Raw genomic sequence first — 283,558 nt, forward strand, 5'->3', positions numbered from 1 at the left:
TTGAAGGGATATCTAATTGCCAGAGTTTTTTGGTTTTTTGAAACCAGAGTCTCACTATTAGCTCAGATTGGCCTTGAACTCACAATGATCCTCCTACCCTCAGCCTCCTGAGTGCTGGGATTATAGGCAGGTACCACCACACCTGCATCCACTTGCCAGTTTTTATAATGTCCTGTTTCAGACCCTCTAAAGCAATGCCTAGACATCTCCAGTCATTGTTCTACATCCTTAGTCATCTCAGACTCCAGGCAGAGCCTTGCAAGATTGCCCCATCATGAGGTCACTTCCCAAGAAGCAATGACCTTGTGGATGGAACCTAGGCTGCCCCTCACCAGGAGCCATGTCTCGTAATAGGAGCTGAAATGCCCACTTAAGCCATAATGGCTCTCCCAGGACCTCTCAGAACTCATCCTGAAACACTGATTGACCAGATCATGACTTGCCTACAATTACCTACCCTGCCAGCTGTGCAAACTCCCAACCTGTTCCCCTATGCTACAAAACTCCAAAGCTTCTGGAAGTCCCTGAAAGACAGATATGGAAACCCTTTATCTCTCCTTCCCAGCATGACTGTGGCGATTAAGATTTCTCTTTCTCATCGCTGCTTGGCTCCTTGGCTGCCATTATGGAAAGGTGGCCAAGCTTGGTCTTTCGGGACTCCTGAAAAGGCTTTTGCCATAAAACTCTAGTAACAGTCTTTGATGGCAGGCTCCTTTTGTTTAACGTAACATTTTCAACATCTGTCCCCACTGTGGAACTTGTCAATTAGTCCTTCATATCTTTCTGAATTGGAATGATATTCCACGGCATAGTTTTCTTTCTCCATTGAGCAGTTGATGAGCATGGGCTGTCTCCATCTGCCCTCCCCCACATCCCATCAGCACTCAGGCCTTCATACTAAACTACATAGCCAGCTTGTTTCTTCTTTTTCCTCCTCCTCCTCCTCCTTTTTTTCTTCTTCCTCTTCCTCTCCTCCTCCTCTCTTCTTTTAATTTTGTTATTTTTAATTTAACAGAATCTTGCTGAGATTGCTAAATTGTCAAGGTTGGCTCAAACTTGTGATCTTCCTGCTTCAGCCTCCCAGAATGATAGGGTTACAGGTGTACAACATCATGCCTGACTGGGTTTCCACATTTTGGCATTTGTGAATCATGCCATCAACAACCTTCATGTGTAAGATTTTGTGTGGACACCTTTTTGTTTCTCTTTAGATAGCTAGGGGTGGAATTATTGTGATCTCTGGCCTCTGGCCTGTTCCATTGGCCAGGGATCCAGTCTGTATCTTCTTTCTTCCTCTTTGGGTCTCTAGAGAAGGTGCAGACTCTCGTGTCCCAAATGGATCCGTTGTGCAACCTGACTTCAACCTTTGCACTTTTCATTCAATACTCTGTCTGGGTCCTGGGTTTACCATCCAGAGATGGAACTTGACAGCATTACCTGTTGGCTACCATCATCCACATCTGCCTGGCTGTCCTGCAGCAGGAAGGAGAAGCAAGGGATTCTGGGGCAAGGTAGTCAGGGAAGCTTCCTGGAGGAAGCTGTGCTGGAGCTGGATCTAAGTTCTGTAGGTAGGCTTGTCTCAGAGCTGCGCTGAAGGTTTGGAGGTCTTCAGCTGAAAAAAAAAAAGGAGAGGAGGGTTGCAGAAAGGCAAGGTGCACAGGCAGGCTGAGAACAAAGCTCAGAGCCCTGGGGCTGTTTGGTGGCTGCCCCTCCAAGACTGCAAAGTGCCTCTGACTCAGACTCAGCCAAGGAGGGAGGTTGCAGGCTGCCAGTAGCTCCCTTGTTAACCCTCACCTGCTCAAAATGGAAACGCCACCCAAGTGCCAGATCTTAACCCTAAGTGCCTGGTCCTGAATCCTAGCACCAAGGGCTCAGTGCAGGGCCTTGGGATGCTCAAGAGGGTCCCGCCTTTCAGAACTTGGTGCAAAAACGCTCAGCTGTTGGATGCTGGGCGGTTAACTTGCCTGGAGGACACAAAAATATCATTCAACGACCAGCAGCTGGAGTGTCCAGCAACAGGCACTCAAAAGCCTGTACCTCAGCCTTCACAGAAGGCTTTAATTGGTCTTGACCACGAACTGCTGTCACTCTGACTCGCCCAGGGCCCTATTGCTATCGTTTTATCTTTTCGTCTGTGTCAGAGAATGTGTCATCCTCCCTGTCTCTGGCGGCAAGAGAACGCTATTGAAAGAAAAAATAATACAAAGGAAGAAAACACCGCGGTCCTAGCGCTGTTCCACCAGCGCAGATTGGGCGGCGTGGCGCTTCCCCGAGGGCGCAGCGTAGCTCCTCTCTGGCGCGGGGGGCGCGAACCTCACCCCTCGGTTTCCGCGTTCGCAGCGCACAATGCCGAGTGCGCGGAGCCTGGAGTCTTGACGCCCAGAAGCAGGCCCGGGGCGGGCGCGAACCCGCGGCGCGGAGACCTGCCGAGCTCCCGCGGGGACGTTCGCGCCCTCGCACCCCCGTTTTGACCGGTCGGACCCTTTGGGTTGGGCCTCGAGCGTCCGGCTCCCGCGGGGCCCAGGGTGCCCGGGCGCGCCCGCTCCGCCCGAGGAGAGCGCTCGCCCCTCCAGGAAGCGCCCGCCTCGCCTCCCGCTTCCCTCCCCACACCCGCCCTCGGCCGGAGGGAGGAGCCCCGAGCCACCGCCCGCCCGCCGGCCCGGGAGGATCAAGTCCCGGAGCGCAAGCGAGCGGGCCACACCGCGCGGGCAGCGCCCGAGCCGTCCCGCACCCCGCCCAGGGATGCCCCGGCGCCCCGGAGCGCAGGCAGCGGCCGCCGCATGGTGAGGCGACTGCGGGACAAGCGGTAAGTGGGGGCCAGGCGGGCGGGCGGAGGCTGGCGGGGCAGCCTGGCGCGAGCGCCCAAGTTCGGCCTTGGGGCTGGGTTTCTAGCTTGGCGGGGTTAGGTGGCAGGCGGGCTCGAAGGACGCTGCGTTCCGCCTGGGGGACTGCGGCACCCCAAGTCCCTGCCGCCCGCGCGCGCCCAGACGCGCCACTTAGTTGACTGTGCTCCGACCCGGCCACGCGGGGGCGCTCCTCCTTGGCCCTGACTGCGGGTGAGAAAGGTTTGGCCGACGGTGGCGGCCTTGGGGGGCTGTTAACGTCCGGAAGCCGCTGAAGTCGAGAAGTCGGGGTGGCCCTTGGCAATCGTGCTTCTTGCCCAACTGCCTACCCCACAGGAGCCCTGCCCCAGGGAGCTGTCCGAGGGCCACCTCCCATCCGGGAAAGGAGGAAGCAGGGAGCAGAGAGGAGGAGTAGAGCTGGGCAGCTTCCCAGAAGTCGAAGTGTGTTTGCAAACTAGTTTTTGCGCAAAAACTGTCTGGCACCTGGGTGTTTAAAGGCGTAGGGGAGAGAGATGTCCTTTCTTCTTTCCTGCACGGCAGAGATAGTTCCGTAATTGATAGACAATCAAGGAGTCTTGCTCTCTTCCCACAGTGTTGGTCCCTCTGCTTCAGCAGGCTCTTCTTCTGGGTGAGGGGCAGCCTGAAAGGGGGCTGGGATTTGCGGAAGGTCATAGATGCAACAGGAACCAGGTGGCAATTAGAGGTTCATCTTGCTGCCTGATAAGCCCCATAAGTCTTTGGGGGAAAGAGACAAAGGCAAGTGGTGTGGGAGAACCATCCCAGCCGCCCTTTGTTTTATCTGCACCAAGGTTTGGATCATGTAGGATGGGAGGTCACCAAGGAATGTGGGGCCTCATTCTGCCCCTTGGGGCATCCACAGCTTCTGCAATAGGTGGCATCATTGCCAGGCAAGGTCCCCTACTGAGAAGCCCCCAGTTCAAGGCCAGGTGGCACCTGCCTGGTGGAGGACTCTGTCCTCCTGCCCTCCTCTCTCCCTTATAGACAGTACTGAGGCTGCTGAGTCAGGAGCAAAACGCTTTGGAAATCCAGTTCCCTTCCACTTAGAGAATATGGCCCCAGAAAGGATGTGGCATGGGCTCCGCGGGACGCAGGAGGCTAGCAGCTGGAGAGGGTGACCATCTGATTGTATCCTACCCCTGTCTAGGTGGAATGTTATGAAGTAGTCCACTGTATAAACACTGAGTCGGGGATCAGAGGTGCCTCCTGGCTCCCAGCCCTATGTCCATGCCTTCACAGGACCACCTGACTTTGGCTCTAGTAGCCGAGTGGAGGAGAATGATGTTCTCGATGAGTGGTAGGGAGCCTTTCACCCCGTTCTCCCACAGGAAATCAGGGAATGTGGCCTGGTTTGTAATCTGGCAACTGGAGCTTGCCTGAGGATGGCCCTGCTGGGGCTACTATGAGAAACCTGGCTTTGCACACCCTCCTCTGCTCTGTAGTGGGATGGTGGCCCCAATTATCTGAGCCTTCAGGTCATCATCTGTAAAATGGGCACTTTACCTAGGGCCTGTCTGGAGGCTGAGCATAAACATAAAGGAATGGTTTTATTGCAGCCCTCCTAGCCTGGGCCTAGAGGACTGGGACTGTCCCAGGCTGGCTGACACTGCCTGCTGGAGTGACAGGGGCCACACAGACAGATTTCTGCATGGAAAGAACCAGGGAGAGTAGATATAGATGATTGGTTTCTGCTTGCCTTTGCCACTTCGTGTGTTCATGTGTGGTCACTCCCCTTGGGTTTGGGGGTTTTCCCATCTGTAAAGGGAGGTAAACTGTGACACAATCCAATTGACTGAGCTGCAGGGAGGCTGGGCCAGGCATAGGGAGCCAGTGTTCTGCAGTGTAGGCAGCATTTCATGAAAGGCAATTGTGATGTTGCGGTGTTCTTTCAAGGGACCCTCTTTCACCCTCCAGAATTCCATTAGATTAAAAAATTGAGGGGCATGAGTGGAGATAGGGACCAAGGTGGAGGCTCAGTTTTTCTGTAGGTACCGAACAGCCGTGAGGAGAGAGCTCCGTGCCTTTATTCTCTTGCAGGGTAATTGTACGTTTCTTAAAGGCAGTTGTGAGGATCAAATTAGATGACAAAGGGCTTGTGTGCCAGCATGGTGACTGATACATGCTACGCACTTGGTAACTGCTGTCATTAGCACTGTTCCTGGGAGTATTAGTAGTAAGCCTGATGTGGGTAACTGCGTTTAAGATCCCTTCTGGGATTTTTCTGAGGCTGGCTTGCTCCTTCCGCTGCCCTTCCCTGGAAAGAGGAGTCCTGGAGTGGATCCAAATGTAGTAGGGGCTTCTGGGCTGTTCCAGGAACAGGGAGGGGTGTGAGGAGGTGTGTACAGCGCTGTGTGAGGTGATGGAAATCACCGTAGGATGACCTCTCAAGGCTCCAAGAAAACAGAACAGAAAGAATGAGCATCGTGGGACAATTCCCTCACTTCTGTCAGAAGAGGGAGCATCCTTGCCAAGCAAAGTGCCCTACTGAGAAGCCTCCAGTCCAGGCCCAGGGTGCTACTTGCCTGATGGAGGACTCTCCTTCTCCCCTCCTCTGTCCCTTACAGACAGCATTGGGAATGCAAAATCAGGAGCAAGATGCTCCAGGAATTAGTCACTGTTCCCTTGGAGAAAGGACCCCTGGCAGGCTCTTAGGAGCCTGGAGTTCGGGTCACCCTGCCATCTTATCAGGCAGCAGCTGGAAAGAGTGACAATCTCGTGCCAACACTTCCTGTCCAGAAGGGATAATATGGGGTCCTCCAGTGCCTTAGGACCATGTTGGAGTAGGTGTCTCCTGGATCCCAGCCCCATGTCCTCTGTCCTCCCAGTCCCACTGCCTTTGGCTTTTGTGTCAAGGATGAGAAAATTGCTGTCTGGTATCCTAGAGCATTTCCCTGCTTATCCTCTCCATATTTCTTCCTCTGGGATGTTGATGAGTGAGGATTTGTCACTGTCCCACTGTTGAATCAGCTTGCTTTATTTTTCTCGGAGCATTTGCCTTGCTCTCGAATCATCTTATTTATTCATTTGTGCATGAGTTGTTATCTGCCCCCTCACCAAAGGGTGCCGGCTCCACCAAAGGGCAAGAACAGAGCACTGCACTTAAGAGTAGTGCCTGCCACAGAACAGGGGCCCAGTGAACGTTCCTGCAAGTAGTCTTCCCCTCATTGTAGCCTATGCTAAATGAGATCTGCGATGTTGGATGACAAAGCCTGGGAGACCTACTGGCTTGCTCTCCTGGGCCCCTAGAGAGATCCCTGTCTCCCTGTGCTGGGTGCCAGTGGACTCACCAGCAGGAGAGCATAAGGTAAGGTGTGTGTTGAGAAAGGATAGAATTCATTCAGAAATGGAAGAGTTGGTGGCTGATGTTCTAAGTGGAACATCATCTTCTGCCATTGCCTGCCTGGCCAAGGGATGGAGGTGTGCTGGGAAGTCACCCATTTCCCACGTCATCTGGCCTGCTTTTTTAAAACCTCAGTTTCTTCATCTAGGAAGTGGGCCTCCAAAAGCAGGAACTATTTTCACTACCTGTAGAAATATATGCCTGAGCAGCTTCTCTGGGTCTGAGACTACCGAATGCTGAGGGTATAACTATAGGCAAGGCAGACTCAGCCACTAAGCAGGGAGCTTGGACACTGGATCGGGGAGCACAAAGAGAGGTGAGCAAACGACAAAAAGACAGGAACACTTCAGCAAATGGCAGTTGTCCTAGAGAGAGCAGGGTGCCATGACTGTGATGGGGAGTATAGTGGTGGTGAAGGATGCCTTTCAAGGAGGTGGCAACCTTGGCACTGAGCTGTTCATTGTCTAGAAGCCTCCAGGGGAAGGGCATTGGCTTCTTTGGGTTATATCAATGCTACTAGTGTCCAGCAGGTTCTCAGGGATGGTTTTAGAATAAAGGAAGGGGAGGGGGCAGGCAGAGGTGACAGCACATGCAAGTCCCACACGGGGCCATACCTAGTTTATCCCAGGAGCCCGTCCTCCCCACAAGGTGGCTGTCTCCCTTGATGGCCTTTTGTCTTGCCAGGAGCTGAGGACATCTGGCCTGCCTGGTGTGCCTGTTTTCTACCTCTCTAAGACAGGACAGAGCATGCTAGCTCTCCACAGTTGACTCCTCTAACCTGCCCTCCGGTTAGACCCCAATAATCTTTTAGTCTTTTGCCCTCAAAGGCCCCCCACCTGGGAAGGTTAGGGGCAGAGGGGTTGCTGGGAGCTCAGCAACCTGCTTCCAAACCTTCGTTTGCTACAGGCTGGCTGAGTACCACACACTGGATGGCTTAACACAGAAGAAATCTGTTTTCTCCCAGTTCTGGAGGCTACAAGTTTGAAATCCAGCTGTCAATAGGACCGCACTCCCTCCACAGCTCCAGGGAGGATCCTTCCTGGCCCCTTCCAGCCTCTGATAGTCCTGAGCTCTCTGGGCTTGTGGTAGCACAGCTCAGTCTCCTTCTCCACACAGCACCTTCCCTGTCTGTCTTTACATTGCATCCTCTGAGGACATCAGTCACGTGGGATTTAGGGCCACCCTGCTGCAAAATGATCTCATCTTGACTAATTATATCTGAAACTACCTTGTATCCCAGTAAGTTCACATTCTGAGGTATTGGGGTTGGGGGAGTTACGGTAGCTCAGTTCTCCTGATCTGTAAAGTGGGGTGAAAATAGCAGGGGTCATCTCCTGGGGTTTCAGGGAGATCTAGGCCCTTTGAGCAAGGCCAGGCACAGAGAACCAACCAGGAAGTGCTGTGATTCCCTTCTCCTTAGTGAGGACTTCCTAGAAGCCAGAACCAGTTGCTGAAAAGCAAATGACAGGGTCCTGACTTTGGGTGATGGCCTCCCGCCTGGGATGCTAAGGCTCAGAGCCCCACCACCTCTATCGGAGTGAGAATGGGATAGAGGTGCCTCCTGAGTGTGGCAGGATTTAGGCGGCAGCAGCCCGAAGGCCTCTGCACTGTAAGGAACCATTAGCAAGAGGTGGTGAGGCCCCCCTGCAGAGGATGTGAGCCGGGTACTCAGCCACACCGGAGCTGCAGAGGGATTCAGGCTTAGGGTAAGTCTGGGCACATCAGCCCAGAGATTCTGGGTGTGCTTGGTGCTGGAAGCTCAGAGCCACCCAGGAAGACTCTTGAGGCATTTGTACGTCCCCTGAGGCCAGAAGGAGGCTCACCCATGCTTTACTTCATAGACATCAGAGAGAGAGGAAGGGATATGCGTGGGTTCACGTGGAGAATTAGAGCCTTCTGGTACCTAGTTACCCCATGACACCTACTTAGAGGGGTGTCAGCACCACAGGGGATCCATAGGGTGGTCCCCCAATCTCTGAGGCCCATTAGTGCCTCCCTTTGAGTGAAGCCCCCTTTGAATGACTTAGGCCACACAGTCACCAAGCCCTCAGCTGTCTATTAGCCTTGTCCTCCCTCTGAGCCTGACCAGACCACTCCCAAGGTCCCCAAAGTGCTCTGGGTACTCATCCATTCCTCCTGAGCCTCCAAAGAGCAGAGTAGAGGGAGGGCCAGAAGGGAGGGCGGCAGGAGCAGGACCTCGCCCAGCCTCTGGACTCCTTGGGGGAAGGGGTGGCTGCCTCTGCACCTGGAGCATCAGGCGGGAGTCCTGGGCCAGGCACTCCCATGCTAGAAGAGCAGAGCTTGCTGGTGAGGCGGGGTTATAGAGCATGGCTTCCCTCTGAGTGTGGCCTGGCAGAAGCTGGGCCCCAGGAGGGCATCAGGGCAGACCCTTGCTGCAGCCTCCTCGCCTCACTGTCTGCATCTATATTTATCCCCGTAATGGCCTGGCCGCCTGGCAGAGTGTGGTGTCTTCAGAGCACAGCAGCTGGTGCCGTGGCTAAGGTGGAAAAGTGGTTTGTGTGGTGATACCACCCCTGCCTTGTCCAGGCTGCCAGCCTGTTCCCTTGGGACTGCAAGCTACAGGGTGGGACTGATGAAGCCCTGAGTACAGGGAGGGCCCCAAGGGGTGGGGGTACCTTGGGGCTGGACCACCTTTTCCCAGGATGCAGGGTGTGGGGTATTGTGCTGGGGCCATGGTCCTGGTGTGGCTGGAAGGTGGGGTAAAATAAACATCTCCTTTCAGCCTGGAGATTCACAAAACTCTTGATTCTAAACCTGGAAATTTTGCAAATCTCTAGTCCTAGGTTTCTATAATAATTCCCATACACCACAATTTCTTTTCCATTCACCTTTTCATTCTTCCTCATGCTCAACAAACATTCCAAACCAGCTCCATTTTGTGGCTCTAGGTGTTGGGGACAGCAAGGATGACAATGAGACTTGGTCCCATCTTTGCCTCAAGTGAGAGTAGCATTTCCTGAGCTGGTGGCTACAGTATGGCGAATTCAGAAGTGTCCTTCCTCAGGACCCAGGAAGCAGGAAGGAGTGGGTAGAGCTTCCTGGGTGGTTGGGTTTTTCCTTACACGTTGTACTGAGGTGTAACGCAGGAAACCATCTGTTCTACTCATCCTCTGAATGACTGGTCCCCAACCAACACATCTGTGTTGATAGCAACTGGGTCCAGAGACCTCACAAACAGTGCCAGAGCCTCCTGGGTCTCCTCCTGGTCATTCACACATTGCCACCTGTCCCACCCCTGTGCTTACTTTTACAGCATAGATTTCCTTTGTCTGTGATTGATTCCATCTAAATGAAACCATACAGGGTGACAACCAGCTTTCATCTTCCTGAATTTGGTATGCAGTAAGCCCTCTCCCCCAGCCCCTTGTTGGTGCTCCTGGCACGCTGTCTACTGTGGGTACAGTCGCCATTTGTTTATCCCTTTTCCTGGTGCAGGCATGGGGTGGTTCCAGTTTGGGGTTATCAGGAACAGTGCTGCTGTGGACATCCTTGCATGTATCTTTCGGTGAACATATGTGAGCATTTCTGTTGGCACTGCCAGGACACACATTCATCCAGCTTTTGCAGGCACTAGTGAATGCCTCCCTTAAGTAGTTGTGCTGATTTCTACTTCCTCTGGCAACCTGTGAAAGTTCAAGTTGCTCCATTATCCTTGCCAACGTGTGCTTTTGGCAGCTTTAAATTTTTGGCCATCCTGGGGTGTGCAGGATGGACTCCGGTATTGTGTTTGGTTTTGTTGAGCTGAGTTGGAATAAAGAGCTAAGTGAAGAAAAAGGAAGGGCATTCCAGACAGACGGAATAGCACAGGAAAATTAAGAAGGTGCAAAGAAGTATTGCTGGTCCCTGGGGTAAGTGACTAATGTAGCCAGAGCCAGAGGTGTGATGACCTTGGGAACCTGTCAGGGAGTTCTGGATGTCACTGTGAGACAGGTAGAGAGCCATGGAGAGGTTTTGCTTATTTTGTCCTGTGCCTACGGTGTGCTGGCATTTTCTAATTTTTATTGGAGAATAAGAAAACTAAAGTAGCCAGTAAACCCAGCTACTTGGGAGGCTGAGGCAGGAAGATCACAAATTTGAGGCCAGCTTGCCAATTTAGTGAGACCCTATCTCAAAACGAAAAAAATAAAAATAAAAGGGCTGGGATGCAACTCAGTGCTCCCTGGGTTCAGTCCAGTCTGTTATGCTATATGCATTTGCTATCCAAGGTTGAGAGATAATCGCCTGCCAGCCAGAGGCTAGGACCACTGGGCAAGTTGTTCACCTGCCAGAGCTCAGTCTCCCCATCTGAGGATGGGCCTTGTGTCTGTGCCTCGCTCAGGGGAGTGGAAAGGTGCAGAAGGCAGAGCCCAAGAAGGGCTCAGCACAGCACCTGGGCCAGATCTTTCTGCATCAGTGTGGCTGTGCCCACCTTCCTGTCCCAGTGCCCCCACAGGCTGCTGAGTGCATGAGGGCCTGGCCCCCAGCACACAGCTCTTCCTCTGTAGCAAAGACAGCACCACCTCCCTCAAAAGGTCACAAAGCTGCTTTGCAACTCCTGGACTCTCATAACTGCTCTGATAGGCAGCAAGAGAGAGGCTCAGTTCCTGGGGAAAAAACTGAGGCCTCAAAGAGAAAACGATGGCTAATTCTATGTGGGAACTTGGCTAGTTGTTTGGTCAAATACCAATGTGGATGTTGCTATGAAGGTTTTTTGTTGTTTTTTTTTTTTAATTTTACTAATGTGCGATTCATATTTAAATCAGCAGACTTTGAGTAAAGCAGATTACCTTCCATAATGCATGGGCCTCATCCAACCCATAAAAGGCCTATAGTACAGAGACCACGGTCCCTCAAAGATGGAGTGGGGGCCTACCCTACAGATCTTGGGCTTTCCAGCCTCCAGGATCCCATGAGCCAATTCCTTAAAAAATTTTTCTCAAAGTGGGGCAAAGTGGGGCAAATTGGGGCATGGTGGCGTGTACCACTAATCCTAGCATTTAGGAGGCTGAGCCAGGAGGGTAGCAAGTTCAAGCCCAGCCTGGGGTACATAGTGATGTCAAGGCCAACCTAGACTACATGGCAAGATCTGTCTTTTTTTTTTTTTTTTTTTTTTTTAATACTGGGAACAAACTCAGGACTTTGCATTGGCTAGGCAGGTGCCGTGGCAAGAGCCTATCTTAAAAGATACACTATTTAAAAAAAAAAAGATACACTATTGGTCTACTTTGGCTTCCTGAGTCTTTTCATTAGGAAATGGGGTGAAGGAGGTAATTTATCTATGGGTCCACTTAAGATGGCCCAACCCGTTGAAGGCTCTGTAACATAAGCAGCTGGCTGGACTTGGGGGGAAGGTTAAGGGTGTGGGGATGCAGCTGGGCTGAGGTGGTGAGCCAAGTGTCCTGCTTAGCAGAGTATCACCGTCCGTACCAGGGATTGGCAGGGTTCATATGGAGACCAAGTCTGATGTCTGTTTAATTAGGCCAAGTTCAGGTGAACTAGAGTCATCACTGGGGGTGGGCAGCCAGAGAGTGGCCATACTTCAGTCACTGTTGCCCATCAGTGTGATGCTGGGGCGCAGCCCGGGGCTCCCCTGAGAACTATTTAAAATCCCACCTGCCCACCCAACCCATGATTTGTGAGTGCTTTGCCCACATCCGGATGGCCTGGAAGGCTTTTCAAATACAGGTTGCTAGGTGCTTCTCCTTTTCTGATGCAACAGGTCTGGGTATGAGTACAGAGGCCCTGTCTGTGACAGGCTCCCAGGAGACGCCATAGCTACCTGTACGTGACCGCTTGCAATGGGGAGAGCCCTGGCCTACCACAGAAGACTGTGCTGTCAGAGATTATACCCCTGAGCAGGATTTGTTGGAGGCCGAAATGGTCCCAGACCCATAGTCCCTAAGAAACGGACACCACATGGAAAGGATATTCTATCCAGGTCTGTTATTTACTCCCTGACCCCATCTCTCAGCCTGTCAGCCTAGAGCTGTGCTCCTTAACTAGTTTTAGCCCTCTGCTGTCTTTGTGTGACCCATGCCCCCCTGAGTTTTGCCTTAGCTCCCTCCACTCCCCAGTGACCAGGAGTCCCTGATAACAGCAAAACTACATACTGCCTCTAGCTTAATCCTCACGACACCCAAGGAAAGCACCGCTACCATCCCCATCCTTCAGAGGGTGAAACCAAGACATAGAGAAGTTAAATAACTCACCTGAAGTCATACAGGTAAATGGTACAGCCCAGGATTCAACCCACAGCAGTCTGAGTCTGAGCCCGTGTTCTTAGCTGCGTGGCACTGACCAGAGGGCCAAGCGCTGTCCTTGTGACCGTTACGAGCAAGACTTTGTAGAGCTTTGCCTCCAATAGTTGGCAATGAAAATGGAGACTTTTTCCATTTTCCACATAGCAGATTGAACCTGCCTTTTCGGATGGCACGTGATGCCGCCCTCTGGAAGTTCCACTAGGCCATCCAGTGGTCACTAGTGGTCGTCCATTGTGACCGCCAGCTGGGAATCTGTGTGTTGGGGCTGCTGCTTCCCTTTCATCCTCTCTCTTCCCCATCTGAGTCTTCAGGTGTCCCTCAGCCACCTGCCTCGCTTCGTGTCTCCCCATCACTACCTACTTCTAAGTTGGGGTCTCCCTGGCCACCTTGGGGCACCTTGGGGTCTCCCCAGGGTGCACGGGGAGAGGCTGGTATCACTGCAGACTGGGCCCTTGACCTAGGCACGTCCTGCCCTTGCTTAGAAAAATCACTGTTGCTTGCCAAGCCTCACTTTCTCCTGATAAGCTGAGCCCTTCTCTTGTTGTCCTGTCGCAGTTCTGAGGGTTCAAAGTTTGCAAAGTGGCTTTGTGATATTTTGGGCGCTGTGAATAGGAATGTGGGGCTGTGCTGCAGAGGAAGACCTGCTTCCTGGGGACCCACGTCCTGTGCATTCAGCACATTCACCAGCATCCACTAGGTGCTGAAGTGGCTGTCATGTTAGAGAAACAGTATTGGGTTCTCTGCTCTGTAGGAAGGACAGATGGCAAATAGGCACATAGATAAATATGTAAAACAAAGATACAATGCAAGGATTAGTGAAGAAGACAGCATGGGGCTGAGACAGGTTACATTAGTTCAGATTATCAGGAAAGGCCTCAGAGGATGTGAGAACTTGATGGGAAGAAAAGTATTTTGGGTAATGGGGACAGCAAGTGCAAAGGCCCGGAGGCAAGAGACAGTTGGCATATTCAAAAAGCAGGGTGAAGCAGTGCAGCCAGAGCAGAGGGAACCAGGGAAAGGTGGTGTAAGATGGGATGAGGTCAGGGTCTTTGGGTCTGGGGAGGTTTGGGGGTCTGTGTGACCTAGAAGGAGAAAGCTTTGGAAGAGTTTGAGGTAGAGCTCTGGCAGCATCTGATTTATATGTTTAAAGATTCCGTCTGGCTGTAGTATGGGAGGGTGAGTTGTACTGGGGAGACCAGTCATGGACTGGGCGTGGCTGGGCACAGATGCTAGGGGCCTGACCAGCCTGCAGCAGGAGAAGTGGAGAGATGCAGACAGATGCTGGACCAAGCTTGGAAGTGAGAGGGGCCGCGCTCAGGGATTCGGGAGGAGAAGATAAGAGGAACCAAGGACCATGGGTTCCCAGATTTCTGGCTAAAGCCATTGTGCTCAGCACCAGAGTCACCAGATTGCGGTCAGGCTGCTTTGTTGCTGGAGCAGTGGACATGATGGAGGCTGAACCCTCTACACCAGGAGTGACGAACCTTTTAGAGACTGAGTACTCAAACTGCAACCCAAAACTCACTTATATTTATTGCCAAGTGCCGACACTGGCCTTCTGTGTGCTATTGTCTGATGTTTTGCTGGCTGCTGGGGTGATGCTGGGGCAGCTTGGCTCACATGGCTATAGAAAGGACTCTCCGTGCCCACTGTAGCACATGCAGCATAGGTTTGCCATCACTGCTGTGTGCTTCACTCATTGCTACAGCCGGAGGATGCTCAAGGAATATTTGTTGAATGAATATGTAAACCTATGACTAGGAAGTCTGGGCCAGCAAGAGACCCTGTCCTCCATTTGCTTCAGTTAACCCACTTGTGAAAAGGACTGCTGGTTGAGTATCTCCACCCTCCAAACTCCTTCTACAACGAGATCTAAGCACCCAGAACCCTGTGCCCACCTGTGCCCATCCATCCCTCAAGCAGGCCCTGGCTCCCCATATTCCTGCTCCAAACAGAAACCTCAAATTACCTGTGGGGTGGGGCCAGCAGTGTCCCAGCCTTCCATCTTGCCCACTTATGCATGGCAGACCCAGCCCCCCCTTAATGACACCTTGCTGCCTCCTGCTGGGGCAGGAGGGGAGAGGGCCGGCCCAGCCTGAGCTGTGGTTTCTTTTTCCATTGCGTCAGGCCTCAGGGTCCAGCCTGCCCGCCCGCTGCCGGGCTGGCACCCAGGGCCACTCTGACCCCCACCTGCCCCAGCTTCAGACATCATGTGCTCCCCATTTCGGGTATCCAGAAGCTTCCTGCCAGAAGGTAAGTTGGAGGTGGGGTCCTGCCCCAATGTAGAGGAGGAGTTCGCTCCCTGCCTACCCATCTGTGCTTTACTGGGCCTGGCTGGGGCCTGGAAGCAGATCCAGATGGAGTTAGTTGTGGTGGGCTGGAGGTCCTACATTCCAGCCCATCCCAGCCTTCCCTAGGACCCAGGGATCCTGACGATGCCCCGAGACTAGTGTGGAAACCAAGGCAAGGGGCTGGGGTTTAGACAGGGAAGGGGACTCAAATGGGGCAGGAGCGCTCCCGTAGGCACATGCTTTGTGTTTGGTGTCTGGGTGCTTGTGCCTATGTGAGCGGTCACGTGTATATCTGGACAGGCCAGGATATGAGCTGGGCGTGTTACCTGGCCCTCCTCCTGGTGAGAACAGAAGTGTCTGACTTGAAGCAGGGGCCAGTGCCCATGTGTCACCTAACATATGCAGGGGCCTGTGAGGTGGGGAGAAGGCGGGTGAGCTGGAATCCCAGTGCCAGTGATGGTGGGAAATGCGGGGCTGTGGACAGTGTGATCTCAGAGGAGCTGTGGGCCCTGGGTTGAAGTGGGGGCGTTTTCTTGGCTTCCTCCGCTGCAGCCCTGGTTATGAGCCTGTGCTCTCAGCCCAGCCTCCCCTGACCTGGTGAATTCTCTGGCTGTCCCCATATGTCCAATGATCTCCCCATCCTGTGTCCAGAGTCCAGACCCAGTTCGTACTCTGCCTCTGCTCTTTCCTGGCCATGCAACTTTAAACAGTGACTTGAGAACTCTGGGGCTTAGTTTCTTCATCTATAAAATGGGATTGCTCATCTTGCCCCACACTCTGTACCCCCTGGCAGGGATAGGTATAAACAGGTACTACCATCTATGCCCAACGCACAGACATTCCCCTGCTCCTCTCATTGGTTAAAGATCTGTTCTCCCTGCCCTGCACATGCGCATGTGTGCAGCTAACTCCCAGCTGTGCACGGTGAGAGGACGCAGTACACCTACCCCTCCAGTGGAAACAGATTTTTACACGACAAGAATAAATCTGGCAAGCAAATTGCAGTGCTGCCCTGATGCTTTGGGCTTGTATGATTTAATGAGCTTCTGGGGCAGGCGGTGAGACAGAGGAGGCCAAGGCCAGCTTTGTCACTGACATCTGGACAGTGACAGTGGTTTCCTTCCTGCCAGGCAGGTCCTGGGCAGGGGGGCTGTATCTGAAGGGAAAAAGGGGCCTGCAGCGGTGCTGGAGGAGGGGGCTGTGGCCTGTTGGAGGCAGTAGTGGCTGCAGCCTGGTGCCTATGGCCTGCTCCTTTCTGCCTGGACAATAGCAGCTGAGGACCAGAACTCCCCAATCCCTGAGTGAGCTTTTCAAAAGGCACCTCAGGCTGAGGATGTATCTCGGGGCTGGGGAAATAGCCGAATGATAGAGTGCTTGCCTAGCATGAACAAGCTGGCCCTGGATTCAATCCCCATCATAGAATAAAATGAAAAGGCAAATTAGATCGCGTTACTTCTCTACCTCCAAGGCTTCCCATCACTCTCAGACTAAAGTCCAGCTCTGTATCAGGGCCTGTAGCACCCACAGGACCTGGCTGCTTACCCCAGGCCCTCAATCCTTTTCATCCAGACTGGAATGGGGGTTCTGTGCAGGCTGAAACAGGGCAGACTTCTTCCTTCAGGATCTGCAGCCCTGGCACAGATCTGTTTGGCTCCTCCGGAAATGGATAAGCCCGTTTCCACCTGAGAAACACGGAACAGTAATACCTCTTGCCCCACATCCTAAATGGGAGTTACAGGCACTGTGCAAGGGCCATGCTAGCAGGGCTGTCAAGCACAGCGACTTGGATTGTGTTCCCAGAGGGAAGTCACTGCTCTCACCTCCCCTCTCTGGGAAGCTGCAGTGTTGGTTACCCAGTCCACAGTGAGGGGACAAAATATTGAGTGAAGAAGTTGAAGCCTGGTCCTTGTGGAGCATGCTTGTGGGGACCGGACTCAGCCACCTAGGTGACAGCCTGCGCAAAATGCACATGTGGCAGTGAGAGTAAGATCTGACACAATAGACTCAACAAACTGGGTCATGATACTGCATAGACAGATAGGAATCGGAGGCACAGAGTCAGCAAACTTGTCTTCAGGATCTGTGCCAGGTGGGACCAGATTCATCTCCACCCTGGAGATGGTTCCTCCACTGATGCTCCAAGTGAACACTATGTCCTCAAAAATAGAACTGCTTAACAGGAGCAAATGTCAGTAACCAGCTTTGATGGAGGGGTACAAAGGCCCGTGGTACGGGATTGGGGGAAGTCATGAGTGACTGAAGGGTCAATTCTGGGTTGCAGGTGAAGACCAACTCAGGAGGATTTGAGTGACATGAAGGGTTTGTCCTTTCATTTACTTATACATTCATCCTTCTGTCATTCAGCAAATGTACATTGAATGTTCCTTTTACTACAACTGTGGTGCTTGGGGAAGAGATACAAGACAAACATGCTAGACAATGAACAAGGTCCAAATTTGAACAATTTCTAGAAGCAGGCTTGCCAGCAGCCAAAGCAGTGAGGGAAGCCTGAACCCACCTAGCCTTAGGAGAAACCCGGGTCCTCCGGGCATGCTGAGCACCTGGGATGCCTGCGTGCACTGTGATTGGTGCTGATCTGACACGGGCACCTCACAAGGACCCGTGTGTATCCCAGGGCTAAAGACCAACCTAAGCAGGGGAGAACTCGAAGACAAACTGGGCACACTCCCAGAGACGCTGCTGTTGTGCATTTTTGCATAGTCTCCTCTGTCCAAGCCTTTGCCTCATTGCCTCTGTCCCCATCATCTCTCTACTCTTTCTTGATGGTCAGATCGGGACTTGCCTCTGGCAGGCCACAGGGACCCCTCCTAACTCTCCTTCCCACTCTCCTAGACTGCCAGGAGCTCCTGCTGCTACCACCACCAACCCCCATGGCCTACACGCCAGGTGGGGGTGCCCCTGTGGCAGGGGCGGCCCCCATAAGCTCCCAGTACTGCGTGTGCAAGGTGGAGTTGTCTGTGAGTGGCCAGAACCTGCTGGACCGGGACGTCACCTCTAAGTCTGACCCTTTCTGTGTCCTCTTCACAGAGAATAACGGCAGGTGGATGGAGGTGAGGCTCCTGTCTGCAGCGGGGCAGGGGTGGCTCAGTCAATGGGTGGGGTTCCCCCTGGGTCCAACAAACCTTTGGGGTCAGGGCCTTGCAAATACCTGGAATATGGACTGGTGCAAGGGAAGATGCAGAGAATGTTTATGTGTAAACTTTTTAATATATTTGAAATATTAATTATATTTGTGTCTACATTAAACTATAATCCATGTGTGTATACTTACATAATTTTGTATCAGTAAACTGTTATAATATACAGTTAAAAACTTTCATTTTTTTTTTTTTTTTTTTTTTTGGGGGTCTTTTTCCTTTTTATCGGTACCGGGGATCGAACTCACGACTGCCTGCTTGCAAGGCAGGCGCTTATACCACTGAGCTAAATCTCCAGCCCCCAAAACTTTTATAGTTTAAATGATCATTTATAGTAAAATGATCACTTCCAGTTTGAAATAAACTTCCTCTTGTGTTTCTGAATGAACATCATCAGTGAAAAGTAAAGAGATGCACAGGGGGCTCAGGCTTTAGACCTAGAGCCGGAACCAGGCCTGGCGGTGCCATTCCCTGCTATGTGGCCTCAGGCCAGCAGTGTCCCTGTCTGAACCTTCCACTTATTTATGAAAGGGAGACTTTATTTTTGCCTGCCTACCACAGAAGTTTCCAGAGCTTGGGACATCCAGAAAGTTCTAGCCAGGGACTTCTGAGTGGTAAGACCCTGGCCCAAGGCCTTGGGAAGGATGCAGCATGAGGAAGGAAATTGAAAAACCTGGGTGGCTCATGAGTTCAGGCTTTAGAACTTGCTTCATCTCCTGTTCCTAAGGGGACTTGTATTCACTGTAGTAAATTTAGAAAATTTACATAAACCTAACAAAGACCATCAAAACTATCAGAAGCTGTGGTTGTACAGAGAGAACTACTATTCACAGTTTGGGTAGTTTTATACATGTGTTTATTTTCCAAAATATGTATTTCCTTTTTTGGTAAATATTTAACTGGGCCATGATGGGCAATGGCTAAACTTACTGTGGTTTGTCCACAAAGAGTCTTCACAGATGTTGGCTTCTTCTCATGAGGCCAGAGCAAATGGATCTGGGACAGTGGAGCCATTTTAGAGGTGAAATGGGGCCCTCAGTGACTTGACTGTGTTGCGCAGTGCAGTGACAGTGCCACAGGAAGCAGCGATGGGACATGCAGCCACCCAGGATTCCTGGGGAAGCCCCGGGCCTCTAGGGGGCATTTCTAGGGTACCAGATCCTCTGCCAGCCCTTGAGGGCATTCCCGACACTGCCACCTCCCCCTCCTCAGTAGTCTCTGCTCCCACCCCAGGGTCATTCTGGCTGAAAATAGCTCAGGGCCAAGACCTCTTCCATCCCTGCTGCTCAAGTCTTGGAACTAGACTGGGTGGGAGAAAGTCAGCACAGCCTAGGCCCCAAAACAGACTGTCACCCAGACTCTGCGGTTTGGGGCTGCCGTGTCCAGAGGCCAAGAAGTGGGGTCCTGTCCCCTGTGCCACCACTGACACACAGGGTAGTGCTCCGTTGTCCTCTCCCAGGCTCCAGGTTTGCAGTTGGGGGGTGTCGGGTTGTACAATTCCAAGAATCCATACAGGATACAAATATCTGCCCCTGGGCCCTCCCTCTTCGTTTCCTCTCACAGCTGTCGGATAAAGTGCGGGGGTTGTTTGTTTGTTTTTTCATTTTTTGTTTTTGAGACAGTCTTGCTATATAGTGCCGGCTGGCCTTGAGCTTGCTTATGTAGCCCCGGCTGACCTTGAACACACTGTGATCCTCTTGCCCCATCCTGTCGAATGCTGGGATTACAGGCGTGTGTCACCGTGTGCAACCCAGAGTGTGGTTTGAATGAAGGGCTTTCTCAAAGTAGAAAGTCTGAAAACAGCACATAGTCAGATCCCTTCACTGTACAGAGGTGAGCCCAGGTGGGGAGCGGGACTTGCCTTCTGTCACCTACCAGGCAGGGACACCTGGGAACAGAGGCAGGGCTGAAGAGTTACGAGTGTGTGTACTAGCAGGTATAGTAGCACACTCCTGTAACCTCAGCACCCTTGGAGGCTGAGGCAGGAAGATTACACGTTTTGGTCCAGCCTGGGCAGTTTAGCAACTAGTGAGACCTTGTCTCAAAATGAAAAATTAAAAAAAGGGCAACACAGTCAGTGCCTGCTGCTCAAGGCAAAAAAAGAGTGTGGGTGTTAGAGTCAGGTCTGGGTCTTGAATTTTGGCCCTGCTTCACTAGCTGGTCAGCTCTGGTAAATCACTTAGCCTGTCAGTGCCTCTATTCCTTATTTGTGGGCTTCAGCCACACAATACCTGACCATGAGCGCAGAACAAAGTAGGTACTCAACAACGTAGAATCGTCTCTAGCCAGAGTTCATTCACCACCTTGACTCTGATCCTCTTTCCCTGCACCCCCTGCCAGTACGACAGGACAGAAACGGCCATCAACAACCTCAACCCGGCATTCTCCAAGAAGTTTGTCCTTGACTACCACTTTGAGGAGGTGCAGAAGCTCAAGTTTGCCCTGTTTGACCAGGACAAGTCCAGCATGCAGCTTGATGAGCACGACTTCCTGGGCCAGTTCTCTTGCAGCCTGGGCACAGTGAGCAGGACCCCTCCTGGTGGGTGGGAGCAGGGCTGTCCCCTCAAGATGTCAATAGCTCTGAGACCAGGATGGCCTGTTGGGGAGCCTCTCCTTCCACCTGCTTTTCCTGGCCCCACTTTCCTGGCCCTATCCCATTTTCCCCTGATGCAGGTGCAGATAGCCTGGAGAGCCAACAGGCACTGGGAGGACATAGCCAGGTGGGTTGGGACCAGGCTGCAGGTGCCAATCAGCTACCGCCACACCAGAGCCGGGGCGCCCTATGCCCAGAGCTGTGGATGCTGAGAAGCTGCCAGGTGTGGTCTCATCTCCCTGCGCAGCATCTGCCAGCAGCCAAGGCACCCACAGTGGTCGCACTTTGTGCTGACTCACTGTGCGACCTTGGACCTTTCTTTCCTTCTCCGAACCACACTTCTCATCCAGCTCAGTCCTTAGTAAGCCGCTGTTGGGAGGGAAAGGACTAGGAGCCCATGACACCGATTCCAATCGGCCCTTAAGGCATGTGCCTATGAGCAAGCCCCGACCTTGTTTTGGGTCTCAGCCCTTTGTACTTAGTGATGACAGCACTGCCCAGACTATAGGAAAGGTGAAACCATAGTAAATGTTTTGAGGGGTTGTGGTGAAGGCTGAAATGCTCTTGGCCTCCAGATGTTCATGAAAACATGGTGGCTGAACAGTGGAGGTGATGTCCTCTATTGTATAAGAAGTGGGGTGCAGCAGTCAGAGTCCCGCTATGTGTCTACACCCTCAAAGAGTAGCTGGGGAACCAATTAAGGATTTGTGGAGGAGGCAGGTGGACAACAGGAGACCAAGAAAGCAGCCTGGGGCTTGGTACCAAGGAACCTGACCACCTCCACCCTGGACAGAAGACAGGGCTGGGCAGTGACCAGTGTGCCTAGAAGGAATGCAGTGGACCAGGGCCAGTGGAGGGGGTACTTTTCAACATGCTCCACTTTTTCCTTCTATATTGTTCGGATCGTTGAACCCCATGGGCATATGTTACACACAGGGAACAGTAAACTACATACAAAGAATGGGAGTTTGGCCTCTGGGTCAGGAGGGTAGCTCTGTATGATGCTGTGAGGTGAGGGCACAGAGGGGGCTGTGCTCTGCAGTTGTTCCCACAACCTGAGTGTGACAAAGGCCTTTCCAGGGGCCACCCATGTCAGGGGAGCCTAACTGCCAGGATTCTTCTCCTGCTGGGGGATTGCAGACCAATGTCTTAACCTCTCTGGGCCCCTGCCTGCTGGCCGCCCAACCCGGTGAACACTGACAGGAGGCAGTGCATAACGTGTGCCCGTGGATGATCTGTCTTCCCGCCTTGCTGAGCTCCTCTCTCTTTCTTGCTGCCACCCCAGATTGTCTCCAGCAAGAAGATCACTCGGCCTCTGCTACTGATGAATGACAAGCCAGCGGGGAAGGGCTTGATTACGGTACCAGCCCCCTTCCAGCTCTCTACATCCCCCCTCTGCCTCCTCCCACTGCCCTCCCCCATCAATGGGCCTTTTCTCTGACAGATAATCACCAGCTTTGTTTGGAGTAAAAAGGCCCAACTTACAACTTAGCAACAGGTCTCTTAGCAACGGGCTCCACAAATGATGCACTAGAGGCTGCTGAGCTAGGGGGACAGTCAGCAGGCCCCAAAGGCAGCTCCTACACTCCCCTAGAGCCTGGAGGGCCCTCCCAGCACCCCTTCCCCACACCAGTCACTGCCCACCCCCCAGGGGCCTCTTCAGAGGCGCCTTGCTTAGCTGTGCTCTGCTGGTATCTGCCATGCACGTGATTCTTCCTGTGATGCAAACGATTCCAGCAATGTGCAGGCCAGCCCATGGATGGGCTCCTCTGCCCTCATGGTCCCAGAAGGCAGAACGATCCCATTTAGCAGATGAAGGAAGTGAGACTCAGAGAAGTCTCCCACTGGGGCAGCTGGCTGGTGAGATCACACCCGGTGCACGAGGCCTGGGAGCCAGTCACTATAGGCAGAGCTCCGAACCTGCCTGAATTTCCCATAACTATTACTCCCTTACTCGGTGAACCTCCACCGTGCCTCAGTGCCCACAGAAACACACTTCATTCACAGCTGTGCAGGGTCCATCACTCTGCACTTGGCCTTCCTGCCCTAGTTCCTTGCTGTTCCACTTAATTGTCCTGGGCTCAGGGCACGCTGAGTTTAAAACATCCTGAACACTCCCTGGATCTTCATCCACAGTGGTCCTGGCTCCTGGATTTTCTACTTCTGCTCCTCTACCTTTACCTGGGTGTTCAAAGTCAGCCTGTCAATGGCTTTCAAAGGCTAACTTCCCCACACTGAGGGCTGACCCAGAGAGACACTCCCACCCCAGGCCAGTATGTACAACGGACCCCCAGCATTTCTGTTTGTTCTAGTCTGAGCCTGAGTTCTCTCCTCTGGAAAATAGGGGCCCCTGCTCCATAGTGTAGTTGGGCAAGACCAACTAGAGGACAGGAATGAGAAAAAGAGCAATTGGAAAAGAACTGGGCCATGGTGCTGGCAGGGTGAGATGGACAACTTACCTGGGCGAGGCCATTCTAGAGGGACACAGGGTCCTGGAGGAGGCCCCAGCCTGGTTGTCACTTGGGGCATGATGGCTTTCTGGCTGTTGGTGGAGAGAAGGCCAGAGAGACTTCTCAGCAGCCTCAGTGTCACCAGATGGGCATCATTGGTGGGGCTAGGTCTGCGGACCATGGGGAAGGACGGAGGACAGCTGCGTAGTGTGAGTCCATAAGGCGGCAGAGGGAGTTGGGTGGCTGCTGGCCTCTTTGCCCAGGTGCACATAGTAAAGTGGCTATAATTGCTGACCCCTTAGTGTACTGAGCCCTCGGGAGCTGCCGGGGGTAGGTGGAGGCCTGTCATTCTGCTCCCTGTCCTGAAACCTTTCCCCGTGTCGTCACCACCACCCATGTCCTCTCTTCTGAGCTGCAGGAGGTCATTTGCTGATGCCTCATATCCAGATGGATTAAACCTCTCATTTTCCAGAAGATGGAAAACTGAGGTTTAAAGAGGATAAGAGACTTGTCACAGGTCACCTGGCACCAACCTGCTCCTCTTCCACCACCCCCAGGGCTCTAGAGTTGGGTCCTAGGCACAGGGCGCAGTGGCAGGGGAAGTAGGAGTGATCTTCCCCCTCACAACCTTACAGATTGCTGCTCAGGAGCTGTCAGACAACCGGGTCATCACGCTGAGCCTGGCAGGCAGGAAGCTAGACAAGAAGGTAAGGTGGCAAGGTGGCTTTCTTCCAGGGTAGTGTCTTTTCCCAACCCAGCTCTCTCTGGCCTTGCGTTTTTTGCCCACTGAGAACAAGACTAGTGTCTTGCAAGTTAGCACACATTGGGAGTGAGCTCCCAATCACATAGAGGCATTCAAACCACAGCAGGAAACCCACTCGTTACCACCCTATCTCACTTTATGTAAATTCCAGTGTTCTTAACAGTACTCTACCAGCCGCTCTACCCCGGGGCCCTCAGGACCCTGATTCCAGACCTCACCCTTCTGTCCCTCCCTCACACTGCTTCAGCTAATTCAGCCTTCTTGCTGTACCCAGGCTTATTTATTTTTGAAGCGCTGGAGCTAGAACCCAGGACCTCACACCTGCTAGGCAAGTGCTCTCCCACTGAACTACAGCTTCAGCCGGTTTAAACCAGATGCTTCTGTCTCAGGACTGATGCACTCGCTGCTTCCTCTTCCTGCAGCCCCCTTCCTTGAACATCCTCACACTGTCCTCCCTGCATCAAGCCTGTGAGGACTCCCAGAAATGGCAGTGGTTTTTGGTGGCCCACCTTCTCCCAATTTACTTGTTCTCTTGATAGTTACTACTGTCTCACATGCAGTCTTATCTTACTTTCTGTGCCCTTCACTTGCATATAACCTCCCTGCCACTTTTTAAAAACTTAAATGAATTTTTGAAGGCAATCACATCCCTTTAGTAATAGGATTGATTTAGATTTTTCAGAGTCTTAGTAACATAAAGTCATATCCCACGGGCCCTGGCCCTGTACCAGCAGCAACACCCTGTTTTTGGTTTTGGTTTTGGCCTTGGTTTTTGGTGGTGGGGATGAATCCAGGCCTTCACCAGCTAGGCAAGAGCTCTCTCTGTGCTACACTGCAGCCCAAACAGGCACCCTTATGAAGTTCTGCCCTGTAGAGGATACTGTTTATAGCTATAACACTTGCAAACTCTGATCCCAGCTCTTGTAGAAGAGTTCTAAGGGTCACTGGTCCCAGGGGCTGTAGCTGGGAGGCCTCTGACTTGTTTTGCAGAGACTGACACAGCAGCCAGGCTGTATCCGCAGCTCCCACCCTGCCTCCAGGTTGGGGGGCAGCCAGACCTCAGTCCTGGCCCCCTGCATCTGGTAGTGTTGTACCCCTTACCTGTGTCCTCTTGCTTCCCCCAGGACCTCTTTGGGAAGTCAGACCCATTTCTCGAGTTTTACAAACCAGGGGACGATGGCAAATGGATGCTGGTCCACAGGACTGAGGTGAGTGTGGCCATCTAACCACTCTTGCCACCTTAGAGTACGCTATGCAGTCCCAGCCACACACTTGTCACCTTGAAGGGTGACAGGGATACTTGCCTCTATCCATGGAATTGTGGCTATGGGTCCCTCTTGTCCATTCTCACTGGGTTGGCCTGAACCCAGAGCTGCCCCTTGCTGTTCTGTAGGTGATCAAGTATACGCTGGACCCTGTGTGGAAGCCATTCACTGTGCCATTGGTGTCCCTGTGTGATGGGGACATGGACAAACCCATCCAGGTGAGGGACCTTTGGGGCTTGCTCTCCACCGTCAGCTCCAGCCTCTGCAGGGAGCCTGGAGCAACTTGTCAGAGCTCTTTCTACTAAGACAGAAAGACCCTGTCTTGAAGGTGGCAGATGGGGGCAGGTGTCCTAGTCCTTGTACAGTGCACAGGGTCTTACCTCTGAGTTCCTACTCTAAATCTTGCCACCCTTTTTGGAGGGTTACAGAGCTTCTAGCTAGGATTGTGGACATGGGAGTACCTCAGAAACAATCTCACATTGTAAGGGTGGTGCCATGAGGAGGACAAGGCTGGAAACCCTCGGTCCTAGGGGCTAGGTCTATGAGTAGGTACGGTGAGGGAGGTAGCTAGGTAGGGCAAGCAGCCCTGAGTTACATTCTAGAGAACCTGGCTTGTGTTCCTGGGTGGGCACACTTCTCTGCAGTCATGGAGGACTGCCTCGCAGAGATGAATCTGTTGTGGACCAGCTGGGCAGGTACTGGGGTGGGGGGGGAATACCTGCACAGAAGATTGCAGTGGGAGGATTTTGCTCAGGGAGTTAACGGGGCAGGAAAACCCCTTTTGAGGACAGCTTTGGGGTGACCATGTTGGACCCATCCCAGGTCATGTGCTATGACTATGACAATGATGGAGGCCACGATTTCATCGGCGAGTTCCAGACATCGGTGTCACAGATGTGTCAGGCCCATGACGGTGTCCCAGTGAGTGGGGTCCCCAAGATTTCTGCAGGGGCTGGGGTGGGGTATGGAGCCTTGAGTCAGACTCAGTGGGGCTCAAATGTCACCTCTTTCTGCTGCATGACCTTGAGCAAGACTTTCAGTCTCCCCGTCCTCAGTTTCTCCATCCATCCCTGATGGCAGAGGATTCAGATGGGATAATGGTAAATGATAGCGTGCTCCCCTAGAGAGGGGTCAGGTGTTACTTAACATCGGGTGTAGACCCTCCTGGTGTGGGGTCTACACAGCTCCCTGGGGAAGGCAGCGGCCTTGTGTCAAGGCTGTGGCAGGGTCTTGAGGGCTGTGGGGAGCATCTGTCTCCAGAGCCCCCCCACCGCGCCACTGAGCTTCTGTTTCTGCCCCTGGCACTCAGCTGGAGTTGGAGTGCATCAACCCTAAGAAGCAGAGGAAGAAGAAGAGCTACAAGAACTCGGGCATCATCATCCTGCGTTCCTGCAAGGTGAGCTGACAGAGAGTGGGGCAGGAGGTTTGGGGCCACACAGAGCGCACCACTGCAGAGGGTACACAGAGCTCGGGGTCTGGAGCCAGCGAGACTAGGTGTGGGCACCACTGCAGAGGGTACACAGAGCTCGGGGTCTGGAGCCAGGAGGCAAAGTGTGCAAAATAAGTAGTATTTAACATCCTCATTAAGTTCTGAAGGTGGCTGGTTATACTTAGGTGGAGGTTGTGAAGACCGGCAGGGACTTTGGTAGTCAGCAGTTGTGACTGGTGCTAAGTCCTGGGACCCTGCATGGAATCCTGTGTGCGTGTGTCCGTGCGTGCGTGCGTGCGTGCGTGCGTGCGTGTGTGTGTGTGTCCCCCACCCACTCAGGCGTTGCTCAGAGGGCCTTATGATAGAGTGACTTGGGTTTTGTTATAATCAGATAAGGCCCACCTGCCTTTTTTCAAGTCTTTGTATTGAGACCTCAAGACCCAGAGCAACAACTCCCCCAGACCAGCAGACGACTGACTCCCTTCATTCTTTCAGATACACCGAGACTACTCCTTCCTAGACTACATCCTGGGAGGCTGCCAGCTCATGTTCACCGTAAGCCCGCCCCCGCCCCCACCCGCTTCCCAAGGGCTTGAGTCAGTGCCACAGCAGGAATGGCTCGGAATTGGCTGCGGGAAGGACTTCCCTGAGGCAGGAGTGTTGGTGGCTGCAGAGAAGAGGTCATAGGTGGTGGCCGATGCTGGTCATGACACAGCTGAGAGGTTCCCACAGTGTCTTAGGTGCACCCTTCTGCAAAGAAGATACATCAGTTCCTCCCCGGGCGCACAGCCTTCCCTCCTCTGGCCCCACTGCTGTGTCTGTGACCAAGTCCTCCTTGTCATTCCCTCCAGCCACCGGTCTGCTCTCCCAGCACCCCAGGCTCTGTGCCACCTTCTCAGGAAGACCTTCCCTGATTCATTGATAGACACTTGCCCTCTCCGAAGCCATCTCACACAATTTCACTTGTCCCTGTTTGTCCCCTCCCCATCAGCCTGTGAATGCTGTATATTTGGGCACTCTGCGTGTTTTGCTTCTCATTCAGCCTCTGTGTCGTGCAGCCCCTGGTGAGCAACAGGAGCTCAGTAGTCACTGTCCACAGAACAAAGTGCCACCTTGCCTGTGGCCCAAAACATGCCCTGCACACTCTGGACCACTCACCTGTTCTTTTGCCCTCCCATATCCTCAGGGCCAGAAAAGAAGAGCCATAGATGCCTGCTACACTCACTTTTCCCACTGCCTCCTGCTGCCACCACTGGATTCCAGGGGGCTGGGAACATTGCAGGGCCACACAGAGTCAGGAGATTGGCGTAGCTGATCTCTAACCCCTTTCTTCTCCATCTCCTTCTCTGCAGAAAGGCCAGGCCTTCCCCATGCCTCCAGGCTAGAGGGGATGGGGTTGTCCATTTGATAAATGTATGGTGAGCTCCTCTGTGCCAGGCTCTCCATGGTGCTCTACGGCATCCCTCTAGGACTAGAACTTGCCAACCCCACTTCGGGGGCCCTCCAGCAGCATGAGGATGTCATGGTGTCTCCCCCTAAAGTGACCAAAGTCCAGAGCAGCCTTCTTTCCCTAGCCCCACCCTGCTTCTCCCCTGCTGGGCAGGGGCCATGCTCACCCACCCTGTGCTGTCCCTCTTGGGGCTGGGCTGGAATCTCCTTGGGGCAGAGAAGACAAGGAGATCCCTGATCCTTGTCCACCTCTCTGAGTCCCCATTGAGCACCAGCTCTATGTGCTGTACCCAACCCTAAACTGGATAAGTCATCCACTGTGAGTACCAGCTGACTGCAGGGACAGACACAGCCCTGCCAGGAAGCCTGGGTCTCCCATCCTCAACTGAGGGACAGTGGGATAGATGGTTTGGGCTCTGGAGAAAAAGGGATCTTTGGCTGTACATCAGTCGAGTATTTTGTTTGGGCATTGGGCTTAATGCTTAGGCAACAGGGAGCCATGAATGGTATTAGAGCAGAGTGACACAATAATATAGTTAGATCCTAGGTTTCATGTCATCTTATGGGGCAGTGGGCCTGGAAGAAGAGTGGGCTTCCCAGGTCCCATCAGCATGTCCTATTCCTGGGAGTAGGATGGGGAGCTGAGGTCACTGGTTGCTCTGGGTATCTTCTCCTAACTCTCACTCTGCAGGTTGGAATAGACTTCACAGCTTCCAACGGGAATCCCCTGGACCCTTCATCTTTGCACTATATCAACCCCATGGGTACTAATGAATACCTGTCGGCCATCTGGGCTGTGGGGCAAATCATTCAGGACTATGACAGGTGAGCTTGGAGAGGGGTTTGGAAGGTCAGCTGGGTTCACTCAGCTGGGAGGCTAAGCTTTTCAGAGGGGACCCAGAGGTCTGCAAGCGCAGGAACATCAGCCTGTGGCGTGCATTCTGATTTGTCCCTTCTTTACCTGTAGCAGACATGGCTAATTGATTGCTGTACTCTTAACTGCCGATCCCAGACTCAAGCCAGATCCTTCTTCACACGAGTCACCAGTAAGGAAATGAGTCAGCACAGAAGATAACACTAGTTTGTTGTTGCTGCAGCTCCTTCGAGACTTGGGGAAATAGAGGCTAGGAGTGGGAGCCAGGAATTTGTCCAAATGTTTGCAGATCAGGGTTCTAGAAAGCCAGATACTCCAACCTCACAATCCCCACTCCTTCTGGGGTCTCAAGGAGCAGGTAGCATGCTAGACCCTCTCCCCATGACTATGCTATGTGGGGACCTCCGGGTTGGGGGTACAAGAGGCTGCAGGGGAGGAAGGAGATACAGGGAGAGCAGGTTTGGGAATCCAGTGTGCACTGGGCCTCCTTAAGAGAGTGAGTGTGATAACCAGTGTCCATCAGGCCACATTAAGAGAGGTACAGCCTGCAGAGCAAGGGAAATGGGAGTCCTATCTTCACAATATTACCATCCAGAGACTCTGGTGTCCACTTGACCACTTGGCCTCTGTAGCAAGCCATCTTGTGGGCATGCGGACTTCTCAAGGCCCCTGAGAGCCCAGGACACTGAATTGGGGCCACAGTCACCTCCTGCCCAACACATTCCATGGGCCGCTTGCTTCTGCTTTGGCTGCTGACAGTTTGTTCTCCAGTGGCAACCAGCGGGAGCCTCAATAAATGTGTGTAGAACATATGAACAGATGTCCTCTGCTCTCAGAGGACAGGAGAGAGAGAGAAAATCACTGGAGCTCTGAGAGACCAGTTTCCATGTGGGGCAGGAGCCATGGGAGCACAAAGAGAGAGGCAATATTGGGTATCAGAGAGACCCACAGAGAGAGAGAAAGGTCCATTTTGACTGAGTCATAGAGGACAAAGTAAGAGTTTGCAGTAGGGAGTAGAATGAGGCCAACTGTTGCAGGTAGAGGCACCTCGGAATTGAAGCTGAGTTAATAGCACCCTGCATGTTGCAGGAAGTGCAAGTGGCCGGAGGCAAAGGCGAGGGGAGTGAATTGTGAGAGACAGGTAGAAGGTAAAACTAGGCTCTCATGCCAGCAATGAAGGCACTTGAGTGCCCACTCAGAGTTCTCATTTTAGAACTTCTCCAGCCATAAACAGGAGGCTGAGAGACTGGAGCCATTGCACTCGGCTTTCATGATAACCTTGGTTTTGTAGCTGGCTGGGACCTTGGTTGAAGAGAGACCTAGAAACTACACCCAGGCCCACTGGTTAGAAGTGCTGTTATTGATTAACAATGTCTGCTATGGGTACAGTTAAGCCAGGTGCTACCCAGAGGTAGATTTGGGCTCTGCACACAGAATAGCCTAGCTTTCTCTAGATGTGATGAGCTTGTCCTTCTGCCCCCAGAAATGTGCAAGGCAGAAAGCTCCCCTGGGTGGGGGTCAGCAGGGGACAGCATGGGAGGATGGCCCAGATGTGACATGTTGTTCTCCTCTCCTCTCTAATTAGTGATAAGATGTTTCCGGCTCTAGGATTTGGGGCCCAGCTACCCCCAGACTGGAAGGTGAGTGGAGCCAGTGTTGGTTGCCTCTGGTTGTATGGTGTGTGTGTGTGTGTGTATAGTCTCTCTGTTAATTTTGGAGGTCCTACAGGGAGCCAGGTGCCCTGCCAGCTACCAGCTCTTGTCTCAGTTGCTCCTCCTAGCATGGGACCCTGCCTGGAGTAACATGTGTACCTCTGCTCATTCTGCGGTGCAGAAGGGAAATCAGATAGGGCAGGTAGATTCAGCAAATAGTGCAGCGTACCTGGGGACATCTGAATTTTACATCACAATGAAGCCAGGTGTGGTGTTGAACTCCTGTGATCCTAGTACTCACGAGGCAGAAGCAAGAGAATTGCTGTGAGTTCAAAGCCAGCCTGAACTACATAGCAAAACCATGTCTCAGAAAAACAACAAAACAAAAAATCCCCAGAATGATGTTCTGAAGTATAAATTTGTGCTGAATATTACATGGGGCATATGCCACATATTGCATCAAAAAAGTGCTTGTTATTATCTGAAATTCAAACTGAACAGGGCCTTGTGTGTTCAGTCCAGTATTCCTAATGATAAGCAGGGTTTGGATGCTGAGATGGGGCAGCACAGGTCTGGGGGAAGCTCAAGGGAGGGGGCCTAACCTAGCCTGAGGCATCAGGGAAGGCTTTCTGGAGGAGACAGGGTCTGTGCCTGGAGGAGAAGTAGGCATTTGCACAGTGACTTGGGTGGCATGGGGGAGGGGGTACTTTCAAGGGAGAGGGAGCCCCAGGAATCAATGTGTGAGTGAATCTCCACTGGAGTTGCTCAAGGAGAGAGATACAGGGGTATCAATGAGCAATGGAGGCCACCTGGGGTCATAACCTAATTGGAGCCTGGGAGGGATGAGGGTAAGTGAGGTGGGATGGGGATGGAGAGAAGTCAACAGGATGACTGGTGATTAAATGGGTGCAGGTCAAGGCCACCAGATTTCCAGCTGGGTGCTGGATGGGGCTGATGTCACCCACTGAGATGGGGGATGGGCCGGGCTTTGCAGGCAAGGGGAGGTGATGAGGTGGAGGTTGTGGATCACAGGGCAGAAGCAGAGGCCAGGCTTTCTGGGCTGATGACAAGCACTTTGGTAGGTGAGGTTGAGACGCAGTGGTGAGCAGGACCTGCTCAGGAAGTGGGACTGTGGCAGCCTGGCGGGGGCAGGGAGCAAATCAGAAGGTAGAACAGTACAGAAGCTCCAGAAAGCAGAGCAATTAGAAGTAGCATTAATGAGTCCCTAGAAGGTTCTGCACAGAGCACCACCTGCCTTCTTGGCTTCATTTAATTGTCACCCAAAACTGATGAAGTATAGGCCTTGTTACCCATTTGTTGATGTTTGCACCAGGAGGGCATTGTAGCAGGTCCCAGAAGGGACCCATCACTTCCTTAACCTCAAGGAGAAGCCACCATGGCACAGGCCTGTCAGGGTGGGCAAGGGCTTGCATGGAGCATGGAGATGGTGAGTGTGCAGGAGGAGGAGAAGCCAGACACACAGTCAGGAGCTGGGAAGGAGCCAGGAGAGAGAGAGGTAGAGGTAAAAGAGGGGTCCTTTGGGCGTGGGTGCCATGGACCTGCGGCAGAAGGGGGGTGTCAGGTGACCCAGAGCAGGAATTCAGTGAGACAAAGACCAGAAAACTGGAGAGCTCACTGCAGTCAGGGAAAGGCAGCACTGTCACATTTTACAGGTGAAAAAACCAGGGCTCAGGGCCCAGTGGGACTTGCCCAAGGACACCTTCACCGTGTGGGCCTGGATTCCAGGTGGGCAAATAGATGCAGACAGTTCTCCCTACATTTGTTGCCTGAGCAGCCTGTAGGGGTGGGCACAGAGGGCATAACTCTGCATATTTGTCTCTGAAGTGCCCCCTTGTCTGCCCACGTTAATAGAATGAGCTTCTGCCTCCTGATTTCTCTGGAGAGCCCATTTGACACCTAGAATTGCAAAGAGTGGCTCTGAGTGGGCACCTGGCTTTGTGCAGTCTGCAGTCCAGTCCTGTGGGGCCCTAGCCAGCCTCTGGGTAAACACAGGGATGCCACATGGGGGGCAGGGTAGGCTTGTATGGCTAGGCCCAGCACGAGCCTGTTGCTAGGACACCAGCCAGCTTTCAAAGAACTCGGCTGAATGAGATGTTTTCTTGAGCAGAAACCTCCTTGGAAATGTCACAGGGCAACACTGGGGAAGTTGGGGTTTGGCCAGGCTAAGTGCCCAGCAGTGCCAAGAGGGACACAGATATTCTGTCCCACCTGTCCTAGTGCGGAAGCCAGCCAGGCCCAGCCCTCCTTGCCCCTCACCCCCTCATTTAACTCACCTTGCTCCTGCCACACCAAGCTGACCTTTGTACTTTGCGCACGGTCTGTGCCCTGCTGGTTGCCCCTTTCACTGGGTTTCCCTACTGCTTCTCAGCTTGGAGTTCCTGTTCCATGGGAACGCTTCCTGACTACACCCACAGGGCTTCTCCCTGCCCTGGGTGTTGTCTTCTCAGACCTGTGATTTGCTTGTGACCTCTAGGGGTAAGAGCTGGGTCCTGGCATATTATAGGTGTGCAGTATTTATTGGCAGAATGGGTTTGAGATCCAGCCCAGTGAGTGGCCCTACTGGCTCTTGAGTCCTTTATAACCCACTAGGCTAGGGTAGGCACATGGGATCCATCCCCCAGGAAACTGACTGCCACAGTTTCACATGCTCCCACATTGGCCCTGTTACACCACTGAACCCCTAGACCCTAGTCCAGATCTGAGGGGTCAGTGTCACTAATCCTAGGTGAGGGAGATTTCCTCCTGAGTCTTTCTTCCTGCTAAGATCTAAAAAGCCTGAGCAAGTGGCCCTGTAATTATGATCCTCACACAGTGGCCATGAGGATGAAGAGGCCATTTCCCAGGGCTCTTCAGCCCCACAGTCTACGGGGCATTGCCAGCTTACAGTAACCCAGAGCTATACCAGGCTCTACATAAGGCCTCAGTTTCCCTATAATGGAGTGAGTGTGTGGTGTCTGAGGTGGAGGCAGAAGCTGATGTGGAGGATCAGCAACCTAGGGGCAGGTAGGGTAAAAAGCCAGGTGGCTTCCAAGGGACCTCAGCATAACAACAGGGGTCCTGGGCCAGATTTGGGCCAAGATGCTCCCAACTTAGCATGTCCTTTACATTTCAGGTCTCCCACGAATTTGCCATCAACTTCAACCCCACCAACCCTTTCTGTTCAGGTGAGTGTATCCTGCCTGTGTCTGCCCTAGGTGTGCAGTGGCCTGGCCATCTGTCTGGGTGAAGGAGCCAGGATGCAGATTTCTGTCCCTCTCTTGTATCCCCTTCCTGTCACACTTGTTCAGAATGACAGGTGGGGATGAGCTAGAGTTTGGAGTCAGACAATACTGGGTTCAAGGCCAGCTGCTGCCATTTCCTGGCTACAGGGCCTGAGAGAGCCTTTGCCCTCTTACTTGGCCCAGGAGTTGTGAGCCCTGCTTACCTTATTTCCCTGGGTGGCCAGGGGAGAATGACAGGGAGCAACTGACAGGAAGGCTGAACAAACTAGGAGGAGGAGGACACATCACACATCTTTCCCTGCTGCCCGTCTCGCTCCCTTGTTGGGAGGCCCAGCTTGCTCTCTAGCCCTTCAGGAAAAGCCATGGAAGGTGGAGGCAGGGCTGGGCAGTGAATGGGATGAATGTTCACCCTGCTTTGGGCCTCTGAGAATTTCTGAGCCTCCCAGCAACTGAGAGAGAAGGATAAGGGAGGGGACCCACGAGGCCCCACCTGGAAGAGGCCCACCATCTCGAGGCCCTACTGGCTAGGGTTTGGCTTAGGCCATAGCTTCTACCTGCCCTCGGGATACAAAGCCTCGCCAGATTTGTATTCAGAAAATTCATGGAGTATTTCCAGCTTGGGGCATTGTTGTAACTTGGAAACCATGGACATCTAGACATGTGGCCTTGTGCTCCTGCAGGGATCTGTCTGGTTTTGGGGTTGATCTCCAGAGACTTTGTTAAGCAACTTCTGCCCTGATCAAAGGCCTTCTAGGCAGGAGCACAGGGCAGTGGAATACTTGTGGGCTCGTAACAGCAGCTATTATTGAGCACCTACCGTGTCCCCACCTCACGCCAACACTGGAGAGAGTATCCAGAGTGGATGTCCACATGGCTTCCCCTAGTCACTGCAGGCTTTGTCAAGCCCCTTCTCTGGGAAGAGCCTGTTGGACCCATCATACCTTCGCCCTAGTCTGTAGATTATCAGTGCCACCAACAGACAAGGAGACAGGACCCACAGCCAGGAAGTAGCCCAGGCAGGATTCCAGCTCAGTGGCTTTACATTCAGGGCTCTGGATTTTTACCACCTTGCTCTACCCTTGGGGCTTCCGGTCTCCTGGCATTACCTCAGCAGCGGTGACGTATGAGCAAGAGGCTCAGGGCTGGGGGTGGGTGATGGGTTTTGCCCTGACGTGGACTCTCCTTCTGAGCTAGGCGTAGACGGTATCGCCCAGGCATACTCAGCCTGCCTGCCCCACATCCGCTTCTATGGCCCCACCAATTTCTCCCCGATTGTCAACCACGTGGCCCGGTTCGCGGCTCAGGCCACACAGCAGCAAACGGCCACGGTGAGTAGGCGGCTCAGGCATGCACCTGCAAGGATGGGACTGGCTGTGGCTGGGCACCTGCCTGACACAAGGGAGGGCTGGGCTGGGGTCTGCGCTTTCTGCCCTCCTGCCCGCCTGCTTTCCCAGGGCTGACAAGGGGGATGGTCTACCTTCCCTTGATTCTAAATGTCTAGATGAAATGATGCCTTGGTTTACCTGTTCAGTAACAAGCTAAGCTCAGCTGGCTGGGTCCCAGCTTCCCAGAGCCCATACTCAGAAAGCAGTTTCCTACATGCTTAGTAGAAAACAAGGAGCCTCCCTAGGGTGAGGTACTTGCTATGCCCAGGACAGATGGGCACTAGGAGACCCCATCCCTCTCAGATCACCTGGGTCCAAGTGGAGCAGCCTCTGCCTAACACTGAGGGTTACAGAGCTGTCTGGGTCTGCCTAGGGCTGAGTCATGAGGTCAGCACCATGGTGGCTTGCCTGAGGCCACCATGGCTGAGATGTGGCATCTGGAATATATGGCAAAGGATAATCCTTGGCCTCCCTGGACCCCCTGCCTCACCCTCATGAGTGGCCTTTGTCTCCTCTGAAGCTTGAGTTGAAGGTCTTCTCCCCCTCTTCTGAGGACAATGTCCCTGACATCACCCCTGTCCTCTCCCAACTCCAGGGATGTGACTGGGCCTGACTGACCAGCAAGTCCTACAAGTAGGACTTGCCGGGCCCTGTCTCCAGCCTGCTTTTCAGGCTCAAGCTATATGGTGGCATCTAGCTCTGAAGTGGCAGATTCTGGTCTGGACCAAGGAAACTTGAGTCCATTTCCCTCCTGGCTGCCACCCATGGGGAGACCTCAACAAAACCCAGCCCCTTTTGGTTTCTACTTCCAGTGAAAGGGAAAGGAAGCTGGAACTTTTAACCCTACTCTAAAATATGACCTGGATTTCCCCATGTACCCATTGCCATGGCCCCACCGTCTCTCACCTTGAGCCCAGGGCCAGTCCCAGTGCTCCACTGTCTGCCGAGTACAGATGCGAGTAATAGCAGGACCTGTTTAGAGGTGGGTGTTATTAGAATCAAATGAGGTAACAGAAACTGGCATCTAAAAGACTTAAAGGACGGGCCAGCAGAGAATTCGGTGGAAAGTAGTCTAGGAAAGACAGCACAAAGTGCAGAGGTGGGCCCAGGGAGGGAGGAAGTCACAGTGTGGGGAGGGAGCGGTACAGGTCACATCATGGGAGTGAGACTGATCCATCAGCTGTAGTCCCAGACCTTGGCAGCTGAGACCGCAGGCCAGTCCCTTTCTCACTCTCAGCCTCTTTCCCTCTAGTGAAACGGGAGTAGTGAGCCTCTGGGGTGCGGGAGGTGAGGATCTGGACCCCCAAAATGAGCAATAGCTCAGGAAGGCCCAGGAGGGGCATTTTTGTTAATTCCTGGAGGCTTGGAGTAGAACAGGTTGGCGAGGACAGAGCAAGAGGGGCCGCCTGCAGCAGCTGGCAGCTTCCACTCCCTCCCATCAGGATGCCAGGCCACCACCCCACCCAGTCTCTTAGCAGCCTGAACTCTCAGGGGGATTCAAAACAAAGCCTGTATTTTCCTCCAGGAGACACAAGTGGAGCAGGGAACAGGAATGCAGCCCAGCATTGGTGCCAGGATCTCTCATCGGCTGTACCTGCCCTGCCTGGAGAGGACCCAGCAGGAGCTGGAGTCCTGTAAGATCTAGGCCCGAGTCCACTAGACCCCAGGTTGGAGAGGGTTTGGGACCCTAGGGGAAACCAGGAAAGGTGTTTTTTGTTATTTTTTTTCCCCCAAGTATTCCGGATTGAACCCAAGTATTGTATTACTGAGCTATATCCCCTATCCTTTTATTTTGAGACAAGATCTCACTAGGTTGCCCAGGGTGGCCTTGAATTTACAATCCTCAAACCACTGCCTCTAGGGTATCTGGGATTACAGTCATGCACCACTACACCTGGCACAAAGGCTGTTTCTGTGTCCTGGGGGACGGCTGCCATGGGCCTTCTGGAGAGGAGAACGTGACTCTGCCTCTAAGAAAAGGGACCTGAGACCTAAGCATGAGACATCTGGTCCAGACCCTCTGGCCATCCAAACTTTCTTTTTATCTTCTCTGCTGCTCCCAGCTTCCTCCTAGTTGCCTCCCTTTGGTAACTGCTGTTGTCTATTCAGGCCATGTGACCTTGGACCGTCTTTCTGCAACTCAGGGCTGTGAAGAGTGGGGCCAGGGCTCTCTACTGGTCTCCCACTCTGTGGTTCGGGACCCAGCCATCGGCAATTCCTGAATCAGAGTATACCTGATCTCAGGGTGTGCCAGAGGTAGGGCAGGGGGCCCGTTGAACTGGTTCAAATTCCATGTCCCTCTCTTCCTGGCTGTATGACTAGGGCAGGCAGCTTGAGCGCTCCAAACTTATTTCCTCACATAAGAAGCAGTACCTGCCTTACAGAAGTATTGGTAGAATTCAAGTAGATGGGCAAATAAATTGTTCAGCCCAGTGCCTGGCACACAATAAGTGCTTCCCTGGTGGCTATTTCTATTTCTGGGGACACCTCTCAGGCTAGCATTGGATGATGTCGAGCAGTTAGGCCTATAGAAGAAGGAAGTATGTGGGGTTATCTGACCCTTTTGTTCAGCCATGTGTTGGCTTAGGGGGAATCTTTGGTGCAGCTTCACCCTCCCTGTCCCCAGACATATGCACATATACATACACCCTTGTACAGGAAACAGAGAGAGGTGGTAGAGGATCCAGGCAGGCCTGCGACTCCAATTCATTCACCACACATGTCTTCTCTGGCAAGTTTCTGCCCATCTCAGGGAGAGCATGGCGAGCGAGGTCTGGGCTATGCCCTTCTGTGGGGATATGAGCAGTGACACCATGTGACTGTGATGGCAGTGCATTGTATGACCACAGAGGTGGCCTCTAGCCAGATAAAGCTCAGGGAAAGCTTCTTAGAAAAGTGGGCATCCAAGCCGAGACTCGAGGTGCTTCGGTGTTAGCTTCCTGGAGGATGTATGTGTGGACTGTCCCAGCAGAGGGCTTGGCATATGAGTAACTGGCAGAAGAGAAGGCGTGTAGTGTAAGAGGGCTGTGAAGTTGGAAAGGTAGGGACCTTGGGAGCCATTAAAGAGTCTTGATTTTCTCCTGAGGGGAGTTGTGGGGGCCCTCTGAAGGGTAGTAAGCAGGATTGGACGGGCTAGGGGAACTTCTGTCATGGTCCTTTATCTTTTGCTCTGCTTTGTCTCCCAAGACCCAGGCCTTGCTATTCATAATCCTTTCCTGGTTAGCAACCTAGGCAACTCCTGTTCCAGTGAAGGAAGAGCCATAAGCAGCCAGCACTCTGGGGATTTTCTCCACTCCCATCCTGAGGGCCCTTGTCAGCCAGCTTCTCAGAAATAAGCTAGTGGGGAGCACAGCTTCTGCAGACTCTGCCTAGAACTGTTATGGTCAAGTCAGTGTCTTACAAATGTAATCACATGTTACATGCATTAGAGTAAGCAGCTATTTGTAGCTCTAGAAGTCTTGAAGAACCCCTGGGAAGAGGAAAGAGATACTCCATCCTTACACTGTTCAGGGATTTGAGTTGGGAAAGTCAACTTGATGGGTTGGATTTGTTCCTGAGTTCTGGACAGGGTGCTAGACCCATGAGATGCAGCGAGGGTACATAGGGTTGTCCTAGGGAGAGCTCAGGGCTTGGGGAGGAATGTGCAGAGGAGCCCTCCCAAAGGGCAGTGGAAACAATTTTGGAGCTGCAGGGAACCAAGAAGTTTCACGTGTTTGGGACAGAGAAGGCAACACTCAGCTAGGTCTTGGAGCTGTGACTGGGAAAGGTCCCCAGGCAGAGGGAAATAACCAGGAAGGAAATTAGAGGCAGAACACCGGGGTAGGCCGGTGGCCAGGGCAGTCAGTGGGGAGAGCAGAGCCTGCAAAGCCTCTGCAAAACCCTGCCCTATTTCCCCCTGCATTCTCCCTAACCGTGGACCCTCACGCCTCCCCTTTGGTCTGTCTAGGTGCTGGGCTGTGGTTCCTGGGTGGTAATGAATAGGTGAGGCTACAGGCAGCCCTGATTCCTTCCAGGCTGGGCAAGAAACCTGGGCAAGAAACTCATCAATTGCACTTTCACTGCCAAGGCTGCCCAGGCTGCTGACCCCAAGCCTGGGCACATGGTGCAGGTACCACAGCAATGAAGATTCACAGCCAGACTGCTATCCTGGCCATGCAGGCTGCTGTCCTGGCTCTGCAGGCCCTCAGACACGAGAGTCCTGGGTGAGAGGAGAGGTTGCTTCCAGCCAGGCTAACCATGACAGGCCACTAGTGCCAGTGGGTAGCAAAAGGGACATCAAGGAAAGAGCTCCAACTGTGGGGTTAAATGGACTTGGGCTTGAATCTGGACTAGCACTTCCTGGCTGTGGGGCCTTAACAAATCACTTAACCTTTCTGAGCCCGACAGCTCATGATGAGACTCACAATGGAAACAGACAGGGAGGGTCTGCCACACTGTCATTGTGTAGTTCCCATGGCCTGTTCACTGGTATCCATAATCCTGCAGGAACCTGGGCCTGTCTGCACTCCATCCCTCGGATGGGGACTGCAGGCAGGGAAGGAGCCCTGGCTTCCTGAAGCACATGACTGATTGAAACAGGAGCCAGGAGCTGAGAGAGCCACACAACGAGAGTGGAACTGCATGTCAGTGCTGCCAGGGCCTTGGAGACAGGTCCTATTCACTGACTGGTGGAGTCCATCAGATCACAGTCCAGCATTCTTTTCTTCCCTCATTGTCAGGCCTCTTTGTGCCTGCCTCCTGCCAACCCAGGTGCCCCAGAAGTACTGCCCCGGGCTAATTTTAGTGGGATGAGAGTGTGGTTAAGAGCCACCTAAGGGAAGAAGGGTCTCTGTAACAGTGGTACACTGTAAGGGGACAGGGCCTAGATGAATTTGTGAGGCCCCCCAAACCAGGGATTGGGGGATGGCAGCAGCAGCCCTCCACTGCAGGATTCAGGCTGCTATTTCCATGGCAACAGGTATCCCAGCAAAGGGATTGGTCTCTTAAAGGCACAGTGCCAGAGCTGGACTACTGCTGTCTAGAGCTGGGGTGAGGATGGCAGAGCCTGTGTCTCATTGGCTCATCCCATGCTTCCCTGCACAGTTTATACTTAGGGCACAGACAGGAAAGGGCTGAGCTTGTAGCTTCTGTGGGTTGCCTAGGGAGTAAATAATTTTGCTGGATGAGAATGTGGCCTGGGCTTACCTGGGGTCACTTTAGCCCTCCTTAGCTCTATGACCTTGACAGGTCCATTTTCTACTCTGACACCCAAAAGGGTCAATCTAGAAGTTCAAAGCCCTCAGAGAATCCTAGCATCACAAGGGCTTCTCTATTTTATGGATAGGAAAAACTGTTTCCTGAAAAAAGGCCAGAAGTTGCTAGGGACAGGGGAGGGGTGGGAATGTGGTGCCACCCATCCAGGGGCTGTGGGCCCACATGTGAGACCTTCTGTCCTATGAGTTTCTTGAACTTCATTCACCCTCCCCACAACTGCCACTGTTTATATTTTATCTCCTCATCACTCACACTAATTATTCAGTATGTTTTTTTTTTTTCTGACTTTGAGAAAGGGTCTTGCTTTATTTATTTGAGACAGGGTCAGGCTGGCCTTGAACTCATGGTGATCTCCTGCCTCAGCCTCCTGAGTGCCAGGATTACAAGTGTGTAATGTCACGCCAGGCTTATTGACATAATTTATAAAGAAACATTGTATTGGGGCTGGGGATTTAGCTCAGCAGCATAAGCGCCTGCCTTGCAAGCAGGCAGTCATGAGTTTGATCCCTGGTACCAATAAAAAAAAAAAGAAACATTGTATCTCACTGTATAACAGAGGGTAATGACAAAATTAAATAGAACCAAGAGGACAGTGATATGAGAGTGCAGCTGAACACATTGCCTCCTAAAGCTGTGAACCTTTTGCCTTTTATCTGCTGCTACTAAGGAAGGTTTGAAAGTGTTAATGGGATTAAAGACACTAGCACCAAAGTGAGGCTGCCTCCTAACAGTCTGTAGACTGGAAAGACCACTGCTGGGTCTGCTAGTAGGGCAGGCTCTTCCTGCCCTGATTTCATGGTCCTGTCCAATGCCACGTCTGGGAGGTGACCCACATCAACTTATGAGAGCCTTTGCCCATAGGACTTGCTTTTAGCCCCTGTGAGGTGTCCCCTGCTTATACTGAGTAAGAATGGATGGGGGCTTACAAAGGGGTGTTTCTGCCCCAGTGTCTGTCAGCCAAAATAAGGCTTTCTGTACAAGCCAGAGTCTCTCGGAATGAAGCTAATGACAAGTATGGAGGCATGATTTTTTCTTCCTTCTGTGTGTGTGTGTGTGTGTGTGTGTGTGTGTGTGTGTGTGTGTTAGGACTTAAAAGGACCTCAAGCATGCTAGGCAAGCATCCTGCCACCAAGAAACATCCCCAGCCCTTTTGTAAATTTTATTTGGAGATAAAGTCTTGCTGCTTGCCCCAGATTGGACTTGGACTTGCAATCCTCCTGCCTCAGTCTCTCCAGTAGTGGGATTACCATGCCTGACTCAAGAATGTTATTTCTTTGAGCAGTGATCTCCTGTGTGCAGATGAAGAAACTGAGGCCTGGCATGTTAGGCCAGCTGCCCAGAATCCCGTGTTGTAGTGGCTGGCAGAACAAGGGAGTGTGAGGTGACAGACAGGCAGGAGTGCTTTCTATGCTTCTGTCACTAGGCCTATAGGGCAGGGAACCCAAGGAGGCAGGATTCTGGGATTTGGCTGCTGCCTTCCTCCCAAGAGCGAAACGATGGGAGCAGGGGGAAGGAAGAAGGAAAAGGAGTTCCAGGAGCCTCAGGGCCTTGCTGAGTGCCCCACTGACTCCTCCCTGCAGCAATATTTCATCCTACTCATCATCACGGATGGTGTCATCAGTGACATGGAGGAGACGCGGCACGCGGTGGTGCAGGCTTCCAAGCTGCCCATGTCTATCATCATCGTGGGTGTGGGCAATGCTGACTTTGCTGCCATGGAGTTTCTAGACGGGGACAGCCGCAGGCTTCGCTCCTACACTGGCGAGGAAGCAGCCCGTGACATTGTGCAATTCGTGCCCTTTCGAGAGTTCCGCAATGTGAGTGGGAGTCTGGGCCAGGAGGGGTGGTCCCAGGGCCCCAGCAACCATGGCTCCCAGTTGAGGATAGAAGTCTTGAGACTGACTGGTTTAACCGTAGTCTCTTCCTCCTCAGCCCCAGTGACTCCCTGACTGCCTGCAGTGCACTGGTGCTGTGTTAGGCCTCCCACTGGCTTCTGTAAGCCATGGAAACATATGCCAGGAGCCTGTCTGGACCAGGACTCCCAGCAGGGGACCTGGACAGCAGACCTCTGACAGGGGTCCTAAATGAGGAGCTGACCTTGTGAGGTGAAGCGTTTCAAGGCAGATGGAGGGGCTATGGCCAAGGTCATAGGAGGGGACAGACTTTCCTGCTTTACATCTTAGCCAGCCCCTCACTCTAGAGACAAAAAGTAAGGATTGGCTTTAGGCTGGCCTCTCCCCTAAGTTCTTGGCAAGGGGGATGTGCCTGGAGGTGACTCTTGCCTTATTTGCACTGATCCCAAGTCTGTCCACAAGGAGGTTGGGGCTGGTAGCCAGGTCCATGAAGAGCCCCACAGGGGAGCAGTGTCTTAGATCCACCCGAGCGTGGCCATCCTGGTCCCAACCTTCCATCTGACCAGAGGTTCCGTGACCTCTTGCTCCATTTGACCCCTCTAAGCCTCAGAATGCTATAGCTTAGATTCTGGCAGCTTGTGTCAGCAAGAGGGGTCCCAGTCCAGACAGATTCTAGACATCTCAGTCTAGAATCCTTGGGATTTTCTGGAGATGGCGCCTTCCTCTGGAGCATTAGGTTCCTGAGGACAAACTCTGGACACTGATCACCCATTCATGCCTGGGACATGACCAAGTGCCTCTGCGTGCCTGGCTGTTCAGCAGCAAACCAGTCACAGCCTCCAGTCATGGAGAAGCTCAGGAAACTTGGCAGTTGAGTAGGCTGTGCAGCATCTCTTCCCCCTAAAAGCCTCCCACTGGCAAATTCAAGCTAAAACGCTATTCTCAGACATCTCCAGTGCACAAGGTGTGTTCTATTAAATGTCAAGGAAGACACTGCTGTGGTGAGATTCAGGCACAGGCAGGGGTGAGAGCCACCAGTTTTTAAACTTCCCAGCCTGTCAGCCCAAAATCTGTCCTCTGTAGCCCGCTGTCACAGCTGTCTGGGCACCATGCCCCTCCCAATCTCTGTTCATTAATCTTTGTTTTCTCTCCTCCCTACCATGCCCTGGACCCTGCAGGCAGCAAAAGAGACTCTGGCCAAAGCTGTGCTGGCGGAGCTGCCCCAACAAGTTGTACAGTATTTCAAGCATAAAAACCTGCCCCCCACCAACTTGGAGCCTGCCTGAGCCCGTGCCTAGCAGCAGCAGAAGCATGCCACCCTCCCCAGGAACGTGCATGCTCACCCTGCTTCCTTGTGGGTGGCATTTTTTACCAATCCACATTTTTATTTTTTACAATCAGACCTTGGTCCCCACCCACCCCCAGCCTAGCTGGGCTGTGTCCAAGTCAACTGATGATGCTTCCAAGCCAAACTGGCAAACCAGCTTCCTCCCCATCCCATCCCCCTTGCTGCCCTTAAGTATTGAATGTACTTTGTATAATTTTAGTGGAATTATTGTTATTAAAAAGAATAAAATTTTTACAGTCATAACTGGCTTTGTCCAATAACTAGCTGCAAAAAGGAACGTGTCCCTGGTGCACACTTTGTGTCATTGCCTGCACCCAATTCCTGCTGTTTTTTATACTGTGACTATGTCCTATTTGTTATACTCAGGGTAATAAAGGAGTTTCAGATGCCCCTGTGTAAGCTGCTTCTTCAGTGGGGACCCCATGGGTTTAATATCACTGGAAGATCCATTTCTGCTACCTAGCAAGTCTGTGGAACTGGGATAGTCACTTGTGTGGGGGACCTGCATTTCCTGACAATGGTGAAACTGGTACAGAAGGTGGCTCATTGTACACATTGATATTTCTGCATGAAAATAATGTACAAGCCCACATCAGTATTTCTGCAAGGTCCAGCGAACTCTCCCACTTCCTCCCTTCCCTCTTCCTCTTGGGCCACACCATGACCTATGTTCCTCCCCAAACCCAGCTAGATTATTTGTTGCAACCTACTTCAGACTCCTCTGGGTCTTCTAGGCCTTGTGGTCTGCAGTGTGTGAAAGCCTCTTTGGCCTCAGGACCTTGTAGGGTTAGCGCTATTCCTCCATCTTTGCTGTTTCCACTGCATTCCGCTCTCTAGACACAGGTTCAGCAAGCAGCCAGAGGACCACTCTTGGGAACTGTCCCATCCCCTTCTCCCAGTTCCCTCTTTTGCACATAAACATCCCTTCCTGTTCTACCTCCTCTGAAATTACAGCCCCTTAACAGAAGCAGTGTGTCACCAGTAACAGGTAACATTTCTGTTGGTGTCCAGTTCTCTGAAGAGTGCTTTGCCAGAATGTGTACATATGCACCCATACACTGGGGATTAAACCTAGGCCCTGTGCATACTCTGCCGCTTAGCTACATTCCCAGCCCTGCCTAAGGCACATCTTGAACCCTTTCCACAGCCCCTGACTAGAAGCACTTTGGATGGAAGCACATGGAACAGCAGATCAGGCATACTTGATATATATATATATATATATATATATATATATATATATATATATATATATGGCTGACTGTGCCCACACTGGTTCCGCTGCATCCAGTGCTTTCCTGGATTCGCAAAGGCTTCTTCTGGTGAAGTTACTAACTGATGGCCTTGGTTCTTCCACTCTACTGCTACTGGTTATTTGTCCCCAACCATGCTGGAGGTTAGCTGTTGTTACTAGTGGCCTGCTCAAACTGGACAGTAAAAGGCAGGTCCCATTTCTAGGTGCCCAGCAAGCTCAGGAGTCAGTTTAGCTGGTGGGAGTGAGAGGCACCTTCATCCCAAGTTTTATTCAATGCCTCTGTGACCTCTATAGCTACCAGGAACCAGCTAAAGTGTATCTTCTTCTCTCAGAGTTGCTGGCATGCACAGAACCCTGATTTGTGGAAGCCTTCAGGAAGGCAATGCCTCCATTACCCAGGCCACCCACATGGATGGAATCTAGTACTGGCATATCTGGCTCATTTTGGCTCACTTCCCCAGCTCACTACAAGACAGACATTAGCACAAGACTGCCTGTTTACTCGCATTGGGTAGCTAAAATCACTAGTGGATGTCACATCCAGGTGAGTCTGTGTCTTTCCAACCTGGGAGAATCTGTCAAGTCCAACTGGCTGGGGCCTCTCCACAGCAGCCTTCTCCCAGACCTATGTTTCTATGACCTTCGAGGGGGTGCGCTGAGGTGACCACTTCTCACACAGACCTCCCACCTTGTTCCTTCCTTGCTATTTTCCGGAATAATTTCCTAGGCTGGTAGAGGAGACCAATGTCTACTGGGCTAGGTTAAGGCAGAGTTCCTGCCTTGCACGTGGGTCTGTCCCCAGTGTTCATGCCCTGACAGACCAGGCGTGTGGGCCACAGCTGCTGCTTTCAGGCCTCACATGGTGGGAGACCCAGGCCCCTTTGCCTGAGACTACAGAGCTGAGTCAAGCATGCTTTGTGTTTCTGGCTGGCTTCAGTTCACAGCAAAAAAAAAAAAAAAAAAAAAAGTGTCTGAACATTAGACAAGGGTGCATTTTTTTAAAATTTCAAGCCTTGATGCTGCTACTTGGCTCTTCCAGATGGACATCAGGCTGAAAGGCAGACTTAGAAACTTGACCAAAAAGACTCCACCTTTGCCTGGGGACTCCTCCAGAGGCCTGGGCACTGACATTCATTTAAAACTTTCATTAAAGTCACAGAAAACTAGACCTAAAGTCTCAAATGAAATTCTTTTTCTGCCACCTAGCTGTCAGCTGCCAGGCAAGTCACTGAGCCACTGGGAATTTTAGTTTCCTGTATAAAATGTAGAGAAAGGCTGCTTCACAGAATACTTTTCAGGATGAAAGATACTACCATCCACTAACATAAACACCCAAGTTCCCTAAGCTGCTTAGCACATCCATGGCAGTATGTACTGAATGGAAGAGATCAACATGAGGGATGATTACATGCATGATTCTCACTGAAAGAGGAAGAGTGCAGGCTACCCTACAGCATAAAGCCCAGTGAAGATTTCTCTGCTGCTGGGGCCACATTCTGCCTGCTACTGCGGAGACTTCCTCTCCCCTACAGCACTGCTCCAGCAGGTAAGAGAACAAACCTCGGCCCTTGCCAGCATCACTTAAGGAATGAATGTGCGACCTGCTTCTTGTGTTCAACCTGTGACTGCTAAAGTGTTGCCAAGATTCCAGCCTCCCACTGAGCAGAATTTGCATTCCACTTTGGTATGTGTAACCAGGCTGGGCACGCCAGGAAATCAAAAACACCCAAGTCCAAATGGCTGCGCACTGCCACTGAGCTTGTTTTTCTAGAGAGGCTTAAAATGACAACTGGACCATATACCCAGAGCTAGGACACGAGTCAAGGAATGGAGTGTGCCAGAGCAATTAACATTTAGCAGACAGGCTTTACACCAGAAGCTGGTGGTGGAGCTATGACAACCAGATCTGACCTCTTGGCATTTCAACATGCTAGCTGCAACTGAGGAATGCCAGTGTCCAACAAGCACAAGAAAGCCACATGAACCCATGCTCTGTCACCTGACTCCGAAGCAGGGAGGCTCATGTGAACAACATTAATGAGGACTGCCACTGTCTACCGAGCATCTATATTTTCTCTTACCCTCCTCAGGAAAACAGTGGCATTATTCATTTCCCAAGGAGCAAAGTGAGGTCCTTCTACACCTTGACCAAATGACATAGCTAGTGGATGTCTGGCTCCTAGTTTGGAATTAGCACAGTGTACCTGCACAAGGTGGGACAAGGAGTTCCCAAGAAGGAGATGCAGAAGCAGCAGGATGGTTCAAGCAAATGGAGTTTCTCTCTGGTGGGAAGCAGGCAGTGGGAAGGAAAGAACTCAGGATACTTTAAACCATCTCTAGCTTACTTAGAATACCCAATACAATGCAAAGGCTATGTAACTAGCTGCTATATGCTACTGTCTACAGAAAAAAACAGTACATGTTCAGTATAGACACAATTTCTTTCCAAACTTTTTCCATCTATAATTGGTTGAATCCAGAAGCAAAACCAGCTCACCTGGAACACCAACTTTACATTTTTTGGTTTTATGCAGTGTTTCCTTCCATCCTTACATATCTTATTCTTCTTTGGATAGAACCACAAAGTCTACTTTGGATGCCACTTTCCCTGTTGGTAGGTACACACCCTCCTTTGCTCCCCATAGTTTCTACAGAAGCTGTGTTGCACTTCTAAGGCTCTATACGGATAAGCACAATAGACTACAATGAAAGGAACACAGAGACTTAATCTCTCCTGAGTACAGAGCTCAGTCTGAAGACTCCAATCTGGCTGTGATGCTTGGGACAGCTGGAGGCCCAAGATGCAGTACAGAAGCAAAAGCTCCTTTTCTGACAGATTTATTGGATTTGAAGTCCCTGTATGGTTTTAATCCCTGCAATCCTTTGTCAACTTCTTCAGACATCAAAAGAGGCCATGAGGTATAGTAATGACCTCTGAAGTCAAATCACATAAGCTTGGTGACTTTTTATTTCCTTAGCCTGCCTCCTGAAATTATTCAGTGTTGCTCTGGGTATATGTTGCAATCATGACAGCGTGATCATGGGAACAATGAAGCAGTGAGGCAGAAGGTGCCTACAGTTTTACCAAAGTGTCTTGTTTGTGAGGATGCAGCTGACACACCCATACTGACAGGAACAATTAGCACCAAGAAGTCCTGAAAAGGCAGAATTCATGAGGCATCAATTATGGGTGAGAGGAAGCCACCATCTGCCAGTGGGCACCAGAGTATCACCAAACTGGAAAGGGAAAAGAAGTGGGCTGGATCAGACCTAGAAGCCTCTCTGCCCACGTTAAAACTGAGTAGCTTCTTTGCCTGTCAGCAGCATCACAGTATCAACACGTTCTGTGTGTGTCTTGCTCAGTCTCACACCTGAGGAAGCTAAAACAGTTGATGCTGATGCAGGAACCAAGCAAAAGAAAGAGCTGCACAGGCTCACTCTCCCAAGGCAGGGACACCCAGATTGTTTTTAAACCCATGCCCGAGGCCTCCTCGGCCTTTCCTCCCTACACCTCCCTCCCACCTACTCAGTTCTAAGCCCATTTCCCTGTGAGACAGAAGGGGCACAGCTCCTCTGGTTCTTGGCTGCTCATGGCCTTGGAGCTGCTGTTTGGGAAGGGAAAGAGCAGTGTGGCAGTGGATAAAAGAAAGTGCTAGGGCAATACTTTTAGTCTTGCAATTGCTTCCACAGTTAAAAGCCACAGCTATAATATGAATGAAAACGAGAAGTACCTCGGTGAGGTGCAGAGCAATCATAACACACAAGCATGCCCTACTAGTTTAGAGTATTTGGATTGCAGAAGCTGCTAGAAATGTCATCTGGCTAACATATACACCAGTGATTCTGGTTTCTGGCCATGTTAAATAAAGCCTCTGCTTGTTTCTCTAAGGTTTAGAATCTTAAACTATATCTTTTATTTCAAAATCGAAAACAAAATAACTTGCCAGGCAGAGAAAAAAATCTGAGTAGAAGATGAAAGCTTGCTCGTTACCAGCCCATTCCTATACAAATGGGACTGGATGGAGAGGAATGGCCAACATTAAGGGAAACTTCACAATGAAGACTGGTAACTGACGTGCCCCACAGAGAAATTTCATTATTTTTCCTTAGCACACAACATGTTCCACAATGCAGTAGAACCAAATACACATTTGTCTACAATAAATTTTAAGGAACACCTGTGCAATAACTGCCCTTGTTTCCTGTGCTGTTGGGAAAGGAAAAAGTGAAAACAAGAAAGCAACAAAACCCAGCAGCACCCTTTTGCAAGCCAGCTAGTATGATCCCTTGGTACTGTCACAGGAGCTCCTGCAGGCCACACCCACCCTGCCATATCAGTGAGGAAGAGGCAGTGAGACTGGTTTGGTCATCTGCACTACAGTGGAAAGGAGACCACAGTTCTGGCCACAAGTGGATCTGGCACATTTTTAGGTGAGATTTTAAAAGTGTCACGGTGTGCACACAGGGCCGGCAAAGGAGTTTTTAGAGGGAGGTAATGAATGCCTGGCGGCAGAATGGACAGTCCAACTGTTTTAGGGGGGCCTTCCTGTTGAAGAACAGGAGTTAGGGTGCCTCAAGGAAGGTGTTGGTTCGGAAGATGGAGGAGACAATCTTCCCTGTGGCATTGATGGTGCCTTCACTGTCTGAGCTGGACTCAGAGTCGCTGCTTCCGGAGTAGGCGCCCAGACCTGGGAGGATGCCAATGCAGACGGCAGCGGAGGGGCAGTGAATGGATGGGCCACTCAGGGAGGTACTTCCAAGAGACACACAGGATGAGGCCTCTGCAAAAAAAGAGAATTTTTATTCATCACCTTTTCAAAGGTGAGGGGTCTTTACATACGTGCTGGGCTGGATATAAGGTTGTACCTAACAAGTCACCAGGCCGCAAACAGCCCTGTGTAGTCAATCTCCTTGTCATCCTCATTTTATAGACAGGGAAACTGACAAAGCAAATGAGGCTCTGGGAGGTGAAATGACTTCTTAAGGTCAAGAGGCAAACAAAGTTAGGACTTTATCCCCAGAGCCTGACTATACTCTTGTTCCCCACCAGAGAACAAAAACCTTGCTTACTTTCCAGGGGAGTTTTGCTTCCCTGTCCTCCTAAGGGGAACCAGTGTTTAACATTAATCCCTACTCACTTTGGACACAAGATGGACATCCGGAGATGAAAGACTTCCATATGTTCTCAACAGTAGGGATGAAGCCAGATTAAGAGAAATCTGTGACATTAACAATTGTATTGTGTCCTCAGCTTATGGGAATATTTGCTCCTTATGCAACTAGTACAGATCTACTCTGAAGCACAAACTTTAGCTGCAAAATAACACTTTATTAAGGAAGGCTGGTTTTCCCTGATGAGGGAGACAAGCAATTCAGAAACCAATTTAACACAATTTTTGCCTTCTAGTTATGTTCCTCTTTTACAACTGAGAAAACAAGCCAATCAGGTAACATTTTAAGACCATGCACAATGTCACTAAGTAGGTGGGGCTCTTTTCTTCTCAGGAAACCCATACTTACCCTGCCACTCAAAGGATGGAAAGCTTCAATCTAGAAAATGTAGGATTTGAAGGGTAAAGAAAGCCACTGCACTGTACCCTGTCTTCCTTCTGAATGTTTCTAGCCTCATTTAACCAGTGTCACAAACTGCTATAATCACTGTCACAAACTATATTATCCCCATTTGCTGATGAGGGGAGTCAAATGACTTGGCAGTCTAATAGGCTACTGAGAGTAGAAAACATTTAAACTTGAATCAAGTAGACACCTCAAGTAGATGTAAAATGAGACATGGTTCCAAGCATATGAAACAAAGAGTCCGCAAAAAATACTACCAAGAAACTGAACACACTGTTCCATGGCCAGTGTGCAGAATTCAGGGGCTCACAGGGTCACTCCAACCAAGAAGGAAACTGCTAACAATAAACAATAATACGTGCAGATGTTAGAACGTAAAACATTTAACAATAAACAATAATACGTGCAGATGTTAGAACGTAAAACATTTAAACTTGAATCAAGTAGACACCTCAAGTAGATGTAAAATGAGACATGGTTCCAAGCATATGAAACAAAGAGTCCGCAAAAAATACTACCAAGAAACTGAACACACTGTTCCATGGCCAGTGTGCAGAATTCAGGGGCTCACAGGGTCACTCCAACCAAGAAGGAAACTGCTAACAATAAACAATAATACGTGCAGATGTTAGAACGTAAAAAAGGTGAGGGCAGACAATGTTCACAGAGATGTTAAAAATATGGTTACAAGAAAGCAAGGCAAACATCTGCAACTATATCACAAAAGCTAATGTCTTTAAGATTACAAAGGAGTCTAATCTTAAGAAAAAAAACCAACTGAACAGAGAAGCAGAAAAAAGACATCAACAGTTCATGGAAAAGGACATATTTGAACTTTAAACATAGGAAAGGAAGACATTAGGAGGGACACTATGAGAAGAACAGCTAACTTTATATGCTGCTGAAGGAATATAGAGAAATTTGGCAATGACCTTCAAACATAAACACTGTACCTAAGAGAATAGTCACTGCAGCACTGTTCACAGTAGCACAATGTCCATTAATAGGCAGCTGGCTAAGTAATGGACTCCTATTCAGCCATCAAGAAGAAAGCATCTTGAGTGGGGTATGATTCCATGGTTAGGATTTTGCCCAGAATGCACCATGCACCAAGTTCCATCCCTAGGCACTGGGGGGAGGCAGGGAGGGAAGGAGAGAAAGCCAACAAAACAAAGCATCTGTCTTGGTTATGTTTCTCTCGTTGAGACAAAATACCTGATCCTAAAGTGAAGCAAGGAAAGGTTTATTTAGCTTACAGTTTTTTGAAGGTTTCATTCCATACTAAGCTGGCTCCAAGGCAGAAGTGGCACAGCTGAGGGCAACCGTTCATGGTAGCCACAAATGACAAGATAAAAAAGGGCTAAAAGGGGAAAAAAACATGTCAGCTTCCTTCCCTTATACTGTATGCCAGCTCTGCCCTGGACAAGTACAGCACTCACACCACCAATCCCAATGCCAGACAACAAACCAATCACAAATGCTAGATTCAGCCACCTCCATGACTGCATGAAGCTTGGGGGGCCACCTAGAACACAAACTATAACAGCATTTCCATCTGTACTGGAATTGAATTAATTCAAGATATTGTGATAAATGAAAAAGGCAAGGGGCAGAACAGCATGCATAAGTTATAATTTGGGAAACAGGTATAACCATGCATATGTATGACAACATCAGCAAAAATATATGCAAAAGTAGATGCAGTGGCTCCTCTGGAAGAAAAAAACTGATGTTTCCACAGTCTTACGGGACATGACATCAAGCAATATCATTTATTACTTAAACATTCATTATTGCTATGCATAACATACAGAAGGATGCTTTCAGTATTCTGGCAGAAAAATATGATTGTTTTAAAAATATGTATCTTATAAAGGTATGTGGTTCCATTACTTAAAAACTAATTTATGGCTGGGCATAGTGGTACACCCCTATAAGTCCAGCACTCAGAAGGCTGAGACAGGAGGATTAGAAGTTCAAGGCAGGCCAGTCTGGGCTGCATAGCCAAACACTATCTTAAAAAAAAAGAAAAGAAAAAGAAACAAAAAAACCACTAATTCATGTGAAAGTTCGCGAAGAACATGTTTTATCAAGTATTTTAAGTGTAAACTGAATTTAATGGGCTGAAAAAAGAAAGATCAAGTTCAGAATGCCTATGAGGATAACAGCTGGCCTTAAGGAAGAACAGAAGCCGGCTACAAAATGTGTGATCAAAGAATCTGGACCACCGTGCCATCATTAGGTTAAACGAAAAGACCAAAACCTCCAATTATATAGGAAGTTTTAAGAAAGAAAAGAGACTGCAACTCTGACAAATTTCATTCCAAGAGCAGTTAGCTGTCCAAAGAGGAACAAAATGGTGCCCTCTGACCTCACACATTTGGTGAAGTTTCCTGCCAACTCTTGCATTTGCTGTATTCACACTGTCATACCAAATTAACACACAAAAAAATTACTATTAGAGTGTTCTTGGGATTCAGACAGATGCGTGACTTGGGAATAGATGGGGCCAACTTGTGCATTCACTAGCTCTGCTCAGGCAGGTCTTCAGGAGGAAGCTGAATCTCTATCAGGATCAAGTAGCTTCTGAGGGATTAAGGGGCAAATCTGAGGACAGACTCAGAAGCAAGTTTCAGGGTATCATTCTTATGCAGCCTTATATCCTAGCAAAGGAGGCTATTTCTTGCCTAATTTCATGAAGCAGAACACAGGGATAAGACAGCATACAGAAAGACAAAAAAGATGTCTGCTTGAGATAGTTCAAAGAAGTCACACAGTCTTCCTTCCCACTGACTCATTCAAACAGTTTCTATCAGGAAGTAAGCATCAGATAAAGCATCAGATAAAGTAAGCATAGTTGAAATGTGTTTAAAATTTTTATATAAGTCAGGAATGTATGTGCACGTGTGTGTCTATGTGTGGGTATAGCCTATTGTGCTAACATGTCTTAAGATATTGTTAAGATAGTGAAATTATCAGTCTTATAAATTCTATCCTAATTTCTGCTGTTTCTAACAAATCGATAAATTGGTCTCAAAATTCAGACAAATCAAAAGGACCCCAAATAAGCAAACAATCTTGAAAAAGCAGTAAAAACACTCATATTTCTTGATTTTAAAACTTACTACAAAGCTACAGTGATGAAGACTCTGTGGTAATGGTATAAGGATAGACTTAAAAATCAATGAAACAGAAAAGAAAAACCAGAAATAAACCCATATATTTAAAATCAACTGATTTTCAACAAGAATGCTATGCCAGTTTAGTGAATGAAAGATTAACCTTTTCAACAAGTGCTTTCAGGATAAAAGGATATCCCTGTAAAATAACACTGAACCCCTTCTGTAGGCCAAAACAGAAACAAACTTTCTAGGCGTGGTGATGCATCCCTATAATCTCAATACACCAGAGGCTGAGGCAGGAGGACTGCCATGATTTCAAGGCTTGCTTAGGCTACACAGTAAGATTAAAACCAGCCTAAACTACCAAGATAGCAAGACCCTGTCTTAAAAAACAAAACAAGGGGGTTGGGGATTTAGCTCAGCGGCATAAGCGCCTGCCTTGCAAGCGCACCGTTGGGAGTTGGATCCCTGGTACCGATAAAAAAAAAAAAACCCTTAACAATCAAACGAACAAAAAACAAGAAAACTAACTCAAAATGAACCAAAGACTGGATGTAAGAACTAAAAATCACAAATTCTTGGAAGAAAATTACAAAATTCTTAGAAGAAACAGGCATAAATCTTCATAATCATGAATTAGACAATGGTTTCTTATGTATGATAAAACCAAAAAAGAAAAATTCATAAATTGGATGTCATCAAAATTAAAAGCTTTGGGCTGGGGATTTAGCTCAGCGGTGTAAGCACCTGTCTGGCAAGTGCTAGGTCATGAGTTCCATCCCCAGCACCAAAAAAAAAAAAAGCACTGAAAAAGATGTGAAGAAACGAGAACCCTCAGATTCAATATAAAAATAGTGCAGGTGCTTTGAAAAATACTTTAACAGTTTTTTAAGAAGTTAACTATAGAGATACTGTATGACCTAGTAATTCTACTTGTAGGTATTATACTCAAGAGACTGAAAAAAGGATTTCACAAATAAACATGTACATGAAAATTCATAGCAGCATGATTAACTTTAGTCAAAAAGTAGAAACAATACAAATGCCAAACAAACTGTGACATACCATACAATAGATATTATTCAGCCATTAGTAAAAACTATTAATTCATGTCACAAAACTTTGGATGAACTTTGAAAATATTATATTGACTGAAAAGAAACCAGGCACAAAATGCCACATATTGCATGATTCCATTTATATGAAATGGTATAGAAAGGAGTCTATTGAGACAGAAAAAATAATGGTTGCTACTGGCAGAGGAGAAGAGGGAATGAGAAATAACTGCTAACAGTACAGGGTTTCTTTCAGGTATTGAAAATGTTTTGAAAATAGACAGAGGTGATGGTTGCACAACCCTGTGAACATAGTAATAACTACTTAACTATAATCTTTAAAGGATCAATGTTATGATATATGAATATTTCAGTAATTTTTGAAGTTTATAAAGCTGGGGAGACTGGCACATTCCTGTCATCCCAGCTCTCTGGGAGGCTGAGCAAGGAAGACTGTAAGTTTGAGTCCAGCCTGGACAACTTGGCAAGATCTTGCCTCAAAATAAACTTAAAAAGAACTACAGATATAACTCATGTGTGTAGGCCTGGGTTCAATCCCCAGTACTGCCAAAAGAAAAAAAAAAAAAAAAAAAAAAGCCAGATACCATGTTTGGTCTCTGGTTGGATTCTAATTTTAAAAACAAAAATTGCCAAGAAACATTTTTTTTTGATAATTTGGAAAAATGGATACTAATTTTACATTTGACATTTGGTAATTATTGTGACTGTTTTAGATATGATCATATTTCAATTGATAAAACTAGCCAAAAAAGAACTTACTTTTCAGAAACACATACTGGAGAATTATAAAGTGAAATGTCTGGCATTTGTTATAAAACATTACAGCTCAGGAGGTATAGCCTAGTGTAGAGTATCTGGCTACCATGCTCAGAGCCTTGGGTTTGATTACTTAATGCTGCAAAATAAAAAATACATTTAAAAAAGTATTGATATGGGGTAATTATACTACATAAGAAATGTATAATACTGTTTCCCTGTGGAAAGGAGAGCAGATAGAAGAGGTATCTTGAGTGCAAGGGAGTTTTCACTGAGGGTCCTATTAAAAGTAGGTTCTACAGCAAAAGATGAACAGTGACAGCCCACTATGCCTGATACTCTAGGCAAACATTTAAAAAAGTACCCTTTTTTACTTAAAAGGGAGAAATAAATGTGAGTCTTGTTTACAGATGACCTGCTGAATTTACCTCAGAGTCTCAATCCCACAGGGAGTCAGAGACAAAACTGAAAACAGTTGCCTAAATTCTTCATCCCTAATACAGCCCCCAGGAATATTCTCCCTCGCTTACAACTTTATGCCACTTAATAAAGACAGGCTTCATCACATAAAAGTAACTACCAAAGAAAATGTACTCCTAGAGACTGTATTAAGCTTCTAGATCCAGGGGCTGGGGATTTAGCTCAGCGGCATAAGCGCCTGCCTTGCAAGCAGGCAGTCGTGAGTTCGATCTCTGGTACCGATAAAAACGAAAAAGACAAAAAAAAAAAAAGCTTCTAGATCCAACACACTTCAACAATCAACTGGAGCCAGGCATTCTGCCTCCCATGGGGAACAATACAGGCGAAATCAAGAAACTTGACATTCTGGGGAGACAGAGAAATTTTCTTCTGTGAGTAGAGGGCATCTGACCAGGGCTTTGTAAACAGTCCTAAGAAAACACAACTGTCATTTATCAGTTCCACTGGTTTCTAATACATTACTTTTGCAGAGCAGCAGACACAGTCTTGGGTATTTATCTTGCTTGTTATAAAATAGTTTGGCAAATTAAATTTAGATAGGCTTGTTTAAAGAGAGAGATGTACATCCATTCACAGATGAAATGCATTCCAGTCCTTTACTGTGCTTCATGTGCAGTATGAATAAAAAAAAAATCTGTCACTTACCTTGACTCTTGTCATCTGGGTCAGGGTCTGGTTTCAGTCTTTTCACACTATTGCCACTCTCTGAGCTGTAATTAAAAAAAAAAAAAAAAAAAAACCAGTGATTTGAGCTATGTCAATCTTGAGAATCAAAGCTTAGGGAATCAGGAGCTCCAAGAAACTATTAATGTATCACAGGCAGCCTCAAGGAGGTTCTGAAGGAGGCCTACAAGGATTTGAAATGAAAAGCCTTCATTTTAGGTTCTTAATCTCTTCCAATTATAAAATTTATTATAAAGTCAAACTCCTGATAAATCCAAGGGGTGAAACAGGTAACTTATAATTTTTTGGTCATCTTTATCATTCACTTTTTTTGGTGGGTTTTTTTTTTTTTTTTTTTTGAGACGGAGTCTCACTATGCAGTTCAGGCTGGCCTTGAGCTCACTTTGTAGCCCAGGCTGGTCTGGAACTCGGAAACGATCCTCCCACCTCAGCCTCCCGAGTGCTGGGATTACAGGCATGAGCCACCATGCCTGGCCATCGTTATCATTTAATTTGATTAGAAGATTTCAGACAGATTTTAAGAACACTTGGATATGGTTTACAAATGGCAAAAACTTAATTGTTAAACATTGAAGAAAACATTTAGAATAAATTTAAATGTCTTTTGGGGTCATTTGTCACGGTACCTTGTTTTTATTTGATCTATTTTTGAAAAATGAGTACCCATGTGAATATTAGGAAAGTAGGCTTGAGACCAAAAGCATTATAAAAGATAAAGGCTACTTAATAAGAACTGATTTGCTATGAAGAAATAATTCTGAACATCTAGGCATCTTACTCAAAATATATATGCAACAAAACTACAAAGAGATATCAATCAATCACTATGATAGCAGGAAATTTTAAAATACTTCTCTCAAGCATTGAAATACCAGCAAACAAAAAAACCCAGATTTTAAAAAACAGAACAAACAAATTTACTTGTTAGACCTCAACAGAAACCAGAAACAATTATAAAACACTGATTCTCCTCAAGCTTACTTGGAACACTCATAAACATTAAGTTCAGGAATGAGTGACAAAGTCTAAAGCTGCCTCAAAAGCATTAGTAAGCTCAGGGCCTACCTGGCAAGTGTTTGATTCTTGATACCAAAAAAGAAAATACAAAATAAAGTACTCCAAAAAGACCCTCTCCCCCACCAATAAAGAAAAAAGAATCAGTACATATAAACCATGATGCAATTGTTAGAAATCAGTAACAAAAGATGAATATGATACTTAATACTCTCTAAGATTCCATTAATAATAAAGTGCCAAGATGGGACAGAGATCCACGTGAACCAAAGAAATGTAAAGTCACCTAAACATGGAAAACTTAAAACACACTTCTCAATTATTTCCAACTTAAAGTTATTAATAGCAACTTTAAAAAGTTTAGTAGGAAATACAAAATTTGTATACAACAAAAGCTGAGGAATGTTTATAGCTCTGGATGCTACTGAAAAGGCTAAAAATGAACAAACTAGGTATGTGACAGATGTTTACAACAATAAATATAAGGATAAACTTGAAGAGAGTAAAAGATCCCTGACTGATGTTTTAAAATTTTGTTGTAGTTTTTTTTTTCCTTTTTATCCTTGAATAAAATGGATTTGAAAAAAAAAGAGAAGACATCCTTTTAAAAAAGGTGTTTGTTTTGTTTTTATGTCTCATATACATAGATACTAGTGGCTTTCAGACTTTGACCAGGCATCAAATCCATGGAACTTTTAACAATGCAGACTCCCATACTTCACTCCACACTTTCTGAACCAGGATGAATGTGAGGCCAGGGAATCTATAGTGCTTTCTATTTAAGGATCTTGCTATCTAATTTAGGCTGGCCTTCAACTTACTATGTAGCCAGGCTAGCCTTGAACTTGCAGCAAACCTCTTGTCTCTACCTCCTAAGTGCTAGGATTAAAATGTGTCCCACCTTACCTGGCAAGGAATTGATATTACTCAGATTTCCAAGAGACCTAATAAGTCTAGGGCAGTATAGATTAGGAGGAAGTCCTACTCTAGGAGATTGATTTGTTACAAAGCAATATTAAATGATTAATTTCAAAATCCACCAAGGGTTCTATGCAGATTTCCAAATAAGCTAACAGATCCTTTTCTAAAGGTAATATAAAGACTAAATAAGTAGTCTGCACCCTGTCTGTACCACCAAAGAGCCCTTGATTAGCCCAATCCAGTAACAGTGATCCAGGTCCCAAATCCTAATAGATACTGAACTTTGTTTGGAGCTTACATGAGATTTTGAAAGAATTCATGGCTTGTTATCAGACCCTTTTCAGGCTATTCACGCCTCTCCTCTGCTGCTATTCCACGATGACATTTTTACATGAAGGTGATGTTCCCAGGAACATCTGTAGCAGATGGATGATGTGCCAAACTGCAAGACTGCATCAACACACTCTCTTCAAAACATGTGGCTGCTTGCCAATATACTACATTCATTTTCCTAATAGACCGTACTTAATACCATTTTGCCCATGGTCTGGCTGGCCAAAGTGAAGTGACCAGATTCAATCACTCTAGTGCCATTTCAGGATTCGGAAAGAAGGGGTAAACATGCCAAAAACTTAGCAAGGGCCAGGGGTTTAGCTCAGTGGCGTAAGTGCCTGCCTGGCAAGCATGAGGTCAGGAGTTCAATCCCTGGTACCAAAAAAAAAAAAAAAAACCTCTAGATAGTGCTACCACATCAATTAAACCGGGCCACAGCCCTATCACGCTCTTTCAATGCCTCTGCAGCAGCTGCTCCCCCTGCCTGGGATGTTCTTTCCTCTCTGCCCAGTCAGTACCTTTTTAATATCTTCCCTCACTTCCCCAGCATGGGCACAGGCACAGGCACCTGCCAGGCAGAGTTGTGCTCCTCCTACTCTCATTGCCCTGCTACATAATCCTTTCACAGGATTTGCTACCTTATTTACCTTGAAACACAGATGTTCCAATATTGAGCTCCTGCTTTATTACTGTGTGACCTTGGACAAAAGTTCTGAGTCTCTGAAGTTTCAACTCTTCTCATTTGTAAAGCAGGATTATAAAAATACATATTTTATAGAACTGGTGAGATGAATAAATAAGATCATACGCAGGAAGCACTTAACAATGCCTGACGTGTGGAGGTGCTCAATGAAGAGAAGCTATTATTATGTTGATGGAACAATCAAAGAGGCAAGGGTCAAAGGCTATAGAAGATGCCAACTCTCAAAAGATGAGGCGAGTACACTGAAGGAACTTCACAGAGACCTGTGCTAAGTAACTTTCTGCCCTAGCTACCACTGTAAACGGCACTACGAGCACATGCAGAGAGATTTACTCTGTGAGAGCTGGCTGACCTCTTGTGCTTCACAGCTCCTGCCAACAGCTTCGCCTGGGAGAACTTGTTCTTGGTTTCTATTGGTTTCACAGGCAGTTTCTTCTCTACTTCCTTCTTGTTTTCTGCAGAGATTCCAACTTTATTGAGATTACTGTGAGTTACAGGTTAAGGGTTAAACTAAACAAAAGAAAGTGCCACTCCGGGTGATAATAAATCATGAGAAGGGTGACAAATATAACCCACTATAGCAGTACTGTGCAAGTCTCATTGTTTGAATGTCCACTTTGTATGCTTTGATACTGTGACTTGAGCAACTGTCTCTAGAATGATAATTGTAATCTATTAACTGGTGATTTTTTACTGTTTTTTTTTTTTTTTGGTAGTTCTGTATTAATTGTACCCTTACACTGCTTTGTTTTGTTTTTTCTCTTTTTCCTTTTAAATAAAATTAAAAAAAAAAAAAGTAGTCCTGTGCAATTTAAAAAAAACCTCCCTCACTCAGCCAGTCAATTCCAGCTTGTTTATTTTGAGATATGGTCCTTCCTCTGCCCCCAGTCCACTCTAGAAGCCCAGGAGCTGGTTTTAATATCTCTTAAGGTGATTTTAATGGAAACCCCATGCAAACATAACTCAAAAACTGGAGGGCTGTTCTAAAAGAATAAATAGAGTACATGCCACATGTACTTTTCATATTTGATGTCAACTTGTGGCTCTCAACTTGTGGCTGTCACTTTCAATTGCACTCTCTACCAGTTCCCTCCTGTTTATTTTCTGCTCTTTTTCACAATTTATTTGACAACAGATAAGTGCATATTCTGGTGCAAGTTTTTAAATTGCAGTGGTGCCTTAATGGAACAACAGTGACATCTAGTGCCCAAGAAATTTAAGTAGTCTCAAACAGTAGAAGTAGAAGATACACAGCTGAGATTATCCACATGTCTTTGAGTAACAGAGAAAGTAGAATATCAGAAAGACAGACATTCTCATTGTGATCATTCTTCAAACATTAACTATTCTTATAGGTGCTGGTTACTTTAAACAGCTGCAGTATTCAAAGGGGATTATGTGTAATGCTCAGAACTATTCTACATTCCATCAATACAATGTTTTTAAGGTAATCACAAAAACATGTTAATACCATATGTTCATTTTTCTAGCAGAGAATGGCAACATCCATTAACATGTAGTGATTTTCACTCACTGCTCCAACACAAAGGAATAGAAACTCAACAGGAAAACTCTCAATATTAAATATTTAAAAATCACACAAAACTATGGGTGTGGTGGTACACACCTGTAATCCCAACACTCAGGAGCCTGAGGCAGAAGAATCAATGCAAGTTTGAGGCCAGTCTGGGCTACAAAGTGAGTTCAAGGCCAGCCTGAACCATATAGTGAAACACTGTCTCAAAATTAAGACAAAGATGAAGACCAAAAAAAAAATTAAACAAAAATAGAAAAAATAATGAGAGCTTTAATTTTAGGATAAATGCAAAAGTAACCATTTTGTTTTTTATTCTTTTAAGGTAAGAAGGTGGTAGTACCTTATTTTATGATCCACATTCGAAGTCTGATATTTTTTTTCCCCTTTAAGTCCTGCTCCCCTCAAAATGCTTTAAAAACATAAGTACATCTAAAAATCTGAAGTTCATTACATGAGGCATTTTTAAAGTTGCACAATTTTAAGTATTCATAATATTGCTAAATACTAATTTAACCTAAGAGGGAACAAGGGGAGTTCTGCTGTTTACATGGCACACAACCCAGTTTATTTGTATTCAAACGTATAAAGCACCAGATTATAAAATGTACTATAATAATTAGCAAAGCCAAGAGCCAGCTCCTAATCTAATAAACCAATGCCTAGTGCTCCTATTCCTATTTCAGTGAGGCTCTGGCTACTTCTACATTTGAAATTAGTACATTACACATCAGTCATTGGCAAGCCTGCTTTTCTTTACTTTTTCTAGACAATCAGAAATTCCCAAATTTCTAATTAAAGCCAATACCCCTTGGAGCATCTTCAATGCTCCACTGCACAGTTACCAGGACTGGAGTTTCTGTTTTGTCCTTCCTTTTAGTTAGAAGCTGAAAGGCACCCAACTCACTGCCCTACTCTCCAGAACACTCCTTTGGCAGACAGTCTGTCTTATTTGCCAGGCAAGTAAAGGTGTAATTAATGTATTGCCTTACAAGACAAAAAATGTGGCACTTGTATGTGTATGTGCCTATTTCAACAAAAGTCAATACATATTATTCTGAGGTCAGCAGCAGCAGCAGCAGTGTGGAGGAGAGTTCAGAAGACTCAAGGTCAGTCCTACAGCTTTCCATCAACTCCTATCCTCACTTTGCACCTCAATGACACTAATTAGAAAGAGATGGGAGTCTGAACTTTTGTTACCAGTTCAAATTTAAGTCAAACTCAGGAAATTTGTCCACATTTTCTTCCATATAACTCTCTTTTTCATTTTGGTACTAGGAATCAAACTCAGGACCTTGCACTTGCCAGGCAACTCCCGTGTAACTCTTTAATGGAATCTACTACTCAGTCTCTACAAAAAAATACCAACTAGCACATACAAAGTCACATCACCAATCTTAAGAGGTCAAGCTTATTCAAGCACAGTAGTGAGATTATACAAAAATATAAATTTGAAATACTCAAATAAGCATTCCCACAGGTGGAAAAAAGTTATCAGTGGCATTATTAACATCTGCTATGTGGCTGGGGATTTAGCTCAGTAGCAAGTGCAAGGTTGTGAGTTCAATCCCCAGTAACCCGCCTCCCCCCAAAAAATCTGCTATGAGTCATACCTTAATTTGTTCACATATTTACTGGGAAGCTGCTACATGCCAGGTACTGGAAAAAGCAGTTCCGACCAAGTCCTACTCCTTATGGAACTTACTTTATATTCCCACAATAAAGAAATAAAATAAAGCCAGGCATAATTATATATGCAGGTACTCCCAGCAACAGTAGAGCTGAAGCAGGAAGATTACAAATTCAAGCAAGCCTTGGCAACTTAAGTGACAACAGTGAGAGTTTAAAAAAAAAGAAAGAAAGAAAGAAAAAGAAGAATTATTATTACAGTGCTGGAGGTGCAGTTCAGTGGCACAGTGAGTGTTTGGCATACTTAAGGACCTGGATACAAGCCCCAGTACCAAAAAGAAACAAAGGCAAAACAAAAAGGTAGGCAGTAACGAAGTCAGTGCAACCATGGATGGATGCTGAAGGCAGGCTTCTGTGAAGCTCTGAGCTGAGAACCAAATGCTGTGATATGCCAGCATTATTAAGATGTGAAGGCAGAGCATTTCAAGCTGAGAAGTTAGCAAGTTTAAGGCCCTGAGACACAATCAAAGCTTGGTGTAAGGAAGGGAACACAAAGAAAGCAGCAAGCTGAGTACACATAAGAAAGTGGTTTCAAGACACCAACAGGGAGGTGGGTTGGCCTAAATCATGTAAAGCCCTGTAGGACTCATGAAGAATGTTGACTTTCCTCTGAATGCAACAGAAAGCCTGTAGAGTGTTTCACACAGGAAGTAACATGCTGCCATGTAGGTTTTTTCAAGTTCCCTTTATTGAAGATAAGAGTAGAAATCCAATTAGAATATGGTTCATATATCTGGATCTGAATATTTTATGCTTTAAATGTGACACATGTTTTGGAAGAAAATGTTTTTTAAAGAAACCAGTTAGATCATTCACAGTCCCAGGGGATAGTCCACAACTGCTTTAGGGCAGCAGAGACAGCAAGAATTAGACATTACGGAAGCAATTTTTGACACAGGCAGCTAAGAGCACAAAAGCACCAATTACTGAAACTGGAAAATCAGAAAAAAAAAAAGCAGTGGAAGCAAGTTGTAGGGGTGACATGGAGTAAAGAATTTAGATTCGGCCACATTACATTTTGAGATGCCTACTAAGACATTTGTGCAGATTCCAACAAGGCAATGCTGAACCAAAGCAAAATAATCTTTGTTGCTTTCTCAGGCCTTTTATGGGGAAGGACCTAGTTGCACCAAGGGAGATTCTGTTAAGAACACAGGACAGTTGCTAAACATGTCCTTTTAAAAACTCTGTAGCCAATTTTTTCCCTGGATGAGAATGATTGCATTGCCCATCTGTCTCAGAGTCTAATCCCACAAGACAAGGATATCCTGCTACTCACTATCAGGATTTATGTCCACAGTTAATCCTAAAGGACATGGGCTTCTGATTCCACCAGACTCATGCACATAACAGATTCTACAAGTCTCTGCCAGTCAGAGTGATGGGAGTAACAGTGTTAAAAGAGGCTGGAGATTAACAAACAGAAGACCCTCTTTCTAATTATAAGGAAACTGACAACACAGACATATCTTACAGTACAAAGGATATTCTGTATTCCTTTAGTTCCTTCAGTTCTTCTTCTCTTCGTTGCTTTTCTATTAGCTCCTGCTGCCGAGAAACCTCATCAAGGAAGTTGGTCTCATCTTCATCTAAGCCTCTTACCATGTTTTCTGAGGAATTAAATAAGGAACACCAAGTAGACTAAGGGAAAATATAGTCTAATTTGACTTTTCCTTCCCCCACTGCCCCCCCATCTTTATTAACAAACAATGGATTCTTCAGGGGATTAGAACAAAGACCAGTTTACACCATGACTTTTAGATAATATGTCATAAAATCAAGACATTCTTCCCATTACTAAATATTAGAATAGTATTAAAATGGGTATCTTGAGCTTGAAACAATGTAGTCCAGAAGGCAGAAAGCTCCTTCTTTTCTACCAAATGAACATTTGGAGACTAGATAATCAAGACAATTCCACTGCTAGTTAGAAAGTGTGGCATGAGGCAAAAGTGCATCAGAAAGGCCCTCAAGAGTCCCTCAGACTTGTATTTTCTGATGCTTACTGAATTTGAACTGCTCCTCATACTCCTGCTGCTTCCTGTCTTTCTGTTCCTGTAGCCTTTCATAGAGAGACCGTGGGTCATAAACCTCCTCTGGACATTCTAAAAGGAAGACAAAAGAGATGAGAGATAAGAAATATATATTTTATAATTATTTTGGAATCATAAGGAGTTTTAAAGATTAAAGTCAAGTCTCTACATTAACTGAGGGGAGGATAACACAAATATAGTACAAAGACCATAGCTTCCCTTTGGACCTCAGCAACAAGTCACAAGTTCTCAAAGCCAACTAACAATGTCAGTAGACCAAGAGCTTGAGAGTTAACTGGATGAGGGGCCAGCTCAAACCCTCCATAGCAGCGGCACTGTCAGTTGTGGATCCATCCTTATAGAAGGAAAAATCTGAAGAATCTTCTAGAAGGAAGGGCGGCAGAGAGGAAAGAGCACGGCTATGAGTTGGGTCTGCTACAGAGGCCTTCTATAGGTTACTTTGCCCTCTGAGCTTAGGTTCAACTCTAAAAAGGGGACAGTTATACCTCGTTGGCAGGGTCACTGAATTTTCAAGATTATTATGCTATGTATCCAATCATAAGCCAAAAATATACCTTTGGGATCTTCGGGTTTTCGAACTTTCTCCCATTCTTCTTGTCGCCTTTTGCGTCGTTCATCTAATTCTGCCTCAGATACAAACCTCTTTTTGATAACAAGATTGCCATCATCCCCTCCATCCATAATGAAACGAATCAATCTACAAAACAACAACAACAAAAACCTCAAGAATTACAGTTAAAATTCCAAAGAGAAATAACATTTAACTGTATTTATCTAGCATCAGATGGAAAGTTTTCTTCCAATCTTAAAATTTGAAAAAAATCCTCAAATAGTTTAATTCATACATTGTTGGTAAGACTACATAATTACATTTTTCTTAATTCAGGTAGATTTTATTAACACCTATGCTATCTACAAAGTCAATGAGAAGATGTGGAATAAATCTTATTGCCAGGTACGTGTTTCACAGTAAATCTCACACTGCAGATGTTTGTCTGTACCTCTGTCTAGACAAACTGGTCCCCTGGGCACTTCTTTTCCTCAGCCCCTATCCTCCTTTACTTCTATAACATCTGATATTATTCCCTCTTCAGAGTCCTGTTTCAGGGACATGACTCTATATTAATTTGCCTGCTCTTGGTTCCAAGTAGATTCAGATGGAGTCCGTTGGTTACTAAATGACTGCTCTAGGCCAGTCTGTAAAAAGGGCAGTGGTAGCCCCCGAAGTTAACCATCTTTTAACACAGAGAGTGAGACTAGAAGAACCCAGATCTCCCAACTTCTAGCTGCATAATAAAGCAACTCTTTCCTCTCATGTCTGTGCCACTTCAGATTCAATTTTCAGTCGTCTCAGATTTTCACTCCCACAACTATCTCAATCACTTTATGCATATCTTGATGCAGAAGAGTCCCAAATCTATCAACCCACTTCTGTCTCAAACTTTCTTAACAGGGGAAAGAAAAATAAAGGTAGAAGAGTGTCTATTATTACTTCTAAGTAATCTTTTTCTCCTTTCTGCTGATGGTTTCTTTCCATTCAAACAACTGTGGAATTAGCCAGGCATGATGGTGCATGTCTGTAATCCCAGCACTTGGAGGCTAAGGCAAGAGCATCACCACTAGTTCCAAGCCAGCACGGGTTACATAATGAGTTCAAAGCCAGCCTGAATTACATAGCAAGACCTTGTCTCAAGACAAAAAACAAACAAAAAGAGGCATATATTCAACCCACTCTGAGTTCAACTCTGATAACTATAAAGTTTGTTACCACAAAAATAAAGCAGGTAACATTTACTAAGGTCTTAAGCACATACATACTTTTTACATGTATTATCCCATTTACATGTACACTGACTATATGAGAAGTACTGTTTCCTCACAGATGAAAAAGTGGAGGCTCAGAAGTTAGGTTACTTGTCTAAGGTGATAGAGGCAGTGAATTAAATCCTGGCTTGACATCAAAAATTCCAACACTTACTCATCTTTTACCTTACCCTTACCTTACCTTACCCACAAATCACTAAATCTTGATTCAACTTTTTTTGGGGGATGGGGTCTTGCTATAGTTCAGACTTGCCTCTAACTCACTGTGGAGCCTTGGCTGGCCTTGAACTTGTGGTGAAATCCCACCTCAACCCCAAAGTGCTAGGATTACAAGTGTGTACCACCATGCTGACTTCATCTTTTTTCTATATCAATCGCCAGTGTTAAAAATGCTCATCCATTTTTACTTAGTTCAGATATCCAAACATTTAGAACAAAAGAAATCATCTCAACCTGAATCCTACTGTTGACATTTAGGTCAATGTAGTGAGATAGAACTGTGAAAATTACTAGAAAGAAAACAGTCAACTGACAGAGCTGTTCCTTGTACCCTAAGATGCACAACATGGACACTTCTGACTCTGCATCATTTGATGCCTCCAGCCAGAGCTTATTACAAAATCGGAACTGCTAAGTCTCTGTGACCATGTCAAAAAACCTCAAGTTTTGCAGAACAACCTATTATGTGAGAAGAGCCAATAATTTATTAAGTGTCCATGGCAAAGAAAACATGAACTGTGTTTGGCTCTAATGGGTGAGAGACACATATTCAACCCTCCATTTCCCTTCTTGTCTTCTCTTTGCTGTCACTCTCTCCTGTCTCACTTTGCATTAACTGTTTGGTTTCTACTTCTTAGCCCTATTTCCTGGTAAATAATTAAGAGTGGGACAGGTCTGATGATACATGACTTCAGCTGAATCCACCACTCACACCCAGAAGCCAGTCTTATTCCCCTCTCAAGATAGACCACTGCACTCCCTTCCCAACAGCCAACGTCCACTGAGTATGCCTGATAGTTCTCTCTTTAACTGCACTGAACTGTTTTCCCTATGCATCACACATAAATCCACTGTGACTACACAAAATCTGTCAAATCTTCTCCTACATGACAGTGCTTCAGTTGTCCGTGATGAATTCCCATGTTCCTCTTGTTACTTTCCTGAACCAAACATCCCTGGTTGCTTTAATCATACACAATGGAGAAAAGTAAGTATTTCAAAGCAGTGAATTAATCAGATGGTGTATGATTTAAACCTGGGAAATAAATATTAGGATATAGCAATGCCACTGGCATCCTTCAAACACATCTCCTGACTCTTATTTCACCCTTTTTTGTTGTTGGTGGTGTTTTTCTTTTTCTGTTTTTTCGAGACAAGGTCTTGTTATATAGTTCAGAGTGGCCTTGAACTCACTATGTAGCCCAGGCTGGCCTCAAACACATAGTTGTTATCCTGCTCAGTCTCCTGAGTGCTGGGATTAAAGGTGTGCACCATCACAACTGGCTGATAAAACATTTTTTAAAAAAATGAAAATAACATGGGGCTGGGGATTTAGCTCAGTGGCATAAGCGCCTGCCTTGCAAGCAGGCAGTCATGAGTTCGATCCCTGGTATTGATAAAAAGGAAAAAGACAAAAAAAAAAAAAATTACATACAAAGTTCCCCATTTAACAACCTACCTGTTTAACTCTCTGAACTGACAGCAGAGGCATGATGTTTAGACTTAAAACTTTTCTTTGAACTTTTCTATACACCTTGTTTATAAAGCTTCAATCTTTTTTTAACAGTGCACCTTGTTTATACAGTACAATTTCTGTTGATTGTACTGTAGTACTGTAGTTTTATGTTGTTAAGACATTATAGTACTGCATTTACAATTATGCAAATAAAGCAAAGTCATCAAGTTGGAGTTTCCTTTGACCATTTCTTCGTTCCGAATATCATACATACATACTGTACTATCCACAATTCTTTACTTAATGACCAATTCATTTAGTGATCTAGCTGCAGGAACTAAACTAGCTATTAAACAAGGAATGTCCATATATCAGAATGGAAAAAAATATAAAACCTAGGATGCTTGTAAACAAGTTTAAGTAGAAACTCTAAAGGATTAAGAATCTCCCTATCATACTTATGAATCATTTTGGGGCAAGACAAATTTAGGGAATTCCATGCAATCCTTTATGCTCTCTTTTTCATCAGTCTCAAAGTGTTAGAATTCAACTTCACAAGTGGTTTAGTCTGAGCTATTATCATGTTTCATATACAAGGAAAAATTAAGGATAACAGTTGTTTAATGAAAGTAAGAAATAAAGCAGCAGTGCCAGGCATGTGATGCATACCTGTAATCCTGATATTTAAGAGGCTGAAACAGGAGCATCACAAGTTTGAGGCCAGCTGGGGATAAACAGCCATTACAAGGTCAGCTTAGAATACACAGCAAAATCCTGTTTTAAAAACACCCATGTTTATAGTGACACAGTTGAAATTGCTTGGAAACAGCCCTAATGCCCATGAACTGATTAAAGGATAAAGATGTGGGGTTTTTGTACAATGGAGTACTACTCAGCCATAAAGAAGCATAAAATTGAGACATTTCTAGGTAAATGGATGCACCTTGGGACTACAGTCTTTAAGTGAAATAAATCAAACACATATGTAAATACTGCATTGTTAAATATAAATAAGAGCCAAAATGTGTAATAGATATTGTGAAATAGGAAGAAAAGGTTAAAATGGGAAGGGGAAGTAAGGAGGAGGAAGGGAAAGGAAGGGAAAAGAAACAAATGAGAAAAGGAGAAAAAAATGGAAGCAAAGCTTTTGTAAATAAGGAGGGAAAGAAAAGCTGTAGGGAGGGAAGGGGAAGGGAGAAAAGAGTCAAGTTACATCATGCACAGGTACAAATTCCCTGTGATGAATGTGATCATTATGCATACCTAAAATGTTCCAATAAACTTAATTTAAAAAAAAATTTTAGCTGGGGATTTAGCTCAGCGGCATAAGCGCCTACCTTGCCAGTGCACGGTCGTGAGTTCGAGCCCCGGAAAAAAAAAAAAAAAGATGCTTAAAAAAATTTTTTAAAAACTTTTTAAAAGCAAGCAAGCAGGTAGAGCACATTTAGCAAGCAGGTAGAGCATATTTTAAAAAGAAATTAAGTCAGGTGCAGTGCTCCATGCCTGTAACCTCAGGTATTTTGGAGGTTGAGACAGCAGGACCATAAATTTCAGGTCAGCCTGGGCAACTTAGCAAGATCCTGCCTTCAAAAAATAAATAAATAGATAGATAGGCTAGGAAGGTAGCTTCATGATAGCATGTTTGCCTCAGACTCTGGATTCAACCTTCCGGCACAGGAGCAGGGAGAAGAAATTAAAAGACAGGAGCTTTACAATTTGACAGAAATTATTTCTCATCAGCTCTCAATGGCTTGATTTACACCACTGTCAAAACTAATAAACACTTCTAAAAGTCTGCAACTTTAAAGTACATGTCATAATCTCAACAATCTTGCTTTCTAAAAATATAAAGAACAAAATGAGATAGTCACATGTAGTAAATTTCTGAGATTAAAAAGGACTAGACTAGCTAGGGAATTAGCCCAGCAGCATAAGTGCCTGCTTGGCAAGCACAAGGTCGTGAGTTTGATCCCCAATACCAAAAACAAAAAATAAAAAATAAGGACTAGACTAAAACACACATCATTTTGTAGCCTCCTTATCAAGAAAGTGATAATGGTAATAACAAAATGGTAATAAAATAAAAAGTACTTATGGACTCTTTTAAAATTGAGACTTGGGCTCAAAACCAGTCTGACACCAGTCTGAGTCACTTAACTCTTCTGAGCTTTGGTGCTCTCTTGCATAGATTAGACTCACCAATAGAGATCCAAACACTGCTATTTAATATAAAGCTTTAGGATGGGTAAACAAGATATTTGATGTAAAGCACCGAGTAGTGTTTGGCATACTTAGAAATGCTTGGAAAGGTTTTCATTTACTATAAAGATCCGTGCTAACACGTTGTGGAGTAAGATAGTGTCTGCACTCAAGAAATGGGAGAGAGATGAGATATATAGCTCAGTGGCACAAGCACCTGCCTGGCAAATACAAGGTCCTGAGCTCAATCCTCTGTATCAAAAAAAAAAAAAAAAAAAAAAAAAAAAAAAAAAAAGATGGAAGAGAAAAAACTTCCATGAATAAAGATGGCATTTTAAGTGGGAAAAGGAGCACATGAAACTGACAAGTTAAGAAACACACATATGGAAATCAGAGTGCATTCTGACATGCACTGGCTATGCTAGATTATAATAATCACTTTCTTAGTTTTAAATTTAAAACTATCAACAGTCAGAACTTACCTAGGGGTAACAGCACTCCCTTTTTCTCACATATGTTATAACAGTATTTCCTTTACTACTTTAAGCTCCCCTGGGTACCCTTTTTCCTGCTAACTAACACTGAAGACCTGTAAACAATCACACTCCAGGGGAAGAGGAAAAGGGCTATAGATTGCTAGGTGGGATCTTTGTTCATTTTCTTTCATTATAACCAAGTCTGAGGTCTTGTCTCTTTATTCTTTAACTTACATTTAGAGGAACATAGAGAAAAGCCAACATTTTATAAGTTTCCATCTTAAATTGGTCCCAAATTCATAAAATATAAACTAAAGGTGGTTTTCTGGGGACGAGTTACTCATCACCATCTAAGATATACTGTGCCTTTAAGATTTTCCTTGTGTATTTTTTTGAAAAGAGACACAAACAAAAAAGAAACACATGTATTTAATTTTAACAAAAAGAATTACCATATATAAAATTACACAATTTGGTAATTCTATATTTTCTCTTTACTGCTATTTTCTATTTTGCTATTTTGTCAGTAGTTTAACTTAAATTAGGCTAGATTTTTATGCCAGAAATAAAAGAAGTAAACTTTAGCCAGGTCTGGTAGCACACACCTATAACCCTCGGAGGCTGAGGCAGAAGGATCCCAAATTTGAGCCCAACATTGGCAATTTAGCACAACCCAGTCACAAAAAGGCAGGGTGGGAGGAGCTAGGGATGGAACTCAATGCAAAGGCTCTGGGTTCAATCCCTAGCATGGTTAAAAAAGAAAGAGAAAGAAAGAAAGAAACTTTAATATGTAGTACTCTTGCACCAATTATATCAAATAATCATATAAATATGGTTATTATATATTAACTACCAAAGTGAATAGTACAGAAATCATCAGAAAGGACACAAATATGAACCAATTCACTTATCCAGACTTGAAACCTGGACATATACCTAGATTCTTTCTTCCTCTTCATTCCCTTATAGTCACCGAATTCTGCTGTTTCTACCTCATAAAGACCTTTTTAAATCCATCTCCTTGCCCACCCCATCAGGGACAGGTCCCTTTCCTTTCTAATCCCTTCTTTTCAGGGTCTCATCTTACCCAGACTTGGCAATTGTATTCCATTAATCTGCCTGTTTCTACTCTAGCCTATTTTCAATTCATTCTCTACAGTGTCAGCTGAATGATTTTTCTCTAAAAGGCAAATCTAATACCATCACTGCCCCACTTAAAATGTTAGTAACATTTACCCCATATGTATCAGTTGGGAAGATCAAAAATGTCTCCAGGCATTGCCAAAAGTATCCTGTGAGGCAAATTTGCCTCTGCGTTGTAAAATCCATTTTCATTAGCATGAATCCCCTGTCCCTGTCTTACTTCCCCCCTATTCAACTTTACCCTCAATAATCTTTCCATGCATGATGCTCTAAAGCTACAATGCACCACTGACATCACATCTTCTTGCCTTGTTCAAGCTGTTTCCTCTGCTAAGAACGCCCTTGATTTCTTTTAGTCCATGCAAACTCCTTCTTCATCTGCCCACACTCAGACTGAAAATCTCATCCTTGAGATTTCTATTCTCCTAATGAGTTAATATGCATTTCCTTCCTCTGTATTCTTCCTACAGTCATTCATAACTTTGTAATACTAATCCACTGTATTTTGTCATTTATGAATATTCAAACAGGTCTTTGTATCCACAGTGCTTATTAGCATAGCATCTGCCACATGTCAGGTTTATTTACTGAATAAATTGAGCAAAGAGAAATAACCTTACAATGAAGACTCCTAAGTACTATTCAATATAAATTATACAGAATGGCAGGCATTTAACAAGTTTCCTGTAGCTTCAATGTCCCATAGGAAATTCTATTCAAACACCATACTATTTGTGCAGAAAAAAGCAAAAGGTCAAAAATTAATAATATAACTGAGATGATTTTTCAAAAATAATGTGCTACTTTAATTTTGACTGATTAAAATACATATATAAATAATCAGTACTGCTGCACAATGTAATTTTCTTTAAAAAGTCCAACAGTCACTGCCTGATTATTCTGCAGTAGAGAAGTGCTAAGTACTTACAAGTTAGTGACTTTTTTTTGAAAGCAGAGATGGAGAAACTATGAAATCAGATTGTGTTATCTTCTAATTCTTATCACTTGCTAAATTTTCACAAGTTTCTTCTTTTTCTCTTTTGTTTATTAAAATAACTTAAAAGATAAAAAAAAAAAAATCAGTCCAGGGTATGGGAATCTAACTATCAAGATGCAATGTAGAAATGAAGAGTATTTGCATTAAGACTGTTTATTTTGTCTTTGATCAATTTTCCTTTACTCTGTCACTTTTTTCCAGGCTGATTCAAGTTTAATTATCAAACTAAACATTATGTTTTTTGAGGGATACACTTCTGTTAGGACTCAAAACCAGGCACTATACATACCACACAAGCACTGTACCACTGAGCTACATCCCCAGCCCAACATTATTTTTAAAAGGATTAAGTTCTTCAAACAGGAGATTCACAGAAAACAAAGCCACTTTGTCCAAACTTAAAAGTTTCAAACTGGCACAAATAAAGAACACAGTTATAAATTTGTTTGACAGCCAAGAAAACAAAGTTATTATATTCAAGCCAAAGTAACTGTTAAACACCGCACTACCAGGTTTATCCTGGAAACTATGGTATTTAATTTCCAGGTTGGTAGGACAAAATGGGCTTAGTGTCTTATAAAGCACAGTGTGTAAAATAGAGAACTTAACATTACTGCCCCTAAAATAAGTGCTAAATCTGAACTGGAAAGTTATTCACTTAGTAGCACCATGATGCAAGTTAAGATCTGGTTTCCCTGAAATTGAATTTTGTGATGGCAGAATTACTTAAAGTGTTTACGTCGTTGGCCATCGTACCATTCTAAGTTCTAAAATTAGATAAGATTGTACATGTAAAAACACACCAGAGAGAATCAGATTTCTGTATTATGGTGTTCTAAGGCTTCGCTTAGGGTAGCAAAACAATACATCAATCTATTTCTTTCTGTCAGTAAACATATAATTTACAGCTTTCTAACCCTTCTACCCTGATGTTAAGTCACCCTTAGGACAGCCATCTGGATAACTCAACTATATTCCTAAGGTCTTTCTTAGGAAAGTAGTCTTACTTTCTGCCTTCTACCAAGAAATAGTAACTTAGATTAAGTCAATTTTTCTTTTTTCTTTTTTTATTATTATTTTTTTTTATCGGTACCAGGGATCGAAGTCACGACTGCCTGCTTGCAAGGCAGGCACTTATGCCGCTGAGCTAAATCCCCAGCCCCTAGCTAATTTTTCTTATAAAATTGCTTCAGTGACAACAGAAAACATTGTTAGTATTTATTACCAAACCAAAGTAAAATCAATCTACTAATACCAAAGTTCACTTAATATACTCCAGTAGCAAAGGAGACTAAAATATCTAAAAATGAGACCAAAGCATAAGCAATTTAATCCATATTTTAAATGCTTACTTTAAAGAATTTGTAGCAACTTGCTACAGTGTCTAAAAAAAAGATTCTGTCCCTCTCTTCCTACTCCTTTCTCTATGTATCTTTTCATAGCACAAGAGCAGTCTCATTATACTTACATTTACTTTTAATTCATATACACCCACAAACGGAAATGAAAAAAGCTAACTAGTATTTGTTCCCTTAGCCAGTCTTCAGTTCTCAAGTTCACCTATGCCTCTCAAAATAAACACTTCCCTCATTATGCATGTTTCTAACATCTGTTGTATTTTTTTTTTTTACACACTCTTAATGTAAAATACAAACCAACTACTGGTACTTTACCTGGGACTCACTAGTAAAAGAAAAAGCAATTTTCTCTAAAGCTGTGAAACCTGGCCATCTAGGAACTTAAGAGTTGGTAGTGCTGTACTCAACTAAAATTTTCCAGGGGAGTTTTGATTACAAACTATTGTGCCATCTAAGTTGGCTTTACAAACACACACAGTGAAACATATCCATACCCTCACTCTTCACACTTTTCTGGTAACTCTATGCCTAAAACTACATTTTAAAAAGGCTTTGTATTACAAAAATGACACAAACCCAGCAAACTCAGTTTTAGATTTTGTTTTGTTTTGTCTTGAGACTTTAGCTTCAAACTCACTGCGTAGCTCAAATTAGTCTTGATTTCGATGTGGTCCTCTGCTGATCCTCACTGCCTCAGTCTCCCGAGTGCTGGGATTACAGGCAAGTACCCAGCATTTGTGGGGGTTTTTTTTCCTTCTTTGAGCAAATCTTAACAGAAGACCTATGATATGCAAGTACAAGGCTATATCCTAAACTGATACTCTTAGTTTTTTAGCAAGAGGAATTTGCTTTTAGTAAAAGATGCACACCTAGAACATATGTAAACTAAGGAAAAGTAAAACATGGTTAATGGTATAATAGTAGAAACTAAGCACTAGAGTTCAGAAAAGAAAGATTAGAATAAAGCCTTGGGGAGGATTAATTTTGATTGGCACTGTAACGATGCACAATGAAAAGTCACTTAAGTGTCACAAAGAAAATCATCTTTAAGAACACAGGAAACCACAAATTTTACATTCTAAAAATCACATGAAAGCAAACTTTCAGGAAAAAGTGGGCCAGATAATTTAGTTGTGATCAATGCTCTAATTCAGAGTACAAACGATAGAAAAAATTTAAAAAGTTATTCTTAAATAGAAAAACTAACAAGATGGTAAAGAATCTAGGAAGAAAAAATCTAGGCAAGGGCTAAAAATGAGAAATTAAGCACAATATTCACTGTGGTTTTATACTGAGGATGTCTCTGACCTGAAAGCTGTGGCAACAATGCCATTAAAAACAACATAAACAGGGGGCTGGAGATTTAGCTCAGCAGCACAAGCGCCTGCCTTGCAAGCAGGCAGTCGTGAGTTCGATCCCTGGTACCGATAAAAAGGAAAAAGACAAAAAAAAAAATAAATAAAAAATAAAAAAATAAACAGAAGTTAAATTCAGGAATCTCTCTCAGGTATGGTGTCCAATAACCATCTATGTACACCTCCTTCATAGTTTTGGTATCAAAGAACTACATCCTCAAGGTAAAGATGAAATGTAAAACAGCAAGAATAATGGACAGTGTGAACAGGTCCAAAGAGAATTGAGACTGTGGAATTAAACTTATGGATTATAAAACACTGTGCTTAGCATCTGTAAAGAAATAAAAATCAGCTGGGTGTTGGTGGCATGCACCTGTAATCCCAGCACTCGGAAGGCTGAGGTAGCCTGGGGCTACAAAGTAAATTGAAGGCCAGCCTGAACTGCATAGTGAAAGCCTGTTTCAAAAAAAAGACAAAGAAGGAAAGAAAAGAAAGAAAAATCAAACCTCACTATGAATAGGGAATAAGAAACTAAAACAGCAGCAAAGCCAAAGAGAACTTCAGTAACTAAAAAATGCTAGGGGTGTGGCTCAGTGGTACAGCACTTGCCTAGCATATGCATACAGACCCTGCAGTCAATCCCCAGAACTGCAAAAAAAATTAAAAATCAAGTAACTGAATTTAACATTTTGGTGGATGAGTTTAGTAACAGATGGGAAATAAAGCAAAATTAATGAAGGAGTTTCCAGAATATAGTATGGAAAAGTAGAAACAGAAACAGAAAATAAAGGAAGAAAGGAAAGGCCAATGGGCAGAAGCAATATATGGAAAACAGCTGAGAATTTTAAAGAAATAATGAAAGAATCTAATCCATAGCTGGGAAGTTTAATAAATACATAGCAAAAAACTGAACAAAAACTAACATAGTTGGACATACGATAGTGAAAGTGCAGAAAACCAGAGACTGAGGCAGGAGGATCACAAGTTTGATCCCAACTGGGACAACCCAGCAGAACCCTCAAAATTTTAAAAAACTTAAAATGGTCTCAGGATGTAGCTCAGGGCAAAGGGCCTGAGCTCAATCCCCAGTATGACTTTTTAAAAAATACATAATACCAAAGACAAAGATAAAACAACACTGAAAACATTCCACAGGATACAAAATCAACACAAAAGAATCAACAGTGTTTTTGTACACCAACAATGAACCCACAGAGAAAAAAAAATCAGGTCAACAATTCCATTTACAAAAGCTTCAAAAAATACCTAGGAATCAATCTTAATCAAGGAAGTTAAATGAAAGTTAATGAAAATTACAGAATTCTTAAGAAATTGAAAAGGGCATTAGAGAATATAAAGACACTCTTTGTTCTTGAATAGAAAGAACTGATATCATGAAAATATTACTAAAAGCCATCTGTAGATTTAATGCAAACCCTAATAAAAAACCAGTCACGTTCTTCAAAGAACTAGAAAAGGCAACTTAAAATTAATAAGAAATCAGAAGACCCAGAATAGCTAAAGAAACTCTGAGCAAAATGAGAAACCTAAACTATAAATAGACATCACAATACCAATTTCAAATCATACCTCAAAGGTACAGTAACTAAAACATGACACAAACACAAAAGCAGGCATGTATGGTAGGCCACTGAAATACAAATACATCTACAGTCATCTGATTCTTGACAAAGGAGCCAAAAACATAGGCTGGAGAAAAAAGAGTCTTTCACAAATGCTGCTGAGAAAACTGGATATCCAACTGCAGAATACTAAAACCAGATCCAAATCAAAGACCTAGATACAAAAATAGAAACCTTGAAACTGTTGTAAGATAACAGAGGAAACACTTGAAGCTATAGGTCCAGAAAGAACTTCTTGAATAGAACTCGAATAGGATAGAAAATATCAAAAATCACTCTGTGGGATATAATCAAGTTTAAAAGTTTCTGAAAAGGAAACAAACAACAGAAAGAAGTGCAAATCTACAGAATGGGAGAAAATTTTTGCTGGTTACCATTCTGATAGAGGACTAATACCTAGAATATATAAAGAACTTAAAATAATAAAAGAAAAAAATAAAAATCTCCCCAAAACAAGTGATCCTATAAAACTGGATAAATGAACTGAAAAGACACTTCTCAAAAGTAGTACATACATGAAAAAATGTTCAACATTGGTTTGCCATTAGGGAAATGTAAATTGAAATACCTGAGATTACATCTTACCCCACCCAGAAAGGATATCATGAAAAAAATCAATGAATGGTTATAGGCGAGAAACCTGTATGTAAACTACAACAACCCTGTGGAAATCAGTTTGGAGATTACAGAGGGAAAAAACTACAAATAGAAATACCATTTGACCTAGCTATAACTTTCCTAGGTATATTCTAGAAAGACATCATACTATTTGATACATTCATACCCATGTGTATTAGAGAAGCAATTCACAATACTTAAGCCCTGGAAACATCTGCCTCTCAATAAATGGGTGGATAAAGAAAATGTGAGTTAAATATACATATAGTGAAATATTCTTCAGGCATAAAAAAAATATGTCACTGGCAGGAAAATGGATGGAACTCAAGACCATTATCCTAAGTGAAATCAACTAGACTCGGAAAGCTAAATATCCATGTTTTCTTATATATGAGAAACCTAAAGTATAAATAAATGAATAAAATATATATGCTAGAAAACTAGAAGTGCAACTCTTGGAGATGGAGAAGGGAAGAGGGGATAAACAGTTATATGCATGTAACAAAACCCCCCAACAGAACATCACTGTTCTGTATTATAAATGTGAATTTTTTAAAAACCATAAACATTTTTTAATAAAGATCATATTTAAGAATAAATCATATTTAAGTATGTTTTTAAAAGTTTAACTGTGAGCACACAGAAAAGGTTTAATTCAGCTGTCACAAAAACAGATGACACTATGACTGAGCCTACAGCTGAACCATGCACTTAAATTACTTCATTTACCAGATACCTGGTTTTAAATGTCTGAAGCAGCATGATCATAACCACATACCAAATTCTTAGAGGTCACAGTGAAGACTGACAATTGTTACATCGTCTTAATATAGTTCCTTTCTTCAGACCTTGAAGAATTTCCCCATAAAGACACTAAAACTTCAGTAGAGAAAGATAGTCAGCATCCTCCACTTTCAGACCCTTACCAACTGTCCACAAGTCATCTTAGGGCTCCAACTGGAAGGTTCAAAAACTGCCTTTGTGTCCCTTCAGTTTTTATGTCAAAGGGGTTTCTAAACACTGACTCTTTTCAAAGATTTCAGAAGCAGTGCCCCCAGACCATTTTATGGTGTCCCCAAGGCACATCATGTAGCCAGACTGAGGAACTGACAATTAGTTCTAATCTCACAGCCACTACACAAGCGGTCACTGGGAATTTTTATCACTAGGCTCAAATTTGGTTTCCTAGATTCCACTATAGACTCCCTCAGGCTACCGGAGAGCGGCGTGGAGGTGGGGAGGAGGAGGGTGTGTGTTTGTGTGAGAATATTCGCGTTTAGAAAATAAAGAAGTTTTCTTCCAACGTTTAAAAATCGCTGCTATGAACAAGTAAGCCTCCCTTTTTTCCGCTGTCTTGCCTGACATTCCCAAGGGCCACAACTTTCAAGACATCTCAACTCTAGGTCTTAACTGTCTAAGTGACCTGCAAAACGGACACGCCGGCTTGTTTTCTGTTTGGAAAAAAAATGCACTTAGCACAGCAACTACACGGCACATAGTGAATGTTTCCCACCCTGCACTCATCCCGAACAGCTTGGTGCTGTTCCAAAATCTCTGGAACAGACCCGGCTCCTCATTTAAGGCTTGGGGGCTCCATTCAGAAGTGGAGAAAGCAACCAGAGACGCGGAATCGTGGGCCGACCTCAGGGGGTCGAGGAGCCTCGCCCCACGACTCTTAATCAAGCCTTTTCTTTAGGCTCCCTCGGCTCCGCTCAAGCTAGGCCCCGCCAGCTCCGGGCCTTAACGACTCAAGACACTGGACAAATGTGTGAACTGAGTGCAGGTCTGGCCCTAACTTTTAACTTCAGCTACGGCTCATCATCTCCTTAGTGAAAAGCCCAGGCTGTTTCGCCGCTTGCCAGAACCCAGGACGCACTCACCTACCAGCGCGCGGGAGGCGAGACTCCCTCACCTCGGCGGCGCCCACCCCAACCGCCACCACAATGGCCGTCACTCTCAAAAAAAAAAGAGAAGAAAGAAAAGAAAAGAGAAAAGAGAGAAAAAAACTAAAGAAAGCTAAAAAAGCCTTTGCTTTTGTATTCCTTTTGACCCTTCAGGGCTTCCTATTCCTCACCGCCACAACAAAGTCCCGCCCCGCTTCCGGCGATGTAATCCAATCAACAGTTCTCTTTCTCCTCCCGAGCCCGATGGAAATCCGGTGCTCCAAAAGCGAACGGTAGAGACTTCATTGGGCCATTCACCTCTCAGCAAAAGGATTGGCCAACTCACACCCGGGGGGCGGGCCGAGTCGTGGTATCACGTGATACAATTCTTGAAATAATATTGGCTGTTAGGTAGGGGGATTGCCACCAAGGAAGGGGCGTTTCCTAGGTGACTGAGGGTGGGCCTGGGCGGTACGAAGCGGGGGTGGGCCCTGCGCGTAATGGCAGCGCCGTGGCCTCGCGTCCATCTTTACCGCTCTCTAGGACCTGTCACAAAGGAGTCTCGCTGCTACCGCCGCCCCCTACCTCCGGCTGGCCCGAGAGCTAGAGAAGTCAGTGCCTGAACCGTGTCACGCGGCTCCGGGGAGTCCTGTGGGGACGTGAGGGGGAAGTTGAATCCGAGGGCTGAGGACGTCTGTGAGGGAGGGAAACAGTGGCTTGGTCCTGGGGCGGAGAGACCGGACTGGGTTCGGGGCAGCCTCCTAAATGGGCCGAGAAGAGGGTGGCTTTGGGCAGATCCCGGAACACAGCAGGGAGGTCTCCACCAAGATCGGTGCCTAAGGCGCCTGATAGAGGTTCCGAAAAGAGGGTGTTCCCCCTGTGAGGGGTCTCGCCTGAAGCAGGTTCCTGGGAGTCTCTTCCGAGGCTGCTGCGGCTAAGGGGGCCCAGGTGAGAGGCAGGTATCTGGGAAGGCTCGTGGGACCGAGTAGGGCTCCTCAGGGCTTCCTGGGACAGAAAGGACAAGGGGGAGGACGCTTTGGGAGGGTTTCCTTTTGTGGAGTTTGCGGCTTAAATGGGAGGCAGAGCTCCCCTTGGGAGATCCAGGAACGCCTTGGGCTCCGGAGCCGCCACGGAGAGACAGAGGGTAGGAAAGCCAGACCTAGCGGATTCTCCTCTGGAGGCCCGAGCTGAGAATGGAGTAAGGATCTTGCAGAGAAAGGGTCTTTCTGGGCAGATCGGAGGAATACTGTAGTGAGAGGAAGCGGGAAGGGCCAGGGGTCTTTCTCTCCCTGGAGACTGACCTGGTGCTTTAGACGCAGGATTCAACTTCTTTCGGGCTCAGAGCCAGGGTGGATGGAGGGAGTCCCTCTCACCAACACCCTCTTCATGACTTCAGATTAGGCATTTGTCCTTGCCTGTTACCTCACTTTCCCTGTTTTGGAGGAGGGAGACCAAAGAGAGCTGGTCAGCTGAGACTCTGAGCTCCTGTCTTGGGTAGTTATCTGAGTGAGGGTGCTCCTCCTGGAGTGTTGTACTTTGAACTTTTAAGGGTTGTAAGTGTCTATTATTGACTGAGTAGAGACCTGCAGTTTTCCAGCCCCATCACCTACCATCTCCTTGTCCTTAGTTGTAGAGCAGTTTAACTTCCTTTAGTCTCTCTTTAAAATAACCAATGCAGTGTGTGAAAGTACTTTTTAAACTGCAGGCGAGGGGTGAAGTAAGGAACTATATATGATATTCCACCATCCAAATGGTTGCTTTTGAGAAATAAGTCAACGCACTTTCTAAATTGTAAAGCAGTTTGTAGATATATGACAATAGCATTAGTAGAGTAATTGATCACCTATATAGGAGCCATTTTGTACTGAAAGTTTCAAGGTTTACAGCTTTTTAGGTGGTACTAGAAGCTAAACTCATGATTTCAAACCCTGTTTTGATGGGAGTAGAGTGATTTCCAGTTTTTGCTCGCTGAGTTTTAATTTACTTTGAACTTCTGGCAGCAGTTAGCACTATAATATAATCTTCAGGGAGTTTTCCCTGACAGCCAAAACTTTCTGCAAGTAATTTGACCTGAAGATTATAAACTTTCTCTCTCTTCATACATGCCATGGCCTTTGAATATTATAGTGAAATCAGTACTTGCTTGCACAGTTGTGATTGGTAAATGAAACAGCCTTCTTCCCTTCATGTATTTTATGCCTTGTTGTGGCTGACCTGGAGTATATATTGTGTGCTCCTACGTTTCTCTCTTATAAGGATTCTCTTAATTTTTCACCTGAGATAGTTTTCCATTCCCTGGTATGATACCTCTCTTTGTTGAGCCCTATATGAGGTCATAATATTTGCATCCATGTGTGATACTTCGCTAATGTCTGGTTAGTCGCGTTTCTTAGAGCTGTTTCTCCAAATAATGGGTAATTTATTTGCGATTTTTAAACTAGCTTTTCTTTTCTTTTGTGTGTGTGTGTGTGTGCAGTGCTGTGTATCAAACCCAGGACCCTTCACAGGCTAGGCAAGCAAGCTCTCCATCTACATCCCCAGCCCCAGTTTTTCCAATCTTATGTTCAGTGGGTCTTTATTTAAAACTGCTAATTTTGTGACCTTTTTGATTTCTCGGGATACATGCTGCCCAAAACTGCTTAATGTCTGTATTCTGCTTATTGATGATTTTGTAAGTTCTTTATTTTTTTCCGTACTTAATTTTAAGTTGTTGATTATAGGAAGTATTCCAGCATATTCCATAGGAACTGTTTCTGCTTTGTTAGCAGAGTAACTTTTCCTATAGTGTGTTATTCTATAGTGAATAGGAAAAAAATAGCTCTGAAGTATGTTTTGGCAAGAGAAAACAAAATTGTCATGTTCCTGAAGTGCTTTAACAATAGTCTGTTTCCACTCTGCTTTATATAGCCTATCAAGAATCATTTATATTTTCCTAATAATGTAATTTGTTAAACTGAAATGAGAAATCATTTTTATTCTTTAAAATACAACTTTTTTGTGAATTTTAAAATCTGTGAGTATGGATAAACTATTACCCATTCTTTTTTTTTTTTTTTTTTTTTTTTTTTCCAACGGTACCAGGGATCGAACTCACAACTGCCTGCTTGCAAGGCAGGCGCTTAGGCCACTGAGCTAAACCCCTAGCCCCTATTACCCATTCTTGAAGATGTTAATCACTATTGTACGACTTTATATTGGAAATATTATTTTGTGGTGGTATCTTTCTTTGTAAAGTTGAGTGTGATAGTCATAGAGTCCCAACAGTAAGTGTAAAGTCAGTGGGCACCACAAATGAGAAGCACAGTGAAACCAGTTGAAAAGAGTTCTTTAGAGTTAGTAAACTATGGACTTAATTTCTTTTAAGGTTTTGGCATTTTCAAGGCATTTACCACTAAATTGGGATAGTTTTTCCCCCTGGTATTCATATTTAGAACAAAATAATCAGGAGGTATGCCAAAACTTTAGACCAAAAACTCTAGGAGGAAACTTCTACAACTTTTAGAAGTGAAAAATAATAATTTCCCTTTGGTTTATCTATTCAGTCAGTTTTTGAAGTAGTTTTCTTGCTGACTAGGAAAAAAAAGTACAAATTTGTCACATTTTGCTTTCCATGTCCATTCCAAAAGAGGGTGGTTACTGGTTAAATATGCAGTTTATATAACCATGTAGTGGTTACATATGCCTGACAGCTATAGGTAAAAATGTGACATACACAAGGGTAAATGAAGTAAAGTTACCTTTTAAATAGTGATGGACTGGTAAAAGATATTCCTCTTTCTGAGATTTTGAGAATTAAGATATTTGATATAGTGAACAACTATATAGTGAAAAACTAATGTTTGTTGAGTAAACTCTGCATATAGATTCTTAAGGATTAAAATTACAGTTTCCAGGCATGATTTCATGGGTCCTGTATGCCTGAAATAGGAGATTTGAAATGCCTTACTCAGCTAATATAGCATTACCTCATAGTTTAACGTTTCAGTGTTAGTTTTTTCTTACGCCTACTACCTCCTAAATAATAGTAGTTTTTCTTTGTTCACTTAATGCAATGATTCTCAAAATATGGTTACTATCATACCTCTTGTGGGGAAGGAAATGTAGCTCCTTCAGTTCTTATTGCTTCATAGTTGTTCCAACCTTCATATGCCTGACAGCTACTTATTAATAACGTACTAAGTAAATTATTACATAGTATGAGTATCCCAAAACTAAAGTGATTAGAACTTATTGTGCTCTGCAGCATCTTCTCCTGCCAGGTAGTCTGTCCTGGGAAACTGGCACTAATGCAAAGTTCTCCCGTGTCATACACAGAATGGGAATTCTGCCATATTTGGGGTGGCTGCTTGTTTGGGGTACATCATTAATGTTATCTCAAAATTATATTGGTTTTCCATTGGGATGCTTCGGGGGCTGGGGATTTAGTTCAGTGGCATAAGCGCCTGCCTTGCTAGCAGGCAGTCGTGAGTTCGATCCCTGGTACCCATAAAAACGAAACACACACACACACAAAAATCCCTTTGAAATCCATTGGGATGATTCCTTTTTGTTGGAGTTTTTTTTAAATTATCATTACCATTTAGCTTTAGTTTTAATCATCTTAATTTATGAACTTTTGCTTTAATTTTTTACTATGTGACTAGGGATGTTTATATGGCAGTATTTTGGCATATAAGTTAAAGAAGTAAGTTTATTATAATGCAAGTAGACCTCTGTTTCCCTTTTACTGATTTGTACAGCCATCTAAGAACTTGCTTATATAAATAGCATTACAGTGTTACTAAGTTCCTTTTCCATTGGAAAATTGATGGGGCCACAGACCTCCTTCTAGTGGACCTGATGCTTTATCCTTAGGCTTCAGGTAAGAAGCAAAATGTATTGCTGTCCTTTATCCCTAATCTCGGTTCCTTGCCAAGAGGATGTGGAACCATGTTTTATCTTTTCTCAGTTCCTAACATATAACCACTGGATGTATATTTATTGAATGTATTTATTAAGTATATTAGATGTATATTTATTTATTCAGTTTGTTGTACAAAGGATCAAACCTAAGGGGGCTCTACCACTGAGTTACATCTCGAGCTGTTTTTTATTTTTTATGTTGTTTTTTGAGGCAAGGTCTTGCTAGATAGCTCAGGCTGACTTTAAACTCACTCTACAGCTCAAGGTGGCCTCAAACTTGTAGTGATCCTCCTACCTCAGCCTTCTGAATGCCGAGATTATAGACATGTGCCACTGTGCTTAGCTTTTATGTTTTATTTTGCAGTAGGGTCTGGCTAAATTGCCCAGGTTGGCCTCAAACTTGTCAGTCCTCCTACTAATTCTGAGTAACTGGGATTACACACATGTGTCACTGTGCCCAGCAGCATCTGTTTTTTAAAGTGGCAAATATTTTGGAAACACTGTATTTTTACAGGTTTAAAAATATATGTTGATAGCCTATTAGTTTCTAGAAGATATCCAATTGAGTATGCACTTGGGTGTTTTTAGACACCATTTTAAGTAGGTGTCATTAAGCAAAGTGTTGCCATTCATTTTGTTTACATATTTTGTTTGCTTTTCTTAATAGCATATTATTTTCTTCAACAGAAAAGTCCTTTTCCTTTAGATTTTGTGAATATTTAAATAACGTAGCTATATTATTTCCTGTTTGGTATCCTGGGGAAAATCTTAAATAGTATGGAATATTACCTTTGTCTTTTTCCCCTCTACTACAGCTGTCATTAATGCCTAAGTTCTTCCTTAGTATTTCCTTTTTGGGCTCAAGACAGATTTTTTTAATCCTTGAGATGTCAGGCAGGGATTATTTAATGCTCCTTTTTCACTATTATTTGCTTCTAGAAATTCCCTAGTCTGTCCCCGGCCTATATTTAATATTTTCAGTGCTGTGAATCAAACCCAGGGCCTTGCACATACTAGGAAAGTGCTTAGCTGCCAAGCCACATCTCAGCCTAAATCTTATTTTTTTAATGCATAATTTGAATGCTATAAGGATTCATTATTTCTCTTTTGTACTGTTTCAGGTCAGGACTATTTTCTATAATTCTTTCTGCTGGTAAGTCTCATCCAACTCCAAATGCCATTGGTACTATAAGTTAAGGGATTTTCAACATTTTAAAGGAATTTTTTTCCAGATACTCTTTCCTTAACACTTCAACCAAAAAAATTAGTTTACTCTCAAAGGGGTATTTTTTTAAACCAACCTCAGTGCCTAAGAAAAGCATTGAATCATCTAGTTTTCCCTGGACTTTTCCCAGACTACTTGAAGGTTACAGTTTGAGGATAATAGTATACTTTGTAAGTTACGCCTTAAGTGCTTGGTGCCATTACAGATAGTTTTGGACGTGTGAATGACTTATAAAAACACCTCGTCAAAGCTTCCATTTCCATTTAAGGAATACTAAAATTCCATCCAAATACAGTATCCTAGGGAGACTGGTTCCAAGACCCCTACAATTACCCAATTCCGTGGATGTTCAAGTCCTTTAAGTAAGATGTGATATATTTCTGTATCACCTATGCAAACTTACCTATAATTTTTTTTTATTCTGTGTCTTTGGTGTTGCAGATATATTTCCTGCATTTTCCTGTGTTAACTCCCGATGACCATTATAAAAACAATATTATAAACTCCATGTCCTGATCCTAATTGTTCTATGTGTATAACCCCTAACTACAACACCCACCAACAGCAGCTAACACTTAAGTCCTTTCTATGTAGGAATACAATTCTAGGAGCTATGCATTAACTCATTTAATCCAAATAGCAACTCTAGGAAGCCAGAGTCATAATCTGTTTTATTGGCAGGAAACAGGGCAGGGAAGACAGGAATTGGCTAAGGGAATTTAAACTTAGGTGTCAAGCTTACTATAATTTAAACCATTTCTAAATTATACCTAAAATGATGTGAATGCTGTATAAATGCTATTTTTTTTTCAAATTTTTCAGTTTGTATTTAGTGGAACCCAGAAATATAGAACCTATGCATGTGGAGAATGGATTTCACAAGCTTCGTCCTCTCCCCAAAAATAGTAGATGCTTTACAGTCTGGGGCCAGAAACACTCCAATTAAAACATCTTTAGGTAGTGTCTGTTTCAGCTGGCAAGTCTACTCTTGGAAGATACTTATTTTTCTTATCTATATACTATAGTAGCAAGTAATCAGACTTGTAGACTTCAGTTTTTCCCCACATAAACACAGTCTTTAGTAAGAAAATTGTCTTTAATTTAAGGTGTTCTGCAGAGTATTTTAAAAGCAAAAGTATTTTTGAGGAATTCTCTACCTTGATAGAGTTTGAAGATACAGATGTATGTATTGACTAAATGCCACACATACATTTATAAGATTTGCACATTTCATTATATGCAACTGTAACTTCTAAAAACATTAGATTCTAGCAAGGAATGGTTGCATTTTTCTGTAATCCCCACATTCTGGGAGGCTAAGGCAGGAGAATTGAAAGTTTAAACCCTTCTGGGCAATTTAATGACTTAGGGAGACCCTGTCTCAAAAATAAAAAGATTTGAGGATGGAGTCTAGTGCAGAGGCCTTGTGTTCAGTCCCCACACTGGACAAGAAAAAAAAAAAATTCTAGCTAGTGATACACATGCTAAAGTATACTAAAACCTGAAACTTACTTCAAAATAAATCGTTACTAGGATTTCCTCTTGGGTGGGGAAACAGTGAAAAAAAATACTGCATTATATAACATTATTTTAGAATGATGAAGATTATAGCAATAGTAATTTTGTGCCCAATGTCTGGTTTTTTTTTTTTTTTACTTGTGATCATTTAATAAGCTTCTCCGTCTTGGCAGCATAATCCTAAAGTCTTATTTTCAGGAAAAATAAAATTCTTTCTGTCTCTGATCTGCTTAATGACTAGATGCAAACAAATACTTGAAGAAATGAATCATTGATTCCTGGACCATTTGTTAGAGTTAGACCAGTTGGCCAGATTGTCATGATAGAGGCGGGGCTTTGACAGTAAGGACCAAAACCTCAGTGCTTTCACTCCAAATTTACTGAGGCTCCTAGCCAAGCATGGTGGTATACACGTGTAATATTAGCACTGGGGAGGCTGAGACCGGTTGCAAGTTCAAGGCCAACAGAACTACATACCAAGATCCTAATTTCAAAAAACATAACAAAAAATATTCAATCGTAAATGATACAGAAATGGAGAATGGTGTTTATTTCCTTTTTTAAAAAGGGAAAATACTATGGGAGTTGATCTGCTTGATGGTAGATGATCTACTTGATGGTAGATGGCACATGGATTTGAGCCTTAATACTACAGCACACGCATTCACATGCACACAAGGGAAGGATCAAAAATTATTAATGCCACATTTCAGAGAAACATTTGCAAAGAAAATGTTTGATTGTAATTATGCTGTTGCAGCAAAATGGTTATCAAGAGTATTATGATCTAAAAAGTGTTAACCATTTAAATAGGAAAAAAAGTATTTCTACTAAGTGGTGACATCCAGTAATAAAAAATTATCATTAAATCAGTTGATTGCCATAAGTGTAATAGTTGTATATATTCAAATTATGTCACTACATTTTTATTTCAAAATTCATGAGCTAATGCTGAGTAGTCGTCAAAGTTGAGGTGAAATGCGTATTACAGATGTGTTGCCTTTATATAATCTCTTGTATGCAGTGCATCAACTCTGGGCAATCTTATCCATAAGCAGAGTACCATGTATGTTCATTGCAATGCTTGTAGAGTAAATGTGATGGGAAATATATGGAGCTGTTTTTTTTTTATTTCATTGATCTATATCAATGAAATCATTATATATCTAGTCTGATGAATATTTCAGCTGACATCTCCAAAGGATTGCATTCAAAAATAATCACAGTTCATTTTTCTGGAAAGGAGTGTCAATATTTTTGACCCATAAGAATCCCACATGCCTTAAGAATCATGCTTTAGTATGTTAGTTTGACCTTTTAGTCAGGTAGGTCATACCTACTGTGCCAGGTTTGTGGTAGGTACTGAACCAGGAATTTCCAGATTTGCATGCCATCATGATCATCTGGGAAGCTTTTAAGAAAATACAGGTTTGGACCGCCTCCTAGAAATGTGGATTTTGTCTATTTGGAGTTGTATTGTGAGGTAATAACTATTACTATCTCCATTTTGTAGAAATGTGTCAATAGAAAAAGACAAAAAAAAGAGAAAAAAAAAGGGCCTGGGGGTTTAGCTCAGCGGCATAAGCGCCTGCCTTGCCAGCAGGCAGTCGTGAGTTCGATCCCTGGTACCAATAAAAAAGAAAAAGACAAAAAAAAAAAAAAAAAAAAAAGAGAAATGTGTCAATAGGTTAATTAGGATACATAGTAGTAAATATTGCAGCTCTGGAACTTGTGCATAAGTCTGCCTCCAAAACCGGTGGACTGTAGTATAGGTGGCCTCTGGCTTCCTATGTGAAAGCTGTAAACTGAGTGTTACTGTGTTTACAAAATGGTTCTTAGAAAATGGGACGGTAATTTTTTAATGAAATAAAGTTGTCTGAAATTAACTGGTTAGCTTTATTACCTAAGCAGTATTACTTCTTTCCCATGAGCAGAATCATGAGTCACTATGATTTTCCGATAAAAACTATACATTTTTAGTGTCGCATAAGTCTGAGATATATACTTATTTTTGTGACCTGCCTATGGTTGTACATATTCTCTAAAGTACTCTATTCATTTTAGAAATTCTTGAAAGATGGTAACTGTTGTTTACTTATTGTATGTTTCATAGTATTTCCTCTGTAATATGCTTCACGACTTCTTCCACTTAACCAGTTCTATGTAGCAGAATTCCTTTGTTTTTGGTTTTCATTTGTTTTTGTAGTTCTAGGGATTCAACTCATATCCTTGTATTTGCTAGACAAGTGCTTTACCACTGAGCTACTTCCCCATCTCTTTTTATTGTTTTTGAGACTGAGTATACTAAATTAGCCTGAAACTTATGAGCCTCCTGCCTTAACCTCCCAAGTAGCTGGGATTTCAAATATATGCCACTGCCTGACTAAACCTAGTCCTTAAAAAAAAAAAAAAAATATATATATATATATATATATATATATATACATACACACATACACATATAGGGTTAGGGTTTGATTTTCAAGTATATGAAAACTACTTTAAAAAAAAAAAAAAAGACATTTTTACTGGGAATGGTGGCACATGCCTAGCACTCCGGAAGCTGAGCCAGAAAAATTGCTGTGAGTTTGAGGCCAGCCTAGGCCTCAAGTGCATAGTGAGCTCAAGAATAGCCTGAACAGGGATGGTGGGGATACAGCTCAGCTGTGTAAGCGCCTGCCTGGCAAGTGCAAGGTCCTAAGTTCAATTCCCAGTGCCCCCCCAAAAAACCTGAACTGCAGAGCAAGACATTAGCTCAAGGAAAAATAAATCTATTTTGGCCAGGTATGGTTGTACACACCTGTAATCCAAATATTTTGGGAGGCCCAGGCAGGAGGATCACAAGTTTGAGCCCAGCCTGGGCAATTTAGTGACTTAGCGAGATCTTGTCTCAAAATAAAATATAAAAAGGGCTGCGAGTGTAGCTCAGGCACAGGCCTGGGTTCAGTTTCTAGCACCAGAAAAAAACACTTTCTTTTTTTTCAGGCCCAGTGGCATATACTTATAATCCCAACTGTTTGGAAGACTGACACAAGAGAATTGCTTGAGGACCAGAGTCCAAGCCCAGCCTGGGCAACAGAATATCTCAAAAACAAAATAATTTCTAAAATACCATTTCCTTCTGTGACATAGCTAGTATCATTTTCTGGATCACTTAAGGAAACTGATTTTTTCGAAGGAATTGACCCTAAAATACACTTAAATTCAATCTGTAAATAGAAAAAAAAAAACTTAATTTTTGTTTCTTGCCTCCAAACTTAGTAAGATTTTTAAAAAATATCTGCATGTATTGGATATCTTCTAGTTGCCTTGAAATTGTACTGAATGTAAATCTGCATAAATTATTCTATAGTCTATAAATCTTAGGGAAAAAATTTGAGTAGAAAGTTTTATGAATTGCAATCCAATAAATTGCCATCTTTATGGATAATCTCAACATTATTTCTTGTTAATTATTTTAAATAGCTTTGTAACTGTTGGCATGAAACTATAACTTTGTAGGCCCCTGTTCTCTTCAAGGGTTTGTTTTCTAGGATTTAAGCTTATCTTGATATTCTCAAATCACTGCCAGTCATTTTTAGTACCTGATATGTGTCTCTCAGGTGTGCATCTAGTGTTCTATCCCACCTTCCATATTGATGGTGGGGAAATGCTCTGGAGCATCAGAGAAGCCAGTAGAATCCCTTCTGCTCTGGCTGGGCCCACAGTCTTGGGCCCTCATTACTTTGGGGAGGCATTGCAGTTGTAGACCCATCTTTCAAAGAATTCCCTTGTATCAGGTTTTGAACCATTCCCATCATCTCCAAAGTGTTAGTTTTTATAACATAGTGGGTAAGATACTATGATAAACAATATAGATTTATATACAGCCTATAAACAATGAAATAGTTTTAGAACTGTGCTATTAAATTAGTGAAACTTTAGTTGCATGGTAGTGCATGCCTGTAATGCCAGTGCTACAGGAGGCTGAGGCAAGTGGATTCAAGGCCAGCCTGAACTACATGGTAAGACTGACTCAAAAAACTAAAAAATTAAACATACAAGTCACAGAACAGTATTTTTGGTCTTTTCCTGATCAGATTTAAGGAAAAGTCTAATTTGTAAGAATGCATAATACTTGGTGTGGAAACAGATGTATGAAGCTTTAAGAGTTAAGTTTGAGAAAGGAATAGGCTTAGAGCAAAAGAGGAGCTTTCGCTTGCTGTAGACTTAGGAAGCATTTAGCTTTTTAAGACTGACCTGAATTTTTGTTTTTGTTGTTGTTTTATTTTTGCAGTGCTGGGGATCAAGCCCAGGACCTTGTGCATTAGATTAATTTTTAGAATATCAAATAATACTTAGAATTGCAAAGAGGTGTTCCCCTGGCATAAACAGCTGGACTGGACCTGTCAGAAAACTCGCCTTATCTGCAATGTCTGAGAAAGGCCAGAGCATGACTTCTTAAATGTTGCTTTTTGGTCTTTTCCAGAAACCAGCATAATTTATTGGATCAGGAGAAACATATCCAAGGGCCCTTTAAAAGAATTATTTCTGGCACCTGTCTCCTCTATCCTTTTAAGCATTGAAATCTCCTGGATATCTACACTCTGGAAGGAACTGAACCCTGGTCCCTTCAGTAATGGAAATGTCATTTACTTCAATTCTTTGCTGGTCTAAAATGTGTCGTTTGTTAAAATGCTATTCCCAGCTGGGTCTTTGCTTCATGCTCCTACCTATATGCTTCAGTCACATCTTTTTAATCATAACCTTCAAATTTTCAAGGGGACCAAGAACATCTCCAGTATTAACTTGGCTCAGTCATTGTTTCCTTGCATGTAGTTTTGGGGCAGATAATGTCTGTCTGCTCTCTTCCCCTGTCCTTCCTCTCTTGTCTCAACCTCTCATTCTTTTCCTTCCTTGCCCTCTTCCCTCATATATTTATACTTATATATATGTAAATACTTTTCTATCCATTGTTTCTTTTTTTTCTTCTGTGTGAATGGTAGATTGGAAAAATACTGAGAAGTTGCTGTGATTCTGCCCCGTATAATGGAAGTAATTTTTGTCTTCTAGTCCCTCTGAAATACCAGTTTTGTATCTAATCCTGAATGAGTAGATATGAGGAATTAATTGTATACAGCCAAATGTTGGTTAGAGACTCCACATCAGCGTTGTCTTTTCCTGGTGTGTCATAGTCTCCAAATACCAGCATGACTTACTAATTTTTTTTTTGTCTTTTTCATTTTTTATTGGTACCAGGGATCGAACTCACGACTGCCTGCTTGCAAGGCAGGCGCTTATGCCGCTGAGCTAAATCCCCAGTCCCAAGACTTACTAATTTTTGCTACCAGTTTCATGTCAGTCTCCTGCTTTCAAATTGTTATCTTTGTAGAACTTAACCAGACATTCTCTGGTCAATGAAAAGCTGGTACTAAATTTAGGGTTTTTGTTTGTTTGGCTGGTTATTTGCTTGGATGTGATTTGCTTTTTGTGGTACAGGAGTTGAACTCAGCATGCTTTGCAAGCACTATAGTGCCATACTCTATACCCATGCTCACCCTGTTTAATTTTTCATTATTCATTTACTACTGCAGTTCTGGGCCCTGATACCAGAAGCCCTCCATGACTGAGCTATACTCTTGGCTTTTTAAAATTTTTTTATTTTGAGACAGGATCTTACTAAGTTGTCAATGCTGACCTCAAATTTGCATTCCTCTTGCCTCAGCCTCCTCAGCTGTGATTAGAGGTATGCATCACCACTCCTGGATAATCACTTGGTTTTTTGTTTGTTTGTTTTTAATGATAACTATACTGTGTGGAATAGCATCCATAAATTCCTAGAGGGCAAGGACCATACCTTGTCCTTACTCTCTTAGTTATACCATAGTGCCTGGTACAAAGTGCTTAGTATTTTCTAATAAAGATAATTGATACATCTGGTTATTAACTGTAGCAGATGTGTTGTGCAAGAAGCTGATGATTGTGAGAATGTAACTCTGTTATGTAAATTCATATTTTCCAAAACAGCCTTGCTTACCTAAAACAGAAAAACTCTGCAAATATTTATATGATTTCTGTAAACTTTTGAATGAGCTTCTGCATGAGACATCAATGCAGTTTTAGTAATTTAAGAGGAATACTCATATTGTTTTATTGTCAAATAGGTGCTATCACAATTATATCGTAACTTTTTAACAATGGATGTGTGTAATTAGATACTTTATTTGAAACATTATCCCATATCTGTAAAGGAAAAAAATTATTTTTATGACAAAAGGAGCCCTTGCATAATTTGTACATCATTCTGTTGTATGTAGATAGGAAGAGTTACATGTATGGTTTTTGAGCAGTGATTGTACCTCCTAGAGTTTACAAAAATGGTTTTGCGATCTACTTTCTAATATAGTGATGGAATTAATGGTTGATTGTTAATTTTATTATTCAAAGATACTTTGTGTACATGTGTTGGAAACCTATAGAAATACCAAAGATACCTGGCAAGTGTGGGTTCTTAAGTTCAAATCCCGGTACCATAAATAAATAAATAAATCACCAGAGATGATTCTGCATTGTAATCTAAACATCTAAAAAGCCAAACTAGTGCAGTGTAAGTAATTAAGTGGTCGAGACTCTTCTATTCATTTTCCTTTTCTTTTCCTTTCTTTCTTTGAGAACTGCCTGTGGATGACCAGACTTCCCCATAGCTGATAATGTTGGAGATCAGCTCTGCAAATTTCTTTGGCATTGAGTCATTAAAAACAAATAGGATGCAAGTTCCTCAACTCCAGATTATGAAAACAGTACTTGGAAAACTGAAAACTATCTAAATGATTGTCTTTGGTTGGGCCGTGTTCTTAGCAAGCAGAAGCCTTGGCCAGGGTCTGCTGTTGACTCTTCAGGAACACATAGCCAACCTAGTGGGGACTAGAGGTGCTGCTGCTACCATGGGTAACTCCTGTATCTGCCGAGATGACAGTGGAGCAGAAGACAGTGTTGACACCCATCAGCAACAGTCTGACAACAGTGCAGTCCCCACTGCTGATATGAGGAGCCAACCCCGGGACCCTGTTCGGCCACCAAGGAGGGGCCGAGGACCACATGAGCCAAGGAGAAAAAAACAAAATGTAGATGGGCTAGTGCTGGACACACTGGCAGTAATACGGACTCTTGTAGATAAGTAAGTATCTGACTCACTGTCATCTCCAGTGTAATGGAAAGTATTCTGTCAAGAACTATGACTTTTGGATTCCTTCAGCTTCTCTAATGTATACTCACCAAGCCTTGTGTCCATGGGATGAGGGAGACTTATTTCTCTTCTGGTGGCAGATTAAATTATAAATTTTGATGTTTTAACTTATCACCTTCTCCTGTCTGGAAATGTCTAAACATTTCCATAGCAGAAAACACTAATTAAAGCTATGATCTTTATTAGGAAATGTAGATAATGAGTGAGTTTTTGTTGCTAGCTATAATAGGAAATGGTTTAAAGAAGATTCTGTTACTGTGCTTGCCTTTCTGCTCCATTGATCAGAATTTTCAAGATGAGTTGTTTTATCCAAGAGCATGGCTGCTTAAAAGTTCTGTTGGCAACCTAAGGACGAAGGTCAAAGAGTTTCCTCATCCTCCTTTGTTAATATTTCTTATTTGACGCTCTTAAGATCCATGTGGAAAACTAGTAAGTTGAAACTGCAGGGCACACCTGTACTTGTTTATCTTTTCCCCTGCTTAGTCTAACTCCTAAGTGAAAGATCCCAGATTGTATAACAGTGAAATTAAAGGGCATTATTCAAGTTATAAAAAAAAAATGTTAAGTCAGATCGTGTCATTTTAGTAGTTAAGGGCACAAATATTAGAATCATGATGGATGCAGGTGCAAATTCTGGCCTAGCCACTTACTAGAAGTGTGATGTTATTTCTCTGAGCTTCAGGTTCCTCATCTGTAATGAGAATAACACTTTACAACAATTATCATGAGATAATATATATAAAAATCTAGTGTGCTATTTTGTATAAAACAGTCACTCAACAGATGGTATTAAACCCCCCTCCTTTTTTTGTGGTGTTGAATATTGAACCCAGTGCCTCCAGCATGGTTGGTAAGTATTCTATCATTGAGCTACATCCCAACTGCTATAGTAATAATTTTAAAAAAGTAATTTCTTGGTTCTTTTTGCTTCAGGCCCTCCTAGTAAATCTATAAATATCTTTTAATCATAATGATAAAAGTTTTGATTAGTTCTCAAAGATTGTAACACAAAATAACTTATATCTGAATATAAAAACAAAACTTTAGGATTATATGAGACTCTTCCCCCTGATAACGGGATGTTTGTTGGTTTTCAAGAAAAATAATTTTAGCTCAACGGCACAAGTGCCTGCCTGCCAAGCACGAAGTCACAGGTTCAATCCCCAGTACCCCCCTCAAAAGACAAGAAGAATTTCTCTTAAAAGTTAACCCTCATAATTGTAATGAAAAGCTATCCTTCCTCAAAAAGAAAGTAAGACGCAATAAATATTAATTTAATTGAAAAAACTGGGGCAGAACATACTTTGCCCTATTTTAAGAGTGATTAAGGGAGTATAGCAACAAAGTAGAGACCTTACTTCCAAGCTCCAAGAAAATTTTATAATTACAACTGACCTTGTTGATAAAGCACATAATTCAGTTATATGAAGCATTTGATTTGCCTTTGAGTAACAAAGTAGCTCTTACATGTGCCTGTTTTTACTGACATTGGTTCAACTTTTGACTAGGGATAAAAATAAGGCATATGTGGAGCACATGGGAAAGGGACATGCTGAAGAGAAGAAACACATATATAGCCAGGCATAGTGGGACATGCCTGTAATCCCAGCTATTCATGAAGCCATGGCAAGGTAATCTCAAATTCAAGGTCAGCCTAAACAATATGGCAAGACCTTGTCCTGATTAAATAATAAAATGGCTAGGGATGTAGCTCAGTATAGGACCATGTTTCCTGTGCATGAGACCCTGAATTCAATTCCCAGTACCACACAAGTGCTGGGGATGTATGCTTGGTTTTTGTGGTTTTTTTAGGAGATATTAAAGGAGAATTTTTGGGGTTTTTTTTTTTTTTTTGTCTTTTTCATTTTTATCGGTACCAGGGATCCAACTCATGACCAGACACTTGCAAGGAAGGTGCTTATGCCGCTGAGCTAAATCCCCAGCCCCTAAAGGAGAATGTTATAACCTATAGTTTATAGGGCTGTTAAAATGAAACATGAAAGAACGTGTGGGCTTAGTATATCTAAATGGATGTGCTGGGCGTGGTGGCACATGCCTGTAATCCCAGCACTCGGGAAGCTGAAGCAGGAGGGTCATTGTAAGTTTGAACCCAGCCTGGGCTACATAATGAGCTCAAGGCTAGCCTGAACTGCATAGCGACTCTGTCTCAAAAAAAAAAAAAAAATGTATACAGCTATCAAAATTATGAAACAATCTCTATGATCCTCTTCTTTCTGTTGTCTATACTAAGGAAAGAATGACACAGATGAGTAGGAGAGGAGCATCCACACAGGGATAGTGAAACTTAGAGACTGAGTGCCAAACTGCAACTTAAAACCTACTATTTATTGCCAAGTGCCACACTGCAGTTAAACCTGAATCCTGAGTTTTTAGTTTAGGAAAAACAACTGTTATCTGATATTCAGCTTCTGGGGTGACTTGGTTGTGTGCTGACAGACAGGGCTCTGGTGCCGTAGGTTCACTACCACTGCCATAGAGAGTTGGATGGTGTTGGTTTCTAGTTTTCCATGACTTTGTTTTGAAATAAATTACCAATTTGTACCATTTCTATACCTGCCTTTCATTTCCTGTCATCTTAAACAAAGGGGGCTTTTTTGTTCTTATTTTCCTGTTATTGTCTAACCTTAATCCTATCTACTTTCAGTCTGAAATCATGTTCTCACTCTGGAAGTTTTTCAGTCATTTTGTCTTTCAATGTTGCTTCTGGTGTTAATGAGTTAGTCCCTCAAAACCCTTCTCATTCACTGAATTTCACATATTTAGAGTTATACCATTCCTTGAGATACTTTAGTAACTATTTCACTTCTAGCATTTCATTCTTTTTTTATTTTATATAACCTGTTTTGTTTTGTTTTTGTTTCTCATTTAATATGCCTCTTATAGTTGTTCCTATACATACGATTATTTTAAAATCATCTTACTGGACATGGTGTTGCATGCCTGTAATCCCAGCACTCTGGAGCCCAAGGCAGGAGGATTGCCTAGAGGTCAAGGCCATCCCAGACTGCATAGCAAAACATTTTCTCAAAAAAATTGTTTTGAAGGCTAGGCGTGGTGGCACAAACATGTAATGCCAACACTGATCCTTCTGCCTTACCCTCTCAAGTGAAAAAAAATTGTTTTGAAGTTCAGTTTCCATGTTTTTGGTAGTGTCTTGGTTTTAATGTTTTAATTTCATTCTTATGTGCTTTGGAATTTTATACACATATTCTTTTTTTGTTGCTGTTTTTGCAGTTTGAACCCTGTGTAAGCCAGGACAATATTTGTGCGCTGGCCTATACCCCCAGCCCTATAGATTGCTTGTGATAGAAGTTTCTTCCTTGCTGTGTTTGTGTATGTGGGTTACATGTGCCACCCCCCGCCGGCTGCTGTTTCTCCCCAGTACCATGAATCTAAAATCAGAGAGCTGACACACTATAAGAAGCCCTGGTCCTGCTGCATAGCTTTCTTTGCCTTCTGTCACTGGAAACCCGTTTATACTAACAATAGCTTGATTTAGCACTCATTTTTCTGCTACTTTCATTGAGAAGGGACCCCACCCTAGCTTCATTTGTGCATCTCAGCCATCCTGTAGGTGAGGTTTTGGGTCCCTGCCCTGAAAGAATATGGTCCATTTCCTGATTACTGCTGTCCAATGCCTGACCACAGACCAGTGGCCCCCTGGCTGTTTCTGCCTCACATCAGAAATTCCTCCTCTGCTTCTGATCTCTGAGGGATCTTTGTTCTTTGAATGCAGAGGGGTGTGCATGTGTACCCCTGTACCTTCCTAGTTGCCCAGTCTGTTGTATTTTACTATTTTTCATTTATTCTCTAATCTCATTTTCCTTTCAACTACCCACCTCCAAATGTAACCATTCTAGTGAAGTTAAGATCTGTCCTTGTCTATAGTCCCAGATACTTGGGAAGTTGAGTGACAAGGATCACTTGAGTTGGGGAGATCAAGACCAGCCTGGGACACATAGCAGCAGCCTGTGTCAAAAACAGAAAAATGAAAGATAAGTTCTTCCAGTTCTCTTATCATTTGTTTCTTTTTGTCTGTATCAGAAGAATAGTGTTTTATGTATTATTTTTATATTTACATAGCTGATTTAGTTTTATAAAGCTCTTTAACTTTTCTTAACATTACATTCAAGACCTATATGGTTGTGTGTAAATCTACAACTACTTCTGACTGCTATAGCATATTCCTTTGTATATCTTTCTGAAAGTACTATATTTTGTTGTTTTCATCTGGTGAGAGTCACTTAAGTTCCTGCCACACGTCGTTCCTGCAAATAACCATGCAAAATATGCAAAAAATATACATGTTTATGGACCTATGTAAAAGTATCTAGAATTGACTGTGTGCATATTTAATTTCATTATTGCTAGATTGTTCTCCAGAAGTGTTCTCCTCAGTCACTTATGTTGTTTTAATTCTTTATAGATAATAATTTCCCCTTATTATAAAAGAACAAAGAATATATCTGGTGATCAGCATGTAATAAGTCCTTCAAATGAACATATTAATGCCCATATAATCAACTTATTTTGAGGATTAAATGATTTAAGATAGTAGTCTTTATGGGTTTTTTTTCCACAGCAGAAAACAGATTCAAAATAGTAAGCAAATAAATGGTAAGTGCTTAAGCAATTAGAATTATCATTGTTTGTAGACAATATTTCAGTACTGAAGTTCCCTGAAGCACTTCCTGAGGATTTCTGAGACCCCAGCTTGAGGACCCATGGAATTAAGGTATATAATGCAATTTTAATGGGCCAGAGATTTAGCTTAGTGGTGTAAGCACCTGCCTGGCAAGCACAAGGTTGTAAGTTTGATCCCTGGTACCAAAAAGAAAAAAAAAATAATAATAATACGGTTTTAGAGCAGTGTCTAGAATACTGAATAGAGTGTTTTGTTTTGTTTTTTTTTATCGGTACCAGGGATCTAATTCACGACTTCGTGTTTGCAAGGCAGGCGCTTATGCCGCTGAGCTAAATCCCCTGCCCCTGAATATAGAGTGTTTTATGTATGATTTTTGGTTTCTTTTTCTTCTAATGCCATTTTATGAAGTTTAAGTATATAGTGATATTTCCGAGAAGAAAACCTGAAAATGAAGATGTTGGTGTAGGCCCTAACTTGTATAATCGTTAGTTGGGCTTGCCATCTTCCACCCTGTCGTTTCTTTGAGGTATGTATGAGAAAAATGAGGTTGACCTTCCTGACTCATCTCAGTGTTGGGCCCTGGATATAAGACTCAGAATAGACTCTTATTTTAAGTTTTAGTCCTGTACTTTTACCTCAGGCCACATAAATGACCCTTGTGAGTGCCCATTTGCCTATTTTGTTTGTAAACCATTATGGGCAGTAACTCCAGAAATAAGCACATATGGTATAAATTTGTCTTTACAAGTTGTAGCTCTGATTGATGCTTCCATCTCTTCCCCTACATTCAGTCATGTTCATTTCTTCATTTTCTTTCTTTTTTTATTTTTTAATTTTTTTGTCTTTTTCTTTTTTTTATCGGTACCTGGGATCGAACTTGCGACTGCCTGCTTGCAAGGCAGGCGCTTATGCCGCTGAGCTAAATCTTCATTCTCTTTCTATCCCTACATTTGCAGTTGGAATTTTATTTGGAATTGTCATTATTTCTTCAAGTTTAATGTCTGGAATGTTTGTTTTTCAGTGATCAGGAACCTCCCTATTCAATGATTACATTACACGAAATGGCAGAAACAGGTATTTTTAAAGTTTGTTTTTAATAATTCCTAATGAATTAATAATAATAAAATGTGACCTTTTTTAAAGATAAAATGATTCCAAAAATATTTAGAATACATAACAAAGGAAAAGGCCATTTATTTGTGGAAATTACCTTAAAAATGTGTAATAGACACTCTATATTGTACCCCAAATATTTAGCTACATGTCTTAGTGATGGTTTTGTATCATTTAAAGTTATAGGGGGAGTTTGTTTGTTTGTTTGTTTTTAATACTGACAGATCTTTGACTGTAACTGTTATGGAGGGGATCATTTATCTCTCAAATTCCTATCTGAAAATAGAGCCAATTCCTGAGTATACTTAGTTTTCTCAATTCATACATAGTAAATAAAATATTTAAAACTGTTTTAATCCTAATTTGAGGACACAAAACCATAGCTTAAATTTTCTCCAGATAAAGATGCTCCCAAATCACAAGACTTTTATAACAGGATTTTTTTCCTCCACCATGACAGCTAGCAATGCTGTGCCAAATACTAGCTTCTTAAGTGCTATAGGATGAGGAGCAAAAATGTGTCTATGTTCATGTATCATCATCTTGTGTGACTCTATGAATTTAATGTATTTTCACATTTTCAAAATAGTGACTCCATTATATAACCTTCTTGATTTGCTCTTAGATGAAGGATGGTTGGACGTTGTCCAGTCTTTAATTAGAGTTATTCCATTGGAAGATCCATTGGGACCAGCTGTTATAACATTGTTACTAGATGAATGTCCATTGCCCACTAAAGTAAGTTAATACTAATCTTCTATGAAACTGTCACCTGTGCTTCTGCACAGGATGAACAGAAAGAACATTTGATACAATGCATTTCCTTATACATTTGAGATATTGTATTCAGTATTGATTTCATTATGTAAAATTTTTTTTCTTATGAGTTACTACATCCTCTATAGCATACTATATAAGATTTTAGTTCAATATTTTTTAAATGTTAAAAATAGAAGCATTCATTCCAAATGAGTCTTTATCTGAAAACTAGAATAGTTTAATCAAATGCTGAACTGATTTTTTTATCTTTCTCTATGCAGTTTTCTTACAGCAAAAGCTTTCTGTTAAGAGAAAAAAGTGTTGTATTAAAAGCACTTTTGAGTCTTCTAGGGTTTAGTGTGTTTGTGATTTTCTCTTACTTAGAACAAAAATATCAAACTTTCATACCTTAGTTCATATATTTTTTAAAATTTGGATTCTGACCTCTTTTATTTTGGAGCCTTATAGAAACATGGTAGACTGAAGGAAAAGTCTTTAGCTTAGTCATGCATGAATTAGTCTTTCCTTAGGCTTTTCCTTTTAATTTGCCTAGAAAATTTCGGTGAAAATGTTCCTGCTTGGTAAAATTTATTTTTTAAAAAGTAATTTTAAGAAAAATAACTTTTTACTTCTTTATCACTAGATGCTAATGTTATCAACTATATTGACTGTTTAATGATTCAAAAGTATACAGGCATCGTGTATGATGTACACTAGCTATTTGGGGGAACATGGGGATTGCAAGTTTGTGGCCAACTTTGCCAATTTAGCTAGATCCTATCTCAACAACAAAAAAGAAGGATTAGCTTGGTGGTGTAGTACTTGCTTAACATGTGGGAGGCCCAGGGTACAATCATTAGTACCACTAAAAAAAAAATGTATATAAATATATATATCATGTAATTGGTGTAACCTGTACAATTGAGTGAAAATGTGATCTAATAGTTCATGTGAGAAAACTTTCTGGTTGATTAAAAATATTTCCCAGTGATGCACACCTATAATCCCAGTGCTTGGGAGGCTGAGGCAGTAGGATCATTGTAAGTTCGAGACCAACTTGGACTACAAAGTGAGTTCAAGGCCAGCCTGAACTACATAGTGAGACCCTGTCTCAAAGACAAAATAAATAAATTAGTAAATAATATTTCCCACAATAATTGTATCACATTATATAATTTTTGCATGATTATTCTGAGTACATGTGACACTTGCATATAACTTTGTTTTAAAGAATTCTCTTGGAAAAACAACCCAAGGAGTATATGTACCAAATCCACTTGTATTTTTATTTTTTAGGATGCACTCCAGAAACTAACTGAAATTCTCAATTTAAATGGAGAAGTAGCTTGCCAGGACTCAGGTCATCCTGCCAAACACAGGAACACATCTGCAGTCTTAGGCTGCTTGGCTGAGAAACTAGCAGGTAATTTGAAGAAGTGCCACAGAGGAAGATCCAGGTTGTTTGATGTTTAGGGCTAGTTTGCTCAAACATGCTGTAGCAGAAAGAAGGAAGGATAGGGGCTAACTGGAAGAAATTTACTCAGAAGACAATTAAATACAATCTCACTTAGCTTTATGGATTTTCAGAAATCCATAAAAATCATTTGCTTTAAAACTAAGAAAAAGGGACAAGCTGAATTTAGTATAAAACCAGTATGTATATATGTATATATATAGTAATAAAAAGTATATACTTTATAAAATTTAGCTAAATATTGAAGACATAAGATGAGGGAATGGAAAAGAAACTTTAGGTTGAAACACAAATATTTGACTTATTTATGACTTAGCAATTTGAAGAATGTTCACAGCAAAGTGTATGTGAAGTGTTCAATTGGTTACTTCATACATAGTGGGAGAAACAATAGATTGGAAGTCAGAATACGTGGGTTCAGGTGCTGCCATGTGCTCCCCAAGGGCCCTGGAGTTAGTCAGTTCTCTGCGTGAGCCTAGCCGGTCAGCCATGAGATGGGGATGGTTCTGTTCCCACCCTCAGAGCAGGAGGCTTGAGTAAAATAATTTACTTGAGGTGCTTTGTAAGTGGTACAGAGTTCTACCAAAACAGTTTGATTGTCACTATTGTCTGTTAAAAATAATATGGCACTTTTAATTATATTTAGTGTTTGTTGCATTTGTCTAGGTCCTGCAAGTATAGGTTTACTTAGCCCAGGAATACTGGAATATTTGCTGCAGTGTCTGGTAAGTGATACATCCAAGCTAGTTATTCTTAGTCATTCAGAGCTGTGAGTTTTTCTCAAATTTCCAGCATAGCCCCTGGCACAGAGAATGGAATCAGTTGTAAATTTTACTTGCAGGTGTTTCCTGAGTGTTTATTCCCCCCTGTTTAAAAAAAAAAAAAAAGCTAGGCTAGGAATTTATTACAAGCAAAAACAGCTGAGTTGGTCTAGTTTTAATGTTAGTCATAGGATAGCTGCTGTGATTGACTTGTTTGTGTGTCCTTCGAGTGTGGTAATAGGGAACTGCGTGGTGAAAACAAAATTAAATGGCATTCCAGCATTGGGTCAGGTTCTCAGTGTGCATAAATCTCTGCTCCTGCCTGCCCTCCCCCTCAGTGCTACTGCTCTTACAACTGTTGGCCTTGGAGTATTTGATGTGTCATCTGTGAAACTTGCACTTTGTTGAGGCTGTGCTTTTAGATCTCTCACAGGGCTCGATCTGCAGTCTGGACTGGTATATATTTTAAAAGTTATTTTTGCAGGCCAGTGAGCATTGGTCTTCTTCAAAACTATCATAAAGACCAGTACTGCCATGATATGTGATTACAGTTATGCTTCTCTAAGTGAGCACCATATAGATACAGAAAATAAGAGGACTGGGGATCTAGCTTAGTGGCATAAGCATCTGCCTGGTGCAAGGTCCTGAGTTCGATTCCTGATACCGATTAATAATAATAATAGAACAGTCCTTCCTTTGCCTTCAAGAAGTTTACTGGTTAGCTGAAGAAACAAAACTCTCAGACAAGACATTTAAAGTCCATTTTATGACAGGATATGATCAAAGGCACAATCTCTTCCTCTAGACTAAGTGCCTTAAGAGTTCAGAGGAGGCGAAAGAGAGGGTGGTAAAGGTGGTGAGGACTGGAGTATTCATGAGAGACAGCCTTCCTGATGAAGGGGCACCTCTGCTGAGGCACGCTGTAGGTTAGGATCTCATTGTGCCTCGCAGAGGATGTAGTGGGTTTCTTGACTATGGGAATACCACAGAAGTCCAGAAACAGTGCACTCTGATTATGGAAGGATGTGTTCAGAGCTAGTAAGACATAGAGAAGCCAGGTGGAGAGTTCGGGGCTGGAAAAGCTAGACAGAGGGATTGAGAATGGACATGGGAGAAGCAGTGTTAATGCTGAAGAGACTTTGCAGCAGCAGGGGATGGTGGTTATATATGAGCTTTACCTTAGGCAGGTAGCAGGAAAGTGAATGGGGTTCCTCTAGGTTCTAGAGCATAGCTGCGGGGAAGCATGGCTGGGAGAAGATGTGATGTTAAATGGTAGGTCTTGCTTTAAGTGGAACTTGTGTGATGTGAACAAAAATGTTGCTCCCTTGCCTGTATCAGTAGCATTTTTAGAATTCTTTTCAGGGACTTTATTAAAATCCAAGGCAGAAGTTGTTAATTTCATTATACTTCTGGATTGTTGTATTGATTATTTCCTTTTAAGGTTCTGAATAAAAAGTACTTTTAGCTACAATTGTAGTTTGTATGGTTTGTTTAAATGAATGTAAGAATCAATAGCACTTTTACAGAGTCCTAAAGTAAATGTTACTAAGTAATGTAACAATAGAAAATACTGTTGAATTTCCGTAATAAGTATCAGTAAATTAAATTTGTTAATTTATCAGTAAATTAACTTGGTTACTTTATGGAAAAAAGACTCCCTTGGTTTTTCATTACAAACAATATTACCTAAATAGACAATTAAAGACTTAATGGAGTATAATCTTTTTGACTACTCCCCCCAAAATTTAATGCATATTGTGTAATAAAGTGAAATTATTAACTTGTGCTACTGCTGCAGGGGAAATGATATTTTCTTAATCTTTTGTTGTCTTTCAGAAGTTACAGTCCCACCCCACAGTCATGCTCTTTGCACTTATCGCACTGGAAAAGTTTGCACAGACAAGTAGGTATAATGACTTCTTGCACTAAGGATGTCTTCTGTATTTGTTGTTAAAAATCTTTATTTTTCTTAGTTACTGAGTGAGCCTGTACTTTGAACTCCACCAAATGTGCATATCTTCTGTTTTGTCTAGGTAGACATTTCAGAGCCAATGAAGAATAACAGGGACAAAGGCAAGCAGTTTCTTGCCTAAGAATCTGAACTTAATGACCAGAGTTATAGAGAATAGTTAAGCTCTTCAACCATGTCATTCCTAGAAACTTTAATGTAGTCCATTCTGGTCTCCAAGTTCTCTAACTACCTCTTTTCACTCCTTATTTACCTCTACTAACCTGTTTAGTAAATCATCTGATATTTTCATTGTTAATTTAAGGATTTCATCGTCCAAACAGGTGAAAATAAATTGACTATCTCAGAATCCAGTATTAGCGACCGGCTCGTCACATTGGAGTCGTGGGCTGATGAGCCTGATTATTTGAAACGTCAAGTTGGTTTCTGTGCCCAGTGGAGTTTAGACAATCTCTGTAAGTGGGGGTTTTCCTGTATTAAAATGTCTTTTTCTAGGGGAACAGAAGAGGAGGGAAGGGGAAGGGAAAGAAGGAAAAAGGAGAATAAAAGAGAATGGAAGGAAAAAAATGGAAACAAAGCTTTTGTAAATGGGGAGGAGAAAGTTGAAGGAATGAGAGAGGAAAAGGAAAAAAAAGGAATCAAAATATACTATGTACAGGTACAAATTCCCTATAATGAATGTGGTCAATATTATGACAAATATATACTAAAAAATGAATGAATAAATAAAAACTGCAAGGCTGGTAATTATTCATTTGAAGGATGAGGAATCTGATAACTGAAATACTAATAAATTGTCAAGAGTTCTAAAATTTACTTCTTCTTTTTCCTGTAAATCAGATTTGTTTCCCACAGTTACTATCTGCTGAGATGCACTAATACTGTGTACAATGCATAACATTCTTAGTTTTTGCCTTGTGTTCTCCTGTGTATAGTTTAGTTTGTTGTGATTTTTTGTGAATGATTCTATTGAAGAAAATTGTTGCTGCACAACTATGTGATTGAAGGTGAACAGATGACCAAAAAAAAAAAAAGGGAAAAGAAAAGAACCCCTTCATGTGATACTTAAAATAAATCAAAGTGTTCCTTTAAAAGAAAAGAAAATGTCTTTTTCTATGTCCAAACCTGTTTCTTTGGTAGGCTTACTGACTTTTTTTTAATCTAAGAATGAGTGTGAGTTTTTCCTTCTAGGGTCTTGTATTGGTAGTTGGGATGTATTGTAGCAAAAAGTACCATAGATACTCTGGATAAAAATTACAGTGTATACTTCTATTCCAGCATTCTACTTTCAGAACATTCTACTTTCAAAAACCATAAAAACCATTACTGTTACCCTTTTGCTGCTGTGTCAAGGCCTTTAATGATGTGGCACTGTCTGCCCCACTCTGTGCAACACAGATTGTCTCTTGACTGTCCCACAGATGAGTCCTGATGACTCCTTCCTCTAGGCCAGTTCCTTCAACTTTGCTCTCAACCCCAAGCCACATCTTACCTACACCATGAGGATTGTTCCTGGCTTTCTCTCTTTTTCCTCTTTCAAGGGCTACTAAAACAAAAACTGTACTACTGTTCTGTCTTCTCTTCCCCTTCATAGTCGTACAATTGGATGTGTGACCCCCAACACCCCAACATGACAGGTATAACCTAAATAGTGCCAGTTAAAGAATAATTCTGAAAAAATGAAATTTGGATTGTGTTTCGGGCAAAACAGTAAATACAGGAATTGGAAGCATCAGCCTCAGGTTGCTGCCTTTCTGGCATGTGGTTCGTCAGCTTTCATGTGGTAGTAGAACAGCAAGGTTGAGGTTCTAAGCCTCCCCGCCCATTCTCATTCCTTGATGAGAATGGCAGCCAGAGATGGCGGTAGCTTTTCTTTTTTCCCGCAATAGCTTGCCTTACAAACATGACCGCTTTTTCTTTTGCAGTTTTAAAAGAAGGTAGGCAGCTGACCTACGAGAAAGTGGACTTGAGTAGCATTAGGGCCATGCTGAATAGCAATGATGTCAGCGAGTACCTGAAGATCTCACCTCATGGCTTGGAGGTAAAACTTCCATAGATGGACCTTTAGGGGGTAAACATTTTCCTCATTTTCAAGACCTACTTCTGACAAAAGCAGTGTCTTGCCAGACTATGTGGTTTATTTCCTACTTTGAAGAGTGGTTAGAATAGAAGTAGAATAGTGTTGAGCCAAGTGTGGTGGCACATGCCTATAATTCCAGCACTCAGAAGGCTGAGGCAGGGGGATTGTTGGAGGATTGTTGCAAGTTTGAGATTAGGCTATAAAGTGAGCTTGAGGCCAGCCTGAACTACATAGTAAGACCCTGTCTCAAAAAGACCAAAAAAAGTGTTTCCAGACATTGTCTACTATATACCACATGGTACTACACTTGTTGTAAGCAATATATTTACTGGAAAGTTTAAATATGTCTGTCGTTAATCTCTGTCATTTTATTCAATTAAAGGTACACAAACTAATGTTTCAAAAGGAGACTTCTCCATTTTTAAATCCCCACTTAGCCAATCATATTAAGTCAGGTCCTCCTTCCCTTTCTCCCTGCATAATGCATGGTGCTGATGTAAAAGCTGCTTATATACAAGAGGTACTATGAGGACCAGAAATTTCAGAACTAAAGAACTCTTTGAACAATGGTATTGAATCCCTGGAAACTAGATGATAAACTAGTCATAGTATATTTCATTCAGATTTATGCTTTTAGTAACTGAGGTTGGAGAGAAAAGACAGTAGTACACCAGAACCTTTAATAAGGAAAACTGTGTTCAGCTTTGCCAGAAGTCAGTTACTCTGATGGTTTTCAGGCACTGATAATGATTGTCATACTCTTTTGTTTGGCCAGGCTCGCTGTGACGCCTCCTCTTTTGAAAGTGTTCGTTGTACCTTTTGTGTGGATTCTGGGGTTTGGTACTATGAAGTGACAGTGGTCACTTCTGGCGTCATGCAGATTGGCTGGGCCACTCGAGACAGCAAATTTCTCAATCATGTGAGTACCTTGAAAAACTTTACAAACGGGAGTGGCACATTTGGCGTTTTTTTCTGGTAGGTGGTAGAAGGTACCACTTCATTCATTCATTTTTCATACAGGTTTGCTCAGTCATTTCTTGGGCAGAATCACTTGGTGCCAAATCCCTAACAGTCATTGGCTAAACTGATTAGAAGTAGGAAAACACAAATGGAATTGCCCCATCATTTCTTTTTCTTTGAATTTTAATTTCATTCTAATTTTCTACTTAGCAGTTAGGTGGCTCTTTGTCTTTGCAGTGTCTACTAAAGCTTCAATCACATTTTGCCTCAATTTTTATACTGAGACTCATGATGGTTTCTACCTTGAGTTTAAGCTTTAAGAGACTCTGTGTGCCTTGTAAGAATTCCCTTCCTTGTAAGAATTCCCTTAGCATTTCATAAAATGCTAAGTGTTGTGCTGACTTCTTTTACTTGACTTTAACCTTATAATTAGTAGGCACATTTGTTTTCAATATTTAGTATTTCTCTTTTGTTATAGAAAATAGTGGTGTAAAAGGAAAGATTAAATCCACTAAGTAAGCAAGCCCAGGTTACTGAGCATGAGAATCGTACTTCTTCCCTGCAGAGGTCTGCTTTTTGCCACTGTATGTTGTTCTAGTACTTTTTCATATTTATCTGATATTTGCCCATTGAGAAGGGAAACCCCCTGGATTGTAATCTAAATAATAGTCCCCCATTCCATATGTCAAATCATTGCATACGCCATAGATTTTAGAAGTGATCCAACAAAATCATGCTGTACTGGCCTGCTATAAGCATAGTTTTGAAGAACCCTTTCAGCAAGATTATCTTTCACTTTGGAATTGTTCATGGCATTAAACTAGAGAGAGAAAAATGGACAGCTCAGGTCTAGACTCCTACCTAAAGGTAGAAAACTAGACCTAGTCTGCTGTTGCTTCTGTTGAACCTTCCCCAACACAGGTCCTTCCAGCTTCTTAGGTTTTTCAAGGGCATGTGGGAGCATGGGCTCTTTTGAGGCACGATGTGATCAGAAGTAACTGGATCTAGAGAGCAATTCCAAGTAAGTTTCTTTTCAGACTATATAAATCTTTGTTTTTACTATGAAATGTCTAGTTTCCAACTTGAGCACTGATTTAAAGAGGATAGTATATATTATCCTGGCTGCCTATTTTAATGTTCTAAAGTCTCAAAGGTGATTTGTTTAGGACTTGCTTTAAAAAAATCTTATTTCCAGAGCATCTTCATTTTAGTCTTACCACTTCATTCCCAGTCATTTTAACTGTTTCTATTTCACAGATGAGAAAACTGATACTGAAAGTAGGAAAGTAGGACTACAATTCAGTACCTTCCTGTTCTACAACAGCTCTTTGCTTTGTATTTGAAAATGGGAAAATCTGACAGAATTAGTCTTATTTTTTAATTAAAAATATTCCCAGAACTAGAAGAAATGTACATTCTTCCAGGGAGGAAGCTTCAAAATAAAATTTGTCTCTTCTACTTTGCCAGCAAACACTCTATATAGGTCAAAGTATAGTATATGTAACAATGAAAGTTACAAGTATATTTTTTTAATGGCCAATAAAGTTGAATCATTTCATCTGAGATGAAACGAATTTCTGCTATATTGTTGCAGATTTTTGGCTCAAGTTAAAAGTTTTAAAATATTGTTAGCAGGTGACTTATTTCTTTAAAAACAAACAAGCAGCCAAACATGGTGCTACATGCCTGTAATGCCAGCACTCTGGGAGATTGACAAAGAAGGATCACAAATTTTGTTATAGTTTGTTCATTCTTTCTTTCTTTCTTCTTCTCTTCCTCCTCCTCCTCCTTTTTATCCTTGAATAAAATAGATTTGGAAAAAAATACATACCCTGTTTCAAAAGATTTGAAGTCTCTCCATAGTGCCTAATAACTTTTCCTGGGTTTAAGTTTTGAAAGGATGATCAAAGCACTGAGCTCAGAGATAGACCATTCAAATTAGAAGCTTCAGGATAGTTTTTGTTTAGGACATCTACAAAATAGTTTGTCTTGTTGTATTGTGGTTAGTTGATATTGTTTGGGTGGTGCTGGGGATTGAACCCAGGACTTTCACACTAAGCTACCTCCCCAACTCTAAAGATAGGTCTCACTAAATTGCCTGGACTGGGTTCAAGCTTGCAAACCTCCTTCCTCAGCCTTCTAACGTGCTGGGATGACAGGAATGTGCCATCATGCCTGGTTTGTAATACATATTTTTATGGAGAGTTGGCCAGAGCAGATCCTCAAGGGTATACTTTGACTTATCTAAAATATCTTGTGGGCTGGGGATATAATTACACACATGAGGCCTGGGTTCAATCCCCAGAACCAAAAAAAAAAAAAAAAAAAGCTAAAACATTGTTCACATATTCATGTCTAACTCTTTTAAGAGTTTGGGAGTGTATTATATTTCTATTTATAGAAGAATAAATCATAATTACTATACATTTCTCTTTTTTGTGGTACTATACATTTCAGAAAGCTGTGGTTGCTGGATGTGGTGGCACATGCCTGGAATCCTAGCATTTGGGAGGTTGAGGCAGGATTGCCATGAGTTCAAGGGTAGCCTGGAAGCCTAGACTACAAAGTAAGACCCTGTTTAAAAAAAAAAAAAAATGCTACAAGAAAAAATTTTTGAAAGTTCTCACCATCAAAAAATACATGTTTGGGCCAAGCATATAGCTCAGTGGCACAGTGCCTGGCAAGTGTGAGGTCCTGAGTTCAATTCCTGGTACCAGGGGAAAAAAATATACATGTCTGAGGAGGCAGATGTTTTCAACCTAATTTAAATATTATACAATGTGTATATGTGTTTTGGAACTTTTTTTTTTTTTGTAGTTTATAATATTACTTCATTGTTCATCCCATTGAATGAGCAAGCCATCAAGACTTGTCTTATTTGGATCTCTTTCTCCACTAAAGCGTGTCACCATTCATCCTTAAAGATAGCAGTTCTTTGATTTGTGTGTTTCCTCTATTTCTCTTCTCTTCTCTCTCTTTTTTTTTTTTTGTAGGCCCTGAAAATAATTTCTTAAGATTCTATCTACTCTTTTATGTTAATAGTTCTAGGAAATAATGAAAGGCAGGCAGTAAGTAATAAAAAAAAAAAATTGTCACAGACCTGTGTGATACTCAAGTTCAGTGGATCTAGGAATAGCTTTTAGCTGATTGTTTTCTGTAACCTTCCTCATGAAACTTTGAGCATTTGGGCAGTTTGAAGTCTACAACATAAAGAAAAGGTGTTTGCCTGACTACAGTGAGGTAGAAAATGTATTGATGGCTGGAGATTTAGCACAGTGGCATAAGCACCTGCCTGGCAAGTGTGAAGTTATGAGTTCAAACCCTGGTACCAAAAAAAGAAAAAGAAAATGTATTGATTTAAAATTATAAGAATTTAGGTTTGAATTTGGCTCTACTTCTGTTTGAACCTCTCTGTTTGACCTCTCTGAACTTTTGATTTCTGTTAAAATTCAGTATCATGCTACCAGCTTCTTAATCATTAGTGGGAATTAAAGGAACTAACAGGTTTTAAAAGTGCCTGGAACAGAGGAAGCATTCAGCAAGAACTGGTTGGTGAAGTTATCCAGCCATTTACCTGGATTCAAGCTTCTCGACCATAATTTTGGTTGGTTGTTTTGGTTGTTTTCATGGTAGCAAAGTTTATTAAAGGTAAGAAAAGAAGCATGCTCTCTGCAAAGCAAATCTAGGTCAAGTAAAAGTAGAAAAAGAAGTACACTGTACCACATTAAGGCAAGCCACCATGTAAGAGAGAACACAATGGCGCTAGGTCATGATTTTGTTGTCTTCCAAAATAGGCTTTTCCTTCCAGCCAGAAAATTTACAATTCCAACTACTGCTGGGCATGATAGTGCATGCCTGTGGGCCCAGCACTTGGGAGTCCGAGGCAAACAATCACTGTGAGTTTGCCTGGACAACAGTGAGACCTTGTCTTAAAAAACTAAAAAAAAGAATTCCAACTAATAGGTTAGCGGTTATAAAAGACACTCTCTCCCCCTAGGTAGAGCCTTGCTAATCTTCTGGGCCTTGTCTTTCTCCAGGAAGGCTATGGCATTGGGGATGATGAATACTCCTGCGCATATGATGGCTGCCGGCAGCTGATTTGGTACAATGCCAGAAGTAAGCCTCATGTACACCCATGCTGGAAAGAAGGTATTCATTCTTTTACATTGTATGCATTGCCTGAGTTCAGACATCTGACTAGGCAGTTAAGCCTTAAAATGTCCTCAATAGAAGATGACTAAATGAGAACCAGGGTATCAGCCTTTGTATCACTGCCATGGATGTGAATGGCTTCCCTGATAAATTCACCTCAGTTGGAGCCTTCCTATAGCAAAAACATTTCAGAATATAAAATTCTTAGACCAATAGGCAAATGGTACTCCTAAGATCAGTATCAGGGCTGAAGATGGTAGCTTAGTGGTAGGACACTTGGCTAGCATGCACTAGGATCTAGGTTGTATCCCCAATACTGCAAAAAGAGAGAGAGAGATTGGCTTAGTATGAATTTGAATTTCTCCTTTGGGTCTGTGCTTTGAAGCAAAGCAGTCATGTAGATATCAAGGAGACAGGAATTGTAGTGCAGTAAAATGAGGATATTTTCCCAGCCAACATGGCAGTGGAATTGTTATTAGTCCAGCACCATGCCCTGAAGACGTTGGGTCAAATAGCAGAGAGTGGAACCTCTGAAAAGATTAATAGTCTCAGTACTGAAGCTAGATTGAGACTATAACCCTGCTCCTTCCCCATATGTTCCTCTCATTTTCCTACCATAATCAACATTATGGGTGCAAATCAAAAGTTCAGGCACATTTAAGGGAGCAGGAATTTGACCATTCCCATCAAAAGATAGCTTCACTTGACTAAACTGATAATGTGGGAAAAAAAAAAAAACAACAACTGAAAAGCCAAGAGGAGCACTCATTTTAGTGGTTTGCAGGTTCTTAAAGAAACATGAAACTTATCCATTTCAAAGAGAATAAGATCTGGGCACTATTTTAAAAACTGCCTCATTGTTAAAATAAAAACTTCTGAATATGTTTATTATAAAAGTTTGAAAAAAATTATAAAATAAAATGAATAAACTTTTAAACTCCCTACAATTCTTTATCCAGAATTGGGTTTTGTTTTTTGTTTTCCTCTAGTACTTGAAATTCAACCTAGGCCTCATTACATGTCAGGAAGTTCTCTGCACTGAGTTACAGCTTCAGCCTCCCTGCGTCAACCTTTTTTAGGCACAGTCTTGCTAATTGTCCAGTTGGGCTCTCCCCAAGTGGCTGAGATTATTATAGGCACATGCCACTGTGTTTGCCAGAGATTTTAAAAAACAATTAAATAAAAAAAGTTAAATCTGAGCTGTTCATGGTGGCTCATGCCTGTAATCCCAGCACTCAGGAGGCTGAGGGAGGAGGATCCTTGTGAGTTCGAGACCAGCCGAGGCTACAAAGTGAGCTCAAGGCCAGCCTGAACTGCACAGCGAGATCCTGTCTCAAAAAAAAAAAAAAGTTAAATCTGGAAGACATATATATCTGTTGCTATGCTTAGTACTTTAACAATTTTCCAGGTTATTAAACAATAATACTACTTTTTATGTCTTCTGAATATTGTACTATATACTTGTAACAATAATACTAATTAATGTCTCATCTTTGGACATTGACATATTTGCCTTTTACAATTATTATAAACCATTCTGCATTTTCTCTAGATAAATCCTTAGAGATGAAACTTGTCTAGCAATGGAGATGCACAATTTCAAGGCTTTTGCTAGGTTTTGCCAGATTTCTGGCAGCATTGAATGTTCATTGTTCTTACCTATCTTGGTGCAATTTAAAAAAAACAAAATGTGGAAATCTCATAGTTCTGTTTTATTTGAGAAAAGAGGATGAATTTTTTAAACAAGTTTTATCCAGGGAGTTTTATATAGCTCCAGAGAGGCAAAGAGGCACATGATTTTGTCTTGCCATATTTCATTGATCCCAACAACATGCACATGTTTTCCACATGTTAGCATCTTTGATAATGGGATGCATCTTACAATTATTGATTTATTTGGTTTGCAGCATATTTTTCTTAATGGTACATGAAAATATTGGTAAGAAGTGGTCAAACTGTTTGTGGAAGAAACAAAGATGGACATGTAGAATTATGGGCTAAAGATCCAAATTTAATACAGCACCACTGAGACGCTTTCAGAATCCTGGTAGTGTACAGCATTATCCTAACAATGTTTCACTTTATCCACTAGGAGACACAGTAGGATTTCTGTTAGATTTGAATGAAAAGCAAATGATCTTCTTTTTAAATGGTAACCAGCTGCCTCCTGAGAAACAAGTCTTTTCATCTACTGTGTAAGTAGCTTCTCTTAGTTGAAAATTTGGATGGTCAGATTTTCCCCAGAGGAGAGGGGAGGAGGCTTTCTCCACTAATGTAGGCAATTATGGTGGGAAGTTTATTTATTTCAAGTAATTTGGGACCTATTTGACTAGACCTTAAACTCTCCCAACATTTGCTATAGGAAGATAAAAGCAGAATATTCTCTGGTTCGCAGATCTGTCTAGGTTAGTAAACAGAATCTGCCTACCTTCCTTTCTATCAGGGTATAACTAGCTCACTTTGACTTTCCAAAAACTAGCGTAAAAATGAGCATTGCTTTGTTTTTATTAATTCTGTTGACCTCCAACTCATTTTTATTTGTAGATCTGGATTTTTTGCTGCAGCTAGTTTTATGTCATATCAACAATGTGAGTTTAATTTTGGAGCAAAACCATTCAAATACCCACCATCTATGAAATTTAGCACTTTTAATGACTATGCCTTCCTAACAGCTGAAGAAAAAATCATTTTGCCAAGGTAAGGAATCTGCCCAGGCTATCTCACGATGCCACATGCATCTCCTGAAAATGTGAATAATTGAGATACTTATTTCAACTTTGAATAAATAATTTTGAAAAATTCACTAAAAAAGGATTCCTGGGAATTATAAGTTACTAAAACAAACCCAGAGGAATATGTACAAACCTTTTTTCCCAACCATGTACTGAAGATTGAACCCATGGCCTTTGCACTGAGCTGTGTCTCCAGCGTATTTTTAAAATTTCTTATCATGAAGTAGAATCTTACTAAGTTGCCCAGGCTGGGCTGGAATTTACAATTCCCCTTGCCCAAGCCTCCCATAATATACCCAACTAAAAACCAATTACTATTGTAACATTAACTGAAAATTTTTAAGAATGATGTTTTCAAAAAGCACCAGATCCAGGTGGCGTTACAGGAGATATCTGTCAAATTTTTAGATATCAGAGAACTTTGTTTTTATTTAAAATGTTACAGAAAGAAGGAACATGTTCAAATTCTTTTTGCTCCGAAGTACTGGTGCTTGAATCCAGGGACTTTTGCACTGAGCTATATCCTCAACTCATTATTTTTTATTTTGAGAAAGGATCGTGCTACATCACTAAGTTGCCCAGGCTAGACATTCCAGTCCTGCCTCAGCCTTCCAGAGTACTGGGATTGGCGCTGAGGATTTAGCTCAGCGGCATGAGTACCTGCCTTGCAAGCAGGCGGTTGTGAGTTCAATCCCCGGTACCAATTAAAAAAAAAGTGGGGGAGGATTTAACAAACTAAGAGAAACTAGTGGTATAAATGAAACAAATTAGCAGAGTACTGGGATTACAGATGTACACCACCACACCTGGCTTCCAAATTCTTATGAGGGCAAATAATGTTGATATAAAACAAAAAAAAGTATAGCACATACACATACATACTGCAGACTGACTTCACCTGAATGCTAGTGTAAAAATTCTAAGTATCAGGAAAGCAAATGCCTCTATTAATGGACTTGAGTTTATTAAAACCTACTTTTTTGGGAGTTTAGCTGCATTAGCAAAGATACCAAACCAATACTGTTCCACAAGTATTGGGACAGTAGTAATGTCATCTTGGATAAAAAGGTCACTGCCTTTTTTACCAAAAACTGTGATTGGCATTAATTGTCTCATTGGATGAATGCCTGCTTGTCTTCCTTACAAGTTGAATACAGTCTATTCCTTCAGCTGGGGAAAGACTCCAGCTGCTTCCTGGTAATTACTGCAAGTTGAAGCTTGTTATACACTATGGGCCAAAGTTGATCATTTTTTTTAACAGAGCAGCTGCCTGAGACTGTACAAGGTGGAGTATTCCTGTTACTAATGCCACACAGTGCCACTATTTTCAAGGAAATCATAATGGCCAGGGCATAGCTAGTGCTGGACTATTATGGCACCCAAGGTACCTATAACATAATGGAGTGCTGGCTCCTATTTTTGCTCAAAATACAATTCTAGGGGCTGGAGATTTAGCTCAGCAGCATAAGCGCCTGCCTTGCAAGCAGACAGTCGTGAGTTCAATCCCCAGTACCAATAAAAAAAAGAAAAAGACAAAAAAAGTACAGTTCTAAGCAGCCCTCTGAGCTGTGCTTCACCTTAGACTTCATGTCTCAGTGGCTCAACAGTTTGTTGATGCGCTAAAGCAGGAGCATTATTTATAGCAGCAGACACTTGGTAATATCCCAAGAATATAAGGTCTACTTTTATCCTAGCTCAGGGATCTGAGGTGTTTTCCTACAACTTCCGTTCAGTTTGTCTTGTGCCTAACAGAAATTCTGAACTTTCTTCTTGGTGAAAGTGTAAGGCAGTGCCTCTCTTACCTGTCACACTCCATTACTTTAATATCTAGCCTGCCTTTTCCTTGGATGTCTCAAAAGGTAGAACTGATCCATCTGAGATCGCCTTGAGCTGGGTACAGTGGCATATGTCTGTAACTGTAACCCAACAATGAAGGAGGCTGGGGCAGAAAGATCACAGGCTCAAGCCCAGCCTGGGCAACTTAGTGATTTAACAATACCCTACCTCAAAATTTTAAAAAGGGATGGGGGTATAGCTCAAAGGTAGAGCACTTGCTTATCTGTGCAAGGCCCTGGGCTCAATTCCTAGTGCCACAAATAAGTAAATAATAGGTAAATTGTAAAAATAGGAGTTACTCTAAAGAGTGGCCTTAGTCAAGACTGCTTTAGCACTTAACTGTGCCTGCAGAAGAAAGTTTTCCTAACTCAAATGACAGTAAGTACCATTTCTTGGAAGGTTGCCTTTTATACACATAATCACGCTAGCCTGGTTTTGTCCTGTTTTGAATAAAAACAGCAGAATTATTACCAGCTAGGTCAATCCTATGTTGTATCTAGACTGTTTTCCCTGGCAGTGACATTGAGACAGGAATTGCCTACCTATTGTAAAGCTAACCACTGGTATCTTTGGTATCTTGCTCCTCTTAAAAGTCCAGTTAAGGGGGCTGGGGATTTAGCTCAGCAGCATAAGTGCCTGCCTTGCAAGCAGGTAGTCATGAGTTCGATCCCTGGTGCCGATAAAAAGGAAAGACAAAAAAAAAGTCCAGTTAAGAGGCAGTTGCATAATCCCAGCACTTGGGAGGCTGAGGCAAGAGGATTGTTGCAAGTTCAAGATCATCCTGGCATCCTGGGCTACAAAGTGAGCTCACGGCCAGCCTGAACTGCATAGCGAGATCCTGTCTCAAAAAGACAAAAAAAAAAAAAAAAAAAAAAAAAAAAAGCAGTTACAAATGGGAGCCTTAAATATAAACATGTTTAAAACCATTTTCTAATTAATTATACTTTCTAATTAATTAATACTTTCACCCTGTATTCCAAAAATTTATGTTCAGTGGTATGTTTTTACTGACATTTTACTCATTGGAATGGTAGTGATACTACCTGGGAGTTTATAAATTGTTTTATATTGTATATACTCTCTCTCAGTCTCTAGTTTTCCTTCCATTTACTGTTTTTTTTCACCTTATTATGGAAAGCTTCAAATACATAGAAGAAAAAGAACCATACAGTGGCATACAATGTGTCACTCTCAGTAACTGCCTCTCCTCTCTCTTGTATGGTACACACATATATACACTACTGTTTTTCATAGTATTCATCAGCATTTAACATTCTGTGTACCTTTTTAAAATTTATCTTGTAATTTGTGTCCCTTGATTGGAGTTTAAGCTGTCTGGAGGCAGGGACACATTTTCACTGCACTGCTCTGCACTGCTAATCACCAGGACTTGGGATAGTTCCTGGCAAACAGTAAGCCATATGTAAATTGAGCAGATGTTTCACATTATGTCCATCCATCAGGGTTGTAGCTTCAGCAGAGCAGTTCTGGCTGTCTGCTTTCCTGTTCCATGCTGGTCAAAGTGTAAGGGAAGGGCTCTAACCCGAGCGTCTGGACTTACAGGGCGTCTATAGTGAACTGTCATAACTCCTTGAAACTGTATAAAAACTTCTATGTGTGCATTTTTTTTTCATTTTTTTATCGGTACCGGGGATCGAACTCACGACCGCCTGCTTGCAAGGCAGCTGCTTATGCCGCTGAGCTAAATCTCCAGCCCCATGTACATTTTTCTTAGAAAAACATCCCATATTTTCATGAAACTTTCAGAGATAATGCAATTTAAAAAGTTGAAAAGAACACTGGATTTAGAACCAAAGGATTTAAATTTGATCCTTGATTATTTACCATGTGTGATCTTATGCAGATTTCTTTAAACATTTTTATCTGTAAAATTAGAATAGCCTTCTTCACTCCTAAGATTAAAACAGTTTACCACATCTGACAGCTTCACTGAACAAAGCTTAAAGCATATTAATGTACCACCCATAAACAGAGCATTTTGAAACTGTTTCTTATGCATCACTGCTAACAGGACCTCTTGTTGACAGTGTGAATTTCAAACTGCTTTGTCTATTTAGGCACAGGCGTCTTGCTCTGTTGAAACAAGTCAGTATACGAGAAAACTGCTGCTCCCTTTGTTGTGATGAGGTAGCAGACACACAGTTGAAGCCATGTGGCCACAGGTAAGAAAATCTATGTGATTGTTTTATCTTTATACATCAAGCAACATTTCATCTTGTTCTTGAATTGCTTTCAGAATGTTATCAGTTCTAAACTGTTCATCAAAGTGCACTGCAGCTAAATTGAACAAAATGAGAAATTTAGTTTGCCAAGTAGTTCCCAGCTGTCTTCTAGGAAGTACCTCAAATAGAAGTTGCTTGATAAAGAAGGTCTATGTTTTTGCTTTATTTTTTTAATTCAGTATTATATTATAATACTTTATAAAATATAAAAATGTTTTAATGCTATTTATGAACTGGCAAATTGCTTTTAAAGCTTCCTTCCTCATTAGCGGCTTCTTTAACCTCTTAACATTTTACATGTAGTTAGGTAGAGTTTACCTTTTAGGCATTAACTTGACTGGCATTTATGTCTTTTTCCTCAGTGACCTGTGCATGGATTGTGCCTTGCAACTGGAGACCTGCCCATTGTGTCGTAAAGAAATAGTATCTAGAGTCAGACAGATTTCTCATATTTCATGACACCTGTGAAGTTGCATCATGGACTTAATTCTACTCAATTCCAGCCAATGTCAAAAAGAAAAACAAAGAAAAAAAAATCTCTAATCAGTTGTACGCACATTGAAACTTACAGCCATGGCCAGGTTTTATGCTAAAAATATGATAGTTTGTCAGAGACAAAACTCTTAGAATCTAATCCAACTTGCCAGCCCTGAGAAATTCCTTTAAGGCCAAGAAAGCTGAATGCTAGCAGCCAGGTCTGTGGTATTTCCATGAAAAACAGTAGGAGACAATGGCCTCCTGAGTGCCGAAACCACACCGGAATTCTCCATGCTGGGTTCATCATTTGATCGTTTAACACAGGATGTTTTGTGTCATAGTCTAAAGTTTTTATTTTGGGGAGAAGTCATTATGGAGAAGTCATTGACAGCGTTTCTGGGTTAAGCATACTTCTCACTGGTCAGAGAGACACCGGTGTATTAAGCATGGATGTTGCACTGTAAGACTTGAATCTAAAAATTAGATTCATACAGGTCAATCCTACAAGCAACATGGAGAACCTGAAAGAAGGTGCATAGACTGTAGAAAAAAACCCAAATTTTTTTATATTTCTGTGATTCCAAAGAACATTCTAGTTTTTTTTAACTGCAGAAAATTGGTGGTATTTTCACATTCATGGTGTTTCTATCCAATTTCAGTACCCACATTTTGTGAGGAAAAAAATGTTTTACCAATGCAGGAGGGATTCTTAAATTAGTTGCAATGTTAGACTGGTATTTAGGGTATTTTTAAAGTACCATCAAATCAGGTTTTTGTTTTTTGTTTAAAAGTTTTTTTAAACAGTATTGTTTTTGGAAGTAATATACTTTGAAACTCTCGAATTAATAGTCTCAAAAACTCTAGAGGACAGTCTGAAAACACGTATTCCTATTGTTTTAAATAAATACATGTTTTTGAATATTGAATTCAATCATGGATTGTTGACTATGTCTTCATCAAAAGTGTTTATCCCTCTCAGGGTCTCTGGTGAAGACCTTCAAGAGTTCAGTTTTTTCTCCCAGAAAATTGGAAGGTAGAATTGTAAATTCATAGACTTATTTTATAATGGTGTACCTCAGCAGCTGCCTTTCAATTTATGCCAAGTCCTTACTGAGTTTATACTTGAATAGTAAATATGTCTTCTGAGTTTTACAGTGTCTTAAACTCAATGCACATTTTTTTCTTCCTTTACCACCCTTTCTTGTTTGTAGTCTATTAAACCTGTCCTATTACAGTGCTGATTTCCTTCCTGGCTGTACTTGTTGGGGTGCTGGATTTTTTTCCATGTCTCTAGTCTTCCATAAATCCAAATATATATATATATATATATATAAATTATATATATATACATAGAGATATATGTTCTCTTTAGCGTGTGGTGAATACAGTAATTTGCATTGAAGAATAAATCATCTGTTGCCTTTTTTGACTTAAGATTTCACAATGTTCATTGGTGCCAACTGCTATAGTTTTAAGATATACTTTCATTTCAAGGAATACTTTCAGGATAGGAGAGAATCAAGCAGAAGAATTAAGAAGTAGCGGGGTATGGTGTTGTACACTGTAATCCCAGCACTCTGAAAGTTGAAGCAGGAGAATTATCATAAATTCAAGGCCAGCCTGAACTACATAGCAGACCCTTTCTCAAAAAACAAAACAAAAGTAAACTAGGAAACTAGGTGTGGTGGTGCACACCTGTAATCCCAACACTTGGGAGGCTAAGGAAGAAGTATCGAAATGAGACCCTTCACCACCACCACCACCCCAAAAATCAGTCTTACTCGTCCAGGAGATCTTTATTAAGCACCTAATGTGCCATCTGTTTGCAGAGTGGTGGCAAAAAGAAGACATTATATTTGTGTTTACTGTAATAAATTGTCAGTGGCCTGAAGGAAAAGAATAGAGTCCTAAGAATAGGAAGAGAATATTGTTTTACAGAGAATGAAGGGAAACAAGAGTTTCAGTGTTTGGCTGGTACAGGGGTAAGGGACCAGGCAGAAGAACCCTGAGGAAATAGCATCAGTGAAGGTAAAAGGAAAACAGAACACAGCTAGGGAAAAGCGCTGAGGCCCTGCTTCTAGGGCTAGGTAGCTAGGTAAACACAGCATTTATAGCAAATGGCCTAACTAAAGCAAAGAGCTGAGGAGGCTTTGGAGTCTGATAAAAGGCCCTGCTGCTCAGAAGACAGGACACAAGTGAGGAGATACCATGTTCCAGTGTGCAATCAGGGGTGCTCATGAAGGCCACATTAAAGATTTTATGTTTTAACCTAAGTAATCGCTTCTTGGCCTTTTGGCTAAGCTCAACTGTAGTATCTGTTCTTATCAGTTTTAACCTAAGTATAGTATAAAGTATAAAAACTGAAGCTTGAAGTACCTAGATAAATACTTTTTAAAAAGGACTCTGGCCAGGCATCATGGTGCATACCAGCACTTGGGAAGCTGAAACAGGAAGATCATGAGTTCAAGGTCTGGGATACATAGTGAATTTGAGATGTGGACCAGCCTAACCAAGTAACAAGATCCGGTTTCAAAACTTAAAAACAAACAAACAAACAAAAAATGACTGACATCTGCTCGGAAAATAATGGAATGGAAGAATTAGGTAAGGATAGAGAAACAAAAAGTGGAAATCATAAGGAAACAGAAGTAGTCCATCTGAGAGGTAAAAGTGATCTGTAAACAGTGGAAATACAGAAAAATCAATGGAATTACTAATCTGCCAGTAGTCAGAGGAGTGATGCAGGAGCTTGTCAGCTTTCTAGAAATGTACCCTTGAACTTTGTTCCTAAGTTGGTCTACTTTTCCAGTTAAGTTCTAGGCAAAAAAAAAGATTTTAATATTAAATTAAACCATACAGAAATGGAAGCAAAGTTGTAATCTTGGAGGCCATTTCAAAGGAAAGATGTTTATTCCACATAGAAGAGAAAAATTAGGGCTTGGTAAGCATTCATGGAAGAGAGTAAACAGATTCATATCCTGCATGAAAGGTAAGCATTTTAACGTATTAAAAACTTACTCCTGATATGATGTGACCAGCAGGAAAAACAAAAAATTAGAGGAATTTCTCCACTGATTCATCCAGGAAATTCAGAGCTCCTGCCAAAACAAAATTTAGGGAATCGCCACCTTTTGTGAATGACATAAAGCAGGAGAAAATCATGGTGCCAGTGCAGAGTGCCAGGAAACAGTGGTTGAATCACAGAAACCAAAACAATTTTAGCAGCAGAAAATGACTTTTGCAATAATTTCAACTGTCTCGAATGTGTATACATGAAAACAAACTTCCCAAGTAAGATCAGGTCTTTCCAAGATTATTAACTGTTGTTCTTTAGCTATTTATTCACTTAGAAAAAAATTTTAATGCTAATCCACCAAAGATTTCAAAAATCATTAATGGGAAAGCATGACTTAATGTATTTGTCAATTTTTAATTTAAAAGGTTATTTAATTTAAAAGACTATTCTGTTCTTAACAGATTCTGATTTCCAAAGTTCTGATTTCCAAAAGTATGCTTAATGACCCAGGGATTAGGGGCTATATCACGTGATGGTGGGCCCTTCAAAGTGAGAACCTATGGTCTCAACCTTCATTTCCCATTCATTAAAGTGGAGATAATAGTTACCTTACAGGAGTTTTGTGTTTGGCTTTTTATCAGTTTCAACTTTTTAAAAAAACTATATTTGTAAATGCTGAGCATAGTTTCTGGCACATCCCTGAATATATGTGAACACCTATTCTTTCTTCCTTTGTTCTTAGAAGCAAGAATGGTGGAATTTTTAAATTATTTGGCATTCCTCCCATCATTTAACCGGGGCTGGGAAGCTGATGCAAGAGGTTTGAAAGTTGAAGCCCAGCGTGGGCAGTTTAGCAAGATCCTGTCCCAGAAGCTAAAAAGGGCCAGGCATGATGGCATACACCTGTAATCCTAGCACTTGGGACTGAGGCAGGAGGATAGCTCCAAATCCAAGGGCAGCCTAGGCTACATAGTTCAAGACCTGCCTGAACTGCATACAGGGCCCTGTTCTCAAAAAGAAAGAATAAAAAGAAGGAAAGCGGGGGGGGGGGGGGGGAGCAAGCTGAAAGGGGGTAGGGTTATGCAAAGACCCCGCAGTACCAGAAAAAAAAAATTGGATGATGGGGTTGTAGCTCAGTGGTTGACTGCTTACCAAGCATGCCAAAGCCCTGGGTTCAATCCCCACATTTTTTCTAAAAATGAGATTTATGTCCTCTTCCCATAAATCTGGATTATCTCTATGCCTGTCTGACCATAAGTGCCAGGCAGCTTTTACTTTCTATCTCTTGAAATACAGTACTTGCTCTTGGCCCCAACCACCATGGAGTAAGAAAACTCAGACATCTTCAGACTTTACATGGAGATAAAAAAAAAGTCAACCTCTCCCCCAAGTCCTGGTGCCAACATCCGCAACTGAGAAACTCAACAAGAGCCAACAATTGCAGGTCATACGTGAGCTCCTTAAAAGCCCTAGTAGACAAGTGAAAGGGAGATTAATTGTCCATGCCACGCCTGCCCAAATTGCAGATTAGTTAGCAGAATAACTTGCTTTAAGCCACTAAATTTTCAGTTGGCTTGTAACATTAGTAGATACCAGATGAAGCAAAACATGAAATCAAATTTTGTTGTTCCTCCACTCTGATCCCATGACTTAGTAAGGTGATCAAATTCACTTAGTCCAGAAATAAATGCAGTGTGTTCTTTGCTGAGCTTGCTGTGAGCTATCTAATCCTACTTGATAGAACAGAATTCAGTAATTCAACAAAGCATTTTTTATGTTTAGTCTGTTTTGGTGAACTAGAGATTGAACTGAAATCCTTCACTCTGAGCTATATCCCTAGCCCATTTTTTAAAATTGAGATGAGGTCTCACTAAATTGCTAAAGTTCCTAGGCTGGGCTCAAACTTACCATCCTCCTACTGCTATCTGGTAGTTAGCCAGAGATCCAGGACAGGATATCCTGGGAGGTCAGAATAGCATACTTCTTGAGCTGTCGCATACGTTCAGGAGTTCAGGAGAGGTTCCTAAGTTATCTAGTTGCCTGGGACCCTGTAATTTACAGGCCCTGCTTATTTCTTCAGTCAGCTTTGGGACACCCTATCTCCTGTGTCACTACTCCAGTGCCCCCAGGCCCGGCTCAGCAAAGCTTTTTTGATGCCTGTCTTCCACCTTGTACTTTGAGAATTGCTGTACCCCACAGAACTGTGTCTTTTGTAATTATCTTTAGTTCCAGATCCTACAGCTACCTATCTTATCTCCATTCAGAGATGTCTGCTAATTAACTCAGTTTGGCCATCTGATCTTCAGTTTATACTGACATCCCTCTAGTCAAATACCACACATCTGGCCATGCAACAAAATGCTTAGTGGTCCTATCAAGAGAAATAAGCTCCAGGATATCTTCATGGAAGAGACCTTTCCTGGAACAGTTACAGATTTGTGATTGCTCAAACTGGCTCTGTCAGCTTTTGTCTTGCACAAATAACCAAGAAGCCATTTATTGCCTAATAATCTTCATGATGTGAAGTTTGTAATGCAAATTACAAGACAGCCAGTTCATGCGGTGGGGAATTGTCTATCGTGGTAAGTGGGCGTGTAGCTTTTTCACAAGTCAAAGTTTCCATAATACCTGATTCAAGAGGGGAGACTGGCATTCAACAATTTGGCAATTTAGTGTTCTTAAAACCTGCTTTCCACTATATAAATTACAAAACACTGCGAGGTGCAAAGTTGTAAGTAAGAAAACAAGCTCCATTTATCCATAAATGAGGACAACGTGTGATTTAATCGCTACACCTTCCCCAGTCCACAGCGTATTTGCTGAGGCCCAGCATTCCTCTGCAACGTTCCAAGTCCCGGAAATCCGCTCCCTGCGTTGCCCTGCCCCCGACGTCAGTACCGCCCGCCTGTGATTGGTTGGTAGGAATCTGCGCCCGTGAATGGCGTGGTAACCATGGTGATGGAGGCGGGCACAGCGCGCGGTGGTCTGTAACCGACTGCTGGGCCAGTGGCTGGGGCGGCGCGAGCCGAGCGGCCTGGCTGGGCAAGGGCGCCTGAGCCCAGCCTTTTGTGCTGAGCCGGCTCGGCGGCGAGGCCTCCCCAATCCGGCCGGCCGCCGTGCCCTCGATGCGGGTGGGGACTCAGCGGAGTAGAGCCGAGGCTGGGCCCGGGCAGTGGGCGTGGTGAGAGGCCGAGCAGCTGGCGAGTCCACGCAGGTAGATGCGGCTTTGCGACGATGGACGCCCTGGAGGAGGAGAACTTGGCCCTGTCCTTGTGAGTGACGGCAAGTCCTCGGCCGCGGCCCCGGAAAGCGGGTGTGCTGGGCGGTGGGGGACGTGTTGGAGGACAGCCAAGGCTCCATTCCAGTTCCTGTCTCCACGATCACGGGGTTCAGGTCTTGGGGGACAGAATTTCGGGGCGGAGGTCACCAGTGTATCAACACCTCTATCACTGGCCCTCCGGCCTGAGCCTTAGTCATCAGCAAAATCAGGCGGATTTGAGTCACCAAAGCCTGGGTCAGTGAACCCTTCGCCCCTGCCGCCCTGTTCCCCGAGCGGTTCCTGATGAAATCTCTGGCCTGGTGCTCGCCCCCACCAGGTTCGCTCCGACCAGCAGATGGGGCTGGCGCGATAGCCAAGATGCTGTGAGTACATCCCACACGAAACAACTGCCGAGGACCCTGGAGATGTCCCACGCTAGCTTCAGCTCTCCTTAGTTTGTTTTGTAATTCATTGTCAGACTTTGCCAAAGTGTGGCTATTACATTTAACTCGCAGGTCACAGTTGGTCAACGGACAGTTCATCTTTGTATTTTTTTTTCCCCTTGTGCATGTTGGAAAGTAATCATAATTTTAAAAATTAACTGTTGTTTGAACCAGCATCTAATCCTGGCATATTTTTCAGCTCCTCTGCCTCTGATGCAGAATTTGATGCTGTGGTTGGATACTTAGAGGACATTATCATGGGTACGTTTCCATGCCACAACCTAATCTGTGCTCTCTTTACCTCTTAGACCCTTGTTTTTAAGATATTGAAATCAACTCGAAGGGTCACTTTGTAAAAAGAGAGAAAATACCACGTTAGTTGTACATTTTAATGTAGCACAGTGTACTTACTATTAAGTGAGCCTTGCTGAGATTTGTCTTAGAAACAGCTCTGTAATACTTAAAGCAATTAATCAACGTAGATTTGGGGGCCTGAGGGACTTACTCCACAATAGGCACTTAGACTATGGAGCTCTTGTCAAAACTCCATGAAATACCTACTTTATTTCACATATGAGGTGAGAGTGATTTTGTTTTTTTGATAGTGTTTTTCTTTCCTGTTGTTGTTTTGTTTTTGTGTTGTCATTATTGTTGACATAAAGTCTAACCATATAGTCTAGGCAGGCTTTGAATTTATGTTGCCCAGAGTGTCATCAAATTCTTACTCTTTCTGCCTCAGCTTTTCCAGGACTGGTGACATAGTCATGGGCCGCTCCACTCAGATTTTAGATGGATGTATGTTTTAACATTTTTGTGCTATAAAACAGTTTAAGCCAGGTGTAGTGGCACACTCCTGTAAGCCAGCAATCAGGAGGCTGGGGTAGCAGAACTGTTGTAAGTTCAAGACAAGTGTGGGCTACAAAATGAGCCCAAGGCCAACCTGAACTACACAGCAAGACCCTATCTCTAACCCCCCCCCCATTAAAACCATATGCATACATGTTCATCAAGAAAACAAAATATCAAACTTTATTTGGATCTCTGTTCCTGGGTTTTGCGTTCCTATTTATGGATCCTTTGTTTTTTTGAGACAGGGTTTTGCTATGTAGTTCAGTCTGGCCTTGAACTCACTCTGTAGCCCAGATGATTCTCCTGCCTCAGCTACAAAGGTGTTGGGATGACAGGCATATGACTTGTCTTCTCATAAAATCAGGATGGCTTTTAGCCTTCAGTGAAGAGAATATATTTTCCCTATTGTATTCAGATGATGAGTTCCAGTTACTACAGAGAAATTTCATGGACAAGTACTACCAGGAATTTGAAGACACAGAGGAGAATAAACTCACCTACACACCCATTTTTAATGAATATGTAAGTAGATTTCTGTTTCTCCTATCAGGAAATTAATGTCCTTTAAACTGAATTTAGAGTATGTACCCCATGGTTTATACCTTTGTCTCAGTACTCTGGGAGGCCGAGGTAGGAGGATTTCAAGTTCCAACCCATCCTGGGCAACTTAATAAGATCTGTTTCAGAATAAAGAAGGCTGGGCTCAGTGAAAAGTAGTACTTAAAAAAAGTTTAGAATCAAGGCTGAAATGTACATGTATTTTAAAATATGCCAGCACTGCATTGCCAGGAGTTCTAATTACAATTTGTTGTAGTTCATTTTTCTCTGTCTTATTCCTGCGGCTGTTTCCCAAAAAGACTTTCAAGCAATATTTGATAAGCTTGCAGCTTGTTATTTAAAAGAAGTTTGGCTTCACTGTAATCCTGCCTCCAGCTACAGTACTGTTCACCATTCCTTGCATTGTATGTTTTTGACAACCCATTTTATTTCAATGCTTTCTTCTACATAATCCAGTAAAGTACACATGGTTGTTAAGTAAATAGGAAGGAGACCAAGACCACTCACTAGGTAGAAGAAAAAATAAGATTGGGGTCCAGAAACCCCAACTGTTCACCCTTAGGTCCTTACACCCTACCCTGAGGCCTCTTGCAGCCTCCTGGAGTCACCTCGTCTGTCTTAAGTCAGGCATCTTTAGTGCTTTCTTTCCAAAGAAAGCACCACAGAAGCAGGCACCATGGAGGAAACTGGCTCAAAAAATGAGCCATGACTGCCTCCCAGTGTGCTGCGCACAGATCCTATCTGCACAGGAAGAGGACCCCTGCTCATTGCCTCCCTGACTTGGGCTGGAGACGGGGAGCCTGTGCTCTTGGCCTCCATTCAGGCTAGAGTGGTCATCCTGTGATAGCACAGCTACCTGCAAATGCCCCTCTGGGCACCAGGGAGGTCCAAGACTTAGCCAGGACAGGACCAGGGTAATGGTCCTTTCTAACATACCCAGTGATTAGCACAGAGTCCATTCATAAAATAGGACCTCAAAGATTCCTCCCAAGGGCTGGTAGACGGGCTTTCTAAAAACGAGCCCTGTTTCCATAACACAAGGCTCTGCTATAATCCTTGCCACTGCTACAGATTTCTCTAGTGGAAAAGTACATTGAGGAGCAGCTGCTGGAGCGGATCCCAGGGTTCAGCATGGCGGCCTTCACTACAACATTACAGTGAGTCCAGCTTGGCTGTCTTTCTCACCTCCCTCCTTCCTGAGACAGGAAGAAACACCCTCCCTTACTGTCCAGTGAGAGACTTGGGTTAGGTCTGGGTGGGGGCCCTCTCCACATGTTTTGGAATTCACCGAAAGGGTCTGTCTTATCCCTTATTCCTGTAGCTGCCACACTCTCCTTTACAGGCACCATAAAGATGAAGTAGCTGGTGACATCTTTGACATGTTACTCACGTTTACAGACTTTCTGGCTTTTAAAGAAATGTTTCTGGACTACAGAGCAGTAAGTTACAAGTGCGCATTTATCTAGCCACATTGAACCACTGAGAAATTCCAAGTGAATACAACCACCTCCTGTCCTTCCTCCTGGGCCCCTCTAACTGGCCAGTGTCCTTCCAGCAGCCTTTGAGATGGGGTAGGGGGGTGGTGATCCATTCATGCAGAGGCTTTTTCATGCTTTGGGGAAGCGGGCCAAGTGCCACTGTTCAGTTCCCTAAATAATCAAGACAATCCCAAAGAGCTGAGGTGAGTCTGTCTTGCAAGCTCTTTAAAAGAAATGTAAATGTTTTCCAGTTTTAAGTGCCCACAGCCAGTGTTGTACAGAAATGCAAAATAAGCTGCCTCCCTGGTGGCCCTCCCCACCCTGCCACTGCAAGCTGCCCCTTCCCCACCCCAGAGGCAGGGTTCTGAACCAGAAAGCCCTCTTTCTGGGCCTTGCATCTTTAAGTTGTTTCTTTTTTATGTGTAGGAAAAGGAAGGCCGGGGACTGGATTTAAGCAGTGGCTTAGTGGTGACATCATTGTGCAAATCCTCTCCTGTGCCAGCTTCCCAGAACAATCTGCGGCACTAGGTAACGAATGGGATCATTCTGGATGTCACCAGCTAAATAGTCTCAGAGAGACTTCGGCTGATGACAATAGAAGAGTGCATCTGGGAAAGACTTAACTGTTCTGCAGCCCTTCATTCGTGTTAAGTATTTACAGGTCAGAAACATAACCTGACCCTCCTAGCCCCATTTCTCTTCAAACACCTTCCTATATTCGGTAACCCCAGTGCTCCTCCCCAGTGGACACCTACTCAGGTGCTTCTGAGTGAGGCTTCATCTCCCAGCTTCGCCACCGTGCACACCAATATGGCTGTCAGCAGTGTGGAGGAGCCCAGTCACCAACCCTGTCCCTGCAGGCTTTGCATGAGTCCTTTTGTGTATTCACAGCTCTTTTTTTTAACATGGGTCAGAGTTTCAGTCTTTCAGCTTCAATGGGGCTTTTGTTAGGGAGTATTAATCCAGAGTCACTCACCTGAGCCAGTCACCCAGCCTGAGATCTCAGAATCTCCTGTGACCCCTGTCCTGGCTGGCTGAAGTGACAGAAATATCCTTTACCTGAAAGCTCCATTGAAAATCTACTCCTTTCTCACATCTGTACCGTCTTCTGCTGGTCCTGATATAGTCTCCCTCTTTCTAGAAGTCTCTTTTTAAACATTATTTTCAAGAAAATATTTTTATAGTTGAATACTCAGGCTAACCTAGTGGATATGATCTTGGAACTTCCATGATCACCCACTTAAAAGATCAAAGTATTATATGCTGTGTGCTCTGTAGCTGTCAGTGCTGTGAAGGCAAAAATGCTTTCTTCACTGGTGTGGATGTGTGTGCTGTAGACTAAAGCTATCCTGTTGTAGTAAACTCATGCTGTCCTGCTGTTGAAGCATGTTAAATGAGTTTCTGCTTGCTTAAATCCTTCCCGTATCAGCCACTTGGTTGGGTATGGTGGGATAGGTAGAGACTGCAGTTTCTTCTTCCTGTCCATACCTCTCCTGCCAACATGGTGCTCCCCTGTCCAGCTTGGCCAGTGGACACTCTACTGGTCACCTGTCAGCGCTGACTTAACACACTGTTGGGTAGACTATCACCGACCTGGAAACAATTCGCATGTCTACAAACAAGAAAAAACAGTTCAATTCTAATGTGTACTTTTGATTTCATTTATAGTGAAAATGAGAATCTGTATTTCATGTCACTCATCTCTTCTGGATTTAAAGAATAAGCTATAAGCTGTGTTTTTCTGTACTAATATGTTGCTTACTTTTGTACCATGAGTAAAATTTGAGGTGTTTTACAAAAACCAGCACTGTAATTGAGTCATCCCTGCGTCTTAATGTAGCCACCATCACAGCTATTGCTGCTTTTGGTCCCTCTAAACCCCAGGCACTCACAGGCAGCTTTGTCTGGCCCCCTCTCCTGGGCTGGCTCCTTCCTGCTCCCTTGTAAGCAGGACCTCCCATCACAGCCAACACATTGGAAGCAGGCGTTAAGAGCTGTTGGTCAGCCTGCCTGGTTGAGAAAAGGCAAGTAACAAGTAACTGATAAGCAAGTAACTAATAGAGAAAGACCAACAAAAAGGCAAATTATCCTTTTACCCTTTCTACATAGAAAAACAGGCTCTAATCCCAGCATTTGGGAAGTGGAGGCAAGAGGACTACCACACACGTTCAAGACCAGCCTGGGCTACGTAGTGAGTTGGTGGAGGCCAGTCTGGACTAGATAGGGAGTCCATCTTAAAAAACAAAAGAAAAAAAGCCTGTTGGAAAGTTTAATATTATAAGGAGGCTTGCTGGGTTTTCTTTTCCCCTGCAGTACTGGGAATTGACCCTATGCATGGTAGACAAGCACTGAGCTACATCCCCTCCCCATTGTAGCTTTGAGACAAGGTCTTACCAAGTTGCCCTGGCTGCCCTCTAACTTGCCACCCTGCTACCTCAGCTCCCAAATAGCTAGGACTACAGATACTTGCCACCATGCCCAGCAGATTTCTCCTAAACTAGAAATTCATCTCTTTGTTGTCTGCTGACTAAGACTGGGATGTTACGGTACTTCCTCTGATGGGACTCTGGCCTGGTGGGGGGAGTGACTTTAGGGTCCTACCTAGAAGGCTGTGGCACTCTCCTGTGGCTTAGGACCCCTCCACCTCTGGGAAGTAGGTGTTAAGAGTGGTAGTCTGTACTGTCTACCCTAAAACAAGCCATGTTAGGTGTCAGAAACGCAGGTGGGCTCTAGCTTGACTAAGATTTTGCTTTCCCTTAAGCCTCAAACTGGGCTGCTCTTCCTTAAAATCAGACTTTTCCAGCATGATCCTGAAATGACTAAAATTTATTATTGAAACCTCAGAGTAAAGAAATGTCATTAATACGATACAAGGACAGCAAACATAAACTGGGGTATGGCTATTCCATGTGATCTGCATCAATTAGTAACATAGTGGGTCATCCACAGCTGTTTGACTCCTATCTTTTTTTTTTTTTTTTTTTTTTGTCTTTTTCGTTTTCATTGGTACCAGGGATCGAACTCACGACTGCCTGCTTGCAAGGCAGGCGCTTATGCCACTGAGCTAAATCCCCAGCCCCTGACTCCTATCTTTTAATTGTGGCCAGTTTAAAAAAGGACCATGGAACTGCACATAATGGTGCATGTCTATATTCTTAAGCACCCAAGAGGCTGAGACAGGAGGACTGCCATGAGTTTGAGGCTAGCCTAGACTGGACAGCAAGACCCTGTCTCCCCGACCCCCTCTAAAAAAATCATGGGGTATGCAGAAGTACCTTTGGCTTACTGTTTAGAGGATATTTCCCTCTGGTGTTAGTAAAATAAGGTTAGGAGAGCTCAGGTGTCTTTTTCCAGCTCTGAGAATTTATTGTGGTAGCTACTGCTGTGTCATCTCTGAGTTTCACAAATTTTTGAGACAGGTGACATTATTGAAATCCTGTACCTTATAGATCCTTTATCATATAGATCACCTACTCTTATCTATAAAGCAGGAGCAACTAAATATTGTTAATCCTGAAACAACTTTTATTTATTTGCAGTGCAGTGCTAGGGATTGAACCCAGGGCCTCATGCATACGAAGCAGGCGTTGTGCCACTAAGCTACATCCCCAGCCCTAGGACACTTAGGAATAAAAGGAGGTGCTTTGAACTTATGCCATAAGCACACAACCCATGAATGTTCCAGCAAAACAGGCAGCAGGTTTGGGTGGCCTCCCCCTCCCTTAGGACATAGCTGGCTGGTGGCACTGAGTGACCCAACATGAGCTGCCTTGTGATGAGTACTCTGCACGGTCTTATCCTGCAGTTCCTAGAATTCACACAATTCAACAACTGTGGCTCCCCACATCTTTTCCAGATGAGTTCTTCCATTTTATTTTTGTAAAAAAAAACAGTCATAACGAACCAACAGCTCACCAGGCAAAGTCCTACTCCCTCCCTCCATGTCCCATGTGACTAATCAGCAGTAAGGGAGAAGCAGTCACACTGATGTTGGCTTTTCCCAAAAGGAAAATTACACATCAGGAACTGGCTGAGGGAGTGGGACCCAGAGAAGTCTGACGTCAGTGAGAAGGTGCTTAAAACCGATTTGTTAAGTAAGTAGGATGTCTGAAATCCTGTCTCCCTATAAATGTCTCCCTCCAGGTGACAGGTTGGCTGGGGAGGGGAGGATCAGAAAAGACAGTTTGTGTGCTTGCTCAGCTCTCCTGGAACAAAGCCTGAGATGAATCTGGGTGGCTTGTTAGGCTCATACTAGGGTGAGTCAGGGCTGCAGGTCTGAGTCTTTGTTAGTGTATTTATGCTGGTGAGAAGGGTGGGACCCAGCCGAGGATGCTGAAGTCCTCTGAAGCCCCACATTCCCCGTCATCTTCTGGAAAAGGGGGCTGAGGAAGAGGTTGCCACTGTTGGCCCTTGCCAGCCATCACAGCCACTTCAGGCCTGTGTCCTTCGTCAACCTGGGGTAGCAGGTGTGGCCACACTGAGCTGACTCCATGCAGGGCTCTGCCTCAGGCTCAGGCTTTCGGGCCCCTGTACTGTGACCCAGCAGCAGCTCCGGCCCCAGGGTGGGCCACGACACAGGTGCTTTAAGCGTAGCCACCAGCCACCTGACTGGTGGCAGCGTTGCTCCCCACTCCTCGCCAGGCCTGGAAGCTGAAGAACGTGCTCACTCCGTAGGCGATCATCACCAGACAGGCAAAGAACTGGGAGGGGTGCCAACGCGGTCAGAACAGACACAATAGGACACAGTATTGGTCAGATGCAAGGACAGCCTCGTGAGCCTCGCAGTAAAACCCAGGGCACCACCCGTCCATTAACCATGAGGGGCTGTTCCAGCACCTCCTCCCTACTCATGCGCCAGCTGCTTGCTGTGGGGCTGTGGATGTCCACATTCCGTCCAAGTGAGTGACAGAGCCACATAGGCACTGTGGGTGGTGGCACCATGGACAAACAAGAGTATCAAACTGGACAGTTAAAGGAGTACCATGGAGTAGGTCCTGCTTTAGATACCTTGCAAGGACTCCGTTTTTAAAAGGTGACATTCAGGGGCTGGAGATTTAGCTCACCGGCATAAGAACCTGCCTTGCAAGCAGGCAGTTATGAGTTCGATCCCCAGTACTGATTTTTAAAAAAAAAAGTGACATTCAGCCGGCTTGGTGGTGCACTCCTATAATCCCAGCACTTGGGAGGCTGAGGCAGGAGGATCGTTGGAAGCTTACCAGACTGGGCTACAAAGTGAGCCCAAGACCAGTCTGAACTGCATAGCCAGACCTTGTCTCAAAAAGACAAAAAAAAAAAAAAAAAAAAAAAAAAAAAAAAGTGACATTCAGTGCTGAAGATGCAGCTCAGTGGTAGGCATTTGCCCAGCTCATGCAAGAGCCTGGTTTGGTCCCCAGTTTTGCAAAAAAAGCCACCCTGGAATTTTTCAGAACCAGTTCATACCAGTACTTTTGTATCTGTATCTGCATTCAGAAGCTCCATGTTTCAATTTGTCCTCTGACCAAATTCACTGAGTTTAAAGTCACCCAAGAACTGCCCCTATCATGGGCGTGCCCATGCCCCCGGGCATGTCCCTTATAAGAGGATGGTGTGCAAGGCCTTGCAGAATAAAGCATGACAGGTATGCAAGGGACTGAAGACACTTTACTGGTCACTTGATAGAGGGGCCCCAATTTTGGGCTTCAAAGGAATGTGTGTGAATCCTTGACATTCTTTAAACCCAAAGCTTTTGTAATATGTACTTCTCAAAGGGGTAGGGTCTGTAGTTATTAACACTTTAAGGTGGCAGTGTTGTACAACTTCTATTGGTTATACACATCATTCCTAAGCTCCTCCAGGTTTTGGGTTTGTTTTCTTTTGTTTGAGACAGGGTCTCACTATGCATTTGAGGCTGGCCGTGAACTCACTATGTAGCGCAGACTGGCCTCAAACTCAGTGATCCTCATGCCTCAGCCTCCAGAGTGCTGGGATTATAGGCATATGCCCAGTTCTCCTCCGGGTTTTACTGGGCTAGGAAGATTGAGAGCAATCAGGTTACCTACAGAGACCCAGAGAGATCATTTTGTGACCACTCAGGAGGTCCCCAGTGCTTAGCCTCAGACCAAGAGGACTGGGGAGTTCAGAGTCAGGGACCCTGGCATACTCCAAGGGACCTACTCACAGAGGCAGCCGAGTGCTGGTTGTACTGCCGGGAGCCCTTCAGGGATGTCTGGTTCACTGCCGCAGCACAGGTGATGAAGGCAGTGATGTAGAGCACAGTGGCAGCGACATTGAAGATCATGAACTGGTGGGCAGGGAGAACAGGCAACATAAGGTGACTTTTAACAATTTGAGGAACCATGGCACCCTTCAGTAGGCGGGGGGAGGGACAGAAGCAGTTGGGTCTTTCCCATTAAAAAGGGCTCGAGGCAGCAGTCCCCACAGAGGCCACCTAAGCAGGGACCAAGGCTACAGATGAGAGATGACGGAAAACCCTAAAGTGACCAGGTCCAGGCAGTGGTAATTCACAAGGCAACTGGCCATCCGTGACCATTTTATTTTAGTTTTACCTCTTTTATTTGCAGTAAACCTGGAGTCTCACACTGGAGACAGTCTTGCTGAATTGCCCAGACTGGGTTTGAAGCTGCAATCCCCTGGCCTCGGCCTCCTGTGTCACTAGGATTTACCAGCATGTGCCACTACACCCAGCCATAACCTATCTTTGCCTGTACCAGCAAAAGAAACAAGGGCCACTCCTCCATGTGTGGCTAAGGACACCATGTGTGTCCTCCCTGGCACAGTGGCTAGTCGTAGGGGTGAGGCCTGCTGCCTCGAGGGGGAGGAATCTATGTGCTTTGGGCTACATTTTAAGCTTACAATCCCAGGGTCGTGACCTTAGAGGTCCCACATGCAGCTAGCAGGATGCTGAGGCAGACTGGCAGGAGGGAGCCCTCATCTTGCAGCCAGGCCCCTCCCACACATGGGTTCCCTAGAACCAGTTAACTCTTCAAACTGGTGGCCCTCAAACATCTGCTTTGTCCATGGCTATTTTTAACTGCCAACATTAGATTTCATATAAGAATTTGAAAATTCCATATAAAATTTTCATATTGAAAATTCTTGGAGAGCTGGAGGTGTAGCTCAGTGGTAGTATACTTGCCTAGCATGCACAGAGCCCTGGGTTACATCCCCTCACCCCCAGCACTGCAAAGAAAAAACAAAAACAAGGGTTGGCACCAAGGGGCCTCTGTCCCACAGGCAACAGGTGGAGCTGAGGAGATGTCGCTCCCCCTGGACCAGTGCATGTTGGGTTTTCTAGAACCCGCCTGTCCCTCCTCACTCACCTGTTGCCTGGGCCCATCCCACCCAGCCTTCTGTGCTTGCAGCTGAGTCCTCCCTCCCCACCTGTCAAAGTCCCAAGCACAAAAACCGCGCCCGACATTGGCCTAGAGGATGGGAGCCCCCTTCCACCAACAGCTGCACAGGAGCCCATATCTGTGCCTCCAAGATGCAGGAGATTCCAGCTTCTCAGGACCTTTTTCCTTCTTAGAGGCTCCAGGAACATGGGGCAGGGGGCTGGAGCCCTGACCTGGAAGTCAGGCCGCCAGCTCCTCACCTTCAGGTCTCCCCCCTCAAGCCCAACCACTGCTGCACACCCTGCCTGGCTCCTGCAGTGATGTCAAGATCTAACAAACCCATTCTGTCTTGAGGATGACTCACGTTTCCTCTGCTTAAAAAGTCATTGAATTACAAACAATGCTGCCTAGTCCCAGCTTTGCTGGTCTTACAATCATGTGCCTCTCTGCTCACTGAAAGGCTGGACCCCAGCTGCAGGGATTTTCCGGGTCAGAGAAAAAAACCCAGCAGCTTTCTCTGTCTGGCCAGAGCACTTTCTACCCTTCTCTCAATCCTGTGCCCGGCAAGGAGACACCTGTGGGCAAACTCGGAGTCCTCGAGTCCTCTCCTGAGCTGCAGGACACAGCAGGGAACAAGGGGAGGCCTTCCTGTGCAGGGCTGGCTCTAGCCTCCAGCTGCCTTGTGGGGTCCAGCCAAATTCTGACTGCCCACACAACCCACTCAAATTCTGACCACTCTCGAAAAGGAGAAATAAGTTCAACATTCCATATGGCCTCTTGTGAATCCACCCAACAGCACCACCCCCTGCCCTGACAAAGTTGAGCATGGTTCTCAGCAAACCACACCCCTGTACCATCAACCCTCCCTTCCACGCTCCACAGGCGATCCTCCTGCCTTAACCTCCTGAGTAATGGGATAACAGGTACCCACCTGTAACTTCACTTATTCCACAGGCCAGCTGAGGGCAAGCAAGTGGCACCCCCACCTGTCACTTCCCATCTGGGGAATGTCACAGTGGTCCCGTCACAGCTACTTCCCGAGGCCAGAGAGGTCAGCCTGGAGCCACCTCAGTCCCCCCACCACACTCACCACCAATGGCCAGGGCACCATGTACAGCTTCATGTGCAGCTGAAACAGGTAGATGATGAAGAAGATGATTGTCACCAGCCAGAGAAAGACAGCAACGAACATCACCCACCCGTAGGCCGGGTACAGGTGGTACGGGGTATCAGCAATCAGGGCCCACACCAGCAGCCCCAGCACCTGGAGGGATGAGACAGGGTCAGAGGTCCCAGAGCCCCACAATTCTGGCTGGAGGCAACAGATCAGACCCTCAGGCCTTGGCCTTATTTCTCATTTAGTCAAGAAATACTGATTTGCCTCCCACTGTATATTTCTGTGCTAGGGCCCCTGCCTGATCCCTTTTTTTTGTTTGTTTTTGGGTTTTTTTGAGACAGGGTCTTGCTATGTAGTTCAGGCTGGTCCTAAACTCACTGTGGAGTCGAGGGTGGCCTCAGTTATTGCAGCAATCCTCCTGCCTTAGCCTCCTGAGTGCTGGGATGACAGGTGTGTCACTGCATTCAACCCTCTTCATTCTTTTCAGTCTAGCTATCTCTTATCTAAGATAATATTTGTTCCAAATACCTCCTGTGCTCCTGCAGTCTGGGTTCAGACCCGTTTCTGGGCTCACAAGGGCCCTGAGGCACCATCACCCAGTAAACAGCATCATAGTGTTTCTTCTCCCCAACTGAGCTCCTGGGTCAGAACCATGGCTAATCTCGAGACACCCAGTATAAGACTCAGGCCCTGCCAGGTGCCTAGCAAAAAAACTCTGAGAGGGAGATCAAGCCACCAGCACGGCCTTGAGAGATGGCCTGTCACACTCTCACACAATGGAAAAAGAATGGTATATGTATTTTCCACTCAGCTGGTCCCCAAAATGAACATCACCAGGGCCTTTGGGTGACCTCCCACCTGACCCCTGAGGGTTCCTTCTCTATGTCAGGAAAACTGAACCTCTGAGAAGTCAAGGGGCCCATCCCAGATGCAGCAAATGCCTGGCTTAATGGCTCCCCTTCCCTCCAGTGTGGCCCAGAGTTTTGGTGGTGCTTGTGAAAAAGAGTTCAGTGGCCACACCCGCCTCACAGCACTACTTAAAGATCATGTGGCACAACAGGAGTGTTTGCTTTTGCTTTTATTCCAGAAGAGGCTAAGTGTGCTGGACTGCATAAGTCCAGCCCCTTGGGCAACAGGAATTCTACACAAGCAGCTTTGCTGGGTGCCCTCACGGGGCCACCTGGGGGGCCTGACAGACTGCAGAGGACCTGCTCCAGGAGAGGGCCAGGAACTTGGAGGGGCTGGGGAGCAGTATCTTGCCTGTGACTACCTACCCTAGGCCTCCCTGGCCCTTCCTACCCTTTCATGCTAGCTGAGCTTCACTAGGCTCGGGCGTCCTCTTTTCTACAGAGTCGACCACTGTGAGGACAGAAGAGTCTACCACTGGGCTCTAGAGGAAGGTTTCTTTACTGATTGTGGGACACACAAGGGGAAGGGCTGTCTTCTTCGAATGACCGGCAGGCAGGCATGTGGCAGCAGCTTAGGGCAAGTGTCTTAGAAGCAAGACATACCTCTAGCTGCTAGTTTAAGGCAACAAGTCTGCCTGGCTGCTTGCACTAGGTCAGCAGGTATATAAGCCCCCAGACCATAAGCTGGGGTGCAGTGCTCACCTGAGGGCAAAGGATACAGAACACAGCCAGACCTGGGGTGCCTGCCAGGCATCCCAACCGCAAGCCACTCTCAAGCACCTGATGGGGTCTTTCTGTTTGGGATCCCCACCCGTGTAGGATCAGGATAAGAATGGCAAGCACCTGAGCTGCCCAGGAGTTCAGCAACCCTGACATCTTTCCCTCCTCTTCTTCTTCCTCCTCCTCCTCCCCCCAGAGGATGAATGGCCCACTGGCAAAGTGGCAGGTAAAACCCTGGGCTTGGCCTTCAAGTCCTCACCACATTGTGTGACAACAGAAAGTACCTTCCTTTCCGGGGACTCCACCTAGAAACCTTGGGCAGGTGGGCCTACCAGCCTCGGGCCCTGAGAAGTGTGTTTTGCACACTGCTGCAGCCCCCTGCCTGACGCACATGTGATACGATCAATGCACGCATGCTGAGGAACTCATGTTCTCTGTCCTCACCTATGGAACAGGTCAGAACCTGGCCCCACACAGAGCAACATAGAGACTGCTCGTGGCCTTGTCCCCCAGGCATTCAAGGGTGGGCTTCACTCTCAAGTGAGAGGTCCAGGACAGGTGTCCCTCTAGGGCTCTGCATTGCTCTCTCATGCTAGGGTAGCCCCACCCCACACTGTATCCTACCAGTCAGGGCCACCCTATCTGTGCCCACAGCTGATATGGTACCCAGCAACCCACTTCACACATCCAGCTAGAGGCAGGGCCTCATCAGTGAGGACCAGGGCAGGATGCCTCGGAACAGGCTCCCACACTGTTCCAGCCACCTCTAGGTCACCCAGCCTAAGACAGTCACGTCAGGGGGGCCAGGATCCCCAGTGCTGGGTAAGGTTATGGTTTTGTTTGTTTTTGAGACAGGATCTCGCTATGTAGTCCAGGCCAGCCTTGAACCCACTCTGTAGCCCAGGCTGGCCTCAAACTCACTGCCTCAGCCTCCTGAGTGCTGAGATCACAGGTGTGTGCCACCATGCCCAGCAAGGTTATGTTCTGAGAACAAACACTCTGAAGTAATATGCTCAGTCTCTTTTCCAGGTGAGAACTGGGCATGTAAAGGACAAACAACTAGCTTTTATCTCCAGCAAATTCCTAGGGGCCACTGTGTATTGCCTGGTTCCCGACATCCAAAAGGAAGTCAGAAAATTCAGTGAACTGAAAATTGAGAGAAAATAGATCCATGTTTATTTACACTCATGTCTACCTGCCAGTCCCTCGTGCAATAGCTTTGTCACTGGAAATGAGTGCCTGGTGCCTCCTGTTCTACACCAGCATGGGACAGGGACTTTTTCCCCTATGGCCTTCTCACCAAGTCTGTACCTTTTGTTATCCCCACTTTCCAAACACAAGCTCGAGAGGAGGCGTGCCTACCAAGGCAGGGCAAGACTGGAACCCGGGTGTGTCCTTCCCTGGAACCTTGACACTGTGAGTTCTGAGTGATATACAAAAACGAAGACACTGGGGCCAGGGATTTAGCTCAGTGGCATAAGTGTGTGCCTGGCAAGCACAACGTCATGAGTTTGATCCTTGGTACAAAAAAAATAAGGTACTTCAGCTGGCCCTGCCACGCCTCTAGCCCCAACCTGGCTTCTAGTTCAATAAAGTCAGCCTGCAGAGATGAAGCCCAGATAAGCAGTGCTAATTTCTAGTGTTCCTACGGGCTGTGCTGCCTGGCCCTATGCCCAGGGCACCGCCTCTGCTACTGCTCCAAAACAAGGACGGTCCACTAGTTATTGAAACCAGACAGACAGGTTCCCAGTGAGACCCTGCTCAGGACAGGGAAACCTCCGTCCACTGACACTTCACTGGCCTGGGAGGCCTTGCCCAGGACTCCTGAGGTCCTCACAGCTGGGGCCCACAGAATCCCCTCCTGCTGTGGACCCCACTCCAAACACAAGAAAATGTCAGAAGACTTGGCTGATCAGAGGGTTTCATGCTGCTGTCCAGAGCAAGAACAGGGCCTCACCCAGGGATCCCAGCACACAGCCTCCATCCAGCACCCTCCTCTCCAGGTCCAGCATGTGTGTCTCCTGTGCATTCACTGTAGCGTGGCACCACTGCTCATGCAACTGGGGCTCACCTGCCCGTGAGGAGAGCCAGAAACAGCCCCGAAGCAGGACCATGCAGGTGAGTGACAGCTGAGTGCCACAGAGAGAGATCCACTTGAGAAGGGTTGAGGGAGAGGGTGTCTCTGATACCACTATAGATACGGAGCTAAGAAATCTCACTGGAAGGAGATGAGACAGCAAAGACCAAGGAGGTGAGGGAGGGGCATGTGGGTCCCAGGGAAAAGCAGAACTCTGTCCTGTGTGTCCATCTGTCCCTATGGAGTTTCCCTGAAAGTGTCTGTGCATACATCTGTGTTACCGTCTCACACACAGAGTCAAACCTCACTCCTTCTAACCTTTGAGACCCCTGCAAAGCCTCCCCATGCAGGTACTGCAAATAGATGAGAGCTGCAGTACCCCAAAGAACACAGCCAGGGATCCTCTGCATCACCAGTTTTTAAACAACTGGGTAACAGAGATGTTTTTATGGAAACCACCTGCAGGACCAAAGCAGAGAATTTGTCACAGACACTGGCCAAGAGGCATTCCGTTTCAGCACAGCCCTGCCACTGACCCCAGCAACTGCCCACAGGGACAACACGACCAGTGGCCTGGTCTGTACAGTGCTTGCCCTTCCGTGACTCAGCACAGGTCTCCCCAGTAATCTCCTGTTGTGGTGGCAGTGGCGTCCCCAGGGTATGACAAGTCCTCACCCCAAACCTGCACTGGAGAGGGGGTCTTTGTGGATGTCTGTTAGTGAGGTCACACTGGATCAGGATGTGCCTGATCCCATGACTGAGCCTTTAGGTAGGAAATCAGAGCACAGAAACCCGCCCAGGAGAAAACCACACGAAGCCAGAGCCAGTGGCTGGCACAGGTGTCCACAAGCTAAAGATTACCAAGGACTAAGATAATCACCACCAGATGCCAGGAGGAGGCATAGGACAGATGGAGTCACCTTGCCAATGCCTTGACTTGAGCTCCAGCCTCTGGGGCAATGAGACAATACATTTCTATTGTTTTAACTACACCACCCAGTTTGCAGAACTGTGTCTCAGCAGCCCCGACAAACACATTTTTGTGAACTGCTCCCTCTACCTGTGGCATGCTATCATGCTCCCACATACTGAGTGGTCCACTGGCCTCAGGTACAAGGGACTGAGCTCAAGCTCAGGCCCTGCCGACATAGTAGCTGAGTAACTTCGAGCAAGAGACTTCGCCTCTCTGTGCTTTGAGTCTTCACCTTCTAAATATGCTTACTTCATAAGGTAGCTTTGAGGTGTTGGGCAAAGTGGTTCCCAGCAGAACACTAAATTCAGCCTAGGTCCCCATCCTCCCCAGGGGGAGGGCTGGGAACACAGCTGGGGTCATTTTTGGTCTTCTGAGGGAGTTGCATGCATGGCTCCCAGGGCTGTGCCACCACAGTGAGGTAGAAATGATCCCAACAGCAGTCGCAGGACCCACAGTGAGGCTGCTGGGCTGAAGGCGAGAAGGCCCCAAGGTACAACCCAGCCCTATGGCATCCTGGGAGCTGCACCTCGCAGCTCCTCCCAGGCAAAGCGGCCTTGGGCAGACCCTTCACTGAGGCCTCAGTATTCCCTCTACATGGAGAAGGCATCTACCAACTCCTAACTGCCACGCTACTCCCCTGTGGCCCAGGGATAGCACCCAAAGGCTCCCTTTTATCCTTCTCAGTTCCTCAGAGAAGTGCAATGTGGCCTTGGGAGTGAGAATCACCAACCATTCTGAGCTGTTTCCTTGGAGGTGGAGAGGGAGCTATGCTTATCCCTGTCACCTCCCAGGTGTGTCCTGAAGGAGACCCCCAAAGGAAACAGTAAAGACCACAGCAATCATGTGGCTGGTGGAGAATCCAAGGCATGGTGGGATGCGGATCACAGCATGAGGAAGCCAGGAGCCTTGGAGCTGGGCACAGGGAAGGCAGCTCAGGCCTGGGGGATCACACTAGGGTCTTAAAATCAGCAGCTGCCGAGGCAGACAGGTCAGAGAAAAGACTAAAGTGGCTCAGGGGAGGTTTCTGGAGCAGAAGGGCAATCTGCCAGTATCTGTTGGGGACTTGAACCTGGGGCAGTCAGAAATGCTAATTCTTTTTTTTTTTTTTTTTTTTTTGCCTTTTTTCCTTTTTATCGGTACCGGGGATCGAACTCACGACTGCCTGCTTGCAAGGCGGGTGCTTATGCCACTGAGCTAAATCCCTAGCCCCAGAAATGCTAATTCTTTAAGCATTAGGAAACTGAGTTTTCATGTAACTGACCAAATGTTTTGGGGTATTTTGTTTTGTTTTATGAGGTAGGTTCTTATTATATAGTTTAAGATGGCCCTGAACTTACTAGATAGTCCAGGCTGATTTCAAAACTATAACAATCCTCCTGCCTCAGCCTGGGATTACAGGTATACACCACCATGCTTAGCTAAAACAACTACTTTAGAAACATCGTGGGAGCAGGGGCCAGGGATGGCTGGGATACCAACATGGCCAGCCCTCCAGCCCTCCTTCTCCAGCCCTCCCCTTCCCACTGACTGCACCATCCAGCAAACTGAGGCCCAGGTAACCAGTGACCTCTCCTGGGGTTCCTCTCACTCAGGACACATCTGGGCAGCCTGAGGACACTCAGAACTTGGCCTGGCCAGGCCCAGTCTCCACCCCCGCCTGGCCCTTCTCCTTACACTGAAAGGGACTTTATGGGGACAAAAAGCCACCCATTGTATCACAAGAAACAAAGGGGCAGGGGACAGAGGCTCTGGCGCCTGTGCGGGCCACACCACCACCATATACCACCACCACCACCCCGTGCCAGGAGAGGGCGCAGGAAGGCACCTGGAATTCCCACACTGGGTGCTGAGCACTCATCCTGGAGCCATGTCCGCTCCTCAGGAAGCCCAGAGCCAAGACATAGCCAGCCAGAACCGCTGTGTCTGTGCACCTCAGGGCCTTCCTTTTGCCAAAGTGGTCACTCTGCCACAACAGCCCCTCCCGAGGGTCCCACTCCTGTGCCAAGGACTGGGCAGTCCAGGCTCACCACAGCATGAGGAGGTGAAGACCTTGGCTCAGCCTTGGGCTGGCTCCATGGCTTTCAAACACTGGTGCAGGAAGACCACTGTATGGAGAAGACCTCACAGTCCCAGAGGCCAGAGCAGAAGTGGGAAACGGGAGGCTGACTTCCCCGTAGTTCTCTGTACAGGAAGGGGCTTTTGGGAGCACCCAGAACTTTCCTGAGCCTCGGTCCCTGCAGGCACTGACATTCTGGGTGACTTGAGCAAGCCTTGCCCATCTCAACTCCAAGAAGTGGCTGGGAGCCCTCTCATGCCACCCGTGCACAGGATGGCAGGGATGGAAAAGTTCATTAGGTGTTTGGCACAGCCCTCCCTCCAAATTAAAGCTGGAATGTGCCAGAGCAGCCCACGTCTGTCCCCAGCCGCTGTTTCCAGCTGCTCACGTGCTGGTGCTGCCTGACCTTCAGCTGTGCCTCCAGCCCCGCCCGCCCCTCCCTGCTGAGACCCTGGCTGCACCCTGGTCTTCTTCCTGGGCAAACTCTGACCCAGCCCAGCAACAAAGGGCTGGGGCCCATTCTGTGAGTAACACAGCTGAGTTCACTATGCGGCTAAGAAAACAGCTCCCTTTCGCCACCACTACAGAGGCTTCCCAAAGCAGGGGAGGCTAGTATGGGGGATGCAAGTCTCTGACACCCTTCAGAGAGGGAAATGGGGGCCCTGGAATTCCACTGGACCTGCTCATCAGCTGACAAAGAGCGGTCACTTGACCCTGTCCCTCCCTGACACAGGCCACCCAGCCAGTAATACTGAGCTGGTCGCTATGTGATCCAGGAAAAGTGCTTTCCTTTTGCACAGGTGGGTTTCTGCACAACACTAAGGATTTCACTCTGCGCTTTGCTTCCCCGCCTTGGCCCCACGTGTAGATACTACCCATTGTCACAGAGCTGCTTTCCTCATTTCTTTGAAGGTAGGAAGGTAACTTTCCTCACGCACCAATGGGTCCTGACTTACGTTAAGCAGTCTCTAGTCATGGACCTGCATATATCCTGTGCAACTGTGGTCATTTTTAAAAACTTACATCATTATTAAGCAGGAAACCTGGAGAACTCCACAGCAGCTATCTATAAAATTAACTGCAATGATACTGTAACAGTGTTGTTACATCGTAGACAGAGACTCTCCCCACTTCTGGAGCACTGTTTTTATATTAGTTTCCCCTTATCCATGGTCTCCCTTTCTGTGGTTTCAGTTACCTGTCCTCAGTGAATGTTACACGAGAATTTCCAGAAATAATTATTTCTTAAGTCTTAAATAACTTAGTACGACTTATAGTATATTGCTAGTTTTTCTATGTTATTATTAATTTTTGTTAATCTTCACTGTGCCCAATTTATAAATTAATTCTTTTTCATAGCTATGCTAGTACACAGAGAATCTCAGGCGTCTCCTGGGAAATAAAGACACATCCTTGGGGTGAGGTGTTGTATCCACCAGCCCCCTCCATGAGACTGCCTCCTCTATAGGATCTTTCAGGATGTGATGAACACAGATGATAAGAAACCTGCCAGGGTCTATGTTAAACTTCTTCAGAAAACAGCAATAAGAAAGGTAAAGGAGAAGTCCAAAAAAGTAATGAAATTTACATAGCAAAAAGCACTATGAGTTTAAAAAGTTTAGAAAAAATCTGCATATCCCTTAGAGCACCTGGCACTGGACAAGTCAAAGACCAACAACTCAGAGGAATACAGACAAGGAAATACAAAGGGCTCGAGCATTTTTTAAAGGTCAGTCTCATTCCTAAGCACAAGGAACGTAAAACTACACTGACCTGCCATCCTGACCTGCTGACTGGGACATACCCAGGAGCCTGAACAGTCACCGTGCTGCGGAGGCCAACCTGGGGGACCTGTGACCTCTACAGAGCACACTTGGCAGTGTTCAACCAAATCCCAAATGCACAGGCCCCCTGACCCAGGGGTCCCACTTCCAGAAATGAATCGCACAGAGCACAGACACATTGGTGGTGTTTGCTCCTTGCAGCAGGGTGTGAAAAATCAAGAAAATAGAAAACCCAAGCAACTGTCAACAAAGGAACTGGCCACAGATCACTCCCTGACTGCACAATAAAATACTAAAACACAAAAGGCCAGGTGTGCTGCTGCCCATCTGTAATCCTAGCAGTGGGGAGGCTGAGGGCAGCAGGAGACTCAAGAGTTTGAGGACAGCCCGGACTGCCCGGCAAGTCACTGCTTCAAAGAAACAAAACAAAAGTTATGAAAAGGAAGGAACCTCAGTCTCTGCGCTGAGAAAGACATGTGTTTACATGAACAAGGAAATGTGCAGAGGACAAGCTATCTCTTGGGTAAAATGAGGACAGGTAGGCCTAGATACCCACCCACATTTACATATATTGTCTTATATTAAGGCCTTAAATGGTATATAGGGAACAGAATAGACCTGAAGTCCTCAGCTCAAGCCAAAGAGAGACAGAGACTTTTTAATTCCCTTTTCCACTTTGTTTTATTTTTGAGCACTGGAAACCTATGTACAAAACTGAGAGTGCTGGGCATAGTGGTGTACATCTGTAATTCCAGTTACAGATGGGGGTGGGGGGCTGAGACAGAAGGCTCTCCATGAGTTCAAGGCTAGCCTGGCATACACAGTGAGTTCAGGGTCTACCTGAACTACATGGTGACAGACCCTGTCTCAAAAAAAAAACAAAACTAGAATCAAACAAATGCAATGGTGAACTAGGTGTAACAGAACATGTCTATATTCCGACCTACTACATAGGATGAGGCAGGAGAACCTCAAGTTTGAGGTCAGCCTGAAGAACTTTGTGAGATCATATCTCAAAACAAAAATAAATCAGCACTAGGGATGTAGCTCAGTGGTATAGCAAACACTCATCTAGCATGCCCAAGGGTCTGGGTTCCATACCAGAAACACGAAAACATAAAAACCATGAGTCTGCTAGAAAAATCAAGAATGGGCTAAATAAGCTGAGGCTAGAGACCCTGTGGAATACTCTACCATAGTTAAAAAGAAGGCATGGCTGTTCTGTCAGGAAGAGAGCTCAGACGCACAGGGTGTGAAGAAAGCAACTTGTTGAACAATGGATATAGGATAAAATTTTTAGAGTATACTGAAAAACTTAGGTGGGGTGGTGCACATCTGTGACCTCAGCACTCAGGAGGCTAAAGCACAAGGATCACAAGTTTGAGCCCCACTTAGGCTTCATACAAGTTCAAGGCCAGCTTTATATAGTGAGAATCTGTCTCAAAAAATACCAAAACTAAGCCACATCACCTGTAATTCCAGCACTCAGGAGGCTGAGGCAGGAGCACCACTGTGAGTTCTAGGCCAGCCTCAGTTACATAAGTAAGTTCATAAACTACTAAGCGTAAACCACTAAGTAAGATCCTATCTCAAAAAAAACCAAAACAAACCCCAAAACCTCAACACCCCTCACCAAAAAATGCACAGAAAAAGGCCTGCCGACACTCCAATATAGCTGTCCCTATAGAAAGGATGACCCAAGTACATCTTTAGCTTTGTCTTTCTAGGTTTTTGTTTTTAAGGATGATGTATTTACAGTCATTATGTAATTACAAAGGAATTCCCAAACATGCTACATCCCTGCTATCCTCTGCCGACACAAACAGGGAACCAAGGCCACAGTGCTCTCCAGTGAAGCTGTTCAGGGGCAGGTAGGGCCCCCTGGGCCTGCTCAAGGACACAGAGCCACCCATGGGTCTCAATGCTAAGGAAAGCTGTGCAAGTCCTCAACATGCAATCCCAAAGCAATGGAGCCCTCTCACAACCTGCAGAGGTCAGCAACCTAGGCAGCCCCTCGGTTGGTCAGGATGAACTTCAGACTCTGTCCTGTCCCCTGACTACAGAGGGGTTGGCCTTGGGAAACCTCTAACATTCCTGAGTGCTGGAGGATGGAGGGGGCAGTCCCAAGAGGGACTGAGCTCCCTATGTTGGAAACATACGCTGCATGGAAGATGCTACTCTTGAACCTCTTATGCTTGCCCAAGAGCCCACGGATCAAGCTGAGGGTGGTGGTGCATGCCTTCCTCACAGCCCCGATCACCACCCTTCTCCACAGAGGCTGGGGAGGATGGAAAAAAATCAGAAACACATGCATAATTCACTAGCCTTTAGTTGATACTTATCCTAAAAGGCCTGAGGATCTGCCTAAGCACTAATCATACAGCCCACCACATTCTTCCACCACCTGGTCACATAAAGAACCGAAGAATTAAGAACTCCAGGCTTTATCATCAGACAGAGTTGTCTCTAGATCAGATGGGCCTGCAGGAAGCTCAGCAAAGAACCTACAATCTTAAGATGGCCTCGCAGCAGTCCTCCTGCTTCAGTCTCCCAAGTGCTGGATTACAGGCATGTATTACCATGCCCAGGTTTGTCTGTTTTTGAGACAGGGTCTCACTGTGTAGTCCAGGCTGTCCTTGAATTCACAAGCATGCTTTAGCCTCCCAAGTGCTGGGACTAGAGCCTCGTGACACCCACACCTGGATTCTTCAATTTTTTAAGCCTATCTTTAAAGTCAATTCCTCCCTTCAGATTATCAACTTTTAGAAATTTATATAAACTTTTCTTATGTGGCTCAGTATCATCACCATCTAGAGTTCTTTCTAGAGCTAGACAGGTAGAGAATGGTAAATCAGTGACTACAACCAGATGGCTGTAAGGAAGGGTGACAATGGCTCTGGAGGACAGGTCCATCCCAGGTGAAGGAATGTCTCCTTCTCAAGCAGCTGGGGGCTTCCCTCCTACCCTTCCTTCCTCCACAACAACTGCTGGGGAAGCAGAGGGGTCTGATGTGGAAAGAGCCTGCTGCCTCCACCATGCAACCCTCCTTGATTGCTGGAGAACAGGCACTAGGCCTGGGGAATCCACCACTTGCTCCAAAACACCCCTGTGCAGGACAGCAGTGAGATCTTGAACAAAGATCTGCCTCTGAGCCTCAGTGTCCTCACCTGTGAAAAGGAGAAGAGGACACAAAGCCCTTAGCAAGAAGCCTGGAGCCTGCTGCAGGTGACCACAGCTGTCCTAGCTTCCTGACAGAAGGAGGGGAGCGTGGGGTGAACCCCTGTCTCAGACCCAATGGAACCACCCGTTGCCACAGAAACAGCTTAGGAAGCAGCTTCTCCAGGCAGAGTGCTGAAGGCTTTGGGATGCTGTTTCCCAGACTCTGACAGGGACCACAGCATGGACGGGGGCAAAAGAAGTCGCCTGTACACACACCCAGCCTGCACACACACCCAGCTTGCACACACACCCAGCCTGCACATACACCCAGCCCGCACACACACCCAGCCCGCACACACACCCAGCCTGTACACACACCCAGTCAGGAGGGCACCAGTGAAAGGTCAACCGGAAGATCCACCACAGGGCTCTGAGCTGGTATGCATTCCACCCGGACCTCAATGCCTGCACCTGGGTGAGGAGACCCAAATGCACAGGGCAGGGCTGAGCTCACACAGAACCCCCAAAACAAGAGATAAACCTCTTCCCTCCAAAAAAAAGCCACTGTCCCTTCCAACCAGAAAACCCTTATTCCAGTTCTTTTTGTCCCTTTAGTGCAATCCTTGTTCAGATACAAAATGCTCCTGACCTGTCAGCCAAGAGCCAAGGGCTAACAGAATCAGGACCCTCAAAGCCATCCCCATCATGCTTGTTCCCAAGCTCATGACCTGCCCCCTGCAAGGGCTGCCAACAGAACCAATCCCAGGCTGGCAAATGTGCAAAAGACCCCAGGGTTTATGGACCCCGAACCTGCATGTGTCCTTCAACTCCAGCTTCCCCAACTGCTGGCTACTCAGTTGCTTTTCCCCTTGACTCTTCCATCTTGGAGCCTTGACCACCCTTTCCCTATCTGGGCCTCAGAGTTCCACCAACTGCCTGTTCAGTAGCCACCTCCTCCAGGAAGTCTTCCTCCAAGCAAGAACTATCTCCCTCTCAGTTACAGCTTCCTAAACCACTTGGCTCCTCCCATCAGACACTTCTTATTAAGGGGTAGGGGCCAGCACTCAGGAGCCTGGCAGCAGCTGGGCCAGTAAGCTCCTCCATACCTGCTCCTGCAGGGCTGCTTTTGCCTTAGGGAGGAAGGGGGATATCAGGACTTCCGCCTGCTAGGCAGGTACTCTACCACTGAGCTATAGCCCCAGCACCCACAAGCAGATTTAAATTTGTCTCCGAAGACAGTGTCACCCCCACACACAGGACAGCCTGACCAAAAAAAAAAAAAAAAAAAACAGAACAAAAAAGCCCCACTCTAGGAGACAAGTTAAATATGTTAAATACGTAGATTTCTGGCTGCACTTCCTAAGATTCAAATAACAATTCATTTTTTTCCGGGGTGGGGTCCAGTATCTGCATTTTAAGCAAACCCTCCGGGAGATTCCGCAACTGGGGTAGAGGAGGAGGCTGCAAAGGGAAACGGGAGATATCCAAGGATGGATGGGGTGGAGGTGGGCTATTCTGCGGGAGCCGAGACATAAGCCTGATCTCAGCCGGAGTGGGCACCCTGGTGACCACCCAACCCTCCAGCCTGGGCCTGGAAGCCTTGCCAGCACCCAGCAGTAAGGGGGGCGGGCAAGACCCACTCGCTGGACGGTAAAGGAAACTGGATCCAAGTCCACCTCCAGGTCCACCCCGCGCTCTGAAGATGGATCGGGCCTTCAGCTGGTGGTGGGGAACACAGAGGGGGCCACGGGACAAAACCGAACGCCCCAGGCCCGACGCGGGTGGTGGAGGAAGGAGGAAGTGCTTTCCTTTCGTCACCTCCACCAGAGTTCGACCACAGAATCGGGAAGCAGTGCGAGTCCCGCCTCTGGCTTCCCGCAAATACCTCCCTGAGGGCTCAGGGTGCAAAATCGCTCGGCTGGCGGTGCCGGCCAAACCGGCTGGCACCTGGCAGGTCACCCAGAAGGAGCCAGAGGGCGCGTCGCGCGGGAGCCCTCGGGGCCGTACCAGGGCGTGCGTGTGTGGTGCGGTGTACGCTCAGCTGGATCCAGAGAGTTTCGGAGCCGGGAGGAATGGGGCCAAGAGTGGACTTTGACTTATTCTGGGTCCCCTGGAGGGCTGCAGCATAGTCCTGGCCGAGAGGGGGAAGGGAAAGAGACAGACCCACCCGGACAGAGCTATGTACAGTGATTTGAAGCTAAGTGGGTGCTGTGCTGCCCTGCTGACCACCTGGGGCGGCAATGACGGGCACTGAAGCCAGGCACCCCGATTACGAATGACCAGTTGCATGTACTAGCAGGGATAGCAACGAGTGCCCCATGGTAAGAAGGTTCCAGATGGGCAGCAAAGTATCCATCCTGGAAGCGCCCCCAGCGTGAGCAAGGCGCATCCGGGCGCGGGAACCTACGCTGGGGAGGTGCTTGGGTACGAAGATGGGGCGCCGCTCCGGAGTCACCCATGCTACCCCAGAAATGGACTGTTCCCCGCCCACCCCAGCCCGCTGGGCTGCGAGCGCTCACCAGCTGAAGCAGCATGAGCACCCCAAAGGTGGAGCGCAAGAAGCCCAGGTCCGGACGCAGCGAAGACGCCGAGGCACCCGCACCCTGCGCAGGGCTGCTGGTCCGCGTGCTCACTTTCGACGGAAATTCAGCCATGGCGGCTCCGCTCGAGTCCCGAGTAGGCTCTGGCCTCGTCGTCGCCTTCCCGCAGTGGGTGCGGGTTCCCAGGGCTCCGGCTCCCGCAGTGAGCTCAGTGCGCACCGCGTCCGCCTGGGAGCCGGAGCGCCAGGTGCGGCCGTCCGGCCCCGCCCCGTCGTGAGCACCGCCCCTTTAACCCTTGCCTCGCCGGTGGCCGTAAGCCTTCGCAGGTTCCTTAGCAGCAGCGGCTGCTACCCACAGGTCGGAAAGTGAGGTCGGGTCAGCGAGACAACTCAGCCGTCCTGTAGCCTTTTTCAGTAGCCTCTTCCCGCCACTCCTCGGCTGTGCGCCTCCGCGCCCTCTCTCCTGGGTCCGTGCCCTAGGTGCCGCCGCTCCGCTCGTGGACCCCTCTCCCCGTTGCAGCCCAGGGTTCTGTGCCAGCGGACCAGACCCACGTCTCTCTAGACAAAGCTGGTGTCTCCTGCACAAGTCCGAGTACTAGAAATGGGTCTGGATAACCTGAGAACTCGGAAGAAGGTGATGTCCTTTTATGGCAGTTGCGGCAAGGATCGTTCTAAATACAGGAATTTAGGAGATGGGTGAGCGTCACCTCACCTGCCTTACAGAGGTCTGCAGAGCACCGGTGGGGAAGAAACCAAATATTACGTTGAAAGCTGCAGCCATTCGGCAAAGGGAAGTGCCACCATAAGATGGTAGGTGACATCAGGCCTTTGATTTCGGTCTTTGTGTGCACCTTAAATCTCATGCACGTGTGCGAGCACACAGATGTTCACTCGGATATTTCATGCATTTTTTCCTCAACCCATGTTCTCCCAGTGCCTCCTAGACGTCAGGTCTCTCCCAAAAAGCTAAAGAAGGCCTTTGTGGGGCTCCTTTCCTTGGGTGAGACAAATTATAAACCAAGGAGAAAAGCAAACTTCAGATGCCAACAAATGCTAGGACTAAAATAACAGAGGGATGTGACCTCGGGGGCCAGCAGGAGATGGAGGATGAGGGTTGGGCAGGAGGGTTTGAAACAGGATCTCACTACAAAGTGCAGGCTGGCCTTGAACTCGCTTAATGTAGCTAAGGAAAAAAACCTACACAAGGAGGTATGCAGACACCCGAAACTTAAATTGAGGGCACTCTTGGGAAGGTCTGGTGGAGCTTAGCTGGTGTGAGGGCCTTGAAGGTGCACAAAGCCATGCCATTTGAGGAACAGCAAGAAAGTCTCTGGCAGGACTGGAGCAGAGGGAGGGAGAGATTGGCTGCTGCAGGAGAAGTGGGAGGTCACACAAGGCCACTTAGATGATTGGGTTAGTGTGCTGGGGCTGCTGTGTTGAGTTACTACAAACAGTGGCTTATAATTAACAGCAATTTATTCACAGTTCAGGGGACCAGCTCTTTATTTGCAGTCAGTCCCAAAGAGCCTACACCAGGGTGTCTTCTGGGCCACCCTCCCTCGGGAGGCCCTTGGGGCGAATCCTCCAGCTTCTGTTAAAGGCTGCTGTCTCCATGCTCATATTGCCACTCCATCTCTGTATGTATAAAATATGTGTAGATAAGCCTATTTTATAAGGACACACAGTGGAGTTGTTTGTTTTTGTCTTTTTCATTTTTTATTGGTACCGGGGATCAAACTCACGCCTGCCTGCTTGCAAGGCAGGTGCTTATGCCGCTGAGCTAAACCCCCAGCCCCTGAACAAATGGTGGTTTGACTGGGGTTGTTCAGAGTAGTCTCCTCAAGTCAAGAATCTTAATTTAGTCACTTGATTTCATCTGTAAAGATTCTTTCTTTCCAGAAAGATTCTTTCTTTATCCTTAGAGCCTTGCAGGATCTAAGGATTAGGAGGTGGTCATTATTCAGCTTACCATAGTGATAAAGTGCTTGACATTTATTTTAAAGACTGGAGGGACCTGGGAATGTGAAAATATCTCTGGCAGATGCTAACTTAGTTCTTTCCCACTCACATGATGGACATTCAGCCTTGTCTCCTCTATGCACCTAGGTCCTCACCCTCCGTTACCTGCCACACATGCTCTGGTAATGGGCAATACTTTCTGATAGCTGCAGAAGTGTTACCCAGAGACTGGCCTCTCTGTGGACCAGTCACCCTAGAACAAAGCTCGGGTGAGTCCTTAATTTTATTATGACACAGAAAACAATGAGGTGATTGTTTCTGAAGCAGATTCTAAAACAGTAGGGGGTTTTTGTGTTGCTTTTGGTTTAGATTTTGTTTTTTTGGTTCATCCCACTTTCATTCCTTCAAATGGCAGCAACCAAGACTGAATCACTGCACTGTTTTTACATTTTGACATTTTCTTCAAACCAATTTCACTCGCCCCCATCAAAAAAAGGACAGAACCCATTCTGGGCTGGAAGCAGCTGCCCACTCAGCTCTCCACTGGCACCATGAAGGCCTTGGATTCTGGGGATGGGTGACAGGGCAGAGCCATGCCCAGGAGGAGGAGTCAGCCTGCCTGCCCCCAGACCTTGTCTCTATTCCCAGGGGTCTGAGGAGAGTGCACCCAGAGAGCACCTGCTGCACATCTGCAGAGGCTGCTCTGTGTTGAGGCCCCTCCGGTGAGCTGGGTCTGGGCCTGCTGGAAAGGCAGTAGATGTTTAGTGGATACCATGAGTGCAGCAGGACCTGAGGTCAGACTTCTGAGCTGTGTGCCAAGCTCAATGTCAGGCTGATGTAGGAAACAGAGACATAGACCATAATCATTTGTGATCTCGTTATCCCAGAAAAAGAATGGAACGCTGTGTGAGAGGGTAATCCTGAGAACTGTGGAGTATCATCAGGTTAGCCCAGTCAAGGAAAGGATGAACATTTAAACAGGTACCTGAAGGATAAATAAAAATCAGAGAAATCTGCCATATATGCAAAGGCCTTGAGATGTGAAAGACTTGATTTTAACCCCTTGATAATATAATGGTTTCATTATTAAAAACAAAAAATAAGGCCAGGCATGGTGGCATATGCCTATGATACCAACACTTGGGAGTCTAAAGCAGGAGGGTAGAGGCCTGGGCCACACAGCAAGATCCTGTCTCAAAAACAAACAAACAAGAGCCTGAGAGATGGAAGGATGTAGGAAACAGTTTGAGTGACTCTCCTTGAGTGCAGAACAATTGCTGCGACTTTGATTACATAGATTTCCATATACTGATATGTACAGAGCTATGATATTTACTTCTGTCTTCAATTGGTTGTAAGTATTGCAAATAAGGCTAGTCAGGTATTGGTATGTAATCACTAAAGCCATCAGTGTCCTGTTTCCTCCAGTAGTGTTATCTATAAAAGATATGAGCACCCTGGGATGGCAAAGCCTGTCAGCTCCAGGAATGTCAACTAGGTATGAGCCTCAAGAAAGAGACTATGAGTCTCAAATGATTATGGTTTATAATACCTTCATTGAATTATGCAGATTGAGCCTTCTGCATGTCATTCTCCCTGCATTTTACAAAGATGCTTTTCTCACTACCTGGCTAAAGTTACTCATGTAGTTCCCGCCATCCTCACTGTCACTCATCCTCAAGCCACCCCCTTCTTCACAAGATAATAAATTCTGGGAGAGGTCTAGAATCAGAACCTTTGTTTGCACATCCTCACAGGGATTGGACTTTGGACCCCTTGGCTACCCTTAACTTTGAATATGTCTTAGTGTCTTTACTCTCACTGTGGGTTGCATTGGAGGTGGTAGATTGGAATTAATTTGCTGGGATTCCAATAACTTCTCAATGGGATTATAAATATAACTTTTTGGATTGTGAGGAAGACAGAGAGATTGTAATACTTGGATTACCATACTCAATATTTGGGATTACAATAGGAGAAAAAGGAGGGGAAAAAACCAGAGCCCATCAAATGATAGTTTACACTATTTGACTTATAATTTTAAGAAATTAAAGCAATTCACACAAAGATTCCTGTGAGCTTCATCTAATGAACTCTGGAAAGGTGGTGATTATAATCAGCAAATAGTGACTACTTTACAGGTTGCCCTATGTAGGGTTGGTCAGTTCTGATTTCATTTTTAATCCCATGATTCATTCATTGTTCATTTTTTCATTAGCTGATTTCATTGCATATCACATATACATACCTCTGAAAACTTGCACCTTGCCCTTTAGTGAAACATGGTTAAGTGCTTGGCATAGGCTATACTTTTATATCTTTTCTCTTTCTTTTCTTTCTTTCTATTTGTTTGTTTATTGAGATAGTGTCTACGTAGTTCAGGCTGGCCTTGAATTCACTGTGTGGTTCACCAGGTTCTTTCAACACGGTGAGTTCGAGGCCAGCCTGAACTATATAGATCCTATCTCAAATAAACATCAACAACACTCTCACTATGTAGAAAAGAACCGAGAAAACAACTGTAGAAGGAAACCCCAGCTCCCCAGAACTCGGTAACAGAAGGACTCAGAATTCACTGAAAACAGTCCTGACAGTTGCGATTTATCGCAGCGGATTAATACACAAAAAAATTGGTGAAGGGAAGTAGTATATAGTGGAGTACAGAGCCCAGGAAAGTCCCAAACCTAGGCTTCCTTTGTCCTCTCTGTGGAGCACAGCCTTACATGTCACAGTATATACAGGCACTGACAAACAAACACACTCAGAGCTTTGTTTGCTTGTTTGGAGATAAGGTCTCGCTGTGTAGTTCAGGCTGGTTTGAACTCACTGCGTAGCCTTAGGCTCACCTCAAACTCTTGGGGATCCTTGGTCTTCAGCCTTCTCAGTGCTGGAATTACAGGCTTATACCATTACCCCAGGGCCTTTGTAATAAGCTTTATCCCCAGTCCTTCTTTGGTTTTGTTTTGTTTTGAGACAGTCTTGCTAAATTTCTCGTGCTGAGCTAAAACTTTCCATCCTCCTGCCTCAGCCTCCCAGTGTGCTAGAATTACACATGTGTGTCACATGGCTGACTAGAGTGGAGTTTTTACTGGGGATCCATCTCACAGACATGGCTGACTGTCCATGTAGCTAAGGTCAGTCTCCAGCTCCTCAGAGATCAGTGTGTGAGCTGTTGTCCTGTGCCCCAAGGCTCCACCCCCAAACCACTTCTGCACAGGGTGGCTGCAGCTCCCCCATCCCAGTCACGTGGTCCCGACTCCAGTGTGGCCGACCTCACCCTAAATGAAGACATTTCTATCAAGTCTCTGATATGCCAAAGAGTTAGAGATTACTTCTCAGGAGCTGAGGGTAAAGGTCCAGTCTGTCTCTGGGCAAATTTAAATTCTTTGCTATTTAAAAGTAATCATTTAAACCATAAATTCACAGGAAAAAGAATATAAATGACCAATAAATTTAAGAGACTCACTATCACTGGCTAAATATTACAAAATGCAAATAATGAGGATTTTTTTTCGGAAAAACAAATTCTTATCACACATGCAGGGCATAGGTAAAAAGATAAGCTCACCTATTCTTAGTGTTGGTGTCAACTAATATGGACTTTCAGGACAATGTAGCAGTATCTCTAAAAAAATAATAAAAACAAACATGACTTTTTTTTTTAATCGGTACCAGGGATCAAACTCATGACAACCTGCTTGCAAGGCAGGTGCTTATGCCGCTGAGCTAAATCCCCAGCCCCTACCAAACATGACTTTTAATGTTGTTCTGCTCTAGAGGCTGGGGATTTAGCTTGGTGGCATAAGCACCTGCCTTGCAAGCACACAGTCCTGAGTTCAATCCCCAGTACCAAAAATAAATAAATAAATAATAATAATAATAATAATAATAAATAAATAAAATGTTGTTCTGCTCTGAAGATTATATCCAGCCAGGTATGGTGGTGCACACTTGGAGTCCAAGTATTCAGGAGGCTGAGGCAGGAAGATTGTCATGAGTTTGAGGCCAGCCTGGACTATATAATGAGTTCAAGGCCAGCCTGAACTACATAGCAAGGTCCTATCTCAAAAAAAAGAGGATTATATCCAACAGAAAGTCTTACACATATATCAAAGCTGTATACATCAGAATGTTTACATAAACTGGACACAATGTGGTCTGTCTGTAATCCCAGCACTCTGTAGGGGAAGAAACAAGATATAAGGCCAGGCATGGTATTGCATGCTGAAACCCCAGTATTCTGGAGATTGACACAGGAAGATCTTACAAGTCCAGATCAAGAACTGAACAAAGAGGTCAGATATGGCAGTGCATGCGTATAATCCCAGCACTTGGGAGCACTTCAGAGGCAGGAGGATTTCTGTGAGTACGAGGTCAGTGTGGGCTACAAAGGTGAGTTGAAGGCCAGCCTAAACTGCATAGTGAGATCCTGTCTCAAAATATATATATATATATAAAAATAAAAAAAATTGTCTAGACAAGTGTGAAAAGTAGTAAGGTTTTACATTTATTAAAAGTATTAAAAGAAAAGAAACATGCCCTGCAGAGCCAGTTCAGGGCCACTAAAAGGAGGAAAAAAGAGTACAACCCACAGAGTAAGAGCAGACCACCATGCAATAGAGAGCATCATGGCCAAGAATTCAACAACAGCCATCTTTTGCGTCCTTCACTCTGCAGACTGACGTCATATTTAGGCTGTCCTATCAGAAACCTGCTTGGGTTCTGTGCAAAGTGAAGTTAGCACTCAGACTGGTTCCATATGCAATGCTTTGGGAATTGCTCTGCTCATGTGTCCTGGAACTCTGTGATCAACAGATGTTGCCTACTTCTCCAGCCAGTTTGCCATGCCCTAATTTCCCCCCTCACTTCTACAGAGTTAAGGAACCCGACAGTCTCTTGGGGAAGTCTTTAAACTCTGTAGGTGTGTGAGCTGTGTCCATGGTCTCGTGATGTATCGCATTCCCTCTAGCTTTGCTACTCTCTGTGCTTTTAAAACTTTCCATTTTATAAGCTGCTTCCTATTCAGACACGTATCCTTTGTCACCTGAACACCTGTGCTCATGTGATCCTCCTGCCTAAGCTTTCGCAGTAGGTGGAACTATGGGTGCTGGCCACTGCCGCTAGCTCTTTGTCACTTTTAAGTGGTGCTACTGTCTCCTGTCCCTCTCACTCTGGGTCACCAGGCTATGTAACTCCCACCCAAATTACCAAATAGGCCATTTCGGTCACCCCTAAAATGTCTTGTGCTCTCTACCCCAGCTTGAGGCAGTGTCTGACTCCTTTTGGCACTGCTGTTTTGCCTTTTGCAGAATGTCATATAAACAAACTCTTTTTTCTTTTCTTTTCTTTTTTGGACTCTTACGTAGTTGTGGCTGGCTTAGTAATGTCCCCACCCAAGCTGTTCTAGCCAAACTCCTGGAACCCATAGATGTTACCTATTTTTGGCAAAAGGGACTAAAGGCATTCTGCATATGTGATTAAGGATTTGGGGGCGAGGAGATGAGCCTGGATTGTCTGCATAGGCCCTGAATGTAGTCCCAAGTGTCCTGGTTAGAGGGAGCCTAGTGGACATTTGATGACAATACAGAAAGCATTGTGGCCACAGAAAGAGAAACATGATGCAGCCAAGAGCTAAGGAATGCCTGCAGCCACTAGAGGGAGAAGGGGCAAAGAATGGTCTCCCTTTTTGTCTTTTTGATGCTAGTGGGGTGAAGCCAGGGCCTCACATGCTAATCAAGCTCAGCACTGTTCTGCCTTAGCACCCCAGGCCCAAGCAAAGGACAGTTCTCAGAACCTCCAGAAAACCTGCTGACCCAATTTAACTGTTCATGCTCATTTTGGACCCAGAAACTAATAAAACATTATGCTGTTTGAAGCCACTAAGTTTGTGGTAATTTGTTAAAGTAGTGAAAAGAAACCAGTATAATACCATTTTGTGTAAAGCTTTCTCACTGAAAACTTTGGCAATTCATCTACATTGCTGAGCCTATCAATAGTTTCTGCCAATTGTATTCTATTGCATTGATAAGCCACAATTTTTTATGTATTTATTAGCTAATGGACATTAGAGCTCTTTTTGTGTTAGGAATAACATTTTTATGAACATTGCAGGTAAGTGGCTTGTTTGGTCTTTTTTGTTGTTGTTGTTGTAATTTTTATTTTAAAAATAATATAACCAAGCAAAATAAAAGAGAATAAAGCCAATTAAAACAAAACAGTGTAAGTGACATAGGACTTCAAAACAAGATAGTAGGAAATCAACTGTGGTTACCATAATGCTCCTTGTTGTCCTCAAAATAGCTGTCCATACCTTCAGGTGCAGTAAAAATCAAACAAAACAGAACACAATAGAATAATAAAAACAAAACAATCAACACAATAAAGGACTTCAAAACAAGATAATAGTAAATCCAGCCAGGGATTTTAGCTCAGCAGCATAAGGTGCCTACCTTGCAAGCACACAGTTCTGAGTTCGATCCCTGGTACCAAAAAAAAAGAAAGAAAAGAAAATCTTTCTCCAATAGTAAATCCAAAATGGCCAGCATGGGCCTGGGATTTAGCTCAGTGGCTCAAGCACTTGTAAGCACAAGGTCATGAGTTCAATCCCTAGTTAAAAAACAAAAAAGATTGTAATAAAACAAAATGGCTACCATAATATATCTTGTTATCTTTGAAACAGCTGCCCATGCCATCAGATATAATAAAATCAAACAAAACAAAACAAAATAAAACCCAACCAAGCAAAACAGTGAAAATGATACAGGACTTGAAAAAGATAATAGGGACTTAACCATGGCTACCACCTTCAGAATGAGATCCATCATAGATGCTACATTGCATATTATTATTCTCTGAGTAGATGATCAGACTACTGGCTTTAGGCCTCAAAGTCAGTGAAACAATAAACTCTAGCATTAAGTTGAATTTTACCTCAGTAGCTTTCATTGCAGCCTGTGTTTCTCTGGATTAACCAGTCACTTTCAGCGGAAGTGGGTGTGGGGAGTACCTCGGCTCTTCTTGTCTCCCAGCCTGCATGCTGGAAGGGGCTGACATCTGGTTCTCCCCTCCGCAGCCTTTGAATGGTGCTGACTCACAGCGGGAGCTTGGCTTCTTATTGTCTTCTTGTTCTCCTTCTCCACAGTCTACAAATGGTGTCAACCCACAGGAAAGGGCTGGTGTCAGGTTCTCCTGCCAGTGTTTCATGTGTGATGCGGACTCATAGGAAGGGTTTGGCTTCTTGTTAGCTTCTTGTTCTCCTCCACCAAGCCCATGAATGGTGCTGACTCATGGGAAAGGACTGGCCTTTTTATTCTTGTTTTGAGACAGGATCTCATTGTCTCAAACTATGTAGCCCAGGCTGGCTCAAAATTATAGCAATCCTCCTCCCTCAGGCTCCTGAGTGCTGGGATTATACATATGCACCACTACAACTTGCTGCAGGTAAGTTTTTTTTTGGTTTTGTTTTAGATAAATGTGCTTTCATTTCTTTTGGGCAATACCTAGAGTTACAATGGCTAGATCACAAAAGATTTGTAGTATTTTAACATATTGCCACCATTTTTTCTTTTTCTGTAGTATTAGGGATTGAATTCAGGGCCTTCATATCATCCTCAGAATTATTTTTTTAATTTTGAGATAGGGTCTCACTAAGACACTAAATTGCACAGACTGGTCTTGAACTTGGCTATCTTCCTGCCTCAGCCTCCCAGGAATGTACCACCATACCCAGCTGGAAAACTTTTTCTAAAGTGGCTGTGTCATTTTTGGATACCATCGGCAAAGCGGGGAGACTTCAGCAGCCCCACACCTCTTTGCTGACATTTAGCACCACCAGTGATTTTCATGCTCTACAACTAAACCCTGCCAGTGCAAGTTTAAACCATTATACATACTGGTGTACATACTGCCACATTATGGTTTTAAAGTGCATTTTCATAATAAGCAAGGATGTTAGGCATCTTTTTATGGATTTATTTATCATCCATTTACTTTCTTTGGTAAACTCTTTTAAAATTGAGTTGTCTTTTAAAATTGAAATATAAGAATTCAAAAAAAAAAAAGAAATATAAGAATTCTAGCTGGATGTAGTGGTGCATGCCTGTAATCCCAGCATTCAAGAGGCTGAAACAGGAGGATTGCCACGAGTGCAAGGGCATTGTGAGCTGCAGGGCAGCCCGAACTACATAGCAAGACCCTCTGTTAAAAAAAGAAAGAGAGAGAGAGAGAGAGAGCAAGACCATGAAAGAAAGAAAGAAAGAAAGAAAGAAAGAAAGAAAGACAAAGCAAGCAAGCAAGAAAGACCAAGAGCAAAAGAAAGAAAGAAAAGAATTCTTATATGCTGTATTCCAGCCAGGCTTGGTGGCACACTCCTATAATCCCAGCTCTCAGGAGTTTGAGAGAGGAGGATTGTAAATTCCAGTCTAGCCTAAGCTACACAGCAAGCCAGTGTCAAGCAACAAAACGAAAAGAAAAGAAATAATTCTTACATACTCTGGATGGAGCTATTTTATCAGATATATATGATAAAAGTAAATTTTTTACATATATTTTCTCCTAGTCTGTGGCTTTTTTTTTTTAAGCAAAGTTTCATCAGAGAGTAGAAAAAGAGGCCCTGAAGAGTAACTTGGAACAAGTAAAAGTAAGAAAAGAGCCAGGTATGGTGGCATACACCTGTAATTCTTGGATATGACACCAGAAGCACAGACAACAAAAGTATAAATAGCAGGCCTCTAGTTGCAGCACATGGGAAGCTGTGGCAGAAGGATTGATATGAGTTCAAGGACAGCCTCAGCTAAATAGTGAGACCCTGTCTCAAAAAAAAAAAAAGTATAAATAGATCAATTGGAGCACATCAAAACTGAAAACTTCTGTGCACCAAAGAACACAATCAAGAGAATGAAGAAGGCCATTTATGGGCAAAAATACCTGGTATAGAGTTGATTTTCAGAATAAAGAACTCTTATAAGTCAATAACAAGAAAACAAATAACTTGAATAAAAAATGAACAAAAGATTCAATAATGATTTCTCCAAAGAAAATACACAAATAGTGAGCAAGTATTTGAAAAGATGCTTGATATCACTAATCTTTAGGAGAATGCAAACGAAGACTCCTATGAGCTGTCACTTCACAACCACTAGGTGGCCAGAGTTTAAAAGCTTGGGTTAGAGAGAATATGGAGAAATTGGAATTCATGTGCATAGATGGTAGAAAATTAAATGTTCTTAAAAGAATTAAAAACAGAATTGCTGTATGATCCAGCAATTCCACTTCTGAGTATATTCGCAAGAGGACTGAAAGCAGGATCTCAAAGCCATAATAAGCATGACTCACATTTATAGCAACATTATTCACAATAGATGACATGTGCAGGGAAGTAAAGCATCCACCACAGAAGAATGAGTAAACAAAATGTGGTCCAGGGGAATTTTTTTTGGGCAGGGTGGGGGGAGTGCCAGGGATCAAACTCATGACTTTGCACTTGCCAGGCAGGCACTTAGGCCACTGAGCTAAATCCCAGCCTCAGGGGAACACTATTAACCATGGAAGGGATGGAAAGTCAAATGTGGTGGTGCAAGCCTGTAATCTCAGCACTCCGGAAGGCCAAGATGGAAGTTCAAGACCAAAAGATGGCGAAGCGGTGAGCAGCAGAGAAACAGCCTCTCTGAGATTCGGTGTCCAGATGCTAGAATATAGCAACATGAGGGAGAAAAGGAGGAAGGATCTGAATCAAGAACTGAAGCCCACAAGGAGAGTGTTGAGAGACTTCAATGAAGACGAAGGTGGCAAGCAGCAATTTCTCTTTGAGTTCAGACTCACTTTGTGAGAGGCTCAGCTCACAAACTTGCAGACCCACAGTGACTACTGGAGAGCCCCCAGAGACCTCCATGGAGAAATGCACCAGTGGATGGGAGTGGAGTGCAGTGGCTGGTGAGTTATTCAGGTTCAGACATTCCCCAAGAGACGGTGGTAGGCCAGTAGCCGTCTTGAAGAGGGGCAAACTGAGCTCAGAACTCAGAAGAGCTGCAGTCTGGCTCCCTCTAGTGATTCCCAGTGTTAGGATGAAGGCTGCAGGATTCAAGTCAGCAGGAGGTCTGGGAGTTGAGTTCAAGCCTGCAGGAGGTACAAGGAATATTATAAGGGCTGAACAAACTGAGTTCTAGCCTCACCGACAGAAACCAGTCTGAACTTCAGTGGAACTCAAGGGGGAGGTTCACTGGGATTATCCACTACTCCCTAGTAAAGCTATGGCTGGCTTGTTGGGAATAATCAATTTGATCTGGACTCTGCCCACATTGTCTAACAGTGACAGCAGTCACAAGCCTTTTGATGGATTTTTTTCTTCTTTGTTTTTTCTCTTTTCCTGTTGTGTGTGTGTGTGTGTGTGTGTGTGTGTGTGTGTGTGGTACCAGGGATGGAACTCACAACCTCAAGCTTGCCAGGCAGGCACTTACTTGATTGTTTGCTTTGTTTTTATGAGTATGAACTTGGTTTCTAGTTTTTTTGTTGCTGTTGTTCTGTTCTGTCCTGGTTTTTATTTCTTCCTTTGCTCTTTCCCAACTGTCTTCTTCATCAGTTTCTCAAAGTCTGCATAATCTTCCTTTCTCCGCAAGCCTTGCTTCTAATCTCTCCCTCTTCTAGCTCTCTATTTCCCCCCTAACTCCTATTAAATTTTCTCCCAAGGGTAAAATCACCACAACAAGGGCTTCTTTACTGTGTACAATTTTCTGATCTGTTTTAGATTTTATTACATAACCACATGTGGTTCACATGGTTAAAAAGTAGCAAATTAATACTTACCACAGTTTGTCATTTTCTAGGCTATTTGATGGTATTATTATTGCTGATTGTACTACTTTAGTCAAAGTAAAATAATTGTTCTAATCAGTTGCTCTTCCTGATATACCTAGATGGAGATCTCCTAAGAGTCATAACAATACTATAGGCCAGTGCCAGAGAACCAAGGCCCGGACCAAATAGGTAAAAACTTCTCATCCCCAATAAATTGAAGAGGTAGGATCTTGCAACAGACTCAAAATCTAAAAGCCAGCTACACCTGGAAGACAACTCTGAGAAGTAGTCATTTCCTACAGGTTCTAAATAGTTCCTACCAATAAAGCTACTCACCATAAGCAATTTATGAGCATCAACCAAGGAATTAAACAAACAAAAAAGAAAAGAAAATGAGAAGATACTTAAAATCTACCCCCAGATTTTTCAGCTCACCAAAGGCAAACCGAGGGACCAATGAAGTGGAACAATCTGAAAGCCATCCGCCTGAACTCTCTAAACGGGTAACAGTGGAAGTAACAAGGCAGATAAACAAGGCTCTTGCAGAAATCAAACCAGAAATAATCTGTCAGATAACCACAGTAATGGTAACCATAATGAGAGATATGCTTAGTGACTCTAGAGAAGATACAGATAAAAAAATACAGGAGCTTAAGAAAATGTTGGAAATATGAACATTCAACATCAACATAGGAAAAAATTGAATCTGTGGAACAGATATACAGCAGAATGAGCCTGTGTGAGAACTGAATATCAGATCTAGCAGACAGATCACAATTAGTGATCATGAAAAGAAAGATTTCCTAAAAATAGCAAAGGTCTGGGGATATAGTTCAGTAGCACAAGGGTCTTCCTGCCAAGCACAAGGTCCTGAATTTGATTCCCAGTACCATAAAAAAAAAAATACTAAGAGATCATGAGAAATAAACTCAGCAGTAAGAATAATATAAGATTAACTGGAGTCAACGAAAAAGTAGGAGATATCACAAATGATATAGGAAAAAAAACGTTCATAGAAGCCATGACAGAGAACTTCTCAAGCAGGGAAAAAAAAATTGACATACAGATAAATGAGGCTCCAGTTAGCCGTGGGAGGCAAAGACAGAACGATCATGATTTTGAGCCCAGCCCAAGTAACTCAGTCACTTAGGAAGACATTCTCAAAAAAAAAAAAAAAAAAAAAGACTTATGTGTAGCTCAGTGTGAAGGTCCTGAGTTAAATCACCAGCACTATAAAACAACAAAAAACAAATGAAAAGAAAGTGAAATACGCAACAACACTGAGTAAACTTGAGAACATTATGGCTAAGTGGAATACATCAATTATGAAAGGACAAATTCTATGTGACTCTATTTACAGGAGATTTCTAGAGTAGTCAAGATTCATAGACACAGAAAATAGAAAATTCCAGTCCTGCTTGGGCAATTTAGTGAAATCTTGCCTCAAAAATAAAAACCAAAAAGGACTAGAGCTGGGTGTGGTAGCCTACAACTGTAATCCCAGCGATTGGGAGGCCAAACCAGGAGGATCACTGTGAGTTTGAACCCAGCCTGGGGTACATAACGAGTTCGAAACCAGCCCGAACCTTATCATGAGACCCTGTCTCAAAAAAAACTAAAAACAAAAACAAAAGAAACTGCAAAAGACCTGGGGATGCAGTTCAGTGATAGACCACTCCTGGGTTCAAATCCCAGTACCACAAAAAAACAAAACAAACAAAAACATCATGCAATAGAATTAATCTATTAGTGAAATAGCTTGCTTTTTTTCCCTGTACACAGCTTTTTGAGACTGCTGTGTACAGCTGTGTATTCTGAGAGTCTTATCTCAGTTCTGCCCAGCTAGAATTAAGCACTCAAGCAGAAACCCCATATGGCTCAGGGTTACTGAGTTACATAGCACAGCTGGACACTACACCCAACATTCCACTGAAAAAATAGCAAGGAATGTTTTTGCCCTTTTCAAAGTCTTTATGCATTTTTCTTGCCAACTTTTTAACTAAAACATAATTATTCAGGCAGGCCTGGTGGCATAATCCCAGGATCTGGAAAGCTGAGGCAGGAGGGTTGCAAGTCCAAGCCTAGTATGGGTAATTTAGCAATTGAGCTAAAAAAAAAAAAATCACCTGTGTAATTTAGATTCATTATATAAATATCTAATACAGTACAGGTAACCAAAGAGGGATAAATTATAACACACACCTCTCTCCAGAGATTATCACAGTTACTGATGTTTCCTCAGCCTCTGAGATATTAATATACAAATATACCTATTTTGTTATAGATATTTTAAATACAAAAATATATTTACACATAGTATAGATATACAGTAAGTCCCTGATTTACAAACGAATTCCATTCCTCAAGAACATTCATAATTTGGATTTGTTCATAATCCAACAAAATGACTCTTATACAGTACACATGTGAACCTTATACAGCATAACTGTGAAAGCTTGCAATTCAAATGTTCATAAGTCGAGGACTTAGTGTATAAACAGCATTATTATAGGCTACAAGTTTGTATGTTTTGTTAGGGTGGGCAAAGTAGTCCAGGCAGGAGGAGAATTGCTGTGAATTTGAGGCCAGCCTAGGCTACCTGGTGAGTTTACCACCAGCCAACACCCACTCCACAAAAAATTTGAGCCCAGCCTGGACAATTTAGTGAGACCCTGTCTCAAAATAAAAAAGAAGTTGGGGATATAGATCAGTATGAAGACTCTGCTTCAATCTCTAATACAGCCCCCAATATAAATATAATAATTATATAATATATATGAGGTCATATTTTAAAGAATTTTTTGAATTTTAGAATAACTTTAGATTTCATTACTGGAAAGATTTAGAGGACTTAAAGCCAATATGCAGTCTCTACTATTATTAACATTTTACCTTAATTGTGATAGTTGTCATAATTAATGAGCCAATATGGAGACACTGTTTTAAGTATTTTCTTTAAAGTTTTCCCCACAACATCTTTTTCTGTTGGCAGGTCGCACCCAGCACTCTCACATTATGTGAAGTCATCCTGTGGCTTTAGACTCTCCTTGACTGTGACAGTTTCTCAGATTGTCCTTGCTTTTGATGACCTTGATCCTTTGGAGAATAGGTCACACCTTCTGTAGAAGGTTTCTCATGGGTTTGTCTGATAGTTTTCTTGTGATTAGTCTTAGGAATGTGGTTTTGGGAGGACAGCCACAGAGGTCATTCAGGGGCACAGCATAAGGAAGATGCCTACACTCGATTGGAGTTATCATTCTTGATGCTGACCTTGATCATCTGGTGAAATTATAGTTTGTGTGTGTATGCTACTAGAGTTTGAACCAAGGACCTCAGCTCTTTTTATTTTAATTCTTCCTTCCTTCTTCCTCCTCTCCTTCCCTACCTCCCTGCCTCTCTGTCTCTCTTTATTTCTGTTAAATTTTGAGGTAGGGTCCTCATTAATGCTAAATTGACGAGGCTGGGCTCAAACTGGTGCTCCTCCCACCTTACCCCCCAGAGTGCTGCCACTGCCCGGTTTACATTTACCTTTGATTAGATAGTGGATGCACAAGATAAAATTTCTTATCTCCTCCCTATAAGTTGCCTTAGCAAGAGAACCACCCACTATTTAGTTTGCTGAAGTCTCTTTCCTGAGAGCTCCAGTGTGCATCAGATAAGCACTTGAGGATAGAGGGAAAATAATCTTTTTTTTCCTTTTTCTTCTTTTTTTTTTTATACAGGGGAATCAAACTCACAACCTTGTTCTTGCCAACCAGGCACTTGTGCCACTGAGCTATATTCCCCAACCCACCTTTTTAAAAAAATATGTAAAATGTATAAATTCAAACCCTGTATCTCTGGCTTGTATTAGTTTTTCTGTTTGTCTGTTTTACTTCACAATAGACCTTGAACTCTCTTCATAGGTAACTTTACTTTTTTTTAGTAAATCGGGACCATCTTTTTTATTTATTACATTACCAATATGGACCAAGCATAGAGTGGCCAAAGTTTTGTGGTGGTAGAGGTCAGGGATAGCTGATAAACAAAGGGTTATCCAAATAATCAGTTCCTCACAAGTGCGCAAGGTGGGAACCCCTGGAGATGGCCCAGACCACTCGAGGCCAAGGAAGGCCACTCTGTGGTGGAAAGACCTGGACTGGAGGAGCCTGGCTGGCCCTTTTGCTGTTCAACGTGAGGAAGACTAGAAGAAATAAAGACAGAAGACAGAGAAACTAATTTTTCTCTTTCTTTGGTCTCACTTATTATCTCAAAACTTCAGGTCTGATCCCTGCCCTCTGTGCATACAGGCACGCTAGTCATGCAGGGAGTGTCTTATTAGGAGGTTTCTCAGCGCAAGTTTACCTAGCCCATATCAATCCCCTTAAAGACTGTGGACACCCTGATAAGAGAACCTAAAGTAATTTTCAGGGTTTGCTGGGAAACCACACCAAATTCCTAGTTCTCTCAACATCTAGTCCCAATACCCTCTGAAGCAGCATCTAGAATTCTCCAAACCTATGATGACCTTAGATGCTGGAAGGAGCAGGGTCTTGCTGACCGTGTTACCCTGTGATGGGAGCCAAGGCAGCCCCTCCGGAGCAAGGACAGTCACCCCACTGGCACAAAGCTGCCTCTCAAGAAAGGAGGGTTCCTCCGGGACTATGAAAACCAGAACTAAGATCATACTCAGCTCGACCCTGGCCCACCTCAGTGAATCCATAAAAGCTGGCCTTGTGCTCCTGGAGGGGGCTGGTCTGCACCCCTCAGCGTACACCCTGAGCTGCAGTCCTTTCCTATTCTCCCCACTTTTCCACTCTGCCTAATAAGTCTGCCTGTGCCTCACACTGCTAGACAAGAACCTACTCCCTGGACAGAGAGCTGAGGTCCCCACTTCCTACCTCCTCTTTGGGGGAACCTCATTAGAACTGGCCAAGTCTTGACCAGAGCCTATAGAGACAGATTGATGCCCAGGAACTTGCCCATCTTGGGAGCTAATAAATCTTCCTTTTCCTTAAACCAGGACAGGCTGAGCTATTTCTTGCATCCAGAATAAATTTTTATTCTAATCTATTTTTAATTTTTCCTTTTTTTTTTTTTTGAGACAGGGTCTCACTATGCAGTTCAGTCTGGACTCCAACTCTCTGCGTGGTCAAAGCTGGTCTCAAACTTGCAGCATTCCTCCTGCCCCAGCCTCCTGATTGCTGAGATTTACAGGCTTGCACTCAAGGGAAACTTGAGGAACGGCTTCAGTCTCCTTTCTACATGGCTCAGAGAGGTGAAGTGGGATGCTCAAGGCCATACAGAGAAATTGAATCAGACCTTAGCTTGGGCATTGGGAGCCACAAGCCAAGGGTTCTGATGAAAGGAGAGGTGGGCTGCAGCCGTGTATGGGGAAAACATGGAGCCGGTGGGAAAGATGGTCCCAGATCAAGCATACTACTGAAATTTATAATCTTTCAAATCAAGAGCCTGGCCTGGCTGCTCATGCCCTCAACATCCTGGGGGCTGAGGCAGGAGCATCCTGGAGAATTTGAGACCAGCCTGGGTTACAGGGTGAATTCAAAAGCCAGCCTGAATACACAAAGACACCCTTTCTCAAAAAACAAATCTGACTGTGGCTAAGAGAACTGGTGGACAGCATGACACTCTGCTAACCCAGCAAGATAATCACCTTACACTCCCTAAGGCTGTGAAAGTTACTTCGCTATTAAAAGACTCAGATACGTTACCTAAGGTTGATGGGGTGGAGCGATTCTCTCGGGTGGTTAGGTTGGACCTGGGCACCAGGGTCAGTCAGAAAAGGGCTCGTGAAGAGCGAAGTGGAAGACCCAGTGAAGAGGGACCCAAGCCTAGAGGACAGGGCTTCTCAGGAGGCACGCAGCCGCCGCCGGCCTGGTCACTCTCCCGCCCTCCAGGGGGGGAGGGGTCCGAAGCAGCTACGTGCTCGTAGTAACATCTTCCCGCAGCGCAGCGTCCCCGCCGCGTGGCCGTCCAGTCGTGTCTTGAACGCCCGAAGCCACCGCGACATCACTACTAGCTCAGACGCCCTGTGTGCAGCACCCCACCTCAGGCAAGGACTGACGATTGCGCCGGGGGTTGGTTCCAAGTTCCAGGCGAGCCGACGCTGTGTGTCTAACACCAAGATTGTTCCTTAGAAACCTCAGCTTCAGGAAGTCAGGATGGCCGAGCGGTCTAAGGCGCTGCGTTCAGGTCGCAGTCTCCCCTGGAGGCGTGGGTTCGAATCCCACTTCTGACAACTCCTAGCTTTTATTTCCTCTCCCAAACTGAAAGGCATTTGTGTCTCAAAAGCCGAAGAGAAGGATATGTGGAAAGAATGTGTAAATGGAGATTTCTTCGTCAACTACGCCATGTTAGAAAACTTTTTCAAAATAGTACTGGTTTTGTAAAAGAAAAGCTGTAATGCCAATAGGGAGTCACTTTATAGGTGGCTGTGAGCAGGAAAAAAACAAAACAAAATTTAAGCTTTGTCAGAAGTGGGATTCGAACCCACGCCTCCAGGGGAGACTGCGACCTGAACGCAGCGCCTTAGACCGCTCGGCCATCCTGACTACCTAGCTACTTCTCTCTGGACAAACCCCTTTGGAAATTCTGCAGCGTGCGCATGCGTAATGCGCTGCGACGCGAGGGGCCGGACGTACGCGATCTCCCGAAGGGGCGGGGCGAAGTGTCTTGGCCGCCAGGGGGCGCGCTCGGCCCGAGAACAGGGGCTTATCGCGTTTGCATTTTCTGTTCACCTCATCTTTGATTCTTGTGTACCTTCGAGCAGCTTCACAGATCCGTGTGCGTTTTCTGCTTGTCGCCGTGACGCCCACTGACCCACTCTGGGTTACAGTGTCCCCTTTCGTTGCCGTCTAACCAGGCGAAGCCCCCCGGGATTGTAAGATGTGTACGCGTACCCCCCCCCCCAACTTCGTCGACTGCAAATTCCCTTCCCTTTTGTCAGTATACTTCATTCATTCAGTCAGGCTCCAGCTTACACCGAATCCCGCAGCGCCCACAGCCGGTTCGGCCCCATTCCTGCAGGTCCCCCAGCGCCCACGCGGTGCCTGTGCACACAGTAGGCGTGTGAGAGAGATCCGTGCATGAGTTCCTCCCTCGCTTCCTGCGTCTTGCATTCCGTCATTTCGTGACTCATCTCTCCTCTCCTGGCCCCGCAGCACCTTCCTCCTTCCTTTCCTCTGCCTCCTTCCTACCTTAGCCTTGCCCACGCGCCGCCTGGGTGCAGGGACCAGAAAACCTCAGCACGGCGAGGCGCTCTTCCTCGGGATTTCCAAGAGGCATCAGGCACGCTCCTGGGATCGCAGGCGCCCCATCCCTAGGCTCCTGGAGATGCCATTCCTAAACAAAGGCACCCCCTGACTCACGGCGGGTTCTCTCTACCAGCGTTGGACCAGGCGCCCTGGACCCCCAGGGCCTGAGATGCAGAGATCCTGATTATTTGAAAGACGATGTAACCCTCCCTATGTCTGTTGCAGATCCTTCCCCTACTCTGCGGAAATTGACTCCTTTTACGGTTTGCACTGATATATATCTCCTTGGTGTCTTCTAAAATACCAGTTTTCCTGGACACCAAAAAGGCAGTCGACATACATTTATTAAACACTTGCTGTGTCCTTCCGGAAGCTGTGAACAAAACAGAACTTCCACTCCCATTTGAACATGGAACCAAGGGAGAAAGATAGGAAGCAGATGAATAAATAAATTTAGGGACTGGTAAATGCTAGGAAGAGTATGTGTACCGGAAGCTTGGGAAAGACTGAACTGGGCAAAAAGATAACGTGGTGTCCCATCTTCTGCACTCGACTAGCTACAGAGACCCCTCTTTCCTCGTTTTCACGTGTAAATGAGTCTTGTCCATCGGATGCTAGTGAACTGTATGAGGGTAGAGGTCAATTGATTATTGTCCTATGGATATTGACCAGTTTTCCATCTATTTATAAATTCAGGCTAGAATTCCTGATTGTCAATATGTTTGTCTTTAAATTCTTCTTCCAATACATTGTAACGCTGTACGGATTATCCTGTTATTTAATGACTTAACTAGCATCTCTGATGTGCTCATTTGAATCATGACCTTACCTTTAAATTCTTGTTTCACAGTGATCAAAAGTGACTAGGGGCTTTCATAGTAGGCTGGTTAGGGATGTGGTTTCCCAGAGTTGCAAAGGAAAGAGACAAGAAGATCAAACCTCGGGCAGCAGCACTGCAACTGGAGTACAGAGCTAGGGCAAAGGCCTAGAGGCCCAGAGAAGTGTGACCTGCTGGGGGCCCAGTGAGATCAGTGCAGCAGAAATAAGGGGGGCAGGAGGCTGAGGGGGAGGTGTTGGGACAGCAGTTTGGATTTTCTGCTTTATGATGGAATTTGTGGAATGTCATTTTAAAGCCAGAGGGTGGCCTGGTCACCATGCCCTTCAAAATGACCTCTTGCCACATGGGAGGCCAAGAGAAGAATCAGAGCCTAAGGAAGGGGAGACAGAGTGGCAGCTGGGCCAGGGAAGTGGAGATTGCCAAAGGTACTTAAGGATCCAGGTTGTAGCCGAGTGTGATGGTGTATATACCTATTCCTGGCACTCTGGGAGGCTGAGGCAGGAGAATCAAAAGTTCAGGCCCGGCCTGGGTAACTTAGTGATTTATTGAGACCCTGTTCCAAGACATAAATAAATAAATAGCTGAGGATGTGGCTCTGTGTGAAGGTCCAGGGTTCAATTCCCAGTACCAAAAGCAAAACAAAAAATCCCAAAGCTATGCTATGTGTTTTGGAGGTAAGACAGATAAGCCATGCTGACTGGGTGGTCTGTGTGTGGGTGCTGATGTGGAGAGAGGGTGCAACAGGCGTCTCCAAGCCACCTGAGTCCCCTTCCCACCAGGGAGCTCAAGCTCAGACAGGCCAAGAGAGCTCTTTGGGATAGGATCCCCGCACTTTCTGCCTCTGGCCCTCTCTCCCTTCCTCCCTTATACCACTAACCTTTATGAGAAGAGTAAACTAGGCAGGGCCAGCCCTCACCAAAAGAAAACATCTTTTTTGTAGTGTACTATTAGGGATTGAGTCCAGGGCCTTCACACTGAGCTACAGACTGGCTCAAACTTGTGCTTCTCCTGCCTCAGCCTCCTTTAGAGCAGGGATTACAGGTGTGTGCTGCTGTGTCCTGCTCAGCCCTGTCCTTCTACTGTTCTCCTGGCCTAGGTGGGGAGAGTGCTTATTTCTGGCATCAGCACCAGCTCCCCATCCAGCTGGATCTCCTAGTTGTTAGGTACTGGTCAGCCACCCTCCCCTGACACTTTCCTGGTCCTCTTTTCAGCCCTAAATTCCAAGACCAAAAATGGGAAGGAAAAGGGCAGTACACCTTTTTACTCCCTGCTCCCCTTATCAGCAGCCTAAAAGCCAACAGCAGCCCCCAAGGGATATCTCTGCTCATTCCCTGCTCTGGGCATTTGTCCAGCCTGGGAGAGGAAAATCCCTGAGCTCAGTTTGGAAAAACCTAATGGCAACCGGGAAATTCCCAGAACGATTCTCCCTGTGCTCAGCCCTGCTCAGTACCAAAGGAGTTAGAGGCCCGGTGGTTACCTAGTGGTTACTCTGCCAAGGACCTGAGAGGGAAAATCCTGGCATTCCTGTGACCCCGGCCGCCATCACCACCTTGCCTGGGGGAAAGGCGTAGGAAGCTGAGCTCTGGCAGATCCCTCCTCTGCATCCATTATTCACTTCATGATCACAACAGTTCTAGAGTGATGGGGCTTACTGTCATTCTCCAGGTGAGGAAAACAGGGCACAGAGAGGCCAGTGACTTACCCAAAGTCACCCAGATGAGAAGTGGAACCTGATTTTCTGGCTCAGATGCTTTCTTGAGAACTACTGTATGCTGAGCACTATGCTGGATACTTAGCCCTATGCTGAGTATATTCTTTACAATGTCTCTTAAAAACAAGTTACGGGACTTGGCCAATTCATGTGGCAGCCTGGACCTGCAGGTGCTATTTTTAGTCCTGTTCTTGTTATTGGAGGAGACGTAGAAGAAAGAGGAGGCTTGTCCCAGCACAGCAGTGCAGGTAGCAGGGCCAAGCTTTTGTGCCACAGGCTCTGTTTTCCTTGGCTGTGGGTGCAGAGCAGAGGTCTTTGGTGCCAGCAGTGAGCCCCTGCCAAAGCCCTGGCCTGGGAATACGGGCCACTGAGGGGTGAAGGTGGTGAGGGAGCCTGGGCTGCTCTGGATGAGGCAGCTGCTGATGAACAGGGATGGGATGGAGGCTCTGTGGTCCTAGACCTGGAACCAAAGGCTCCAACCGAGGTGACCCAGTTTCTTCCCCAGCCTGAATGCATCACATGGACAGCAGACATTTCAGTGTGACCTGAGGGGACAGAAGGACAGGAGCTCTCCTCCAGGATGCCTGGGCTGCTTACTGTGCCCCCACTACTTGGCTCACCCGGAAAGAGAATCGGGGCATGCATGTGTCAGGCATGGATGTGGCCTTCCGCTTACCCCTCTAGGAAGCAGGGCACGGGGCCCATTTTAACTCCAGGCAGTGTGGCTGAGTGTGCAAGCACAGGGACCCTGCAACCGCCTGAGTTCTGTCCCTCCTGCTGCCATTTGCCAGCTCCGTGACCTTTGAGGAGTCCCCTGGCCTCTTGGTTCCTCAGTTTCCCCGAAGGGATTTAGCAATACTATCTGCTTCCAAGGATGCCTGAGGAGACCAAAGGAGCTAATATATGCCAAGCACACGAGTCCTAGAACAGAGAAATGCTTTCCGTGATTATTAACCCAGCAAAATAAAGCAATATGCCATGTTAATGTCTGGTCGGTATCATGGGGCAAGGTCTCATCTGCCCGCCTGCCCTTATAACTTTTTTTTTTTTTGGAAAGGAAAGGTTTTTTTTTTTTTTTTGTCTTTTTCATTTTTATCGGTACCAGGGATCGAACTCACGACTGCCTGCTTGCAAGGCAGGCGCTTATGCCGCTGAGCTAAATCCCCAGCCCCGAAAGGTTTATTTCTTACAGTTTTTGGAGGTTTCAGTCCTTAGTGAGTTGGCTCCAAGGCAAGCTGGCATGGCTGGGCCGCAGTTCATGGAGGCTGTACTTTTCTTTTCTTTTCTTTTCTTTTTTTTTTTTTATCAGTACCAGGATCAAACTCACGACTGTGCGCTTGCAAGGCAGGCACTTATGCCGCTGAGCTAAATCCCCAGCCCTTGCCCATATAACTTTGCAGGGAGAATCTCTGCATTATCATCACCACAACCCAGGACTTCTTGCCTGCCTCACAAGAGCTGAGCTGAGTCACCTCTCCAACCTCATTTCCCTCTTCCATCCCCTTTCTGATCTCCAAATACACAAAATACGTTTTCCCTTCAGGATTTTTGCACTTGCTGTTTTCTCTGTCTGGAGCCATCTTCCCCCACACGGTTCAGGGCTGGTTCCTTTCATTTTTCCTGTGTCAGCTCAGACATCTTTTCCCAGTGCCCTGGCTAATATAACCCTACCCCATCTCCCTCTCACTTGCCAGCTGGCTTCCCTGTCTCAGCTTTGAAATTGCTGGTTTATTTGTCAATCATGTTCTTTCTCATTCAGCTCAGCTCTGGGAAGGCAAGGACCTTGGCCATCTTGTTCATCATAGAACCAGAACTAATGGGTACCACAGTGTCTATCATATGGCATGGTAAGTAAGCACTGCATGAATGGGTGGGGAGATGGATGGTTGGAGAGATGGATGGGTGAATGAATGAACAGGCAAGTGGATAGAGGGATGGTGTCTAAACTACTTTCTTGTTGCTGGAGAAAAATATCGGACTCCCGTGAGTTACAGGACTAAAGGTTTATTTTGGATCATAGTTTGTAGAGGTTCCAGTCCATTGTCCCAGGCAGGGTAGCATGGCAGAGGGGCATGGCAGAAGAGAAACAGATCATGACATGGCAGGCAGGAAGAACAGAAGGACCAAGGGAGGAGGAGGGAGTTTTACCCTTTCTGGCCACACCCACAGTGATCCACCTCTTCTCATCAAGTCACCTCCCAACACCGTACCCAGCTATAAACACGGCAATGAGTTAATCCAGTGATCACACACCCATGACCCAGTCACCTCCTCAAAGCCCTACCTACGAGTGCATGAGGATTTAGGGACATCTAGATACGTACTTCAAAATGGAGGTATGGATGGATAGATGGGCAAATGGGTGGGTGGATGTGTTGCTGGCTGGTTGAGTGGGTGACTAAACTCTCTGGGCTCTTCAAGTCAGCTTCTGTCCTCTCTAATGTATCCCAGGAAGCCCAGTGGCCTCTCTGGTGCACCCACCCCTGTGTATGTGCTTTCCTCTGAAATCTTCATTTCTGACCTCACGCCCAGCCCTTCCCCCTGGCTGGGTCCAGACCCTCCAGACCTTATGGAAGGCCCATTTGCTCCATCTTTCTGCACTATGAGGTTCTTGTGTTCTGCTTAGAGTTGTACCAGTGCAGAACTTTATTTGAGGGTGCCCAGCCTTAGTGTTGGGGCTGAGGCTGCAGCATCAAGGGTGTAAGACGCCAAGTGTTCTGCCATTCCTATGGTCTCACCAGTCTGATAGATCAAATTTCTGTACTGCTTGAGGAAACCAGACCTCTCGCCATTCCTGCTGCTTTGGCCCTTCTCTCTTGGTTCCCTGCAATCCACCAAGCCCCTGGTCCTGCTGCTGTACTAAGGCTACAGTGATCTGTCTTCACTGGAATGTGCCATGTTAGTCAGTGCGTCTCCGACTATTCTCAACCTCCTCTTAGGAGTCTTAGGTGTCTTCTTGATTCAATCCAATCCTTACCCTCACTGCTTTTTCTCCCTCTCCACACTGTGCACCCCAGTCTTCCATATAGTAACAGCCAGTTGGTTTCTCTTGGGAAACAATCCCCTGCCAACTCTCGGACCCAGGAGGTCTGGTAAAACTGCCACCACCCTCCTCCCAGTCTGGGAAGCGGGATGCTCAGCCTGATCCACTTGCCAGGCCACAACACAATTGCTTCAGAAAGGAGCATTGTTTCCAAGAGGAGCTGGTCTAATTAGAGGAAGGAACACTTAGAGACAAGAGGCTGGATGTGGGGCTCAGGAGGCTGAACTGTTGGTGGCTTTCTTTGCCACACCATCCAGAACTTAAAACGAAAAGTGGGAAATACATAAAAGCTAGATCTCCAATGGCATTAACATGATTGGAACACCTGGATCTACCTTGGTGTTGAGACCATCACCCCTGATTTTACAGCTTCATGGATCAATGTTTTTTACTTAAACCAGTTTAATGTGAACCCCTTAACCCACCCACTGCTGGAGATGGAAGCTCACACATCACAAATGCTAGGCAATAGCTAGCAATACAGTGAGATGCACCCCCAGCCCTAATGCAAATGTGGCCACATGTAACCCAAAGACAAATGCACTCCAGCTCTGCACTGTCCAACATAGCAGTCCCTAGTTAGCCAGTAGTTATTGAACACTTGACATATGACTAATCTGAACTGAAATAGATCATAAAATAAAAATTGGATTTTAGAGGCAATACAAAGACAAAAAACAAACTATTTTATTATTTTTAACATTAGTTACATGTTGACATGATCATACTTCAGCTGTGTTGGTTTCATAAAAATATGAATTTAAGATTAATTGTATCTGTTTCTATGTGTTTTTTCAGTGTTGCTGCTAGAACAATTTAATTATATATGTGGCTTGTGTTATATTCCTTGCAGAAAATGCTGGCCTACAAAGCTCACCTCTAAAACATCTGAAAACAGGAGACCCGTGGAAAAGAACTCCAAGGATGCCAAAGAGGAAAAGGCATATAGGAGAAAGTGGGTAGAGCAGAATGGGTATGATCATGTGGACTGAGAGGAGGGGAGGGCAGTCGAGGTGGGAAGCAAAGGCCCTGAGGTAGGACTGCCAGGGACGGATCTGAGAACTTAAGGTTCTACTGAGCAGTTTAGAGAGCTTGAGAATTAAAATGAGTGTTTTCCATGTGAGGTGGTACACAATTAAATCCCCAGCACTCAGGAGGCTAAGGCAAGGAAGAGTACAAGTTTGAAAACGCTCAACCTGGACATCTTAGTGACTCAATGAGACTCTGTCTCAAGATAAAAAGAAATAAAATGTAGCTTAGTGCAAAAGTCCTAGGTTCAAAACCCGGTACCACAAAAGTAAATAAAATAAAAAGGCATCATCTTCTCTAGGGACTGGGAGTCCTAAGCAAACACAAAGGGACACGTATCCTATTTACTCTTTAGCTCTGGCATGAAAGCCTCCTCAGGTGCTGCTCCATTTCTCCAGCCATCCAGGGTCAGATCTAGACCCTAAAATGGTGGGACTCAGCATTGCAGGCTGTCCAAGGCCCGAGCCCACCAATGTGGGGTCTCCAAGGCAGGAGGAAGGGCTGAAATTTGGGGGAAGGCAGGAGCTGGAGGCGCAGCCATTCCCACAGGCACAGAGCCACCCGAAGTTTCAACACTTCCTCCGGAAATTCTCTCATCTTCAAAAAGCTCCTAGCTTCCCTCTGAACTTTTGCTAGCCCGAGATAGCCTGCCGATTTCTGACTTTGGGAGGCCTGCTTCTTGCAGTTCCTTTTCTACGGCTGCTGGGATTCAGATTCTAGAAAACCTGTCTAAGTCTACTGGCAGCATGGGAAAATGGAATTTTAAAAGTTGGATTTTTTTTCTTTAAAAATCAAGCAGTTTCTCCTTTTAGATAAGCAGCCTTGGCTTTGCCAAACTTCCTGCTGCTGAGTAAATAACCAACACCCGCTCCTCTCCTCAGCCCAGATGAAGTGGCAGACTATGCAAATAGTGACCAAGGAGGTCAGGGCCCAGTTTCCTTTCCACAGGAAAGGGAGAGCAGGAAGATTACTGAGAGCAATAAAGCAAGCTTGGAGATGTGCACTGTCTCGCTGAATCCCCCCTCTCTCTGCTCCTAAATATAAACAACCCTTGCACATCTGCTGTGAGGCACAAGAGGCCCTTCCACCTCCTTGGGGCCAGTTTTGAGTAAATCCTTTTTCCTTTTTTATTTTCTTAAACCAAAATAAGTGATTTCCTTTGTTTGATGAGCATCAAGCAAATGATCCTGAGCGCATGGAGCATCATGGTCAGTAATACGTCTTGGGGACCTGAGTGTAGGTAGGGGCAGGGGTGGGGTCTGTCAGGGGTGCTGGGCATGTGACAGGTGGATTCGCTGAGTCCCAGTAGGTCATCACCTTACAGGATAGATCAGGTGCCTGGTACCCCACTGGAGAAGCCCTACGGGAGCCCTGTCTTTCCAAATGTACTTTTACTGTAAAAGGAAGGAAAGCCATCAACACTACTTTTCATTCTAAAAAAAGAGCACTTCTGATGCCTCCTTTGTTCCCCAAAGATCACAGCAGATAAATAGAGCAAGTGTCTTGGTTTAACAACCTCCTCATAAAAGAGGGAGCCTCTGATGCAATATTTTTCTAGGTCAGGCAACCTGAAAAAGTTCATAGTTGCTGAAGGAGGTGGATGCTTTTTCTCTTGGCTCACAGCTGTCTCTCCACTGGCCAGGCGTTCCCAAAGGGAGTTGCCTTTCTTGATCTCCATGGGGGCAACTGCCCTATCTAAAACTGGGAGCCTCTGCATGAGGCTTCATACGCATGTTTTGCGCGTGCGTGCGTGTGTGTGTGTGTGTGTGTGTGTGTGTGTGTGTGTGTGCTGCATGTCCCCCTCCATCCCCTGCTCCATCTGGACAAGGATCTCAGAGCCTGGTACCTGGTCTGGAAATATTTACCAGTTGAGCAAATGACTGAACAGCCTTAATCGAGAGTCTCTTCCGCAGATACTAGAGCTGAGCACTCAGTTCTTGAGCTCCTGTCTCTGATACTGCAGCTCAGGGGCCAGCTCTGTCCTGCTGATGTCTGACTGTGAAGTGGCACCACCCCTGCCCGCTGAGCACTTGGTCCTTGGGGGCTTGACTGTGCCACTGAGGTCTCTCGTGTCAGCCCCCACTCACATGTGAGTCTGGGGACAGTGGAGTGTGTTTTCAGGAAGTCTCTCATGCCTCAGGTGGAGGCACATTTAAATTGGGCACTTTGCCTTTTGTTTTTTCCTCTTTTCCATATTTTTGTTCTCCTACCCTGTAGTGAGTCACCAGAAATCTTCCCTAGACTGTGACTTCCTTGCTGCTGGGGAGAGAAAGACTTTCACTTTCCTATCTGTGCCTTTCACAACAAGCTTGTCTTTCCCAATTTCTCATATTTCCCCCTCTGTTTCCCAAACCTATTGCTCTTAGCATCAGAGATCCTGCCTTCAAATGCATTCCTTCTTTGAAACTTGTATTAAAAGGAAACAGAAAGTTCCATCAATGTGACATAATTTTTTTAAAAAATACCCAAATGCTGGTATTCAATGACGTATTTATTTATTGAGTTTTTATTGTTTACATTGTATGTATTTTTATTTTTTGCAATGCTAGAGATAGAACACGGAGGCTCCTGCATGTTAGAAATCATCCTATCTCAGTCATATCCCAGCTCTTTATTTTTATTTTTAAAGATTACATTTGTAGCCTGGGGATTTTGCTCAGCTGCCTACCACCTACCTGACCAGTGTTGAGGTCCTGAGTTCGATCCCTAGTACCAAAAAAAAAAAAAAAGTTACATTTGCATAATTTGGCCTTCAAAAGGCACAAAAGAACAAACAATGGCAAATCCCTCCTCCCACAGCTGAGCCCAGCCCCCTTCCCCAGGTGATCCTGCTTCCTTTCTGCACTTAGCCCTGCTGGGGGCTTTTTGCACAGACTTTCAGTAGCGTGCTACTGCTACTGTGCCAGCTTTTCTTTCCATTTAGCCATGATTCCTGGCATCTGTCTGAGTAGAATCTGGTCATTTTACAGGAGGGGAAATGGAGGCCCAGAAAAATCTAGAACTCAGTCTTGCCTCACAGTGCAGGGCTCATTCTTAATGCAGGAGAGTGAAATGGGAATTCATAGGGATAAACTCACTCAGATGTCTGCTTTAAAAAGCTCATTTGCTGAATGAAAAAGAGCTCAGACTAAGATTTATATATTTGTTTGCCTTAGGTGCAGTTGTCTTCTCAGGAGGAGAGGAAGTGGCACTTCCTAAGTGTACCCTGAGAAACGCATCCCGTGCCCAGGGTCATCTGGGAGTCTGCTACGCCCCTTGCCTGTGGCTGCCTTCCAGCCCCACTGGGCAGGTCTAATGAGCCTCTTCTAGCTGTGTGGCCCTCTGTGTGCTCCTCTGAGCTTCCAGGTCCGCCCTCTCTAAGGAGCTCTCTGCTTAACCTGCTGAGATTTGCTGTATCTTCTCCTAGGTTCCTTCAATGCATATTTGAAACCACCCTTTCCTTGCTCCCCTACTTCCTCCTTATGCCTGGAAGTTGTCTTTGATTAATGGGGCGCCTGTGATGTCCCAAGTCTGTGCCAAATTCTTCTCTTGCATTGATGTCTCAAGGCTGAAAGATGGAGAAATTTGAACCCATTTTACAGATAAGGAAACTGATGCTTAGAGAGGTTAAAACAATCATCATCGGTGCACAGATCACTGGTAATAGGGGAAGCACTCCAATTTAGTTCTGGTAGCTGCAGACCTATTGTGATTCACTGTCTCCTTGGGCCTTGATATTAATGTAGGAGCTCAAACAACCTTGTATTCATTGCAGATAGAAGCTTGGCTCAGAGAGGGAAAGCCCAAATGTACGCAGCCACTGGCGTTGAGTGAAAACTAAAACATTCCTTTTGTATATTTGTCACCTGCTGAATGCTAGGACCTACTTGAAGATGAACAGAACAGCAAACAATAGTTTGCTCCCAGGTTGCTAGACATCATCTGTACAACAGTTTGAATAAACCGCCAGACCTAACCTATTGACCTCTCATGGTTACTTGACTTTATATAACTTTAAAATCATCTATTTTAGTGGTGTAGGACACACCTCCAATGTGGGGCCATGATGTTTACAACTGATGAAGTTTGCTTGTGTACCTGCAGGCTCCGTTCACCTCCCGACCCCAATCACCTTTTCCCAGCGTCATCCTGTAAATATCCCAAGCTCTGCTCTTGGGGAAGCAGACCTGAGAGTGACTCTTCCCTCTCTCTAAGTGGCTGGCTTGCCTCTTTTGCAAAAGGTTCGATGCTTCACACCCAGCACGGTGGGCAGAAGAGAACTGGTTGCATAACATTGTGAACCGGAAACTGACCAATGTTTGGCCTTGATCTGCCGTAGGATAGAAGAAATAAAGGTGGGCAGAAAGGAGACAGAAACTACAGTTGTAAGACCCAGTCAAACGCACCCAAGATCATTCATACCTGGGTCCTTATCCTCCCTCCCTGTGATTCCAGTAACTCAAGACCCAGCTTGACCCCGTGGCACATAGCAGGCACAAACCAAGTCACAGAACTTACCAGGCTAGACTAGCTGACCTCCTAACTCCCCCCCAAATGGGGAGTAAACAAGACAAGTGGAGATTTGTAACCCGGACCTAGACGCAGATGCCCAGGGGGTAAGTGAAAGTGGCTGGCTGCCTTTGGTTTCTGTCTGGTATCACCTTAGAACTGAAGGGCAGCCCCTCTCGGTGCCCTGCATGGTCATCACTTCAGGAGAGTCTGTACTGCAAGGCTTATTAGCTCTAAACTCGCCTGACCTATCTTACCCCTCTTCAAGGGTCAGGACACCGAGATAAGAGTAATTAATTTTCAGGGTTTGCAGGTCAGGTTCTGAAAGTCCAGCTCCAGAATCCCCTGGAGAGATGCCTTGAAACATTTCCAGCTATTGTCCTAAACCTGTGACTGCCTCAGCCTCCAGGACAAGCAGAGCCTCATGAGATCATCTCCTTCAAACAAGAGCAAATACCTCAGGATGAAGGAACCTAGGCAGCCTTCTTCCCAAACAAGGGGATGAACCTTCATGGGAACCAAATTCTCTTGAGACATAGGAATTTTTCTGGCGCTCTGAAGTCAGAACTGAAGACAGGTATGGAAGGTCCAGTCAGAAGGATCACAAGTTTAAATCTGGATTGCATAAGTTAGTGACTTAGTGATACCCTGATTGAAAATAAAAAGTATTTTAAAAAGGTCTGGAGATGCAGCTCAATGCAGAGATCCTGGGTTCAATTCCAAGTACTGAAAAAAAACAAAAACAAAAACGAAAAAACAGGAAAGAAAGCTGATGTGAGATAACAGTCCACTGGACTGTGCTTTATCAGAGTGCGTTCTTTCAACTGTTCGAGGTCTCCTTTACTTTCCAACTTTTCCTAATAATTCTGCCTATGTTTTACAATGGTGAGTCCTGAAATGCTTTTTCTGTGATGAAAGTCAAGAGCACACTTCAGTGGGCTGAGTTGCAGTCCCCATCTCCTCTTTTGGGGGACTTCTTTGGGCTTACTCGGTGACAGATCCTGGTTCCCTGGATTGCTGAGTGATAGCCCCATATAGACTATGTGGCTTGCATATGAATTCCTCTAAGTGACAAGACAAGGTGATTTTGTTTCATGTTACAGATGAGGGATCTGAGGATTGGAGAGGGAACAGCCATAGATCTGGCCCTTGCTTTGCCCCCAGCCTGTGACCCACCTGTCCCCTTGTCCAGCCTCCCAACTTGGACAACATACAGCACAGTGCACAGTTCTGTTCAACAACTATGACCTTGGGCTGGGGATTTAGCTCAGCGACATAAGCGCCTGCCTTATAAGCAGGCAGTCGTGAGTTCGATCCCTGGTACCGATAAAAAGGAAAAAGACAAAAAAAAAAAAACAAAAAAAAACTATGACCTTTAGACCTTGATTACAGATCATTTTCCTGAGGCCTGCACAGGAAAACAGAGGCCCTTGGTCTTTTTCTGAATTTTCTTTATCTCAGGCAGGAAGATGACTCAGACATTCCTCCGGGATAGTCCAAGCCCAACTTAGCATCCTAAAAAGCACCCGTGGCCCATTCAGGGGCTCCAGGTCTCTTGGTATAAAGTGCCCTGGGAAGGTCCCCTGTGAAGTCCCCTGTGCCACAGATGGGACTTTGAGCCTCTGGAAGAAAAGGAGAAAGACTTTGCTAAGAATGGGAGACTGAGGTTACAGAGGGAGACCGATTTACCCGGAGTCCCAAGCATGAGGGAGGCGTAAGCAAGGTCTCTTGGGAACACTGAACCCCTAAGTGCCTGCTGCCATGATGGAGGCTTCGAGGACACATGGCCCAGGCCTGAGGCTGCCTGGAAATGCTCCTGGTTCAGCAGTCAGTGAGGTCATGACCAATAGGGCACTCGTGCACCTGTGCTGGAGGGAAGCAGAAGCTTGGCTGTCCACAGAGGGGCTGTCCACAGATGGGTGTGTGGTGTGTTGGGGACACGTTAGCAAAGGTTCTTGTGTGGGACCTGGCAGGAGGCCTTCTGCAAGAGGAGAGGACAGCGGAGCATCGCTACAGGAAGAAACAGCACAAGCCAAAGTTCCAAGGGAGGGACTTTGCCCAGGGCCTCTGTGGGGGAGTAGAATGTATGCTTTTGGAAACAGACTACTTAGGTTTGAATCCTGATTGTGACACAACTGTGGACCTTAGCAAGCATCTCAAATGACTGGCACCAGTGTTTCCTTCTCTGTAAAATAGGGAAAAACGTACCTGCCCAAAGAGTGGGAATTAAATAGTGAACCTACATAACACTCTTATCGAAGGGGAAGCATGCAGCTAACAACTGCTGTAGTGAATACTACCTGGGCTCAGGACACCAGGGTGGTGCAGAACTGGGTCTGATGCCTTTTTTTTTGGTGCTTTTGCCTTTGTGCTTGGCTCCTGACGGATGGTGAGAAGGGAGATTCAGGGAAAGGAGCTGGGGGAGCTTTGGGTAACACCCAGCCACAGGATGGGGATCTGTCTCTCGGACTCAGGACAAGGGAAGAGGAGGACTCTCCAGGGAGCAGAGATGCCTGATTCTTGCAGAGTTCCTGTTGCCTGAGTGCTCTGGAAAGACAGCCTCCCTGGAGAGGGAGGTCACAGGCTTATAGTCATCTGTAACCCAGGAAGAGTTTGCCTGACCTTGCAGGCAGGGACAGAGTGCCCTGAGATCACTGAGTTGGGGAATAGGGAGAGCACAGAGGTGGAACCAGGATTTCTATGAGCCATTCAGCCTCCTCCTCTGGTGTGGGAGTCTTTTTGTCACTGGACGGAGGACAAGAGGGTTCCCCAAAAGTTGAGATGGGGAGCCTCAAGAGGGTTGATAGTAGATTTGCTGACTTCCATCACAAAAAAAGAATTTTTGAAGCACATTAGTGAGAAGCATAAAAAGGCTTATCAGGCAGAATGAGAAAGATACATGGTGTGTTCCTGACTGGGTTTGAGTTTTTGAGATGCATATAAGATGTCCTAAGAGGAAGCAGTAGGAAAACCGGGCCATGAAATGCTCAGGGAACAACAGTCAGAGAGAGTAAGTCTGCTCTGGGCTGCCTTCCTGTTCAAACAATGGCGAACTGCTTCCCACACTATCCAAGTCGGGCCCTTTGGGCTGCTGTGAGAAGCTGGATGCATTTCTACTCTGTGAGCCTGGAAGTGTCACAAGACAGGTTGTCTCTATGCCAGGATGTTTCTGTTGCATGAGTTGTCAAACCACTGGGAGCTGGGGTGACCACTACTGGCTTGGATCCAACCCCTCAGCCAATCAGATGTGGCGTTGGTGGTGGTGACAAGTTCCTCACAAACCCTTCCAGAAAGATTTGAAGCATAGATATGCTTGCAGTCTCAGTGCATCTTTTCATACCTAGAGAACAGTTTCTGGGACACAGCGTGGGTGTGTTCTCTGATACTGACTCAGACACGCTCACTACCTCTCTTTGACATTGTACTAGAGGTGGAAGCCATGCAATAAGTCAAGAAAAAGAGAATCATAAAGATAAGGGGGAAAGCAGCATTGTCATTATTCATATTATATAACTGAATTCAGAGACATTTCCCAAAAAAACTGCAAATGAGTTATTGCAATCAGTAAAAGTGAATTTAGCATGATTTCTGCATTCAAGGTCAATGCTCAAAAGTTAACTACCTCTCTGTAAACCAGCAGCATACAAATACAATTAATCACTTTCCTATCGCTGAGATGAATTATCTGACATCCACAATCTAAAGGGTTGCTTTGGCTCATGAGTTCTCCAAAGCAGAAGCAGCATGGCGGAAGTGGCTGCAGGTGAAAGCTGTCCAAGCCATGGCAGCCAGTGGGCAGGGCAGGAGAACATGCCAGGAGGACCTGCGAGGGATCATATCTAGTGCCCAAGGCCACATTTCTGTGTCCCAAGCCCACACGGAGCATGCTCTGCTGATCTGTCTGGTGTTTCTTAATCCAACAGAGAGGCCTATCAGGATTAATAGTCACAAACATTTAAATTTAAAATCAAATAGTTGCCAAGCATGGTGGCACACACCTGTAATCCCAGCACTCATGTTGGGAGAGACAAAGGGGACAGTAGGGCCATCTGAGGTCTTCCAGTTTCCTTTAGTTCAAAGTACTCAGATGACAAAGAGCCCCACATGCGGATAAATTTTTTCAGCCAATAGTGTAAAATGAAAAGCCTAAAAGTCAGTCTGATAGGCATACAAAAACTCACCACTATAAAATGCAGCGCAGAGTAATTTCTTTAAAAATAGAGGACATAGGGCTGGGGATTTAGCTCAGCGGCATAAGCGCCTGCCTTACAAGTACGGGGCTGTGAGTTTGATCCCTCGTACAAAAAAAAAAAAAAAAAATTAAAGGATACAATAGTACAATGGCTAGCATGCAATGGGTGAGACCCTGGGTTCAATCCCCACTGCAGGGGAAAAAAAAAATCCAAGAAGAAAGAAAAAGAAAAAGAAAAAGAGTAGCTGGTGGTGCATACTTGCAGTCCCAAGTTACTCAGAAAACTGAGGTAGCAGGATTGAGTATAGGACATAGCAAGACCTGTTTTTTATCTTTATTTTTAATTTTTTTTTTGGTACCAGGGTTCAAACTCACGATGTCGCTGTCTCGCTTGCCAGGCAAGCGCTTACACTGCTGAGCTAAATCCCCAGCCTTACACCTGCTTTTTTAAAAAAAAACTTAAGAAATAGTTAAGTGGAGCAAGTTAAATGAAGGAATATACTATGATCATAGACTGGAAGATTCAATATTATAAAGAGGCCTTCTGTCTCCATCAAATTGATCTGTAGATTTAGTGTAATGCCAGTCAAAATCCTGGGATAATCTTTTTTTTATATCATAGGTTCTTACATGTAAGAAAACTTACATGGAGGTGTAAAGACCTAGAATGCCAAAAGCAATCTTAAGAAAAAGAACAAAGCTGTAGGGCTTATTTATGGGATTCAAGACTTACTATAAAACTGCAGAGCTTAAAGAAGAAACATGGTGCTGAGTGTTGGGGCACATGCCTATAATCCCAGCATTCAGGAGGCTGAAGCGGGAGGATCACTTCAAATTCAAGGGCAGCCTGGGCTACACACTGAGTTCAAGTCCAGCTTAAACTGCACATAGCAAGACTCTGTCTTAAAAAAACAAAACAGTCTGGGGATATAGCTTAGCAGCATAGTACCTGCCTGGCAAGTGCAAGGCTCTGAATTTAATTCCTGGTACAAAAAAAGAAAAGAAAAATGGTGAGCTAGGCCTGGTGGTTCACACTTGCAGTCACAGCACTCTGGGAGGCTATGGCAGGAGGATCACAAGTTTGAGGTCAGCTTGGGAACTTAGTGATTTTAACAAACCTTGTCTCCAAATAATTTTAAAAAGAGCTGAGCATGTAGCTAAATGCAAAGGCCCTCAGTTCAGTCTCCACTTCTGGAAGAAAAGAATATAAATTGGTTATCCAAATGAAAAAATATAAATATTGATCAATTACTTTACTCTATATAAAAATAAATTTCAGAATCTTAATCTAAATATGAAAGGTAAAAACAGTGAAGGAAAATATCTTCATGACTTTGGAGTAGGTAAAGATTTCTTGAATGAAATCTCAACATAACTGTAAGGAAGAAAATGAATAAATGACATTATTAAAACTAAAATTTGTGTTAATCAAAAGATATTAAGATGAAAAGTCCAGACAAAGAATAGGATAGAAAAAAAATCTTCTTAGTATAAGTATATAAAGAACTCCTATAAAATTCAGAAAGAAAACAACAAAAATAGTTGAATTAGTATTTTACAAAGAAGATTTCCAAAATGGCCCAAAGCAAAGCAACCATGAAATAGTATTCATTTTAGCCAGGGGCAGTGGCACACACCTGTAACCACAGCATTAGGGAAGCTGAGGCAGGAGGATCACCATGAGTTCAAGGCCAATTTGTGCTACATAGTGAGTTCAAGTTCAACCTGAACTACATAGTGAGACCCTGTCTCAAAATAAAACCAAAACCAAAAGAAGAAGAGGAAAGAGGAGGAGGAGCAGGAGGAAAAGAAAGACAAGAGAGACAGAGAGAGACAGAGAAAAGAGTACTCAGTTTCAAAGCCACTAGGAAGTACTTATCATCAAAGGACCCAGGGTTCCCTAAAGAGGAAATGGGGACCTCAAATAAGGGTACCAAATATGCTCCTGACTCATGTCCTGGAAACAGAGTTTTACAATGTGTCAGTGAGAAGCACAGGCAGATTGCTAGACAGAGTTAGAAGGTAGAGAAAATGGAAAGGACTCCAGCATAAACAACAGGAGGGCCTGCTCTGATGCAGGGTTTCAGACTGGACTGCTGCAAATGCTGAGGCCAGCTTCTCTGGATCTCCTAGGTGGGCCAGAGTCTGGTGGTTAATGATCCAGTCTTGGTCTCTTAGTTCCTGTAGCTTGGGGGGCAATTCAGTTTCCACAAAAGGACTGTAATGGGGAGGGGTGATATCATCAAGGGGTAGCTTGCAAGGCTCTGCTTTTCTTGAGATTTCTAGGCATTGCCCCAGTGGGTCTAGACCTGGATATTGTAAAACCTGCAACTGGCAGTCTCTACAAACTGAAAATTACTTCAGTTAAGTAGTAATTAGCTGATTGCTCCTGCTTAGAGGCGACAGTCTCAGTTTTGTAGAGGCTTTGCCAGAATACAAGGTGACTAGCTGGGCATGGTGGCTCATGCCTGTAATCCTAGCACTCAGGAGACTGAGGCAGGAGGATCATTGTGAGTTTGAGACCAGCCTGGGCTACAAAGTGAACTCAGGTCTAGCCAGAACTACATAGTGAGATCCTATCTCAAAAAGCCACACACACACACACACACACACACACACACAACACAAATCCAAGGTGACTGCAGTCTAGGGGCAATGACTGGAGGCTTCTAGGCACACATGCTAGGGGGTGTGGCACAGGCTGCTGTAAGAGCTGGTAGCTGAATGTCTCTGTAAATCCCTTACTGTGATGTCCTCGAGTTGGTTTTTTTTTTTTTTTTTTTTTTGTCTTTTTCCTTTTTATCAGTACTGGGGATCTAACTCATGACTGCCTGCTTGCAAGGCAGGCACTTATGCCACTGAGCTAAATCCCCAGCCCCTTGTTTTTGTTTTTTGAGATAGGGTCTCACTATGCAGTTCAGGCTGGCCTTGAACTCATAATGTAGCCTGGCCTGCCCTAAGACTTTTAGCAACCCTCCTGCCTCTGCCTCCCAAGTGCTGGAATGCACCATCATACCCAGAACATGCTGTTATGGATTAAGAACTGGTGGTCAACTTAATGCCAGCTGGATTACATCAGCATGGCACTGAGCATAGATGACCCACCTTTTTATGGCCAGCGTAAAGAGAGAAGCGGAGAAGGAGAAGGAAGGCGTTAATGCATTGAGGCATTGTGGGCTCTCCTTCAAGTTGCTGTTTGAGCTGCTGGTTCTCCTGGAGGAGCTCTGGTCCTCACAGAGGGGAAGACATGTGCCACTTGGTCTCCAGGATGAACTCGTCACGTGGGCTTCCTGGCATGTACCTGACTATGCTTGTCGTTGGAGGAGCTTGTGGCCTCTGTGTTGCTGAGGATGGCTGTGGTGCCTTTCAGGACAGCCCTGGTCTTTGTTGTGAGTGTGACTTCTTGGCTCCAGCGTAAAACCCTCATCCCCCCAGCACAGCTCCTTCACACCGCTGGAATGGACTTTCTGGCTTCCTCTGCTGACCTTTGGGCCTTCCTGGTATGGATCCGTAAAAGAGACTGGCCTGAGTCCTTTTTGTGGCTCTGGACCTCCAGTTGGACTCATGGGAAGTATTATCATGAGCTCTGGGTTTTCATCTGGACTCATGTGGGACATTGCTGTGGGATTTAGGCCCTTGACTAAATATTCTATGTTTTTGGTGTTGCAGATAGATTAGCTGCATTTTCTTGTGTTAACTCTGGTGACCATTATAAAAATAATATTGTAACTCCATGTCCTGATTCTAATTGTTCTCTGCACAACCCCTGACTATAAGTCATGTCCTCAGTCTTGAAAGAGGGTGAGACTGGGTAAGTCTGGGGCTAATAAGCCTTACCATGCTGGTGCTCCTTAGATGTTTAACATGTCTATGCGCACAGCTGAGCATAGCCTAGACTCAAAGTTTTCAGACAATAAGGGAGAAAAAATATTGGGTTTTTAAAAATCCCCTTTCTTCCTATCTTTATGTCTTCTATCCTGTCTCAGTACAACAGTGTCTGTGGCATTAAGGTTTACAACAGTTCCACACTGGAAACATCCCATGTATCTAGCAACAGTAAATAGGGAAACAAATTGTGATGCATTTTTAAAAATTTTATCCAAGTCTTTTATCTTGAATGCATAATTCAGTGATTTTTAGAAAATCTGATTTCTTTTTTTTTTTTTTGTCTTTTTCCTTTTTATCGGTACTAGGGATCAAACTCACAACTGCCTGCTTGCAAGGCAGGCACTTATGCTGCTGAGCTAAATCCCCAGCCCCTGATTTTTAGAAAATTTAAAGCTATACCACCATCATCACAAGTTAATTTTAGAATATTCTGTGACCCCAGAAAGGTTCCTTATGCCTAATTTTCAGTCATTTTCCTTTCCCAACCCATTCCCAGTCAGCAATGAACCTAACTGCTATCTCTGTAAGTTGGTTTTTCCTGGGTTTTGTATAAATGACCAATATGTGTGTCGGGGTCGCTCCCGGCCGGCAGGAAAGACACACGACAAAGTCTGGCGGTGTGCAACCTTGCCTTTATTTGTCTCCGTGTGGGCCCCGCGAGGCCTCCTCTCTGCCACCAGCCCTTTCTCGCCGGTGGACTTTCTCTATCTCTCTTTGTGCTTCCTGTCTCGTGGCGGGAGAGGCATTCACTTTTATAGGGTGACAGTGGCCAATCAGTTCAAAGCGCGCGATGCGGGCTGATTGGCTAACATCAGTTGTTGCTAGGCAGACTATCTTACAGAGCGGGTTGTTTAAGTCGCCAGCGCAATCAGGGGGCAGGAAGCAGGCGCCAACTTGACTCACTCGATGGGAGGGGCAATCTAGCTCAGGCTCCGCTCCCACCCACAGGCCCTACGTCCGCCAAGTAAGGCGACCGGTGTTGGCCGCGGCTCCCAACATATGTGGTCTTTTTTTTGTCTTTTTTTTTTTTTTTTTTTTTTTTTAGACAGCATCTCACTATGCAGTTCGGCTGGCCTTGAGCTCACTTTGTAGTGCATGCTGGTCTCCAGCTTGCAATGACCCTCCTGCCTCAGCCTCCTGAGTGCTGGGATTAAAAGCATGCTCCACTACACCTGGCTTCAGTTTGTGTCTGGTTACTTTTATTAGCATAGTGTTTTTGAAGTTTACTCATGTTATAGCACACCCCAACCCTTTATTCTTTCCTAGGGCTAAATAATATTTCATTGTATGGACATACCACAATTTGTTTCTGTCACTGGACTTCTTTGGTTGTTTTCAGTTTTGGACTACTATGAATAATGCTCATATGGATATTCATATTCAAGTTTTTGAATGTGAATATATTTCCCTTTTTCTTGGGTAAGTATTCTTAGGAGTATACCTGATGCTTAGTAGGAAAAATTTATGTTTGACTTTTTTGCATTACTGTTTTGTTTTCTAACTGGATGTATCATTTTACATTCCTGCCATTGATTTCTTTTTCTTTGTTCTGGTACCGGCGATTGAACTCACGACTGCCTGCTTGCAGAGCAGGTGCTTATACCACTGAGCTAAATCCCCAGCCCCCCTGCCATTGATTTATGAAGGCTTTAGTTTTTCCGCATCCTTAATTTTACCTGTCTTTGTTTGATTATATCCATTCTTGTGGAATAAGTAAAACCTCATTGTGATCTGAACATCTTTTCTTTTTCTTCTTAAATGAGGGGATAAACTCGGGCTTCACGCATGCTGGGTAATCATTCTACCTCTGAGCTATATCCTCAGCTCTCCCCTGCCCACCCCTACCTTGTTTTTTGTACATTTGTGATGTGTAATGAATACATCCATCCTGGGGAATTGGTAAGATATATATATTGCATCTTAACCCTTTTAACTTCCCCTTCCCATTCTCTAATTTCCATCCTCACAATGTCCACCTGGCTGTTTTCTATCATTTATTCTTTTTTTTTTTTTTTTGGTACCAGGGATCAAACTCATAATCTTGCCCTTTCCAGGCAGGCGCTTACAGCACTGAGCTAAATTCCTGGCCCCTATCATTTATTCTTTATTTGATCTTTATTTTTATACCTTACATTTTTCATGTAACAAATCACAGGATATTTAATCTTCTGTGTCTCATTTACTGACTTAGCATTATGGTCTCAAGATGAATTCATTTCTCCACTAATGTAATTCTTCTTTATGGCTGATATGTAATATATATGTGTATCTTATTTATTCTCCCACTCATCTGTTGAGGGGCATACTGGGCACTTCCACGATTTAGCCCTTGTTTTAAACTAACCAAGGCAGGGTCCTGGTAAGTGCCCAGGCTCCCTTGAATTTGCAATCCTTCAACCTCAGCCTTTGACTAGCTGGGATTACAGGTGTGTACCACACACCTGGCTAAAATGTTGAGCGTCTTAATGTGCTTATCAGCCATTCATCTTTTTTCATGAAAACTATTCAATATATTGAGTAATATTCAATTATATTTGCCTATTTTAAAATTGCATCATCTTCCTGTTCCTGAGCTTTAAGTGTTCTGTAAATTTACCTATATATTTTGGATACATGTCTTTCAGTGCATGTGTAATCTGCATAACTTTCTTCTACTGTGTAGATCTTAATGGTTCTTATAAAGCTATTGATTTTGATGAAATCCAATTTAATTTAAAATTGTTTACGGGCCGAGCTTTTGATGTTCTCTAAGAAGTCTTTGCTTAATTTAAATTTACAAAGATTTTCTCCCAAAAATTTTACAGTTTTAGCTTTATATTTTGGTCTCTGTTCTTTTGTGTCTTGGTTACTCTCCACATTGCCGGGAAGAAAAGTTTATTTAGCTCACAGTTTGTAGAGGTTTTAGTTCATAGTCTGTAGACTCCAAGGCAGGATAGCATGGGAGAGAAGCATCACAGAGGAAGAAGACCCTGGTGGAGCAGGACAGGCAGAAGGCAGCAGGCGAGAGTAGTGGTGACAGCAGCACCAGCCATCTCCACTGAAGCTCTCTCTGTCTCCCTTTACATCCATCCAGGCCATAAAGCTACTGATCCATGCCACCCACACCATTAATCCCAGCATCACACCCTTAATCAATATTCACACACCCTAATCCAGCCCATCTTCAGAACCCCCCCCCCCCCACACACACATGACCACATGAGGCTTTCGGGGGACATCTGGATACAAGCCATAGCATTGTTAGTTAAATGTCATGAATGGTACAGGGCAGTTAGCACCTCCGAAGTCCAGGTAGGTGGCTTTTCTACCTCACTATCCCTTGGGTTTGCCTTTGGTGAACTGGAAGCCTGGGATTGCATCTTGTTTAAGTGTCTTCTCATGTTCTTCCTTTTTTTTCTTTTTAGATTAATTCCTGGGTTGATGTTTGTAAACTGCTTGTGATGAGTAGCCTTATTACTACTCAGCTCCTGATTCTTTGACACTGTAGTGTTTTTTTATGACCCTTAGGCAATCTCAATCTTGGTACAACAGGAAGAACAGCTGATTAGAACAATTATGTCAACTTGGCTAAAGCGGTATCCAATATCAGTAGGATAAAACACAGCCAACCGCTGTGTCCACTGCTCCATCCCACTGTCCGCTTCTCCACGGAGGCCTCCGGGTCGCCAGTGGTCACCGTGGGTCTACAGGTTTGAGCTGCCCCTCCCACACAGTGAGCCTGGGCTCAGGGAGAAAGTGCCGCTTGCCACCTCCTTCTTCATTGAAGACTCTCTTTGCTGTCCCTGTGGACTTCATCTCTCACTGCAGATCCTTCCGGGGTCTCAGGGACCCTCTTCCCTCCTCCCCTTTCTCACGTTGCTATGTTCCAGTGCCTGGACACCAAATCTTGGAAGAGGCTGTTTCTCTGATGCTACCACACTTTTTTGCTTGTCTTGTGATACAAAGGATTAAACCCAATGATTTTACACTGAGCTACACCATTGGTTTCTTTTGATGTTTATTTTGGGACAGGGTCTTGCTAAGTCATTAAATTGTGCAGGCTGAACTTGCCATCCTCCTGCCTCTGCCTCTCATGCAGCCACGATTTTTAAATTCCTGCACACTTATAGTAAGTTTGAAATTGGGAAATTATGTTCTGACTTTGCTTTTTGTTTTATTTTTGCTTTTTCCCCCCAAGGTTGTTTTTGGTATTCTAGGTCCCTTCCTTTTTAATATAAATTTTAGAAACACTAGTCAGTATTTACTTGCTTGGATTTTGATAAAGATTTACTTGGATCTACAGATCAAAGAGAGAAGGAATTCCCTATTAACTCAATCCATCCTCCAAGCCATAGTGTAGGAGTAGAGTCCCCCAGCCCAGCCAGTGTTAGATCATTTTTTAACTGGCCATCATTTAGCTGCCCTGCAGGTCCTCACTGGCCATTGCAGCTGTGGCCAGTCTTTGGTCAGAAGAGCACCCCCTCACCTCCTCACCCTGCAGGCTGAGACAAGCGACTTCCTGATAAGCATGAGAATGGGATGCACACAAACACATGGTTCTCCAGTGAATCTGATTCTGGCCTTTCCTTTTCGCTGTGTGATGTAGAGCCCTGAGTAAACAGAGTGACTTCAGACTTCAGTACCGCAGGTACACCTATGCTCCGGCTGCCCTGCAAATTCCTCTGATGCCCTCAGTCCTCCAGTGCACTGTGGGGTCCACTGGCACTGGCCCAGTTAGAAGCTAAACGCTTCTTTTATGCCTTCCCGGGAAACGGAGCACAGAGACTTGGGGTTTATTTAGACCTTCCTTAATCTCTCAGCAAAGATTCATGATTTTCCATGGGTAGCTCTTGAATGTTTGCTGAATTTCTTCCCAAGTATTCTATGCTTTGTGAGTGAAATTGCTTTTGCAATCGTGTCTTTGTTCCTAAGTGGTAAATAGATATGCAGTTGATTTTTGTAGATTGATCTTTTATTCTGAAATCTTGGTGTGCTACACTGCTGTTACTGGTAGATTTTGTAGTTATTTTGGAGAGCATTTGGGCTTTTCTATGTCCAAGCTGATAATATTTGTAAATGGGGAGCGTTTACTTCTTCCTGTCTGATCCAGACATCCTTTTTATTGCCTAATTGCCTGGTCAGAACCTCCAATAAAATATTTTTTTATTGCTTAGAAATTATTTTATTAGTTTATTTAATCAACCCCCCACAAGTAAGACCTTTTATGTATTAAGAACAGTGTGTTACTCAAGTATGAAATGTTGACTAGAAATGGCTGGAGCCAGACATCCTTATCTTTATCCTGATCTTAGAGGAAAACATTTAGTGTTTCATCATTAGGATATGGGAAGATGGGTACATGGCACACCTTCTAAACCCTGCCCGCTTAGGAGGCTGAAGCAGAAGGACTGCAAATTCAAGCTTAGCCTGAGTAATTTAGTGATACCTCTATCTCTAAAAAATAGAAAAGGCTGGTGATATACTTCAGAGAGGTAGTCCTGGGTTTAATCTTTGGAACCAAAATTTTTTTAAAAAGCAAAACAGCTAGAAAAAAAGGCTGATGTTATAGGTAACTTTTGTTTTATTTTTCGGTATAGGAAATTGAACCTAAGGCCTTCACACTGATGTTAACCCCAGCCATTTAATTTTTATTTTGAGACAGGGTCTAGCTAAATTACTAAATTCTTCCGGCTGGGCTCAAGCTTGTCTGGGATCCTTGTGCCTCTAGTCCCAGAGGACTGTGATTACAGACTTACACCCACATACTCAGCTAGAGGTAGGTTTTTCACAGATGTCTTTTTTCAAGTTGAAATCCCTTCTATTCCTGGCTTGTGGAGTATTTTTAATTTTTTTAAATCCTGAAAGAAATCCAACACGATTTTGTAGAACTTTTTTTTGCATCTATAGGGACATGTATGTTTTTGTCCTTTATTCTGGCACTATGTTGGTTGGTTTTTAACATTAAACAAACCATTTACTTCCTGAGGTAGATTCTATTTAGTTATAATTGATCTTTTTTTATGTTGCAGGATTATTGTGGTACTGTTTTGTTTTGTTTTTATATTTTAGAAATTTTTTTGAAGAACTTTGCATTTGGATTTGTAGGGATATTGGTCTTAGTTTTCTTGTTTTGCATTTTTTTTTTTGGAGGGGTCTGGCTTTGGAAGGAGGGGAATATTGGCTTCAAGGAATGAGCTGAGAAGCACTCCTTTTTTATTTTTGGAAGAGTTTGAGAAGTACTATTGATTTTCCCTTAAACTTCTAGAATTTACCAGTGAAGCCGTCTGAACCTGGGTTTCTTTGTAGGTAGTCTTTTTGGTTTCTCACACCAGAGTTTTGTAGGCAGCCTTTTGATCACCAGCTTAATCTCGTTAGTTGTTATATTGTAGATCTATTCACATATTCTGATTCTTCTTTGCTCAGTTTTGGTAGTTTGGGTCTGTCTAAGAATTTGTACCTTTCATATATGTTGTCTAATTAGTTGTCGTACAACTAATTCACAGTTCACAGTATTTCCTTATAAATGTTTTTGTTACTATAAGGTGGGTGGTAGTATCTCCTCTTTCACTCCTGGTTTTGTTAGTGTCCTTCTCTTTCTCTTTACAGTCAACTGGCCTAACAATTTGTCAATTCTGTTGATATTTTAAAAGAACCAACCAGTCATTGGCTTTATTAATTTTCTCTATTGTCTTTCTATTCTCTGTTTAATTTATCTTGTTTATTCAGCTTACTTTGAGTTTAGTTTTTTTTTTTTTTTTGAGTTTAGTTTTTTTAAAAAAATGTTTCTTAAAATAGATTAAGTTACTGATTTGAGGTTTTCCTCTTTTTTTAAATATAGACATTTATAAATGTAAATTTTCCTCTGAGTACTACCTCAGCTGCAACTCCTAAGTTTTAATGTATTATTTTAATTTTGATTTGTATCAAAGTATTTTTCTAATTTCTTTTATGACATTTTTAAACCACTGGTTCTTTTGAATTGTTTTACTTTAATTTTCCTATTTGTGAGTTTCCCAAATTTTCTTCTCTTAGTTTATTCTACTATGATTCAAATCCATACTTTGGATGATTTCATCCTTTTAAAACTTATTGAAGTAGGTGGGCATGTTGGCACACACCTATAATCCCAGTACTTGGGAGGCTGAGGCAGGAGGACTGTTGTTTTGAATTTAAGGCCAGCCTGGACTACAAAATAAGCTCAAGGCCAGACTGAACTGCAGAGCAAGACCCTATCTCAAAAAGATAAAAAACCCCACCAAAATTATTGAGGCTTACTTCATGGCTCAATACATGGTACATCCTGAAGAAAGTCCCTAGCACACATGAACAGAGTGTGTATTCTGCTATTTTAGGATGGGATGTTTTATAAGTGTTTGTAAAGTTTGGTTGTCATTTTCAGGTCTTCTATTTTTAAACTGATCTTCTATCTACCTGTATTCATTGATGAAAGTGGAAGTTAAGGTCTCCAACTATGACAATTGAATTGTCTTTTTGTACCTTTAAATCTATTTTTGATTCAAGTATTTTAGAATATTGTTACTAGGTACATATATGTTTATAATTGCTATGTCTTCCTGATGGGCTGACACTTTAATTAACATGAAATGTCTTTCTTTGGCTCTAGTAACATATTTTGCTTTAAAATCTATTTTGTCTGATAATAGTATAGGTACTGTAACTCTCTTTTGATTACTATTTGCATGCTATGTATTTACCTATTATTTTATTTTCAACCTATATGTGTCTTTGAGTCGACAATGTGTCTATTATAGGCAGATTCTGCTTTTTTTGTGTGTGGTTTTTTTTTTTTGTGATACTTGCTATAGAACCTTTAAGTACCACTGAGCTACACGTATTTCTGTTTTTAATACAGTATGTATATAGTATTTCTGTTTTTAATTAGAAAATTTAATTCATTTACATTAGTATAATTACTGAAAAGACAAAAATTATATCTGTAATTTTCTATTTCTTTTATGCAGAATCTTGTATTTGTTTGTCAATTTCCTTACTATTGCTTTCTTTTGTGTTGAATTTATGAAATTTTCTTTCCCTTGTTTTTTTTCCACATACTTATTTTAATTGGCTGTTTACTTATTTAAACCTAGAATACAAACAATCATTGTCTGCTTTTAAATGAAGGACCAAACCATAATTGATTTTTTTGTGTGTGATAGAGTCTCACTATATAGCCCAGGCTGCCCTTGAACTCACAGTGATCCTCCTGCCTCTGCTCCCTGAGTGCTGGGATTACAGGTATGTACCATCATGCCCAGCCTCATAACTGATTTATAAAATAAAATATTTCTACAAAAGTGTGTATGGATGGAGAATAGATCTATTACTTATTTATTTAAAATTAACAAATATTTATGTTTATTTGTGGGGTACAATAAAGAGTCTGATTTATGTTTATTTTATAGTCATCACATTAATTAACATATTCATCACCTCACCAATTTATTTTTGTGGTGAAAACATTGAAAATCTGTTTTAGAAATCTTGAAATACACATTATTGTTAACTATAGTCACACGCAGTACAGTGGATTCCTAAAATTCATTCTTCCAGTCTAGGTGGAACTGTTTTTCAGTATAATTTAATGAGTTACTTTCTTAGCATTTCCCCCAAGGAATACAATTACCATTAGATCAATGCCACCTAATTTTCAATATTATTCAAAAAATTTCCTCTAATCCCTCCCCCTCCCTATGCTATTATTTTCATAGGAACTACATCTTTATACATTTTACTCACATTCACGAAGTTTTAATCATTATTGTTTCATGTAGCCATTTTACAAGTCAGATGCTGTTATGCATTAAAAACTGGTGTTCAATTTAACACCAGCTGAATTAAATCAGCATGGTGCTGAGTGTAGATGGCCTACCTGAGGCAAGTTGCCAGCATAAACAGAGACATGGAGAAGAAGAGCTAGGTGTTGTGGGTTCTCCTAAATGTTGCTGTTTCAAGCCATTGGTTCTCCTGGAGGAGCTCATCATAGCTAGCTTCCCCAATATGAGTTCGGCCATTATCATTGGAGAAGCTCAGGACCTTGTCAGTGAAAGTGGCTGTGGCTCACTTTGGGGGAGCACTGGTCCTTAACATTGAGCATCGCTTCTTGGCTTTTGAGGGAAAGATGTGTGCTGTCTAATCTTCAGGAGTAGCTTGTCACACTAACTTTCTGGCATGTACTCAACTGTTCTCATCATTGGACGGTTGGAGGAGCTTGGGACCTCCGTGATGCTGAGGATGGTTGTGGTACTTTTCAGGGCAGCCCTGCTCCTTATTTTGAGCATGACTTCTCGGCTCCAGTGTAGAGAACCCTCAACCTACTGGCACAGCTCCTTTACCCTGCTGACCTAGACTTTCTGGCTTCCACCACTGACCTTTAGACCTTCCCAGAAGATCTGTAAAACAGACTGACGTGAGTCCTTCTCATGGGCTGTAGACCTCCAGTCGGACTTGTGGGAGGCATTGTCATGGGCTCTAGGTCTTCAGCTGGACTCATGCAGGACATTGCTGTGGGGTCCAGGCCCTTGGCTGAATATTCTGGGTCATTAGTGCTGTGGACAAATTTCCTGCACTTTTTTGTGTTTAACTCTGGGTGATCATCATAAAATAATATTATAAATTGTGTCCTGACTGTAATTGCTCTCTTCACAACCCCTAACTACAATAGAAAGGAAAAGTTACAAAAATAATTTATACTTACCTATATTTACCTATGTAATTTTTTTTTATTTTTTAAAATTTTATTTAAAGAAAGACTAAACAAAACAGAAAACTGGGTAGAAATAATACGTACATTCAGAGAAAAAAATAAACAGTAACAAATCACTAGTTGATGTTTACATATTGTTGTTTTACAAATAGTTGTTCAAGATACAAAAAAGGAACATGTAAAGTGGGAATTCAAAAAGGGAGACTGCAAACAGTTTTGTTCAAGTGTCCAACAAAAACTTAGTAGCATGGTTGTCAATCCTATACGCTTAAACATACATGCAGTTATCCATATCTTCAATTATGTTGAGATTGAACAAACCCAAGTAGGCTAATATCACTCTGAACAAAGAATAATACTATTGCTGGGTTTCACATTATGACACTCCAGGATCAGCACTGGGTATTTTAGTGTCTTTTTTTCTTCAAAGTATCTGTTCATTTCATCATGTGTCATAAGATCAGTTCTCATAAACTGTTTATAGATTCTACACCTGCATGAGTCTTAACATGTATTTCTATCCTTTCTATATTAGAGGGAGAAACAAAACAAAGCAAGACAGAGCAAAACATATTCCTATAAACATGTGAAACAAACAAAAAAAAACATCTAAGACCATTGTATGAAGAGTTCTACCATGGTTCCTGTGTTGTCTCTTGTTATCTCCAGTAGAATTGGTTATATCATCAGACATAGTATAATTGAATATATCAGTACATAACAATATTAATAAAAACACAACTTTGTATATAGTATAGAACTTCAAAAACCGGCAGTTATCAAACCAGAATGTGTATCATAGAGTCTTGTCATCTTCAGTGTAGTTGCCTATACTCTCAGACTTGATACTATCAATCATATCAGTTTTAAATAAAATCTTCTCTGTCTCATTTCTGTTATGCTCTTTTTTTGCCATCAGTTGTCTGCTTGCCCTCTTCATTCTGTTTTCTGCTCCATTCATTGAGGCCTCTCTGCCACTGTTCCTGGAATCCTAGTACTTTTCTCTCTCTCTAGAATGCCCTGCAATATTCTCTGTAGAGTTGGATTGGTGGTTGCAAATTTCCCAAGTTCCTCTTTGTCTTGTAAGCATTTGGTTTCTCCATTAATTTCTAAAGACAGTTTACCAGGGTATATCAATCTGGGATGGAGGTTATTTTCTTTTCAGGGCTTGGAATATTTCACTCCAGGCTCTTCTTGACTTGATGGTTTGTATCCAGAAGTCTGCCATTAATCTGATGGGCCTTCCTCTATAGGTTATCTGTTTCTTGTCTCAAACAGCTTTTAATATTCTGTTCTTATATTGAATTTTTGGGATCATGATTATTATATGTCTGGGTGTACTCTGTTTTGGTTTATGTGGCTGGAGTTCTGTATCTGTATGCCTCATATATCAGAGTATCATTTCCTTTTCCTATGTTTGAGAAGTTTTCCTTAATGATTTCTGTTAATAAACTTTGTAGTTCCTTTGTTTGTATCCCTGCTTCTTCATTCACATTCTTTATTCTCAAGGTATAGAACTTCTTGTCATCTTCTAGCCTTTATATTGTTACTGCTTGTTTCCTTGTTATTTTTAAAAAGTTTTCCCTTTCATAATCCCACTTTGCAAAATTGTCCTCCAGTTTGGATAATCTATCCTTAGTTTCTATCAGCTGATTTGCCATCTTTCCATAGTTTTTAATTTCCTGGTGATCTCTTTGAATCTGCTTCATGTATTCTATACTTTTTTTATATTCTTCATCAAATGGTTCTCTCCTTTGTTTGAGTTCCTCCCTTCTTCCATCTGTGTCTGCTTGAGGGATGCTTAGTATCGCTTTTATTAATCGTCTTATATCTTGCTTTATTTGGCTAAATATTTCACGTTTGAACTCATCTATGAGGTCCTGAATATATCTCTTTATGTCCACTGGCACCATGTCTGATATTGCATGTTTGTTGTTCTCATTCTTCTTTGTATTTACCTGTCCTGGGTCAGTGTTCTCAAGATTGGGACCTGGGACTTTTTTGTTGTTGCTTCCTCTTCCCATCTTTTTTGCTTCTTCCAGAAGGCCCCAGTTTCTTTCTTTGTTGGTAACAATTCTTCTTAAGCGCACTAGCTAAATGACCCTTCCCACTGCTGTGTGCTAGTGAGTTGCAGACAGGGACAGCATATGCTGGCCCCCCTCTCCGGATCAGTCAAGCTGCTATCGCCTGCACTGTGTTACTTTGCACCGCCTCCCCTCTGGATCAGTCAAACTTCTGAGGCTTCACTGGGTTAGTGTGATTAGTGTGTGCCACTGCTGTAGGGACTTGATTTTGGATAACCTATTGGGTCTCAGCCAGGTCACGTGACCCAGGCCTAGCTCACTCCACCAATCCTGTTCGGGAAGGGAACAACTGACTGAATTCACTGCTGCCTCTTGTATTTGCCAGTCCTGCCTGGTCCCAGAATGTCATCTGCTGGAGCCCTCCTTTCTATGGAATGGCTCCACTCCTGTCAGGTTGATGCAGGCACCCTGCCAACTCAGCTCTCTGTTTGGCTTGCCAACCCCTGAACTCAACGTAACTGTGCCTCCAGTGAGTTGAAACAGTGGGATCTTGGACAGCTTGGCAAGTTCCTGCAGGACCTTGGCAAGTCGCAGCGGGACCTCAGATGGTTGGCAAGTCACTCACTGGGGCAGGAACACTGAGCCTTTAGCTGTTCCAATAATAGCACCAGGACTGTATGTTTGGTTGGTTCTTCTCACCTTAATTTCTTCTTGGGATGAGAGAATTCATCTCCCCCTGTTTGGGGCTCCCCACTCTGTATTATGTTGAATTCTAAGTTGACTATCTCAGGGAGGCTCTGCAGCCAGTTGTTATCTATCCGCCATCTTTGCTCCTCCCCCCATACCTATGTAATATTCACTTTTTATGCCCTGTGTGAGCCTTAGTGTGTAATGTGCTTTCATCTGTTTGAAGGATTCTCTTAGTATTCATTTAAATTTTCCCTTTTGGTGCCAGGGATCAAACCCTCATAGAATCATGCTTGCTGGTGAGCTACACCCTTAGTCTTCCTTTAAGATTGCTTGTAGATGGGTCTTCTAGTGACAAATCTGCTGTTTTTCTATATAAAAGAATATCATTATTTCTATTTTTCTTTTATTATTATTTTTTGAATTTTAAACAGAAGTAGGAAATAACAATAAAGCAGTTTCAAAACAGGTTAGTAGGAGAGTAACAATAATCACATTGTGTATTATTATATTCACATTAGTTGTTCAGAGTACAAGATATAGGTCCAGAAAATTGCTAGCACAAAATTCTCCTCTGTCAACCAAGAGAAACCAGCTGTGTAACCATCTTAACTGTCTTGTGCATATGTATATATGTTTTTTCCTTTTTCCTTTCTTCTTTTCATCTTTGTTCTATCATGGCTTTTCTTTTTTCCATTTCTTTCTGTTTCTCTTTTTGTTTTTTGGTCTTTTTTGGGACAGTGTCTCACTATGCAGTTCAGGCTGGCCTTGAGCTCACTTTGTAGCCCAAGGTGGCCTCAAACTCATAATGATCCTCATGGCTCAGCCTCCCAAGGGCTGGGATTATAGGCATGTGCCACCACACCTGGCTCCATAACACTCTTTTTTTTCCTTTCAAACAGCTTCTTCCCTATTCACAATATCCATTTCACATTTTGAGTCTTGTTTACTCTTTCAGATTCTCACAATAGATAAATATCTCAAAAAAGATAAAATATATATATAATTTCAGGTCAGGAATTGTGATGTCTCTTGACTTGCATTTGTTGCCCAGAATTGATTTTGATATTCTACTTTTATTCTGGTTCCAAATAAATTTTAGGAATATTTTTCCTAGGTCTATGAGGTATGCTGATGGTATTTTGATTGAGATTGCATTAAATCTGTATAACAATTTTGGGAGTATGACCATTTTCACAATGTTGTTTCTTTTTATCCATGAGCAAAGGATATCTCTCCATTTTCTTTCTTTTTTTTTTTTTTTTTGTCTTTTTCATTTTTATCGGGATCAAACTCACGACTGCCTGCTTGCAAAGCAGGTGCTTATGCCGCTGAGCTAAATCCCCAGCCCCCTATCTTTCCATTTTCTAATGTCTTGTTTGATTTCCTTTTTCAGAGTACTGTAGTTTTCAATGTATAGATCTTTTGCTTCTTTTTTTAGATTGATTCCTAAGTATCCCATTTTTTAGGATGCTATTGTAAAGGACATGGTTTCTCTAATTTCTCTCTGTGTGAATTTGTTGCTTGTGTACAGGAATACTATTGATTTTTGAGTGTTGACTTTGTGTCCAGCCACACTAGTGAATTTGATTATTAAATCTATAGATCTTTTGGTAGAGCTTTGGGGTCTTCCATTTATAGTATCATGTCATCTGCAAATAATGATAATTTAACTTCTTCCTTTCCTATCCTTATCCCTTTTATTTCTTTATCTTATTTAATTGCTCTGGCTAATGTTTCCACAACTATATTGAAAAGGAGAGGGGACAGTGAATATCCTTGTCTTGTTCCTGATTTTAGTATGAAGGCTTTCAGTTTTTTGACCACTTACTATGATGTTAGCTGTAGGTGGCTTTTTCAGATTAAGATAAAGACCTTCTATTCCAGTTTTCTGTGTTTTTTTAAAATCATGATTAGGTATTGAACTTTGTCAATTTTTTTTCATCAATTGAGATGATCATGTGATTCTTATCTCTGATTCTGTTAATGTGGTATATTACATTTATTGATTTGCATATATTGAACCACCCCTGCATCCCTGGTTTGAATCCAACTTGGTTATGGTACAGAATCTTCTTGATGATTTGCTGCATTCTGTTTGCCAGTATCTTATTGAGGATTTTTGTAACTAAATCATTAGGGAGATTGGCCTGTAGTTTTGTTTGTTTGTTTTTTGTTAGGTTATCCTCTGGTTTTGGAGTCAGGGTAATCCTTGTCTCTGGAAATGATTTTAGAAGTTGTCTTGGTTACTTTTTTCTCATTGCTGAGACAAAATACCTGACACTCCAAATGAAGGAAAGAAAGGTTTATTTAGCTGACAGTTTATGGAAGTTTCAGTCCATAGGCTGCTGGCTCCAAGGCAGAGGACAACAGTTCATGGTAGCAGGAGACAGCAAAAACAACAAAAGCAAAAAAGGGGAGGGGAGAGAGAGCAAGCCTCTTTCCCTCTTTTAGATTGTTTGCAGGTTACCCACCCCAGGGTGCGTGTAGTGCTCACACTCATAATCCCAGCATTGGACCATGAATCAGTCACAGACTCTAGAAGCCCACCCCCAAGACTGCAGGAGCCTTTGGGGAGATATCTAGACACCAACCATAAGAGTTTCCAACCATTATTTTGTTTCCAACCAAAACAATTTCCTTAAAGAGTTTAAGCAGTAGTGGCCTTAATTCTTCTCTAAATTTCTCATAGAATTCAACTGTAAGTCTGTCAAGGCCTGGGCTTTTCTTCATTGGTAAATTTTTAAATACATTTTCAAATTCACTGACTGATATTGGGTTATTTAGAATTTTTATATCTTCTGGATTTAGTTTTGGTAGTTAGATTGTGTATAGAAATATATCCATTTCTTCTGTGTTTTCCATAGTGTTAGAATATAGATTTTTGCAGTAGGTATTGATGATCTTCTGAATTTCTGTTGGATCTTTTGTGACTTTCCCCTTTCCATTCCTAATTTCTTGAATTTGTGTTTTTTCTCCTTTTTTTTAAATGAGGTTGGCTAATGGTTTATCAATTTTATTAGTTCTTTCAAAGAACCAACTTTTTGATTTATTGATTTTTTTGTATTTTTTTAGTTCCTATTGCATTAATTTCTGTTCTTATCTTTATAATTTCCTCCCTCATATGAGATTTGGGCTTGATCCATTCTTTTCCTAGGTATTTGAGGTTCAACATTAGGTTATTTATTTGAGCCCATTCTGTTTTCCTGATATGAGAGTTTTTTGCTATAAATTTTTCTTTTAGGACTGCTTTCATTGAGTCCCATAAGTTTCAGTATGTTGTATTGCCTTTGTTGTTTAATTGTATATACTGTTTAGTTTTCTCTGTGACCCATGGGTTGTTCAAAAGAGTGTTTAATCTCCATGTAGTAGTGAGTAGTGTTTGTGTTTTCTTGATTTCTTTCTTTTGCTGTGATTTCTTTTGTCAGTCATTTCCAATTTCATTGCACTATGGTCAGATAGTGCGCAAGGAATGATTACAATTCCTCTACATTTACTTAAACATGTTTTATTGGTTAGTATGTAGTCTATTTTGGAGAATGTCCTGTGTGCAGATGAGAAGAATGTGTATTCTGATGTTTTGGGGGTGGAACACCCTATTGACATCTCCCAGGTCCATTTGTTCACAGGCTTGGTTTAATTCTGATAGTTATTGTTGTTTTCCTTCTGATTGATCTATCTGTTTGTGAGAGTAGGGCATTAAAGTTCCACATTACAATTGTGTTAGTGCTTATTTAGTTATTCATGTCTGTTAATATTTGTTTTATGCAGTTGGGTACACTAGTATTTGGTGCACATATATTTATGATTGTTATCTCTTCTACTTGGAGTTTTCCCTTAACAAGTATGCAGTGACCTTTCTTTTCTCTTTCAATCAGTTTTGGCTTAAAGTTTATACTGTGTGCAAATAGAATAGCTACCTCTGCTTTTTTCTGAGTTCCTGTGGCATGGAGAATTGTTTTTCATCCTTTAATTTTAGTATATGAATTTCTTTTTAGGTTAAATGTGTTTCTTGAATGCAGCATATTGATGGATCTTGTTTCTTGACCCATTCTACCAGTCTGTTTCTTTTGATTGGTGAGTTGAGGCCATTTACATTGATGATTATAACTGATATGCATTGATTTATCTTTTTCAAGTTATTTTCCTATTGTTGGTGCCCTGTCTTTCTCCTCTATTTAGTTGCTTGCCCTGCTTGGTGGTTTTTTCTGTTGGTGTTCATGTGTTGTGGTCTTCATGATCTCTTTCTAACATTCTTCAGAGCATTCTTTAGTGTTAGTTTGGTGTCATGAATTTCTTCAGTTGCTCTTTGTCATGGAAGCATCTTATTTTTCTGTTTAATCTGAAAGATAGTTTTGTGAGATACATCAATGTGGGTTGAAGACTGTTTGCTTTAGGGCTTGAAATATGTCACTCCAGGCTTTCCTTGATTTGAGGGTTTGTGATGAGAAGTCTGCTATGATTCTGATGGGCTTTCCTTTATAGGTGACTTGTTTCTTTTCTCTACTGTTTTTAATATTTTGTTTTTCTGTTGAATTTTTGGAATCTTGATTTATTATAAGCCTTGGTGTAGACTTAGTATGGTCACGGTTATTTGGAAATCTATATGTTTCAAATTTTTTATCTATATTTGGTAAATTTTCTGGCATTATTTATGTCAAGAGATTTTTAATGGCATTTGCACCATTTCCATCTTTCTCACTGATTCCAATCCATCTTATGTTGTTCTTTGCTCACCTGGCACCTGTTGGGCTGACTTTTCATAGTCCTTTGCTATTTTTAAGATATCTTTCTTTTCCTGGTCACTAGTCACATTTCTGTCTTCTAGGTCTGATATTCTATCTTCGACTTCATACAATTTGTTGGGTATACTTTAAATGGAGTTTTAATCTCCTGGATTTCTGTTTGGATCTGTTTCACTCCATCAAAGACTGCAGCTGGACCTGTGCTGGTTTGGGTCTGACCTTTGTCTAGATTCTGGGATGGGATTAGTTTTCTGTGGCTGGAGTTCTCCTCAGCTGTTTCCATTTCTTGTTTATGTTGAACATTCATCATTTTCATCATCTTCCTAACCTTCATTTTTTGGATTTGTGTCTGCTTTCTTTCATTTAATTTTTCATTCCTTTTTGTACCTTAGACATTAACGTTTCTGTAGCCTCTTCCTCTTCATTTTTCACTTCTGATATCATTTCAGAGAGTTCCAGTGATTGGTTTCTGATTTTCTCTCTTTGTGCTCTGGATTTGGGCTGGATGGGAATTTTGCTTCTTTCTATAGTCATTTCCTTTTTTTAAAAATTTATTTTGTGTTGTGTCTTGATACTTGTAGATTTCTTGTGTTAGAGAGCTTCATCCCTGGTGTCAAGGCTTTCCTAGGTTCTGCTCCTCAAGGATGTCTTCTAGAGATAGGTATTTTTTGATTTTTCTGTCTATCCCAAAAACCTACTTTCCTGATATATTAAGAATGTAGAGTTGCTATATTTTTGACTCAAAGCCCATTCCTTTGGTACTGTGCCATGGTGATGGTTTGACCACTTGAAATCTCAGTGTTGTCATAAAGGGGAGAAAAAACTGATTATAATAAATATGGCATCTTGTTTAAAGTAGTACAGTTAGCAATAATAATAGACTCAAGCATAGCCTGGGTACTGACCAACTGTGGTAACTATTAGCCTGACATCTTTAACCATAGGAGCAAGTTCTATAGTTACGTAATCCAGCTTATTTCAGAGGCTCGTATGCAATGCTTTCCCCTGTAGTTGAGTGAAATTACCCCGCTGTGGGTGGGTGGGGGGTTGTGGTTTAAGAGAAGCATAGGAGGTAGGATGGAGAGGTGAGTGGGGTTAAATGTAGTAGGGGCAAATTTGATGGGCAAAGGATGGTCATCCAAGTTTTGGGGTAATTGTAAGATACAAGAGGGAGGGGTTGAAAGAGAAAGCCTGGTATTGAAGTGAGCCAGAAAGGGAAGAGACAACGTTTACCTACATGAAAGTGTCATAAAATCAAGCAAGATAGTGGATGAAAGAGAGGAAGAGGATGAGTAGAATGACACAAAGGGAAAGTTTAGAGATCTAAATTGTGAATCAGAGGAAAACAAAGTAAAAAAGAAAAGAGAAAAAAACAGGAAACAAAAATAATCATACATGGAAAAAAACCAGAAAAACAGGGCAAAACAGAACACAGAAAAAAAGAAAAGAAAAAAACCATAAACAACAAAATGCAGTAAAAGTAAACAGAAAAACAAAGCACACTGACCAAGTGGACTGCCGAGAGGAAAGCCCTTCAGATGGAGATAATCAGAGCAGGGAGTTCCTCTGGGGTCTACGGTTCTGGGGCAGGTCCAGTCTGAACCCAGAGTGGCTGCTCCAGCCAAGGCTGCAGGTGGACTTGTGCTGGGTTTGGGTCTGACCTTTGTCTAGATTCCGGGATGGGATTAGTTTTCTGTGGCTGGAGTTCTCCTCAGCTGTTTAAAAAAGAAAAAGAAAAGAGAAGAAGGAAAAAAGGTAAAAGAAAAGAAAACAAGAGAAAAGAAAGAGGAGAAAAGTGGCACTCACTACCCACTCACTTCTATTCCGCTAGGCTGGCCCACCTAACTTACCAGGTGCTGGCTCATACTGTTACTGCTGCTTGGGGTGTTTCCATCCCAGCAGTCCTGCCTGTCCATCCCGTGCGTTCTAGCGGGGTTCTACTGTTGGCTGGTTTCCTGCTGCTCTCCAGTTCTTGAGTCCTGTCAACGGAGGCAGCATGAACTCATCTCCGACCCCTTCCTGCCAGTCACCACAGATCCAGGTCAGTCTCTATTTTTCTTTTAAAGGAAAGCTCCGCTGGATTATCTATCTATCTATCTATCTATCTATCTATCTATCTATCATCATCTATTTTTTGAGACAGGGTCTCACTATGTAACACATGCTGGCCTTGAACTCATGGTGATCCTCATGCTTCAGCCTCCCAACTGTGGAGATTACAGGCATGCACCACCAAACTGGGTTGTCCTGGATTTCTCGGAATTGTTGGTTGGTGCTTTTTCTCATTCAACAATCTGAGTTCATCATTCTACTTTTCTGTTCTTTACTGTTGAGACCTTTCTTTCTTTAGATATGATTTCTTACCTCCTTGAATATATTTATATTCAATAATAGTTTATTTAGGGGCTGGCTAGTAGCTCACTTATAGAATGCTTGTCTAGTATATGTGAGCTCCTGTTCAATGCACAGTCAAAAAATCATAGCCTAACATGCTGGCACCTCCTGTAATCCTATAATTCCATCACTAGGGAGGCTGAAGCAGGAGGCTCGCTGTGAATTTGAGGCTGGCCTGGGCTATGTAGTGAGTTCGAGTTCAGCCTGAACTACATAGCAAGAGCCTGTCTTTTCATTGCTTGTCTTTTGGGGGATGTGGTTGTTGTTTTGGAGACAGGGTCTCATTGTATATTTCAGGTTGGACTTGAACTCACTATGTAGCTCAGCATGGTGATCCTCCTGCTTCAGCCTCCTGAGTGCTAGGATTACAGGTGTGTGCCACCACGCCCAGATTTTGTTTGTTTGCTTGTTTTGTGTATTTGTCATTGCTGTGGAAGTTCCTTACATATTCTGAATATTAACCCTTAATCAGATACTTGATTTTCAAATCTTTTCTATTCTATAATTTGCCTTTTCACTCTGCTTATTGTATTCATTGATATACACTGGAATTTTTGATTTAGATTTACTCCAATTTATCTGTTTTAGTTGCCTATATTTTTAGTGTAATATTCAGGAAATTCTTAAAAAATACAACGTTATGATGCTTTTCTATGTTTTTTTTTTTTTCCTAAAAGTTTTTATAGTTTTTGATCTTGTGTTTGGGCCTTTGAGCCATTTTGAATTCCTTTTTGTATATAAGGTAAGGTCAAGTTCTAATTACTTTCTTCTTTGATATTCAGCTTCTCAAGGCTGTTTTGAAGAGATTGCCCTTTACTCCTTTTGTAGTTTCAACACTTTGTCAAAAATCCTTTACTCATATGCACAGTAGCGTATTTCTGGGCTCCACATTTTGTAGCTTTCAGTGTAGAAGTCTCCCATGATCTTGGTTAAGTTTATTCACAAGTATTTTGTTGTTTTTGATGCTATCGCAAATAGAATAGCTTTCTTAATTTCCTTTTCAGATTGTCCATAGTGTGTAGAAACAGCTGATTTTGTATGCTGCAAATTTGTTAAGCTTTTAAAGCTTTTAAAGTTAGTTAGTTAGGTTTTTTGGGATAGAATCTTTAGAGTTTTCTATGTGTAAAACTGTAATGTGTGAGAACAGGGACAATCTTCATTCCTTGTGGTTTGGGTCTTTATTTCTTTTTACTGCCCGGTTCCCCTGGTTTTGTCTTAAGTCCTACCTGATTAGAAGTCATGAATGCAGGCCTCCTTGGCTCGTTCTTGATCTTAGAAGAAAAGCTTTCAGTCTTTCACCACTGAGTATGAGGTTAATTAGATGTGGGTTTTTAATACACGAGTTTCATTTTGTTGAAGTAGTTTTATCTCTGGTTCATTGTGTGTTTTTCTATTGTCTTGAACAAATAGTAACATACTAAACTTATTGTCATTCCAGTGTTTGTGATGTGTACTTTTGCTGCTTTCAACTTTCCTTGCTTTGTATTTTCCTTCTCTTAGTTTAACTGTGATGTGTGGATGTGTGGATCTTTCTGTATCCATTCTGTCTTGGGTTCATTAAGCTTTTACAATGTGTAGGCTTGTTTTCATTAAATTTGAGAAGTTCTCAGCCATGTTTCCCTCTCTCTTCTCCTTCTGGGGCTCTAATTAGACGTATATTGACTCATGCAGTAATGTCCCAAAGGTTTCAAAAGCTCTGTTCATTTTTCTTTCTATTTTTTACACTATGTAACCTTTATGGAGCCATCCTCAGCCTCACCGGTTCCTTGCTCTGCCAGCTCAAATATTCTTTGAACCCCTCCAGTGAAACTATCAGTTTAGCTATCGTTTTCAAACTGAGACTTTCTGTTCTTCTTCTTCAAAATACAATTTGTCTTTTCTGTTATTTTCAATTTGAGAAGTCACTGTCATCACACTTACATGGTCTTTTTTTCTCACACATACTGATAGCAGCTCCTCTGAAGAGTGTTCTAAACTGAACATGTGTAAGCACCAAGGATCAGTTTCCATGGACTGCTTTTTTAAAATTGTTTTGTACCAGGGATTGAACTCATGAACTCATGCCTGTCAGACAGGCATTTATGCCACTGAGCTATATCCCCAGCCCTCTATGAATTGCTTGTTTCCCCTATGTATCAGTCATGCTTTGTTACTTTTCCTGATTTATACTTTTTCTTTGAAATCTAGACATTTTAGATAATATACTGTAGCAACTCTGAATTCTGGTCTTCCCTAACTGTCACTGGGTCTGTTTATTGCTGTTATCTTTAGTTAGTTGGTTGAATTTGGTGGATTCTGTTTCCTGCAAAATACACAGCTACTGCTGTTTCTGCTCAGTTTTTTTTTAATTCTTGTTTTTATTTTCAAATCTACTACTAGAGGTTCCCTCTGGGTCAGCATTCATTAGTGAAATTGTGCTTCATATCTTAAGAAAGTAAAACTTCTATCCTTTGTTCAATGACCTGTTTATGTTTTGGGAGATGCATGTAGAGTTCAGCCAGTTTATACATCTATCCCAGCCTTTAAATTCACTGTGGTCAAGCCCAGGATTATCAGCTCATCGGAGCCTTCTCTGGAGTTTCCTGAAGCTGGTGCAGCCTTACACATGCACACATCCTGCCAGACTATCAGAGATATCAGAGTTCTCATGGTCCTTTACCAAACTCCCTGTTAGCCTTACAGCAGACCGATTGGGCTGTTTCTCTCCCCAGCCGATACTAGAACTCAGGTTAGCTGTGATATTTGCCTCCTAATTGTATTCCACTGAGGTTACCGTTACTTCTGACGCGCTCTGACGGAATTTTCTGCAGTCTGCTCTAAATACAGCCAGCCCTTCCCCATCACTTTGGTAGGACTTCCTCCCCATGAAACAGAAGGTGGGAGAAATATGGGTATAATTTCAGGCAGATCACCTCAGAATCACACTCTTACAGTTTCAGGATTTTCTGGAGTAAATATTTTTCAATTTTTTAATGCTGTATTAGTTTATTTTTATTGTGGCTATAACAAATTACCCCAAACTTAGTGGCTTAAGTTAATACAAATTTATTCTTTTTGTTCTGTAGATTGAATCTGAAGAAAATCATATTGGACTAAAATCACTGACAACAAGGCTGTCTTCCTTGTGGGTGACGAAAAGGAGAATCCATTTCCTTTTCCTTTTTTTGTAGAGGTATTTATTTATTTATTTTTTATTTAAAGAGAAAGAAAAAAAAATACATGGAGAAAAAAAGGGTAGAAATAATACAGAATTACAGAAAAATAAACGGTAAGAAATCACCACTTGATAAGTTACATATTGTCATCTTAGAAATAGTTGTTCAGGTTACAAAATTAAAGTATGTAAAGTGACATTCAAATAGTGACACTGACAACAGTTCTGTTCAATGATCTAACAAAAACTTAGTAATATGGTTATCAGTCCTACACACTTGTTTTTTATCTTAAAGAGGGTAAGATTAAACATATCAAAACAGAACAGAACAGTTCAAAAAGAAACAATTTAAAGAAATACAGATTTCAAAGCAAGTCCACTGGAGATCTTCACTGTTTATCTAATTGTCTCTAGTTTCTTCCAAATAGTTGTCCCCATCTTCACGCACATTAAGCTCATACTGCATATTATAGAACTAATCAAATCATTACAGGATGATGAAGGCTTTTTAGGTGTTCAAGATCTGACATTGGGGAAGACAATAATAACTACCATAGTGTCTCTCATTCTCTTTGTAGTAGCTGTCCTTATCTTTACATATGCTGAAATTGATCTTAAGAAACTAGACTAATATCACTCTGAACAGTGAATAATAGTACTGCTAGATTTTATATCATAATGCTACAGAATTAGCATTGGGTTTCTTAGTGTCTCTTCTTCAGAGTATCTGTTTATTACATCTTGCATTATATAATCTGTTCCCATAAATAGTTTTAAAAAATCGTCCCATGTGTGAATTTCTACATGTATATCTATCCTCTCTGTATTATAGGGAAAAACAAATCATAACAAGACAGCAAAACAAATTCCTAGAAAAACATGCAATGAAAAAGACATATAAGACCATAATATTAGGTGATCTACCATAGTTACTATGCTTTCTCTTGTTATTTTCAATAGACTTGTCCACATCATCAGGCTTAATATAGTTAAGCATAGTATTTCATAGCTGTTTTTATAAAAACCCAACTTTGAAAACAATGTAGGACTTAAGAGCTGTTAATAATCAAAACCGATATGGATATCTTTTACATCTTGTCATCTTCAGAGTAGTTGCCTCTACTTTTAAGGTTGATACTATCAAGCATACCAAATTAAAATAAAATCAGCCAAGGCAAAACCACGGTCTAATGAATCGGATTCAAATAAGATCAGTCATAGTAAGACAATGTAAGTAATACAGGGTTTTAGTTTAAATTAATGGGAAATGAAGGATAGTTATCTTTTCTTTCAGGGCTTGGAATATTTCCCCCCAGGCCTTTCTCGATTTGAGAGTTTGTGTTGATAAGTCTGTTATTATTTTGATAATTTTCCCATTGTAGGTAATCTGCTTCTTATCCCTGGCTGCTTTTAATATTCTGTTCTTTTGGTGAATTTCTGGAATCTTGATTATTATATTTCTGGGTATAGATCTATTTTGGTTGTAGGTAGCTGGAGTTCTGTATTCCTCATTTATCTGGATATCATTTCTTTTTCCTATACTTGGGAAGTTTTCCTTTAATATAGCTGTGAACATCTTTGTATTTCATTTTTAGTTGCTCCTGCTTCCTCGCTCGCATGCTTTATTCTTAAGTTATGTATCCTTTTGTCGTCTTCTGGCCTTTGAATTGTTTCTTTCTGGTTCCTCGTTATTTTTAAGAGGTCTTTTCTTTCATGATCATATATCATAAATCTCTCTTCAAATTTCAGAAGACTAACTTTAGTTTCTGTCAAGGCATTTTGCCAGTATTCAATGGAGTTTTTAGTTTCCTGGTAATCTCTTTGGATCTGTTTCATGTATTCTAGGTTATGTTTAAATTCTTCTTCAGAAGTTTCTCTTTCTTTTTTCCTCCATTCTTCCATCTGTGTTCTCTTGGGCGAGGCTTATCATTTCTTTAATTAATTTCTTTATATCTTGCCTCTCTTGTATCAGAAGTACAGTTTTAAATTTGTCTATGAGGTCATGAAGGTATTTCCTTATTTCAGCTGATGCTGTGTCTAGTATTGGATGGTTACTGTGCTGGTTCTCTTCTGTTTTTACTTCTCCTGGGCTTATTTTCTCACATTCAGCAGCTGGAGATTTTTTTTTTTATTTCTATCTCTTGTCATGTTTTTGGTTTCTTTCAGACTGGAGTGTCCTGGGGGTCTCTGACTCTCTCCATATTGCTTAGGGCCTTTCCAAAGTGTGCTGACTTGAGTTTTTGCTGCCCTCCCCAATTTGCTGTTATCTAAGGTAGTCAGGGATGCAGGGACAGTGCAGGCTAGCCTCCAGCCTAAGTGCCAGTCAATCTGCAAGTTAGGCTGTACCTTGTGGACATCACAGAGTCATAACTATTTTATATCTGCTTATTGGGTCCCAACCAGAGGTGTGGTTCAGCCCTAGCAGATCCTGCCAGTTCTCTTTGTGCCAAAAGCAGCTGACTAATGTCACCATGGCACAGGGCTTTGCCAAATCCCAGCTGTCCTCTACCAGACCTCTCTGTACCAGGAACAACTATCTGATGTCACCGCCACGCAGGGTCTGCCCAATTCCAAGATGTCCTCCACCAGTCCTCTCTGTGTCGCTGATGCTGCCATGGTGGCAGGCTCTGCCCAATTCCAAGATGTCCTCCAGCCAGAAAAAGCAGCCACGGGACCCAGTCCCTAGTACTCACCAGGATTCAATGCAGATCTTCCTCTTGGGTCCACTGCACATTGTGCCACTTGTCTTCACTGCGTTCCCGACACAGCATGGATCAGTCAGAAAACTGCACATTGTCCAGCTTTGGAGCTCCAGAGCTTCTCGCAGTCTCCTCCCACGCAGCCAGCAGCTCTAACTGCTTCGTGGGGTCCCAGGTCTCAATTTCCAGCAGTCGCCAAAAGCCAATACAGCTTTTCCTCTTGGATCCGTTGGTCAGTGTGCTGCATTAAGGGTGCAGGATTCACAGACACCCGTTATCGGCAGCCGCAGTCTCAGCACAACCTTAAATCCTTTGGCCGTGCCTAATACAGCATGGAACAGGGCTCAGTGAGTACATTGGGCTTCAGCTCTCCATCTGCGCTTTTCCTTCCTTTTCCCAGATTTATTTTTCCCTTCGGTTACCACCTTGGTTAATAAGAATTGTTATCCATTCATCTGGCCCTCCCCATGTTGTCATATTCAAGCATCTAATATCTCTAGAGGTATTTATTATTACTGTGTAGCCTCCTTCCGTGCTCAAAGTCAGTGATGGCCAGTCCAATCTTTCTTGCATTACTTCCCTCATCTCCATTAAAGAACCACTATGTTTACACTGGGCCCATTTTGGATAATCCAAGACAGTCTCTTAGCAAATTCAGTTCCATCTACAACCTGAATTCCCTCTTGCCATGTAATGTAGCATATTCACACCTCCTACACTTTGGTGAGCTTCTAGCTTTTGAATAATTATTTTTGACAGTTTTGAACAGCTTACCATTGTTCTTTGGGAGGACAGTTTCCAAAGCGCCTCACTGAAAGAGTTTTGGCCCAGACAGGACACTGTAGCTGGTAAAGCCTTAGAGGCAAAACCAAGGAGCTCCATCTTCCCCACCCCTAGGAATTTACCTCTGGCGCCAAAAGAATACCAATGGGCTACCTGTGTATCCCTAATAGCCCCTCAGGCTCCACCCCAAACCTAAGCTACATGTATGCCTTCACTCCACGTGTCCCATGGAGAGATCGCGGGGGGGGGGCTGCACCCCAGGGGATTGGGGGGGTCTCTCCCTGCATTCTTAAAATAAAGGTCATTTATATTTCATACTTCTTATCTTTTCAGCCACCACCCCTACAGTTCTATCACTCACCCAGTCATTGAAGAAGTTCCTCTACTCCTAGAATGGTAAACTCTTGCAATAGGAGACAGCATGGGACTGAGAGTGGCTGGATGAAACGTACAAGCATAATGCTGAATGAAAAAGGCCAGACACAAAGGAATGCCTCTATTCGATTCAAAGAGTCCACAGGCCTGTACATAGCTATTGAGAGTCGGAATGACAACTTCTCTTGGCAGGGGGAGCTGTACTTAACAAGAGATCATGAGGGGTTTCTGAGTTCTACTAATGTTTTGAATTTTTTCTTTTTAATCTGAAGCAATTTCAAACTTAACAGAAAATTTGCAAAAGGCATTATGGAGAAAGCCTATATTCTTTTCACCTCAATTCACCAACGGTTGATGTATTGTCACTTTAAAAGCAAAAAAGTCACTCTCTGTCCAGACAAGGGGCCCAGACACAGGCAGCAGAGCTGTCATTCCTGTGGTAGTGACCTCCTGGAGCTCAGAATTCAGCAATACAAAAGGAGGGTCCTTCTGCCTCACCATTGCCTCTGGAGAGCTTATTTCTCAAGTAGGAGGCTGGTGGCCACAGAAGATGTTAATTAGGTTCTCTTTTTGCCTGAAGGCTCCTGAAATTCCAGATGGCCTTATTTTTCTTCCCTCTTTCTCTCCCCTCTCTCATCCTCTCTTTCTCTTTTTCTCCCCGCCCCCCTTGGGGATCAAACCCAGGCCTTACACATGCTAGGCCAATGCTCTACCACTGAGTGGCATCCCCCAGCACCCCCCCATATCCCTCTGTAATCCTCCCTCTGCACCCCCCCATACCCCTCTGTAATCCTCCCTCTGTGACCAGATCACCAGACATTAGGCAAATGAATAATAGGACGACAAGGTAGAGGTAGAGGAGGCCCTGTGGTCAGAGGCTTGGGCTTGGGGATGAACATCCATGGGTTTTCTTCTTTCTTTGCTCATGAATCACTTTTTCTCAATTCCCTTTTCTTCTTCCCTCCCTTAGCAAGCCATGTCCTCTCCTACTTTCAGTTGTCTTTTAGGAACTGCAAGTCGGGGTTTCCCTGGGCCAAGTGGCCTATCCATCTTGGGCTTTCCCTGCCTGTGAAATGAGCAATGGCCATCTATGGCCAACAACCGAAGGGTTGCTGTGGGGATCGGGTGGAGCAGAGAATGTGCAAGTCCTAGACCCTCAAACAACCTATTAGGGACAAGAGTTCCTAATCTACAGGTCACAGAGTGAGAGCTCCATTCCCAGGGTCAGGGCTCTCACTGCCAGCTGGTGATAGAGCTGGATCTCTAGGACTTATAGGACAGCCAACTGATCACATGCTACAGGATCCAACTAACTGTCATTTTAATGCAGTATTGAAAACCCAAAACAGAAACTCACAAAATACATCAAATAGCAGAAGAGGTAAATGGAATGTGTTGAACTGATTTTGCTAAGGCTTCTTGGGCAAAAGTGATCATGGTTTTGCAATGGGACTTGCTCTGGGGATCCAGTCTGGAAAGCACCACTCATTCAGGACAATTTGCTGGAGAGTGAATCATTCTTTCCTGGGCCAGTACCTATTCACTGAAGGACTTCCAGAGTTTTCAGGGGTGGCCTGGATCTTCACCAAATCTATTTCCTCTGCTTCCTGGTCCTTCCAAGAGGTTGTTTCCCAGCCTTTCTTAAAGGCAGGAAAGGCAGGAGCTGGGGATTTAGCTCAGTGGCATAAGCGCCTGCCTTGCAAGCAGGCGGTTGTGAGTTCAATCCCTGGTACCGATAAAAAGGAGAAAGACAAAAAAAAAAAAAAAAAAAAAAAAAAAGGCAGGAAAGGCTGTGAGAGGGAATTCTGGCCAATGGAGCATGATCAGAGCGAATGCATCCAACTCTCAGGCCTGGACCAGAACAGCTTCCCAACTTCTGGGTCCTTCTTAGGTTCCCCACCTTGGCTCCCATCTGACCAGCACCTAACAGCAGCAGAGCCTCCAGAGGGCAGAGCCTCCAAAGGGCAGGGCCTCAAGTGGGCGAGGGAAGAAGGTGGGCAAGACCACAGGTGGGAGGTGGGGAGGAGCTCTGAGACCTGAACCACCGCTTGGAGAACAGTTGTCCTACAACCAGGAGCACCCACTTTGGACTTTGGTAGTGAGAAATGCATTTGTGCCCAAGCCATTACACCATGTGGGGTGTGCTTGTTAGTTAAAATACCTGATGTTATATTACCTGTTACCCGATTCCAACTTTTTATTTATTTATTTATTTATTTTTATCGGTACCAAAGATTGAACTCACGACCGTCTGCTTGCAAAGCAGGCTCTTATGCCGCTGAGCTAAATCCCCAGCCCCTTTTTGTTTGTTTTTTGAGACAAGATATTACCATGTAGTCCAGATTGGTTTTGAACTCACTTATGCAGCCCAGGCCAGCCTCAAACTCACAATGATCCTCTTGTCTGAGCTTCCTGAGTACTGGATTACAGGCATGTGCCACCACACTTGGTCAATGTTTTCTTCTTTTTTTAACCGCCAAAAATGTGTATCGTTCATGTGTTCAACAATTTTGCCATCTACAAATGCCAATGACATTTTCTTTGTCCTTTGTCAATACTTCAGAAATACAACGTGCTCCAAGGATCCATCTCCCCCACTCCTCAACAAAGTGATCTTCCATCACTGGGAATTCCCAAGGAATCTTTGGAATCTTATTTGGAGAAAGAAGACTGGGAAAGGAATTGGAGAGAGAAAACTGGGCATATACAGACCATTCTTTTGAGATTAACTGAAAAAGGTAGCTTCTGAAAGGAGACATAGGGTCAAGGCACTGTTTCCTTAAGATGAGAGAGTAAGTTTTTTGCATACAGTTGAGAGGGGACATTAATGATCAGGAGAGAAAGGGAGCCCTGAGGGTGATGACTTTGAGGGGAAAGGATATTCTTGAGGTATGAAAATGAGGCAGGCCCGTGGGTGGATGTGGTGTGGTGAGTGGGTGTGACTTTCTGGTAACTTCTCTTCACTCAGGAACTCACCAGGAGTCAGGGTCATCCGTGGAGAGAAGAGTTGGGTGAGGAGGAGTTTGAAGATTTCAGTGATGGGAAGAGACTGCAATCCTCAAGAGAGCAGGCAGGGAGTCAGGGAACCACAGTAGGGAGGGGACAGCCCTGAGGGGCTCCAGGGAGGCTGGAATCCTGGCTTTGCAGCTGGCCTGATGGGGTGCTTCTCCCCAGCGATGCTCACTGCACTGGCACAGGCGCAGAGCTGGTGGAGAGACAAGCTCTCTTGGGCCACAGTTCTGCCAGGAAGCGGTAAAGAAAATGGGAGTGAAAGTTCTTTGGAAAGAGAGTTGAGGGTGGGTGCAGGTACACAGTGGTCACAGGGAAAGGCCAGGGCAGCTGCGCTGAGTAAGGAGGGAAACAGGGACATGAGGGAACCAGGGGACAGGGAGAGGGCGCGGCATCTACCTGCCTGGGGTCAGAGATGGTTGGAATTGGATGCTCCAGGCAGTGAGCTGCATGCTGGGTGGTGGTGGGTGAGGAACGGGCTGTTTGAATTTGAGATTATGCCAGAGCAGTTAGCGGTAAGTCATGGTCAAGGACCTGACTGTAGGAAAGGGGGGCCAAGGGAGATGAGGAAGAGAGAGTGGGCCGTGGAATAGAGTGGATGACTGCAGTCATCGCGATGGTCACAGAATCATGTTGGAGAGAATGACTATGATCTGGGAGCTGTAGCCATCCATGGAGAAGGAGGAGGAAGAGCAGGAGGAGGAGGAAGAGGAGGAGGAGGAGGAGGAGGAGGAGGAGGAGGAGGAGGAGGAGGAGGAGGAAGGGTGAGGTATAGATGGCTGCAACAAGAAGTGGTTTTTAGAAAAGGGAAGGAAATGGGCGGCTTGGGAGTAGCTAAGAGACACGGAGGAGAGGGTGACTGTCCCACCCAGCCCTGGGTGTGATGACTGCGGTGGGAGAAGAGCCAGCTCCAGGAAGGTAGCAGAGGGAGCTGGGCCCTCAAGGGAGATCAATGTTTAGAGCAAAAAATGGGAGAGAAGGTAAAGGAACCAGGAAGACACACAGCAAGCTGCCCCTCTCTGAGTAATAGTGAGAATCTGGAAACAACCTGAGTGTCCACGGCTAGGGGAGCAAGTAAACAGAAGATTCCTGAGTAAGGCCTGCTGCCCACATCATCAAGGTTGAAGAGCAGAGCCAGGGGACAGACGTGCCCTGTGGGAAACAAGCGCTTTCCGAGACACTGCACGCAGTGGGCACCTCCTAGGTTAACAGGGCTGTGGTTTACTTACCTGGCTAAGGAGTACAGTGATATCCTCGGGAGCATCTCCAGCTGCTCTGGGTGATGGTTTTGTGGGTCCCCATGGGGAGAGAAGAAACCGCTGGGAATGGGACAGAGTAGCTTTGGCTGTTTCTGGCTTGTGTTTTCATTGTTTTTTAAAATGTTTTGTTACTGGGATTGAAAGCAGGGCTCTTCAGGCTAAGCAAGCAAGCTGGTAATAAGACTGCCTTGTTTGTTTAATTGTTTAAACATAATCCTCCCCTGAGGATTGTTCTTTCCCTCTCTTTGCTGTACTGGGGACCAAACCTCATACTGGGCAAGCACTTTACCCCTCCCAGCCCATGTATTTTGGGGCCAGGTCTTGCAAAGTTGTCTGGGTTGGCTCAGACTTTAGATACTCTTGTCTCAACCTCCCAAGCAGCTGGAATTATAGGCATGTGCTATCAAGCTAGTGTAGAATGTTTTACAGAGAGAGAGAGCGCAAAACACAGTAAAATGTCAAAATGTTAATTAATGTTAAATCTGGGCTATGGTTTCTAAAATTTGTTTTACTTTTTTTTTTTTTTTTTTTAACTTTTTATTGGCACCGGGGATTGAACTCACGACCGCCTGCTTGAAGGGCAGGTGCTTATGCCACTGAGCTAAATCCCCAGCCCCTTTACTTCGTTATATGAATGAAAGATTTCATTTAGAAATTTAGGAGCTATCTTGTCACTGTCTCATTACTGGAACAAAGTACATACCCAGCACTTGCAGATTAAAGGAAAAAAGGTTGATTTGGCTTGTGGCTTTTAGAAGTTAGTCCATAGCGGGGCTGGGGATTTAGCTCAGTGGCATAAGCAACTACCTTGCAAGCAGGCAGTCTTGAGTTCAATCCCCGGTACTGATTAAAAAAAAAAAAAAAAGTCAGTCCATAACCGACTGACTCCAAGTAAGGAATGGCATCGTGGAAGTGTGTGGTGGAGGAAAGCTACTCACGTGGTAACGGCCAGGAAGCAGAGAGTTTGGAGAGCTGGGGAGGGAGATACACCCTCCCATGCCAGTCCCCCACTAACCTGCCTCTGACCTCCTCCTAAAAGTACATTCAGCTACTGAACTCATTAGTGGTGAGTATAGCTCCCTCCTGATCCAAAGGTTACCTATCCACCTCTGAGCGCATGAGAGTTTTGGAGGACAGTCTAGATTTAAAGCCATCACATAAAAAATGCCGAGGAAGGGAAATACTATACAGTGTAGTAGCATCATAAAGACATGTCAAGGGCCATTCTGTGTAATTTTGGGGGGAAATCATGTCCTAATTAAATTGTGATTAGTGTTGTCAGAGTATCTTGCCGTGCAAACCAGCTATGGTACACAGAAACATAACTCCGTGTGCCTCCCATCTCAGTTGAGGCCTCAGCGGTCTGTGATGCTGTGTTCCCCAACTCTGGCCAGGGCAAGATTATACCAGCTGAAGACATCCCTGAGAACTGCGGAACAGTAATAAAATAAAAATTTCACCTGCGGAAAAGGACAGACTTCTTATTAATCTGCCACCTCTGCCCACTGTCTTCATTAACATATGAGTCTCATTAGCTTAAGATCACTGTCACCTCTGAGTCATCAGATAAACTCACCGCTTTCCTCAATGTAAATGTGATTGATAGATACCAAAGTTCTGGCTGCTTCATGGCCTTTTTCCTGTGAACAACTGGCCACCCAGATCCCCATGCATTGTTGTATGTCTCTTGCACTTTCTTGTACTACTGTTACATCTTACAGGAAATGGGGGACTCACCTCAGGGCTTCCTGATACAAATAGACATATCAATGGAACAGAATTGGCAGGCTGGAAATAAGTAAGTACATTTATGGGTGATTGATTTTTTACAACCATGACAAGACAATTCAATGGGGGAAATAATTGTTTTGATAAGTAGTTCTGAGATAACTAAATATCTCCTTGAAAAAGAATGAATCTTTGGCTCATGGTATACACAAAAATGAACTCAATGGGTCAAATATCCAAGTGCAAGAACTAAAATTATAAAACCTGTGGAAGAAAATATGGAAGTAAATCTTTATGGCCATTGATTAGGCAATGATTTGATATCTAAAGCACAGGCAACCAAAGAAATACTAAATAAACTGGATGTTACCACAATAAATTTGTGCTCCAAAGGATGTTGTTGTAGAAGACAACCTGGGCACCTCTCCTTGAATACAGAACAATTGCCTCCATATTAGTTAAATCAAATCTTATTTCCATATACTGATATGTCCTGCGTGGGCTATGCCATTTCCTTCTATCTTTGATTGACTCTAAGCAATGCAAATAAGGCTAGCTGAGGTACTGCTATGTGATCCTTAACACCAGCTGACAATTTCTTGTTTCTCGTAAAATGGTTGAACACAGTAGGATGGCAGAGCCAGACAGTTCCAGGCATGTCAACTGGGTATGAGCCTCAAAATAAGAGGCTATGACTTCCCAGAGTACAAGAGTTTACGTATCAAAGACTAAAGCAACAGCCCCCTAAATTCATTCACGTGCTGTCCCAGCTGAGTTATGCAGGCTGGCCTATCTTTCTCCCTGCGTATTGCGGAGGCCTTCGCCCTCTGCCTGGCTAGCTCAGCTCACCTCCTCACGTAATTCCCACCGTCCTCACTGCCACTCATCCTTGAACCCCCTTCTTCAGAAGATAATAAATTCTGGGACAGGCCTTGAATCAAGGTCTTTGTCTGTGTATCTTCACTTGGATCGGATTTGGCTGCCTATGCTTTTGAATATGTCTTAGTGTCTGTATTCTTGCCATGGTAAGGTGGTAGACTGAAATTAACTCACTGAAATTCCGATAATGTTTCTAGGGGATTACAAATATAACCTTCCGGGTTATAGGAAAAAGGGATTACAATATACAATATTTGGATTACAATAATTCTCAATAAGGTAAAAAGACATCTCAAAGAACAGAATAATTATTTTTGTCTTTTTGAGATGGGGTCTCACTATGCAGTTCAAGCTGGCCTTGGGCTCACTTTGTAGCCCAGGCTGGTCTCGAACTTGCAACAATTCCCTTGCCTCAGCCTCCCGACACCTTAGAGACTTAACAAGATCCCGCCACAAAAAAATAAAGTAAAATAAAAAAGGCCTGGAGATGTAGCTAAGTGTGAAAAACTAGTTCAACCCTCAGTACTACAAAAATAAATACATAAATACATGCATGTGTACAAGTAACTCTTACAACTTAACAAAAATACAACTTGATTTTAAAAGTGGCCAAAGAACCAGGCATGGTGGAGCACACCTGTAATCCTAGCACTCAGGAAGCTGAGGCAAGAGGATTGACAGAGTTTGAGGGCAGCCTAGGCTACATGGTGAGTTCAAGGCCACACGGTGAGACCCTGTCTCAAAACACCAAAAAAAAAAAAAGACACCAGAATACTCGAACATTCTTCCAAAGAAGACACACAAATGGCTCATACACACATGATAAGATGGTCAGCATCACTTACCATTAGGTAAATGCTAATAAAAACCACAAAATACCACCTCACACCCACTGAGACGGCTGCAGCGCAAAGGATGAGCAATAACAAGGGCGGATGAGGAAGCAGAGGAGCCAGAGCCCTCACCCGGCTGGGGGGAATGTACCTGTGTGCGAGAAGCCGCCTTGGACCCAGTCTCCCAGGCCCGCAAATTGCTTGTGCTGTGCTGAGTTCAGAGGCAGGGCTTTCAGAAGATGACCAAATTTTCTGGGGTGCTATAGCTAACCTATAGCTATATTGGGGGGATCAGGTCCTTGGGGTCATTCCCTGAAAGGGTGCGTCTCCCTCCCCACTGTGTGCTTCTCTTTCTGCTCCTTGACCACCATGATACAAGCAGCTTTCCTCTACCGGTCCCTTCCACCACCTGCTTCCTGCCTCGGAGTCAGCTGACTATGGACCGAGAAACTGAGCCAAAATAAACCTCTTCTCCTTGAAGTTGGGGGAGTCAGTTATTGTGTTCCAGCAACCAGAAGTGACTAAGATAGAGTCACCCTATTACCTAGCAATCCCATTCCTATCCATATGCCTCAAAGAATTAAAACACATGTGCATATAAGAATTTGTACACAAATGTCTGTTACAGCATTGTTCACAATGGCCACAGAATGGAAGCTACACAGATGTCCATCAACTGATGACTGGGATGAATGGATGTGGGTTAGTCAGAAACGGAATATTACTCGACAATGAAAAAGAATGAGGTGCTGATACATGGCACAGCATAAACTCTGAAAGCATTGTGCTACTTGAAAATGATCAGATACAAAATGTCGCATATTGTATAATTCCACTTATGTGAAAATTGCACACATTGTAAGCCCTATATAAAGGCAGAAAATAGATGAGGGGGTGCCAGTGGTTGGAGACAGAGGGAAACAGAGAGTGGGTACTGAGGATCAAACTCACAACTTAGTGTTTGACAAGCAGGCATTTACACCACTGAGCTAAACTCCCAGCCCTTTCTTGCTGCATTGATGGAAATGTCTTGGATTTAGATAGCAGAGGATTTTTGTTTTGTTTTGTTTTGTTTTTTGTCTTTTTGAGACAGGGTCTCACTATGCAGTTAAGCCTGGTCTTGGGCACACTGTGTAACCCAAGCTGGTCTTGAACTTGCAACAATCCTTGTACTTCTGCCTCCCGAGTGCTGGGATAACAGGAGTGCGCCACCATGCCTGGCTTAGCAAAGGTTATTATACCATCTTAATGAATGTACTAAAAAGCACTGAATCAGGAGGCTGGGGATTTAGCTCAGCGGAATAAGCACCTGCCTTTAAGCAGGCAGTCACGAGTTTGATCCCCAGTGCCGATAAAAAGGAAAAAGACAAAAAAAAAAAACACTGAATCTTATACTGTATTTATTTATTTATTTTTATTGGTACTGTGACTTGAACTCAGAATCTTAAATTTTAAAGGGCTAAATTTAATAATATGTAAAAGATATCTGAATTAAAAACAAACCCCAGAGTCCAACTCAGGTTCAGTCAGTATGGAGGCTTCTGTCTTGACCCTTGGTTTCTCATTATGGATGAAGAGCTAGGGCTGTCCCAGGCTGAGCTGGACTCCAGGTGGGCCAATGTGTGGCTAGGGTGCAGTTGGGCTCTACTATCAGACATTACTACTACCTACTACTACTTCCTGACCGTAGGCTGTCTCTAAACCTCAGTTTCTTTTTCTGAGAAATGCGCATAATAACAGCAGCTTTTCAAAGTGTTGCCACAGGGAGATAAGGAGATAGTGAATGGAAAATAGAGGATACAGTATGTCTGGACTGAGTACCATTTGTGTTAGTCAGCTTTCTGTTACTGTAACAAAACATCTGAGACTATTTATAAAGAGGAAAGTTTTTCAATATTATTCTATTTCTAAGTAACCATTCTTTGGAGAAAAAAGAGAAAAGCTTGGGTTTAGCTCACAGTTTTGGAAGTTTCAGTCTATGACCAGTTGGCATAATTGGTCTGGGCCTGGGAAGATGCAGTTCATCATGGTGGGAGCACACGATGGAACAATCTGCTCACCTAATGGTCAGTGGGAAAAGCAGAAGAAGAAGAGGTTGGCTTCTCACAATCTTCTCTGAAGGCCATGCCTCCAATGGCCTAACACCTCCTACTAGGACCTGCTCTTAAAGCACCAGCCAATTCCTATAGCATCACAGACCAGTGACAAAGCATTTAGCAACTGGACTTTTTTTGAGACAGGGTCTTGCTATGTGGTTCAGGGTGGTTTTGTACTCATGGCAAACTTCCTACCTCAGCCTGCCGAGTGTTGGCATTGTATGCCTGCAGTACCATGCCTGGCTCAACACAGGGACATTTGGAGGACATTCTGAATCCCCACTGTAATGCAGTTGACAGTGAGGAGGAGACTATGGCAGTGGTTGTTTTTGCAGCCAGGTATCCCCCACCGGCCTTTATCTCTTCCTCCCCATCCCTCTCTATCCATCCCAGCACTGTTCACTGGCTTTGCAGTGTCCCGTTTGGCCCATGCATGGTGTGGATGCACAATCAAAGCCCTGGCCTCCTCACAGACACATGCCCAACGCCTGGGCTCCCAGTGCCCGGACTTCTGTCCACTGCTCTGGCCATTCCAGAAATGTGTTCTGCCTCTTCCCCAGATCCTGGGAGACCGGGGTGCTAATGTCCACCCAGCCAGGGCGAGGGATGGCAAGAGGCCCCCAAGAAACTGCAGAATGGGGTTCTGCAGTGCAGTTCTCGGGACCTGCAGTGGCCCTGGTGCCTGGGGGAGCTCTAGCCTGGGGCATCCCCTGCTCTGCCAAAAAAGGAAGCGAGAGGCAGCTGTGCAGCTTGGGGGCTTTCTGTCAGTGGAAGCAAAAGCCCATCCACTCGACTTCTAGGAATTTATCTGCCATACGCGTTCCCCCTTGCAAGTAGATTCAAGGAACATTATTTGGACATTTTTATGTAAATGAAAAAGACCGAAAACCTCCCCGAGGAATTGCCACTATGGGACTGGCCATCTGCATTACGGTCCAGCCACACGGCACAAACCTTCATCCACTAGTGAATGTGCCATCCCAAGGGACAGGTGGGCAATGGCTTCCAAGGTGGCCTCAGGTGAAAGCGCGAGGCATGGAACAGTGTTGTGTATTTGTTGTGTGCTGCACTTCCTTCTCCCCTCTCTCTCTCCTCCTTCCGTCTTTCCTTCCTTTCAACATTTTCTCCCCTTTTCCCTCCCTGCCTTTCTCCCTTCCTTCCTTTCTTTCCTTGATTTCTTCTCATTTTTTTGAATTCTACCTTTTTATATGTACTTGCATATGAGTAGCTGATTGCTGACAGGCAAATAAGAAATCATCCCACCTCTAAGGAAGAAAAATAAAATGAGGAGGTTGTTTTCAGAGGAGAGTTGCTTGTCAGTCTACCCTTTGATTGCATATTATCTTTTTGCATAGGACAGTCACTCATGGAGGGTAAAAACGCTCAATTATACCAAAGAGTATTTGGCAGACAGTTAGTCACCCCCGTCTCTGAGCACTTGCCCTTCCCATGGCCCTGAGCATCTCTCCTCAGGGACACTAACGCTATTAAATTTCTTCTGTATCTTTCCAGAAATAAACTGGAGTAAAATCTTGGTTTGTGAGCATAATTTGTTCCAGAAACATGCTTGCAACCCAAAATGCTTGTATCACAAAACTAATTTCCCCATAAGAAATAATGTAAACTTAGATGATTCATTCTACCACCCAAAATTTTCATATGAAATGATTAAAATACCCTAATACAATGCAAATTAATAAACAATAAAAATACAAAGAAAAGTAAACAGATTAACTTACACTGACCTCTGAAAGCCTTCATGGCTGGTGTGAGGAGAGGAGAGAGAGGTGAGAGAGAAAAAGTGGAGGACGCCTTTCAGTATCACTAAGGGAATCACTGCTATCTATTGGCTCAAAAGAATCTTTCCCTTTTTGTACAACTGTAACAAGGAACTTATCCAATAATGTTTGCTTTTGCCTCCTTTTGCGGATTTCGCTGAAATGTGACATTGAGTTGTCCTTCAACAGCTTCATCCGTTGCACAGTTACAGCCTTATTCAAGCTGTCCTTGTCTACAAAACTTTGCACTGTTTCCCACATTTTCACGTCTCCTTAATCTCATTTGAAGTGAAGAATTCCTCTGTCTTTTTTCTCTCCTCCTCCCCTGCAGACGAGATTTCCTCTATAACCTCTTGCCGTTGGGAGCCATCACCCAGTCCCACAGCAAGCGAGAGAGAAGAATCATTGGCTCAGTTGCAATCATGTGATGTTTTGAGTCATGTAATACTCATATTGCAAGACATTGCTCAGTTACCAGATGAAAAGTTATTAGGAAAGTTTGCCCATCTTATGAAAGAATTGAAGAACAAGTTGCCTGCAATCCAAGGTCTTACTGTACGCATTTGTGGAACTTCTCGTTTACAGTAATACCTTGGTTTGTGAATGCTTCTGTCTGTAAACAGTTCAGTTCACAAAGAGAAGTTATTTGGCAAAATTTTGCTTTCGACCACCCAGCAGCCACTGTGTTCCTGAGGGTCTTGTGTTTCCAGCATCACAAAACCAGGATCCCACAGCATGGCTGTCAAGAAGATCGAGATCTTTGACGCCACTGGCAGGACTGGGCTCACCACCCCGCATAGGCTGTGGGATCCTGTGTGGAAAAGGTGGAAAACCTTTTGTTAATGTGGTTGAATGAGAAACAGCTGGTGAGTGATACCATTAGTGAACCTGTGATCCGTGAAAAAGTCAGCAAATTGCTGTGATTTACTGCAAGAAAATCCTTCTGCCCATGCAGCGAATGATGAATTTAAAGCCCGTTGAAGTTGGCTTGATGAATTCTGCAAGACAAGTGGCATCCACAGTGTGAAAGGCATGGTAAGGCTTCCAGTTCTGACAAGGCCACTGCAGAAACCTGTAAGAAAGAGTTAGCGGAAGGCTATGTCACCTAGCAAATGTTCAACTGTGACGAAACGGGGCTCTTCTGGAAGAAGATGCTGAGCAGAACCTATGCTACACAGCAGGAAAAGGCACTGCCAGTGCACATAAAGAACAGATTGACTTTTTTGCTGTGTGCAAACACAAATGCCGATTTGAAGATTTAGCTGCTACTGATGTACCAGCCCCAGAGCCCTCAAGCATTCAAGGAGCAGGACGTGAACATGGCCAGGCTGCCTGGCACGTGGAGAGCCAATGCAAAAGCCTGGGTCACAAGGCAGTTAGTTGTTCATGGAGGGGCTGCACAAGGGGTTTTACCCACCAGTAACAAGTATCTTTCTGACAACCAACTGCCCAAAAGGTGCTTTCTGAAGGGCAGTGTCCTGGCACAGCCTCCAGCCTTGGTGGGTGAAAGGGACACTGAGTGTGGCTTCATAAAGGTCAAGTTCCTCCCCCCAGCAGGACATCTCTTCTGCAGCCCAGGGACCAGCAAGTGGTCTGCAACCTCAAGAAGCTGTACACAAAGGTGCTCTTCACAAGCTGTTTTTTTTTTTTTTTAATTTTACTTTGAATGTGGTAAAATACAACAGAACAAGACAGAATAAAGCCAACTAAGATTGTACAGTGAAACTGGTACAGAACTTCACAGCAGGTTACCGGGATAACAGTAATAGGTATCACAGTATATTTTGTTGTATTATAAAGTAATAGTTGTTCTTTCAATCACATATGTCAAAATGAGATGAAATACGAATATTATAGAACTTATCAAAACAGAATATTGAATAGAGCAGTACCATTAATCAGAATAGAGCAAAACAGTAATAAAAATATTTGCCTTCAAAGAGATGGTAGAAGGAAGTTCCCCTTATTTGCTATGGTCAACCTTCCAGGAGATGCTCAGATTTCTGGTTCCCATTTGCTAACGGGGGGTAGTGGGGGGGGCAGGAGAAGAGGGGTAGGGGAAGTGGGATGTTTGACTCTAGGCCGTGCACCAGTAGGTTCACTATTGCTTAGCAGGGAGGCAGGCTGGTTGTTTGGTTTCCCAGCATCCTAAGTTCCAACATGGCGCGGATCTCAGGAGCTGCTTCTGGGGTTCTTCCCCTGGAAGGGCTGCAGTCTGCCACACTGCCACCACTTACCAGGGAGGCGAGGTGCGTGTTTGGCTTCCCAGAGTCCTAAGTTCCCCACAAGCTGTTTTAATGTCTTTGACCCTGCAAGAGTGTTGGAAGAAACATTTCAACGTCCTGTGCTGCATCAATCTGACTGACAAAGCCTGCAAAGATGTCACATACGAACCTTAATCTCAACCTGGAGGAAACTGTGGCTAGAATGTAAATTGAATGTGATTTTTAAGGGTCCAGTGCACAGGCAGTGAGGAAGGACATGGTGTCCGTGGGCAAAATACGGGTGTGGACATGGATGGTGCAGAGGTAGAGAAGCTTGAAGAGCATAAGGAGGAGCTGACAAAAGAACTTGCTGAAATCTAGTGAGCAGTGCAAGAAGCAGAACTCTTGTTGTTGAGGAGCAGCCCATCGAGGAAGAGGAGGACAGGGAGGAGGTTAGCAGCATGGTGACAAAACCCATTCTGGAAAGGTGGAACCAGTGCCAGGATTTCTTTGAGAAGTGCCACCTCAACATGACTGTAGCAAGCAGAATGTCAGATCTTACGAACAATAATGTGGTCTTGACCGGCGCAGCCCCCCAATGAGACAGGAGACGCTCTTGTGGGTGACAGTTAACTCTGCTTTATTTACCCGGGCTCTGGTTTATATATTTGGCCGTGACCAATCACAGGCTGCCACGAGGAAGCAGGGCGGGAATGGGATGCAAGCTCTGGCTAATATATCCAGCTGTGGCCAATCAGGGGTTGCCACAGAGTCGGCACGGGGCGAATACGGAGTGAGCATGAGGTGTGCACGGGTTGGCTAATTTAGAGAGGGACGTAGCACATTGCGGAAGCTGACGTGGTCTTATCGTCCCGGGCGGGGTGTGTTGAGCACCTGCGCCCGACATGGTCTCTCATCTCTGGAGGGTTATGCAGCAAGGAAAAATGAGGGACATCAGACAGATCATTCATTAAAAATGACCCTGCAGCTGAGACAAAGAAGAAACAACAGCCCTGATAGTGATCTCCCTGATGTCCTTCTGAGGGGCCTCACAGCCTCCACCCCACCCACTGTCCGGCCTCCACACAAGCAAGGTGAGTGTTCCCTCTCTCCTCACTGCACTGCACTGGATTTGTTTCATATTTTGGGGGTTAAAAAACACATGTGGTTCAGAATGGATTCACCTTATTTACAATCAACCTTACTGGAAAAATTGATTTGTCTTGTGACTAATTCGGTTCACAATCAGAATTGTGGAATGAACTAAATTCATGAACTGAGGCACCACTGTACAGAGTCTACCCAAAAAATGTGTGCATACTTCAGGAAAAGAAAAACTCATGAATATTTTAATACTAAATTTACTGAGACATCACGAGATTCATACAAGTTACCTTTGGCCTCTAGAATTACAAGATGTGCTCAAAGTGGTGGCCATTAGCCTCCAGATATTTATTGTTTTTCTTTTTCTGAAGTGTGTGTACCTTTTTTGGTGGACTCCATGGATGTCATTATGCATTTTTTAATGTGGTAAAACATTCATAGCATAAAATTTTAACCATTTTTAATGGTGCTGGGATCAAACTCAGAGCACTGTATGTGGTAAGCAAGTGCTCTGGGACTAACTACATCTCCAGCCTCTGTTTTAAATATTTCACGTGTGCACTTGATTGGTAAGAAGTATATCTGTGTTGTTTTGCAACCATCACCACCATCTATTTCCAGGATTTTGCATCTCTCATACTGAAACCCTGTTACCATTCAGTACTAGCTCCCCAGTCCTCCTCTCTCCAGCCCCCAGCATCACCATTCTCCTTTCTGTCTCTATGAATCTGACTATTCTAAGGATGTCTGCTAAGTGGGAATCACACTGTAATTGTCTTTTCATGACTGGCTTGTTCTGTTTAGCATCATGCCCTCAAGTTTCATTCCTGTATCAGATTTTCCTTCCTTTTTTAGGGCTGACCAATATTCTATCACATTATACTCTATATTTCCTTTGTCCATGGACACTAGAATGCTTCCACCTTTATGCTCCTTTGTCTATTTATTTTTGACATTATTTTGACCAGGCTAGCTCTGAACACTCACGCTCAAGTGATTTCCCTGCTTTAGACTCTTCAGTAGCTGGGGCTGGTCGCATGCACCACTGTGTCAAGTTTGGCAGGTTTTAACAAGCAAAAGCTAATTTAAAATAGAGGAAGAAGGAAGACAGGGAGAAGAAGATTATTCCTGGCAGGTGTCCATGCCCTGCAGAGAGTTAAGCATGAGAAGAGGAAGCAAACAGACCTGTCGTCAGCACCCAAGTGGCTCCTGCCTACAGCCCAGGAGCGATCTTCCTTCCTTTGACAGCTGATGCTCTGTGCTGCCTCCAGGGACCAGAGCCCGTTACACACCAAGTCTGCTCCTCTCAGAGCTCCAGGGAGGCCAGGGCCACTGCAGAGTGGAGGCCACCAGTCTCCATCCCTCAAGCCCAGGACACAGGATGGGGACGGGCACTGCTTCGGAGGATGAGCCAGCAGGTGGGGTCTGGGGTTTGCCAAGGCCCTGGGGACCCAGGTGCTCTCCAGGGGGGACCCCCAGGGCCCGTCTAAGGAGTGGCCTTGGCCCCAAAGAGCCCTGTAAGAAAGCCCCAGGTTCGGTGGAAGAACCACCAGCCAATTCTGTCAGCCGCTCAAAATCCTGTGACAGCTCTCTGCTCACGGGACGACTTCCACATTTAAAAAATATTTTTCTGTTGGTCTAAGTCTTCCTCGTGACAGATTTTAAATGTCCAAGCACGTTCTTAGAGTAAGTCAGTGATCACCAGGACATCTACCACTGAGCAACAATTTTAATCCTCCCTTTGCCATTTTTATTTTTGTGTCTCCTTTTCTCTGTAGAACACACATTCACATAGACATGTATTACACATATGCATGACAGTCACATGGTGTATGTATACACCATACTATACACGCATTGCCAAATGTATGGATATACACACACATAAATATACACATATATCTACATCTACACACACATGTACTGTACCCTGTATACATACATTTTTCTTTGAAATTAAGGTCAAAATGACATTAACCTCAAAATTCTTCAGTGTGCATCTCTTAAGAAGAAGACCATCTTCCTTCAGAGCTTTAAAGTCTAACCGAGTGTGGTGGCACATGCCTAATAACCCCAGAGCTCTGGGAGGCTGAGGCAGGAGGATCACAAGTTCAAGGACAACCTGGGCAAATTTTTAAGACCCTATCTTAATTGTTTTAAAGCTAGGGACATAGCTCAGTGCAAACACACTAAGTTCAATTCCTAGTACTAAAAGAAAAAAGAAGTCTCTAATGCACATAAGAAAATCAATAATAAAACCTAAATATCAAACCTCTGCACAAATTTCCCAATTGTCCTTTAAAGATCTTTTACAGGTGTTTTTCAAAACTGGGATTTAGGCTGGATGTGGTGGCACAGGCTTGTAATTCCAGTACCCAGGGAAAGAGGATCACTGTGAATTTGAGGCCAGCCTGGGCTGCATAGTGTGACCCTGTCTCAAAAAAGAAAAAAGGAAAAAAACCTTACAATTTTATCAGAGTCCACATGCTGCATTTGGTTAAGTCTCTCAAGTCTCTCTTAGTCTTCAATGTCCTAGCCATGTTATTTGTTTTCTTTTTTTTTTTTAAGTATTAACTTTTTAATGACTTCAGGAAGTTGTCTCAGCGGAAGATCTAAAGGTCCCATTTTCAGGCTTGTCTGATTGTTTCCCATGGGCTCATTTATCTTGCAGTTCCTGTGTGTTTTGAAATTGTAAATTAGTACTAGAGCCTTGAATTGATGTGGGGGTGCCTTTTAAAAAAAAATATATATATTTTTCGAGATGAAATTTCCCTCCATAGTCCAGGCTGGACTTGAACTTGCAATTCTCAGGCCTCAGCCTGCTGCATGCTGCAATGCCAGGCATTCACCACCACGCCTGTCTAGGGGGACACTATTTTTATTGGTAACATATACAGACATACATTTACCACCTCAGCTGTTTCTAAATGCACAATGCGGTGGCATTGTGTACACTGATGCTGTCATGCAGCTGTCACCACCATCCATCTCCAGAACTTGGCAGCTTGCAAAACTGAGACTCTGCTGCTCCGCTGCAGCCCCCGACAACCCAGCCCCTTTCTGCCTGTGTGGATTTGGCTGCTCTATGGAGCTCAGCAGTAGAATCGGTTTGTCCTTTGTGGCTGGCCCTGGGTACAAGAGGTCCTCTGTGGGGTTCTTGGGCCACGTGAGGGATGCTGTCTGCCAGCCTCGCCAGTCTGGCTGCCCAGGTCTGCTGCCCTCTCAGCCCCTACCCCGCACCCAGGGCAGTTGCCTCCCCATGCCTGGAGCCTCCTTCCTATATTGCGGTTTCAGCCTGAATGTCACCACTCACAAGGTCTTTCCTGCCCAGCCCACCAGAGCTGCTTCCCCTCTGTCTGCTTGTGCTTCTCGGTCTTGCTTTCTCTGTAGCTCATCACAGCCCACGGTCCTTGGCTTGGCCATTGCCTGGCACCTGTCTCGAAGGCGGGTGCCAGAAAGGCAGGGACCTTTGCTGGCCTGTGCAAGGCTGCACCCCCAGCTCTTGGCAGCACACTTGGCGCACGCTCGATTCTTGTCTCAGTCTCCTCCTGTTTCTGTGAAAAACTACAAAAATGCAGTGGCTTGAAGCAGCCCATGTTTCTCATGGCGTAGCTCAGGAGGCCCACGTCTGAAAGCAGCCTTGGGGAATGCAGGTGTCGGGGCCAGGCTCCTTCTGGAGGCCCTACGGGAAACTGCATCCTTGTCGCCTCCCAGCCCCCTGAGACCTCCTGCATGCCTGGGCTTGTAGCCCTGATTACTCGGGCCTCTCCTCTGTTTCCTCTGAATCCTCTCTGCAACGGGACCTTTCCCTATTGTCAGATCACACCTGCAAAGACCTTTTCTCCAGGGAAGGTACTGTATTTTCAGGTTTTGGGGGTTAGGATGTGGACATTTCTAGGGGACCATTAGTCTACCACAGGGCGCAATAAATTTGTTGAACAAATGAATAATGAATGCTTGGGTCTCTTTAACAAGGGAATCCTGAGTTTCAGTTCCAGGTCTGGCTCAGGCACCATGTGGTTGTGTGACCTTGGACAAGTCTCTTTCGGCTCCGAGCCTCAGTTTCCTCATTTGTTATTTGTGTTCTGAACTTCCATGACCTACCTGATTCTTGGAAGGCATGTAGGAATGCCAACAAGAGTAAAAGGAGACACTCATTTTCCAAGAGCTTGGAATACCACAGCTGAGAGGCCTAAGAAAGAGGAAGCATGACTGTGGTCTGTTCAAGGCCATGTCCAGGACACTTGGGAAGTGTGCAGTCCTGAGGGGGCGGGCTTACCTAAGAGGTGACATTTCAAATGGCTCTTGACACATGAGTAGGAGTTTAAGTGGTAGAGAAGTGGAAAATAGAATTCATGGCCAGCGCCAGGCCACAGACCTCTTTGAGGAACTGTGACTGTTGTGGTGTGATCAGAGATGGAGATTGTGTGTGTTTAGGGGTGTCGGGAAAGGAGGCCTTGCAGGCCACAGCCAGGAGCCCGGCTCAGCTCTCAGGTAAATGGGAACCACAGTGGGGCTTTGGGCTGGAGGTGGGGGGTGAAGCCCCTAGTGTGGACCACTCACTCAGGCTGCCATGGTGGAGGGAGGGACTCAAGAGAGGCCCAGCCCTGAGGTAGAGGGACAGTGGGGAAGAAGAACAAGGCCAGGATCAAGGGACAGCAGAGTCGGTGGGACCTGCAATAGTTGGGCGAGTGGTGGTGGCGGCGGCGGTGGTGGTCTTCAAGATACCAAGATGCTCTTGATCGGAGGTGGGCGATCTTCCCTGTTCACACCTGGTTCACAGCCAACCCCCAGGCACACAGGCCAGGCCACCCCCATCTCCCCCTCACCTGGGGAAGCCCACAGCTCAGTCAGCCCCTAGGGGCACGGCCTCTGGGAGGCCCAGCTCGAGGGGGATTTTGCAAGTCTCTGGAGACCCAGAGTTAGGCTAGGATGGAGGTCCCCTTAGAGTGGTTCCTTGAAGAGGATTTCTCTATTTGAAGGGATCGGGGACTTCTCCTTTCACGACATGAATGTCAGAGACTCTGGCTTCCACCATGACTAAGATGTCTGAGCCTGTGGGTGGAAGGAGCGTTTAAATACCAGGCCTGCCTGCCCTCTGACCATTTGACACCTGGACTGAGACACTCACAGCAAGACATGGCCAGCCTGCAGACTCCGCTCCTGGCTGTCCTCATCCTCCTCTCAGTGATGCTTCAGGCAACTGATGCAGGTGAGGCTGGGGACCACGGTGGCTTCCTCCTTCCTCCTCTCCTAGAAAGAGCACTAGGTCCTAATCCACCATTGGCTCTCGCGGCACTGGGTAGTGACAGTGCTTTTTAGGCCTCAGTTTATGCATCTGTTAAGGAGGTAGTCTCAAAGGCTTAGCCTCAGGATCTGCCTCCTGGAGGTTGGGAGTTGGGGTGGGCAGGCCCTGGAGAGGTGGGGACGCAGAGCGCCCAGGGTCAGGCCCAAGTGCGGTAAGGCAGAGCTACATGGAAGACCTTCCCTGGGAAAGCTGGTCCTGCCCTGCCACCACCCCAGCTTGCTCCGCTCCTGTCCTTACCTGGGGTGCTAGATCCTCTTCACCGCACTGCGCTGTCTGCTCCAGGCTGTGTCTGGGATTGAGCACTGGAGTGAGAGCCAGCAGCCAGACAGGCGCTGCGCACAGGTATTGGCTTTCTGAGCACTTCCGTGACTTTCAGAAAATGTGAACGCTCCCAGCCACTGATGCTTTTAGCAGCTTGGTCAGAGCAGGAAACTGGGCCTTGGAGATGTTACATGATGTGGTCACGGTGGCCCAGCAACTCAGGACAGAGCAGGACTAGAGTCCAGGTAGTGTGACAGTCCCCACCTGACACTTCGTCCTGGCTCTGCCCAGGCTTGCTGTGTGATCTTAAGCAAGTGCTGCCCCATTTCTGAACCATGACCTCACCAGTACACAGTGAAGCAGGCGAGAGCAGATGTGAGCTTAACAAACTTCCCAAGTGTTATATTGGAAGAACTTGGCTGGGGACAGCAGAGCGCGCATTCCTGTAATCCCATCTACTCTGGACACCGAGGCAGGAGGACCATAATTCAAGGTCAGCCTGGGCAATTTAATGATTTAGGGAAACTCTGCCTCCACATAAAATTTAAAAAGGACTGAGGATGTACAGTAGTTCAGTGTCCTCCAGTATCACACACAAAAAGAAAGCACATGGAGTTTGTGAGCCTGGGTCTGAGGCCTAAATAACAGCAACACTTGAGGTTTCACGATTGGCTCAGAGGCAGAGACTCACCTAGAAGCTTATCGGAGTTTGTTTTCTTGTGTTTTTGAGATATGGTCTTGATGGCCTTGAATTCACTATAGGGCCCAGATTGGCCTCCAACTCATAGAGATCCTCCTGCCTCAGCCTCCCAGTTGCGGTATTATAGGCTTGTGCCATCATGCCCACCAAGAAGTGTATTGTTGATGGCTATTTTGAATCTACCACCTGCGGCACACCCTCCTAGGGCACAGACATTGCAGTCTTCGTGGCTTTGTAGAGGCCTCATTGTTAGGGATTTTTACTAGCCCAGAGTCATCTGGTAGGTATCCTTCCAGTGGGGGCAGCTCTTCCCTGGAGGCTGGAAGACCCTGGAAAGGGTGGTAGCCAAGGGTGACCCTCTGCTCCTCTCCCCCAGGTCCCTACGGGGCCAACGTAGAGGACAGCATCTGCTGCCGGGACTTTGTCCGCTACCCGCTGCCGCCGCGCGTGGTGAAGGACTTCTACTGGACCTCAGACTCCTGCCGCAGGGCTGGCGTCGTGTGAGTAGTGGGCTGGCCATCAGGCCTTAATGGGTGTGGTCCGGGGTGGCACCAGAGCTGCAGAATGGGACAGAGCTGGACATCTGCTTGGAGGCTTGGTTGGAAGACGTGGCTCCCCCACACTTGAGTGTGCCAAGAACAGAGACAATGGGCTGGATCACTGGACAAATATGACTGGATGCCCACCACGTGCCCGGCAGCAGGCCAGACTCTGAGGCCGCAGAGCTGAGTGTACAGGGCGCCGCCCAGCATGGGCATGGTAGTGTGGGCAGTACATAGTTCCAGGCTATTGGCTACAGGCTCGGGGGTGGTGTAGGCAGCCTGCCTGCTACCGCTGCCACCAGAGGCATCTGAGTCCTCTCCAGGGTCCTGGGGATTATTTGAGGAAGTGCATTTGCATCAAAAACATAATAGAGTGTTTGCTAAGTGCTAGTGGTTATGATCAGTCCTTTAGAAATACGAGCTGCTTTATCCCAGAAGGAGCCCTGTGCGATAGGTGTCACCTGGTCTGCTTTTTGCCACATGCGGACAGCACAGAGGGATTAATCCCCCCCCCCCAGCACCACGGGGCATCAGAACAGCAAGTAGGAGGTGGAGAGCTCACTACTGGCACACAGTAGGTGCTTCCTCGAAGCATACATGTGACCTTTGCATTCCGAGCCGGAAGGCACTCTAGAGAGAATGTGGCTTGACAGAGCGGGGAACAGAAGTTCAGGGGGATGGTGCTTTGCCCAGTAACTGCAGTGACCAGGACAGGCTGCCCGCAGGTGGAGGCCACCAGTGCTGCTTTCCTTGCTCTTTCTGTTTATTGATTGTCTGTGTGTTAGGGGCACCCAGGGAACAAGGGGAGCCCAGAGCTGTGGGCCCCACTGTCAGGCTCTGGAGAGGCAGAGGCAGGAAGGGCATCCCAGGGTGTGGACATGGGTCGGATCACAGGCAGCCCTCAAACCATGCTGGTCTATAGCAACTCAGGTGCCCCAGGCCTTCCCTGCTGTTTCTGGGTGTGAGGTGGACGCTGGAGCCTAAACTGCAGCTTGCTGTCTGGTCCTGAGCTAGAGTCCATCTCTGCCCCCATGCAGGGGCTTGGAGGAGAGGACATTCCTGCCCAGGACAGTCTAGGTTTCCAGCATGGTGCTCAGATCTCATCAGGCCTGCTACTCAGGCAAGCTGCTTTACCTCTGTGGGCCTCAGTTTCCTTAGCTGTACAATGGGGTGAATAACAGGGACTAACATGAGCTGAACATGAAGATTAAGAGAATCCACATCAAAAGTTCAGGCCAGTTCCTGGCAGAATTTTCTAATACCTACTGTACACTGTAGCACTTAACAGCATATACTTTTTTGAGACTTTTGTGTGCATTAACTCATCAAAGCTTCTTCAATGTCTTATGAGGTGAACTATGATTATCATCCTAGCATTTCATGCTAGCTCTGTCACTTATCATCAGGCCACTTTGAGTCTCATGTGGAAACTGAGGCTCAGATAAATTAAGTGAAATTGGGGCTGGGGATTTAGCTCAGCAGCATAAGCACCTGACTTGCAAGCAGGCAGTTGTGAGTTCGATCCCTGGTACTGATAAAAACGAAAAAGACAATAAATAAATTAAGTGAAATTATAGAGCTAGCATTTGTATCCCAATAGATGGCCCCAAGCTCCATGGTTTTGGCCACTACTCAGTATTCTTTTCCCTAAGACAATGACAGTCATATAAAACTCTTGGAGAATCTAAACCACGGCCTGGCCTAGCACTCAAGGCTGGAACTGAGGACTTAATGATCCTAGAGGTCCACGAGGTCCTGGAGGATCCTTGCTACTCCTAGCCTCTTGTTCCACCTGAGAAATGGGTCTGCATACAGCAGTGGCTTCTAAATGTTGAAATATTCTACATAGCAGATGCTCCTACATACAACAGGTGGCTAAACTGCTTAGCCCTGCATACATTAGGTGACTTATTCATTCTGTACCTTATGCATTCTGCACACTACGAAGCAGGTATTCCAACATACAGGAGGTGACTCATAAATGCTGAAGCCCTGCCTGTAGTAAGTGACTCATAAATGCAAAGCTCACATCCTTGCTGCATGCTAATGCTGGCACATGTCTTCCTGCATCTCCTCCCTCCAGCCTGCAAACCGTCAAAGACCGGGAGATCTGTGCTAACCCCAAACTGCCCTGGGTAAAGAAGATTCTCCAGAAGCTGAGCCCATGAGGAGGCACCATGATGACCACTGCCTTTGGATTCTCCAGCAAGGCTCGCCAAGCCCTACCTCTCCACCTTTGCAGCTGCTGCTCACAGAAGCCTGTGCCTGTAACTCCCTCTGTGCCCTCTCATCTCCATCCCTGCAGCTCTCGCCCTCTGCTGGGCCTCCCTTCAGGCCCCTCCAGCCTCAGTACAGCCAGGGTCCCTGTCTTGATCAGCCACCTCTTTGCTCCCACTGCTCTCGAAGAGATCAGACCCTGCTGCTGGCCCCGACCCTTTGATCTGGGTGCTGTCCTCGTGCCCAGCTTCAACCCCTTCCCTTCCTGTGTATTGAGCTCCAGTTTCCTCTTCCCCAAACCAACACTGCTCGCTTCCACTTTGGGATCTTTCCAGGGCTGTTCCTGCTACCTGCACATGGCCAGGTCTCCCACACTCCCAGGGTTTGCTCAGCCCAACTAATCAAGACAATTTTTAGACTTCCCTGGCCCTTTGCCTGCTCCTATTAGGTTTGACTACTGTCTGCTCAGAATTTTCAGGACTTAGAGGCCCACCCTCCAGCACCACTGCTTGGACGCAGGTCCCCATCTTGTTATTCTTATCTCCTGGCCTCCAGCATAGAGCACAGAGCCCAGGGCCTGGCTCAGAATCAGAGAGCTCTGCAAGGGCTGCAGACTGGATCAATAAAATGATGTGTCCTCCACCCCAAAACAGGCACTTACTTCTCAATACAGAGATCCATGGCACTAGAAAGGATGAATTGGGTCAATTGTGGATTCCTGATTTGCTCGGATTCACCTGTCTTCCCCATTTTAACTATGCATTGGTCAAGTTTGATTTTTTTCTTCTCTCAGAACTTATTGGTCTTTCAGTCTCCAGCAGTCAGGGCTGATCTCTTCAGAATTCACCCCAGTCCACTTCCCCTGCCTCCTTCCTTAACAGCTGATTATTCTGTTGAGTTCGTGCCACGGTGTCGGTGGTGATCATGGCTCGGTATTATAAGCTGCAGTTTTATTTATGTGTAAAAAGAGGGTAATAGTTAAGAGGTTAAGTGGATGAATGGGAGAACTTGAGGAACCCTGTGGGAGGGGACAAGATGGCACTTTTGAGGCCTCTGGAGGAAGCAGGTTATAGTGGGGCTGCTATGTATGTGAAGGAGCCTGGGGAAACTTGCTCTTGGATGTTTGGGGCCGGGCTAAGAACTGGGGTTTGGGAGTATCTCAGATAAAAGGAATAAACTGACAATGTTCGCTCCTTTCTGAGGGAGCCTGCTGCCATTCAGTGGGGCGGTTGGCACTGTAAAACCCTGAGCAGTGACCCATGTTAGTGCTCAGAGCCTCATGTGACTAATGAAGATGAGAACAGTCACCTCATGGTTACTGAAGGGCTTGGGTCCAAAGTGCACCTTGCCCCAGCCACGCAGCTCTGGGTCTTCCAGGCCTGTGTCCCTCACCTGCCTACTGCCCACGAATGGAGCCTTCAAGTGTCCTGGGGGCTCCAAGTGTTATGTCCCCTCCTGTCTTGCTCTTGCCCCTCAGGCCTTCTGGAAAATAAATCCTCTCAAACAGTGTCTGCTATGGTTCCTTGGCATTTGTGGTCCCTGTGAGATGAGGTAGGGGGCACCACAGCCCCTTTTCTCCCTGACCGGGGAAGAATATAAATTGCCCAAGATCACTCTGCGAAGGACACAAAGTCTTGAGGGCAGCTTCATAAGTGCCACAGGGAGGTCCAGCTGTTGGCCCCAGAGCTTCCCACCAACCGGGCCCAACCCAGGTCCAGCTATGAGGAGGATGTGGAGAGGCCATGGGTCTGAGCTTAAAGTAGTAGCATATTCATTCACCAGCTCAACCTAAACTTTCCCCTTCAAGAGTGGGTGCTGGGGAAGAAGGAAAGAATTGATCAATAAAATCTTCCTCCTTCAACAAACAACTCCAAGTCTCAGGGGCTCAACCCAACAGAATTATCTCCTTCCCTCATTGAGTCAAATCCAGCATTCCTGGTCTACATTCCATGTGGTCATTTGGGGACCTAGACTCCTTCCTTCTCATGGCTGCTGTAGTAGTCAACTTTCTGTTGTTATGATAAAATACCTGAGAAACCCCACTTAATAAAGGAAAAGGTTCGTCTTGGCTCAGCTTCAGGAGTTTCAGTCTATAGTTTCTGGGCTTTGTCCCTTTGGGCCTCTCTGGTGTCACAATACATGATGGCATAGGCACTGGTGGAGGAGGACTGTGCTCTTTATAGTGGCCAGGAAGCAGAGACCCAGAGAGAGCTAAGGAAAGAGGCTGAGATCCCAATTTACCCTTCAAGGAGACAGCACCCCAGCACCTCTCAGGGGTTCTACTGCCTTCACAGTGCCAGAGACTGGAGACCAAGCCCATAACCTCTGAGGATATTTCCAAACCATAGCAGCCATGCCCTTCTACAGTTTGAACTCTTCCACCACCCGCAGATGGGCAAAGATGGAGGATTATGGGAGGATGGGATAAGCCTGGTCACATGCCATTGAGCAAAGGATGCTGGGAAATAGAGCCAGACTGTGTCCAGGAGGGAGAGGAGGCAGGTTGCAGAGCACCCGGTTCACCTGGTACGGAACTCTCGTGGGGTGTCAGCTCTCCTAGGCTTCAATCCTTCCCGGAATTACTAGACAGTTTCTCTGCCAAGACAATAAAACAGGAGCCTGCTGCCCTCGGGCGTCTCCACGGCTTCCTGAATGCAAGCACTCATTTCACACCCATCTTGTGACATGTGCCCTTTGGTCCCCTTTTTATCTGCCTTGCAATGGAATTTCCAGAGCTGTAGCTCTGACATGCAGAGTGCTTGCCAAGAATAAGCAGCAAGAATAGGAGGAGCAGTGGATTTAGACCAGCGTGGGAACTCTCCCTGCTTGTCGTCAGGAGCAGGGTGCTTCTTGCTGAGCCTTGGCTTTCCTCTCTGTGAACAAGAGGCAAGAAAAGCATGTCAGTGTATGTAGCTGTGAGAATCCCAAGAGGCAAAGGACAGGCATGCGTGTGATCCCAGCTCTCTGGGAGCCTGGGGTAGAAGAATTGAAAGTTCAGCCTAGCAACCTAGAGAATTGGTGAGACACTGTCTCAAAACTTAAAAAGAAAACTGTTAAAGGGTTGGGGATGCAGCTCAGTGTGAACACCCTGGGTTCAACCCTCAGTACCAAAAAAGAAAAGGAAAGAGAGAGAGACAGAGACAGAGACACAGACACAGACAGACAGACAGACAGACAGACAGACAGATAGAGACAGAGAGAGGAAAACAGACAATCCAATGACAAACTGGACAAAAGACTTGAATAGATCTTAAGAAGATATTCAAATAGCCAATAACCACACAGGATACACATTTGTTATTTGATTTCTTGGTGATGAAATTTCTTGATTATGGAATCAAAGGGGAAAAAGAACTCTTCTACATTGATGGTGGGAATGTAAACTGGTACAGCTAGTATGGAAGTTAGTACAGAGATTCCTCAAAAACTAAAACTAGAAATTTCATTTGGGACAACTCATTTGGGACTCTTTCTGTCTCTCAGGACCTATTTCTACTCTCCAATAAATTTTTCTGTTCTAAACAACAACGACAAAAAATTCTATTTAACACAGCTCTTCCTCTTCTAGGTATCTTCCAGAAAGAATTAAAGACATCTTATTAGAGTGATCCATGCACACCCATGTTTATAGCGGCACATCTCCTAATAACTAAAGCTTAAAAATAGCCTAAATGTCCACCAACAGATGAACGGATAAATAAAATGTGGTTTTATACACAGTGGAATGTTACTCTGCTATAAAGATAAACTTGAGTCATTTGTAGGAAAACGGATGGCCCATGAGACAATCATGTTCCAGAAAATAAATCAGACACATAAACTTTAATATTGCATGATTTCTCTTATGAGAAACCTGAAATATAAATATAAAGCAAAATAAAGGACAGGTGATAAGAAGTAGGAAGATAGATCTTTCTCACATGGGAAGGGGATCAACAGATGGAGGGAGGGAAAAAGAGGAGGGAATGGAACGAAACAGGAATTAAGTCTGTGACGTCATGTACCAACTCCCCACAAGAGCTGGTGCATGTATATAATGAAACATTATCTACCAGAAATATATACTAATAAAAATCAAAATTAAAAAAAGATGCGCAACAGCCCTAATCACTGCCAACAGACCACAATAAGACAACAGTGTACATCCATTAGGATGGCTATTACATCAACAAGACAACAGAAAGTAACAAGTGTTGGCAAGATTGAAACCCGGGTGCCCTGATGGTGGGAAAATAAAAAGCTGCAGCCGCGGTGGAAAGCAGTATGATAGTTCAAGAAATCAAACAGACCAAGGCAAGGAGACCACAAGTTTTGGCCTAACTGCGCAACTTAGTGAGATCCTGTCTCAAAATTTTAAAAATTTAAAAAATTTTTTAAAAAGGCTGGGGATGTAGATGAGCGCAAAGACCCTCGATTCAACCTCCAGCACCACAAAATAAATAAATAAGCAGAATTACCAGAGGGGCTCTGTATATCCAAAACAAAATTGGAAGCAGGGTCTCAAAGAGAGGAGTACATTCGTGCTCATAGCTGAATTCTTTACATAGCCAAAATGTGGAAAAGGACCACATGTCCACTCGATAAGTAAATGGACAATGTGGTCTATAAAAACTAAAGAATAGCTGGGGATTTAGCTCAGTGGCATAAGCACCTGCCTTGCAAGCAGGAGGTCATGAGTTCGATCCCCGGTACAAATAAAAACAAAAAAAAAGACTAAAGAATATTATTTAGTCTTAGAAATGAGGGAGAGTCTGATGTATACGACCACATGAACATGCCCCAAGGATATCATGCCAAGTGCAAGAAGCCAGTCACAAAAGGACAAATACTGTAGGCTTCTATCTACAAGTGTCACCCGGAGTAGCCAGTGCTAGAGACAGGAAGTAGCGTGGTAGCTATGAGGGACTGGGGAGGTCAAATGGAGAGCCACTGTGTAATGGGGACAGGGTTTCTCTTTGGAAGACAGGACATTTCTGGAGGTGGAATATGGTGACGGCTGCACAAGGTGAGCGTAACACCACTGAACGGTGTGCTCAAAATGGTTAAGATGATAACTTTTATGTGTACTTTGCCTCCGTAAAAAAAGAGAGTGTGGCCAGGCATGAGGGATATGCTGGGTCCGTTCAGGCAGCCTCCCTGACTGGCCAGCAAAAGGGAGCAGGATAGTCCCACTCCCAAGCCTCCCTCCTTCTGCCCAGTGCTGCCCGCTTCTCTAATTGCAGCTTTGGCTCAGAGCCCTCCAAGTCCAGCTCTGCTCTCTCCTGCTTGTCTTCAAAACTTTCTACACTATGGCCCAGCTTCAGCCTCCAAATGACCTCTTCCTTGGAGCCAGAGGTACCAGACCATTCCCGCGCTCTCTTCAGGTCCCCTGCCCCCTACTTTAGGTAGGGTTTTCTCTCTGCCTGGAATAGTCCAGCAAATCCTATCTGTGCACACATCAGGGTGCAGCTCTTCCTGCCCAGTTTACTGGTGAGTCACAAGGGAATCATACTTTTTTCAGAAAGAATTATCAATCACCTATCATCCATTCCAAAACATAAGCTAGGTGTGGTGGTAGGAGGATCATTGCAAGTTCGAAACCAGCCTGGGCTACAAAGTGAGCTCAATTCCAGCCTGAACTGCATAGTGAGATCCTGTCTCAAAAAGGCAAAAACAAACAAATGAATGTTTGGATGTGCCTCCCATCGATTGGTACAGTGACAAGTGCATGGAATTATTCATAAAAAATCCTTGCTGTCCTATGTTTATAGCAGCACAATTTGTAATCGCCAGATCTTGGAAACAACCCAAGTGTCCATCAACTTAGGAATGGATAAAAAGTTGTGGTATTTCTATACAATGGAGTATTATTCAGCTATAAAGAAGGATCACATTGAGATATTTATCAATAAATGGGCGCAGCTTGAGACCATACTCATAAGTGAAATAAATCAATCTCGTATGTGTGAATACCGAATAGTTTCCCTAATGTAAGTAATGATTCAAATATATAAAAATATGTGGTAATCATGATTCCCCATTATGTGGCCTTGAAACCTTATAAAGTTTTCACTTATTAATTAGAAAGGCTTTATTCTGGGCTTCTTAATATGGAAATATTTGAAGCTATAGTATATGAAGTTTTATCCAAATATTTCAAGGAAAAAGACAGACACTATGGTAACTACTATTAAGTCAGGTTATTTGGTGGTGAAGCACTAGGTTGCTGAAACAGTCATGCTTTGACCTGTATTGTTATATTGTTATGTCCTGTTTTATCTCAATCTCTCCCTTATTCTTTAAAAAAATTATTTAGTTATTTCTTATGTTTGTTTTAATTAAGGGGAAAAATTTAAAAAACTAGGATATATAATAGTAACTCTTTTTGATTTCCTATTAACTTGTTTTGAAGTCCTGTAATACTCCCACGATCTTGTTTTGACTGATTAGACTCTGTTCCATTCTGTATGATAGTATCAAGTTTGAGGGTATAGGCAGCTACTTTAAAGGCAATAAGATTCACTAAGATGCCCATTCTGGTTTGACTATTGTCTCCTTTGGAAGTCCTGTAATGTTTACAATGCCTAAGTTTTATTGGTCTTGTTCTCTACTGTTTTGTCCAACTTTATAATATCTAATGAGATAGACAATTCTTTTTAAGGAAACAAGAGACAATGTTGATAACCATTGTTGATAACCTTGTACTCTGTTCTACATCATGTGCTATGTCTATCCTTGGTTTTGACTGACAGCTTTGTTTTGCCATATTTGACTTTATTCTCTCCCCCCCAAAAAAGTAATAAGAACTAAGGAGTAATAAAATCCAAAATGTGTAAATTTTGTTGTAAAAAAGAGAGGAAGGGGAAAAAAAAGAGCTCTAACGGATATAACAGCAAGTGTGTTTAGGGGTGTTAAATAGCTGACTATATTAATGTTTTTGGATCATTGAACACAGCTGTCTGCAGTCTCTCTGTTTGAATGTCCACTTTGTATTCTTTGATACTGTGATTTGAGCAACTATTTCCAAAATGATAATATGTAATCTACTAACAGGTGATTTCTTACTGTTATGTTTTTTTTTTTTTGTAGTTCTGTATTACGTGTACCCTTACACCGCTTTGTTTTGTTTTGTGTTTTTCTCTTTTTCCTCTTAAATAAAATTAAAAAAAAAATCCTTGCTGTGATAGTGTAGCCTGGGGCTAATACAATCATAGATCTAACTTCTGGTTTACAGGAAATGCATAGATTAGAGAAACAAATCAGATGCCTTACGCTAAATAAAAAATGAGAACATTGTATAACACAATGATGTTGACTCTTCAAAAGGTCAAGATAAGCCAAGTTCCCATAATTTTATCTGTTTGGGAGGCTGATCCAGGAGGATTACAAGTGTAAGGCCAACCTGGGCAATTTAGCAAGAACTTGTCTCTAAATAAAAATCAATAAAGGAAATAAATAAATAGACAAACTGACTGAGATAGAGCTGGAAATGTAGCTTGGAAGCCATGTACCCCCCCTAAAGGTCAATATTGTTAAAAAATGATCAGGTGGTCTGAAATGACTAAAAAGAAATAATCCTAGGCCACTCATGAGCCTACATTGGATGGTGGTTCAAAAAATAAATAAAAGTAAGAAAAGGACTGAAGGAGAGGAGGGAGGTAGAGGAGAGGGAAAAGAAAATATAAAATACATTTTGGGGGACAATTGGAAATTTTAAAATTTGAATCGGTGTTAGATTGAGACAGGAGATCAGGGCAAGGCAGAACTGGCTGCTGATTATGAGACCGCAGTGCACATGCGCAGAGCAGCTCCCAGGTCCCTTCACCGGACTCCTCATGAGAACGCGCAGGTTTCCCCCGGGGCGGCCTAGACCGAATGTCAGCCAGAGGATTGGGGGATACAAAGACAGTTGCCACTGAGTGTTTGCCACTGTGTTTCCTCTCTCTTGGGGCCACCCTCACGCTGTAGGGTGTACTTCTCCTCATCCTTTTGCTTGGCTCAAACTCACTCTGTCAGAGCCTGTTTCTTTCCTACCTTAAATCAAACTTTGTTACCATTTATGCTTATCTTGACCAGTTCTTTGCTCAGGACAGAAAGAACCTAGAAACCATCTCTACCAGGAGACTCCAACACCCCAAAACCTAGTAACAAGATTACAATTAGTCACTGTCAATTTTGTCAGATGTGATAATAGTGTCATTACGAAAGACAGTATCATTACAGTAGGACTATCTAGGGGCAGTGCCGAGTGTCCTTAATTTACTTTGCAATAGTTTGACAAAAATAAAAGAAGAAATAAAGATGGAAAAATGTTCATCATTGAATCAGCAATAGAAATTTGAGAATCCTCTGTTCCACTTTTTCTTCTGTATTATTTGAAATGTTAATAGAAACAAACTTCCTCTGGTCCTGAAGCAGTGTCTCTCATGGCCCTGGCCCTGCAGCCTGGAGTCCCTGGAAGCCTTGAGGTGGGGGTGGGGGGTGGGAGACAAGGGCTTTTCAACTCAGGCACCAGCACCAAGCACACTCCGAGGCTTAATAACAAGTAACTCACATGCAGGCACTGTGAATGTTCTTGGTTGTACTCAATCTGTTAGCAGCTTGGTGTAGCCATTAGCATCCCAGTTATGGGAGGGGAAACTGAGGCATGAGAAGTTGAGAAACTCGCCCAAGGCGATGCCCTTTTTAAGTGGTGGAGTTATGTTTGCTGCAAGGTCTGGTTACTATGGCCAAGTTTAATCTCAATTCATTTAGTTCTGATGAGACTGGTGGACGTGGTCATTCTGATTTCAGCAGGGAGAAAAGCTGGGCTTGGAGCCGGTGGGGGATGATCCCAAGGAGGAAGGAGGTCAAGCAGAGTGCTTGGTGTCATGGCACTATCTGGGCCCAAATGCACTCCTTGTGTCAGTCTCACGCTGGGGCAGAGGTGTGTGGTCTGGGGGTCTTGAGCTTGGGGCAAATCCAGACTCTTTGCCCCCTTGATGAGCTTCAGGAAGTTTCTTGGCTCCCACTTGGCTCTCAGTTTCCCCACCTATAAAACAGACCATGAGAATGGCAGTTTATACACTGGCTTTGTTGTGACTGTTTATGTGTGTTAACCATAAAAGGAGCCGTTCTTTGGGACTGGAAGCTTCCTGGTTTCTTACCTGCACTGTTTGGGGCAGGTCTGAGTATCACCAGTGGACATTGACCTGTGATAAGAGAGGTATCCCTCTTAAGGAGTGTCCAGCCTCCCAGTGCACAGCCCTCACAGCCAGCTATGCTTGGGTGTGGCGGCTGGGGAGAGAGGGAGCAGAAGACAGGCCGTGGTCACTCTGCCCACCCATCATGGGCTGGCTAGCTCCTTAGTCTGGGCTATTGGCTTGCAGACAAATTGGTTGTTCCTCTGGCTGGACTTAGTCCAGAGCAGCTCACTCTTGGTGAGGATACTGCTCTCCAGTTCTACATTCCCAAGGGTGGTGATCCTTCCCAGAATTAGCAGGCTCCCTCTGCAGGCTGGCAGGGGCCAGAGCTGGAGATAGGAGAAGGCGCAAGGCAGGAGAGGAGGCTGAGAGCAGGAGGTGGGAGCTCCGGCTCTCTCGCAGTCACGAAGAGCTTGCCAGACCCAGACTGGGGACCCAGAACTCTGTCTCTCAGCCTCCCAGGCTTTTGCTTATTGTTCACTTAGAAGCCAGCTCCCCAGGGGAGGTGGCCTGTGCGCAGGGGAGGAGACTTGGTCCTTTGAACCCTGGCAGGCCCTGGTCCAGTGTCCTGGAAGGCAGAACGGTAAGCAGCCAGTGGCTCAGACCCCTGCAGCGGCCCCTCCCCAGCGGAGCGGCTGGTTCCTTGGCAACATCTCCAGGAATCCAGCGCCAGGCTCAGGCTTGCTTCCTCTCCCCTCCCACCGCCTGCCTGCGGGGCTGGGGGTGGAGGCAGCCAGCCCATTATAAGAATTGAGAGCCCATTCTAAGAAGCAGCGACACAGCCAGGTGGCCGAGGGACAGCAGCAAGCTCCAACCAAGGCCCCAGCCTCCTCCCTGGACCCCGCGCAGGCCCTCGCCCACCCCAGCCATGGCTCCCACACCTCTGTCGCAGCTGCTGTGCCTAGCTGTGCTCTGCCATCTGATCGTCCTGCTGGCTGGTGAGTGGGGCACGGCCTGGGCATGAGCTGGCAGGGGGGCCACCCTGTCTCTGTCCCTTAGGTCTGACAGCAGAGTCCCCAGACCCACCTGGGGAAAGCAGAAAGGGATGTGTGGGAGGGGGCTGGGTACTGTCCGTGCCTGGCTAGTGAGCAAGGTAGCCGCTCACAGCAGCATGGAAGGGGTGTGGGTGGCACAGGGTGCCAGGTGAGGTATAGTACTAGGAAGGTGGGGTTCAGCCCGAAGGAGCTTCCCAGGGGAACGAGCTTCCCAGGAGAAAGAGCTTCCCAGGGGAACCGGGAGGGAAGCTGAGTCCTCCCACCCTAGGTTAATGTGTAACCTTCAGCCCTGGTCTGGAACCAGGGATAGTTGGGACTTTCAAGGTTCCCAAGGGTAGGGGACCCAAGACTAGTGAAGCTCAAGGTCACCTCCTCTCAAGCATGGGGCCTGTTGCAGTGGGGCTGGTCTGATGCTCCAGTGCCTCTGCCAGTTCCTGCCCATGATGCTGTCTTCCTCAGCTGTGCACAGCTTCCATGCACAGCTCCTACCTCCAGCCCCTTGTTTTTGAGTGCTGGGACCTTACAGGACAAGGAATAGCCATTGGTAAGATGGAGGCCTAGAGAGGGTTAGAAACTGGCCTGAGGATGCACAGCCAGCAGGTAGGGCAGGAGGGCAAGACCTGGAAGACTTGATGCAGGAGAGAAAGCGAAGATTCACACCCACCAGCCTGCATCCACACACGCCTAGAGTCAGCCCTGGCCTCAGGCAGGGTCCAGCTCTCTGGCAGGCTGACTCTCAGAGAGGGTGGCATGTTGCCTCAGGTCATGCAGCCAGTCTAGGAGGATGAGAACCAGTCCCCAGCTTGCAGGGTACCTCCAAAGAGCAGACTCAACAGTGGGATAAAGAGTAGGATAGAGGGTGGGTGGGCAGGTGGGCGTAAGGGAAGCAATTTGCACTGGCTTCCTACTCTCTGACCTGAGCCCTGGGAACAGTGCGCACTGGGAGATGGGGAGTCAGATGGAGCTTGCTTTGCCATCACTTTACTGTGTGTCCCTGAGCAAGGTTTTGCCTTCTCTGGTTCCAGCTTCTGCCCTTTAAAAATAGCTATTGTCTCCTTGGTGATGGGCTCCAGCATCCACAAAGGCATTTTGGGAGAGAGAAGAGGAAAAAGAGGAGGAGGAGGAAAAGGAGAAGGAGGAAGAGCGGGCTCCTTTTACTAAGCTGGGGGGGGGGAGGATGGAGAGGGCGCCTTCAGTGCTTGGATTAGCAGCTTGATACCCAGTTCCCTAGTGGTGGCCCCTGACTGCTGGTAGATAGTGGGTGCTATTTCAGCCTTTCTGAGCCTCAGTTTCTCCGCCTATAAAATTGGGCATTCAACCAGCACCCCCCACCCCCGGCTCCTCAGCAGGGGGCTGGTGCAGGCTAGCTGCATCAGCTCCCAAATATGGGTCTATGGGGCTGTGGGAGGTGGGTGGCTCCATGGTTTTATGTAACAAACCTGCAGATCCAAGTCAGAGCGCAAGATTCTTCTCCCGGCTCACTGACGCATTCACTCCCACTCCAGTCCCACCGATAGGGAGAGAGAGAGAGAAAGAGAGAGAGAGAGAGAGAGAGAGAGAGAGAGAGAGAGAGAGAGAGAGAGAGAGAATCCATTTTAAGCTGCTCTAGTCTCCTTACCTGCAGATCCAGGCCCTGCCAAATTCAAGTAGAAACCCGCTATGTCTCAGTCAGCGAGGCCATTTGTGTCACTGAGTGTCTGCCTGCGCATCTTGTCCATTTACATAATGCAGAACAGGCTTGGGACACCTGCTGTGTGACAGGCCTTGTCCCAGCACTGGGGCCCCATCAGTGGATACAAGGGCCAAAGATCCCAGTCCTTAAGCTGTGAAATCTTGCTGCAAACGGCAGACAGCACACCACACAAATCAGTAAAGGACCTGGTCTGCTAGAAGGGAAAAAAGCACAGTAGTTAAACAATAACAGTAATAAAGTGGAGAGGAGGGAGCTGTGGATGTTTAAATTGGGGGTCAGAGAGGCCTTGCTAAGCCAACAGCACCTGCAGCTTGAGGGAGCTGGGGAGTGGGCGCAAGGATGTCTCCAAGGTGCTGGTCCTCGGGGGACATCTGGCAATTCCTGGAGACATTTTTGGTTGTTCCAAAGGTCTCAGCGTTTCAGGTTCAGTGTTGCTACTGAGGTCTGTCTAGGTAGAGATCCTGATGCCGAAGGCGGTCCTCCGAGACAGAATATCTGGTTCAGAGAGTCAGTAGTGTCACTGCTGAGCGACCCTGTTTACAGAAAGAATGTTCTGGACGCATAAACCAAAATCAACAACAACAAAAGAAATTCATTCTTCCCGGTTTGTCGACACACACCTATAAACCCAGCATTCAAGAGGTACAGGCAGGATTGCTACCTATCAGTTGGAGGCTGGCCTGGGCTATAGAGTGAGGTCAGAGCTGGCCTGGGTGATCTGGTGAGGCCTTGTCTCAAAAAATAAACAAATCAAAAAATTCTGTGCGTGGCGGTGCACACCTGTGATCCCAGCTAAAGCAGGGAAGCTGAAGCCGAAAAATTCTCGAATTTGACCCCAGACCACAAAACTTAGCAACTTATGGAGGCCTTGTCTCAAAATAAAGAAATAAAAAGGGCTGGGGATGTAGCTCACTGTGCAAGTCCTGTTCACTCCCCAGTACCAGGGGAAAAAATGTTCATTCTTGTGACTACTCTGTGAAACGGGTATTATGTCCATTTTACAGGTAAGGAAACAGACACACAGCTTTTAGCACCTCACCCAGGGACTCAGGCCATGGCTACCCTGAGCTACTTACCAGTCCTTGAGGGCCAGCCTAAGGGATGCCTCCTCCCAGAAGCCTCCCTTGATCTCATCCTGTGGCAAGCAGTCTCTTCTTATGATTGCCAAATATTCTGGAGCATGATGTTTCTGCCAGGCTCTGTGCCAGTCTAGATCACTGCGATGTCTAGGAGCTCTGTCAGTTGGCAGCTTGGGAAAGTGGTTTAATCTCTCTGCTCCTCAGCTTCTGCATCTGTGAAGTGGGGACAACAATACCCCCTTTGCAGGGATGTTAATAAGGGCCCTGTGCATGTGCTGACTGTGGGGTCCTATCCCCAGTGGCTGCTCGAGAGGACAGCCCTAATCCTTATGTGCATGTCTACCTTCCATCAGGCTGCGAAGCTTCTGAGGGCAGAGACAGGCCTTGTGCCTCACCCCACACCTAAGGAGACCCGCACAGGGCCTGCCTGTCAAGGAGGAACCAGCATGTGTTGGTTGCATTAATCATGATGACCTCTGGAATTTGTTGGGACTGAGATGCTTTTGATGAATAGTCGCAGGAGCTATGGGAGAGCGCTGGGTTTAAGGAGTGAGCACTGGCTGCGTCAGGAGATGGAGAGGGATGGATGGATGGGTGGATGGGTGAGTGGGCGGGTGATGTGAAATGGATGGACAGATGCAATGGAAGGAGAACAGAGGGTGGAGGGCTGGAGTGGGCAGATGGGTGGCTGTGAGGGAGAGGGATGAATAGCAGGTAGGTAGGTGGGTGTGGTATGAGTAGGAGATGACGGTAGGGGGCGAACGGGTGCCAGGATGGATGGGGTGGGGGTGAGGGACTGGCTTGGAGGAGGGAGGAGGGAGGAAGAGAAAGGACTCATCAGGCCAGCGCCATAGCCTTCTTGGCAGAACCAGCACTAGGACTGGCCAAGACCCTTCAGACACTGGCAGAGGGTAGGGACTTTGGAGACCAGGTGGCTTTGTGGCTTTTTTACAGCCCTCAAGGTGGACAGTCACCTTTCCCATACTGGATTCAGTGGCTTCCCTTCTGCCCACCCCGCAGCCTCTTGTCTCAGGTCATGCAGGGACATCACTTTTCCTGGGACTTCCCCAGGAAGACACCTGCCAGACCGATTCAAGGGCTGCCATCTGGCCCAAGCCTGGGAGCTCTGTGGTTGAGTCATTTTGAGGTCCTGCTGGGGAAGGATTGTGACAAGTCTGCACAGTGACTTTCATATCCTGGTCCCTCAGAGAGAGAAGGCAGCCTGGTAACTTGAGGAGACCCTCCTGCCACCCAGGAACCACTAGGCTGCCTCTTAATGACCCAGCCCAGACTGTGGGCCTCAACCACCATACCCACAACAGTGCAGGCCATGACCAAGGGCATGCTGGGAAAAGGAGGCGGCCACCTAGGAGGTCTGTGCCTGTGCACACGTGCACCTGTATTCAGGTGTGCGTTTGCACAGCTATTTGTGTATGGAATCACATGCCTTGGTGGAAGCCAGGGATCAGTGCGGGGCCTCCCAGGCCCTTAAACTTGGTCTCTCCACCCTACTGCCCTGCAAGTCCTGGCTTCTAGATGTTTGCAAAACCCTCTGGGCTCTAGCAGTTGCTGGACGTAACCTTGACCCAAATCTGGAACTCCAGCCCAGTCTGGTTGATTATATCTATCTTCTCTGTGGGTAACCAAGCAGAAAAAGTTCTGCTGCAGAGTCAGGAGGAAGGAAATAGGATGCAGACAGCTTCAAATGTTTATGTCAAATAAATAGTGTAGGCACCCTTGCCCCTGGCCTGGGGTTTCTCTCTGGTCCATTTGCTGCCTGGCCATTTGCTGCCCTGCCTACTGTACCCTGCTCCCAATCCCTAGCTGCTCCTCACCCCTCTCTTCCCTGGCTCTGGGGACTCCAAATGCCTCTTCCTTCTCTCAATCTCATTCTGCTAAGCAAAGGGAACATCTCTTCAGCAGGGCCCACCTTCCTAGAAGGCAGCTGTATGTACTGTAATTTCACATTTTAAAATGTGTGTTATCTGCCATGTGTGCCTGGTTGTCTGTTTTTCATCATGTGCCACTGGGTGTGAATATATACGTGTATGTATATTCAGTATGGTGGCACACGCCTGCAATCCCAGCACTTAGGAGGCTGAGGCAAGAGAGTCACTGTGACTTCAGGCGCAGCCTGAAATACATATTGAGACCCCGTTTCAAAAACAAACAAACCATGCCTGTGCTTGTTATCATGTGTGCACACATGAAATAGGGTGAGCACAGTGAGATGCAGGTGGACAGAGGTCCAGGTGTGTCTCCAAGGCGGGGAAATCCCTGAATACGAAACAGCCTGGCAGGTGCATACTGTCACTGTCCGTCTTCAAGGGAAAGGAGGCCCAGCAGATTGGGAGGCGGGGGGCGGAACCTCAGGCTAGAAGACCAGCATGTGGGCGTGGCTTCTGGCTTGGGTGGTGTGGCCAGCACAAGCTGGCCTGGGATGGCGGATGGGAAGCCAGGCGGTCCACAGACGCCCAGCTGACCGGCATCTCTGTGGATTCAGGACAGCAGCACGGTGTGGTGAAATGCAGCAATATTTGTGATAAGATGACATCACGAATCCCGAACCACTTACTGCTGGGCTATCGACTTAACCAAGCCTCCTGTGACAAGCCTGCCGTCATGTAAGTGCTACCCTGTGGCCTCCCCAGTCCCCGTCGGGCCCACAGTATTGTCCCAGGCCTCCACCAATCCATGTCCATACCTACCCACCGCACCCTGGGCTCCCAGCCACGGGCCTCGACAAACGTTCCCTTTCCTCCTGACCCCAGGCCACTTGGCTAGCCTTACTACCTGTGCTGCAGCCCATAGGTGAGAAATGACTCCCCCATGGCCAGTGTGGCTGGGCACAGCCTCCCTGATGTGTGACCTGGGGCATCTGTCACAGACGCTAATCTTCCCCAGCCTGTCATGTGCTGTAGCGAGCCCTCAAGTCACTGGATCTCACAGGGAGGTTGTGTGTGGTGGTCTCACAGTGCACAGTCCAGGCTCCAACACATAGGAACAAGTTGCAGCCAGGTAGCCCTGGTCACACTGCTTAGCCTCCACACCTTGGTTTTCTTATCTGTAGAATGGGTAACCAGAAGGGTTAGAGGCAGAGATCCTTATCTCCTTTGGACCACAGAGGAAGCAGGGCCCTGTGAGGACTGGATGGTTGAAATGAACTGTTTCCTTTCTGGCTGTCACTTCCACCACACACTCCAAGCACTTGCTTCTATTTTCTCCAGGTGAAGGGGAAGCAGGAAAGCACTTGAGGGGGACTACAATGTCACCCTGTCTTTCAGAACTTTTCTGGTTTTCCAATGTTCCTGAGCCAGGCACACTGACTTTATGTCTTTGAGCCTCAGTTTACTCATCCATAAAATGGGGATGAGCGTGGTAACTATGCTGCAGGTTGCGTGTGATGTGAACAGTGTATGACATAGAGCCCAGTCAGCTGCATGCCTCAGGGATGAACCAGCCACAAACAGCTTGAGAGGAAGCCGAGATACTGATGAAGCTTCCTCTATAGAGGAAGCCGCTATATATATATGGTTTTAGCTCCCTGGAACTCTCTTCAGGCTAAGGGGCTCCCCTTCGGAGAAGGGGACAGGTCTAGAGGGCACTGATGGCCACAAAACTGAGGGAGAAGAGAAACCAGGCTTTGTGACGTGGGATCCTTTTCAGAGCAAGGACATCCTAGCATGGAGCTCACCATCACACACCTGAAGCCAGAGAATAATACATCTCCTCCCATGCAGGAGATGCACAGCCCAGAGCCCCTGCCTTGATGGCAGCTATGTGATTATTAACACTCCTATCATCTTCAACTTTTTCTGCAGCATCAGTAGCTCTGGACTGAGTGCTTTCTTCATGTAACTTATTTCTTTTAACAAGGAAGTAGGATGATCGGCCGGTCCCCATTGGCCTAGGACTTTTCTGATTTTCCCGCATGGGTCAGTGTGGCTGGACACAGCTGCTCTGACTTGTGACCTGGGCCAGTCATCATAGGGCATCTGTGCCAGTTTTGCTGGGGTGGTTGGTCGGTCCCCTTCGCATGGCAGGCATTTCTATGTCCATGTTCCAGGGAGGACTCAAGTCTCAGCTGGTGGACTGGCCCCAGGCCTCAGGCTTGGGGTGGGCTGTAGGATTGCCTGCCCACCTTCGGTGCGTGTGTGCTCTGTCCTGTACCATGCTGGCCTGGCTTTCTGCTATCTGGTCTTTACTAGGTCCCTGTCTTTCTCCTTTGTAGTTTCGAGACCAAGAAGCACAGATTTTTCTGTGCTGACCCAAAGGAGAAATGGGTCCAGGAAGCACGATGGCACCTAGACAACCGAACTCATGCCCTGACAACTCAGAGTGGCGGCAAGTTTGAGAAGCACGTGGGGAAGCCCGAGACCACCCTGGTTGCCCAGGGGACATCCCAGCCTGCGCTCACAGAGCCCAAAGCCACCGAAGAAAGCAGTAGTTTGGAGCCCACTGCTTCTTCCCAGGGAACTCAGAGACCCACAGGGACTTCACCAGTGCTGCCAGTGAGAGTGACTGGATCTTTGGGGACCAGGCTGTCTCTCCCTTCAAAGGCTCAGGATGGAGAGCCTCCAGCTGGCACAGAGGTCTTCGGCACAACTGCCATCTCCACCACCATTGCTAGGCAGAGGTCTGCTGCCGACCAACCTGGCTCCAGCCCCGGGACTCAGGAAAAGGCTCCCTCTACTCTGGCCCCCTCCATTACGCCCCCCTCCACTGAGCCCACTTCAACCCAGAGCCCTACCACTTCACATTCAACCACTGAAGGCCAACCTGCATGGACCCAGGGACAGACCCCTACTCCAGAGAGCTCTGCAGGCTCCGAGATGGGTCGTGGTCTCACTCACACAGATGCTTTCCAGGACTGGGGCCCCAGCAGCATGGACCATGCTTCTGTGGTCCCCATCTCCTCTGAAGGGACCCCCAGCCAGGAGCCAGTGGTCTTAGGCAGCTTGATCCCCAAGGCTGAGGACCCCATCCATGGTACCCTGGACCCCCAGAGGCAGGTCCTTATCACTCCTGTCCCTGACACCCAAGCAGCCACTCGGAGGCAGGCAGTGGGGCTGCTGGCCTTCCTTGGCCTCCTCTTCTGCCTGGGGGTGTCCATGTTTGCCTACCAGAGCCTCCAGGGCTGCCCCCGCAAGATGGCTGGGGAGATGGTGGAGGGCCTTCGCTATGTCCCCCGGAGCTGTGGTAGTAACTCCTACGTCCTTGTGCCAGTGTGAGCTGCCTACTTGTCTGTGTCTGGTTTTGATTCAGACAGTTGCCTGGGGACCCCCATCCTCATACCCACCCTCACTGAGGGGCCTGGCTGAGCTGGGGGAGTGGGAATGGGGAGGCGGGATCCTCCAGGTGCAAATGGCTCCAAGACCTCAGGTGTGGCCTAGGAGGTCACCCTTGACCATTCTCAACCTATCAGGGCCAGAGAGGGATGGTCTCCAGTTCCAAACCCAAGAACTCCTCTCTGCTTCTGGCTGGTTAGAGGTTCCCAGCCCCAGCACAGAATTATTTATTGAATATTCAGACCCCTCTTCCCTGGCCTGCGCCTCCCTGTGAGCACCATGGTCCTCCTATTTCACAAATGAGCAACCGGCCAGGCCTCTTTTGCCTGTTCCCCAGACCTCCTCGTGTCCCTTGGTCCTGCTGCAGTCGCCAGTCACCCCGGTCAGCTGCGGTGCTATCTCTACATTTCTTCTGTACAGAGCCCCAACCCCTACCCTGGATTTGTGTCTTTTCTTGCATGAGGCTGGCGTGGCATTCCTGGAGTGCTCCTGGTGAAGATTCTGCATGGTGGGCGGGAGATGAGGTCTTCTGGTGGCTTCGGTGTCCTCCTCTGTCTAGCGAAGGAACACTGAGAATGAGGGCCAGGTTCCGGCCCCAGCACCACCACCCACCTAACAAGGCTGGCAGATACGTGGCAATAACCTGTGCTCCTGGGCACTCTGAGACTCTCATCCTAGCCCCTGGATGGGCCTCCCAACCCTCAACAGCCGATCACCTTGGACATTCACTGGCACTTCTGTGGGCTGGGGAACCTGCAGGAGCAGAGGCAACTGTGAAGGCTCCTGCTTGTCCAGGAAGGCTCACTTCCTAGCAAAGTGACAGCCCCAGGTCAGCCCTCACAGAGAGACGACTGAGGAGGGAGGAGGGCAGCAAGCCCCAGGCAGCCAAGGCAGCCCGCAAAAGGGACAGGGAAAAGCTATGGAGCTGCATAGTTTTGGGGCTCCTGTAGCAGTGAGTTTGCTGTGGCCCACACAGCCGTACGCTTTCCTCCTACCTGGGTCCCCTTCCACCTCCATCCACTCCTGACAGCACAGTTCTCTGAGCTCCAAGACTTTGCCCTCTCCTTTGTCCCCCAAAATGCAGAGCCAGCACTGTCTATATATCCTGGAGTCCTGTGTATATTTCTGGAAGGGTCTCCACTCTGAGGGAGGAGAACTGTGAGCATAAAATTCTGGGTTTCCTTTCTAGCTGCTGAAGACTAGGGCAAACCTGGAGGTGGCCAGCACCCCAACCAGAGCTAGACCTGTAGACTTTGCCCCTCAGGATCCCTGGTGACACCTCACCATTTCTTCTGATTGTCCTCAAGAGTGACTGTTGCCCTCCGTCTACAGAGCCTCTCATGGGCTGGGCTGTACCTAGGTACTGGTGACACAGTCCTTGGCAGGTGGCTCCTTAGAAAAGGAAAACAACTCTGTCCCGCAGAAAGAGGAAGTCCCACTGCCTACTTGCCCTCACAGCATGTTTCAGGGTCACTCTGAGAGGTCTGAGGGGAGGGAGGGTCCAAATGCACTTTGTTCTGGTTCAGGTTTTGCCAAGCCAGGAGAGCCTTCAAGGTTGGGACACCCCTCCTTTGTGAAGTCCCCCTGCCCCAGAGGACATGGACAGTGACAGTCTGGGGAGGGCTTTTGCTCTTTCAACCCTCATCACCACTGTATGTGCCATTTTGTATTTTACTAATAAAATTTAAAAGTCTTGTGAATTACATAAGTGTGCCTTCTCTGGGGCAGGCGTTAGGGGTGGAAGACAGAGGAGAGACTCTTGTCCCTAGCCTGCTTGGAGCAGAAGGACAGGAAGTTATACAATTAGGAGAAGGGATACTGTGGACGGAAGTCAATAGGGCTGAGCCCCAGCCTGGCTCTGTTCTGCTTGGCTGTGTGATGTCAGACCCATGCATTTACCTCTCTGGGCCTGTCTCAATGTGGGTGTGAGATTCTGGACACAGAATCCCATGTGTAGCCCCACCCCATGCCCACTGAGCTCATATCTCACTGTTTTAGATCTAGTGACTGAGGGGAAAAACTGGGTCACATTGTCACTGACCTCGACTCACTTGATTCAGATAAGGGTCAAAATATGATTACTTCTTTTTATTGTTTAAAAGAGATTCAAACCAAATGAAACAGAATAAAGCCAAGCGAAACAACAATGACAGCAATAAACAGGTTTTCAAGACAAGGTAATAGTAAATCAACAATAACTACCATAGTACATCTTGTTATCTTCAAAATACCTGTCCAGACCATCAGACATAGGCATGTAAAATTAACCAGCAATACGAGAATGAATTTCAGGTGTGTAACCTCCAATTTCTACTATACCTGTGTCTCCTAAACTGTTAGGTTTTTTCCTTGGCGTGGCAGAGAAGCACAGGCAGAAAAAGAAAAAAGGCAAAAGGCCTTTCTTGTGGGCACAGGAGGGCTGAAGAAGAGTGCAAGTTTCTTCAAGGCAGACAAAGAAGCGTTAGGCTTTTATTCGGTTTGACAGGGGGTGGAGTTTGAAGGAGCAGGCAGAATGACGTTTTGACAGCTGATTGGCGGAATGTTGGGGCAAAAAGCAGGAAGTTCAGTTTTCAAGTTTGGAAGAACTCCGAAGTCAGTATTGAAGGGATGCATTGTCCAGCGCCATGCTGGGCAGGTGGAGCTTCACACGGGTGGAACCCGTCGTGAACTTGTTCTAAGTGGGCTGGAGTCCCAGACTGTATTTGCTCCTTTGTCTTGCATTTTCCTGTGTTTCTCTAAAGTAGCCCATTGCTCTATCTGGGGCGTTTCTTGTATTGGCTATCAGTCCCTCGATGTGGTGGATTAGACTAGCCAACCTGGGGATCCTGGAGTGGTGGAGGGGTGCAGGGCGGCAGCTCACCGTGGCCCCCATGATGGCAGCAGGGCCTTGCAGCATGGCTTCATGTCTGGCCTAGCACTGGGCTCTAAGCTATTTCTTTCTAATAAATTGACCATTACATGTCCAAAGTTCTGAAATGGCTACCAGGATCTACAAAGGTTTCTCTTTAGGCTCCTGTTTGAAACCAGCAGCTACAACAAACTGCTGGCCTTGATTCAGGGCCACTCAAAATGGGATTACTTCTTAAGGGATCTGGAAGTTCACAGCCATGACCAAATGGGAGGCTCCCCATATCCCCCAAGCCCTCCAGTATCCTGGACCACCCCATTTAGCATAAGAGCAGCTATGTGTAGCTACCAAGGTTTGAAACAGCACAAGGTCATAGGTCAAGTTAGCCTGTGGATGTGCGATATTTCATGGATCCTAAAATGCACGTTTTCCACATTGAGACGTGTTTGAAGTTGGCTTGTTATGGTTTAATTGACTGGGGTTTTAATTAGTAGTTTATGAAATATGAGAACATCTTATCAGTAACATCTTAGATTTAATGTCCACATAAGCTTTTATTTTTTAATTAGAGGTGATTTTTAAAAATAAGGAAATTGCTTACATAAACTCAGTTTCCTGTTTCCTCTAAGGAGAGGACTCAGGAGATCTGTCCTCACAAGCCCAAGTCCCCCCACCCCACCCCCACCCCAGGGGACAGTGACTGGGCCCTGGACAGCAGTTGTTTCTGGCCTGGGGAAGGCCAGGATGAAATGCCCAGTTTCCTGCCCCACCCATTCAAGTGTGCCTGGCCTTCCCCACTCGGGTGCCATTTATCGTTGTCTATGTCTTGTTTTTCTCATGATAAGGATATTTTCTTAGGGCCCAAATCTCCATTAAAAGTAGGTCAAGGCAAGACAGAGCGTGATGTGCACATGATTTCTTCTCTCGCTCTGCTGCCCTCCCTCATCTTCCTGTCACCAGATGGGAACCCAGGAGGCCCCTGAAAGAAGAGATGGGGACTTCAACTCTGCCAACCACGGAGCAGGTTGTAGTTCACTGACCTGTGTCACACAAGAGGCCCTCCGGATGTGGCAGTGAGAGGCATGGGGTGGGTTACTAGGCAGAATTTGAAGTCCACATTCAGAAAGGGAGAGGGGCACTGGGGCCTAGGGTTGGGGTTTTATGTGGCCTTGGAGGTGTCCTCTGGATGGGGACCTAGGATGTGTGTTCTTTGTGACTGTCAAGCCACCCATTTGGTGAACTAGGTTAGAAGACCAAACGTTCATACATTTAAAATATCGAGACTGGCCACCCACTGAGTAGTGCTGCTTCCTGGCGGAAGGAAGAGCACTTTAGAAGTGAAAGGCCTGGGTCCACGGTACAGGGTCCGTTGTCTCTGAAGGAGCCCCATGGTGGAAGCCTGGTCCCAGCCCCCTGCACACTACCCACCAGTGCAGGAAGCACTGAGGGGCTTTTCCGTAATGAGATCTGGCTTGCCTTCCCATCCCATTCTCAGGGAAGAGGGAAAAGGAACAGAGTGGGGGAGACCTGTGCTCTGGCTCAGAGCTGCTCCCCAGGGATTGTGGAATATTTGTGTGGTTTTATTTTCTCTTTCAGTTACAAACCTGGATTTAGCCGAAGAAATTCCTGCCACTAATGCACAGTCTGGAGGGGCCCTTTAATATACAATACCATCTCTGGAGGTTTAGAGTGAAAGTCCCCCTCTCCAGGGGGTCCTGGTGGAACAAGCTCAGCCCTCCATGCCAAACACTAATCAGGAGACAAGCAAGGGCAAAACCATGCAAAGAAGACAGAAAGAGAGATTCAAGATCCATCCCCAAGGGGCCTTAGGAGCTTTGGGGTTTTACAGAAAAGAAGGGCAAAGACAGGGGTCACGGCATAGCTGACAGGGAAGGTAACCTTAGCCTAGCCATGATCTGGTCGGTGAGACCCTCAAAACTACTTCTGGGGAGTCTAGAAGCCCCATCTCCCCTTGAGTTCCCACCATGGGGTTGTTTTCCTGTTTGGGGGTGGCCTTATCATGGGGTGGTCTTTAAGGCTTTCCTTTTTCTGGAGTCCTAGGTGACTGAAGATTTAGGACAGTGACTGGGGACTTCTAGGCATCGCCCCAGAGGCGGGAACTGGATGCTGTAGAAGCTGGCAATTGGACATCCCTGCAAATCCTGTTATTCTTAGCTTGGTGTCCTCAGCTTTGAAGATGGATGAGATACGTTAAGTAATAACAGGGCAAATGAAACTCATATAACCAATGTTTAGAAAGACATTCCTTAAGTAATAACATGACTACATGCAGAGCTGAGCAGGGATCTTACCCAAAGTCTAAGGTAATAAAAGAGACTGACATAAAGGCAGGGATGTCAGGCTTTCTCCTGCTTTTAGTAACCCACTGAGCATTTATAGGTCCAGCCTTGAAGTCCCCATTACAATTTTAGATACAATAATGGGAGTCGTCATTGCTGTGTATCCCCATACCAGGCAGTATGCTAAATTGTTTATGCAATAATCGCCATCTTTGTTGGGATGGAAAGAAGGCTCTCAAAGGGTACAGCAGTTGCTCAAGGTCACAAGGCTTATAAGCAGCAGAGCCAGGCTGGGATTCTTAATAGTACAGAGTCCTGAGCCCCACTTCAGACCTACTGCAGTTGGACTGGCAGGTAGGGGCCTGGAAATTTGCACCTTCCACCCGCAGCCCCCTCCCTCTCCCCTCTCCTGGCTCTGCCTCATTCTGCCCCCCAAAGGGGGTCACCCTGCTCCTGCCCCTGAGCTATCAGAATCCCTTGGGCAGTAGCTTCTCTCAGCCTCGTCCCCTTTTCCCTTTACTCTTATTTCCCCTTTTCTTCTCTGTACATTCCCTAAAAGGGTGAGCCCAGACTGAAAAACACAGATGTGAATGGCTGGGAATTTCCAGTGTCAGGCTGAATAACAAGTGCTGAGATGCTGTGCATCTGTGTGTGTGTGTGTGTGTGTGTGTGTGTGTGTGTGTGCATCTGTGTGTGTGTGTGCCTGTGTACTGCATTGTGTATACACCTGCCCAGCTGCTCCTGTGGGTGTGAAAGAGTTCAGGAGACCACCAGTGCCCATTCACTTCTGCTCAATCACGTGCTTTCCTGGATAAACTGTGACTCAGCCGCAAGGACCTAACACAGGTCTAGTGCCAGGCTGGCTTTCCTGAGCCAGAAGCAAAGTCAATCAGCTGAAACATGAAATTCCCCCTTAATCTCATCAAATTGGAGGTGGCACTGTCTCTGGACCCAGGAGAATTCCAGAGCAGTGCATGCTTTGGCAGTGATTCCTTTCTTCTCTTAAGGGGTTCCTGCTATCTTTAGAGAACAGAATAGGACTATTTACAATAAGCATCTTTATTTTCTCATGGTATAGCAACAGAGTATAACATGGTCTCTCTGGCTGCGTGACTTAAGTTGTCTGGGCCTGTGTTGTTCCTTGTATGAAACAGGAATAACTCGTCTCCTGTGTACAGATGTCATGTGATAATTCCCACCAAATGCCTTAAAAAATGCCCAGTGCCCAAAGGACTCTCAGTAAACAAAATCTATGATTATGCAATAGCTGTTTCAAAAAGCCTTGAAACTTTTTATTGCTGTTAGTTTATTTTTTGAATTTTTGAGGCAGGGTCTTACTATGTAGTCTGGTAGTCCACGATGACCTTGAATTCATTATGTATCTCAGGCTGGCCTCAAACTCACAGAGGTCATCCTACCTCAAATTTCCAAGTGCCTGGATTTCAGGTGTGTGCCCTAGTGCCCAACTGTTATTGCACGTTGAGATGAGTTTTGCTATGTTGCTCAGGCTGGCCTCAAACTCCTGGGCTCAAGTGATTCTCCTGGTCAGTCCCTAAAGAACTGGGACTATAACAGGGACTTGAAGCTGGGCCTCAGTTTCCTAGTGGGTAGCTAAGGGCAGGATGGAGTTTGCTACCCCTATCTTGATTTTTGTATCTGTCTCCTTTACTATTTTAAAACTCCGGGTCAGATCCCTCTTTAGCTCTGCACATAGGGATATTAATCACTTGTGGAGTGTCTGTCTAAAAACTAGTACCATGATACAAGGTTTCTTCACACTAAATTAACCTATCATGTGTCATCCCACATCAATACCAAGGATGGCAAGAGTAATTAAAGCATTTTCAAGATTTGCAGGGACAGTGAGATATGGGGACACATGCCTATAATTCCAGCACTCCTAGAGGTTGAAACAGGAGGATCCCAGGCAAATTGGAGCCCAGTCTGGGCAACTTGCCAAGACCCTGTCTCAATATTAAAAAAAAAAAAAAAAAAAAAAAAAAAAGCTGGGGCTACAGTGAAAAGTCCTGGGTCCCATCGGAAGAACAAAAGAAAAGGTTTGCGTGAACACTGCATTGCCAGTTTATTCCTGGAACGGCACCTAGAAGTCTCCTGTCATTGTCCTAAATCTGCAGTCTCCTTAGAGTCCAGGAAAAGCAGAGCCTTGAAGACCACCGTGCCATGAAGACCCCACACACACACTTCCCAAGCAGGAGCAATCATTTCCTGAGAACCAGATCGTTCCCAAGATAACGAGCAGTTAGAACAGGTCTTCACCAGGGCTGGGGTTATCTACACTGTCCACTATGCAGACTCCCAATCCTCGCCTTTGTTTCCTGTTCTATAAAAGCCTAAAGCTTCTATCAGCCTCTCAAAGAGAAAATCTTTAAATCTATCTGTGCTTCCAATGAGGCTGTGATGATCAAGGTCGTTCCTGCCCTTAGTCCCTGCTCCTTGATTGGCGTTTTGGGAAGAGTGGCTGCACCCAGCCCTTCGGATCCCCGGGTCTGGAGCTTTCACCCTGAAACTCTGCCAACACAACTATTGGCTGTACCACTGCATTCAGCTTGAAACAATCTATTTCCATTCACTTTTGTTACTTGATACCCAAAACATTATAATTTTAGGATTATAGTAATGCAGTCTTCCTAGTTTTCAGTAAAATAAGGTGAAGAAATATTATGGTATCACCAAGTAGGTAAGAATCATTTTTAATTAGTGCATTTTTCTTTAAGCTGATGCATGATGTTCAAGTTCAGATAACTTCTCACAACTGCTTTTGAACCACATGTGTCAGACCACAAGGTCAAACCACATGTGTCACAACTAATGAAAACCAGACTAGCAAGAAGACTTGGAAGAGGAAGGGAAGTCTGTAGGTTTTGAAGCCCTTAGAGACTGGGATTGTCGGTCAGTCACTCAGATATTTCTGGGCAACTTACTGCCTCTGGGGCACATGACAGGACTTCTTTTCCTGATACTCTTGGGGTTGCTAGGGATGAGTTCTGCCCAGTGACCAGGAAGTAGAAGTGTGTTTCACAAGGTACAAAGCTGTAACTGCTGAGAGGAGCTGGGCCCATAACACTTACAATCCCAGCTACTCCAGAAGAAGATCACAAGGTTGAGGTCAGCCAGGGCAACTTACCAAGATCCTGTCTCCAAACAAAATTAGAGGGGCTGGGAATATAGCTCAATAGCAGAGGGTTTGCCTAGCCTGGGCAAGGCCTTGGGTTGCATCTCCAGTGCCAAACATACGCACACAAACACACACACACATACACACACACACACACACACACACACACACACATTGCCAAGGGTTGACTCACTAAAGCTTTTACTACCTCTGGGGCAGCACCTGGCAGCATTCCAGAAGTAGCTGGATCCTAAAGTGAAGGTGACTCAGAACTTCCAACCACAGAAAGAGCCCTAGCTTATGTATGTCAACACACAGGGTGAGGAAGAAAAAAATCTTTGTGGTTTTAAGTCAGGGAGAGTCTGAGGTCTTTCTTCCTGTGTAACTTAGCCCATGCTGATGGGTCAGAGAGCCAGGAAGAGGAACTACACTACACTTGACCTAAGTTAACTGGACTGGACAATAACCTGCATGATGCTATAAAAAGGCTGGGGAACGCCCTCTTCACTGAGATAAACATGCTGTTCACACCCTGTCTCCCTCCCCTTCATTCACGCTGTTTGCAGATGAGCTGGGTACCAGTCTTGGCCAGCCAGCTTGTTATGTTTTTTGGAATTCCATTCTATTGGTTTTGCAGTTTCCCTGGTACTCAGGGTTTCAGGAGCCTGAATGCACTTCATAAAGCAAGGGAGGAAACGGAGAATACTAGCCATGTTGGCACCAACTCTTTGCCAGGTGAATGACTCAGCTAGTCTTTCAAGATTCTCCCAAGCCGAGAAGCCAAACCAGGGCATTCCAAGCTGGTGGGCATAGAAGTCAGATGGTCTGTCACAGCTCTAGAGACCCACAAGGGCACTTTCTTTCCACATCTGGGTCTTTCGATAATTATGTCTGCCCAGCTGAGTCCCAGCCTCATTCCCCTGATGCCTGTGCCCCATTTTCACCCCCCCTGAGCCCTCTGTGTTACGTCCTTAAGCTAATCTTCTCCCCGACTGGGACAATTCACTTCCGCACTGTCCTTCTCTGGCCAATGCCTGCTCCTACAGCTTGGACATCACTTCCTCCCAGCAGCCAGCTCTGACTTCCTGGTTTTGCTCCCTCTTGTGGGTACTCACCACCTCTGTGCCTGTCACAGCACTCACATAACCCAGCTATACGCATCGTGTTTCTGTAAGGTTCATGAGGACACAGGCACCCTGTTCTCCTCTGTGTCAGTGGCCACCATAGGTCCTGGAAGGCTTGAAGGTAAGGTTCACAGCCACCCATGTGCTTTGACGCTGCCTGGCCTGTTGTCTTGCTGTCCCACTTGGAATTCATAGAGTCACCTGTCCATGGGGAGAGATAATGTCAAGGCAATGCCTGCTGGGAAATACCTATTTGCTCAAAGGGATGTGACAGCCTGAAAGTGGGCTCGTGTGAAAATGTGTCCAGGCCACTCCTGAGCTCTTCCGAACGGTCAGCAGCTAGTGCATCCTGATAGCTTGGTGTGATGGCACACACCCATAATTCCAGCACTCTAGAAGTCTGAGACAAGAGGATCACAGGTGTGAGCCCAGCCCAAGCAGTTTAACAATTTAGTGAGATTCTCTTTTAAAATAAAAAAAGGAATACAGCTCAGTGCAAAGGCTCTAAGTTCATTCAATCCCCAGTACTGCAAAAATAAATAAATAAATAAATAAATAAAGCAAAACAAATAAAAATCATGGTTCCCCAGTCCTGGCCAGCACCCCATGGGAAAACTGGGTTGTCCTCAGGTCCTTCTTGTCCCAGGATCTCCCAGACAAAAGAGCAGGTGGAGGGGAATCTAGAAACTCTGGAGTCATGTATCCCTGAGTGCCCGCACTCTTGCCTATCTGGACATTTTCCTGGTCCACATCACCTGAACCTGGGAAGCGTGTTTCCAGGGGCTTATATGTTGTCATGACTACCATCAAATAGCTGGAATTGAGACACCATCCACATGGCCCAGACTCCTCTTTTCTGGGTGTGGTAGCTGAGAGAGGAAAGGAGCCACTCATCTACTATCAGAGAAGTTCACTGACCTCGTTATATCGATGTGAAACTTTGTTTGTTTGTTTGTTTTAGCTTTTTTTCCATTTGTGCCAGCAGGACCTCATGCATACTAAGATGTACTCAACCACTGATTTACATCCCCAGCCTTGCTGTGAGCATTTGAAGAGATTTTTAAACAGTATTCTTGCTATAGCTTCAATATAAATTCATACTCATGGGAGCTATATTTTCCACATGAGAGTACAAAGGCACAGGATGCATAAAGAACTTACTCAAAGTCACACAGCTAGTAAGTGACTAAGCCAGCAGCAGCCCTCGGACAAACCAGCTTCAGCATATTGTAGTTATTTGTGCTGTAGGGATTGTACAGACTGGTGTTGTATGGATGGAAAGAAAAACTCATTTGCATCTATCAACACAAATGATTCTCCAAGGTATAATGCTGCCAGATATGAAAGTATAGCTACAATATATGGTGTTAATAAAAAGCTCAAAATGTGCATAAATAATACCCTACAGTTGGCTCTCCATACGTTACAGGCCCTGCATTTTCAAAATCAAACAAGTGTGAATTAAAAATATTTAAAAATTGTGTCTGCACTGAACATGTACAGGCTTTTCTTCTTGTTATTACTCCCTAAAGAAAATATGGTTGACTAACTTACATAGCATTTACAGAGTACTCAGTATCATAAGTAATCTACAGGATGTGGAGTACACAGGATGTAGATAGGTTACCTGCAAATACTACATCATTTTATAGAAGAGACTAGAGCACCTGGAAGTTTTGAGAACCTCAAGGGTCCTGGAACTGATCCCCCATGGAAAGCAAGTGACAGTTGCATATTGCTTAAGGCCATATGCACATAAATTAGTAAAATATGAACAAATGTGTGGCCTTCTGGATGCCAAATTCAGTTTCTAGTACACAAGAGAAGGAGAGGCACATGGGTCTCCAGGAATATGAGTCTACACCTGTACTCTTGGTGGTGCACACAAGAGTGGGGTTTGTAATGCTGGTGCCCACCAGACCCCTTTCCATTTGGTTGATTTTACCTCTGACTCTAGCTCTAGAGTGCCATCCCCACCTCCCACTGTGTTTGCAAGCTGAAGTGACACCCAGGGCCTTTGCCTGAGGTCACCCCCTGGCTGGGCTCCTCCCACTCCCTCACTATCTCTCCAGCGCGCATCTTAATGAACCCTAAAAGGAGGAGAAAGCAGGTACCTCTGCTCTAGCCTGCAGACCATGGGGAGAGGGATAAGGAGGAGCTAGCTGGGAGGAGGGATCAGCTGGGCCAGAATGTCATCAAAGACCTTGAGGAGAGAGGAAATAGGCAGGAAGATGTCCTCCCTCCCCATCATCTGTATACTCACTTATTTTTAGTGATGGACTAGGTAGTTTTAGTTTCATTTAAAAATAGAAGAAGCAGCAGCAATGAGTTGACTGCTGGGTGCAGCCCAGGCAAGACAGAGAGAAGGGAAGGGTGAAGGGAAGCCAAGGGTGTGAAAGGAAGCCGTGGAAAGACTGGACAGCCATGGCCCAGTGTGCTGGGCTCTAGAGGCTTCACGGTGCAGGCTTCTCTCCCGAGGAGTCTGGGGGCTCCTCGTTTAGTCTGAGCCTTCAGTCCCACTGGAGTGAACCATGATCCAGGGAGGACGGAGCCATATGCTTAACCGTCAAATGCAGATAAGTGTGACTCCTCCCCTGCTGGCCTCTTGGCAGTGGCTGGTATTGGATGAGGATGCAGGGAGCCCTGCCCCAACCCTTCAAAGAGTCCAGGTTCACGAGGTTTCTTAGAAAGAGCCCAGACACGTCCCAGGCCCCTGCCGCTGGCCCTGGTGCTGAACACACGCTCTGGGACACAGCGGATCCTTTTCAGTCAAACCATCCTCTGCCCCCTGGCAGGCTGCCAGATGAGGAACAGCAGGCTTCCGCCTCTTCAGCACTCCTGTCCTTGCACTCTGAGGGGTGCAAGGGGTGAGCCTTGAATTGTCCCAGGGCCACTGGGGAACCAAAGGCCTGCCTCTGAAATGACTTGGAATTAGGAACAAGTGCTCATTAGGAAGAGTCCATTCTAGCCATGAATGGGTTTACAGTGGTTTGTGGCACCAGAGGGAATCCCAGAGTCCTGACGTCCTGAAACCAGAGAAACAGAGACAAGTCTACTAGTGAAAGTGAGTCCAAGAGAAGGGTCCTGTACCCGGATCAGAAACAGAACCACCATTTGTCCATTCAATCACTCAGCCAGTCAAGGCAACAAGTACTATTGAGGGCCTGCCATGGGCCAGGGCACAGACTGGCAGCAGAGGGTGGTGACAGCAGAGGCAGGGAGGTAGGGAGGTGATGGGAAGGGGAGGGGTGAGGCACAGAGCAGGACAGGGCTGGTGGCTTGTCCCTTGGTGAATGTGGAACAGCAGGGGCATCTGAATAGAGGAGCTTTCATCCTGCAGGCTGCAGGGCAAGTGTAGAGAGAGGGGTCATGACGAGGTGTGTGCAGCCCTCCATCGGGGTGGGATGATGGCTTCTGGATATATCTGGGAGATGGCACCATGAGCTCCCAACAGATGGGAAGTGGGGGGTGAGAAGAGGTGGTGAGGAGAGCACCCAAATTCCTGGCCCAAGTAACCGGAAGGAAGGGGCTGGTGGGTTGGGAGTGGAGCAGGGTGGGGAGGGAGTCAGAATATGGTTCTGGACTGGGGGCTGGAGGTGCCTGTTTGGCATGCTGAGTAGGCAGCTGGATGCACAAGTCTGGAGTCTGAGTGTGAACTTGAGAGCCATTGACAGATGCATGATATTTTAAGTCAGGAACACATGCAGTTTGCCAGATATAGGCACCAAGGCAGTGATGCAAGGCGAAGCCTTCTAATGTATTTACATTCTTATTTTCATTTCGCAGATGTAGAAACTGACGCTCAGAGAAAAGCGGCTTTGAGCTCAAAATGTCACTGGGTACTGATGGTTGAGTCAAACTCAAAAGCTGGCTACGGGACCCTGTTTGCCTGTCTTCCCTCAGCAGAACAGCTATGCCATGCTTCGCATTTTTGTCTTGTCAGTAGCAGAGGTTAATGGGCTTTGGTTAGGGTAGGAGGGAAACAGCAAACAGGAGGCTGAACTTTGAAAGCAGCACACTAAGCTGGGGTGGCACCGACGCCCACAGAAGCTGAATGGGGAGCAGTGAAATGAGAATAAATAGGAAGGAAACACGCGTCACCCAAGAGTAACTGAGAGTGTCAGCAGCATGGGGAGGAACACAGGGAGCTATTGATGGTTCTTGGGGAGAGCATTCCATGTTCAGAGCAGCCCTCAGGTATAGACTCGGCCTGCAGGCTAGATAGCGTTGGGGGAGATTAGAGTGGAGGAAACAGGCTCGGTAAGTGAGACTGTTTGAAGGGAAGGAAGAGGGCTGAGCCAGTGGGCATAAGGAGGAGGTGAGGAAGTTGAGCACCCTTGGAAAATGGTACCAAGCAGAATCTCCGTCTGATGAGGCAAGGGATGAGTCAAGGGCAAAGTTGCAGAGTGGGCGTGGGGCAGATGGGGAGGCTACGGTACTGGCTGGAATGAGGAAGGGAAGCTGGCTCAAGAGGGAACTATTCCTGGGGCTGAGTGGGGAGGGGGCAGATCTCACAGTTCAGCGTGGGAGACAAAGTGGCACTGACCCAGCTAGAGTGTGAGGCAGGGGCCAGAGTCACAGACAGATAGCCAACCAGACGGATGGATGGACAGACAGGCAGGTGGTGCATCTGACTGAGGACAGAGATTCAGGAAGCATCCATCGGAGAACAAAGGTCTGGAGTAAATGACATCAAAGAAGGAGAAAGCATTGCTTAAGGTAAAAGCAGTCTAGGACAGAGGAGTCCAGGACAAAGATCCCTGCCACACTCCTGCAATGTCACCAAGAAGAGAACCAGGAAGAACTGTGCACCACGTGCCAGCGAGGAGGACTGTCCACAGGCAATGGTTCCCAGGGAGGGAAGGGGAGTTACGGAACCAGCTGGGGACCAAGGGAGTTTCCACTCCTCACCGTTAACTCACCCAGCTGTGCCATGAAGGAGTACCAGCCGTTAGGCTATCTTACACCACCTTGGCTGCACCCCAGGGTGGTGGAAGCTAGACTGGGGCCACGGCACGTGTGAGTAGCCACCGCCCTACACTGCCCCATGGGAGGTGACAGAGAGTTGACAGAGCGCCCGTAGAGAGACTCAGGTCCAGAGACTGCTTCCAGGAGCCCTGGGCCAGAAGCTTTGTTGTTCAGGATTCATTAAATCACAAATGGTATTTATAAACAACGGAGTACTAATCTGCTATAAAGAAAGATAAATTCATGTCATTTTTAGAAAAAGAAATGCACTTTGAGACCAAAATTTAAGTGAAAATAATCAGACACATAACTTAAGTATTGCACGGATTCTCTTATATATGAGAAGTCCAAAAAATAAATATCTCAAAGAACAAAATAAAACACAGATATTAAGAAACAAGACACCAGGCATGACACATGTTTGTAATCCCTGCACTCAGGAGGCTGAGACAGGAGGATGGCCGTGAGTTCAAGGCTGGCCTGGGCTACATACTGAGGTCAAGCCTGAATTACAGAGTGAGACCTGTCTCAAAAGAAAGAAGAGAAGAAAAGAAACAGGGAGATAGATTTTATGCAAATAAGGAGACCAAGAGTTGGAGGGAGGAAAGAGAAAGGGGAGGTAAAAAGGATCAAGATGTGGGGGCTGGGGATTTAGCTCAGCAGCATAAGCACCTGCCTTGCAAGCAGGCAGTCGTGAGCTCGATCCCCAATCAAGATGTGTTATGTCCGTGTACCAGCTCCCTGTGGAGAATGTGATCATTAAGCAGGCAGTTGTGAGTTCAATCCCCGGTACCGATAAAAAGGAAAAAGACAAAAAAAAAATTTCTTTAATTATAAGTAGGCAGAGGAAATGGTAGTGGGAAGTACAGACCACGTAGCAGAGAAACCGGGTCATGAATGAAAGTAGAAGCAAAAGGTCAAAGGTCAGTGGAGGTCCAGAAGCTGACTTAATAAAACCTGGAGAGACAAGACAAGATGATGCAGAGACGGGGCCATGTTGTCAGCAGAAGCTGGGGCCAAGGTGGGAGGCTGTGCACAGCCAGGAGGCAGAGCTGTGGCTGAAAAGGGTGTAGAAGGTCGGGAAGAGGAAGAAAGCCACGGCTGAGGCTGAGGCGGTGCCGGATGAGCAGAAAATGGCCACAACCTCCAAGAAAATTGTAAACCAATCCCCTTGGTTGGTGGAATGTGTGGGTTAAAAACAATCTGTTCTAAAGTGAAGGAGCACCTAGGATGGCACGTGAGCTGGGCCCACGCTGCAGTTTGGAAATGTGTAAGTGGCCATGCGTCTATTCAGGCATCCGTGCATGCCCATATCCATCCACCCATCGCCCATCAGCCCATTTTTCCATCCCTCCCTCCAGCCACCCATCTACCCACCTATGCCATTACTACCTCTCTATCCATTCAACAAACATTTTCTTGTGCACCTACTGGGTACTTAGCCTGGAGGGGCAAATAGGAACCCAGAAGAGATGCACATTTTCAAGGATTCCACAGCTTTCCGTGTGAGACACAATAAATAAAGCAGCAGTCACGCCCATTATGAAGGCAGCTGTGACTAGGGGGAGTCAATGACCTCTGGGGACATGGAGGAAGGCGGGGGATTGAAGGAAGGAAGTGAAGGTCTAAGCTGGATCTGAAAGAGGGCAGGAGTGAAAGGAAGTGGGGTGGTGGGTAGAAGCAAGTGTTCTAGACAGAGGAACAGCTCGGCTCTGGGGTCAGCCAGTGCTCACATTTCCAGGAACTGAAAGCTAAGTGGTATCAGGGTGCAGGCTAGAAGAGGCAGTCCAGGCAGGAGACATAGAAGGAATTTGGCTTTGTCCTGAAGGCAGTGGGGAGGCCAATCCCTGAAGGACCTCAGGAGGGCAAAGCCTTGCTCAGAACTATGTCACCAGGCTTTAGAGAGGAGTCACATTGCAGGGGCAGCCAGGAAGCTGGGATAAGAAGGGTACAGGCCAAGGTCCCACAGAAGACACAGTTGAGCATGTGGACGGGAGGAGGAGACGGTTCAAAATGCCTAATGCCACAGGCCTTGCCGATTGGCTGAATGTGGGCTCCAGAGGAGGAGAACCTGGCAAACGCCTGTCAGGAATGGTGGACTCATCACTGAAGTGGGAGAGGGCCGTATTTGGAGATGAGGGGTGGAAACCGCACTGGGGACCCTCACATCTCAGCCAAACTGGCCCTGATCTCTGGTCCTCAGCAGGGCAGGATAAAGCCAGTTGCATCTGCTAGAGGATGAGGCTGAGTGGACAAAACCAGGATCTGCTCTGGGAGGCCTGGGGAAGCCAGTGCCTCAGTGGACACTGCTGTGACCTGGGATGACACTTGTGGTCAGACTTCTGCTCCTGAACTGTGGCAGTTGTAGGGTGCAATGGAAAGCGATGAAGAGCTTCTGCCCCAGCCACCTGCTGCCTGTCTGTGACCCAGCCCCAGCCCCAGGGAGGGGCTTGCTCCTTTGTTTTAGCGTGAGGGGCCCAGACTCCTTCTTGCCAAAGCAAGGTGGGCGTTGACACCTAGGGTTCTTCTTACCTCAAGGGTCTCCACTGAGGCAGCAGCTGGAGACTGGGGCAGGAGGGGACTGTGCATTGGCAGGTGGTGTCTGGCCTGCTCAGTCAGAGGACCACCAGGGCCACTTCCTTCCCGCCACACCCCATTCTCCTTCCACACTCTGCTCCTAACACCACTGCTGCAGCCAGAGCACCAATGCCCTCTACAAGCCTTTCTTAAGGCCACCGCCTCCCCAGGCAACGTTCCGCACTTCCCATTTGTCCCATCATCATCCAGGCCTTGCTCCCACACTGGGATTCCAGGACCCACCACCCGGAAGGTCCCTGGGAATCTGTGTCACTGCCTGGGGAAACAGAGGAGGATTAAATCTGGTTAATCCCTGATTAGGAAACCACCTTACAAATGTCCCTGGTTTTGCTGTTCCAAACAATGCTGGGAGGTATCTCTGCCTCTGCTTCCTTCTGCCCTAAATTCACCAGGCTGAGATCACTGACAGTCTGTCCGCATGTGCCTGGCACTGGACGGGGTGCTGGGGAGGCCCTGGTGCAGGGTGAAGTAGCCACAGTGTTGGCCTCACTGTCTGAGCCTTGCATCAGGGCTGTTTCCACACCAAAGTTCCCACTGATCTAATGTATCTTCCCACATTCCCTCCTGCATGCCTTTGGCTTGGCAGTGCCCACCCCACCTTGCTGCTATGAATACTGCATACTAGGCCCATGCTACCATCTCCAGGCAGCCTTTTGAGGTCTGCAGGCCAGAAGCATCCTCTCCCCACCCTGCATCCTAAGTCTCAGGTCTGTTCCAAACCCTTCCTGTGAACTCCTCAAGTGTAAGGCCAGGCCTCTGTGGGGGGTGGGGGGCACCCAAGCAGCAGTACCACTCTGTCCCCCACTGGTCAGGCAATTGGACCAGTGCTAACCCAAGACCTTTTGCCCCTGCTGCTATGACCGATCCCTAGAAGGACAGGGGAATTAGGGTCCTTCCAGAGAAAAGTTTATGAGTGGGCAGCAGACAGAGAGGACCAAGACCCAAGAAGGGAAGTTCCCCAGAAATGGAGGTCAAGTCCTTAACCACATTGGAGCAGTCCATTGCCTAGAATAGTAATTAGGCACAGGTAGAGGAGCCCCAAGAGGACTTAGCGTGTGCCACTGGGCAGAGGGCATAGGAAAGTGAGGTCGAGGGCAGCCAGCTCCAGGTTGATCCTCCTGGGACCCAGGCCTCCTACTGCAGGCCACACCCACCTGCGTCTCCATCCCAGCCCAGCCAGCATGGGTGCACTCTCAGCAAACTCACACCACGTGCAGGGTCTCCTGGGGATAGGAGCAAGGGTTCAGGCAGAGAGGTTAGAGACAGAGATGCCGCCCAGACTTTGGCTGGGAGGTACAGGGCTAGGGTCTCTAGCCGCTGATGTGATTCAAAAGAAGCAGAGATATAAATGCTGGTATGAGAACCACCCAGGAAAGAACTCATTTTTCCTAGACCTGCCATTGGCTAGACTCCTGGAAACAATTTAGAATTCCCTCTACTGGGAAAGTTGAGCCCCAGAGAGGGTCTATGAGCTTCGTGAGGTCACACAGCCAGGTGGTGGGACAGGATCTTGTTCACACAGACAGGAACTAAGGCAGACCTGCCTTTCTGAGGGACCCTGCTGGGGAACAAGAAACAATGTCTTGTCCTGATATGACCTGCTCCTCTCCTAGGTAACTGAGGATGGATGAGATTACACTCAGAGTCCTGCCCTTGGGAGTTGGGTTTCAACAAAACATCAGTACTTTCTCATCACTGTTAATGAAAGTTTAATAATGATTCAATGATTATCACAGAGCTGACCCCAAGAGAACCAAATGCACATAACAGCATGGAAGTATCATTCTCAGTGCCACTGGTCCCTCAGGGACAGGGGAAGCTGGGCCCAGACTCCATATATCACAAAGTCCAGGCACCTCTGGGCCTCAAGCTGCTCTGCCAGGCTGCTGCTGCACATCTGGAGGCAGGCAGAGGCTCCTTCTCCTTTATTTATTTATTGACTTATTTATTTATTCAGGTGTTTTGAAACGGGGTCTTACTCTATAGTTCAGGCTGGCCTTGAATTTATGGTGATCCTCCTGCCTCAGCCTTCTAGGTGCTGGGATTATAGGCCTGTATCATATCTGACCCACGGGTTCCTTCTAATGCTCTGTCCCTTTGGAGCCCTGCTGGTCAGGGGACTGATAGGTGTGCAATGACGCTCTGACCTCGAGTTGCACAGAAAGTTCCAAGTTGGGTTCAAAGCATACCGAGCTCTGGGAGGAGCCTGATCAGAGCTTTAGGTGGACTCTGCCATGCAGCGTGGCATCTCTCAAGCATCTTTCCATTCTGCAGGCATCTGAAGTCTGGGGCATGGGGCTCCCCACCCATTGAAGTTCAGTGCGAGTGTGGACTAAATGTGCTTAAAGCCCCGTCTGGAGAAGGAGAAGCAGCTGTCTTTCAGGGCCCTTTGAGCCTCAGGCCTTTCTTAGAGTTCTAGGGCTTGGCTTCTCTGCAGAGCAGCTGGGCACCTGAGCACAGTGGTCTACAGCCCCTCGGGGGACTCTCCTAATACTCCAAAGCTCTTGGCTCTCCTGACCTCTGATGCTTGTCCACCCTAACTGTCCCCCGGGCACCGGGCCCCATTGCTCACCAGCACCCGAGCAGGATAAACCCAGTGCAGGACGGGGGCCTCTTGGTTCTGCTAGTAGAGGAGAAATGTCCCCTAGAAAAGAAGAAGTGTCACTATCGTGTCCTTGGACAGATGGACTCCACCTCTGTCCTCAGTTCAGTACTCATTCTCTGGAAAGCCACAAACATTCCAAGACTGGACTTCTACCGAATCTCAAATTCTGTGAATTACCCTGGGGCCGGAAGGCAGTGGGAGGCAACTGAGGCGGGGCACGAGCTTGAAGAGGTTAAATATGTCGCCCCCAGCCTTGCCACCATGCTCGTCTCTGCCAAGGAGACAGATCTGTGCAGAGAATTCATCCTAGCTCTGGTGCCATGACGTCCCTGCAGATGCTGTTCCTGGCCGCCCTGCTCCTGGGCGCTTCTCTGCAACACAGCCATGCAGGTGAGAGCCAGCCACAGGTGCGGAGTGTGGGGCAGAAGTGGGCCCTGTCTGTGCCCACAGAGGACACTGGGGCTGGAAGATGATGACGGTGATGATGCTGCATCCCTGCCCTTGGAGGCGGGCTTGGGGTGGGACACCGTGCAGCACATCTGGCACTGTGACTGGGCCTGCAGCGCAGAATGAATGATTCTCAGAGCTTAGCATGGATTAGCATCTGTTTTATTAATGGGCTTTTATGCATTGAGGGAAGCAGCATAAAGACAGGAGGATTGGTTCCAAGAACATGGGGAAAAAAGAGGTTTTTATATTCAGGTGGGAAAGGAAAGTTAAAACAAAGTTGCTGGTTATAGATGCACCTACAGATATGTGCACAAACACACAGGACCCCCTCAGAGGCCTCACACACACATGCACAGAGACACAAAATCACCCATCCCACAAATACAGCATGGAGATGCACAGAGGCAGTCACCACATGCAGATACACAGACAGACACACAGACAGACACCCTTCCCCTAGATGCTCAGACACCCACTCCTGCTCTCTCTGTAGCTCTAGCCACCAACGTGGGGCGAGAGTGCTGCCTGGACTACTTCAAGGGAGCCATTCCCATCAGAAAGCTGGTGAGCTGGTACAGAACCTCAGACGAGTGTCCCAAGGACGCTATCGTGTAAGTCCCCCTCGGCGGCACCTCTACTCCTGGGGCTTTGGAGCTCCCAGGACAGCCATTGGGGAGACAGGCAAGAGCCCTGACCGCCAGCTCGGCCCCTGGGGCAGCTGCTGCAGTCCACACTGGGATACCCAAGGAGCTGCAGGCCACGTGGTCCAAACTCCCTGCTGACTTCTGGTGAAACTAAGGCACTGGGAGGGATGGGACACTCCAGGTCATGCAGCCAGCCAGTGATCTCCGGAGCCGGAGCCAGGTGGAGGCCAACTGTCCTCACAGCCCCCTCTGGTACCCTCTGTCTCCGGACTCTAGGGAGAGTGGGCACAAGGTCTCCAGCCCTGACCCCTGAAAGCTGTACTCAGCGGGGAGTGTGACTTTCACTGAGCCACAGCAGTCAGATGTCCCAGGGCTGCCACTGCTGACCAGTGTGGCTCTAGGCAAGTTCTCACCTCTTGGAGCTTCTGGGCAGTGGTCAGCCCAGGGCAGGCAGGCTGTCTGGCTCAGACCCCTGACACTTCCCTCTGAGCAGGTTTGAGACTGTCCAGAACAGGCGCATCTGTTCGAACCCTGAGGACAGGCACGTGAAGAAGGCAGTTCGACACTTGCAGAGCCGCAAGAAGTCACAGAGAGCCACTGCCCAGGACTGATGGACTCTTTGGACCATTCAGAGTCTTCCAGCATCAGTGTTCAGGCCCCCAGCCCTGAGCTGCCTGAGGAGTCACAGGGAGGGGGAGGGTCACCTTCTGAACAGAAGCAAGGGACCCAGAGATCCCAGAATAAAGTCTTTCCTCATCCATCTGATCTGGGTCATGTGTTCTGTCCCCACAGTGCCAGACACCCGTCCCCTCTGGGCTGACACTGTCAGGGTCCGCAGAGAGCATCTGATCCTGGCCAGTCTGGGTCAGAAAGGAAAATAAGGCAGACAGTGAGGCATGGCTGCTGCAGACCGCGCACAAGTGAGGGGCACACCTGACAGGGAGGGTGGAGCTGAGCAATGCAGGACAGAACCCAGCAGCCCCAGGCTGGCCCCTCCCCTGCTGGAAGGTAGAGTCCAGGAAGGCCAGCTGGTCTTTTCTGTCCCCAGAGTCACCCCCGGACCAGCCCCTAGCCTTCCCCGATGCAGGACTGGGAACACACGTGGCTCCCTTTGTGTTTTGGATTCAATTGTGGGCAAGTGTTCCCAGGAGCTTTCGAGTGCTGGGCAGTTTCCTGGCTGGATGGGGAATGGGGGAAGTATCCTGCAGCCCCTGGCCCATCTGCCCCAGTCCCCAGTCCCTCAGCACTCACTGCACTTCAGCTGACTCCAGAAAATCTCTGGGTCCTCTCTCTCAGTTCACTGCAGCATCCCCACTGCCAGCTGAGTTGTGGGCCTGGATCCTAGGTGGCTTCCTGAGCACCAGGACTGTGCCCCGTTCTACTCCTCTAGCGCCCCCCACTGTATTCCCAGGGTCTACCCCCCCCCCCCCCCCCCCGCCCTCCTCTCCTTGTAGGCAGCCCCAGGATGGCTCCTCCCCACCAGTCCCCATCCAGTCAGGCCCAGTGCTGCCCCACTCTCACCCCTACTCAGGCTGCCTTGAGTCCCTCGTGTGGGCTGTTCTCTCAGGCTTTCCTGGCCAGCCTGGCTGTACCTGTCAATCCCAGCTCCTGCATCACACTGGGCGCTCTGCAAGCCAGAGTCCCCTACCCCCACCCAGTGCTCTGAAGGGGGAGACAGGAGCCTCTTCCTAACCCAGCTCAGGGCTGGAGCCACAGGGGGCAGTGGGAGAATCATGGGTCTTTGCATTCCAGGACTACCACACACATCGTCCTGCTTCTTTTGGGACAGCCTGGGGCAGAGGCATTGGGCTGATCCGTCCAGTGCTCACTGAGCCCTGCGTGGTTGTGCAGGGCTGAGGTCTGGTCATTTTAATCGAGGTGTTCACTTCCTGCTGCCCCTTGTGGCCATTCATCTCATAGCAGGACAGATGTCCACTCTCCAATAGACGAAAAAGTTATTTAACAATAAAGAGGCAACATGGGAACATCCTCCAACCTCAGTGTCTCTGCGGCATAGGCATCTCTCTCTCCCTTCCTGTCCTGATGTCATCGAGGGGGAGCCCTCGAGCAACTGTAGCTCACTGAGTCCCGGGGCAGCCTGTTTGAGGGCCTTGTGGAGTAGGGTCCTCTGGGTCTACTAGGCAGGAGGGTGACCTAAATCATGAGGGACCCTGAGTTTGAGGCCAGCCTGGGCTACATAGTGAACTCAAGGCCATCCTGAACTACAAAGTGAGACTCTGTCTCAAAAAAATCCCAAACAAATAAATAAATGGAGGGAGGCAGGAGGCTGTCCCCTGAGGCAGTAAGGGAGCTCAACCAGGGACTCTGAATGCTTAACTCTGAACAGAATGCAGAATGGTAACTGCATTGCAGTTTGCCTAAGAGAAGCAAGAACTTCTGGGACTGGGCAGTGCTGGGCCTAGCGTGTGTCGAGGCCCTGGGTTCAATTTCTACAACTGGAGGGAAAAACCAGACCTTCATCCCAAGAAGCCCACGGGATAAACTCTGAAAAGGAGAGATGAGGGAGCTCATGAGGAGCCTTGAGAACCAGAGGGCAGGGGCCAGGTCCAGGCCACTGAGCAGGGCCAGCTGGAGCCAGGAAGCCAAGTACTCGACAGCACTGCCATGATGTCAGGGAGCTGGGGTGAGGTGCTACCCTGTTCCCCCAGTGCATGTGAGGAACTGTGACTTGGAGAACCCCATAATCAGCAAGCGGAGGAGGAAAAGGAGGAGCGAGCAGAGACAGTGAAAGGGCACCAGCTGTACAGTTTCCTCCACTGAAAGCCAGTTCCCTCTAGGAG

At 45.1% G+C, this 283,558-nt stretch overlaps 8 protein-coding genes, 3 long non-coding RNA genes, 3 other non-coding genes and 1 pseudogene across 30 annotated transcripts; 9 read left to right on the forward strand and 6 right to left on the reverse strand.

Annotated features, from left to right (window-relative positions):
* Positions 1–2,665: 2,665 nt before the first annotated feature.
* On the forward strand, positions 2,666–43,855 carry Cpne2 (copine 2). Of its 5 annotated transcripts, none has more exons than XM_063247363.1 (17): positions 2,666–2,806; positions 17,606–17,823; positions 20,251–20,449; positions 20,584–20,630; positions 21,789–21,863; positions 23,589–23,660; positions 24,841–24,924; positions 25,110–25,199; positions 25,804–25,902; positions 26,291–26,377; positions 26,906–26,965; positions 28,551–28,684; positions 30,319–30,373; positions 33,519–33,570; positions 34,822–34,955; positions 41,846–42,082; positions 43,297–43,855. In XM_063247363.1, exons 2-17 carry the CDS (start codon positions 17,644–17,646, stop codon positions 43,402–43,404), a joined length of 1,713 nt encoding a protein of 570 aa, XP_063103433.1. In that variant the 5' UTR covers positions 2,666–2,806; positions 17,606–17,643; the 3' UTR covers positions 43,405–43,855. The 5 variants fall into 5 exon arrangements, with proteins under 5 accessions (XP_063103433.1, XP_063103434.1, XP_063103435.1 ...); XM_063247364.1 differs by having other exon boundaries at positions 17,801–17,823; XM_063247365.1 differs by lacking the exon at positions 43,297–43,855 and adding an exon at positions 36,538–36,679 and having other exon boundaries at positions 41,846–41,978.
* Positions 43,856–48,611: 4,756 nt separating this feature from the next.
* Positions 48,612–81,158, reverse strand: Psme3ip1 (proteasome activator subunit 3 interacting protein 1). Of its 6 annotated transcripts, none has more exons than XM_063247372.1 (7): positions 81,137–81,158; positions 65,219–65,361; positions 64,617–64,715; positions 64,098–64,220; positions 59,740–59,872; positions 56,378–56,442; positions 48,612–49,502 (listed from the first exon to the last, which is right to left on the reverse strand). In XM_063247372.1, exons 2-7 carry the CDS (start codon positions 65,343–65,345, stop codon positions 49,285–49,287), a joined length of 765 nt encoding a protein of 254 aa, XP_063103442.1. In that variant the 5' UTR covers positions 65,346–65,361; positions 81,137–81,158; the 3' UTR covers positions 48,612–49,284. The 6 variants fall into 6 exon arrangements, with proteins under 6 accessions (XP_063103442.1, XP_063103441.1, XP_063103439.1 ...); XM_063247371.1 differs by lacking the exon at positions 81,137–81,158 and adding an exon at positions 80,027–80,216; XM_063247369.1 differs by lacking the exon at positions 81,137–81,158 and adding an exon at positions 79,837–80,020.
* On the forward strand, positions 80,257–121,161 carry Rspry1 (ring finger and SPRY domain containing 1). 5 transcript variants are annotated; one of them, XM_013154813.3, is made up of 16 exons: positions 80,299–80,446; positions 85,859–85,890; positions 94,132–94,636; positions 100,393–100,445; positions 101,110–101,222; positions 102,540–102,666; positions 103,384–103,442; positions 105,315–105,381; positions 105,771–105,902; positions 107,373–107,488; positions 108,303–108,446; positions 112,525–112,636; positions 114,732–114,834; positions 115,184–115,336; positions 119,286–119,390; positions 119,813–121,161. In XM_013154813.3, the coding sequence occupies exons 3-16, from the start codon at positions 94,287–94,289 to the stop codon at positions 119,907–119,909; spliced, it is 1,731 nt and encodes a 576-aa protein (XP_013010267.1). In that variant the 5' UTR covers positions 80,299–80,446; positions 85,859–85,890; positions 94,132–94,286; the 3' UTR covers positions 119,910–121,161. The 5 variants fall into 5 exon arrangements, with proteins under 5 accessions (XP_003472120.1, XP_013010267.1, XP_013010268.1 ...); XM_013154814.3 differs by lacking the exon at positions 85,859–85,890 and adding an exon at positions 93,185–93,205; XM_003472072.5 differs by lacking the exon at positions 85,859–85,890 and having other exon boundaries at positions 80,257–80,446.
* A 1,042-nt stretch (positions 121,162–122,203) lies between these two features.
* LOC111757451 (U2 spliceosomal RNA) lies at positions 122,204–122,376 on the forward strand (annotated as a pseudogene).
* Positions 122,377–125,902: 3,526 nt separating this feature from the next.
* Arl2bp (ADP ribosylation factor like GTPase 2 binding protein) lies at positions 125,903–131,331 on the forward strand. Of its 2 annotated transcripts, none has more exons than XM_013154974.3 (6): positions 125,903–126,215; positions 126,845–126,906; positions 127,910–128,016; positions 129,124–129,209; positions 129,395–129,502; positions 129,957–131,331. In XM_013154974.3, exons 1-6 carry the CDS (start codon positions 126,178–126,180, stop codon positions 129,982–129,984), a joined length of 429 nt encoding a protein of 142 aa, XP_013010428.1. In that variant the 5' UTR covers positions 125,903–126,177; the 3' UTR covers positions 129,985–131,331. The 2 variants fall into 2 exon arrangements, with proteins under 2 accessions (XP_013010428.1, XP_003472119.1); XM_003472071.5 differs by having other exon boundaries at positions 125,905–126,215; positions 129,395–129,491.
* A 2,045-nt stretch (positions 131,332–133,376) lies between these two features.
* Pllp (plasmolipin) lies at positions 133,377–152,444 on the reverse strand. Its single transcript, XM_003472070.5, has 4 exons — positions 152,175–152,444; positions 137,952–138,125; positions 135,688–135,810; positions 133,377–134,230 (listed from the first exon to the last, which is right to left on the reverse strand). The coding sequence occupies exons 1-4, from the start codon at positions 152,307–152,309 to the stop codon at positions 134,114–134,116; spliced, it is 549 nt and encodes a 182-aa protein (XP_003472118.1). The 5' UTR covers positions 152,310–152,444; the 3' UTR covers positions 133,377–134,113.
* Positions 152,445–152,453: 9 nt separating this feature from the next.
* Positions 152,454–182,777, forward strand: LOC134475748 (uncharacterized). The gene is made up of 3 exons (XR_010046978.1): positions 152,454–153,004; positions 176,506–176,593; positions 178,643–182,777. It is a non-coding gene; the product is annotated as an uncharacterized LOC134475748 (long non-coding RNA).
* LOC134475747 (uncharacterized) lies at positions 158,640–171,085 on the reverse strand. Its single transcript, XR_010046977.1, has 2 exons — positions 170,656–171,085; positions 158,640–164,266 (listed from the first exon to the last, which is right to left on the reverse strand). It is a non-coding gene; the product is annotated as an uncharacterized LOC134475747 (long non-coding RNA).
* Positions 171,100–171,182, forward strand: Trnal-cag (transfer RNA leucine (anticodon CAG)). The gene has a single exon. It is a non-coding gene; the product is annotated as a tRNA-Leu (tRNA).
* Positions 171,413–171,495, reverse strand: Trnal-cag (transfer RNA leucine (anticodon CAG)). The gene has a single exon. It is a non-coding gene; the product is annotated as a tRNA-Leu (tRNA).
* A 53,655-nt stretch (positions 182,778–236,432) lies between the features above and the next one.
* Ccl22 (C-C motif chemokine ligand 22) lies at positions 236,433–243,377 on the forward strand. 2 transcript variants are annotated; one of them, XM_023566011.2, is made up of 4 exons: positions 236,433–236,692; positions 237,823–238,052; positions 239,486–239,609; positions 241,735–243,377. In XM_023566011.2, the coding sequence occupies exons 2-4, from the start codon at positions 237,980–237,982 to the stop codon at positions 241,817–241,819; spliced, it is 282 nt and encodes a 93-aa protein (XP_023421779.1). In that variant the 5' UTR covers positions 236,433–236,692; positions 237,823–237,979; the 3' UTR covers positions 241,820–243,377. The 2 variants fall into 2 exon arrangements, with proteins under 2 accessions (XP_023421779.1, XP_003472015.1); XM_003471967.4 differs by lacking the exon at positions 236,433–236,692 and adding an exon at positions 237,199–237,334.
* A 6,707-nt stretch (positions 243,378–250,084) lies between these two features.
* Positions 250,085–251,236, reverse strand: LOC134475749 (uncharacterized). Its single transcript, XR_010046979.1, has 2 exons — positions 250,994–251,236; positions 250,085–250,878 (listed from the first exon to the last, which is right to left on the reverse strand). It is a non-coding gene; the product is annotated as an uncharacterized LOC134475749 (long non-coding RNA).
* Positions 251,237–251,653: 417 nt separating this feature from the next.
* Cx3cl1 (C-X3-C motif chemokine ligand 1) lies at positions 251,654–261,792 on the forward strand. The gene is made up of 3 exons (XM_003472069.5): positions 251,654–251,967; positions 257,300–257,420; positions 259,028–261,792. The coding sequence occupies exons 1-3, from the start codon at positions 251,898–251,900 to the stop codon at positions 260,025–260,027; spliced, it is 1,191 nt and encodes a 396-aa protein (XP_003472117.1). The 5' UTR covers positions 251,654–251,897; the 3' UTR covers positions 260,028–261,792.
* Positions 261,793–263,011: 1,219 nt separating this feature from the next.
* LOC111757463 (small nucleolar RNA SNORA2/SNORA34 family) lies at positions 263,012–263,148 on the reverse strand. The gene has a single exon (XR_002791807.1). It is a non-coding gene; the product is annotated as a small nucleolar RNA SNORA2/SNORA34 family (small nucleolar RNA).
* Positions 263,149–279,925: 16,777 nt separating this feature from the next.
* Positions 279,926–281,517, forward strand: Ccl17 (C-C motif chemokine ligand 17). Of its 2 annotated transcripts, XM_003471966.3 has the most exons (3): positions 279,926–280,053; positions 280,607–280,724; positions 281,251–281,517. In XM_003471966.3, the coding sequence occupies exons 1-3, from the start codon at positions 279,984–279,986 to the stop codon at positions 281,366–281,368; spliced, it is 306 nt and encodes a 101-aa protein (XP_003472014.1). In that variant the 5' UTR covers positions 279,926–279,983; the 3' UTR covers positions 281,369–281,517. The 2 variants fall into 2 exon arrangements, with proteins under 2 accessions (XP_003472014.1, XP_023421800.1); XM_023566032.2 differs by lacking the exon at positions 279,926–280,053 and having other exon boundaries at positions 280,460–280,724.
* The last annotated feature ends 2,041 nt before the right edge of the window (positions 281,518–283,558 follow it).

The sequence above is a fragment of the Cavia porcellus genome, unplaced genomic scaffold, assembly GCF_034190915.1.
Source record: "Cavia porcellus strain 051 isolate PalLab524CR breed Dunkin Hartley unplaced genomic scaffold, mCavPor4.1 scaffold_4, whole genome shotgun sequence".
In the NCBI taxonomy this organism is placed as follows: Eukaryota; Metazoa; Chordata; class Mammalia; order Rodentia; family Caviidae; genus Cavia; species Cavia porcellus.

What these genes read in the sequence shown, in the direction of transcription:
- Cpne2 (XM_063247363.1), top strand. Translation starts at nt 17,644, where the DNA reads ATGGCCTACACGCCAGGTGGGGGTGCCCCTGTGGCAGGGGCGGCCCCC. An exon ending in TCATCCTGCGTTCCTGCAAG is followed by an intron (nt 26,378 to 26,905) that starts GTGAGCTGACAG and finishes TCATTCTTTCAG; the next exon opens with ATACACCGAGACTACTCCTT. An exon ending in CACAGCAGCAAACGGCCACG is followed by an intron (nt 34,956 to 41,845) that starts GTGAGTAGGCGG and finishes TCCTCCCTGCAG; the next exon opens with CAATATTTCATCCTACTCAT.
- Psme3ip1 (XM_063247372.1), bottom strand. Translation starts at nt 65,345, where the DNA reads ATGGATGGAGGGGATGATGGCAATCTTGTTATCAAAAAGAGGTTTGTA. An exon ending in AAAACCCGAAGATCCCAAAG is followed by an intron (nt 64,716 to 65,218) that starts GTATATTTTTGG and finishes TCTTCCTTTTAG; the next exon opens with AATGTCCAGAGGAGGTTTAT. An exon ending in GGAACTAAAGGAATACAGAA is followed by an intron (nt 59,873 to 64,097) that starts TATCCTTTGTAC and finishes CTGTAACTCACA; the next exon opens with GTAATCTCAATAAAGTTGGA.
- Rspry1 (XM_003472072.5), top strand. Translation starts at nt 94,287, where the DNA reads ATGATTGTCTTTGGTTGGGCCGTGTTCTTAGCAAGCAGAAGCCTTGGC. An exon ending in TCTCACCTCATGGCTTGGAG is followed by an intron (nt 107,489 to 108,302) that starts GTAAAACTTCCA and finishes TTGTTTGGCCAG; the next exon opens with GCTCGCTGTGACGCCTCCTC. An exon ending in TTGAAGCCATGTGGCCACAG is followed by an intron (nt 119,391 to 119,812) that starts GTAAGAAAATCT and finishes CTTTTTCCTCAG; the next exon opens with TGACCTGTGCATGGATTGTG.
- Arl2bp (XM_003472071.5), top strand. Translation starts at nt 126,178, where the DNA reads ATGGACGCCCTGGAGGAGGAGAACTTGGCCCTGTCCTT. An exon ending in GCCTTCACTACAACATTACA is followed by an intron (nt 129,210 to 129,394) that starts GTGAGTCCAGCT and finishes TCTCCTTTACAG; the next exon opens with GCACCATAAAGATGAAGTAG. An exon ending in TGTTTCTGGACTACAGAGCA is followed by an intron (nt 129,492 to 129,956) that starts GTAAGTTACAAG and finishes TTTTATGTGTAG; the next exon opens with GAAAAGGAAGGCCGGGGACT.
- Pllp (XM_003472070.5), bottom strand. Translation starts at nt 152,309, where the DNA reads ATGGCTGAATTTCCGTCGAAAGTGAGCACGCGGACCAGCAGCCCTGCG. An exon ending in TGCTCATGCTGCTTCAGCTG is followed by an intron (nt 138,126 to 152,174) that starts GTGAGCGCTCGC and finishes TCATCCCTCCAG; the next exon opens with GTGCTGGGGCTGCTGGTGTG. An exon ending in ACCAGCACTCGGCTGCCTCT is followed by an intron (nt 134,231 to 135,687) that starts GTGAGTAGGTCC and finishes CACCCCTCCCAG; the next exon opens with TTCTTTGCCTGTCTGGTGAT.
- Ccl22 (XM_023566011.2), top strand. Translation starts at nt 237,980, where the DNA reads ATGGCCAGCCTGCAGACTCCGCTCCTGGCTGTCCTCATCCTCCTCTCA. An exon ending in GCTTCAGGCAACTGATGCAG is followed by an intron (nt 238,053 to 239,485) that starts GTGAGGCTGGGG and finishes CCTCTCCCCCAG; the next exon opens with GTCCCTACGGGGCCAACGTA. An exon ending in TGCCGCAGGGCTGGCGTCGT is followed by an intron (nt 239,610 to 241,734) that starts GTGAGTAGTGGG and finishes TCCTCCCTCCAG; the next exon opens with CCTGCAAACCGTCAAAGACC.
- Cx3cl1 (XM_003472069.5), top strand. Translation starts at nt 251,898, where the DNA reads ATGGCTCCCACACCTCTGTCGCAGCTGCTGTGCCTAGCTGTGCTCTGC. An exon ending in TCTGATCGTCCTGCTGGCTG is followed by an intron (nt 251,968 to 257,299) that starts GTGAGTGGGGCA and finishes CTGTGGATTCAG; the next exon opens with GACAGCAGCACGGTGTGGTG. An exon ending in TGTGACAAGCCTGCCGTCAT is followed by an intron (nt 257,421 to 259,027) that starts GTAAGTGCTACC and finishes TCTCCTTTGTAG; the next exon opens with TTTCGAGACCAAGAAGCACA.
- Ccl17 (XM_023566032.2), top strand. Translation starts at nt 280,462, where the DNA reads ATGCACAGAGACACAAAATCACCCATCCCACAAATACAGCATGGAGAT. An exon ending in TGTCCCAAGGACGCTATCGT is followed by an intron (nt 280,725 to 281,250) that starts GTAAGTCCCCCT and finishes CCCTCTGAGCAG; the next exon opens with GTTTGAGACTGTCCAGAACA.